General features: G+C 45.9%; 3 protein-coding genes across 7 annotated transcripts; 1 reads left to right on the top strand and 2 right to left on the bottom strand.

The window, feature by feature from the left end:
- The first annotated feature begins 11,502 nt into the window (after positions 1-11,502).
- On the top strand, positions 11,503-114,118 carry PARD6G (par-6 family cell polarity regulator gamma). The gene is made up of 3 exons (XM_024236088.3): positions 11,503-11,759; positions 65,308-65,530; positions 106,183-114,118. The coding sequence occupies exons 1-3, from the start codon at positions 11,688-11,690 to the stop codon at positions 107,016-107,018; spliced, it is 1,131 nt and encodes a 376-aa protein (XP_024091856.1). The 5' UTR covers positions 11,503-11,687; the 3' UTR covers positions 107,019-114,118.
- Positions 114,119-117,692: 3,574 nt separating this feature from the next.
- ADNP2 (ADNP homeobox 2) lies at positions 117,693-157,847 on the bottom strand. Of its 4 annotated transcripts, XM_063716980.1 has the most exons (6): positions 157,642-157,847; positions 149,422-149,538; positions 133,695-133,784; positions 118,701-131,284; positions 118,308-118,401; positions 117,693-117,994 (listed from the first exon to the last, which is right to left on the bottom strand). In XM_063716980.1, exons 2-4 carry the CDS (start codon positions 149,527-149,529, stop codon positions 128,105-128,107), a joined length of 3,378 nt encoding a protein of 1,125 aa, XP_063573050.1. In that variant the 5' UTR covers positions 149,530-149,538; positions 157,642-157,847; the 3' UTR covers positions 117,693-117,994; positions 118,308-118,401; positions 118,701-128,104. The 4 variants fall into 4 exon arrangements, with proteins under 4 accessions (XP_063573050.1, XP_063573049.1, XP_002828389.3 ...); XM_063716979.1 differs by having other exon boundaries at positions 117,693-118,401; XM_002828343.6 differs by having other exon boundaries at positions 117,693-118,401; positions 149,422-149,542; positions 157,642-157,760.
- Positions 157,848-218,045: 60,198 nt separating this feature from the next.
- On the bottom strand, positions 218,046-230,115 carry RBFA (ribosome binding factor A). 2 transcript variants are annotated; one of them, XM_024235824.3, is made up of 7 exons: positions 229,853-230,115; positions 227,793-227,835; positions 226,997-227,173; positions 225,887-225,999; positions 222,248-222,332; positions 220,181-220,254; positions 218,046-218,675 (listed from the first exon to the last, which is right to left on the bottom strand). In XM_024235824.3, the coding sequence occupies exons 1-7, from the start codon at positions 230,008-230,010 to the stop codon at positions 218,294-218,296; spliced, it is 1,032 nt and encodes a 343-aa protein (XP_024091592.1). In that variant the 5' UTR covers positions 230,011-230,115; the 3' UTR covers positions 218,046-218,293. The 2 variants fall into 2 exon arrangements, with proteins under 2 accessions (XP_024091592.1, XP_024091593.1); XM_024235825.3 differs by lacking the exon at positions 222,248-222,332 and having other exon boundaries at positions 229,853-230,061.
- Between the last annotated feature and the right edge of the window lie 20,757 nt (positions 230,116-250,872).

The following is a 250,872-nucleotide window of genomic DNA, read 5'->3' as shown; positions in this document are numbered from 1 at the left end:
AACCCTAACCCTAACCCTAACCCTAACCCTAACCCTAACCCTAACCCTAACCCTAACCCTAACCCTAACCCTAACCCTAACCCTAACCCTAACCCTAACCCTAACCCTAACCCTAACCCTAACCCTAACCCTAACCCTAACCCTAACCCTAACCCTAACCCTAACCCTAACCCTAACCCTAACCCTAACCCTAACCCTAACCCTAACCCTAACCCTAACCCTAACCCTAACCCTAACCCTAACCCTAACCCTAACCCTAACCCTAACCCTAACCCTAACCCTAACCCTAACCCTAACCCTAACCCTAACCCTAACCCTAACCCTAACCCTAACCCTAACCCTAACCCTAACCCTAACCCTAACCCTAACCCTAACCCTAACCCTAACCCTAACCCTAACCCTAACCCTAACCCTAACCCTAAACCCTAACCCTAACCCTAACCCTAACCCTAACCCTAACCCTAACCCTAACCCTAACCCTAACCCTAACCCTAACCCTAACCCTAACCCTAACCCTAACCCTAAACCCTAACCCTAACCCTAACCCTAACCCTAACCCTAACCCTAACCCTAACCCTAACCCTAACCCTAACCCTAACCCTAACCCTAACCCTAACCCTAACCCTAACCCTAACCCTAACCCTAACCCTAACCCTAACCCTAACCCTAACCCTAACCCTAACCCTAACCCTAACCCTAACCCTAACCCTAACCCTAACCCTAACCCTAACCCTAACCCTAACCCTAACCCTAACCCTAACCCTAACCCTAACCCTAACCCTAACCCTAACCCTAACCCTAACCCTAACCCTAACCCTAACCCTAACCCTAACCCTAACCCTAACCCTAACCCTAACCCTAACCCTAACCCTAACCCTAACCCTAACCCTAACCCTAACCCTAACCCTAACCCTAACCCTAACCCTAACCCTAACCCTAACCCTAACCCTAACCCTAACCCTAACCCTAACCCTAACCCTAACCCTAACCCTAACCCTAACCCTAACCCTAACCCTAACCCTAACCCTAACCCTAACCCTAACCCTAACCCTAACCCTAACCCTAACCCTAACCCTAACCCTAACCCTAACCCTAACCCTAACCCTAACCCTAACCCTAACCCTAACCCTAACCCTAACCCTAACCCTAACCCTAACCCTAACCCTAACCCTAACCCTAACCCTAACCCTAACCCTAACCCTAACCCTAACCCTAACCCTAACCCTAACCCTAACCCTAACCCTAACCCTAACCCTAACCCTAACCCTAACCCTAACCCTAACCCTAACCCTAACCCTAACCCTAACCCTAACCCTAACCCTAACCCTAACCCTAACCCTAACCCTAACCCTAACCCTAACCCTAACCCTAACCCTAACCCTAACCCTAACCCTAACCCTAACCCTAACCCTAACCCTAACCCTAACCCTAACCCTAACCCTAACCCTAACCCTAACCCTAACCCTAACCCTAACCCTAACCCTAACCCTAACCCTAACCCTAACCCTAACCCTAACCCTAACCCTAACCCTAACCCTAACCCTAACCCTAACCCTAACCCTAACCCTAACCCTAACCCTAACCCTAACCCTAACCCTAACCCTAACCCTAACCCTAACCCTAACCCTAACCCTAACCCTAACCCTAACCCTAACCCTAACCCTAACCCTAACCCTAACCCTAACCCTAACCCTAACCCTAACCCTAACCCTAACCCTAACCCTAACCCTAACCCTAACCCTAACCCTAACCCTAACCCTAACCCTAACCCTAACCCTAACCCTAACCCTAACCCTAACCCTAACCCTAACCCTAACCCTAACCCTAACCCTAACCCTAACCCTAACCCTAACCCTAACCCTAACCCTAACCCTAACCCTAACCCTAACCCTAACCCTAACCCTAACCCTAACCCTAACCCTAACCCTAACCCTAACCCTAACCCTAACCCTAACCCTAACCCTAACCCTAACCCTAACCCTAACCCTAACCCTAACCCTAACCCTAACCCTAACCCTAACCCTAACCCTAACCCTAACCCTAACCCTAACCCTAACCCTAACCCTAACCCTAACCCTAACCCTAACCCTAACCCTAACCCTAACCCTAACCCTAACCCTAACCCTAACCCTAACCCTAACCCTAACCCTAACCCTAACCCTAACCCTAACCCTAACCCTAACCCTAACCCTAACCCTAACCCTAACCCTAACCCTAACCCTAACCCTAACCCTAACCCTAACCCTAACCCTAACCCTAACCCTAACCCTAACCCTAACCCTAACCCTAACCCTAACCCTAACCCTAACCCTAACCCTAACCCTAACCCTAACCCTAACCCTAACCCTAACCCTAACCCTAACCCTAACCCTAACCCTAACCCTAACCCTAACCCTAACCCTAACCCTAACCCTAACCCTAACCCTAACCCTAACCCTAACCCTAACCCTAACCCTAACCCTAACCCTAACCCTAACCCTAACCCTAACCCTAACCCTAACCCTAACCCTAACCCTAACCCTAACCCTAACCCTAACCCTAACCCTAACCCTAACCCTAACCCTAACCCTAACCCTAACCCTAACCCTAACCCTAACCCTAACCCTAACCCTAACCCTAACCCTAACCCTAACCCTAACCCTAACCCTAACCCTAACCCTAACCCTAACCCTAACCCTAACCCTAACCCTAACCCTAACCCTAACCCTAACCCTAACCCTAACCCTAACCCTAACCCTAACCCTAACCCTAACCCTAACCCTAACCCTAACCCTAACCCTAACCCTAACCCTAACCCTAACCCTAACCCTAACCCTAACCCTAACCCTAACCCTAACCCTAACCCTAACCCTAACCCTAACCCTAACCCTAACCCTAACCCTAACCCTAACCCTAACCCTAACCCTAACCCTAACCCTAACCCTAACCCTAACCCTAACCCTAACCCTAACCCTAACCCTAACCCTAACCCTAACCCTAACCCTAACCCTAACCCTAACCCTAACCCTAACCCTAACCCTAACCCTAACCCTAACCCTAACCCTAACCCTAACCCTAACCCTAACCCTAACCCTAACCCTAACCCTAACCCTAACCCTAACCCTAACCCTAACCCTAACCCTAACCCTAACCCTAACCCTAACCCTAACCCTAACCCTAACCCTAACCCTAACCCTAACCCTAACCCTAACCCTAACCCTAACCCTAACCCTAACCCTAACCCTAACCCTAACCCTAACCCTAACCCTAACCCTAACCCTAACCCTAACCCTAACCCTAACCCTAACCCTAACCCTAACCCTAACCCTAACCCTAACCCTAACCCTAACCCTAACCCTAACCCTAACCCTAACCCTAACCCTAACCCTAACCCTAACCCTAACCCTAACCCTAACCCTAACCCTAACCCTAACCCTAACCCTAACCCTAACCCTAACCCTAACCCTAACCCTAACCCTAACCCTAACCCTAACCCTAACCCTAACCCTAACCCTAACCCTAACCCTAACCCTAACCCTAACCCTAACCCTAACCCTAACCCTAACCCTAACCCTAACCCTAACCCTAACCCTAACCCTAACCCTAACCCTAACCCTAACCCTAACCCTAACCCTAACCCTAACCCTAACCCTAACCCTAACCCTAACCCTAACCCTAACCCTAACCCTAACCCTAACCCTAACCCTAACCCTAACCCTAACCCTAACCCTAACCCTAACCCTAACCCTAACCCTAACCCTAACCCTAACCCTAACCCTAACCCTAACCCTAACCCTAACCCTAACCCTAACCCTAACCCTAACCCTAACCCTAACCCTAACCCTAACCCTAACCCTAACCCTAACCCTAACCCTAACCCTAACCCTAACCCTAACCCTAACCCTAACCCTAACCCTAACCCTAACCCTAACCCTAACCCTAACCCTAACCCTAACCCTAACCCTAACCCTAACCCTAACCCTAACCCTAACCCTAACCCTAACCCTAACCCTAACCCTAACCCTAACCCTAACCCTAACCCTAACCCTAACCCTAACCCTAACCCTAACCCTAACCCTAACCCTAACCCTAACCCTAACCCTAACCCTAACCCTAACCCTAACCCTAACCCTAACCCTAACCCTAACCCTAACCCTAACCCTAACCCTAACCCTAACCCTAACCCTAACCCTAACCCTAACCCTAACCCTAACCCTAACCCTAACCCTAACCCTAACCCTAACCCTAACCCTAACCCTAACCCTAACCCTAACCCTAACCCTAACCCTAACCCTAACCCTAACCCTAACCCTAACCCTAACCCTAACCCTAACCCTAACCCTAACCCTAACCCTAACCCTAACCCTAACCCTAACCCTAACCCTAACCCTAACCCTAACCCTAACCCTAACCCTAACCCTAACCCTAACCCTAACCCTAACCCTAACCCTAACCCTAACCCTAACCCTAACCCTAACCCTAACCCTAACCCTAACCCTAACCCTAACCCTAACCCTAACCCTAACCCTAACCCTAACCCTAACCCTAACCCTAACCCTAACCCTAACCCTAACCCTAACCCTAACCCTAACCCTAACCCTAACCCTAACCCTAACCCTAACCCTAACCCTAACCCTAACCCTAACCCTAACCCTAACCCTAACCCTAACCCTAACCCTAACCCTAACCCTAACCCTAACCCTAACCCTAACCCTAACCCTAACCCTAACCCTAACCCTAACCCTAACCCTAACCCTAACCCTAACCCTAACCCTAACCCTAACCCTAACCCTAACCCTAACCCTAACCCTAACCCTAACCCTAACCCTAACCCTAACCCTAACCCTAACCCTAACCCTAACCCTAACCCTAACCCTAACCCTAACCCTAACCCTAACCCTAACCCTAACCCTAACCCTAACCCTAACCCTAACCCTAACCCTAACCCTAACCCTAACCCTAACCCTAACCCTAACCCTAACCCTAACCCTAACCCTAACCCTAACCCTAACCCTAACCCTAACCCTAACCCTAACCCTAACCCTAACCCTAACCCTAACCCTAACCCTAACCCTAACCCTAACCCTAACCCTAACCCTAACCCTAACCCTAACCCTAACCCTAACCCTAACCCTAACCCTAACCCTGACCCTGACCCTGACCCTGACCCTGACCCTGACCCTGACCCTGACCCTGACCCTGACCCTGACCCTGACCCTGACCCTGACCCTGACCCTGACCCTGACCCTGACCCTGACCCTGACCCTGACCCTGACCCTGACCCTGACCCTGACCCTGACCCTGACCCTGACCCTGACCCTGACCCTGACCCTGACCCTGACCCTGACCCTGACCCTGACCCTGACCCTGACCCTGACCCTGACCCTGACCCTGACCCTACCCCTGACCCTGACCCTACCCCTACCCCTACCCCTACCCCTGACCCTAACCCTACCCCTGACCCTAACACAGAGGTCCCCACTGCCCACATCTGCTGACCCTATCTCACACCAGGCGCCAACCAGCCAGAGCAAGTTCCTGCTTTCCTACTCACGTCTCACTAATTTCAAAGGGGACCAGCTCCGATGCCCACTCCCCACCCTCCACCCCCCTGCCCTGCACTCACATGACCTCCTTCAAAAGACGCCAACCCCCTTCAAAAGACCCTCAGACCTGGTTACCCCAGGCAGTGAGCCTATCCTTCCAACAACCTCACATACGTGAAGCAAACATCACCCAGCCGTCAAATACACTCACAAAGCCCTCCTGTCCAGGGCACAGCTGGGGCTCATGCTGCCTGCCGACCCCCATGCCTCTCACTTCATCTCCCACTCACGTTCCTCCCTTAGAGCATCACTCTCCTGAGACGGCTCGGTGACCTCACTGTGAGAGGCAGTGCCACCACTTCACAGGATGAGGGCCAAAGAAGGAGACAGGGCTTTAACAACTGAGTGAGTAGTCGGCCGGCAAGTTTCTCCATACTTTGCCAAGCAGGACAGCAGGGCACACCTGGGGTGGAGTTAGACCATGCCCACAGAGAGGCCACACCCACAGAGGAGAGGCAATGCCCACAGATGACAGGCCACGCCCACAGAGAGGCCACACCCATCCCCATCCCCACCCCACCCCACGTGGGGCTATCAGAGTCACATCAAGAAGGGCTGCCTGGGATCCCCCATTCCTGCTAGTGGGAGTACAGCTTAGAACAATGTTTTTGAAGGCAATTCAGTGGTACATTTCAGAAATCAATGTGCCTTCTTTGTGATCCACCAATGCCACTTATAGGGGTTTATTCTACAGAAGCAAAGAGGGACGGCTATAATAAAAATAAAAATAAGGGATAGAGAGATTAAATGCTAAACCTACGTCCTCAAGTTGCCATCCGATGGAGAAGACAAAAAGTATGCAAGTCCCCCTCCCCAGACTGACAATGCAATGATAGAGCCACGCACAGAGGAGCAGTCCTTGGACGGAAGCCCCAGGCCTGCAGGAGGAGGAGGAGTTCGCTAGGCAGAAAAGGGGACCAGAGGTCCAGCCAAAGAGGCTGCCTGCTCAAAGACAGGCCCTTGAGACCACCACACACAGAAAGGCCCCCGGGTCACTGGGAGGATTGGGGCCAGGCTGCAGACAGGAAAAGGCAAGTGGTGGGCTTCACACACTGCAGGGGACCAGCAGCCCTGACATATGCCTGGAAGACAGGGTCCACTCGAGGGACCGAGTGACCCCTGAGCTGCCTGAGGTGGGCCTGGGAGACAAGCAGTCTGGCAGGAAGAGAGTCCAGAATGACCTTTCCTGGAGTAGGTGACTGAGCAATGATGTTTATGAAGGTGGAGACAGACGCCTCCCGAGAAGTTTGGGGAGAGAGGAGCAAGGTCAGAAGTGATGAAAAGCATGCGGTTTCTTCTAATAGGAAATCCACTAGGGCCTGCAACTACTTTGAACCTCTGAAATGCTTTGGGAGTGTGCACCAGGAGATGAATCATGCTGATGAATGGATGCTGTGTGGCTGAAAACTGACCATGCTTTTCTGCCATAAAATCACATTCTGATACATTCACCAAGTCAGTGAAAAGCTTTATGGATTGACTCTTTTTAAAACATCCTGAGACTCTAATCCATGCTTAGTGTAATACTTGGAACAAAGACTGTGCTTCATGTTCTAGGTGCTTTTATTTGTATGTTGTAAAAGTGTCCCAGAGTTTTAATGCAAAGTCAGAGACAGCTGGGTAAGGGTTACCACCTGCCCTTTGTCTTCCACCTGCGGGTGGACATGCAGGTCAAACCGCAAGCTGGTTGAGGAGGGAGCCCTTTGCACCAATCTAGGGGATGAAACCAGGGCCACTTTGTAGGATGTGGGCGGATGTGAGCAATGACATCCACATGGCTCCGGAATGCAGGGAATTCATTCTATTCTGGCCGACATACCATCTGCTGAAAGAGCTACTGGTAAGTCAGTTTGGGCATGAAGCTTCCATTGAGAGTCAAGATATTACTGCATCAGAAAGGCAGAAGAGGCCAGGCACAGTGGCTCACACCTGTAATCCCAGCACTTTGGGAGGCCGAGGCGAGTGGATCACCTGAGGTCAGGAATTCGAGATCAGCATGGACCACATGGTGAAACCCTGTCTCTACTAAAAATGCAAAATTAGGCGGGCGTTGTGGCACATGCCTATAGTCCTAACTATTTGGGAGGCTGAGGCAGGAGAATCGCTTGAACTCGGAAGGCGGAGGTTGCAGTCGGCCAAGATCGCCCCATTGCACCCCAGCCTGGGCAACAAGAATGAAACTCCATCTCAAAAATGAAAATTTAAAAAAAAGGCAGAGGAGGCCTCTTTGAGCAGGGGAAGAGTAAAGGGTAAAAATAAGGGATGCCTTTAGATGAGAATCAGGTGATAATAAGGCATAACTACTCTGCCATTTCCTTATTTCAATTGAATATCAGTTCTTTGCCTGCCTCATCTGAAAATATATTCGAATGCATTGCAAATGTAACAGCCTGCTGGTTCAAATGTTACAGCAATGCTTTCCTATTACCCAACAAAATTATCTTAGAGAATGTTTTCTTAGGACATATACAATAGTAACAAATGTTCAATCATAAAAGAGCCTGCTCTCATCATAAGAGAACCTGCTCTCATCTTTTTTCAACAGGGTCTCGCTCTGCTATGCCCTGGAGTGCAGTGGCATGATCACAGCTCACCACACACTCGACCTTCCAGTCTCAAGAAATCCTCCCACCTCAGCCTCCCCAGTCTCAAACAATCTGCCCCTCTGGGCCTTCCAAAGTGCTAGGATTACAGGCGTGAGCCACTGCCCGCAGTCAAGGAATACATTTTACTGGGTCCACAACATACTTCCTTTTTGCTCCTGATGGTTCAGTTATTAGATGGGTTCTTAGAAGCCATGATTTGAGGAAGATTTAACCTCTACCCATTCCTATTTTCTCTCTCATTTTCTGTCTGAAACAAGTCAGCCTCTCAGAGGCTCCCATGACCCCCTGGTTGTGTGAAAAGGCAGGCGATCAGGCCAGGATCTGAGGAGTCTTTTTTCTCTCTCCTTTCTTTTCTCTTTCTTTCTTCTTTTCCTTTTCCTCCCTCCCTCCCTTCTTTTTGCTTAGGTGAGGTCTCTCTCTGTCACCCAGGCTGGAGTGCAGTGGCACAATCACAGCCCACTGCAGCCTCGACCTCCTGGGCTCAAGCGATTCTCTCACCCTGGCCTCCTGAGTAGCTGGGACTATAGGTGTGTCCCACCATGCCCAGCTAATTTTTTTTTTATTTTTTGGAGAGACAGGGTTTCACCATGTTGCCTAGGCTAGTCTCAAACTCCTGGCCTCAAGCAATCCTCCAGCCTCAACCTCCCAGTGTGTTGGGATTACAGGTGTGAGCCACTGTGTCTGGTAGGAGAGGGTTTTTGTTTTTTCCAATCTTGCTGCTGTATTGTGTAAAAGCCTTTCCAGCTGAAGGCACAGTTAATTTTCTTTGGTCTATACCCGACTCAACCTAGAGCTCAAAGCCCTAGCAAATCCAGTTCAAGTCTCAGCTGGAAACTCAGGCTCCACATGCAACAGCAAGCTTTCCCACCCTTTCCTCCTGCTTTTGCCTGCAGATCATGCCAATCAAGAACTGTGGAGCAACAGATGATTAAGATAAAGGAGCAGCACCTCTCAAACTTCAGTGTGGACCTGAATCACCTGGGGATCTTGTTCAAGTGCAGATTCTGATTCAGTGGGTCTGGGGTGGGGTGTTGCTAACAAGTGCCAGGTGGAGCAGATTTGGGGCCTTACACCACACTCTGAGCCATAGGCATTGACAAAATGATCTCACTCTCATCAACCTGGTCCAGAAGCCAAGTCTAGGGCTACTTGAAATTCTGTAGCCTTCCAGCCTTTCCTTTAAAAAGCGTCTTCCCACTCCAAAGCCCCAAACTTGCTGGGTGGACCCCACTCCCACCTTCATTGCCTACAATGCTGTTCATTCCTCCACACAGTCCTTTGTCTCTGCATTTCTTAAAATGTGTCAGTTGGAGCTTCTCCCTGGGGATATTACTGAGCCTCCTCTAACCACGAAACAATGTTGCCCACTGTAATTGGCAACTTGCACTCAGCATTGAGCCTGTGAGTTTTCTCAAATCCAAAGATTTGCATTCAGTTTAGGAAATTTCCCTTGAAAGAATGTCAGCACCTCTGTCCACAGTCTGCTTGCCAAGTGTGTGTCTCTTGGCATTTTTTGTTTGCTTGCTTACTTACTGCACATGTGCCTTGTTTTGGAACTCTGTTTACATATCTGGTCCTCTGGCCAGCCTAGCATTTCTCTAAAGGGCAGTGATTATAACTCAGTGGCTTTGTAATGGTACTCCCTGGCACTAAGTCCCAGCATATAACAGGGTAAATACTTAGCAAAAATAAGGGAAAATCAGATTTCTATGAAAGTAATTTGTGTTAACGCTTTAGAGGTATGTAGTTTGTGGCCTAGTAGTTCTAATTTTAGAAGTCAATTTAAAACATTGAATATCAGCAAATTTTTAAAACACAGTATGATATAAAAGCTTAATAGTGGAAACATCTTAAATATCCAACAATAATGAAATGATTATAAATTATGCCTATATTCATATAAGCACCTTTTAGAAAACATCTTCTCTAAGAACATTTAATAAAACAAAAATAAAAATAAAATTAGTCTGTGTGGTGGCACAAATCTGTGGTCCTAGCTACTCAAGAGGCTGAGGTGGAAGGATTGCTCGAGCCAAGGAGTTTGAGGCTGCAGTGAGCTGTGATTGTGGCATTGCACTACAACATGGGCGACATAGCAAGACCCTGTTTTTAGAAGGAAAAAAAGTTCATTATATAGCATAAGGTGAAAAGTGCAAGTTGTAAAACCAGATAAACAGCATGGTCACAACTTTGTAAAATATACAAATATATATGCACAAAAATAAGTGAAAATAAAATACACCAAAGTTTAATACAGTTGATTGCTGAGTAGCATGACTACAGGTAATTTTTACAGGTTTTTTCACTTCTTTATATTCTGCAGGTTTCTTTTGCAATGAATGTATGGTGAGATTTATAATTATATGGCTTGTAGATTACAGTTCATAGTATACATCACAATGATTTTTAAAAAACTGTCTTGTCTTCTGAACTTCATCACAAATTCCTCAAGGGCAAGGGCTGTATCTTTGGTTTCAGCAAGCCCGTTTCAGAGGCCTCTTGACTGGTAAGTATTCATTGATGCTGCTAGTAATTGATGCTTTGTTTTAACAGGTTCTCTTTTTCTAGCTGCCTTAGAAAAAAGTCTCCTTTCGCATCAGGCAGGTGCTTCTGATCCTCTCCCTAAAGATAGGCAATCTAATAAAGCCCTCTAAGCCTTTATTTTTATTTTTTATTTTTTGAGACGGAGTCTCGCTCTTTCTCCCAGGCTGGAGTGCAGTGATGCGATCTCGGCTCACTGCAGCCTCCGTCTCCCGGGTTCAAGCGATTCTCCTGTCTCAGCCTCCCCAGTAGCTGGGATTACAGGCACCCCCCACCACACCCGGCTAATTTTGTATTTTTAGTAGAGATAGGGTTTCACCGTATTGGCCAGGCTGCTCTAAGCCTGTTTGATAAAACCCTTCTCCCAGGCCATCAACAACTTGACAATTAGTACTGACAGGTGATGCCTTTTGAGATCAGGTCTCCAGTGGTTCTCGTTAGCATTCCTCACTTGAATATTACCCAAAACAATGGCAAAAATCAACCCCTATCCTAGGTTGCTCGGTGGAGGCAATCAAAACCAGACGCCTTGGGCCGGCCGCGATGCTCCTTTCCCCAGGCTCTGGGATTGTGGACAAGAGGGCGCACACCCACTGGCGATCCGACGCGGAGCTGCAGCGTGGGGGCGTGGCGCGGCGGGGCCTCCGGAGCGCGGGGCGGGGCTGTGGGCGGGGATATGGGCGGGGCCTCCGGGGCTCGGGGGCGGGGCGCGGGCGCGGGCGCCGGGAGGTGGGGCGGCGCGCGCCGGCGTCCCCCGCGCTCCTCCCGCGCGCGGCCCCTGGAGTCCCTGAGGCGCGCGGCCAGCCCAGCTCGGGCCCGCAGCACCGGGAGCAGCCCGCCGGCCAAGAGAGCGCGGGCCGGGGCCGGGGCCGGGGCCTGGGGGCGCCGCCCCCGGGAGTCTTTCTGCGGCCCCTGAGGAGCGAGGGCGACGGCGAGGCTGACCGGGGCCGAAACCATGAACCGGAGTTTTCACAAGTCTCAGACCTTGCGATTCTACGATTGCAGCGCAGTGGAAGTCAAGAGCAAGGTAAGCCCCCCGCCCGCCCGGCGGCCCTGCGCCCAGTCTCCTGGCTAATGAATGGGGCGCCCCGCGGAGGGGACTGGGGCGGCGTGGAGGCGACAGGCGCCGGCGACAACTTTCGAGTTCGGGCGCCGCGCGCCGCTCCGCGGGACGCGCACTGGGGACCCCGGCCGTCCTTCCCGCCCCCCGCGCGGACACAAAGCCCGGCAGCCGCGGCGCTCAGAGGGCCGAGGGCCAGCGGACAGTCCGTGCAGACTCTGGACCCGCTCCGCGGGAGCTGCTCTTTTGTTCCACGAGTGAGAGGCGATCGGGGCGCGCCACACATTGGAGGGGAGGGCGGCCTTTCCGGGGCGAGTTGAGGGCCAGGGGCTGCTCGGATTCGGGGCCGTGGGGGGGCTCTGGGGGCCCGGGCCGTGGGATGGTCCTGGCTAAGGCGCCTTCAAGGCTGCAAAGGAGGCTCGTTACCGGCCAGGAGGAGACTTGCCGCCGGCTCCGAGCCCGGCGTCCCCCACCCGCTCGGTACCAAACATCCAGGAACCAGGCGCGCTCCCCGGCGCAGACCCAGAGCACGCACCCGGCTCTCCCCCGGCCCAGACCCAGACCACGCCTCCCCGGGCGCGTCCCCGGGCCAGACACCCCACCCCACCCCCACGGGCGCGCCCCCACCCCAGACTCCCCCACCTCCGGACGCGCCCCCGCCCCAGACCCAGCCCACTCCCCCCGGGCGCGCCCCCGGCTCAGACCCAGACCCCTCCCGAGCGCTCCCCCGGATCAGACCCGTACCCAGACCACCCCCACGGGCGTGCCCGGCCCCTCCCGCTGCCTGCGCCCGGGCGGAGCGTGCCCGAACTTGCGGGTCGCGATGCGCGTCTGGGTAATTGGCTGGTAGGATCTGGCGCTTCTGCCCTTTGCGGGGGTGGTTCCTTCGCCGCAGATGCTATTGTTTGTGAGGGTCTCTTTGGTGGACCCCGCGGGCTGAGGAGGTGCTGCAGTTGTTCGGGGTCCTGCGGGAGGGGGCCCCTCGGGTCTTTCGCTGGCTACTCTCTGGGAGTTGAGCGGCCCTTTCGCCCTTTCTTTCCTCGCACCCCGGTTCTCAGAGTTGTGGGAAAGGCTTCTAACGGCGGAGTGGGAGCCCGCACCCCCAACTGTGTGCCTATCTTGGGCGCAGGGCGGGTGTTCCCTCCCCTGTCTCTGGGGAGGCAAGTCTAACAGCCCCCTCTCGCTGTGCTGCTCTGACCTTTGGAGTAGGATTTCCAGGGTGTCTGCAGAGGATTGAGGGGGGGGAGGTGTCCCAGCAACAGCATGGCCGCCTCTCCAGCCTGCTTCTCTACTTAGGGGTACACGGTCTTTTAATGAATCCCTTATTTATCATAAGATCCTGTCCTTACCCTTGCCGCATGACCTCGGCCCCACACCCATCTTCTCTGGAGCACAGGAGTGCCCCCAGCTCCCCCAAATCAAGTGTGCCAGCTGTGGGTTAGGTGAGGGGAAGAGCCCACAAGCATGGGCGGGGGGTTTCTTTAGCTCAGTGGGAACACAGCTCTCTGGAGTTGCACTATCTAGTACAGTAGCCAGTAAGCACGTGTGGTATGTAATCTTATTTAACTTTTTATTTAGAGATTATTGTACATTCACAAGTAGCTGTGAGAGAGACTATAGAGGTCTATGTTCTCAGCCTCTGAGCCTTTCTTTGCTCAGCCTCCCTGATGGTGGTATCTCGTGTGACTAGCACACTGTCCTATCCTGGACACAGACCTTAGTGGGTCTCAGCAGCGTAACACACTCATTCGTGTACGCCTAGGTCTGTGCGGTTGTGTGACCACCAACACAAGGTGCAGAGCAGTTTCCCCCTTTCATCTTAGGATCCTTCCTGCTGCCCTTCACAGCAGCTGTTTAACCAGGGAGGACTGGTTGGTTAACACGAACGTTAGACTCAGTTCTGTGCTCATTGGCCCTCTGCAGAGGGTGGCTGCCTCCTCACACACATAGCTCCAGAGAATCAGAGGCCTCAACCAGGCACAGGGTAAGTCTGGAGGACATGCCCTCACCAGGCCTCATCCTGCAGTCCTGGGCTGCTGGCACTACAGAGGCTGCCTCTGCCTTCCCTGGGGTGTCAGCCTGCCTGCTTCTGCCACCTCCACTTGGCAAAGAAGGGGTGCTGCCTCACACCCCAAGCATGGATTCAAGTTCAGATGCAGCAGATGCTTGTCTGGAGGTGAGTGGCAGCGCCAAAGTTTTGGTTGAACTTGGGTGTCCTTGGAAGGGCCACACTGACCTGGGCCTTACTGGACTTGCTGTTGTGCCCTCCCCACCATGATGGGGCTGAACTTACTGCTTGTCCAGAGGGTCCTGTGGCTCTTCCTTCTGCGCACAGCTTCCCACTTAGCCACTTTATGGTTAATATTTGTTACTATGGCATCTATCTCTATAGGGAGCCAATGTTGTCAAAATAGCAGCAAAGCCTTATGACAACCTAAATGTAGCACCGCAACACCGTGGTTTGGTTTGTGGGGAAAATGGCGTCTGGGGAGCTAAGTCCAGCCTGGGTTCTGCCACCTACCGCATTTGTGAGCTTTTGGGCAAGTCATTTAACTTTTCCAAGCATCGGTTATTTAATCTGTAAAATGGGTATGATACCTTTTCTGCTTACCTCTCAAGATGAAACGCATTGAATACAAGAGCGCTTTGAGTTAGATACTGCAGGTCACAATTCTTTGGCATTTTAAGATATTAGGTTGGAAAACTGCCTTAGGTTCTCTCAGAATTTTTGTCATTAACCATTTGCCACAGATGGTCAGTCCCCAGTGCTTAGGGACAGGATGCTGGTGTGTGTGCGCAAGGGGGCGTATGATCTTGATCTTGACCTGATGGCTCTTCCTCATTTTGCAGCCCCTTATACTTCTCCAGACGTTTTTACCTTAATTCTAGTGATTCATCTGTTCCTCACCAAACCAGCAGCAGTACGTACTTCCGATTACCTAGTTCTGTTCGTGGGACCACCCTTTTTCGCACTTAGCTTTGACTTTTGCCTCTCCTTCCACAGGACCTGCAGTGGGGAGGGAGGAGCTATGCAGAGGTTTAGGGTGTTTCAGGTGGAGGAAAGCAAGAGTCCTTGGCCACCTTAGAATGTAGCAGAAAAGCCAGTGCTGGGATTGGAAGGGGTTTACAGGGGGCAGTAAATGGAGATGAATTTTCGTATGAGGAGAAGATAGCAAGCAACACAGTGCTACTATGAACTTAGCAACGCCTTTAACTATATCAGTATTTCGTCAGTTCCACTGTCATCTGCATAAGCTTGAAAAATCCAGAGAAACACAACTTACCCCCCGTCCTAGCAGTGTGCTCAGCCCAGAGCCCTGAGTTCCTTCAGACTCGAGCATAGATGGCCCACTGCTCATGCCCTTGGCCCACGCTTTCTTTGGCCTGTGTGTCCCTAGTTTGTGGCTTCCCCTACCTGAAATGCTTTCTCTGAGAATCTGCCCTATCCTGAGGACCTTCTTAGACAGCTCCCTCTTCTACAAAGTCATTCTGGATGCCTGTGCCAGACCAAGCTTTCTCTGTCCGACCCCTTCTTGGTGTTTCTGGTCATCTTATTGGCACTTGTCATGATGCTGGTGCCACAGTTATGTTCGGCACAGATTGTCTGTCGTGTTAATTATATCTGAGGGAGAAGGTTTTCATCCCATTTGTGCTTCCTTATTAAATAATGTTGGGGCTTTTTTGGATTCTAAGCTAACACAGTGTCATTGTAGGAAATTTAGAAACCACAGCCAAGCACAAAGAAGGGCAAACACCATTGGTAGCTCTCCTGTCCAAAGATGAGCCACTGTTAAATGTTGCCTCTGGCCTTCTGGTCTTTTGTGTGCATGTATGATGGACGCACTCTTGTGTTACAGAATTTGGGTCAAATAGGCATGTCATGATGTAGCCAGCTTCCCCTCTAACTTATCATGTATTGCAAGTGTTTTTTCATGTCATTAATATTTTTAGACAACAAAAAAAGACTGCATCATATCCCTGTTCATGTCTAAACCATGACTAACCAGTATCTTAAGTTAATCCCAACTTTTTCCATAGTAAACAGTGCTGTAAATAACATCTTTAAGTCTTTATATAAGGATTATATATAGAATATACACATATAAAATATGTAAAGATTATTGATTATATTAAACCAGTGCAAAATTCTTACTGATCTTTAGCACAAATTCCTGGAAGTGACATCACCTGGGAAAAGTATGTGCTTTTAAAGGCTTTGAGTACGTATTTCTACTTTTCTTCTGGAAAGTTTATTTTACCAATTTATAGATGCTGTTTCATAGCTATTCATTCATCTGTCTCTTTCTCCCCATCCCTTTCTTCTTTGCTCCTCCTAGCGCTGGGCATTTTCTCATTCTTACCCAATTAGATGAGTGAAATGGTATCCCATTGTTTTAATTTGTATCTCTTAAGTTATTAGAGAGTTGAAAGTTTTGTATTTATTGGCTATTTGTATATTTATTTTTAACTGCCTGGTTTTGTCCTGAATCCTTTTTCTCTGTTAGTTTTCTTGGGAGTTAATGAGTTATGGGAGCTTCTTGTTCGCAATGTTTCCAATCAGTGCAGATGGTGCTGAGGGTGACTGGCTCTGAGATTGTTGTGACCTTGCCCCCAGGCATGAAACTTGGGCCCTCTAGGATGACAAGGGTATGAGGAGCCTGTTGGTGGGCTGGCTGATGCACTGGCTGGCCAGGTTCTCCTGAGGACAGCCAAGCGTGCAGTGTTTTGTGTTAGTATATCTCCTCTGGTCCCCAAGATCTTATTGCTGTCTGAGGCCATTGGCTGCCATGGTGCTGCAGGAACATGCCCTTCCAGCTGTGTGATGTGTGACAGCCGGTGGGATGGAGCTGAAGCCAGACCTCCCCATTGGGTGGCTGACACTTGCCTCCTGTGGGCCAGTTAAGAATTGCCTGGACATGGTTTGACTCACCTGTGTGTGTCAGCTACACCCTTTTAAGACTTTAGTTTTGTTGTATTTGTGCATGTCTGTGCTTAAACAGGTTCAGTGACTTGATTTGGGAAGTCACATCTTAGGGAGACTTACCAGGGACCCAAGTGCAGAGTCAGCCTGGGGGGCACTGATGGCGTCACTGCCCCCGGAGGCTGCCAATTTCTTGCAGGTCTGTGGCCTGGGAGACTGTGATGGCCTTCCAGGTGGGCACCCCAGCTAGCCAGGGGGTAGAGCCCTTTCCTAGGACCCATGGCATTTCAGATAGAAGGCCCTAATTTTAGGGAAGTGAAGGAATATCAGGGACTGGGAGATGCAGCCATTCAAGGTCTCAGAAGCTCTGGCGTTTGTGAATCATGTCCAGAATTAGTACAAAGGGGAGAGGCATCCTGATCTTTTCCCATAAAGGGGTCTCCATGACCTTTAGAGGCAGCAAGAAGGGAGCCTGGCATGACAGCAGCAGAACCTCCCAGGTGGTTAGACTTGTTCACCTGGCTGCTTACATGTCAAATCCACTTCCTCTGGGCAAATTTCTACTGCACCATGACCCTGGGGAGGTACATGCTCCTGTGTAGCCCCCAGCCTCTTCCCAACACACACCCTGCGGCCCTGCTCCGAGTCCCCCAGGCTGGACGTTGCCTGCTGTGCAGAGGTTGTGTTCTGAAGTATTAATAACATTTACTTAATGCCCCTCCAATATATGTGTATATATGTGCCAGGGACCATCCTAAATACATTGCAGTTGCAGATAGTTCACTAATGCCCATCACAATCCTGTAACAAGGGTTCCTTTATCACACCCACTATACAGATGAAGAGGAAACTGAGTCACAGCGTGCTTCACTGACCTGCCCAAGGTCATAAAGCTCATAAGAGAGGTTGGAACCCAGATAGTCTAGCTCCAAAGTCTAGAATGGGAACCACCAGTTGTCCATGGCTGCCGGAAGCAGGCTCACGCCCCTCTCAGGATCCAATAAGGAATGAAATACAAACCAGGACACAGGTGCACACATTCCCAGCTCACCGTGCATAGGGTGAGAGACTCCCTCAGCTGTCTGAATCTGGAGCTTGCAAGAAACAGCTGGGAGGGTTAGTCTTGTGTTTTGTGGGGAGAAGTTTTATTTTTCTTGCATCACTGTAGAAGGTTCTTGCTGCATGGCCTCACGGGAAGTCCTCTATTCAGTAGCTGTTGTTTCAAAGTCTGATCTCATCCATATATTTGTTTACTCATTTACTGAGCAATTACTTTGTGTCAGGCATAGGGCATGTGCTGGGGTAAAACGTACAACATCCCTGCCTTAGAAACACCAGTGAAGGTTCAGTCAGGTAAGTGGGCAGATTTGGGTGAGGTGGAGTGTCCTTTGTCCTGATAATCAAGCTATCACCAGATCCACAGCTTCACGTCTCCTTGAAATCGGAGGTTTCCGGTGCAGCCCAGTCATCCCACCACCCAGCAAGACCAGTCAATGTGTTGAGTCTCCCCTGAAATTGCTCTGATAGTCTCTGCATCAGCAACAGTGATGCTTGTGTGAGGTGGTTTGAGATTCTAGGCCAGGTCTCCATAGCTCCCAGAGGCAGATAGGGTCCAGTCCCCACTTGTCCTTATTTGGGGCTCTTTAATCTTCCCCACATGTTTTCAGAGGCCAGTTTAGAACCCTAGCCGCGTTTCTTAATGGCGTGCTGTGTAAGGAAGAGCTCAACATTGGAGGTGGGAAGAGCAGTGCCTTGTTTATAGTAGAGACACAATCAGTGTTCCTTGGGTCGAATTCAGATGAAAAACAAGTGGGTTTTCCTGACAGCTACTGGTTCAGAAACAGTCTGTTACGCAAATTTAGAAAATTACTTTTTGAGGAAAGGGACAACTACTTGCACTTTTGAGCTGATGCTGGAACAAGTTAGGACTTTTGGGGACTATTGAGAAGGGATGATTATATTTTGCAGTGTAATAAGGACATGAGATTTGTGGGGACAGGGAGAATGTTATAGCTTGGATATTTGACCATCGAAACCTCATGTTGAAATTTGGTCCCCGATGTTGGTGGTAGAGCTTAAACGGAAGTGTTTGGGTCATGGAGGTGGATCCCTCATGAATGGCTTGGTGCCATCCTCATAGTAATGAGTGAGTTCTTGCTCTATGAGTTCTAGCAAGAGCTGGTTGTTAACAAGAGCCTGACTCCTCCCCCGTTGCCTCCTCTCTTGCCACATGCCGGCTCCCCTTCCACCTTCCACTGTGAGTAGAAGCAGCCAGACGCCCTCCCCGGAAACAGATACTGGCACCATGCTTCTTGTACAGTCTGCAGAACTGTGAGCCAAATAAGCTTCTTTTCTTTAACAATTAAAATATATTGATACATTGATTTGCCAGTTGGCTTATTGCCGGGGCATCCCTGAGAGGCGTCAGTGGCCTTGCCCTCTCCATCCTGTGAAGGTAAGTGGCGCTAGTGCTGTAGGTGAGGGGAGAAGGTGAGGTACTTTGGAAATTAAAAGCCCACATAGCTATTTCTGTTGCTGTTGGCACCTCCTGAGTTTCTCAGCACTTAGAGATAGGCCAGGAACCTGCTTGTTGCCAGCTCAGCAGCTCCAGCGGTGCTTGTGCCCCTTCCTTGTAGACCAAGCTTGTCCAATCCATGCCCTGTGGGCCACATGTGGACCAGGATGGCTTTGAATAACGTGGCCCAACACAAATTCATAAACTTTCCTAAAACTTTATGAGATTTTTTTTTTGGTAATTTTTTTTTTAGCTCATCAGCTGTCATTAGTGCATTTTATGTGTGGCCCAAGATGATGATTCTTCTTCCAGTGTGGCCCAGGGTACCCCTGTTGTAGACCATCAGCCCTACACACTTCCTCTTGCAGAGCTGCCTGGGCACGCTCAGGTGCTCCAAGGACCAGCCCACTGGGAATGGGGTGGCTGGACCAGGGCACTTCCGGTACAGCTGTGTCATCAGGTACCTTCGACCCCCTCTTCTCCCTACTGCTCCCATGTTCCTGGGGTCTAAGGACGTGCACTCCTGCACCCTGGCCCCTGGCCCACCTCTCCCTTATTCTCCCTTCACATCAGTCACCCGTCCCATACTTCATAGACTGTGGCAGAGGAGTCTAAGAGGGGAGGGCTCCACTTCCCAGCCCCAACCAGAGCAGATCTGCTTTGTTTTGAGATACACGTGTAGCATTTCACTTGGGGGGAAGAAAAGGCTTTCGCTGCTTAAAAAGTTTGAAAACCACCGTAGTACGGATGCCTTCAGCCTGGGCACCGAGGCCCTCCCACGTGGCCTACATGAAACTACTAGTTTGTCACCTCCCACCTCCCCCCCCGCCCCTCCCCCTGATTCTGTGACCTGCCAGCAAGCCGATCCTTTCCTGCTCTTGCCAGTGGAAGTTCAGCCTTGCCTTCCTGCCGCAGGGCTCAGATCACTGCCTGTTCAGGAAGCTGTCCCAGACCCCCTTAGCCCAACGACAGTGTCTGCTGTGTTCAGTCAGTGTGTTACAGTGAAGTACACTCGTCTTAAGTGTACGGCTTGGTGGTCAAGATGCAAAACATTCCAGCGTCCAGGAAGGTTCCTTCATGCCCTTTTCTAGTGAGTACCTACCCCCGAGGTAACCACTATTAGGGTCTCTATCGCCAGACCAGTTTTTTATTTCTATTTTTATTTTTTTTACTTCTGGTTAAAAAAATAGTTTTTTTTTAAATTATACTTAAAGTTTTAGGGTACTTGTGCACAACATGCAGGTTTGTTACATAGGTATACATGTGCCATGTTGGTGTGCTGCACCCATTAACTCATCATTTAACATTAGGTATATCTTCTAATGCTATCCCTACCCCCTACCCCCACCCCACAACAGGCCCTAGTGTGTGATGTTCCCCTTCCTGTGTCCATGTGTTCTCATTGTTCAGTTCCCACCTGTGAGTAAGAACATGTGGTGTTTGGTTTTTTGTCCTTGCGATAGTTTGCTGAGAATAATGGTTTCCAGCTTCATCCATGTCCCTACAAAGGACATAAACTCATCATTTTTTATGGCTGCATAGTATTCCATGGTGTATATGTGCCACATTTTCTTAATCCAGTCTATCATTGTTGGACATTTGGGTTGGTTCCAAGTCTTTGCTATTGTAAATAGTGCCGTAATAAACACACGTGTGCATGTGTCTTTATAGCAGCATGATTTATAGTCCTTTGGGTATATACCCAGTAATGGGATGGCTGGGTCAAATGGTATTTCTAGTTCTAGATCCCTGAGGAATCGCCACACTGACTTCCACAATAGTTGAACTAGTTTACAGTCCCACCAACAGTGTAAAAGTGTTCCTATTTCTCCACATCCTCTCCAGCACCTGTTGTTTCCTGACTTTTTAATGATCGCCATTCTAACTGGTGTGAGATGGTATCTCATTGTGGTTTTGATTTGCATTTCTCTGATGGCCAGTGATGATGAGCATTTTTTCATGTGTCTTGGCTGCATAAATGTCTTCTTTTGAGAAGTGTCTGTTCATATCCTTCGCCCACTTGTTGATAGGGTTGTTTGTTTTTTTCTTGTAAATTTGTTTGAGTTCTTTGTAGATTCTGGATATTAGCCCTTTGTCAGATGAGTAGATTGCAAAAATTTTCTCCCATTCTGTAGGTTGCCTGTTCACTCTGATGGTGTTTCTTTTGCTGTTCAGAAGCTCTTTAGTTTAATTAGATTCCATTTGTGAATTTTGGCTTTTGTTGCCATTGCTTTTGGTGTTTTAGACATGAAGTCCTTGCCCATGACTATGTCCTGAATGGTATTGCCTAGGTTTTCTTCTAGGGTTTTTATGCTTTTAGGTCTAACATTTAAGTCTTTAATCCATCTTGAATGAATTTTTGTATAAGGTGTAAGGAAGGGATCCAGTTTCAGCTTTCTACATATGGCTAGCCAGTTTTCCCAGCACCATTTATTAAATAGGGAATCCTTTCCCCATTTCTTGTTTTTGTCAGGTTTGTCAAAGATCAGATAGTTGTAGATATGTGGCATTATTTCTGAGGGCTCTGTTTTGTTCCATTGGTCTATATCTCTGTTTTGGTACCAGTACCATGCTGTTTTGGTTACTGTAGCCTTGTAGTATAGTTTGAAGTCAGGTAGCGTGATGCCTCCAGCTTTGTTCTTTTGGCTTAGGATTGGCTTGGCAATGTGGGCTCTTTTTTGGTTCCATATGAACTTTAAAGTAGTTTTTTCCAATTCTGTGAAGAAAGTCATTGGTAGCTTGATGGGGATGGCATTGAATCTATAAATTACCTTGGGCGGTATGGCCGTTTTCACAATATTGATTCTTCCTACCCATGAGCATGAAGTGTTCTTCCATTTGTTTGTATCCTCTTTTATTTCATTGAGCAGTGGTTTGTAGTTCTCCTTGAAGAGGTCCTTCACATCCCTTGTAAGTTGGTTTCCTAGGTATTTTATTGTCTTTGAAGCAATTGTGAATGGGAGTTCACTCATGATTTGGTTCTCTGTTTGTTACTGATGTGTAAGAATGTTTGTGATTTTTGCACAGTGATTTTGTATCCTGAGACTTTGCTGAAGTTGCTTATCAGCTTAAGGAGATTTTGGGCTGAGACGATGAGGTTTTCTAGGTATACAATCATGTCATCTGCAAACAGGGACAATTTGACTTCCTCTTTTCCTAATTGAATACCCTTTATTTCTTTCTCCTGCCTGATTGCCCTGGCCAGAACTTCCAACACTGTGTTGAATAGGAGTGGTGAGAGAGGGCATCCCTGTCTTGTGCCAGTTTTCAAAGGGAATGCTTCCAGGTTTTGCCCATTCAGTATGATATTGGCTGTGGGTTTGTCATAGATACCTCTTATTATTTTGAGATACGTCTGATCAATACCTAATTTATTGAGAGTTTTTAGCATGAAGCGTTGTTGAATTTTGTCAAAGGCCTTTTCTGCATCTGTTGAGATAATCATGTGGTTTTTGTCATTGGTTCTGTTTATATGCTGGATTACATTTACTGATTTGTGTTTGTTGAACAAGCCTTGCATCCCAGGGATGAAGCCCAATTGATCATGGTGGATAAGCTTTTTGATGTGCTGCTGGATTTGGTTTGCCAGTATTTTATTGAGGATTTTTGCATCGATGTTCATCAGTGATATTGGTCTAAAATTCTCTTTTTTTGTTATGTCTCTGCCAGGCTTTGGTATCAGGATGATGCCGGCCTCATAAAATGAGTTAGGGAGGATTCCCTCTTTTAGTTTCAGAAGGAATGGTACCAGCTCCTCCTTGTACCTCTGGTAGAATTCGGCTGTGAATCCATCTGGTCCTGGACTTTTTTTGGTTGGTAAGCTATTAATTATTGCCTCAATTTCACAGCCTGTTATTGGTCTATTCAGAGATTCAACTTCTTCCTGGTTTAGTCTTGGGAGGGTGTATGTGTCGAGGAATTTATCCATTTCTTCTAGATTTTCTAGTTTATTTGTGTAGAGGTGTTTATAGTATTCTCTGATGGTAGTTTGTATTTCTGTGGGATCGGTGGTGATATCCCCTTTATCATTTTGTATTGCTTCTATTTGATTCTTCTCTCTTCTTTACTAGTCTTGCTAACAGTCTATCAATTTTGTTGATCTTTTCAGAAAACCAGCTCCCGGATTCATTGATTTTTTGAAGGGTTTTTTTTTTTTGTCTCTGTCTCCTTCAGTTCTGCTCTAATCTTAGTTCTTTCTTGCCTTCTGCTAGCTTTTGAATGTGTTTGCTCTTGCTTCTCTAGTTCTTTTAATTGTGATGTCAGGGTGTCAATTTTAGATCTTTCCTGCTTTCTCTTGTGGGCGTTTAGTGCTATAAATTTCCCTCTACACACTGCTTTGAATGTGTCTCAGAGATTCTGGTATGTTGTGTCTTTGTTCTCGTTGGTTTCAAAGAACATCTTTATTTCTGCCTTCATTTTGTTATGCACCAAGTAGTCATTCAGGAGCAGGTTGTTCAGTTTCCATGTAGTTGAGCGGTTTTGAGTGAGTTTCTTAATCCTGAGTTCTAGTTTGATTGCACCGTGGTCTGAGAGAGTTTGTTATAATTTCTGTTCTTTTACATTTGCTGAGGAGTGCTTTACTTCCAACTATGTGGTCAATTTTGGAATAGGTGTGGTGTGGTGGTGAGAAGAAAGTATATTCTGTTGATTTTGGGGTGGAGAGTTCTGTAGATGTCTGTTAAGTCTGCTTGGTGCAGAGCTGAGTTCAATTCCTGGATATCCTTGTTAACTTTCTGTCTCGTTGATCTGTCTAATGTTGACAGTGGGGTGTTAAAGTCTCCCATTATTATTGTGTGGGAGTCTAAGTCTCTTTATAGGTCTCTAAGGACTTGCTTTATGAATCTGGGTGCTCCTGTATTGGGTGCATATATATTTAGGATAGTTAGCTCTTCTTGTTGAATTGATCCCTTTACCATTATGTAATGGCCTTCTTTGTCTCTTTTGATCTTTGTTGGTTTAAAGTCTGTTTTATCAGAGACTAGGATTGCAACCCCTACCTTTTTTTGTTTTCCATTTGCTTGGTAGATCTTCCTCCATCCCTTTATTTTGAGCCTATGTGTGTCTCTGCACGTGAGATGGGTTTCCTGAATACAGCACACTGATGGGTCTTGACTCTTTATCCAATTTGCCAGTCTGTGTCTTTTAATTGGCGCATTTAGCCCATTTACATTTAAGGTTAATATTGTTATGTGTGAATTTGATCCTGTCATTATGATGTTAGCTGGTTATTTTGCTCATTAGTTGATGCAGTTTCTTCCTAGCCTCGATGGTTTTTACAATTTGGCATGTTTTTGCAGTGGCTGGTACCAGTTGTTCCTTTCCATGTTTAGTGCTTCCTTCAGGAGCTCTTTTAGGGCAGGCCTGGTGGTGACAAAATCTCTCAGCAATTGCTTGTCTGTAAAGGATTTTATTTCTCCTTCACTTGTGAAGCTTAGTTTGGCTGAATATGAAATTCTGGGTTGAAAATTCTTTTTTTTTAAAATGTTGAATATTGGCCACCACTATCTTCTGGCTTGTAGAGTTTCTGCTGAGAGATCAGCTGTTAGTCTGATGGGCTTCCTTTTGTGGGTAACCCGACCTTTCTCTCTGGCTGCCCTTAACATTTTTTCCTTCATTTCAACTTTGGTGAATCTGACAATTATGTGTCTTGGAGTTGCTCTTCTCGAGGAGTATCTTTGTGGCGTTCTCTGTATTTCCTGAATCTGAATGTTGGCCTGCCTTGCTAGATTGGGGAAGTTCTACTGTATAATATCCTGCAGAGTGTTTTCCAACTTGGTTCCATTCTCCCTATCACTTTCAGGTACACCAATCAGACATAGATTTGGTCTTTTCACATAGTCCCATATGTCTTGGAGACTTTGTTCATTTCTTTTTATTCTTTTTTCTCTAAACTTCTCTTCTCACTTCATTTCATTCATTTGATCTTCCATCACTGATACCCTTTCTTGCAGTTGATCGAGTCGGCTACTGAGGCTTGTACATTCATCATGTAGTTTTCATGCCGTGGTTTTCAGCTCCATCAGGTCCTTTAAGGACTTCTCTGCATTGGTTATTCTAGTTAGCCATTCGTCTAATCTTTTTTTCAAGGTTTTTAACTTCTTTGCCATGGGTTCGAACTTCCTCCTTTAGCTCAGAGAAGTTTGATCGTCTGAAGCCTTCTTCTCTCAACTCGTCAAAGTCATTCTCCGTCCAGCTTTGTTCCATTGCTGGTGAGGAGCTGCGTTCCTTTGGAGGAGGGGAGGTGCTCTGATTTTTAGAATTTTCAGTTTTTGTGCTCTGTTTTTTCCCCATCTTTGTGGTTTTACCTACCTTTGGTCTTTGATGATGGTCACGTACAGATGGGGTTTGGTGTGGATGTCCTTTCTGTTTGTTAGTTTTCCTTTTAACAGTCAGGACCCTCAGCTGCAGGTCTGTTGGAGTTTGCTGGAGGTCCACTCCAGACCCTGTTTGCCTGGGTATCAGCAGCGGAGGCTGCAGAACAGCGATTATTGGTGAACAGCAAATGTAGCTGCCTGATCGTTCCTCTGGAAGTTTTGTCTCAGAGGGGTACCCGGCTGTGTGCCCCTCTGGGGTTGCCTCCCAGTTAGGCTACTTGGGGGTCAGGGACCCACTTGAGGAGGCAGTCTGACCATTCTCAGATCTCAAGCTGCATGCTGGGAGAACCACTACTCTCTTCAAAGCTGTCAGACAGGGACATTTAAGTCTGCAGAGGTTTCTGCTGTCTTTTGTTCAGCTATGCCCTGCCCCCAGAGGTGGAGTCTACAGAGGCAGGCAGGCCTCCTTGAGCTGCGGTGGGCTCCACCCAGTTCGAGCTTCCTGGCCACTTTGTTTACCTACTCAAGCCTCGGCAATGGCGGGCACCCCTCCCCCAGCCTCGCTGCTGCCTTGCAGTTTGATCGCAGACTGCTGTGTTAGCAATGAGCGAGGCTCTGTGGGCGTAGGACCCTCTGAGCCAGGCATGGGATATGATCTCCTGGTGTGCCATTTGCTAAGACCATCAGAAAAGCGCAGTATTAGGGTGGGAGTGACCCGATTTTCCAGGTGCCATTTGTCACCCCTTTCCTTGACTAGGAAAGGGAATTCCCTGATCCCTTGCGCTTCCCGGGTCAGGCGATGCCTTGCCCTCCTTCAGCTCACACTCGATGCACTGTACCCACTGTCCTGCGCCCACTGTCTGAGAATCCCCAGTGAGATGAACCCGGTACCTCAGTTGGAAATGCAGGAATCATTCGTCTTCTGCGTCGCTCACGCCGGGAGCTGTAGACTGGAGCTGTTCCTATTCGGCCATCTTGACTAGAGCCACACCAGTTTTTTATTATTAGGTTGAGTGCTTTCTGTCTTCTCTAGTTCAGTGTCATGTCTGCACGATCCATCTGTGTTGTATGTATCAGTAGACCTTATTTCTGATGGAGACTTAGTATTCCATTGTGTGAATGAACCGCAGCTTAGGTGTGTCCTGCCGATGGAGGTGGGGGCTGTTCCCAGCAGATGTTCTTGCCCATGTCCTCTAGTGGCCACATGGGCATGCTTCTCTTTAGCACATAACATGCTTTCTGTTTTGACTACTCACATGGACACTCATGCTGATGACCTTTAGCCACTTAGGATGATGGCTTTATTTATGAGATGAGGTCTTGTTCTGTTGCCCAAGCTGGAGTACAGTGATGCAATCATGGCTCATGGCAGCCTCGACCACCTGGGATTGAGGGATCCTCCTGTCTCAGCCTCCCTCCCGGGTAGCTGGGACTACAGGTGCACACCACCGTGCCCCACTAATACCGGCTTTCAGTGATGCAAGTCTGCCCTATGGGGGTGATCTCGGTCATTGATCTTACCTATGACTCAGCATTGGAATTGTTCCTGGCTCTGGTGTACACAGAGACTGTGACCCCTGTCTGGATTTGGGGTGAGGCAGTTGTAGGTCCTGGAGGCCTTGAACCACAACTTATTAGCTATTTGTTGATTAATCAAAATCAGAAAAGATCCTTTATCTTACAGAATTTAAGGTCCCCACTGCTGATGTGTGAAGGGCTTTCCCAACCTTTCTTCGAATTGTGTGGTTTAATTGGCTGTTCTTATGCATTTCCTGACCAATCTCTGGGGTCCCTCTGGTGGGCCAGATGTTGGGGGAGAAGCTGGGACCTGAGATGAGAACAGGGCTGGCACTGTGCCAGAGGTCCAGGACATCGCTGTGCTGGGGCCCTTTGTGTACAATGAAAGTTGGACAGTCTTTCTTGGAAAACGTGCCTGAACTTGATGTGTGGAATGAAGACCTCACAGCAGCTTCACTCATGGTGAGCTGTGGACACCCGCAGGGCCAAGAGCTTCCACTCCACCTTCAGCCTGGGAGGTGTGCCTGGGTTGCCTGGCTGGCAGCTCATCCCTTCTACACTCACGGGAGGGTGTTCGTGAAGCCTTTGTGTCTCGAGGGCCGTCAGAGCACTGTGTGAATTTCTCTGCTCCTCCTAAAAGCCTGCCTGCTGAGTGGGTGCATTTATTTTCTGTCTTATCACGTCAGTACGCTTGTCAAAAGCTGGGTTATAAATCAGTCAGTTCTGTGGTGTCAGATCTCTCTTTTTGCCTTTGCTTCTGAGACAGGATGGACAGTACGCCTATGCATAAGCCCTCAAGAGGCCTCTTTCTGGGGACCTGAGTGCGGGGCTGAGGCCCCTGAGGTTCCTGGTTAAGGCTGTGCAAGAGGAGTTTGGGGCTGTTACAGCTGTCATTTTTAGGTGGTCAGCTGTTCTAGAGGATTTGGAAACAAAAGCAATGTTAGCACCTGTGTCCCATGGCTCAGGGGCCTCCCTGACTGGCTTTCCACCCACAGTCCTGACCTCATGCCTTGCTGGTGTCTGCAATAATAAGGGAGTGTTTCCTTGGGACAAAATAAACTTATCTGGCTTCAGAGTGGTCCTTCATGAGGGGGAGGAAGTGGCACTGACCCCCATGGCCTGCAGTCACCTTGGGCCCATCAGCACCTGTACTGGTGCAGGAATGAGAGGGAGTGCAGGCCCAGCTGTGGGGACAGGCCTCCTGGGCCCTGTGTGAGGCCCGCCGGTTCCAGTCACCAGCTATGCGGTGGCGCATGAGTGATTGATGCTGAATGTTAAATTCTGTACCTCCTCAGGTGGCTTTGTTTTGTTTAAAAACTTTGCATGAATGTTCCCCTTTGTCAGAGGTAGGATAGTTTGCCTGGAAGGTGACACTGTGTCTGCATGGACAGGAGCAGCAGACATCAGAGAGATGCAATTGAAATAAATCGTATGTTGATGAAGCCCCACTCCACTCCTCAGGAGATGAGCAGCTGGGGTCCCTGCGTGCGTGGAGGTCTGTCCCTGGAGGGTCTCACTGTTGAGGAGGCCCCACTCCACTCCTCAGGATATGAGCAGCTAGGATCCCTGCATGCATGGAGGTCTGTCCCTGGAGGGTCTCGCTGTTGAGGAGGCCCCACTCCACTCCTCAGGAGATGAGTAGCTGGGGTCCCTGCATGCGTGGAGGTCTGTCCCTGGAGGGTCTCACTGTTGAGGAGGCCCCACTCTACTCCTCAGGAGAAGAGAAACTGGGGTCCCTGCGTGTGTGGAGGTCTATCCCTTGAGGGTCTCACTGTTGAGGCCTCACTCCACTCGTCAGGAGATGAGCAGCTGGGGACTCTGCATGCATGGAGGTCTGTCCCTTCAGGGTCTCACTGTTGAGGAGGCTCCACTCCACTACTCAGGAGATGAGCAGCCCCAGGTCCCTGTGTGCAAGGAGGTCTGTCCCTCAGGAGGGTTTACCTATGAGCCCACACTCACCTGTCCCGCACCACGAGCTGGTAGCAGTTCCCCAGGGATGTGGCCCCGTGGGTTGTAGGAAGGACACCACTCAGGGATGGGCTGCTTCCTAAATGCCCTCATGCATCTTAGACCCTCTCCTCAGCTGCCTGAGCCTCTGATCCTGCCCATGAATGCTGGTGTGGGCGTGTTTGGCCTTGTGTCCAGTCTGTCTGGTGGAGATGGGGCAGGTGCAGTGATATGGCTTGGCTGTTTCCTAACCCAAATCTCATCTTGAATTGTACTCTCATAATTCCCATGTGTTGTGGGAGGGACCTGGTGGGAGATAATTTGAATCATGGGGGGAGTTTCCCCCACACTGTTCTCGTGGTAGTGAATAAGTCTCATGAGATCTGATGGTTTTATCAGGGGTTTCCACTTCCATATCTTCCTCATTTTTTTCTTGCTGCCGCCATGTAAGAAGTGCCTTTCACCTCCCACCATGATTCTGAGGCCTTCCCAGCCATGTGGAACTGTGAGTCCAATTAAACCTCTTTTTCTTCCCAGTCTCGGTATGTCTTTATCAGCCATGTGAAAATGGACTAATCAGTAAATTGGTACCAGCAGAGTGGGGCATTGAAAGATACCTGAAAAGATACCTGAAACTGTGGAAGTGACATTGGAACTGGGTAACAAGCAAGATTGGAACAGATTGGAGGGCTCAGAAGAAGATAGGAAAATGTGGGGAAGTTTGGAACTTCCTAGAGACTTGTTGAATGGCTTTGACCAAAGCCTGTTAGTGATATGCACAATAAGGTCCAGGCTGAGGTGGTTTAGATGGAGATGAGGAACTTGTTGGAACTGGAGCAAAGGGTTAGGGTTAGGGTTTAGCAAAGAAATGGGTGGCATTTTGCCCCTGCACTAGAGATTTGTGGAATTTTGAACTTGAGAGGGATGATTTAGAGAATCTGGTGGAAGAAATTTCTAAGCAGCAGAGCACAAAGCATTCAAGAGTGACCGAGTGCCATTAAAGGCATTCAGTTTTTTTTTTGTTTTTTTTTTTTTTTTGAGATGAAGTGTCGCTCTTTTCCCCCTGGCTGGAGTGCAATGGCGCGATCTCAACTCACTGCAGCCTCTGCCTCCTGGGTTCAAGCGATTCTCCTGCCTCAGCCTCCCGAGAAGCTGAGATTACAGGCGCCTACCACCACGCCTGGCTAATTTTTGTATTTTTAGTAGAGACGGGGTTTCACCATCTTGGCTAGGCTGGTATCAAACTCCTGACCTCAGGTGATCTGCCCGCCTTGGCCTCCCAAAGGTGCTGGGATTACAGGCGTGAGCCACCGCGCCCAGCCAGGCATTCAGTTTTGTAAGGGAAGCAGAGCATTAAAGTTTGGAAGATATGCAGCCTGACAGTGTGACAGAAAAGAAAAACCCAATTTCTGAGGAGAAATTCTTGCCGGCTGCAGAAATTTGCATAAGTAACGAGGAGCCTTGGCAGCTTCCATTTGGTGTTGAGCCTCAGGGTACACAGAAGTCAAGACTTGGGGTTTGGGAACCTCTGCCTAGATTTCAGAAGATGTGTGGAAATGCCTGAATGTCCAGTCAGAAGACGTGTGGAAACGCCTGGACGTCCAGTCAGAAGACGTGTAGAAACGCCTGGACGTCCAGTCGGAAGACGTGTGGAAACGCCTGGACGTCCAGTCGGAAGACGCGTGGAAACGCCTGGCCTGGATGTCCAGTCGGAAGATGCGTGGAAACGCCTGGACGTCCAGTCGGAAGACGCGTGGAAACGCCTGGACGTCCAGTCGGAAGATGGGTGGAAACGCCTGGACGTCCAGTCGGAAGATGCGTGGAAACGCCTGGCCTGGACGTCCAGTCGGAAGATGCGTGGAAACGCCTGGACGTCCAGTCGGAAGATGCGTGGAAACGCCTGGACGTCCAGTCGGAAGATGCGTGGAAACGCCTGGCCTGGACGTCCAGTCGGAAGATGCGTGGAAACGCCTGGCCTGGACGTCCAGTCGGAAGATGCGTGGAAACGCCTGGCCTGGACGTCCAGTCGGAAGATGCGTGGAAACGCCTGGCCTGGACGTCCAGTCGGAAGATGCGTGGAAACGCCTGGCCTGGACGCCCAGTCGGAAGATGCGTGGAAACGCCTGGACGCCCAGTCGGAAGATGCGTGGAAACGCCTGGACGCCCAGTCGGAAGATGCGTGGAAACGCCTGGACGCCCAGTCGGAAGATGCGTGGAAATGCCTGAATGTCCAGTCAGAAGTTTGCTGCAGGGGCTGGGCGCTCATGGAGAACCACTGCTAGGGCCGTGCTGAAGGGAAATGTCGGGTCGGAGCCCCCACACAGAGTTCCTACTGGGGTACTGCCTAGTGGAGCTGTGAGAAGAGGGCCACAATCCTCCAGACCCCAGAATGGTAGATCCACCAACAGCTTGCAGTGTTTGCCTGGAAGAGCTACAGGCACTCAATACCAGCCCGTGAAAGCAGCTGGGAGGGAGGCTGTACCCTGCAAAGCCACGGGGGTGGAGCTGCCCAAGACCGTGGGAACCCACCTCTTGCATCAGCGTGACCTGGATATGAGACCTGGATTCAAAGGAGAGCATTTTGGAGCCCTAATATTTGACTGCCACGCTGGATTTCAGACTTGCTTGGGCCCTGTAACCCCTTTGTTTTGGCCAGTTTCTCCCATTTGGAACGGCTGTATTTACCCAATACCCACACCCTCATTGTATCTAGGAAGTGACTAGCTTGCTTTTGATTTTACAGGCTCATAGGTGGAAGGGACTTGCCTTGTATCAGATGAGACTTTGGACTGTGGACTTTTGGGTTAATGCTGAAATGATTTAAGACTTTAGGGGACTGTTAGGAGGGCATGATTGGTTTTGAAATGTGAGGCCATGAGATTTGGAGGGGCCAGGGGTGCAATGATGTGGTTTGGCTCTGTGTCCCCACCCAAATCTTATCTTAAATTGTACTCCCATAATTTCCATGTATTGTGGTAGGGACCTGGTGGGAGATAATTTGAATCCTAGGGGCATTTCCCCCACACTGTTCTTGTGTTGAATGAGTCTCACAAGATCTGATGGTTTTATCAGGGTTTCTGCTTTTGCATCTTCCTATTTTCTCTGGCCACCGCCATGTAAGAAGTGCCTTTCAACTCCCACCATGATTCTGAGGCCTCCCCAGCCATGTGGAACTGTGAGTCCAGTTAAACCTCTTTTTCTTCCCAGTCTCGGGTATGTCTTTATCAGCAGCGTGAAAACAGACTAATACATGCAGGGAGCACAGGCCCAGGACTGCAGTCCTGGCCACCTCATCCACTTCCTTCAGCAGCCCCGCAGTAGGCTTTCTGCAGTGGAGGTAAGAGTACTCCTGGTGACCCACCCCACTCACCCCCGTCCCTGGTGTGGACACCACCTAGCAGAGGCCTGTTGAATTGTGTGGCTTGGGGGGCAGGGGCAGAACCTACCACTCTTTATCTCCACCCAGAGCTGCGGGCTCTGGTCACACTCATGAGCACAGCTTTTCACTCATGGAATTACTAAAAGATTATTTCATTTTTTAAAAATGCCCTGAAAAGCAGCCACCTGCCAGCAATGAAGGGACAAGTGTAGAAACGCAGTGGCTTCTACTGAGAGATTAGGGCTTGTGGTTCAGCTGCAGGAAGGCTGAATCTGCCAGCAGCTCAGGCCCACAGTGTGAGCCCAAAACAGGCTTACTATTCTGTGCTATTACAATTCCACACATGCAAGAGGTCTCCCTTTACTGTGCTTGCAACTTTAGGTTTTTGAGAAGGGCTCGGCAGCCATCCCTGTGGATGCCTGTGAGATGCCGAACCCATCTCTGGGCCTGGGGGAGAACAAACAGCTTGGTGAGCAAGTTGAGCGAGTGAATTACTCCCATTGGCTGGGGTCTTACTCGCTCACCAGGGTCTATGTTGAGCACAGTACATGTGTTCATATTAGATTCTCACCACAACACTGGGATGAATGTTTTTATTTATTTTATGAAGGAGGAACAGGATCAGAGAAGTTTAATAAATTATCCAGAGTTACACAGCCAGTACAGGTGAGGATTGGAACCCAGGTGTGTCCACTCAGAGCCTGGCTCTTTGCAGCTTTGCTATGTTGTCTGTCTGTATTTGTACAATTCCAGTGACCCAGCCTGTATCCCCTCAGCCGCTCCCAGTGGGCAGCACAGCTCGGATGCAGAACTGCCTAATTCCTCCATGTATCATGAGCTCACATTGGAATGGGACCCCACTTTCTTCCACAGGCTGGAGTTTGAGGCTTCTGCCTAAGTGAATTTACCTTTCAGGAAAGTCTTGTGAAGGCAGGGACAGATGAGCAGCCTGTGCTCATGCCTCACACACTTGGGCCCAGGCCAACCCCCAGCACCTTTCCCCTGGCCCTACCTCTCAGCACTAGAGTCTCCTGAGCCCTTAGTTGCTTCTGGAGTAGCCCTGGCCCGTTCATCCCACTCCCTTGCTGATGGGCCATCCTTGTCCGTTCCCTCCATGAGGGGCATCCCCTCCCACCTGGGGTGTTCCTTCTCACAAAGGGCACCCCTTGTCCCTGACCTTCCGTTTGGAATTCTCTCTCCCATCATTGTAGCTCTTTAGGTCTTTTCCAAATTCCCTTTTTGAATTCAGCCTCAGGTCCTTCATTTACTAGCCTTGTGACTATGGGCAGGTTATTAAACCCCTCTAGGTTTCGTCTCCTGGTTTGTAAAGTGGGAACAGTGACACCTCCCTAGGGTTGCCATCAGGATTAAAGAGAGCATGCACACAAAGCTTGGCAGAGACTCTGACTTCTCTCCTGTGTGGTAAATCCCTTCTGGACGGAGACCATGTTCATAGACCTCTATGTCCTCCACTGCTACCCCTCCCCCACTCACTCCTACATGTAGCAGTGCTGGGTGCGTCGGTGCAGAACACATGCATGAACCAGAATGGCAGGCCCTCTGCGGGGACTGTCTGTGCTCAGAGGGGCCACAGGGTACAGTGGGTTTCGCCGTCACCCTGAACAATCTGGCATGATGCTCGTCTGGGCAGTTCTGCGAGTGCCAACGGCTGCACCATCATCACTCTGGATCTTGGGTGGACAACACCTAGGCAGGCGCCAGGCTCCACCTCATCTGACTCATAGATATGTGGCCCGATTTTAAACCGTCCCAACGTGTCAGCCCAGGAAGTCATTCCATAGCAAACTACTGCTGAGTCCCACGCTCCAACAGGTTCCTCATTAGGATGGCCGCCTGTATTTCTTTAAGACCTGTTGCACTCTCTTTTCCTACATGGAGTTCTTTCTGTGTTTCTTAGTTTCCTAAGGGCACAGATGTGCACATGTGCTCCCTGGCTTGAAGGTCCGAGGCGGCTCATGTTTGCCATGCACACGCGTGAGATCCTTTACAGCTGGATGGTAGGCCAGCATCGCCATCCCCTCCCAACAGACCCTGCTCTAGGCCAGGGGCTCTGACAGTCTAAGGCGAGTCTCAGCCTCTGCCAGTGAATGGTTTAGAGCTGGGCATGTGACCCCACCCTGACAGTGAGACTTGAGGGTCTTCTTCCTCTGAAGTGGTGACACTGTGACCCTATGACTCACCTGGATGTATGGGGGAATGTGGGAGACACCTGAAGGCCCCCAGCACGTCCTGGAGCCAACTCCCTGTGTCAACACTTCCTTGGAGCATCTCAGACACACACAGTACTGCGTGCCTGGCTGCCCACGCTGCCCTCCTCGTTCCTGGGGCTGCCCAGGCTCCTTTGGTTGTGCCGTGGGATGAAATGCTCTCTGTCCTCACACTTCACCCAGTTATTTCCACTCCTTATTCGCTCAGTTTAAATTAGGGCCTGTGTTTTACAGTCTTCATTTGCATCTCTCAGAGTTTGCAATTACATATTTGCATGTTTGGATTACTGTCTAACTTCTGGCTCGAGCAAACCATCAGCTGCACGAAGACAGGTCAGTTGTACAACCTTTAATGTGCACATGAGCCCTGACTCTCGTGAGACTGCAGATTTGGACTCCAGGTGTGGTGTAGAGCATCTCCAGCTGGCTCCAGGGAATGCTTCTGGTTCAAGGAACATCCTCAAGGAGCAGGAGCTAGAACTTTCTGAAATGACCTTGCGTGGGCCCAGCCCAGAGGTCCTGACTTCCTTGACCTGAGGGGGCTCCTGGCTCAGACAGGATTCCCAGCCCAGGGGCCTTGCCCGTCTGCTCTGTGTTGTGCCAAGGTAATTTCTGACCTAACTGGGACCTTGCTGCAGATTCGGTGTTGTGTTTTTAAATTTACTATATTGTAAAGGCTTCCTTGAGCCCTTAAATCCTTTTCAAATACCACTTCTGGCCAAGTGTGGTGGCTCACACCTGTAATCCCAGCACTTTGGGAGACCGAGGTGGGTGGGTCACAAGGTCAGGAGTTCAAGACCAGCCTGGCCAACATGGTGAAACCCCATCTCTACTAAAAATACAAAAAATTAGCCGAGTGTGGTGGCGTGCACCTGTATTCCCAGCTACTTGGGAGGCTGAGGCAGGAGAATCGCTTGAACCCAGGAGGTGGAGGTTATGGTGAGCCGAGATCACATCACTGCACTCCAGCCTGGGTGACAGAGTGAGACTCCGTCTTCTAAAATAAAATAAAATAAGTCCCACTTCAGTTAGCGTCATCATATCTCGACCTGGAAATGTGCTTTCATGTGTTTGATGCACTTACTGTTTCCATTTGTCACACTTGTAAGTATTTTGATGAGCATTTCCTGTGGGAATCTGTCTCTGTTTCTGATCACCTGCAGTTGTTCACTCTTCTCACCTGTAGGCCTGGGGTGGGGGCCTTAGATGGGAGGCAGGCCCCTGAGGGTGTGAGGCAGGTCCTTGGCGGAGAGGGGCCTTAGATGTGAGGTGCAGTCTGTGGGCAGGGGATGGGGCCTCAGTGGGCAGGGCCTTAGGTGGGAGGCACAGTCTGTGGATGGGGGCGGGGCTTCAGGGCTGCATCTTAGGAGGTGCAGTCTGTGGGCCTGGGGGCCAAGACCCTGTGGTGTCTGGGACCTTAGATGAGAGACAGTCTGCGCGCCTTGGGGCAGGTCTGGGGTGGGCGGGCCTTGTTGGGGTGGGGACCCCTTGCAGACAACATGAGCTGTAGGGGCACTTGGTGCCTGCGACTCACCCAGCAGAGCTGGTTGAGGAGGCTGGGGGTCAATGTAGAGGGGCCTGGGGTGGCCTTGTGCATGTGACCTGTGTTCCCCAGGACTGTGTGTCCGGGAGCTCTCCTCCCCTCTGCTCACCTCCCCATGGCGGCCTCTGCAGTTTTCACTTGGGGTCTCTCTGCTCGCTGCCGTCTCCCCCGTGGGATGCGACTTCCTGAGCGCTAGGTCGGGCCCTTTTCCTGCTGTGCTCAGAGGCCTTGAAACCACTCCTCGGATGAACAGTGGGGCCTGCCGCACGCTGGTCACCTGTCGTTTAGTAAATGTTTTTAGGATCTACTGTATACTAAGCTCTCTTGGGGATAAAATGGAGACCACATTTTTCTTTTACTGTTCAGCCCAGCACAGGAAAATATGGGTTCAATGAGTAAGTTTCTACCTGGCTCAAAGAAGTGAGTTCAAATAGAACGGCCACTCAAGAGAACACTTCTGTGAACCTCCTGGCCTTTCTGAAGCCCTGGTGGTCTGGTGGTTCCCGGGGTTGCCCTTTCATGAATGGCCTGGAGCCCTGGTGGCCGGTGGTTCCCAGGGTTGCCCTCTCGTGAATGGTCTGAAGCCCTGGTGGCCAGGTGGTTCCCGGGGTTGCCCTCTCGTGAATGGTCTGAAGCCCTGGTGGCCGGGTGGTTCCTGGGGTTGCCCTCTCGTGAATGGTCTGAAGCCCTGGTGGCCAGGTGGTTCCCGGGGTTGCCCTCTCGTGAATGGTCTGAAGCCCTGGTGGCCGGGTGGTTCCCGGGGTTGCTGTCTCATGAATGGGGTTTCTCAAACCTCCTGGCCTTTCTGAAGCCTTGGTGGCCTGGTGGTTCCCGGGGTTGCCCTCTCATGAATGGCCTGAAGCCCTGGTGGCCAGGTGGTTCCTGGGGTTGCCCTCTCATGAATGGCCTGAAGCCCTGGTGGCCGGTGGTTCCCAGGGTTGCCCTCTTGTGAATGGTCTGAAGCCCTGGTGTCCGGGTGGTTCCCGGGGTTGCCGTCTCGTGAATGGCCTGAAGCCCTGGTGTCCGGGTGGTTCCCAGGGTTGCCCTCTCGTGAATGGTCTGAAGCCCTGGTGTCCGGGTGGTTCCCAGGGTTGCCCTCTCGTGAATGGTCTGAAGCCCTGGTGGCCGGGTGGTTCCCGGGGTTGCCGTCTCGTGAATGGGGTTTCTCAAACCTCCTGGCCTTTCTGAAGCCCTGGTGGCCAGGTGGTTCCCGGGGTTGCCCTCTCATGAATGGCCTGAAGCCGTGGTGTCCGGGTGGTTCCTGGGGTTGCCCTCTCGTGAATGGTCTGAAGCCCTGGTGGCCGGGTGGTTCCTGGGGTTGCCCTCTCGTGAATGGTCTGAAGCCCTGGTGTCCGGGTGGTTCCCGGGGTTGCCGTCTCGTGAATGGGGTTTCTCAAACCTCCTGGCCTTTCTGAAGCCCTGGTGGCCAGGTGGTTCCCGGGGTTGCCCTCTCATGAATGGTCTGAAGCCCTGGTGGCCGGGTGGTTCCTGGGGTTGCCCTCTCGTGAATGGTCTGAAGCCCTGGTGGCCAGGTGGTTCCCGGGGTTGCCCTCTCGTGAATGGTCTGAAGCCCTGGTGGCCGGGTGGTTCCCGGGGTTGCTGTCTCATGAATGGGGTTTCTCAAACCTCCTGGCCTTTCTGAAGCCTTGGTGGCCTGGTGGTTCCCGGGGTTGCCCTCTCATGAATGGCCTGAAGCCCTGGTGGCCAGGTGGTTCCTGGGGTTGCCCTCTCATGAATGGCCTGAAGCCCTGGTGGCCGGTGGTTCCCAGGGTTGCCCTCTCGTGAATGGTCTGAAGCCCTGGTGGCCGGGTGGTTCCCGGGGTTGCCGTCTCGTGAATGGGGTTTCTCAAACCTCCTGGCCTTTCTGAAGCCCTGGTGGTCTGGTGGTTCCCGGGGTTGCCCTCTCGTGAATGGGGTTTCTCAGATGATCTTCTCTTTCTAGGGTCTGTTCTGCTGAAGGGAAGGATGTGGGATGGGGAGTGGCTGGGAAGTCCTCAGACTCTCAGGAGAATCCACCGGCCTGCAAGAGACACAGTGCCTGCCTTGCAGTCACCAGTGTGGAACACTACCCGGTGTGTGTGACCCAGTGGCTGCCACTCAAGTTTGACCAGAAGAAGGGAGCTGGTCAGAGCAATTCAGTGCTTCCTTCTTGAGTCATTTGGAAGCAAAGCCTTTTGCAAGAAAACACAGCCTTGCCTCTTGTCACCCGTGTGCAAGTATTTGAAACATTGCCTCCCGGTTTTTGTTGCTTGAAAACATCTTCACCCGCATGCTGACATTTGGCTCCAGATGGGGGAGGATTATGGCAAATGTAATGTCCACAGGGCTGGACTGGTGGGACTCGTTGCTCTATAAGGGACATGGAACACATTTCATGACTTTGTGCTCAAACCTTGTCCTGTCTTTCTGTTTTGTGACATTGTCAGCCAATGTCAATTTAATAAAATTCTAGAGTTTTACTTTAAAACTGGTCAAGCCAGGCCATGCCTGTCATCCTAGCAATTTGGGAGGCTGAGGCAGGAGGATCACTGGACCCCAGGAATTCAAGACCAGCCCTAGCTACATGGTGAGACTGTCTCTACAAATACATATATATATATATTTTAATTAGCTGGGTGTGGTGGTTGTGAGCTTATAGTTCTAGCTACTGGAGAGGCTGAGGTGGGAGGATTGCTAGAGCCTGGGAGGTTGAGACTGCAGTGAGCCACACTGCACTGCAGCCTGGGCAACAGAATAAGACCCTGTCTCCAAAAAGCAAATAAACAAAAACACTGGTCAACAGGTTTAATTCATTAATTCAGTGAAGATTCAAGTGCCTGCTATGTGATTGTTGTCAGTGGTAAGCCGCAGCAGTTTCCTGCCACTCATAATATGGCAATTAAAAATTTTAAATTTGTGGCTGCTTGGGGTCTGGGAGGTGACCTGTTCCTCAGCAAATTTTGACTGACAAAGTAATGCCTGGGTCTTCAGCCTGGTTCTTTGCTGGCCAGTGTGACAACAGTCTGTCACGTCTCTGGGGGCACATTATAATCAACAGATGTAATCTTTCTCCAGTTCAGGGTCATCTGTGAATCAGGGGTACTGCCCCAGTAGAACTAGGAACATCCAGCAAAAGACTGTTTTCAAAATATACCAATTAAGTGAAAAAAGCATGAAGTAGACCAGTGTGGGTAGTGTGCTACCATTGTTTAGAAAAGAGGGAGATAGAGACAATTCACTTTTTTTGCCTTCGTATGCATAAGATATCTCTAGAAGGGCACATTAAAAGCTAATTCTCAAGCCTGTAATCCCAGCCCTTTGGGAGGCCAAGGCAGGCGGATCACCTGAGGTCGGGAGTTTGAGACCAGCCTGACCAACATGGAGGACCCCCCGTCTCTACTACAAATGCAAAATTAGCTGGGCGTGGTGGTGCATGCCTGTAATCCCAGCTACTCGGGAGGCTGAGGCAGGAGAATCGCCTGAACCCAGGAGGCGGAGGTTGTGGTGAGCCAAGATCGCACTATTGCACTCCAGCCTGTGCAACAAAAAGAGAAACTCTGTCTAAAAAAAAAAAAAAAAAAAAAAAAAACTGAAGTCATTGGTTACCTGTGGGGAGGGGGCTGGGTAGCTGGAGATTTCACTAAATACCTTTTGAATGTTGAGCTATGTGGTTACATAGCCCTATTCAAACCATAAAGAAAAATATAAGTGTATGATCCTAATTTTTAAAAACTATACATGTTAAAGAAGCCTGGAAGAATGTCTTCCTACACATTAGAGTGGTTTTCTTTGTGGTGGGGTGATGTGCAGAGTTAGACATCCGTGTGTGGGGCCCTCGTGAGCCGGCCCAGAGATGACTAGGTGTGCTCTGATCTTCTTGTCCTCTGGCAGCACCTTGGGTGTCACACTAGACCTGGACTTTCCTCTTTGTATGTGTTGTACATGTGGGAGGGGGCATCTACGTTGAAACTTGCTGGTTTCCCCAGAATGGCTACTTTCCCAAGCTTCTCTGACTACTTCAGGCAACACTACCATGATTTGAGTGCAAAAGAGAAAAAGAATGCTTTTAAAAAACAGCAAGAGTATTTTGAGGAAATGACAACGGACAATAGAAATGCAGTGTCAGAAACATTTGCCCTTCAAGTTTAATTTTGCTTTTTTGTGAAAACCAGCCTGAAGGGGGAGGTGAGCTGGGAGGGAATCGAGCCAGGCACTGTGGCAGAGAGTGAGCAGGATAACTGTGAAGGGGACATTCAGTTGTCTGCCTCTATAAAGGGGACGCTACATCTCCCAAGTGGCTTAAAGATTAAAAATCATATCTGTGCATCTCATGCCCCAAGCAGCTGTGAGAACTTTACCATGGCCTGGGCCTTTGCATGAGTGATGGAAATGGCCAGGAGCTCCCCTCCCTTTGGTTTGTTGAAGAACAGCACATGGGTCCAGGCCCTAAGGGTCCTCCCTAGTGTGAAAGGACCTAGGTGACAAGAAAACACTGTTAAAATTCTCCTCTTCATTATTTTGGACCCTTCGTAAAGGAAAAGCAGACATGAGTCCAACATGCGGGTGATGGCTGCTTCGTGTGTAGACTGAGAAATGGTGCCGCAGTTCCTTGGGGATGGTTCTGAGCCAGAGCTGCACCTCGATCAGCAAAAGCGTGACATCCTAAAGTTTTTTAGTCAGTAGTAGCTGACTGAGTTTGAGATGAAACCAGCAGGGGACTGTGTTTTCAGTGGTGGGAAGAATGCACAGTTGGAGCACTGGGCAGAGTCAGGGAATACGAGTCTTATTTCCAGCCTGGAATCAAGTTTCTCTGTAGCTTTTGGGCAAGTCTCTCACCCTCTCTGAGCCTTCAATGCAGGGGCTTGGACCGTCACTTTCTTTTTTTTTTTTTTGAAACGGAGTCTCGCTCTGTCAACCAGGCTGGAGTGCAGTGGCGCGTTCTTGGCTCACTGCAACCTCCGCCTCCTGGGTTCACGCCATTCTCCTGCCTCAGCCTCCCAAGTAGCTGGGACTACAGGTGCCCACCATAACGCCCAGCTAATTTTTTGTATTTTTAGTAGAGATGGGGTTTCACCGTATTAGCCAGGTTGGTCTTGATCTCCTGACCTCATGATCCGCCCACCTCGGCCTCTCAAAGTGCTGGGATTACAGGCGTGAGCCACCGCACCCGGCCTTGGACGGTCACTTTCAATTGGGAAGCTTATGATTTAATTCAGGGCATGAAGACAGATATCCAGCTTTGAAGTACACACCAAACATGAGCCCTGTTTGTGCCGACAGTGAGAGAACCTCACACGATCAGGAGGTTTGTCCAGAACATACCGAATCAGGACCCAGGCAATCAGGCAGGCCAAAAGGATTTTGGATTTCTGTTTTAGACAGAAACAGAGTTTTATACCTTCTAGAGTCATTCATGCTCTGATTTGTTTAAACGTATGGTAAATTTAGATAGACCTCTTAGGTATCAAGAAAATTTTTTGTTTGTAGTATCTTTTAACCTGGAAGGTAAGACGTAATCGTGTTAATGGTGATGAGTTATCCTTCAGTATAGAGGTTGAATAATGAAAATAGGTTTATATTGCCAGAGCCCTGTGACTCCAGAAATATCATTCATATACAATTTTGGTTTCTGAATTACAGAAGAAGGACCGAGGACTTTTGTAGTTTGGGGTCAGTGTGGAGACGGGCATGTGAGGGAAGGCAAGTTCTACCCTGTTCGGAGTGCCTGCCCTCTGTCCTCCTTACCCAGCCAACACTGTTGGGTCCATTTTAACTGGAAAAGCCAGCCCTGCCGGCTGGGTTGGACCAAACCTCATATCCTGTGCCTCCTCTGTAAGGCCCAGCAGTGATGAGGCATGAGCCTTCCCTGAGTTCTTAACTCTTCATCTTCTAAATGGATTGTGTGCTTACAGCAGATGCTGGCGTCCTTTGGTCCCTTGGAACATCCTGTTTGCCTGGAGCAAAAGCACAGTCTCCACTGAGTGCCTGCTGGTCCCGTCCTCGGGGTTTTCATGTTTCTGAACATGGCTTCTAGTTAGCCTTCGATTGCTGGGTCACATGGTAACTCAACATTTTAAAGAACTGCCAGACTGTTTACAAAATCATTTGCACCATTTTACATTCCTAACAAAAATGTGTGAGGGTTCAGATTCCTATGCATTCTTATCAGCATGTTATCTTTTTTATTACAGCCAGCCTGGTGAGTCCGAAGTAGTGACTCCTATGCTTTTGATTTGCATTTCTGTAGTGACTAAGGAGGTTGAGCATCTTTTCATGTGTTTTTTGGTCATCTGTGTATCTTTTTTGGAGAATGTGTATTCAAGTTATTTGACCATTTTTAATGGAGTTGTCTTTTATTATAGAGTTTTAAGAGTTTTCTTTTAATATGCCTTATCAGAGGCACAAGTCCCTTATCAGAGATCTGATTTGCAAATATTTTCTGTCATTCTATAGATTACCTTTTCACTTACTTCATGATGTTCCTTGAAGCACAAAGGTTTTCAAGTTTAATGAAATCCAGTTTATCTTTTTTTCTTTTGTTGTTTCTGCTTTTGGCATCATATTTAAGAAATTATTGCCTAACTCCAGTAATGAAAATTTAATTCTATGTATTTGTCTAATAGTTTTATAATTTTAGCTCACATTTAGTCTGTAATCCAATGTAAGTTACTTTTTATATATGGCATGAGGTAGGGGTCCAGCTATATTGTTTTGCCTGTGAATATGCAGTTGTCCCAGCACCATTTGTTGAAAAGACTGTTTTTTCCTCATTGAATTGTCTTAACATTCTTGTCAAAAATTGATTACCAGCTGCAGTAGCCCATGCCTGTAATCCCAGCACTTTGGGAGGCTGAGGCAGGTGGATTGCTTGAGTCCAGGAGCTCAAGACCAGCCTGGGCAATATGGTGAAACACTGTCTCTACAAAAAAAATACAAAAATTAGCCAGATGTGGCGGCATGCGCCTGTAGTCCCAGCTACTTGGGAGGCTAAGATGAGAGGATTGCTTGAGCCCAGGAGATGGACGTTTTAGTGAGCCAAGATCATGCCACTGCACTCTAGCCTAGGTGACAGAGCAAGACCCTGTCTTAAAAAATGAATAAATAAATAAATTGATGACAAATGTAAGGTTTTTTTCTGTACTCTCAATTCTGTTCCCCTGGTCATTTATATGTCTGTATGTTAGTACTATGTGTAAGTTTTGAAATTGGGAAGTGTGAGTTCTTCAACTATGTTTTTCGTTTTCAAGATTCTTCTGGATATAGTGAGAACTTTGAATTTAGGATCAGCTTGCTGATTACTACAGAAGATGCAGCTAACATTCTGATGGGGTTGTATTGAATCTGTAGATCGATTTGGGGAGTATTGCTGTCTTAACAATATTAAGTCTTGCGGTGGGGTGCCATGGCTCATGCTTATAGTCCCAACACTTTGGGAGGCCAAGGCAGGAGGATCACTTGAGCCTAGGAGTTCGAGACCAGCCTGGGTAACATAGGAATGACTCCATCTCTACAAAATTAAAAAAAAAAATTAGCCAGGTGTGGCGGCGCATGCCTGTAGTTCCAGCTACTTGGCAGGCTGATGCGGGAAGATCACTTGAGCCCAGGAGGTTGAGGCTGCAGTGAGCTGTGATTGCACCGCTGCACTCCAGCCTGGGTGACAGAGCAAGACTTCATTTTAAAAAAAAAGAAAAAAGAAAAAAATTAAGTTTTCTAATCCATGAGCATGAAATGTCTTTCCATTAATTTAGATCTTCTTTATTTTTTCAACAATATTCTGTAGTTTTCAATGTATAAATCTTTCACTTATTTTGTTTATTCCTATTTTGTCCTTTGTAATGCTATTGTTCATGGAATTTTCTTAATTTTTAGATTGGTCATTGCTACTGTTTAGAAATACAGTTTATTTTTGTGTGTGGGTATTGTATACTAAAACCATGCTGAACTCAGTTATTAACTCTAATAAGGTTTTTTTAATGGATTCCTTAGGATTTTCTATATACAAATGCATATCATCTGTGAATAGAGATATTTTAACTTCTTCCATTCCAATCTGATGTCTTTTATTTTCTTGCCTGTCCTGGGTCGAAACTATAGTACAGTGTTAAATAGATGATGTGAAAGTAGACATTCTTGTTTTGTTGTTGATCTCGGGGAAAATCATTGTCTTTTAACTATTAAGTATGATGTTAGCTGTGAGTTTTCATAGATATTCTCTGTGTAGGATGAAGAAGTCTCTCTATTCCTAGTTTGTTGAGTGTTTTTAATCATAAAAGGGTGTTAGATTTTGTCAAATGCTCTTTTTGTATCCATTTACATGATCATATGGCTTTTGTCCTTTTAATATTGTTTATTACATTGACTGATTTTGGAATGTTAAACCAACCTTTCATTCATGTGATAAATCTCACAGGTCATGGTGTGTGGTCCTTTTTATATGTTGCTAGATATGGTTTGCTAGTATTCTCTTGAGGATTTTTGTGTCTCTATTCATAACAGATATTGGACTGTAGTTTTCTTTTCCTGTAATGTCTTTTTCTGGTTTTGATATGAGGTGAAAGCTGACCTCATAACATAAATTGGCATCCCTCTTATTTTTTGGAAGAATTTGTGAAGGTTTGATTTTGATTTTGTGAACACTTTGTATAATTGGCCAGTGAAACCATCTGGGTCTGGACTAAGAAAAGTCCAGACCCAGATAATTCAGTTAAACAAGAGATAATTCAATATCTTGTTATAAATTTATTCAGATTTTCTGCTTTTTGAGTCAGTTTTGGTAGTTTGTATCTTTTTCTAGGAATCAGTCCATTTCATCTAGGTTATCCAATTTGTTGGCATACAGTTACTCATAGTATTCCTCTATGATCCCTTTTTACGATAAAATTTTATTTTAGAAAAGTTTTAGGAGGCTGAGACAGATCACTGAAGGTCAGGAGTTCAAGACCAGCCTGGACAACATGGTAAAACTCTATCTCTACTAAAAATACAAAAATTAGCCAGACATGGTTGCGTGCACCTGTAATGCCAGCTACTTGGGAGGTTGAGGCATGAGAATCACTGCAACCTGGGAGGTGGAGGTTGCAGTGAACCAAGATTATGCCACTGCACTCCAGCCTGGGTGACAGAGAGAGACTTTGTCTTAAAAAAAAAAAAAAAAAAAAAAAGCAAAGATTGCAGAGAGTTCCCATATACACCATACCCAGTTTCTTTATTATTAACAACTAACATTAATATAGTATATTTGTTATAATTAATAAACCAATACTGATATATTATTATTAAGTGAAGTTCATACTTTATTCAGATTTCCTTAGTTTTACCTAATGTCCCTTTTAACTTAATGATCCAAGATCCCATCCAGGATAATACATTGCATTTAATTTTGATGTCTCCTGATATGGTTTGGCTGTGTCCCCACCCAAGTTTCATCTTGACTTGTAGTCCCCATAATCCCCGTGTGCTGTGGGAGAGACCCAGTGGGAGGTAATTGAATCATGGGGGCAGTTACCTCTATGCTGTTTTTGTGATAGTGAGTGAGTTCTCACACGAGCTGATGGTTTTATAAGGGGGCTTTCCCCCAACTTTGCTATGCTCTTCTCCTTGGTGCTGCCATGTGAGGAAGGACATGTTTGCTTCCCCTTCCACCATGAATTGTAAGTTTCCTAAGGCCTCCCCAGCCTTGCAGAACTGTGAGTCAATCAAACCTTTTTCCTTTATAAATTACTCAGTCTTGGGCATGTTCTTATAGCAGTGTGAGAACAGACTAATACAGTAAATTGGTACCACAGAGAGTGAGGTGCTGCTATAAGGATACCCCAAAATGTGGAAGTGACTTTGGAACTGGGTAACAGGAAGAGGTTGGAACAGTTTGGAGGGCTCAGAAGAAGATAGAGAAATGTGGGAAAGTTTGGAACTTTCTAGAGACTTGAAGAGCTCAGAAGACAGGAAGATGTGGGGAAATTTGGAACTTCCTAGAGACTTGTTGAATGGCTTTAACCAAAATGCTGATAGTGATATGCACAATACAGTCAGGCTGGTCTCAGATGGAGATTAGGAACTTGTTGGGAACTGGAGTAAAGGTCACTCTTGCTATGCAAAGAGACTGGTGGCATTTTGTCCCTGCCCTAGAAATCTGTGGAACTTTGAACTTGAGAGATGATTTAGGATGGTATCTCGTGGAAATTCCTAAGTGGCAAAGCATTCAAGAGGAACCAGAGCATAAAAGTTTGGAAAATTTGCAGCCTGATGATGTGATAAAAAGAAACCCCAGCCGGGCCCGGTGGCTCACGCCTGTAATCCCAGCACTTTGGGAGGCTGAGGCAGGTGGATCACCTGAGGTCAGGAGTTTGAGACCAGCCTAGCCAACATGGTGAAACCACGTCTCTACTAAAAAATACAAAAATTAGCTGGGCATGGTGGCAGGCACCTGTAATCCTAGCTACTCAGGAGGCTGAGGCAGGAGAATCCCTTGAACCCGGGAGGCAGAGGTTGCCGTGAGCTGAGATCACATCACTGCACTCCAGCCTGGGACAAGAGCAAGACTTCATCTCAAACAAACAAACAAACCCTATTATCTGGGGAAAAATTCAAGCCTACTGCAGAAATTTGCATAAGCAACAAGGAGCCAAATGTTAATCACCAAGACAATGGGGAAAATGTCTCCAGGGCATGTCAGAGGTCTTCACGACAGCCCCCTCTCATCACAGGCCTGGAGGCCTAGAAGAGAAAAGTGGTTTCCTGGGCCAGGTCCAGGGCTACCCTGCTGTGTGCAGTCTTGGCACTTGGTGACCTGTGTCTCAGCCACTCCAGCCGTGGCTAAAAGGGGCCAACATACAGCTCAGGTGGTTGCTTCAGATGGTGCAGTCCCCAAGCCTTGGCAGCTTCCATGTGGTGTTGGGCCTGAGGGTGTGCAGAAGTCAATAATTGAGGTTTGGGAACCTCCGCCTAGATTTCAGAGGATGTGTGAAAAGGCCTGGATGTTCAGGCAGAAGTCTGCTGCAGGGGCAGAGACCTCATAGAGAACCTCTGCTACAGTAGTGCGGAAGGGAAATGTGAGATCACAGCCGCCACATAGAGTCCCCACTGGGGCACTGCCTAGTGGAGCTGTGATAAGAGGGCCACTATCCTCCAGACCCCAAAATGGTAGATCTACCGACAGCTTGCACTGTGTACCTGGAAAAGCCACAGACACTCAATGCCAGCCCATGAAAGCAACCAGGGGGGGAGCTGTACCCGGCAAAGCCACAGGGGCAGAGCTGCCCAAGGCCATGGGAGCCTACCTCTTGCATCAGTGTGACCTAAATGTGAGACATGGAGTCAAAGGAGATCATTTTGGAACTTTGAGTTTAGTGACTGCCCTGTCAGATTTCAGACTTGCATGGGGCCTGTAGCCCTTTTGTTTTGGCCAATTTCACCCATTTGGAATGGGTGTATTTACCCAGTGCCTGTACCTCCATTATATCTTGGATGTAACTAACTTAATTCTGATTTTACAGGCTCATAGGCAGAAGGGACTTGGCTTGTCTCAGATGAGACTTTGGGCTTGGACTTTTGAGTTAATGCTGGAATGAGTTAAGACTTTGGGGGACTGTTGGAAGGGTATGATTGTGTTTAGAAATGTGAGGACATGAGATTTTGGAGGGGCCAGGGTGGAATGATATGGTGTGGCTGTGTCCCCACCCAAATCTCATCTTGAATTGTAGTTCCTATAATCCCCATGTGTCATGAGAGGGATCTGGTGGGAGGTAATTGAATCATGAGAGCAGTTACCTCCATAACTGAATCATGGGAGCAGTTACCTCCATGCTATTCTTGTGACAGTGAGTGAATTCTCATGAGTTTGATGGTTTTGTAAGGGGCTCTCCCCGCCTTCACTCTGCACTTCTCCTTGCTTCCACCATGTGAAGAAGGATGTGTTTGCTTCCCCTTCCACCATGATTGTAAGTTTCCTGAGGCCTCCCAGCCCTGCAGAACTGTGAGTCAATTAAACCTCTTCTTTTATAAATTACCCAGTCTCAGGTATGTCCTTATAGCAGCATGAGAACGGACTAATACATCTCCTTAGGCTCCTTTTAGCTGTGATAATTTCTCAGACTTTTCTTGTTTTTGGTGACCTTGATAGTTTTGAGGAGTACTCTTCAGACATTTTGTAGAACGTCCCTCAATTGAGATTTGTCTGTTATGTTTCTCATTATTATACTGGGATTATGGGTTTGGGGGAAGAAGACGACAGTGGTAAAGTGGTATCTTGAACACATCATATCAAGATACATGCTATCAACATTACTTATTACTGTGGATGTTGATCTTGGTTACCTGGCTGAGAGTGTTTGCCAGGTTTCTCCACTGTAGAGTTACTCTTTCTTCCCCCTTTTTATACTGTAGGTTTTGGAATGAACACATTCTATGTGCCTTACACATAAGAGGTGGAAAGTTATGCTCTACATCCTTGAGGGTGGTGTATCTAGTTGGTAATAAATTATTTGGTATTCTCCTGTATGGTAGACCTGTCTACTCTCCCTCATTTATTTACTCAGTCATTTACATCATTGTGGAGTCATGGATTTTATTTGTACTTTGAATTATAATCTAATACTACTTGCTCAAATTGTTCCAGCTTTGGTCATTGGGAGCTTTTTCTGTTGGTTTCTATTTCCCTTTGACATACCCACATGATTATGGGCTTTGTTTTGTTTTTTGGCACTTCTTTACTTTCTGGTATTATAAAATACCCAAGGCACATCATGTATATTTCCTGTACCAGCCCTTCAATCAGTCATTTCTCCAAGGAGTCTTGGTTCCTTGCATGCTAGGTGTGATCATTGCTACTAGAATGCTTATAATCCTTGATTCCTTAAGGCCCATAGCAATGTCCCCTTCACCATTACTGATTTTAGTAGTTTGAATCTTCTCTCATTATTTTCTTGGTTAGTTTACCTAAAGATTTGTCAATATTGTTAATATTTTCAAATAACCAACTTTTGATTTTGTCACTTTCTCTGTTTTTTGAGTCTTCTGTTTGTTTCCACCCTAATCGCTATTATTTTCTACTTTCTGCTTGCTTTAGATTAAGTTTGCATTTCCTTTTTCATTTCTAATGGTGGAAGTTTCTATTATTGAATTGAAATCTTTCTTTTTAAATATAGGTGTTTACAGCTGTACGTTTCCTTTTCAACACTGCCTTAGCTGCATACCATAAATTTTGGTGTGGTGTATTTTCATTTTCATTAATCTCTACATATTTTCTAATTTCCCCTGTGATTTCTTTTTAATTCCATAGGTTATTTAGGGGTATGTTTAATTAGCACTTATTTGTGAATTCTTCACATTTTCTTCTTTTATTGATTTCTAATTTCGTTTTATTGTGGTTAGAAGACATACTTCGTATGATTTCAGTCCTTTTAAGCTTATTGAGACTTGTTTTAGGGCCTAAGTATGGTCTATCCTAGAGAATGTTTCATGTGTACTTGAAGAATATATATTGTGCAGTTGTTGGGTGCAGTATTATACAGATGTCTGCCAGGTCTAGTTGGTTCATAGTGTTGTTTAAGTCTTCTATTTTTGTTGATCTTCTGCCTAGTTCTATTCATTATAAAAAATGGGATATTAAAGTCTCCAGCGTTTATTGTTGAACTGTTTATTTATTGTTGAACTATTTATTTCTCTTTTTAAGTTAGTGTTTGTTCATTTATTTTGGAGCTCTGTTGTCACATGTATAGATGTTTATAGTTGTTATGTCTTCCTGATAGATTTACCCTTGTATTTTAAAATATCTTTTTCTCTTGCATTAAAGTCTATTTTGTCTGCTGTTTATATAGCCACTTCAGCTGTCTTTTAGGTACTGTTTGCATGGTATATTTATTTCCATCCCCTTTCTTTCAACCTGTTTGTTTCCCTAAATGTAAAGCATGTCTCCTCATATAATTGGAGAATGATTGTTGTTTCTATTTGTGTTTTGTGTTTTAATCCATTTTGCCAATTTCTGTCTTTTTCTATTAGAATGTTGAATTCATTTACATTTAATTACTGATATAGTAGGATTTGTGCCTGTCATTTTGCTGTTTATTTTCTGTCTCATCATTTTGCTCTCCATTATTGCTTTCTTTTCTATTAAATATTTTTATGTGCTGTTTTATTTCTTTGTTGTTTCTTTTACTCTATTTTCTTAGTGATGGCTTTTCAATTAACATTTAATTTCAGTTAACATCTTAATTTAAAACAATCTAGCTCAGATTAATACCAACTTAATTTCAATTATATACAAAAATTTTGCTCCAATATAACTCTATTCCCATCCCTATTATTTGTGGTATTGTCATCATACAAATTACATTTTCATATAACATTGTCAAAACATTTTTATAGTTATTGTCTTCTGCAGTCGTCCTTTTAAATCAAAAGAATGAGTTACAAGCAAACAAAAATACATTTATACTACCATTTTTATATACCTATGTAGTTACTTTTAACAGTGCTCTTTATTTCTTCTTGTAGATTCAAGTTATGTGTAATGTTCTTTTATTTCAGCCTGAAAGAGGAGGCCCTTTAGTATTTCTTATAAGGCAGATCTACTAATAACAGATTATCTCAGTGTTATTTATTATTAATTTGGGAATATCTCATTTTTCCTTCACTTTTTATTTTCCTTCTCCTTCATTTTTGGAAGGATAGTGTAGCCGGATATAGAATTATCCCCACTGCCTTCCCCAAACTTGAAGTATGTCATTCCACAGCATTTTAGTCTCCATGGATTTTTTTTTTTTTTTAACAAGAAGCCAGCTGTTAATCTTACTGATGATCTCTTATACAAGAGGAATGGTTTTTCTCTTGCTGCTTTCAGGATTCTCTCTCTCTTTTTTTGGCAGTTTGCATGTGATGTGTCTAGGTATGGACCTCTTTAACAAACTGCAAGTAGGATACACTTAAACTTTTAAAAATATATAGATTAATTTTTCATCAAATGAAAAGTTTAATGGAAAATTTTGGCTGTTATTTCTCCAAATAGCCTTTCTGCCTTTTTTTTCCTCTTTCTCTCCTCTGGGACCTCCAGATTTGTTTGATGGTATCCCACAGACCTCTGAGGCTCTGTTCATTTTTCTTTATTCTTTTTTCTTTCTGCTCCTCTGATTGGATAATCTCAATGTACCTATCATCAAATTTGCTGATTCTTTCTTTTGCCATCTCTAATCTGCTGTTGAGTGCCTCTACTGAATTTTGTATTTCAGTTTTGTAATTTTCAACTCTAGCATTTCTACTTGGGTCTAATTTTATAATTGTTATCTCTTCATTGGTATTCTCTATTTGGTGAGATATCATTCTTTTTTTTTTTTTCGAAACGTAGTCTCGCTGTGTTGCCCAGGCTGGAGTACAGTAGTACGATCTCAGCTCACTGCAAGATCCGCCTCCCGGGTTCATGCCGTTCTCCCACCTCAGCCTCCAGAGTAGCTGAGACTACAGGCACCCACCCCCACACCTGGCTAATTTTTTGTTTTTATGTTTTTAGTAGAGACAGGGTTTCACCACATTGGCCAGGCTGGTCATGAACTCCTGACATCTCATGATCCACTCGCCTCAGCCTCCCAAAGTGCTGGGATGACAGGCATGAGCCACCGCACCTGTCCGGTATCATTCTTATACATTCCTTTAGTTCTTTAGAAATGGTTTCCTTTAGTTCTTTGAACATATTAATAATAGCTAATTTAAAATATTTGCCTAGGAAGTACAACATCTGGGCCCCCTTCATGGACAGTTTCTACTGACTGCTTTATTTTCCACTGCATGGGCTTTTTATTTCTGTTTCTTTGTGTATCTCTTAGTTTTGCTCAAAACTGAACTTTTTTTTTTTTTTTTTTTGAGACGGAGTCTCACTCTCGGAGTGCAGTGGCATGACCTCAGCTCATTACAAGCTCTGCCTTCTGGATTCATGCCATTCTCCTGCCTCAGCCTCCCGAGTAGCTGGGACTACAGACACCCGCCACCACGCCTGCTTAATTTTTTGTATTTTTAGTAGAGGCGGGGTTTCACCGTGTTAGCCAGGATGGTCTTGATCTCCTGACCTCATGATCCGCCCGCCTCGACCTCCCAAAGTGCTGGGATTACAGGCGTGAGCTACTGCACCTGGCCAAAACTGAACATTTTAAAGAATAGGACCCTTCCTTCTCGAGGGTTTTGTTGTTGTTGCTGTTGGATTCTTTAGTGACTTTCCTGGACTAATTCTATGAAGTCTGTATTCTTTGTCATGTGTGACTTTCAATCTTTGCTTAGTGTGCTGAGTGGTCAGCTAATGATTAGATAGAGATTTCCTTAAATGCCTTGAACCTATAAGTCTCCCAGCCTTTGCAGAGTGGCTCTATATCTGTTGGGACACAGCTTCAACACTCTGGTAGTCCAAGTCTGCTTTAGCTTTCGCTTTCTGATTGCACAGAACCCCAGAGTCAGATGTGAAAGATCACAGGTGCCTCAGGTCTTTCATGGCCACACACAAAGCCCTGCCACTGTGTGGCTGTCTAGATCTCTGGAATGTATCAGAGCTTTTCAAAGCCTTCTTTGAATAGCTCACTCCCCAGGATTTCTTTTTTTCGTTTTTAAAAATTGTGGTAAAATACACATAAACTTCATCATCTTAACCATTTTTATGTGTGCAGTTCAGTAGTATTAAGTCCAGTAAGTCCTCACTTATCATCCATAGGTTCTTGGAAACTGTGACTTTAAGCAAAACCACTGGTAATAAAACCAATTTACCATGGGCTGATTGATATAAACAAGAGTTAAGTTCCTGCAACATATTTCTCATCACAAAAACATCACCAAACTTCTAAATAAGGACCCCAAATATTTATTATATTAAACATTTGAAATAAATGTGAGCTATACATTTAAGAAAGATTGATAAAAACAAGATAATTTTTTTTTGAGATGGAGTCTCGCTCTGTTGCCCAGGCTGGAGTGCCGTGGCACAATCTCGGCTCACTGCAACCTCTGCCTCGCGGGTTCAAGTGATTCTCCTGCCTCAGCCTCCTGAGTAGCTGGGATTACAGGCATGTGCCACCACACCCAGCTAATTTTTGTATTTTTTAGTACAGATGGGGTTTCACCATGTTGGTCAGGCTGGTCTCGATCTCCTGACCTCATCATCCGCCCGCCTCGGCCTCCCAAAGTGCTGGGATTACAGGCTTGAGCCACCACACCCGGCCAAAACAAGATAATTATTTACCCAATTTTTGGTGAATCAGTGACTGACAGCGGTTGTAGTGTTGGTGGATTAAATCAAGGAATAACTGTTTGCAAAGTGAAAATTGTAATGAGCACCTCCACCACCGTGCAGTTTGGCTGGCACTTTCCTACTGCAGCGTTTATCGCAGCCATTCTCGCCATATATTTGTGTGATTACAGATTTTTATTTTACAATAATTTGTATTTATTCATTCACTCGTTTTCCAACCTGTTTATTCCAGTTCGTGGTTATGAGTGACTAGGGCCTATCCCAGCAGCTCAGGGAACGAGGCAGGAAACAACCATGGACAGGACAGCATTCCATCACAGGTTACACTCACATACACACCCACAAGGACTTGGACAGTTTAGACTCATCAATTAACCTAATGTGCACATCTTTGGGATGTGGGAGGAGACTGGAGTAACTGGAGAGTGTGGAAATGTGAGGACTAATGTGCACGTCTTTGGGATGGGGGAGGAGACTGGAGTAACTGGAGAGTGTGGAAATGGGAGGAGAACATGCAGACTCCACACAGACAGTGACCCTGGCTGGGAATCGATTTTTTTTATCAGTATTGTAGTGAAATAACATCGAATGAAACATTATTTGAGGACCTGCTGTATATTCATATTGTTATGCAGCCATCACCCATTTCCAGAACTCTTTTCATCTTGCAAAACTCAAACTCTGCATTCAAACTCCTCATTCCTCCTCCCTCAAGCCCCTGGCACCCACCATACTACTTTCCGTCTCTGTGATAAAATTTCGAGTACTCTATTTACCTCATATAAGTGGAATCATACAGTATTTGTCCTTCTGTGACCAGCTTATTTCACTCAGCATAATGTCTTCAAGGTTCGTCCATGTTGTAGCACGTCAGAATTTCCTTCCTTTTGAAGGTGGAATAATAGTCCATTGTATGTATATGTCACATTTTGCCTATTCATCCATTGATGGACACTTAGGTTTTTACATTCCAGCTATTGTGAATGATGCTGCTATGGACATGGATATACAAATATCTCCTCCAGATTCCACCTTCAGTTATTTTAGTTATATACCCAGAGGTAGAATGCTGGATCGTATGGTAATTCTATTTGTAATGTTTTTAAGGAACTGCCATATTGTTTTTCACAGCAGCTGCACTGCTTTACATTATCACCAGTAGTGCACAAGGATTCCAATTTCTCCACATCTTTGTCAACACTTACTATTTTGGTTTTTCGATAGTAGCCATCCTAATGGGTATGCGTCCCAGCATTGTCTTTTAAATGTGTTTGTCCAATTCCTGTTTGCCCCAATGGTAACCATTCCTCAGGCACTTTCACGGTGATCTCTATACTATAGTGCAGCAATCTTCAAGTATCACATATCCTCTAAAAGAATTTTAAGAACAAGTGTAAAGGAGATAATATATTTTTTAATTGGCATCTAATTTTTATCATAAGAAATATAAATAGCTGCAGAGGATCTAATTTCCAGCATGTTGTAAAATTTTCACTTAAAAGTAAACCTAAAAATACAGATGGCTTTTCAAAAAAAAAGAAAAAAAAAGAAAAAAACTGCTACTGGGTCCCTTTCACAAAGGACCTTTTACTAAGTGACTAAGAAACTCAATCAACTAGTTTGAACTAAATGTGAATAGTTTCATTTGTCTGTTAGCAGATAATATTTTAACAGAGGCCTTCAATGTATTGACTCAAAGGAATGACTAATAACGTGTGTTTGGGGATGGGGGATGGGGAGGTTTTGCCAGTCATATCACATAAGCAGCTGCTTTGAAAATATCCCCACTTTCCGTGGTTTTAGTCAAGTAACTCGTTGTAAGCTCATTAAAGTAAATGCTTTGTATCTGGCAAGAGATGTAAAATTGGCAGGGAGTATGCAATAATTATTTGTTTATAATTAGTCGTTCCCTTTGTAGATAACCTATTTTGGTCCTACTAACAAAATAAACTTGGCCTATGGAAAAAAACTTTTTTTTAAACTTTGATCATATTATCTTTAAATGTTAAATCAGCTGATGCTGATTGTTTTCAGCAAATGCCCTGGGGACAAGGCTTTTCCCACTGAGCTTGACCCAATGAGTAGGGCTTTTCCTGGAGCTGCAAGACAGGTCTGACGATGACAGTCCTGAGTGTGGGCTTTGGGGAACTTCCAGACTGGTTCTGCTCCCTCCCAGGCTGTGAGGCTGCTGGATTTCACAGTTGAGGAGAGGTGGATAGGAAGTGAAAGCACCACAAAGCTTGCTGCTCTTACTGAGATTCAGCTGCTTTTCTAGAATAAACACTCCTTGCATTGTTGCAAGCCATTGATTAATTTCCACGGTTCTCTAAAAGTTGGTTTTGACAGTTTTTCCCAGTATTCTTTCTTTAATGGATAAGCAGAGATTTGCAAGTCCTAGTCTTCCATTCTGGAAGTGCTTGGAGATTAACTTAAAACAGCACTGTCCTGTCATCTTTCCTGTCATGCTTCCCAGGCTCCTAGCTGTCTTTTTCCATCATCTTTTTGTCTCCTTGCTTATTGACCAAGAACTGTATGGAACATTACTTTTATCGCAACTGGCTCCAAGGTATTATTCATTCAACAAGCACTTCTCGAGCTCTATCCCTTCTTCTGGAAGGAAAAGGGTCAAAATTATGATAAGAAGTTAGAGTTGGGGGAATAGATATATATGATTAATAGAGAGAGATTGATATGATATAGGTGGATAGATGGACATTTCTTATTTTCTATTTATAGTAGTATCATTGAATACATTTTAAAGAAAATGAAAATGACTTGTATTTAGAAGCTTTTGATACACTTTGTATTTTTTGAGACAGGGTCTTACTCTGTCATCTAGGCTGGAGTGCAATGGTGCAGTGTCAGTTCACTGCAGCCTCCACATCCCAGGTTCAAACGATCCTCCTGCCTCTGCCTCCCAAGTAATTGAGACTACAGGTGTGTGCCACCATGCCTGGCTAATTTTTGTACTTTTTTGTAGAGACATGGTTTCCCCATGTTGCCAAGGCTGGTATCAAACTCCTAGACTCAAACGATCCACCTGCCTTGGCCTCCCAAAGTCCTGGGATTACAGGTGTGAGCCACCACACCTAGCCAGACACCGATACACTTTTGCTTATTGATCTTGGTATTTTGTATTTGAGATAATTTTTAATAATTTTAAAAGATGAAATCTCCCCCAACCCCATTTTTTACTATCCTGTTGTAGGAATAATAGTTGGGGTCAACTACAAAATAGAATAATCATTATCTAAATAATGAATGAGGGTTCATTTAGCTAGAAGCATTGAAGAATAAGAATTTGCACACCTGTGTATTTCCCAATAACAAATAATCTTATTCTTTAAAAATAAACATGGGATTCATAGGCTTACATACATTTCTTGCCATATACCTGGAATTAGCCATTTTGCCTCGGAACTATGGTTCTTTTTAAGGGGAAATGATACAGCTCATAGTGTCAGGGTACTGGTGAGGGAAAGGTGGTGTTTTTTTGTTTGTTTGTTTTCTTCTTTCGAGATGGAGTCTCACTCTGTCGCCCAAGCTGGAGTGCAGTGGTGCAATCTTGGCTCACTGCAACCTCTGCCTCCTATGTTCAAGCAATTCTCCTGGAGCACCCTCCCAAGTAGCTGGGACTACAAGCTTGTGCCACCACGCCTGCCTGAGTTTTTCTGTGTTTTTAGTAGAGATGGGATTTCACTATGTTGGCCAGACTGGTCTCGGACTCTGCCTTGGCCTCCCAAAGTGCTGAGATAGGGCATCAGCCATCGCTGGCCACTGTGGACTTTTGATGGGTCATCTATTAACTTGCCGCTAGCCTAGGCCAGGTGCAGCAATGCAATCTTTTTTAGGAAATTTGATTTTTTTTTTTTAACATAAACAAGGTCTTGCTATGTTGCCCAGGCTGACCTAGAACTCCTGGACTCAAGTGATCCTCCTGCCTCAGCCTCCAAGTAGCTGGGACTACAGGTGTATACCACCATGCCTGGCTTGCGTATTGATCTTTCATTGAAATTGGTCACTGGTTTGGAGTGAGGAGATGACCTCCCAGGATAGGATGGCTCCCTTCGAGGCATTTTATGCGCGGGATAGTAGGTGAATGACCGAAGCCCAGCAGATGTTGAAGCAGCCATCCTGTTGTAAGCCCTGCTATATGAACAAACACCCACGTGAAAAACAATGAAAATATTAGGGAGTGCCAAGTCTCTTGCTAACCTTTAATGGTGGTTTAGGCATTTTCATAGTGATCTCTGAACTCTAATGTAGTGGTCTTCAAATGTCACATGAAGCCTAAAAGAATTTTGAAAAACTACCACTACAAAAGGGGATGATATACTTTTAAGTTGGCACCTGAATTTTTTTTGGTAAATATAAATAGTTTGCAAAGGATATAATTTACAGCATGCTGTAAATATTCCATTTAAAAATAAAGCTTTTGGTGCATGATCTTCTAAATACAGCCAATGAAATCTGAGTGCTATAGTGATTTGATACCCTGTCATGCATTTTAAAATAGGATAAACAGACTCTTATTTTTGCCACTTTTCTGACTCTGAAGAGCTCTTTTCTAATCAGAAATTATACATGGTTTCTTTTTCTCTTTGATTTCTTCTTCCCATTACTCCCTCAAGAGATTTTTGTCCTAATATTTTATTCTAAGAACTTAATGCTTCGTTACCCTGTTACTCTTTTCTGCAACAAAAAAATATGTATATACATTGAAGTTCAAATATTTTTCTCTTGTGGTCCTGGGGCTCTATTTGTTAAAAATATTTTTAAGTTGTTTCCTAGTATAGGGTTCTAGTTTGCAAGATGAAAAGCAATCTAGAGAGTGGGTGCATAACAGTGTGAATGTACACTCCTGAACTGTACACTTAAAAAGGGCTAAGACGGTAAATTTTATGTGTGTTTTACCACAATTATAAATGAAATAGATTGTTATAGTAAATTTCTAGATTGAGTTATTAACAAGTATTATCAAATGGTGATTGGAACATAGTTGTGCAATTTGATAATCACTAGCCATCCAAAGTAAACATTTGAAGAATCTTTCATTTACTGTTAAGTATTTATTGATAAATGAGGTAGGCTGGCACCAATTGTTTTGCAATTTTTATTGTTGGGTGTCAACACTGTGAAGCTTCCTTTGCACACTCAGGTAGATGAGAGTGAAGGCCCCTAAGCACGCTCAGTTCTTTGAACTCTCCACAGGTTGTGTGACAAAAATAATAGGGTGGTCTCTCAAAATTATTTTGATAATTAGCTGACAGTTCAGTTAGGACAACTTTATATTTTGTCAAAAGCAAGTAATTGGAAACTACTTGCCTTGCAAGGTTTATTGCCTGGTCATTAGAGCCATTCACTGTTTCAGTTTCTGGTAAGTATACTGAAAGGACTTTACCAAAAAGTATGTGACAATGAATTACACCTGCTAATTCCTTCATTTAGAGGACTCTTGTTTAATCTGATGTGATGGAGAAATAAAAATATTTAGTACCCAATACCAATATGATTTTTAAATAAAATGCTTTTATCATGTCACATTTCACATCTCTTTTTGTCAAAACTTTGGAGCTCATTCAACATATGAAGCATGTTTACCATATAGCTGGGTTGGCAAAGTCAGCCTCATCATTAAACACAAATCAGCCTTGTTTTCTCTCAGGAAACAGTCTGAATTTATTTTTCATTTCAAGTTAACATGCTAAGACATATTTTGAGAAAATTATTGAACGTACTGAGAAACTGAGAGGTGTTTTAGGTTAGTTGCTAAATAAAGTTAAGACTGAAACATTGTAGAACTAACATTTAGCCTGTGCTATTTCAGGGAGTCCTGGCGTTCCTGAGGGGAAAGTGAGCTGTATCCCCTTGCGGGGATACTGAAGTGAGAATTACATATAAAATTCAAAAACACTCTTACTAGTTCCATTGGACATGATTAAATTATCTTATGTATTTAGTTAAACGAAAGCCATATAGTGATACAAGGAAATTGCTTTGGAAGTTGGTATATGTATTAGTCCATTCTCACATAGCTGTAAAGAAATACTGGAGACTGGGTGGTTTATAAAGAAAAGAGGTTTAATTGGCTCATGGTTCCACAGGCTGTACAGGAAGCATGGCAGCATCTGCTTCTGGGGAGGCCTCAGGAAACTTAAAATCATAGCAGAAGGGGAAGGAGTCTTACATGGCAGGACAGGACCAAAAGAGCGGGGAGGTACCCTACACTTTTAAATGAACAGATCTCATGAGAACTCACTCATTATCACGAGAACAGCACTGAGGGGATGGTGCTAAACCATTCATGAGAACTCTGCCCCCATGATCCAACAGTCACCTCCTACTGGGCCCCTCCTCCAACACTGGGGATTACAACTTGACATGAGATTTGGATGGGAACACAGATTCAAAGCATATCATTCTGTCCCTGGCCACTCGCAAATCCCATGTGCTTCTCGCATTTCAACATACAGTCATGCCTTCCCCACAGTCCCCCAGAGTCTTAACTCATTCCAGCATTATCTCAAAAGTCCAAAGTTTCATCTGAGACAAGGCTAGTCCCTTCCACCTATAAGCTTGTAAAATACAAAAACAAGTTAGTTACTTCCAAGATACGATGGGGGCACAGGCCTTGGGTAAGTGTCCTGTCTCAAAATGGAGAAATTAGCCAAAAGGAAGGGGCTACAGGCCCCATGCAAGTCCAAAACCCAATAGGGCAGTCATTAAATCTTAAAGCTCCAAAATAATCTCCTTTGATTCCATGTCCCACATCCAGGGCACACTGGTTTGCGGGATGGGCTCCCAAGGCCTTGGGCAGCTCTGCCCCTGTGGCTTTGCAGTGTTCAGCCCCCTCAGCTGCACTCAAGGGCTGGTGTTGAGTGCCTGTGGCTTTTTCAGGCACATGGTGCAAACTGTCAGTGGATCTACCATTCCGGGGTCTGGAGGGTGTGGTCCTCTTCTCACAGTTCCACCATGCAGTGCCCTATTGGGGACTCTGTAGGGGGGCTCCAACCCCACATTTCTTCTTCGCACTGCCCTAGTAGAGGTTATCCATGAGGGCTCTGCCCCTGCAGCAGACTTCTGCCTGGGCATCCAGGTGTTTCCATACATTCCCTGAAATGTAGGCGGAGGCTTCCAAGCCTCAAATCTTGCATTTTGTACACCCGCAGGCTTAACACTATGTGGAAGCTGCCAAATTTTATGGCTTGTGCTCCCTGAAGCAGTGTCACTCTGTCCCTGGGCCCATTTGAGCCATAGGCCAGCATGCAGGGAGCAATGTCCCAAGGCTGCACAGGGCAGTGGGGCCCTGGGTCAGCCCAAGAAAGCCATTCAACCCTCCTAAGCCTCTGGGCCTGTGTTGGGGAGGGGCTGCCATCGTGGTCTCTGAAATGCCTTTGAGGTCATCTTCCCATTGTCTTAGCTATCAGCATTTGCCTTCCTTTTAGTTGTGGAAATTTCTGCAGCCTGCTTGAATTCCTCCCCTGAAAATGGTCTTTTCTTTTCTACCACGTGGTCAGGCTGCAAATTTTCTGAACTTTTATGCTCTGCTTCCCTTTTAAACATAAGTTCCAGCTTTAGGTTATTTCTTGGCTCACACATATGAGCACAAGTTGTTAGAAACAGCCAGCCACATCTTGAATGCTTTCCCATTTAGAAATTTCTTCCACCAGATACACACTCTCAACTTCAGAGTTCCACAGATCCCTTAGAGCAGGGGCACAAAATGCAGCCAGGATCTTTGCTAAAGCATAGCAAAAGTGACTGTGTTAGTATTAGTCAGGGTTCTCTTAGAGGGACAGAACTAATAGGAGATATATATGTAAAAAATTTTTATAAAATATATTTTATATAATTATATAAAATGATATTAATATATAAATTATATTAAATAAATGAATTATATAAAATAAATTTTATATATTTTATATATTTATATAAAAATATATATATAAACTCATATATATACAGGAGTTTATATATATAGGAGAGTTTATTAAGTGTTAACTTTCTTGATCACAAGGTCCAACAATAGGCTTTCTGCAAGCTGAGGAGCAAGGAGAGCCAGTCCAAGTCCCGAAACTGAAGAACTTGGAGTGTGATGTTGTAGGGCAGGAAGCATCCAGCACAGGAAAAAGATGTAGGCTGGGAGGCTAGGCCTAGCTCTCCTTTTCAGGTTTTTCTTCCTGCCATTTTTTTTTTTTTTTTTTTTTGAGACAGAGTCTTGCTCCCAGGCTGGAGTACAGTGGCGCGATCTGGGCTCACTGCAAGCTCTGCCTCCTGGGTTCACGCCATTCTCCTGCCTCAGCCTCCCAAGTAGCTGGGACTACAGGCGCCCGCCAACACGCCCAGCTAATTTTTTTGTATTTTTAGTAGAGACGGGGTTTCACCGTGTTAGCCAGGATGGTCTCGATCTCCTGACCTCATGATCCGCCTGCCTCGGCCTCCCAAAGTGCTGGGATTACAGGCATGAGTCACCGCGCCCTGCCCTTTCTTCCTCCTTTTTATTTGCTGGAAGCTGATTGGATTGTATCCACCAGGTTAAGGATGGATCTGCCTTCCCCAGCCCACTAACTCAAATGTTAATCTCTTTTGGCAACACCCACAAAGACACATCCAGGATTAATACTTTGTATCCCTCAATCTAATCAAGTTGACACTCATTATTAACCATCACAGTGACCTTTACTCTAGTTCCCAATGAGTTCCTCATTTCCATCTGAGACCTCCTCAACCTGGACTTCATTGTCCATATCACTATCAGCATTTTGGTCACAACCATTCAACAATCTCTAGGGAATTCCAGATTTTCCCTCATCTCCCTGTCTTCTTCTGAGCCCTCCATACTCTTCCATCCTCTGCCTGCTTACCCACTTCCACATATTCGAGTATCTTTATAGCGATGCCCGACTCCTTGCCACCAATTTTCTGTATTAGTCCTTCTTGCATTGCTATAAAGACATGCTTGAGACTGGGTAATTTATAAAGAAAAGAGACTTAATTGGCTCACGGTTCCACAGGCTGCACAGGAAGCATAGTGGCAATCTGCTCCTGGGAAGGCCTCAGGGAGGTTTTACTCATGGCAGAAGGCAAGATGGGGGTAGGCATCCTACATGGCAGGAGCAGGACTAAAAGAGGGGGAGGGTGCTACACACTTTTAAAACAACCAGATCTCGTGATCACTCACTCACTCACCATCACAAGAACAGCACCTGGAGTTGGGCTTAACCATTCATAAGAGCTCCGCCCTCATCCAGTCACCTCCACCAGGCCCCTCCTCCAGCACTGGGGATTACAATTCACCATGAGATCTGGGTAGGGACACAGATGCAAACCGTGTGAGTATATATGAGCTATGTGAGATGGGAAAGACAAGGATTGATGTTAGTGAAATAAATGCTTTGTGATCTGAAAGATACTGCATAAAACTTACGTTGTAGGCTTTACATGTGTGTCTTAAAGTTTTGGAGCCCCTGTGTGTGAAAGAATCTGCATCGCCTACATGCTGTGCCAGCGCCATCCTTGGGTGAACGTTTCCCTTTGAATAACGGGGAGGGATTTCAAGGGTTTGCTCTGCTCTGCACTTCTGACAATAGCAGGAGATAGAGGAGAGCCCTTTCCTCTGCCCCTTCCAGGGTGCAGCCGTGTTCAGAGCATGTAACTGTCCAGATACCAAGTTCTGGGGTCCCACTTCTTCTCTTACTGAGTATGTAGACAGTAGGTTAGAGGGGCTTTGATTAGTCATTGAAAGTGGCTTTTCCCGAACCATTATTATTATTATTATTATTATTATTATTATTATTATTATTATTATTAAGATTGAATCTCACTCTTTTGCCCAGGCTGGAGTGCGGTGGTGTGATCTTGGCTCACTGCAACCTCCGCCTCCCAGGTTCAAGCGATTCTCCTGCCTCAGACTCCTGAGATGCTGGGATTACTGGTGTGTGCCACCATGCCTGGCTCTTTTTTTTGTACTTTAGTAGAGATGGGGTTTCACCATGTTGGCCAGGCTGGTCTTGAACTCCTGACCTCAAGTAATCTGCCTGCCTTGGCCTCCCAAACTGCTGGGATTACAGGCGTGAGCCACCGTGCCTGCCCCAAGCCAGTATTTTGAATTGTCCCATTGTTGTAAGCCCTGGAGATTTTTTTTTTTAATTGCTGAGGGCAGTGCACGATGGGTGAGAGGTTTGTTTTGCTTTTGGTAACCTGGGGGAAGTGCTTTTTGAAAGGGAGGTAGAAAAGGAGATTTGTTCTTGAGCAGTTCAGTTTCACAGAGAATCTGTGGAGGTTAAGGTCTCGTGGCTGATTCCCGTAAAACCAGTGGTTCTCTGTGTGTGGCCCCAGATCAATGGCGTCAGCTCTTTCAGGAACTTGTTAAAAATGCAGATTCTTAGGCTGTACCGAGGTTAGGGTCTCGTGGCTGATTCCCGTAAAACCAGTGGTTCTCTGTGTGTGGCCCCAGATCAATAGCATCAGCTCTTTCAGGAACTTGTTAAAAATGCAGATTCTTAGGCTGTACCTCAGCACAGTCAAATCCAGAACTCTGGGGGGCCTCCAGGTGATCCTGGCGCAAACACATCTGATCTTAGACGATTTTCCCTGACTCATTCATATAATGTCTAGATGATATAATGACTAGTTTTCCATAAACATTACTTTATTTGTGTATATTTTGGAACCAATATAATTAGTTTTCAACTGTATATGTACCACCTGATGAATAAAGGTCCCTAATTGCCAAGTGAGGAATGACAGGAGCCAGAACCCTTGGGCATGACCCTAACCTCGTGTCCCCCTGGGGTCCTCTCTTGGAGGGTATCCTGGAGCTCTGCGGGCAGCTCTTGGGCATCTGAGCCAGGGTTAGGGTCTACTGGAAAAGAGCTTAGTTCCTAGATGTTTCCCAAACCTGGACCACCTAATGACAGCTCCTGAGGGGGGTGTACATGCCGCCTTTAGGAAAGAGACCAGACCATCATCTTGTCTCCCTTGGACTTGTATGATTTTAACCAGGTTCCTTTATTCTTGCAATTTCACCTCTACTTCTGATCTTCTGATCCTTTTGAAATGTAACCATTACTAAAATACAAATCAAATGAAGACACTTCCTAGCTTAAAATTAAGACCCGTAAGGTCTTAATGGTCTTTTGCCTTTGGAAACAGTCCTGAGGTTTCATCCGGCCTTGCGTCCTCTCCTGCCTCTGAGTTTCCTAAGCCCTGCCCAAGCTGTGCAGATGCCCCTCAGCAACCACAGATGAGGCAAGGGACCTTGCTGAGGAAAGGTTCTCCTTTCATGCCACCCAAAAAATTTACATTAATGTTGATGTTGCTTTTTCCTACAACATGAGCTACACAGCCTGTCCTATCCTGTCCTCAGGATATTCATCTGTGTTGATGACTGAGCTGTCCCTCGGTCAGTGTGGACGAGAGGGCCGTCCTGAGTCACTGTGGATGAGAGAGCTGCTGCCTGAGTCACTACTGCTTTTAGTTGTTTAGGGTCCCTCTTCCTGTGTTATAATTTCTTATTTAGTCACTGTGAGCTCTGTGAGAACTGAGCTGTTTGTCACTATCTCCCCAGGCCCTTGTGGAGAATTAATAAATACTTTTCCTTTTATTTTTTTAATACAACATTTTAAATTCATCAGCCTCTGTAGCAAACAGTATGAGATATCTCAGAGAACTGAAAATACAGTTACCATTGGATCCAGCAGTCTTACTATTGTGTTTCTACCCAAAGGAAGAGAAATCGTATTAAAAGCATTTGTAGCTTCATTCCAGCACTATTCATAATAGCAAAGATGAAATCAACTTACGTGTCTATCAGTGGATGATTGATTAAAGAAAATGTGGAATATAAATACTTGTTTGTTAAGTACACTAACCACACCTTATTTCTGGATATTTCTATGGTATTTATTAATGCCTTCCCCCCATCCCACCCCTGTCTCTTGCATTGTAGTTTGGGGCGGAATTCCGAAGGTTCTCTCTGGACCGTCATAAGCCTGGGAAGTTTGAAGATTTCTACAAGCTGGTTGTGCACACCCACCATATCTCCAACAGTGATGTAACTATTGGCTATGCAGATGTGCACGGAGACCTGCTGCCCATCAACAATGATGACAACTTCTGCAAGGCGGTTTCTAGTGCAAATCCCCTGCTCAGGGTCTTCATCCAGAAACGAGGTACTGAAGTGGTTGAGTGGCTGGCTGGTCTTGTTGAGCAATCATTTTTAAAATATAGTTTTCAATTTTTTCTGTCATTACAGGACTATGTGGTTCTGTTTTCTAACCTGTAGTAGGAGATTAAAGAAATTAAAAATTGTTTGATCAACATTAATAGACAAAATACTAAACTGTGTTTTCTACTTTAAATGGTATTGACTTCTGACTTTTAAATATTGAAGAAAGAATAATATTGATATTTCCAGTCGTTTAACTAGAAGCGAAATAACTCAGTGATAAGGAAGCTTGAGTCGGTGGCCTCAGAATGAAACTTGGCATTATGGTGCATGCTTCCCATCATCTCGTTAGGAGGAGGGAGCATGTTAGCTTTCGATGATAACTTCGGTTAACTTTTACCTCTGAGGCCCAGTTTCGCTATAACTAATAATATCATTTTATGTTAAAATAAATTACTAACATAGGTTAATGGCTGAAAGGGAAGGGGTGCCCTGCTGCTGACGTATTGTGGGACCTCATACTGCTCACGTCTCTGAACTGCATTTAGATTTTTTTTCCATCTCCAAACTTCGGAGAACTTTGTTGTTTCAAAATAATACGCTGAAAGAAAGAAGCACCTGCAGGTGAGGCTTGATATTGGGAAATGGCATTTTTATAACTGACTGCCTTTCCTTTGGGCGGCCCCACGGTGCACGTGGTGAACACTGACCACCTTGAGGAACCAAGCAGCCAGTGGTGACACTTGCAAAGTGAGGTTGCAGTGTGCCCTGTCTGCCCTCATGGATCTGCTGCCAGAGTCTCTGGGACAGCTAGGAGAGGTTTCCCGGAGGAAAGCCTGAGCTGAGACTAGAGGAAGCAGCAGCAGGGTGCTGGGCGGGAGGCAGGCTGGGCGAGTTCTCAGACGAGGCCTCCTTCACCTCAGCGTCCTGCTTTGCAAAATGAGGGTCCTCATAGTAGCCCCCATCCAGTTTCTGTGAGGGTGATGCTGAGCAGCGTGCCGCCAGCTCCTCGTCCCTGCTCTGTAAATACTAGCTATGGCTGTTATTCCCATTTGTGGTGATGAAGGGAACGGCAGGAGACTCGTTGACCTCACTTCAGACAGATTCTCTGGCACAAGATCAGAACACTCTGCATCTGCAGTTCTCGCTGGGCCTGGGTATCCTGCCGATGGTGCTGAGAAGTCAACACAGCTGTCACTTCCTCACAGTGGCCTGGGGGACGGGCTGAGCTTCAGCTTCCGCATCAGTCCCTCGGGGTTGCTGGGGGCAAGGACCCTCGCTGTCTGCATGGCTCTGTAGTGCCTCCAGCATGCCACACCTCGGTCCTCTGTATGCTGCCCTCTGCAGTGGCTACCTGCTGCGTGGCTGGTCCTGGAATGGAGGCCTGTGCCCCCTGCCCCCTGCCCTGGAACTCTCTACCCCTTCACGTTGCCTGGGTGTCTTTATCTGTTCACAGGCTGCCTTCTCCTGGTCTCAGCTGCTTCATCTGATGAGCCCGTGTTCCCCTCTGCCTGTCGTCCTCTGTCCTCTTACTTGGCTTCCTCTGTGCTCTGTCCATTGCTCCCAGAGCTGGTTTGCCGTCTATCTCCACCCGACCAGGAGCGTAGGGTGGGGGTGTGTTCCTGGCTGTGCCCCTGCCATCCCAGGTCACAGCATTTGTTCACATGGTGTGGGGTGAGCAATGGTGTGAAGAAGGTGTGGTGTAAACTGCAGATGTGCGCACAGGCTTTGTTGCCCATTGCGCAGGAAACAAGTCTTTTTGTCCTGCTGACTGTGGAGCTGGGGTGAAGGCCAGCAGAAGGCACTGTGCCCTTTGGAGGTGGGCCCCAGGTGTCTTGGCACCCTCTACTGGGGATGCACCAAAGCTGGGATGGGACCAGAAAGTGGGCTTATGTGTTGCCCATGGGAATGTGCTAACCTCCAGCAGCGGCTCGGACGCTCTGCCTCTTTCCAGCTTGCTGGCTGGGGCCCTGTGTTCAGTCTTCATCATTCATTTTTCCTTCTTCCTCTGCCCTCAGAGTAGTAGCCCAGTTTAACTAGCTGGCTCAGGGTTTCTAAGTCTCTCATGGTTATAGCGTGAGCGTGTCGCCAGCAGCCCCTGCCTTTCTCTGTCATGTTACAGTGTGGAGCTAGGGAGACCTGAACTCAGACCCCACCTTCTCCCTGACTTTGTGACACAAACACACGCCTTGTCCCGCAGAGCTCTACTGTCCTCATCTGTGGTACGGGTGGCAGTGCCTGTCTCTGGGGTTGTTGTCAGAGCTTAATAGCGAAATCTGCTGATGACAAGCCCTTCACTGGCCCCTCGGTCCTGTCTTTGGGAAAATCAGAGCTGCCTCTCGCTGTCCTCAGTGGATTTGACTGTAAAGATGACGACATTCCAGGTGGCAGTCAGGGCAGTTGTATCCGGTGCACAGTCAGGCACCCTCCCTGCATAGTAATCTGTGCTGATGTTTAATAATCTGTGTGTTTGCGTTTGGGGCAGAGCTGAGGCCCCTGAGAGGCAACACTCAATCCCACAGCCTTTTTACTGCAGCAGGGGTGTCGAGGGGTCAGTCATGGTCATGCTATTTTCAAGATCCTACTGCAGCCGTACCCACTCTGTCATTTACTTAATAACTTTCTGCACACGGACGTATTTTATTTAAATATATTTTAAGAGGGAATTTACTATCACAGAGGAAAAGTCAGCATTCTCCTAATACATGTTGAAATAAACCCACAATTATGTTTTAAAAAATTAATCTGTTGCTCAGCCAGGTGTGGTGGCTCACACCTGTAATCCCAGCACTTTGGGAGGCTGAGGTGGGTGGATCACTTGAGGTCAGGAGTTCGAGACAAGCCTGGCTAACATGATGAAACCCTATCTCTACTAAAAAATACATAAATTATCCAGGTGTAGTGGCATGTGCCTGTAGTCCCAGCTACTCATGAGGCTGAGGCAGGAGAATCACTTGAACCCAAGAGGCAGAGGTTGCAGTGAGCCACGATTGCACCACTGCCCTCCAGCCTGGGTGACAGAGCGAAACTCCATCCCAGAAAAAAAGAAAAATTAATCTGTTGCTTAAAATAATCTCTTCCTCCAAACCATACAAAGACACAGTGATAAACTACAGAACAGCATTCCTTTATGAATGTAGATGTAAAAACCCTTCAGCAAAATACTAGCACATGGAAAAATGCACCCACACAAAAAGTCCACGAATGTTCATAGTAACATTATTCACAATATCCGTAAGGCGAGAACAACCCACACGTCCATCAGCTGATGAATGGATAAAAAAGTGTGCACATGCGCATGTGTGTCTAGTCATGCAGTGGAATGTTATCGAGCCATAAAAAATGATGCGCTGACACATGCTACAGATGGATGAACCTCAGAAACCTTATGTTTAAGAGTGAGAGAAGCCGGACATAAAAGTTCCCATATTGTATGATGACTTTTGAAGTTGATTCTCATTATTCAAGGACTGTGTATTGATGAAAATGTTGTGACCAGAGGCTCACGGGAACCTAACCCTGTATTACCCCGGAAGCAGTGGTTCCGTGCTCAGTAATTCAGTGGCCATGTCAATTTTAGAGAACAAACTACTACACGTGACAAGAATCCTCTGTAATGTGAAAAGTCCAGAATGGGCAAATCCATAGACGCATGGTTGCCAGGGGCTGAGAGGTAGGGAGAATTGGGAGGGAGGGGGTTTCTTTCTGGGGTGATAGAAATGTTCTAGAACTAGAGATTTGTGTAAATACCAACAACCATTGAATTCTACACTTTAAATAGGTGAAGTTTATGTGAATTATTTCGGAATAAAGCTGTTAAAAATGGAAAGGACTGTCCACCTTACCAGGGCAGACAGGCTGATGAGCAGACCCCTGGATCTGAGCCATGGCCCTGGGTAAGGTTTTCTGGGTTTATCTCCAGCCTTTATTTCCAAAATTCAGCCATCCTCCATATGTGAATACTTTGACTTTTTAATAAACATATTCGTTCAAAACTTTAAAAAAAATCCTCTCTTCCCCTGGTAATAGGAAACTTCCTGTGCTTCTCTGAGAGGGCTCCAAGCCTGGCGAGTGCCCCAGGTGGGCACAGGAGTGTGGTATCCTCAGCTGCCTCCCTGTCCTCACTGGGAAGGCACACAGCACAGCCCAATGGGACTAGCTGGGCCTGTCACTTTGTTACCAATAGAAATGACAGATATTTTCATATCCTGTGGTAGTTGCATTCCAATATCCTAAATATCATTTACAGTAATCATTACTTAAAAACAACGGTACATATTGTTATTTAATGCATGAATAAGAAAAGTAATGTGCCACACATTTGTTTTACTATTCTGATAATTGTCTTCAAAATAATTTCCTCTATAATCCCCAGTGCTTTATTTTATGCCTTAGGAATGTTATTTTGAGAAAGGTGTTCCCTAGCATCATCAGATTGCTAAAGGGCTCTTGGCTTATACCAGGTTAAGAGCCCCACTTTGCAGAGAGGCTGCATTTGGGGCTCAGACGACAGGCCAGGAATGACTTGGCTTTCATTCTCCTGGGATGATCTAGATGTCTCTCGATGACTACATGGCATTTGGGGGCAAAAGGACCCAGCCTTAGGCCTTCACTGCCTTTCTTCTTTATTTGCTAGGGTTCTGCTGCATCTGGCCGGGACTGTGAAAAGCCGTGGGCTTTTCCCTTGGACAAATAACAGCTGTCTTTGCCCTTCTCTGTATCGCTGTGCCCATTTAAGTAAGAAGAACAGCAGTTACCAGATTGGATTGGCCACGATGCAAGGGTCTGGACTTGAGTCTGCATATTTAGGTTGCAAATACAGAGTGTGTTAAGGACCCGCTTCTCTGTTCCCTGCCTCCCCAGGGTGCAGGAATGTTTTGGGAAAAGCTGGCCCTTGCCAGAGAATGTACAACCAAGTCGATACTTGGAGCATCTCTTTCTATTTTTAGCAGGATAAACAGGAAGTGCAAACAGTAACTTTTCCCTGCTTATCCATCAAATAAACTCTGCAAATGCTAGCATACCCTGTAGTGTGGTTACTCACCTCCAGGCACAGCCCAGGACTTGGTAGGGTGTGTCAGTAGCTCCTCCTCGGGAATGTGATATTCAGTACAGAGCACTCTGAACTCCTTACTTTTAAAGCTAAGATCAGTGTTGCACATTTGCATATACCTGTTAACTATTCTTGGCATTCTGGGCATTCTTTTGGGTTCCTAGAATGAGGAGAACACAGTTGTAAACTATTTGATTTATCAGAATTTGCCCGATGGGGGGTGTATTTTGCTATGATTTCACTTAAGTGAGTTACTAGAAAAAGGAAGGGGTGTTCTTCAAAGTAAAACATGGAATGATTGAGAATCTTGTTGTGGACACTGGCAGGATTTTCAAGTATCAAGCATAGAAATCCTGCTTATAATTGTTTTTCTTGGATTCTTAGGGAAATAGCTAGAGGTATGTTTGGTTTTTAAATTGAAGGTTCACTGCTCATCAGGAAGCCCTCAGTTAAGCCGTCAGAATTCAATTTCTGCATTCCACGCCCCATTGTAGTCTCTTTCCTCGGACGCCGCCTAGGGGCTTGAGGTTTTGTGTCTTGGGGGCAGGGAAGAGGTATATTTTTGCTGAATTAGCCTCACTGTGTGCATGTGCTTATGGGAACAGACAGAACATGGGCTTTGCCCTCTGGGGTAGGAGGTTTTCCATGAGACATGTTTGCTGCTTTAATTGCCACAGATTCCTGGAAGTTTGTGTGTTTGGAGGATTTTCTTTTTTCTTTTTTTTTAAATAAAAGAAAAAAGTCTCCCACTCCACTGTGGGAATGTGGAGAAGATGAAATTCCTGCAGCCGCGTTCACGCTAGAGTAGGAGTGTGTTGAGGGAGGAGAAAATGTGCTGATGTAGCTTGTCAAAAAGAAACAGAGCCAGAGGCCCCCCCTCCAGAAGAATCCAGGGTTGTCCTCCAGGGCACCCACATGAAGCCGAGCCCTGCAGGCGCTGTGAGCAGCTGCCCTGCTCTCTGCCTTGATTCTCTTCCAGTTGAGACAATGGGAACAGAGAGGGAAACAGATGACTAACTTGTATTCTCCTGTAGTCCCAGCAAAACACCTTGTATGTAAATAGTGAGAGTTTATATTGCTTGGAGTCTGTGATTTTCTTACTTTTCTTAACATTTAAACCCATAATGTATTTATAATGTGGATTATCTTTAAAGACCTAACATATCATAAGCATATCCTATCATTAAATTCTTCATAAAACTTTGTTGTTTTTAAAAAAGCTCTTCTGTTTAAAACATATTTGTAAAACAAGATTCAGATGACATGGAAGCAATCCCACCACCCCGAGGCAATGACTTTTGCATTTTGGCAAAATCATTCCAGGCCTCTCGCTGTAGATGCGGTTAGTTGGACGTAGTTTTACACAAACAGGGTCATAATATACATGGCATAGCAATTATTTTAACCTACCACCATATTTTTTGTCTTTTTGTAGATGTATGTAGATACACATCAATGGTGGACATATCAGTTACATGACTCTAACAAAGTGTAACCAAGTCCTTATTAATTGTTATTTAAATTGTTACAATTTTATTATAAACTATGTTGTATATTTTAAAATACTTGTGAGGTTCTGTCTTTAACGAAAACTGGTGGAAATGTTCTTGCTGGGTTAAAAGGTATGAGTATTTTGAACTAAAATATATATATTGCCAGGGGACCACTCTTTTGTAGAGTAACGTTTGAATTGGTTCTTTTTACTTAAAAAAAAGTTTACTTTTTTTTTTCTTGAGATGGAGTCTCGCTCTGTTGCCCAGGCTGGAGTGCACTGGTGCCGTCTCGGCTCACTGACACGGCCACCTCCCAGGTTCAAGCGGTTCTCCTGCCTCAGCCTCCTGAGTAGCTGGGGTTAGAGGCACGCGCCACCACGCCTGGCTGATTTTTTTGTATTTTTAGTAGAGACGGGGTTTCACCATTTTGGCCAGTCTGGAACTCCTGACCTCAGGTGATCCGTCAACCTCTGCCTCCCAAAGTGCTGAGATTATGGAGCCATCACACCTGGCCAGAAAAAAAAAATGTATATATGTATATCTCTCTCTCTCTTTGAAGATTCTTATTGTGTGGGACAGGAACTCCTGATCTTTGAATTTTTCCTCTTGAATGCTGCACTGAAGGCCAGCAAGGGTCTGGCCTGAGGTGCCAGGGGAGGCTGCTTTCCTGCCAGAATAGCACCGAGTGGGGCCAGGTGCATGGCTGCCCGCCCTGGGAACAGGGATTCCCGCCTACTCCAAATACCTGGCATTTTGTATTCATGGACGCTCCTGTCAGCCTGGCCTCGGTGAATGAGGAGCGGTAGGTCTGAAGAGTTCAAGTTTAGCAAAAAGGATGCTGCCCGTGAGCAGATTGTACCTGTCAGTTGGCCAGAGTGTTGTGTGGTAAAAATGGCCATGTCATTGTTTCTGTCATGTCAGAGTGGCTTGTGTGATGATTAACACATTTGTGTGGGTGCAGTTTGATGGAAATGAGGCCAAGCGTGGAGGAACAGGTTGGGGCTTTCTTTTCATATTAGGCCAATGATCATCTCGAGCCCAAGTGATTCGTAGTCCAGGGGTGGGACTCTGGCTGGCAGAGCTGGTTTCCTGTCCCCTCCTCTTCCTGCTGTTTTATTCCCCAGCCACACAGCGAGACGCAACAGCGGCACTGCTGTTCTCTAGCAGTCGGCCCAGGAGGGTTGTCTCTAGTCACGTCTCTGCTGCAGGACACCATCCCCTCGGAGGGGCTCACTTGAGCCCCTCGTCTCCTTATGCTGACACCTCACACGCGGGTTTCTCTGTTCCCATGGGTATCATTTCCCCCCTCAATTATGTTCATCTCTTTTCTAGTTCACATCCTTTACTTCCTAAAATTCACCTCTGTTACCATTGTTACTTCAGGAACCCTTAGAAATAATTCCCCACGTGGCCTAGGGTCCTCCTGCACTAGTATTTTGGAGCCAGGATTATGAAATATGCAAAGTCCAGAGCTCTCCCCTACCCCACAGAACTAAGATCTCGGGCGGGTGAATGTCCATGGCTCATGCACGTTGACGTTTATGAACCTCTGCCTGAGAACATTCAGAATGTTCTCAGACACACGTAATGTTTTACTGCTAACCAAGGATTTTTAAAATTATCGTGTGACTCTCACAATAAACCAAGTTGTATAAGTTTCCTCCTTTTATACATGATGACACTGAGGCTTCAAGAGAGCTCAAACATTGTGAATATAGTTCTCAGCTAAAGTTTGAAATTTAGTTCATGTATCCACGAGTTAGGGCCCATTTGGCACCTTTATTTAGGTAGAGGATGCAGAGGTAGTGACAGGCACGCATCTCACAGTAGTGGATTCACATTTCGCTTGCTAGTGCTCAGCACCAAGGATTGATTGAGTGGCGCTGTCACATTAAGGCCGTGTTGTTTTCTGTGGCCAGGAGGATCCCTGTTCAATATACATTAATGAAAAGTAGCTCGTTGTAGAAATGATATACCTATATTAGTTTGGAGTCCAGAGACATAAAAATTTCCACTGTGAACTTTTTTCTTTTCCAGAAACGTAAGCAAGATTTGGATTTCCTCTTGCACAGCAGTTTCTTTTCCTGTTTTTGCCCCATATCTCTGTACTTTCCATCCCCTCCTGTTGGAAAATGATTCAGCCTGGAGGTTACCATGTGCAGCACATCCCACCTGCACTCAGGCTCCCAGAAATCCCGACTGTTTTTGTGGCACTTGACACACACAGGCAGAGTTGGGGTGAGAGGTGCCGTTGGAGTTGGAGCCGTTTACTCCTCATGGTGTGTGGGGCAGGGATGCTGGGCATTCCCACCTTCCTCAGCAGGTCCACTCGGAGCCACATGCTGGCTGGAGCAAAGTGTGAACACCAAGACATTAACCAGTATCAAAGATTAATGACTTACCTTCTATACTGGTAAAATATATGTAATATAGAATGTACTCTTTTAACGATCTTTAGGTGTATAGTTTAGGGGCATTAAGTACATTAGGTACATTGTACAAACATCACCATCATCTGTCTCCAGAATGTTTTAATCTTCCCAAACTGAAACTCTGTACCCATTAAAGCGTTTTGTATTTTTGTTGCATTGAAGCCAAACTCCAAAAAACAGCTCTGTACCTTTAAGTATAAATTTCTACAAAATGTCCTTGGGGCATGTTTATAACTGACATATCTATCATCTTGCTAGAAATTTCAAATCAAAGGGTGAGGGTTTACACTTTTTCAGAAAGCATGAAAGAATTTTCCCTTGCTGATGGAGTTTGTTGAGTCTCTGGGGGGCTCCTGGACCCTTCCCCAGGCCATGTGCACTGACCACACCCCAGGCCAGAGGCTCCTAGGACCTGGAGTGGGGAGGACGTCGGGGTCAGGAGCGAGCCTTCTGTGATACTGGCATCAGTGCTGAGGAGGGGCTGTGCCTCTTGGGCTTCAGGTGGGTCTCTGAGTTAAATTACCCTAGGAAAGAGTACAGCTCAGAGGTCTAAGCCACCATCTGCTTGGGGCCTTTCTGAACTAGGAAGCAAGTTCTGTCTCGAGATGTCAGTCTTCTGTGGTGTGTTGACATGTTGGCAGCAGGGGCCAGGAGGACTTGGACACATCGGTGCTTCATCCACCAGAAGTTGCTGCCGAGCAGCTCTCCTGCAGACACCTCTCCTCCGCCCTCCACACAGGAGTGAGGGGAGGACTGACAGCTCAGCTTCCACGGCCGGCGAGCCAGGAGGGTCGCTGCCCACAGTGTGGGGACTGTGAGGAGGAGATAATGAACAGTGGAGATTTGGGACTGGTTGACCCTCATCTCCAGGCCAGGTGTGCTTTTCTTTCACTCTTATCCTTCTTCCCTCCTTGTCTTTGGTGTTCTGGACCACCGTGAGGCTCAGAAAGTACGGTGTACCCTTCAGTGTGTCATGACAGCCCCACACAGGTCCCTGGGGCTGCCTTGGCAATTGTAGAGCTTCAGGCTCCCACCGTGGCATCTGCTCTCCCCCGTCACCTGGGCTCCCACTGGGCGGTGGCTTCAGTTAGGGTTGGCATTCAGTTGAGGCCTCACCTAAGGGCTCCAAAACAGATCTGCTCCCAAGTGGCAGCTAAACAAGACCCCCTTGAGCTGGAGCTGAGGCCAGAAGACCCCTCTGCCTGCACTGCACCCCACCTCGGGGTCAGACTCGGAGACCACCAAAGGAGAGTGTTCATTGATGTTCTTGCTTCTCAGGAATGAACAAAGGGGCCACTGTCATATCGTGTCTCATAGAGAATGCGCAGTCTGGTCTTGTGACCCCAACACCTACTAGGGTTTTTAGTGACTCCTTAATGATCAAATGGAAACTCTTCTTGTGGTTAACGCTGACGTTCTTGTACATGGAAAACATGAAAATACACATTTTTGATGTTCAGAATCATCAAGGTGGAGTTAGATACCTTTGACCAATTTTAGATTTGGCTTTGGAGCCTGGTTTGTCAGCACTAGGAAATAAATCCCTATCTTGGAACAAGTCTTTTCTAACCTAAACAGTTTTCCCAACAAACGATTCTTTCTAGCTACCCTCATTATCACACGTATACATCTAAGCACATTTAGTTAATAAACATTGAGTCTCCTGCTGTATCAAAATCATAGGAATTTGAAATTGAAGGAGTTGTAAAGGTCGCCCAGTCTAGCTTTCTTCTTTTCAGGCGAGGAACCAAAAACCCAGCTGGGCCAAGTCCAAGGCTCCCACATAGGTGTCTGACAAATATATTTAAATTGTGGCATAGGCCCTTGTAGACTTGGTTTTCTTATAGACCAAAACCTAAATGATTTAAACATTTTTCAAGAAAATTTCTTGTGAGCAGATAAAAGAACCAGTAGAAATTCATATGTCTGAGCTGCCTGCGTCTGTCGTCTGCGGCAGAAAATTTATGTCCATCTCATTGCCCGGGACACACGTGGGGCTCCTGGTGGCGAGCTGTGGTCGGCACTCAGAGTGTTTTGAGTAACGACTCCATCCCAGTCTGAGCGGCGTTTTCCTCTAGGTTGATAAAGCCCAAAGAACCATGCAGAGCAGAGGAAAAAAAAGAAAGATGAGAATTTTACAAAGGCATCGCCTCGTGTAGCTCTGCTAGGCCTGGGCTGTGGCCACGCATCTGGGCAGCTGCTGTCCCGACATTTTCTTCTGCAGGTCCTAGGGAGGTGGCCAGTTTGAGGTTAACAGGTGCTCAGCTCTGGATCCTCTAGAGTTACCTGGAATATGCTGCTGAAACCCTTGAACAAGCCTTCACTGACCTTCCTGCCTATTGCCAGGCACTTCTGAGATTAAAATAACTTCTGCTTTACCCTTTGTTACTGTTAAAATGCTCATCCACCCGGTGTTACGGAGCCAGTGAATTCTCCCACCTGGCAGTGCCACGGTTGTTTTACTGTCGGATGAGAGGAGTAGAATGGAGCCTCCAGAACATCTGGCCCCTGGTGGGTCGTTCCCAGGGCTGTAGGTGGAGGGAGATGCAGAAACCCTGCACATTTCACAGAGAATTTGAGCAAATAGGTTCTGGATCTGTTGTTTCAGGCTGGGATTTAATGAGCTCTGTTTCCTGCTCATGGATGGTGATTTTGTTGATTGCCTGGAGACCAAGAAAGAGTTCCAGGGGCTGCAGGGCCTCACAGAGGAGTCAGAGGCGTTCTCTCTGTAGGCCTCCTAAGCCCACCTTCTACCAATGGCTGCCCACCTGCCCTGCACTCCTCCAATCCATGGTCTCCAATACCTCCTCTCAGAGGTAGGGGTGGCTGCCTTTTTTATATAGGACAGAACTGAATCCTGGAGAGGCTGAGCCACATGGCCATCAGGTGACAGACCAGGATCTGTGTCTGGGTCTGCTTCCTGCCTCCTCCCCACAGCTGGACTTACAGGTGGAGAAGCAGCTGTGTGCCAGGCGGTCATGGGTGGAATCATGGGCCTGTGCACATCAGGCCCATTATACAGGTCAGAGGCCTAAAGGGACACCTCCTTGGACTGCAGAGTGCCCACTGGGAACAGACTCTGGACGAGAGGCAGTGTACACAGAAGCCCTCTCAGGCCTGCCAGAGTTTGCCCATCTGGGGAGGCTCTGCCCTCAGGACCCTCCCCTGGCCTCTGGTGGGTTCATCCACCTGAGCCCAGATTGTTGCCGGTACACTGGACAGCTTCTTAGAAATGGCCAGAAGGTGGCTTGGGTCGTTTCTTTTTTAAAATCCAGGCTCTTGACGATATTAAGCAGAAAACATGGGGTAGAATGGTGTATATGATACATGACCCTTATAATAAAAAGAGAGAATAAGAATCTGTGCTCACTTTTGCTTGTAAATTGTATGAATAGACCCTGGAATAATCTGTGAACCTATTGAAAGTCATATCCTTGGGATGGGGAGTGACTAATGGGTTTGGGGTTTCTTTTTGGGGTGATGAAATGTTCCAGAATTAGGCAGTGGTGGTGGTTGCACAACCCTGAATATACTAAAAAAACACTGAATTGAACACTTTATGAGAATGAGCTCTTTGGTAGATAAATCATATCCTACATGGTATTTCAAACTAGCTGTTTAAAAATTCTTCTGACAGCAGTATTTCATTTGCCTTTGAGCCTCTATCTAGGTGTTTAAAAACGGATCGAGTTCTGCTTGGTGCTTGACCTTCTCTCTGGAAGGAGAGGTCTGGTCTCATCTGGGAGATGAAAGAACAGCCTCAACGATGGATGGGGGACTCCCAGGGGATGCGCTTGAAGCTGTTTTTGTCCAGAGGGTCTGTGCGCCAGGCAGGGAGGACTGTGGGGCCAGGGTGACCTGCCTGGCCTGGTGGGCTCCTGACGTGGTGTTAGTGGGTAAGAGAAGACATCTGGAGTTAGCTGTCCTCGTGGTAGACTCAGAGGAAAAAGGGTGTTTTGCCCATTGGTATTTCATGCTGGCCCCTTGAGGAGCCCCAGGAGCAACTGCCTAGCATCCTCTGCTGGAAAGCCTTACTGTTGTGTTTGTGTTGGACTCCGCTTATCATCCAGAGATACGGTCCCACAGCTAGGGTGGGGCAGTGGCCCGTGGTTGAGTTAGGAAGGAACCATTGGCCAGTCCAATGAGGACCACGTTGACATGCCCCAGGCCTCTTTGTTGGGCTTCTGTGATCTCCTTTGAAAAGAAAGAAGAAAACGGTTGGTTTGACGTGTTGGCAAAATTTGGCCTTGAATGCTGGCCATGGGAATTGCTGAAGGAGGTCTGCTCTAAATATGGGCTTTTCTGCCAACGGTTATTTCTGGTTGTTTCAATTACAGTTGTGCTGTCTGGTAACTGCTGTAGTGTTGTATAAATACAGGGTGAATCACAACCAGGCCATGAAGCCAGATCTGGGCTGGAAGTGACACGTGGGCAGCCCCTAGAACTGGGTTCTCTGCCCCAGAGTGTGTCAGGCAGCCCGGGCCGGGCAACGCCTGCCTTGCTGCCTCTGCTGGGAGGAGCACTACTCTTCCCATGTCTGCACTCACCCCCGAGGTCACTCTTGTGTTCAGACGCCCCAGCAAGTCCACACCTCCCTCACGAACGTGGGGAAACGGTAGGGATTGCACCCGCCTGAGTTCCCCGCAAGCCCATCTTGTGGGCTCGTCTCTCCCACATCCCTGTCACTTGCTGTACCCCGGCCATCCCAGGCCAGGGCGACTGGCCAAGAGCTGCCCATCTTCTGAGATGCAGACCCCTGAGAAGCCGTGTGAACTCTGCCCTGCATCTGTGTGGGAAATTAGGGGCCCATGTTTCCTTTCTTTTTCCTTCATCATAAAAACTCAAGAGCAATAGGTGGGGAAATGGAGAGACCCTTCCTCTGGCGAACTGGGCATCCGAGGAGGGCTGGGATGGTTGTGCTGGCACAGTTGGGTCGAGGCGCCTGTACTGGGTGATTCCTGCCAGGTTTTGGGCCGTCAGAACTTGGGGCAGGGCAACTTCTGCCCAGGACGGGGACTGCAGGTGGAAGGCACCGTGAGGAGGTGCCTAGGTCCTTGGAACTGCATCTGTGCTCCTCGAGAAAGTATTCTTGCTGGAAGAGACACCAGCACTGGAATCCAAGTCTCTGTTCCCCAAGACACCCATGGAGGTTCAGTCTTTGAATCTGAGTCCCTGACGCAGGCAGTGAGATCAGGCCACCTCCAGGCCCTTAGGGAGAGGCCAAGTGGGGCCAGCCATGGTACCCAAGAAGGGCCACATAATTAAACAAAATTGTATCTAATTAAACTGTAGCAGAGACTGAGGAGGGTTAGAAATAGTGTAAAATGAGAGGGATATTACTGTGTCCAAGGCATCTTCTAATATTGAGTACAGTCACGCACCACGTAACATCAAATATTGAGCACAGTCACGCACCATGTAACATCTACTGTTGAGCACAGTCACGTGCCACGTAACATCTACTATTGAGCACAGTCACGCACCACATAGCATTTCAGTCAATGATGGAGCACATATGCAGCAGTCCCATAAGATTTTATTTTTTCTGCACCTTATCTATGTTTAGAAGTATTTAGATACACAGATACTCACCATTGTGTCACAGTTGCCTAGTGTATTCAGCACAGTAACAAGTTGTGTGGGTGTGTAGCCCCAGAGCAATGGGCTACTCCACGTAGCCTGGGCATCCAGTGAGCTACACCCTCCAGGTTGTGTGAGTGCGCTCGAGGATGTTTGCATGATGACCAGTCGCCAAATGATGCGTTTCTCAGAACTATGGCAATCTCTCTGAACCGTGCCTGACCCTGCAAAGCATCAGGTCAGCAGTGGTCGTCCCTGGGCCAGGGTGGAGCCCACAAGTGAAGACACGTGCCGCTCCCATAGTAGGTGCTGTGGGTACTGCACAGGGGAGCCAGGAGGTGGATGGGGGGCCCGTTCACACCAAGAGGGAAGGGGCTAGGGTCTCCTTTGTTCCTCGTGACCCTCCCACAATGCCTGAATTGCGATGATTCACAACTAAATCTAACCGGAGCAGCCCAGCCGCACTGAGGGCTGCTTTGAGGATGCTGCGTGTCCCCCTTGCTGAAGCTCGCAGTGGTTACACGTGTCCACGGTGGGTAGAATCCTTCTCACACACACGCCTCGTGTCTAGCCTGAGGGACACAGCTCTGTCTACTCTGAAGCAAAATGTGAGAAACAGTTAAGCCCGGTGTTCCAAGTACATTTCTCACTAGGAGGGAGTCAGCTGTGCAGAGCCTGACAGCACCCACCTATGCGTGCCATCCCCTCAGCCAGGCAGAGCAGGACACTGACCTTCCAGGGCCAGAGAACAGGTTGGAGCAGGCAGCCCCATGTCCTTAGGAGCAGCCCCACTGGTGTCAGGCCATTAGAGTAACCCTTAGTGGATTCTTCCTTGATTTCCTTTTTTTTTTTTTTTTTGAGACAGAGTCTTGCTCTGTCATCAAGGCTGGAGTGCAGTGGCACAATCTCGGCTCACTGCAAGCTCCGCCTCCCGGGTTCACGCCATTCTCCTGCCTCAGCCTACTGAGTAGCTGGGACTACAGTTACCCGCCACCACACCTGGCTAATTTCTTTGTATTTTTAGTAGAGACGGGGTTTCACCCTGTTAGCCAGGATGGTCTCGATCTCCTGACCTCAAGATCCACCCGCCTCGGCCTTCCAAAGTGCTGGGATTACAGGCGTGAGCCACCCCGCCCAGCCCTTCCTTGATTTCTTAAGGTGGTTCTGAAGACCAGAAAAGATGAGAAGATACTGATTAGCAGGCAGATTTGGGGGGCCGAGGGTAAAATTTTATGTTACTTTTAAAACTGGAGGAATAGCAGCTACAGACGAAATGCTGATTAGCACTTGCTTGCGTATCACATGTGATTATATGTAGCCCTCAATTATCACATCGAGAGCAGCAGCTATGAGTGCACGTGTGCACAGGGATGTGTGTGTGCATCCTTTGGGGGTGTGTGCAAGGGCTGTGTGTGTGCATGTGTGTGAGGGTGCATGCGCGTGTGTGGGTGCATGTGTGAGGGTGTGAGGGCGTATGTGTGAGGGTGCATGCATGAGGGTGTGCGCATGTGTGAGGGTGCATATGTATGTGAGGGTGTGTGAGCCTTGAGGGTGTATGCATGTGTGGGTGTGCAAGCATATGTGAGGGTATATGCGTGTGTGAGGGTGCATGCATGTGTGAGGGTGCATGCGTGCATGACGGTGTGCGAGCCTGTGTGAGGGTGTATGCATGTGTGGGTGTGCAAGCATATGTGAGGGTATATGCGTGTGTGAGGGTGCATGCATGTGTGAGGGTGCGTGCGTGCATGATGGTGTGCGAGCCTGTGTGAGGGTGTATGCATGTGTGGGTGCATGCATGTGTGAGGGTGTGCAAGCATATGTGACTGTATATGCGAGTGTGAGGGTGCATGTGTAGGTGCATGCGTGTGTGAGGGTGTGCGAACATGTGTGAGGGTGTATGCATGTGTGAGTACATGTGTGTGAGGGTGCGTGCATGAGGGTGTGCGAGCATGTGTGGGTGCATGCGTGTGTGAGGGTGTGCGAGCATGTCTGAGGGTATATGCATGTGTGAGGGTGCATGTGTGGGTGCATGTGTGTGAGGGTGTATGCATGTGTGAGGGTGTGCAAGCATATATGAGGGTATATACATGTGTGAGGGTGCATGTGTGTGTGGGTGTGGGAGCATGTGCGTGTCCCTTGTGTTCCAGGGCTGTTGGTCATGTGCCTAGAATAATTTCATCTAGGTCGTGTGACATTCAGGTAATGTTGGCTCCAAATTTAACTAGATAGGAAAGACAACAAAAGTTAATTTCATTAATATTTTAAAATTACTTCTTAATACATTAAAAATTAGACGGGTGTGGTGGTGCATGCCTGTAGTCCCAGCTACTCAGAAGGCTGAGGCAGGAGGATGGCTTGAGCCCAGGAGTTCACATCTAGCCTGGGCAACAGAGCAAGACTTCGCCTCTTAAAAAAAAACTAAATCACCTTCTGAGGATACGTGAGAGACCCTGTGAGTGTGTCACCTGTATGCTCGAGGGAATGACCCACTCCTCCTAGCAAGGCACATCACACCAGATTCTACTATCCAAGGATAGAGCAAGGGGTGTGCTGGTAACTCCCCTTAGATTGTATGGGAAAGGTACAAACTTTCAGATTGTAATTCATTAATGTCGATTTTAGTCCAATTTGGTGAAGGAGAGTAGATTAAAAGCAGAGAAAAGGTTAGGCTCTCTCACAAATCTCTCTCTTAAACAGCATTCAAGGTTGCAACAACTAGGAGGGTAAGTTCATGGGACTAGCAGTTAGGTTCCCGCAAAGCTGGAAGGAGCCACCTTATTTTTTAGCTTTATTGAGACCTAATTCAGCATCCAACCATTTAAGTTGTCCAATCCAGTGTTTTTTAGTGTGTTCACAGAGTTGTGCAGCCAATGCCATAGTCAGTTTTAGAACATTTTCATCACCCCAAAACAAGTCTCTGTGCCTGTTAAGTAGTCTCTCCCCGCTCCCCAACCCCTAACCCTGGAACCTCTAACCTGCTTTCTGTCTCTCTGGATTTCCCTGTTCTGGAAATTTCACGTGAAAGGAATCATACGGTGCATGGTCTGGGTGCCTGGCTTCTGTCACTCAGCGTGATGGTGCTTTGGTGGCGTGTCCGTGGGGTCATCCATGGTGTGGCTTGTCTGTGTCATGGCCTGTTTCAGCGCCTTGCTCCCGCTGCGGGTTTCGGCGCCTTGCTCCCGCTGTGGCTGAGACCCCACTGCATGAACAGGTCACACTGTTCATCCGTTGGTTCATCAGTTGATGGACATCGGGGTTGTTTCCACCTCCTGGCCACTGTGAATGATGCCACTGTGAATGCTCACATACGAGTTTCTGTGAGGTCATCTGGATTCACTGCAGCCCGGCAGTTCCTCAGAGGCGTCAACATGGAGTTCCCGTAGGACCATCAGTGCCGAGGCTAAAAAGGGATAAGAGCGGACACCCTCGTCTTGTTCCTGACCTTAGGGGGAGGTGCCCAGTGTTCTGCATTGAATGTGACCTTAGCTGTGGGTTTTCCTAAATGCCCCTCATCTGGTTGAAGCCCTGGTGTTTCTCTCACATCAGAGGCAAATGCATTGGGGTGGGTTCTTAATTTCCTCTGGTTTGGACAATAAATTTCCTCTGGTTTGGACCAAGAAAAACAGAGTTCTTTGACCGCTAACATATATGTAAAAAGAAAGTTTGTAAAAACAAGAGTTAAAATGCTTTTAACAGTGTGGCCATCACTGTGCACAGGACACTGGAATTGTAATTCGGGGTTGTGTCTGTCCATGTGGTTTTGTTGTATGTCATGTGCTCTCAGCTCAGACAGAGACATCCAATTGACTTCTGACTTGGGGAATTTAAACTTTATACGACAGCTTTATTTAGAGGACTTATTTATTGTATTTTCCACTGTTTTTATTTAAAAGTTGTATAAAAATTGTTAGGGCTGGTTTTGATATAGAAAAATCATTGTGACTGGTTTTGCTAAGTCCATACACCTTTGTGGTCTGGGGAGCGGTGAGTGCTGAAGCAGAGGAATGTCTGCAGAAACAAACAAGGGGGTTCTCTCAGCTTCAGAGACTGATGAAGCAGGATGAAGTGGGCTCCCGGGCAGAGAGTACTTGCAGAGAGAGTGGCCGCACAGTGCTCGAGCTGGGGCTGTGTGTACAACCGGCAGGATCATGTGCCAAGCCTTGGGGGACTCCGCTGGGACCATTAGAAGCTCTGGGGTCTGCTCCACCCATTCTGACTGGTGCTGCCCTCAGGAAACCATCTCTGCCTGAAACCCATTAGGGCCAGGGAGAGTTGTCTGGCTGGAAAGGAAGAAGACGGATGCTGGTGGTTTTTTGTCTTTTGCTTGTTGTTTTAGAGCCACTGAGAAGATCAGAGTACTTTTCCACTCTGCCTGTATGCGGCTTTGCTCTTCTCCATGCCCATCTGTGGCTTGTTTTGCAGAAGTCTCTCTGGCTTTCTCTCTCCCACCCTTTCACATTGCAAGGCCCTCCACTTCTTCACTAATTTTCCTGCAGATGACGGAGCCCTGCGACCAGGAACCTGACTCTTCAGATCAAATCTTGGTTTGAAAGGGGGACTTCTCTGTGCCCCTGTTGTCGGCATGCCGTGGTAGAGAACGGTGGCCCCTCATGAGACCCCGGCCATCTCATTCCACTGGGAGCCACGTCAGGAGGAAGGAGGGCTGGGAGGGGCGTCTGGCTGCGTGGTGTGGGGCCTGCAGTGTTGTGGCACACGCAGCTTCAGCCAAACATCTAGCCATCTAGCCCTGTACCTAGAACTAAGAAATAAAACTATAACATCAGATTTAAAAGTTCTCCAGGAACATTTGTCCTGCCCGAAATAGTAAATTGTCATTTTTAAAAGAATAAAACAGAGCTTTGATAAGCCCTGTGGATGCACCTGACACGAGAGAATCAATGATGCGGGTGGATTTGGGCTCAAGGTGGTTTTCAACACCCAGGTGATGTCTAGGTGACTGGAAAGGGTGTCTGTTGGACTTGCATCTTTTTTCCCTGTGGAAGCTATTTTTATGCAGTTTTGTATTTGTTCTCAGAACAAATTGGCCAAAAACACTACCTTAAAGTGTGACTTGATTTTTAGTGTACATTTTCAGATGTTATGGGAAATGCATTCACAGTTGAGGTGTCAAAGCAGGGGAAGATGGCTTCCTTGGCAATAACAAGCAAAGGCAAACGTATTCATTTTTGTATCTGTAAAAGCTGGTTGCTCTGTAAGTGTAGTTCCAGCATCTAAAGTGGACACAGAACCTGTTCTTCGGGGCCTGTCACACCCTCACTGTCCATGTGAGTTTGTCCCTCCTTGTGGATACTGGGGGCAGGAGCTGCCTTCATGCACACAGGCATCAGCTGCCACCCTTCAGGGAGGGCTGGGGGCCAGTGGGCAAGTGGCTGCTGTTCCTCTGAGCATCTCATCAAAGGCAGCCCAGTTGGTCACAGGCATTTTAGGAGACAGAAGTTCAAGGTCAAAGACAAGGTCGCAGTTGTGGAAGTGGGAGGGGCCCAGAGCACTGTGGGTGAGCAGCCGGGGAGCTTGGGGTGAGACTCTGCTGGGCCCTACCCAGCTGTGTTGCTTCCCTGCTTTCTGCCTCAGTTTCTCGCATAACAAAAGCAGGTGGCAAGATGAGGAGTCGAACATGAGGCCTACGAGAGCTCTGAACTCTGCAAAGGGCTTCTCCACTGGAAGTGTGTTGTGTGCTGCAGCCCTGGGTCTGACTGAAATGCAGGTTCTATCAGCGGGGCCAGGCTGCTTCCCTCCCAGGGACAGGTCTACCGGGCAGCCTTGGGCAGTGGATCTCTGAGGTGCTTCATCCAGCTGCCTGTCCCCACACATGCTCTGCACAGGGGGAGAGGACACGAGGAACGGGGAGTCGACGCCCATCAGGAAGGCCAGGAGCTGAAAGCAGCTTCCAGCCAGGAAGGAGGGGAAGGGCCAGGCTCCAGGTTGGCAGCAGAGAGAAGCTCTTCCCCAAGCAGGAGGCAGGCACACAGTCGCTGATGAGGGAGGATGGGGAGGAGACCCTCCTTGTTGGGAGAGGGGAGGTAGATCCGATCTGCTGAGTTTAGGGGAAGGGCATGCCTACCAGACTTTGGAAGCAGAGATGTAGGGTTGCTCCCTCCCTTTGAGACCTGTCACCAGCTGGCCGCAGCACTGTGTGGAGATGAGGCCTTCTTGAGAGCTTACGTGGCATGTCACCGTGTCCCTGGTGGCCTGGGTGTGTAATGCACCCAAGCACGCAGGGTCCCCCGGCACCCCGAGCGTGATGCCTGCCTTGGTGTGTGTGGCATCAGGACCACAGCTTCCGCAGACATCCCAGCTGGGGACATCGGCTGACTTGGCTGAGGGACCAGGGGACAGACACCACCTCTCCTATCCCCCAGGGGCGCGTGACCTGGGGTCACTGGCATGCTTGGCGCACACACCAGTCTATGTCAGGGTACGCAGGGCTTGTCTGTGGGTGTCGTTGCCATACAGACTGAGCCTTCAGGGTGACGCCCCTTCCTGGCCCACCCCCGCAAGGCTGCTTCTCCGGTCGCAGCCCATGTTCTAATGTCGAGATCGCGTATGAGATTCCGGCCTTTGAACAGCCTGACTGTAGGAGCCGCCTTCCAACCTGCTGGAAATGTGCGTGTGAGGCCAGGGTTCTTACCCTCAGCACTGCTGACGTTCTGGGCTGGACATTTCTTTGCTGTGGGGCGTCTGCACATGGAGAGCTATCGGTGCCCCTGGCCTCTGCCATCTAGATACCAGGAGCTTCCCCCCAACTTGTGCCAACGAGAATGTCTCCAGACATCACCACATGTCTGCTGGGAGCAGAACCACGAGGCTCTCTGTTGTGATGAGGAAGGGCTGGGCCTGCAGGTGGACGTCTGGCCCCCTGACAAAGCTTGTATGAGGGGGACCCAAGAGCCTGTGGTGCCTATGCCAAGCTCACTGGCGGGAACTGGGGGGTCAGGCTCATTTCCTCCAGGCAGTGGCGAGCTGCCCTGCCATTTGTGGTGCCATATAGAGACAGTTAAGCTTGAGAATGTGATTGCCGTTCTGAAAACACCCAGAGGCCGCAGTGTGCCCGGCAGAGAGCAAGGACCCCTGACCACCGGCTGGGTTGGTCCTGGGAGGGCCCCCGTGATGCCTGGGGGGTGTACACCATGGAGCAGAGCCTCCTCCAGTGTAGCCTGGGAGCCTCTGTGAGGCCACAGCCCCCAGGAAGAGCAGTGCTGCATTCCCAGGTGCTGCCGGCTGCACCCCTCCCAACTGCGTGTCCTCACCTGCCGGCCCCAGCTGTCGCTGCCCACGCCCTGCCTGCCTCTCCTGCCAGGAACTTCCCGAGCAGAGGCCTCAGGTAGCAGGCGCTCCTTGTCCCCTCTGCCACCTGGGCTGCTGAGGGTGTATCACCAGGAGTGAGCTCAGGACCTGGACACCCAAGCCCAGGTGAGCAGCTGACACACCAATGGCCATTCCCGTCCCGGGCCCTGGTTCACCCAGCCAGGTCTCTGTGCCACTTTTCCATGGGACATTCAGCTTCTTCCCCTTCCTCTCCTCTCTGCAGACCACTGAACTTTCATTCTGAGGCACAATGGGGCGTTCTTGTCAGGCTCTGCCTCCCTAGACAGAGGCGAGACCAGCTGCAGCATAGCTCCTGGCAGCTGGGTGCCCCTCTGAGGTGGGCCAGGCAGCACGCTCATGGCACCTTCGTGTGGCTTCAATTCTTTGGCCATTGCATTCCTAACCAAAATACAAACTTCAGGATCATTTTGGATTTTGCATTACCCAAACCATTTGCTTTTGATAATAATAGCGTCTTGGCAGAGTTCTTGCTCTTGGACTTCGTGTGGTGATGGTGACCACCATGCATGGAACCCATGGCATGGGCATCCGCCACTGTGCTTGTTAACTGAGGAGGAGGTGCAGTCGCTGCCCGAAAGGCACAGGCAGTGGCCAGGGGCAGCAGTGAGACCACACCGTTGTGAAACCCATGCTCCTAACAGCTCACCTGCACCTCTCCTCTTGGCTCTGCAAGTCTTTGCATGGAACAGCTGATTTAACGTGGGCCCAGGGCAGTAGGGGACCCTAAAGCAAGCCTCCTGGGTGGGGGGAGGCAGTGGCATGTCACAGGGACTCCCCTGTCCTGTTGGCCTTCTGTGGTGGATTTGGGGGCCAGTGGCCCGCTGAGGGCAGGACACGCCCTGGCAAGGGAGCGGGTGTGGGCGGGAGGGCATGTTGCTGCAGTCTGGGGCATGTGAGCTTGGCCTCCAGAGATGAGCTCATCCTCCCTGGGCCTTGCTGAGTGTCTGAGGCTTCTTCACCGAGGTGCACCTGAGTGACTTCAGCGCCGGGGGTTTACCAAGGAAAAACGTTCCCCTCCAGTTTGAAAAAAAAAAAAAAATGCAGCCAGCCCTCAGGCCCTTCCTGTGAAGGCGCTGTGGGCCACCACGTGGGCTTGGCTGTGGGCACTGGGCCGGCTTCTGGTGCTCACCAGCTGATGCGTCGGGAGGTGTTGGGGGCAGTGAGTTCCCATTGGTGCTTTGTGACAGGCTCCTCCTCTTCGTGGCCTCGGAAAAAATATATGAAATGGGAAATTGTCAGTGGTGGTTAGTGCTCTCCCTGGGCTCTGGCGTGTCCTTCTCTGTCTCCCTGCAGGTCGCCACCCGCCCAGTGAGTTCTTCTGCCTGTCTCCTGCTCTTCCTTCCTCACTACCTCCCCAGAAGAGGAGCCACTGGCTTGACACCTTCACGCTGTTTTGGGTGGACCTGCTCCTACACATGGGAGGAAGTGATGGGGCAGGGCAAAGGAGGGGACCTTGCCATGCTGTCGGCATGTGTCCATCTGCCCAGATTTGTGGACCTCTGTTTTCTGCCTCGTGTGTTCTGTAAAGACACTTGTGCCATGTGAAGGTGGCACTCCTTCAAACTGTGGGCTCCACCCTCCCATCCTGGCAGGAACCGTCTGGGGTGAGAGTCGGCATCGGCATCGCTAGGGAGACTGGTGGCTAGGACATGGTTTTACCAAAGTGCCATGGTCGGAGGCATTCCTAAAGCAAAATGATCAGAAAGCCAGGTTGGGCACTGGAAATGGGCTTGAGGGAAGATGGCTGCAAGCTGGGATTCTCCAGGGATGCTCCTCTCTATGGGTTCTCAGCATGCAGGCACAGGAGGCTGCAGGATTCTCCCTTTCTTGAGAGGAGACCCTGTTGGAAGGGCAGGTGCAGCCAGGAGCAGGAGTCGGTGGTGAAGGAGTGGGGTTCCCCTCAGCCCAGCAGCAGCGGACACTGAGCTCGGAGGAATCTGGCTGGAAGACCTAAGTTTACAAAGCCTGGACCAGAGGCATCTCCTTAAGGAGTCAGACCCATTCTCCTCCTAGAGTGCAGCACTGAACCTACCGGGAGCGGGTGGTTGAGATTTTTATAGAGATCACTGCAGCTTTTCCAGTGATATCTCCACTGGGACAGACATGGGGATGCAATCCAGGTCTCCCCATCTCACATGTGCTGGGTGGGTCTTAGGAGCAAACCACAGCTGTATCTGGAAGAATCAAGCACAGAAAAGAAAGTTTCTTGTCTAAGGCAATATGTGGTCTTGCTGGACCATGATTATCCCATGCCTCTGTGTGTGTGTGTGTGTGTGTGTGTGTGTGTGTGCACATGCTTCCCATTTGGACTGTGATTATCTTGTGCACGTGTGTGTGTGTGGGCTTCCCATTTGGGCTATTTATACTGTGGTGTGTGTGTGTGTGTGCACGCTTGCATGCTTCTCATTTGGGCTGTGATTTATCCCGTGTGCGTGTGTTTGTGTGTGCACTTCCCATCTGGACTGTGATTTATCCTGTGTGTGTGTGTGTGCGTGCTTCCCGTCTGGACTGTGATTTATCCTGTGTGTGTGTGCGTGCTTCCCGTCTGGACTGTGATTTATCCTGTGTGTGTGTGTGTGCGTGCTTCCCATCTGGACTGTGATTTATCCTGTGTGTGTGTGCGTGCTTCCCGTCTGGACTGTGACTTATCCCGCACATGTGTGTGTGTCCTGTTTGTTTTCTAAGCATCGTGAAGGGCTGTTTACATAGATCATGTTTTGCCTGTGGCTGCCACGGCACCAGGGAGGAGCATTTCTCCACTTTAGTGAGCTGTTTGCCCTGTCGGGAGCTCGGCCTTCTCCACAGCAGGCAACAACGGGGGAGGCTGTCTTCAAGGCTGACTTGTACTTTCATTCTTTCCCATATTTCCCTTCCAGTCCCGCACAGAAATGTTTGCCGCACCCTCTTCCATAGCAAGCTGTGGCCAACATTAACTGTCGCCTGCCTTTCTCTTGAGGCTGAGACCTGAGTGGGAGCTGAGACTCAGGACCAGCTGCTGTGTGGTGGCTCCGGGGCCTTTGTTCTGTTTTTAATGTTGAAGGCAGTAGGAAGTATATATTGTAAGTTGGCATTTACTTGGGCATTAGGTCTGGAGTTGAAATAAAGAGGTACTGGTTTTGAAAAACAGGTATATATTCTGAGTGTAAAGTAAACGTGGGATGTGTCCATCAGTCTTTTCTTAGCGGGTTGAGTTCTTTCCGGTAGAGACACAAGGAACAACTTGATTAAAAGCGCATGTGCATATTTAAACCTGATCAAGTTATCTGCTCCAATTCCTACATTATAATGTTGTTCCCTCCTCTTTAATGTGCTTCTCTGTATCACTGATACTTTCCAGGAAAAAATGTGAATTTCTGTTTCAAGATGTATCAGTTGCTCTCTCCTCCTCCACCTCTGGGTCACCACCCACAGACCCTCCGGGTATAGCCAGCCTCTTCTCCCTTTTGGAAGCCACCTCCTCCAGGAAACCCCTCAGAACTTGCCACGCTCTTACCAGCATGACATCCCAGCAGGCACTCACCTCCAATGTGACTGGAGCTGGTGGACATTTGGAGTTTTGGGATTTAGAGGTACCCCCTGCAGAATCTCAGAGAAACAAGCCTGAGGGTGTCTCTCAGAAAACACTAACACAAAACACAGCAGTCGTGCATCTAGGAAGTGACCACCCTAGATGCTCAGCGGCGGGTCTGTGTGGTTGTTCACTGTGGTGTTTTTTTGTGATGGTGAACATTTGGCAAAAGCCTGAACACCTAACATCCTTGCAGTGGTGGAACGAGGGATGTGCCCTGACAGAGAATGTGACTCAGATACACTCAGCAAGAGAACAATTACAGAACAGTGTGCGTAGTGCACTGAATCGATCACGTCACCCCAGGTTCTTATGTCGAAGTCCTAGCACTCAGTATGGCTGTATCTGGAGACAGGGTCTTTAGGGGGCGATGAAGGTTAAATAAGATCGTAAGGATGAAGCCCTGACCTAATCAGATTGTGTCATAAGCAGAGGAGGAGGCACCAGAGATCTCGGTCTCCCTGCCACGTGGGGATACAGGAAGAAGGCAGCTGTCTGTAAGCTGGGAATAGAGCCCTCCCCAGAAACTGTTACAAGTCAGACCTTGATACGGGACTTTCCAGCCTCCAGAACTGTGAGAAATAAATGTGCATAGTTTAAGCTGCACCATCTGTGGCATTTTGTTATGGCCGCTGGAGCTAAGACACACATTATGTTCACACTTCTGCAGCAAAACAATTATTAAAGTGTTAATGTGTTTCCCATCTAGCATGTGTTTAGTTGCACTAAATAGTCTGGGGAAGTGTGTACTAGACTGTTAGGAAGAAGGATTATGGGGCATTTTCTTTCTGCTTTGTTTAATCCATTTTCTCCAGTCTGTTTAGTCTTCTGATCCCAGCCTGGCCTATGTTGGGTGCTCTCCCTGAGCATTGGTTAGGAATGAACAGACAAATGCATGAGAGATCATGTTTTTTTACAATGAACATTTTTGTTTTATTTTTTGAGACGGAGTCTGGCTCTGTCGCCCAGGCTGGAGTGCAGTGGTGCAATCTCGGCTCACTCTCTGCCTCCCGGGTTCATGCCATTCTCCTGCCTCAGCCTCCCAAGTAGCTGGGACTACAGGCACCCGCCACCAAGCCCGGCTAATTTTTTTGTATTTTTAGTAGAGACGAGGTTTCACCGTGTTAGCCAGGGTGGTCTCAATCTCCTGACCTCGTGATCTGCCCGCCTCAGCCTCCCAGAGTGCTGGGATTACAGGCGTGAGCCACTGCACCCAGCCTACAATGAACATTTTTTACTTTGGCAAAGGGGTATGGGTTTTGGGAGGTTATCCTCCTGCATCACCCAGTGCTGGAGTCGGAGCACCTGGGTAATGCTGTTACCCCGAGTGTGAACTAAATGTGGGCTGCATCCATCAGTCTTTTCTCAGTGCACTGAGTTCTTCCAGGTGGACATAGTGGAAAACATGATTAAAAGCACTTGTGGGTAGGTGCAGTGGTTCACGCCTGTAATCCCAGCACTTTGGGAGGCTGAGGTGAGAGGATTGCTTGAGCCCAGGAGTTGTCTGTCACCCTGCTGTCACCTAGCGGCCTCCAGCCTCAGTTCCCCTCTCTGTCAAAGGAAGTCGTCATTGGCCTCAAGGTCTGGGAAGACCAAGGAGGAAATAGGTGGGAACGTTTTATGGAGCCTCTAGGACTTTCCTGAGAGGTGGGAGTTCAGCCTCCACGTCAGCCCTTGGTTCATGGACCTGGAGGGGATACAGGCCCTGGAAAGAACAGGCTTGGCTGTGAACTTGCCGCAGTACAAAAGGTGAGGGCTCTAGGCACAGCCTTGGGGTTTTACAGGAGCTCTGTGGGAGTGAAGGTGGTACATCCCATTTTATAGATGTTAACACGGGGCTCAGCACTGGTCCAGGCAGTGGGTGGTGGCCCTGGGATGGGGCAAAGCTTCCCTAACTCTACAGACTGAATGCCTTTCCCCGTATCCTGAAGCCACAAAGCCAAGGAAATTCGGGCATTAGTGACCTGTTGTGACCTGGAAACTGCCCCAGGACTAATAACTCAGTGGCTTCTGTGAGGCAGTAGCCATGCGCTTTGAAGGAGGCTTAGCAAACTTACAGGGGAGCAGTTCCAGAGCCACCTCCAACTGAGGCACCATTTCCTTTTGGCAGAGAAAAGTGTGTCTGAGTTCGCTTTATTTTTACTTTGAGGGGTTTTTAGGAAAGAGCCATTGTTTCCTAACTGTGTTTACCTTCTTCCCCTTCCCATCAGTGTTTACCTTCTTCCCCTTCCCAGGTGGGGTCTCCCCAGGGTTTGCCCCCTTTTTTTTTTAGACGAAGTCTTGCTCTGTCACCCAGATTGGAGTGCAGTGGCACAATCTCGGCTCACTGCAACCTCCACCTCCTGGGTTCAAGCGATTTTCCTCCCTCAGCCTCCCGAGTAGCTGGGATTACAGGCGCGTGCCACCACGCCTGGCTAATTTTTGCATTTTTAGTAGAGATGAGGTCTCACCATGTTGGCCGAGCTGCTCTCAAACGCCTGACCTCAAATGATCCACTCACTTCGGCCTCCCAAAGTGCTGGGATTACAGGCGTGAGCCACCGCGCACGGACACGTTTGCCCCTTTCCAAGCAGGTTGGGTTGGTGTCCAGCTGTTACCCCTGCCCTTGTAGTTCTGAGTCTTGTCTTTGTCCTCCACGACAAACTTTTTCCATAGCCCCAAGCAACATGCTTCCTAGTGTGCATCACACTCTCATGATGTTGGAAACCCAGTGGCTGAACATGGTGGTACTTAATTACTTAATAAGGACTTTCTACATTGGGTAGTTGGTTTGTTCATTTTTATATCATGCTGGTTCCAGACAGCTAATAATGCCTGATATTCAGGGCTCACTTCTCCAAGGCCAATGGAAATGTTCTCCTAAGCCTGGGCCCAAGCATATGGTGACATTTATGTTTCTGGTTTTTTGTGTGCTTGTTTTTACCAGAGCAACAGATAATGTTATTTGCTACTTTACTTAGAATGGCACAGGGATGTGACTTTGAATTAGGCAATGATTTCTTAAATATAACAACAAAAGCACAAGCAAAAAAGAAAAATTAGATAAATTGGACTTCATCAAAATTAAAACCTGCTGTATGTCAATGGACGCTATTGAGAAAACAGAACCCCTCACAAAATGGACAAAAGCATTTGTAAGTCATGTTTCTTAGAAGAGACTCTTATTCGGAATATGTAAAGAATACTCACTTCAACAGAAAAGACAACCCAGCTGGGCATGGTGGTAATCCCAGCACTTTGGGAGAACGAGGCAGGCAGATCACTTGAGGTCAGGAGTTCAAGACCAGCCTGGCCAACGTGGCAAAACCGTCTCTACTAAAAATGCAAAAATTAGCCAGGCATGGTAGTGGGCACCTGTAATTCCAACTACTTGGGAGGTTGAGGCACTCAGCCTCAGAAATGGCCTGAGCCTGGGAAGCAGAGGTTGCAGTGAGCTGAGATCACCTCACTGCATTCCAGCCTGGGCAACAGACTGAAATTCTGTCTCAAAAAAAAAAAAAAAAAAAAAGACATACAACCCAACCCAGTTGAAAATGGGCAAAGGATCTGAATAGACATCTCTCCAAAAAAGATATTCAAGTGGTCAATAAGCACATGAAAAGATGCTTAGCATCACCAGTCATCAGGGAAATGCAAACCACAGTGAGACACCACTTCACACCCACTGTGATGGCTGATAATGATGGACAGAAACAAGTATTGTCAAGAATGTGGAGAAATCATAACCCTCAGAACTGCTGGTGGGAATAGAAAATGTTTCAACCGCTGTAGAAAACAGTCTGGCAGTTCCTCAAAAAGTTCCACAGAGTTCCCATATGACCCAGCAGTTCCACCCCTAGGTGTATATCCAGCAGAAAGGAAAACGTGTCCACACAAAAACTTCGTTCTGCTTCTCTGGAAAGCCCAGACTAAACATCCAAACCAAAAGAGCAACATGCTGTCCTTCTTCCCCCTTTTCAACTGAACATTTGATATAACACTTATCAAATGTACATAAATGTTCACAACAGCATTATTCACAATAGCCCGAAACTAGAAACAACCCAAATTAAATTAATGGATGAGTAAATGTGGTATATCAACACAATGGAATACTGAACTCCTTATACAATGTGGATGACCTTGAACACATGATGCTAAGTGAAAGAAAGCCAGACACAGGCCACGTGTTGTAAGATTCCATTTATATGAAGTGTCCAGGGCAGGAAAATCCATAGAGACAGAAAGTAGATTAATGGTTGTCGGGCTGAGGAGAGGAAGGCATTGGGAGATACGGATTTTTTTTTTTAGGGTGATGGGAATGTGCTGTAATTAGTGGTAATGGTTCCACTACATTGTGAATATGCTAAAGCTACTGAGTTGTACACTTTGAAGTGGTTAAAATGGTTAATTTTATGGTATGTAAATTTTCTCTCAAAAATTTTAAACAAAATGCACAGGGAATGAGCGTGAGCCAGTGATGTCGGCAACCAGGTGCCTGTTGCTGGACTGTTGTGGCGCCCCTTGCTGGCTCCACGTGAATTCGGGGCGGGATGGGGCCTGGATGCTCCTGTGTCTCCTCTTGCTTTCTGTTCCAGAGACTTCCCAGGAGGGTGGAGACCCCCACCCAGAGTGACTTCTCAAAAGGCAGCACTACCCGACCAGGGACGCCACAGGAGGAGGGGCTTGGAGGGAGGGCAGTGGGTACGGTAGAGTCTTCTTTCCTGAGGTGACCCCAGCTTGTTGGACGAGACATAGCAAATGCTGACTACAGTAATAGAAGAGTGAGTTACAGTTTCAGGGATTTTTTTAATTATTACTTTTACATCCAGTTTTTCTATAGTGAGTACAGATTACTTGGGGTGGTATTTTTAATAGAGAACCAGGACCAAGATGAGATGTTTCTTAAATACTTCCAATGAAAATTTAAGCTCAAGTCTGCTCATTCCTTTCCCGTCTCTCCTCCTGGGTCAGGGCCAGGAATAGCCTCCTTTCCTTGCCTGCAGCCTTCTCCAGCAAAACTGGGGAAAGGGCGTTGGCAGAACATTCCAGAGGCAAGTGCACAGATTGGACCTGGCTACACTTGAGTCCACTGAGTCCAGAAACAGGAACCTAAAGTAAGTTAAGAATTATGCACCACAGGGTTCCTTTTTCCCCATATCTGTGGAAATCAAACGTTGCTTAAAGTTCCAGAAACACTTCTTAGATGGAAACTAGGACTTTGTGTGTGGTGTTTTCGTTGGTTGAGGCTGCCCCTCACTGCAAGGGTGCAGGGCCCACCTGGGCAGTGCTGTGTGTGTTGCTCAGGCCCTGGCCTCTGGCACGTGCCTTGCAGGCTGCCTGTTGCAGTGCACACAGGTCCTGGGGCAGGTACCGTCACCTCCCTCATCAGAATGTGCTGGTCGCCTCCAACCATCAACCTGGGTGTCCTCGGTGACTGACAGCCGACAGTCCTGGTCTTGGTGGAAAATAGATTTTCTCTGGCAGATGGGGGTAGACGGTGATCTTGAGCTGTTCTGTGCTGGGGATCGTGGCCAGGTGAGCCTGGAAGAATCCCCTGAGGATGCATGCTGTAGACCAAGCCTGTGGAGATGCCACAAGGAGATAGGTCTTGGGGTTCGAAGACAGAGTTTTCTGGAAAAGATAAAACTGCCAAGGAGTTCTGAGACTAATCAGTACACAACACGTTTTGTTTTTCACCTTCTGTGGCAGGCTTTTTAAATGTTGACATTTATGTTGTCTTTTAAAATGAAATATTGTTCTGGCATGTGTTTTGACCCAGTGGTGTAGTTCTTCTGTGGTATTTTTGTATGTGTCTATATGCTGTTTAATTATGGGGAGGGAATTTGGTCTTAACCACCCTTGGACAAGCTGGGACTGGACGAGGCCTTAATAGGCCGTGCTGATCTGGCAGCTGAAGTCTCCGACGTGGTGCGTCGTGATGGCGTCATTGAGGGACTGAGACGTGCTCTCCCTTCCGGCTTCCTCCCTCCTTCCTTCCTTTCTTTACTAATTTCTTACCGTTTAAGCTGGCAGCTGCTTTGCCCGTGAGCAGCCACTCATCCCCTGAAATCAAGTGTGGCGGATGCGTGAGCTCTGACTCCTCCTCTCCATGGTGACCTAAACCCGTCGTTGATCCTGAGAGGGAAAGAAAGGAGCTGTATCTCTCACGTTAGGTAATGAAAAGTTGAATCGGAAGCAGTGAAGCGAGTGGTTTGAGAACAAGGAACAGTGTGAGCCAGGAAACTCGGAAGATCAGGAATTGGAAGATCAGGAGTGGCTGTGAAGAGGACCCCACACTCTGGCGCCCGAGGGCACCATCTCCCGTCCAGGCCTGATGTATCAGATTCTGAAGAAAAAGCAGAGGGGCCGCTGAGGGGGTGTCTGTGTCCTGGTGGAGCGCCTTGAGGCAGAGGGTTCCCCGCAATTCCGAGTCCTTCTGCAGCCCTGTGCTGCCAAGGGAGGCAAAGCAGTGCTGCCGTGCCTAAATTTCAGCATCTGTCTGGTGCTTCCCTTGTTGAGCGCTCGCAGGAATCAAATGCAATGTTGAGCGTGGGCCTGGTGCGTTCTGCAAATGCCCGTGAGTTGTCGTTACTTCTGCAGCTGCCACCATGAAGATGACTGGGCGCTCCAGGCATCCAGCCAGGCTGGTAGGGAGGCGTGGGCAGAGGGCGTGTCTCGGGACCATGGCTACCTCCACCTGGGCGCAAGCCCTCAGGCATGCACAGCCACCTTCCTGAGTGACCGGAGCGTGAAGGCGACGCCTTCCTGTTTCTCTCCCTTCCCCAGAGTGCAGTTGGACAGGCTCCATCCGAGAGAAGGACCCTGGAACCCTCTGGAAGAGGCCCCTTCAGCAGTTACCACCCTTCCTCACCAGAGTCAGGATAGTTTTAATAAATCAGGTCAAGCCTTTATGTAACAGAAGGGGTTGTTTGTAAGAAAATATTTCTTAGAAAATCTTTAGTTTGAAAACTTGTAACCATGAGAGCTTCATAGGACCAGACTTCAATTTCCCCTCTTGTTACGGATACTTCAAAATAGAAATGGAAGAAGAAAATATAATTTAATTTGACGGCTGGGTGTGGTGGTTCACATTTGTAATCCTAGCTACTCAGGAGGCTGAAGCATGAGAATTGCTTGAACCTGGGAGGTGGAGGCTGTAGTGAGCTGAGACTGTGCCATTGCACTCCAGCCTGGGTGACAAAGCGAGACTGTCTCCAAAAAAAAAAAGTTTATACATAAACACACACACACACACACACACACACACACACACACACACAAAACGTAATTTGACTAAAAACAGTATATGGGGAGAGAGGGTGGTTAGACAGTTGCCTAAAAAATGTGACTCCTTGAATTGTTTACTTTGTGGAAAATACCAGATTTAACATATTGCTTGAAAAAGAAGCAGTGACAATTTTTTTCTCGTAAAAAGGTATTTTAGAAATCAAAGTTGGAATTTTAGAAATGGGGTATTCTTTAAAACAAATTTTATTTCTAAGAAAGTTTGGAATTTTTCACTAATGAAGTCCATATGCAATGGTTCACATTTAAAGAGATGGAGAAATGGATTTTTGTCTGAAATTCAGTCACCTCGTCCCCATGCCACCGCAGCTGCACCTCCCACTGCAGAGGCAGAGGTTGTGTGTTCTCTCACCCCAGCCGCAGCTCACTGGAAGCGGGCGGGGTGGTTGGCACCAAACGCACCCTGGGCCGTTGGATGCTGGGAAGGGGGTTCAGGGTGCAGACCATGGCCAGCCCATCTCTTCAAGAGTTCAGGAAGAACCAGAGTTGCATGCACTTGCTGGTCCTCCTCCAAGTGGGGTGTCGGCCCGTTTCCTCCACTGAGCTGCTTGCTCTTTTGCCCCCTGCCTATGAACGTGTTCATCTTTCAGCTCACACAGCCATTTGACAGTGATAGACATTACTTAGCTCATCAGCCTCCTGTTATTCAGAATTAGTTTATGAACCCATGGCATCGACCTCACCTGAGTGTCCTCGAGCTGCACCCCAGGCCCAGGGGTTCAGAACCTGCCTTTGTACAGGGTGGTCTGTGTGCCTGCTGCTGAGACGTGCTGCACCATGAGGGGATACATTCCCTGCTGCTCAAAACCCCCGGGCATTCATCTTAGGCCGTGTTCCCATGATCGTCCTCCCTACGCAGCTCAGAGCATCAGAGACGCTGGGGGAGGAAGAGAGGACAGGCCTGGGCACATCTCATGGCCCCAGCTCCACCCTCTGCAGCGCCTCCTCCCAGGACCCCAAGTCTGTCTGGAAACATGGTGAAGCGTTGCTGCTGCCCTGCCTGTCATGGGGGTTACACAAAAGACCTTCCCTGTCCAGGCCATTCCGGGGCCCTGAATCCCTGAGCCTGTGTCCCCAGGAGTACCTGCTCCAAGCTTGCTGCCCTGAGTGAGCTACTGCATGAAGAGCCGTGCCCTGTCCTCAGCACTGCCCGTGTGTTATCCTGCACACATGTCCCCACGCAACACTGCCCATGTGTTATCCTGCAACACGTCCACACGCAACACTGCCCATGTGTTATCCTGCAACACGTCCACACGCAACACTGCCCATGTGTTATCCTGCAACACGTCCACACGCAACACTGCCCATGTGTTATCCTGCACACACGTCCACACGCAACATGATGCTCTCAGGCAGGAACCACAACAGAGGACCCACAGCGGGGGTGTGGCCCGTGAGGCCCAGTGGGTGTCACTTGTTAACTTTCACTGTTTTGATTGGCCAGAGTCTTGCACTGAAAAGTGGTAATTATTCCATATGGTGACACCGAGCCCTGCACCTTTACATACGCTGAAACTCCCTTGGAGCACAGGGCCAAGGCCAGAGGGGTCAGCGTGGGATGTTAGGGTCTGGCCAGCACGACCGAGGTCAAAGGGGGCTCCGGTTTGTTGGATCCTCAAGTGTTTGCAGTTGTGGGGCCCCAAAAGAGGTGGCTGTGGTGTGGAGAAGGGGCCCTGAAGGGACTTCTGTGAGAACAGTCCCCCTACGGTGGGGGGAGGATCAGACCTTCCTGGTCTGCAGGGAGGGCTAGTGCACTCCCCTGAAGTTCCCTGGGAAGGTGGAAATGGGGAGTGAGCAGCCTGTGGACTGTCTCGTGCTCTGAGGATGTAAGGAGTCAGGACAGGGTGAAACGGGCACGCACCTCCCCTGCTTGTCTGACGCTCTCTACAGAGGACATTTACCAGAAAATTGAAAATGCTACTGCAAAAAAGCTGCCACTGAGCTGTTGTGTTTCCTATGGGACGACTAGATCTGACCATTGAGGAGGTTGTAATTGATCGTTTTCAATGAACTTGTTAACGCCTTTAGATTCTAAGGGAGGTGGAAACTTTCCACTGAGATAAGGCGTCCTGATGCCCCCATGACCAAGGGTCACACCAGCAGTGTCTGCCATGGCACACGTGCCCCAGACTGTGTTGCCTGCTTGGCAGAATACAGTGGGGCCTTCCAGCACCCAGGTGGGGCTGCCAAGAGAGACGCTAACAGCCCTGCATCTGGGCCTTTGTTCTGCTTGGGGTGCGTTGGAGAGGAGGAACACACTAATGATTGGGGTGGTGTGCTGTGTTGGTGCCGACCTGACCATATGATGTCTGTGAGCTGAGGCTGTGTGCCACTGACATGCCTGCCTTCATCTCAGAAGGAAAAATACAGGGGAACAGTCACATTTGTTTACAGGTCCAAATGGTGACAAAGTGGTAGCTATGTTAGGAAATAAGTGGAAATGATAATTTTTTTTTTTTTTTTTGAGATGGAGTTTTGCTCTTGTTGCCCAGGTTGGAGTGCAATGGCACAATCTCAGCTCACTGCAACCTCCGCTGTCCGGATTCAAGCGATTCTCCTGCCTCAGTCTCCCTACTAGCTGGGATTACAGGTGGATGCCACAACACCCAGCTAATTTTTGTATTTTTAGTAGAGACGGGGTTTCACCATGTTGGTCAGGCTGGTTTTGAACTCCTGACCTCAGGTGATCCACCCACCTTGGCCTTCCAAAGTGCTGGGATTACAGGTATGAGCCAGCGCACCCAGTGGAAATGATAAATTATAATGTTTTCTGGCAACTTCCTGGAGGTTAACAGTTCAACATCATGTTTTTTAAAAACAAACCTTTACTAAAGTTTTAGAGGCAAAGACATATCTGTTGCAGGAAGTCAGGGAGCCCGAACGGAGGGACCGGCTGGAACCACAGCAGAGGAACATAAATTGTGAAGATTTCTTGGACATTTATCAGTTCTCAAATAATACTTTTATAATTTCTTATGCCTGTCTTTAATCTCTTAATCCTGTTATCTTCGTAAGCTGAGGATGTACGTCACCTCAGGAGCACTGTGATAATTGTGTTAACTGTACAAATTGTAAAACGTGTGTTTGAACAATATGATATCAGTGCACCTTGAAAAAGAACAGAATAACAGCTATTTTTAGGGAACAGGGGAAGACAACCATAAGGTCTGACTGCCTGCAGGGTCAGGCAAAAAGAGCCATATTTTTCTTCTTGCAGAGAGCCTATAAATGGACGTGGAAGCAGGAGAGAGGTCACTCAATTCTTTTCTTAGCAAGGAATATTAATACTGGGAAAGGAATGCATTCCTAGGGGGAGGTCTATAAACGGCCACTCGGGGACTGTCTGTCTTATGTGGTTGAGATAAGGACTGAGATACGCCCTGGTCTCCTGCAGAACCTTCAGGCTTACTAGGGTGGGGAAAAACTCTGCCCTGGTAAATTTGTGGTCAGACCGGTTCTCTGCTCTCGAACCCTGTTTTCTGTTGTTGAAGATGTTTATCAAGACAATACGTGCACCGCTGAACATAGACCCTTATCAGTGGTTCTGCTTTTGCCCTTTGCCTTGTGTTTGTTGGATGCTTATCAGTGGTTCTGCTTTTTCCTTTTGTCCTGTTCCCTCAGAAGCATGTGATCTTTGTTAGACCCTTATTAGTACTTCTGCTTTTTGCCTTTTGAAGCATGTGATCTTTGTACCTACTCCCTGTTTTACACTGCCTCCCCTTTTGACACCCTTAATAAAAAACTTGCTGGTTTGAGGCTCAGGTGGGCATCACAGTCCTACTGATAGGTGATGTCATCCCTGGTGGCCCAGCTGTAAAATTCCTCTCTTTGTACTCTTTCTCTTTCTCAGCTGGCCGACATTTATGGAAAATAGAAAGAACCAACGTTGAAATATTGGGGGCAGGTTCCCCATTACATATTTTCAAAAGGTTTAATTTGAGGTTGGCTAGGATTATATTTTACATTATTGTTAGGTGGGTAAACAAGGCTCCCTCTGCTCAAGTCCTTGAAGGCCCAGGACCCCCCCGTTTCATCCTCTTACTATGGGCATGACATTCAGTTGTGATGTGAAGAGCAGTGTGGACCCAGTGGAAACACCCAACCATGAAAGTTAAAAGCTGGAGCCTTTTAGACATATGGAGAGCCATCACAGAGGCAACGCCCCTCACGGGTTGGAGGGTTTGGAGTGCAGGGAAGGGATTTGCAGTAGTTGGGACTTGGCCGGGAGGAGGAGCTGTTAGGATGGCCCCTAAGTGTTTTGAGGGAGGAGAGGCCCACTCAAGACTGTGGGGCCCATGGACAAAAGACAAAGGCCAGGTCCTCACTCCCTGCTTAGTCTCTCTAGCACCAGAGCCAGGGGCTGTTGGGCACCCATTCTAGCCTTCAGGAGGTGAAGCTCCAGGCTGTGTGTGTGGGCTGCAGCAGGTGGGGTAGTTATTGTCCACACGTGTTCCATCCTTTTAGGCTGCCTCTTTCTGATCTTTGTACAGACAGAGCAGACTTTTGATGGGGCTTTTTGGTATATGCCTGTTGGTGCATCCAGGTTGCTGGTGCCTTCAGCTCCAGGTCTGGGATGACGAGGCTAAAAGAAAACCCAAGGAGCTGCTGCCATGTTGCTTCTCCGGTCCTGAGGCCCTAGCTAGTGCGACTTCTCTCCTGTGTCATCTTATATTTGTTTTGTGTGTAACATCCAGGGTTTTCATTGAACTTAGGAGGGATAGGAAGAACTACGTGACTTCTGGGAAGCAGAGGTCCGCACACTTGCTTTTATTGGTGCAGGGAACCCTGGTCTACCTAAGTGATTTATAAGCCCCTTACAAGGAGGGGCCTGGCCCGTTGTGCCCTTCTCTGTATCCTACAGTTCTGGGCTTGAGCCTCAATCCAGTCCACCGTGCACCGCGGCCAGAGCACTTGCTGCCCTGTGGGGATGGCTGAGATGCTTCCACCTGGCCCTTGTGACGCAGACAGGTTTGTGGTTTTGGTGGAAGGGAATGCACCATGCGGAACAGGGGTGGGGCTCCCGGGATGGGTGGCCGTGAACTGGGACTTGAAGACAAGCGGCTCTCACAGGGAGGTGAAATTGAATCTGAAACTCTGTGAGTCAGTGGTAGAAAGAAGATGCTTGGAACAGTAGGTGTCACCTCTCCCAGGCCAAGCCTCACTGTACTCTGCCCGTGTGTGGGACAGGCGGCCAGGCTGTTTCACATATGGACATGCACCATTTCTTACTCCCCTACCCTCAGCATCTCAGGCCTCACCTGCCCTGCATAAAACCTCAGTCTCTTCTCCTGGGCCCTGCTGCTCATGGCCCTGAGCCAGGGCCTGTCCCCAAGGAGGAGCATGTGGATGGCCACCTGCACCACAATGTTCTTGCAGGCATGAGTTTGCCAGAGGGGTTGCCTTCTTGAAAGTGCATAGATTTGTCATCCAAGGAGACCCCTTGGGAAGAGCCCATATCATGGAAACCAGGCAGAGCACTGTACCTCGGACACTGCCACACACTTCCATCTGCGGCCCCGTGGATCCACAGTCCCTCCCACTTAGAATGAGCACATCATGAGGCAGATGCCTTCGTTGAGGTTTAGCTTTTAGTCCAGGGAGAGCCCACTCTGTCCCAGGCCCTTGGTTAATCCAAACCTGCGGCAACAGCCAGACCAGATGGACTCTCCAGGTACAGTCTCTCCTCATCATGGGAAGAGGAGCTCTGTGCCCCTCACCCTCTGGCGTCTTCTCTTTCTGTTGTTGATCCCCACACCCCGGGCAGCACCTCCCTAGATGCCCCGCACCGTTCCCATCATATCCTGTGCACATCCAGTCTCACGGTGCTCTCCGCGTGGCTGTATGTAAAATTCAGTCTGTATCTCTCCCACTCGCTTCAGGGTTAGGGACTTTATCCACTCATCTGTATCCCTGAAGTCACCGAGTAAGCATCTGCAGAGTCTGTGAGGTGCAGAGAGGCCAGGTGCTGGCCAGGAACTGAGATCCCATTTCTATAAAACAAGCACAACCATATCCATGTGTACGTGTGAGTGTGCAGGAAAGGACTCGATAGACATGCACACCCAGCCCCGGTGGTCGCAGCTGGGAGGAAGTATTACAAGTGTAATTTTTTTTTTATTTTTGTGGGTACATATTAGGTATATATATTTATGGGTTATGTGAGATTTTGATACAGGCATACAATGCATAATAATCACATCAGGGTAAACAGGGTTTACAGGTATAGTCTTTAAAAGTCATCTTATTTCAAAAGTCCTTCCAGACCTTACTGTGTCAGTGGGTAATAAATTATGCTGATAACTGATTGACGATGGATGGGTTCCGTCACTGAGCAGCATGTGTTGAGTGCTGGCCAGGATGCCAGCTCCCAGGAAGACAGTCCTCATGCTGGGGCATCCCAGCTCCAGGGTGCATTAACCCTGCTGTCTGGAGCATGTTGCAGAGCCTGTGCTAGGGCCTTCTCGTTGTCTAGGCAGCTATGGGCTCTGCTGGGTTGAGAGATGTGATGCCTGAGCATTGGCCTCCTCTCCAAGCTGCCTGAAAGTTGCCTCCATGGTGGAAGTAATTTGTCTTCGAGTCCTTTCCAGAACTGTCAACCAGCATTCCCCATCTCCAAAGCAAGTCATAATGGGCCCTGCCTGCTCACCGAAATGCAGAAGCCAGACTGACCCCTGGAGCCTGGAGGTCTCTGCTCTGAGGAGCGCCTGTTTATGGCGTTGCTGCTGCCTGGACTCCCGGTCCTCCTGGCTTTCACTGGCAAAGCAAAGCAGTGAGCCTCCCCAGCCCAAAGAGCAGGCTGCTGTGGATGCCGCCAACGCCACAGGACCAAGCCTCACAGAGCAAGCCCTTCCCTCTGCTCCCCGAGACGCCTGTCTTACAGAGTCTTGTGTGTCGAGAACAAAAGAGGCTTCATATAAAAATTAAAGTAATAAAACAAGATTTTTTTTTCTTACATGAGGAAAATGCATTGTTCAGAGTTTCCAAATGCCACCAGTCTCTTCACTTAAAATTTTTACTTCAGACTAAGCTCCTTACAACGTTTCTGCTTGATTAATTCAGTGGGCTTTCATTTTATTTTGCAGTAGCCCAACTTTAGGGTAAAGTTTCCACACTGCCACAAATGTGTCATGCCCAGGCGGATCCCACAGGGTCCCTGGGAGACCTGAGGAAGGGAGCTGTGCAGCCCCCAGGTGAGGCTGGGCATGTTGGTGAGCCTTGAGGCTTCATCTACCTACAAACAGCACTGACTGTGCGGGACCTCACAGAAGGGAAGCAGCCATCCTCTGCTCCCACTCCTTCCTCTACTTATCTCCCCTCATCAGCTGCTAACCAAAAATGCAGGGAAATGCTCACACGCCCGACTGAGCGACACCTTCAGGGGCCTTGAATGCTGGCTAGCAGACACTGTGGGGCTTGCACATAGAAAAGAAAAAAGCAGGAAAGGTCTCTCTTAGTTGTAATTAACCTTAGAAAAAAAGAAACGAGCCTCCGTCTTACAGTTGAGAGAAGGAAATATGGGAGAATGGGCAGAGCTTAAGAAGTCCCCAGTCCAGCCTGCTGCCTCCCAGAAGGCTGAGGCACTCGCCAGCCCTCCAGGCCCCAAACCCTCTACTGCTCTGATTCTCTCTGCTGCAGGTGCCTGCTAGCACCTTATAATCTCTAAGTCCTTTGGTTTGGTGCCTGTGGAGCCGTAGGAGAGCGCTAGAGAGTTAATTTTAGGGGACTGCACTTGAGCTTGCCTGATTTCAGCTCAGCCTGCAGGTCTGGAATGCTCCTGTGCACCCTCGGTGCTTCGGCGTCACGCAGATGGAACAGCAGTGCCAGGTGTATGACGGCCGAGGGCTCAGGCGGGGCTCGGTTGTGTGTCCGCTCTAACTGTCCCCTCTCCCGCAGAGGAGGCCGAGCGTGGCAGCCTCGGCGCGGGCTCGCTGTGCAGGCGCAGGCGGGCGCTGGGCGCGCTGCGTGACGAAGGACCCCGGCGGCGTGCACACCTGGACATCGGCCTCCCGCGCGACTTCCGCCCCGTATCGTCCATCATCGATGTGGACCTGGTCCCCGAGACGCACCGGCGAGTGCGGCTGCACCGGCACGGCTGCGAGAAGCCGCTGGGCTTCTACATCCGCGATGGCGCCAGCGTGCGCGTGACCCCGCACGGGCTGGAGAAGGTGCCCGGCATCTTCATCTCGCGCATGGTACCCGGGGGCCTGGCGGAGAGCACCGGGCTGCTGGCTGTGAATGACGAGGTCCTGGAGGTGAACGGCATTGAGGTGGCCGGGAAGACGCTGGACCAGGTCACGGACATGATGATCGCCAACAGCCACAACCTCATCGTCACCGTCAAGCCCGCCAACCAGCGCAACAACGTGGTGCGTGGCGGCCGCGCGTTGGGCAGCTCGGGACCGCCCTCGGACGGCACCGCGGGCCTCGTGGGTCCCCCCGCCCCGCGCGTCCTGCAGAACTTCCACCCCGACGAGGCGGAGAGCGATGAGGACAACGACGTCGTCATCGAGGGCACACTGGAGCCTGCACGTCCCCCCCAGACCCCGGGCGCGCCCGCAGGCAGCCTCTCCCGGGTCAATGGCGCGGGCCTGGCGCAGCGGCTGCAGCGGGACCTGGCCCTGGACGGCGGCCTCCAGCGGCTGCTCAGCTCCCTGCGGGCCGACCCACGTCACAGTCTGGCGCTGCCGCCAGGCGGCGTGGAGGAGCACGGGCCCGCGGTCACGCTCTAGACTCTGGAGAGGCCCCCAAATCCTAGCTCCAGTTCCCCGGTAAGGACAGGGACAGGACCTGCAGACTGCATCCCCTCATTTTTTCTTGTTTTTGTGACCACAAAAACAACCCTGCTCTTTGTTTCAACTTCTGGATATAAAAACACAAATATTGCCTATTTTTATAGAATTTCGCCACAGAACTTAAAATGAACGCCTGTAGACACACTCTATACCAGGCCTGAGAGCAGGTCTTGGCGCCTTTGCAAAGTGATAGAAAAGATCTGACCAAGTGCAAAAAAGCTTTTTAAAATTTTTACAAATACTTTGTTTTTAAAGTGAAGCTTTAAAATTACTTTTTAAAAATAGTCAAATTCATGTTTTTAAGTTGGCCCATGCAATATGTCTCAGCATTCTTGCTGTGCTCTCTGCTGACTTGTAGGCGAGGCCGACTGTGCTGATGTATGTGACAAGAGGCTGGTTTTTAATAAGGAATGCAGCCAGGTGCGGTGGCTCACGCCTGTAATCCCAGCACTTTGGGAGGCCTACGTGGGCGGATCACGAGGTTAGGAGGTCGAGACCAGCATGGCCAACATGGTGAAACCCCGTCTCTACTAAAAGTATAAAAATTAGCCAGGTGTGGTGGCAGGCGCCTGTAATCCCAGCTACTTGGGAGGCTGAGGCAGGAGAATCGCTTGAACCCGGGAGGCAGAGGTTGCAGTGAGCTGAGATCGCACCACTGCACTCCAGCCTGGGTGACAGAGCAAGACTCTGTCTCGGAAAAAAAAAAGAAGAAGAAATACACCCAAACCTGTCCATGTACAACCATGGAGATGAATTCCAGATTTTCACACTGTTCATAGTCATAATTCGCTTGGGACAGGAGAGCTCCCACCAGCACACTTATGGCACCCGCAGCTGTGGAATTGTTCCGGGGCTGTTTTTTTTGTTTTGTTTTGAGACACAGAGTCTTGTTCTGTCATCCAGGCTGGAGGGATCTCAGCTCACTGCAACCTCCGCCTCCTGGGTTCAAGTGATTCTCCTGCCTCAGCCTCCCAAGGAGCTGGGACAGGCACATGCCACCATACCCAGCTAATTTTTGTATTTTTAGTAGAGATGGGATTTCACCACGTTGGTCAGGCTGGTCTTGAACTCCTGACCTCAGGTGATCCGTCCCACCTCAGCCTCCAAAAATGCTAGGATTATAGGCGTGAGCCACCGCACCGCACCAGGGGCTATTTTTGTGACCCACATAGGTGGCCCATTCAGCCTCAAGGGGAAATCCAGGGTAGGAAGCAGCAGTTCTGCTGGACTGGGCTCAGCAGTCCCATTTGGGATGTAAGCCTCTAAGATGACCCTTTTCCTGTGGGTTGACAGACTCTGAGGGAGATTTCTGAAATGTTTTCAGCAGAAATGAAGGATAAGCATCGCACACATCCAGCAATGGCTTTGAGAACGCAGTCATTTGTGTGTGAGTTCTCATCTTTGTTTTTTGAAACAGACGTTTCTTTTTGTAAGTCACAATACATGCTAATTTTCATTTCTAGAATGGTCACTGTTAGTTCTCACTTTTAACTATAAGAAGTCATGTGGAACTTAGTGATTTTTAACAAATACTAAATTCATCCTCACTTTATGTTGATCTTCCAGCAACATCTATATATTTAGTAATTTTAAAAATTCCTATTTGAGACAATTAAATTTTATATAATGTGTTTTGCTTGACTAAAATGTTACATTTATACTTTGAGAACTCTGACCAAATCTTTCATACAGATACAGGTAAAGAAATATTTTCTAGGTTGTCGGAGCTGCGTACCTCCCGCTGCTTCTCCTTGTGGTCCAGCACCACCTGCTGGTCAGTGGCAGAACTGTCCTGACTTCGTGAACATGGGACTGCTAAGAGGGAAAACTGCATCTCAGCATTTTCATTTTTTCTGAATATAAAGTGAAAAGCAAGTTCTATTTGTAAGAAATAGCTTTTGCTGAGGAGTTGTGAATTCCTGCACCTGTGTTTGATGTTATTTGTATGCAATGAATTGCTGGCCCTTTGTTCCTAAGCACAGAGAAGACCAAAGATGCTTCCCCACGACCTCTCCGGTGAGGATCCGCCCCCCGACTTGCTCTCTGATGAAGGGCATGTCGTTCAGTGCCCCAGCAGTCAGAAGCGGTTTTTGTGGAACTAAAACTAATAATGTTACTCTCACAAAGGAAATGTTCTTTTACTAAGTTATTGCTGATTCCTGAATGTCTGTTATATAACTGGGTTGGCTATCAAGAAGGAAGGTTATATTTCTTATCACATTTTAAGTTGTTAAGCAAATGTGAGTTTTTTAAAGAAATGAGGCTTTCACTGAGATTTGTGTGCTATTCATACTTTTAGGAATTACTGCTTAGAACAGCTGCTTGAGTGTATTTTTCTACACAGGTCTGTACTTCTGCCACTTTCTCCTTTTAAAAAAACAAAACTATGTCATATTATGTATTAAAGTTTTCTTGGTTTTATATATCAGAGAATAAAAACTTTTTTGACTTTTGAGTAAACAAAACGCATGAATATTTCAGCTGTGTTTTAAGTGGAAGAGAATACCAGAGATAAAGTAATCCCTCAAAAAGAGAATGACAGATTTATCAAGTGCCTATCATGTGCCATCTTTCACTGAATCTGCACACATTCTCTGAGGAAAGTAGATGAAAAAATGGGCCCAAGCTCAGACAGATGACAGTCCAGAACCCTCTCTCGAAGTCTTTTTGAAAAAGCTTTTCTGAATATTTATACAGCATACAGCCCTTCCTAAATATGCCCTGGTTGGTGCGGTTTTCATTAACACTGTCGTTCTGGCAGCCATCAAGATTCAAATTACAATTACAAATTCATTTACTCAGCAAATTACAGATGTGATCACATTGAGCACCAGCATCCTGGAAGCAGCACAGGTACCCCACTAGGAGCTTCACAAGTACTCCCCACCTGCTGAGTCCCCACAGCAACTGTGGACTGTTGGCGGCTGGACAGTTGACCCCCCCCAGTCTGATGAGGCAGGAGTCAAGTGCCAACACTGGGTACACTCTCCAAAACTAATGTCCGGTTTCAGCAGGATGAGATACGAGGCTTAAGTGTGAGCAGAGGCCACATGTGCCCCTGGCTGCCAGCTGGGTGTGGCCTCAGGCTTGGGTTTCCCTGACCTGGTAGTCCACATCATATGGCAAATTTATTCACAATTCAGTGAGGGTATTTAATATTTTATGGTTTCACATAAAATGATCAGAGAGAGTGAGAGTTTTGTGGCAAGGTGCAAAGGTATCTAAAAAAATGCCATGATTGTTGTGAAATCTATTTTAGTGAAAATCTAAATTTTCCAACAGAAGGACATGTTACCTGCACCTCTGTGGAATGTTTTTAAAGGATGCAAGTATGAACCAAGTGTGGTAGGCTCAACTGTTGATCCTTGCATTTTAAAAGTATGAAGTTTTTTATGGCAGCACTAAAACTCACACAGTCTGAATAGTTTATTAAAATGGTGTAAGGCTGCACTAATGGCCAGTTCCCAAATGCACTAAGTTACTTAATGTGTGCCATTCCTACTGAAAGTATGAACCTACTTAGCTGATTTCCAGCTTGCCCTTTTCTGGAAAGGTAAGCTGCTCAGCGTGAGCTCAAGGACCTCCTGTTTCAAACAAACCAGAGGGTGAACCCTCATCCCCTCGAACAGCTTGTTTAAAGAGCGCCTGCTGGCCAGGCACAGTGGCGCATACCTGTATTCCCAGCACTTTGGGAGGCCAAGGCGGGCAGATTGCCTGAAGTCAGGAGTTTGAGACCAGCCTGGCCAAGATGGCGAAATGCCGGCTCTACTAAAAATACAAAAAAATAGCTGGGCACGGTGGCGTGCACCTGTAATCCCAGCTACTCTGGAGGCTGGGGCAGGTGAATCACTGGAACCCGGGAGGCTGAGGTTGCAGTTAGCCAAGATCACACCACTGCACTCCAGCCTGGGCAGCAGAGCAAACTCCGTCTCAAAAAAACAACACAAATAAAAGAGTGCCTGGATTACCCCAGAGGCTCAGATTTAAGGAACTTGAGTGGGGTTTGAGAATTTTCATTTCTAACAAGTTCCCAGTAGATGCTGATGCTGCTGGTGCAGGAATCACATTTGAGAACCATTGGCTAATCCCCCAAGCTTACAGGACTTGCCTATAAACTTGGACTTGATGACCAAGACCCTACCCAACAAGCACATAGGATTTCCCTCTAGGATGTTATGTGCTGGTATCAATATTGTAATTTCACATCAGGTAACCTGCAAAAGTATTTCCTAAGTGCACAAATACTATTTTTTGAATTATCTCCCACCACCACCATTCTGGTGCCACATCTATACATCTAGTCTTCTTAACGTTGTCCTTTCTGCTTTGAACATCTTCTATTTATTCCTGAAGACACTCCAAATCAATATACAAATTCTTTTTTCTCTCTTACCTTTCCTCATTTATCTTGTGTTTTATTCTCCTTTATCCTCATGGGGAAAAAACAACAACTTGAGGGTATTGAGAATGTTTTCAATACTGAGCCATGTTCCCAAGGAGAGACATAAACTCTATAACAGTAATAAAAAGCAAACAACATGATTCATCATTGGTCTTGCAACCCAGAAAATGAGTGCCATTTTCCAAATTTGCTTTCCCAGGGAGCTTTGAAGATAAACACATTATTTCTTGACTTGAGTCCCCTTGCTCTCAAGACAAAGTGCCAGGCAAGAGCTCTTTTACAAGAATTGTACTTCCAGCAGACTGTCAAGTGAGCTATTAAGCAACATGGCCGTGATGACAGAAAAGTCTGTCTTACCACTTCAGAGCCAAATTACACACCCTATGTGAAACCCATCTGAGGCCAGACTGCAGAGACTCAAACGTACAGATGAGAGGATCAGAGTATGGAACCTAAACGTACAGATGAGAGGATCAGAGTATGGAACCTCCTTTCTCATAATAAGACTGCAGCATAAGAAGGGCACAGTGCCATATGATGGGACTGCAGAATGCCAGATGCATGACAGGATCAGAATCCAAAATCGACTTCCACATAGACCACAGGGAGCACCACACACGAATGAGGATAATATCCAAAATCAACTTCGAATTAATGAGACTCCAAAGACCAGCACACACTGATGAGAGAATCAGAGACGGAAAACCACCTCCACAGAACTGGGCCAGAGACTACCAGTCCTAAAGAGAGAACTGCACAGAACCAGACTGCAGAGGGCGCCACATACATGGATGACAGGATCTGAGCCCCAAATCTACTTTCAGTAACTGGGCTGCAGAGGGCACCTCACAAACTAATAAGAGTACCTGAGTCCCAAATCTACTTCTGTGTAATGGGTGGTAACAGGCAACAGGCGAAACACTGAAACCCCGACTTCATGCCTTCTGCTTGCCACGACGGTTTTGCATTTGTTTCCCATGCCAGCATAAGCTCTTTATTCAGAGGCTGTCATATTCTCCCTGATGTTCAGTTACTAACGATTACTAACAATCCTACTTAGTGTGGATGAGTAAACCAATGTTTCCTTGGAGTTCATGCTTCAGAAACAGGCAACAAACAAAAGACAACACATAATTCATTTATCAATAAATGACAAGAAAAACAGCCAGAAGGAGGATATTGTAAATTTTTACCATTTACCATTACTTTTCAGATGAGAAAATGAAGGCACACTAATATTTCTAATATCACACAAATACTTTTCAGAGCCATAATTTGCACCTGTGTGTTCTGGTGTCAGTGTTTTTCTCACCCCATCTATCAGTTCTAGAAATGCAGGCTGGGTGCAGTGGTTCGTGCCTGTAATCTTATCACTCTGGGAGGCCAAGGTGGATCTCTTGAGCTCAGGGGTTCAAGACCAGCCTGGGCAACACAGACTTGTCTCTACAAAAAAATGTTTTTATAATTAGCCAAGTACATTCTCTTTGCCTAAAATAAAAAAAGTAGTCCCAGCTACTCAGGTGGCTGAGGTGGGAAGATCGCTTGATCCTAGGAGGTCAAGGCTGCAGTGAGCTATGACTGCACCACTGCACTCCAGCCTGGGCGACAGAGTGAGACCCTGTCTCAAAAAAAATAAATAGAAATGCAATGTTTATCCACACAGTCTGGCTAAGGAAAGACACCATCCACCACCTTTGATGTATTTGGCAATGCACCTTCACTGTCTATTCAGACCAGCAATAGGCAGACTCTGTCATCCAGTGTAAGTGACTTCATTCCTCGGTCAAACTTTGGAATTAGGCTGGGTGCGGTGGCTTATGCCTGTAATCCCAGCACTTTGGGAGGCTGAGGCAGGTGGATCACCTGAGGTTGGGAGTTCGAGACCAGCCTGACCAACATGGAGAAACCCCGTCTCTACTAAAAATACAAAACTAGCCGGGCGTGGTGGCACATGCCTGTAATCCCAGCACTTTGGGAGGCCGAGGCGGGCGGATCACAAGGTCTGGAGATCAAGACCATCCTGGCTAACACAGTGAAACCCCGTCTCAATTAAAAATGCAAGAAAAATTAGCCGGGCATGGTGGTGTGTGCCTGTAGTCCCAGCTACTCGGGAGGCTGAGGCAGGAGAACGGCATGAACCTGGGAGGTGGAGCTTGCAGTGAGCTGAGATCGCGCCACTGCACTCCAGCCTGGGCAACAGAGCGACACTCCATCTCAAAAAAACAAACAAACAAAAATTTGGAATTAAAAGTCTGCTTATAAGTAAAGGGTCACTCAAGTTGCTGTTGAAAATATTAAAGGGAATATTCCCTGCTCAGCACCACTGACCCATAGAAAGACCATCAGTGAGAAACGGGCAATCCTTTCTCTGAGCATCCTGTTTCTTCACTTTCTTGGAATCATGATTTTTGTATATGAAAGTATTTTGGACAAAGAATGTCTTAGGTGAATGCTACTACAATAGTAATCTAAGTAGAAATCTTACAGTCATCCTTACTAGTAACCATTTTTTTATTTGTATAAATCCGTGGGGTACAAGTATAGTTTTGGATACGCTATTCAGCATGCATACACTAACAATAGCTGATGATCTTTTAAAAAAAAAAAAAAAAAAAAAAGTCCGTGCCTAATTGGATATATGCATACAACGTGTGCTGGTCAAGTGAGGGCTTTTAGGGTATCGTCACCCAAATAACATACATTGTACTCCTTAAGTTCTCATCACCCACCCACCTCCTACCCTCTCACCCTTCCAAGTCTCCAATTCCACTCTCTACATCCATGTGCACACGTAAAATTAGCTACCACTCATGAGTGAGAACACATGATATTTGTCTTTTGGGATCTGACCTGTTTAAGATACCGACCTCCAATCTATGCATGTTGTCACTAAAGACATTATTTTATTCTCTGTTAGGACTGGATAGTATTCCACTGTGTATATATATATACCATATTTTCTTTATCCAGTCATCCACTGATGGACACTCAGGCTAATTTCTGTATCTTTGCTATTGTGAATAGTACTGCGATAAACATAAGAGTGCATGTATCTTTTTGATATATTGATTTCTTTTCTTTTAGGTAGATACACAGTAGGAAGATTGCTGGATCAAATGGTAGTTCTATTTTTTGTTCTTTGAGAAATCTCCACAGTTTTCCATAGAGGTTGTACTACTTTACATTCCCACAGTGTATTAAGAGTTCCCTTTTCTCTGCATCCTTGTCAACATCTGTTTTGGGACTTTTTGAATAACAGCCATTCTGACAAGGGCAAGATGAGATATCTTGTGGTTTAATTTGCATTTCTCTGATGATTAGTGATGTTGAACATTTTTACATATACCTGTTGGCCATATGTATGTCTTCTTTTGAAAAATGTCTATTCATGTTCTTTGCCCACTTTTTAATAAGATTATCATGAAAATTATGCATGGACTTTTTTTTTTTTTTTAGCTCATCAGCTATTACTAGTGTTAGTGTATTTTATGTGTGGCCCAAGACAATTATTCTTCCACTGTGGCCCAGAGAAGCCAAAAAAGTTGGACACAGTAGCATGAGTGTTTTGCACACAGTAGCATGAGTGTTTTGCACACAGTAGCATGAGTGTTTTGCACACAGTAGCATGAGTGTTTTGCACACAGTAGCATGAGTGTTTTGGACACAGTAGCATGAGTGTTTTGCACACAGTAGCATGAGTGTTTTGCACACAGTAGCATGAGTGTTTTGCACACAGTAGCATGAGCGTTTTGCACACTTAGAAACATGCATCACCTGCACCCTTTTGTCCAGACAATTTCTGGACAATTCATACAAATGATGTGACTTACAATGAACCCCCAATTTTCTTCCAGGGTTCTGTAGCCTCCTGTGTGCCTATGGGACCAATCTCCCAAACCACACACAGGACTCAGGCTCAGGCAAGCATCCTGGTAGACAGCACCTCACACATCATCACAGCTCACTGCTGGAGGAGTCAGGAGCATCCCGCCTGACTGCCCTAGAAGAGGATGCTCACAGCTCACACAGGCTTCCTGCAGCCTTTGCCTTGTGCCTTTTCCCCTTACAGTATCCCCTTAGGAAGACTGCAGCCATGAGCAGAATGACTTCTGAAGCCTGTGAGTTCTTTCTGAAACTCACTAAACCTGAGGGTGGTGTTGGAGATGATCTTTCTCTCTCTCTCACATACAAACATACATGTGCACACACACATTTACATCTCTATTGATTCTTCCTTTCCTTGTTTGTAAGAAACCTGCTCCCATTATCCTCAATATACTTGTGTGCTGATCAGTCCCCTGAATGTAACCACCAACCTCCCGTCACCACCACCACCCTCTTCCCCACACAGGTGCCCTCCCCCATCTCCAGGCCCGATGCCCCTTCACAGCTACCTCTCAGCCTCCCAGTCCCACTCACACTGACAGGGGCCATTTTCACCTTCCCCAGGGGACCCTTCCTCACCACCCTGCTTGGCTCCACAGCCAACTCCAAGCACCACCAGTTCTTCCTCTGCCAGTTGGAGCCCTCTTCACTCTGCCTCAGTTTAGGGCTGAGAGGGGAGGAAGAGGATGAGGAGAGGAGAAAGGACGGCTTCTGAAGCTTCTGCACCTGTACTGCTGCACTGTCTTACCACATTTATTTATTTACTAGAATTATTTCAAGAACCTTTAAACTTATCAGACTCTGATCCCAGGTCCTGAACTTAACCCTGAAGTCCAATTCTGTGCCCTAAACTCTTCAATGCCCCTCAAACGAGCTGTGCCTCTCGTATGTCTGTGTCTCAAAGGTATTTTGTGCTGTTGCTTGGCCTGAAAGGGACTGCTCCGCACTTCCCCTGCAGCTTCCCTTCACACTCGAGGTTGGCTGTGCTGCCTCCCTCTGTGAAGCCTTCTCTGCTCCTCCCGGAACATCCGCCTTCCCCCTTCCTCCTGTGTATTGATGGAGCACAGGATCATGGCTTTAGAGCTGGGAGCTCTTTGAGGGGTAACTCCATTTCATTCATGTTTTGTCCCCAGCATTGGGCAAGATCTGATGGACATATAGAGACTAAGCCACTGATGGTATCAGAACTAGTTTCAGGAAAGAGGAAGGAGAAATGATGGCTCACCATCCCATCTCTGCAGGCATAATGGCGGTCACTGGTCAGCCATGGGACCAAGGTAATCAGAGAACTCTATTAAAACTTGCTACGTGTGGTGTTAAGGCTTTTTTCTTCAACAATTATTAAATATGAGTCTACACACAGGAAAAATAATACTTGTTTGCTCTCTCCTGGCCCCTTGCCTGCCCCAATGCAGTCTCCTCACCTCAGGGTGCTGGTGCCAGGGCAGCATCACCTCCGTGAACCACTCCTGTGGGGTACACACCCCAACACTTTCTGCTTAGCAAATGCAAGTGGTAGAGAAGAAAAAGCAAACTTCAAGAACATTGTTATGAGGACAGGGTGGAGGAGTTGTCCCTGTCCTGCACACTTTTTGTTAATTCCTTGCCCTTATGTTTCAAAAGTAACAAAAACATTAATTGCCTAGAACTTTGCTGTTGCAGTGATCAACAACCAATCAGATGACCCACTTTTTTTGAACTTTGATACTTGCACAATCTAGCAGCACCTAATTTCAACAATGACAGCAACAACTTTATATACAATAAATTAATGGGTAAATGGGGTTAATCACTTTTTCCAACTGGTAGCACTGTTAAGTGGGACACCACTTATATTTTGAGGACTAAATGCACATTCATTTTTAAAATTTAAAATATAAAAACACAACAAAATCACTCCTCGTCTCACCACCCACATAAATACTTTATACTTGGGTCCTCCTGGCACCCCATACATTCCAAATATTAATTAAAAGCAAATCAGTACTCACTTCTGGGTGTAAGCACTCTAGAAATATATTTTGGGCTCTTAGTTGACCTGTTTACCGAGATTCCTGGGCACAATCATTCTTTTGCACACACACACTGTCCTGTTTACCTATGATTTGAAAACGCCTTATGACCAGAATATGTGTAACAATAAATCATTTTGGAGGTCTGTGTTTGAATGGACCTTAAAAGATTGCATGGTTTGATACCGTCTGCTGACCACACCCAGGGAGCATTAATTTCTCACCATGAATGAGGCTGGTTCCTAGTTGAAAACGGAAATGACTAGAGTGTTCCAATGGGAGGGAGAGGGCAATAAGGTCTGAGTGACAAGCAAGCGTGGATATGAAATTTAATATCCAAAAGAAAGGCACAGAATAAAAAGTCCCAGGCAGAAGGCAACAAGCCTTTCCAGGTAAGACGGGACCTGTGCTGATGGGACCTCAGAAGGGCTTAAAGAACGAGACTGACACTGCGCCTGGAGACAAACGGAGCTGGTGCAACGGGAGCAGAAGTCTCAGCTCTCACCTGGCACCTCAGGAGAGGCACAGCAGCCATCACGGGGTCCCGGCACCCCTGAGCCAGGAAGGGCTGGCTCTTCTTCCGTCCTCTGTCCTGGGGGCCCAGAGGCCTTGAGCTGGGGGAGGGAGAGGTTCGCGCTGCCATGGCTTGGATGGGCTTAGAGATGTAAACTTGGAGTGAGTCTGAAATAATGTACGTGTGAACGCAGGCGTGGCTGAAGGCCGCGTGCTCCAGAACCACTGGCGTCCTCTTACCCGAAATTCAGTCCCCACCCTTTCTGACCTCTTTCAGCAGCAGTTCCCCATTCCGGGGCCACCGTGCGATTCTGCAATCACTTCTGCAGCAGCTTTCAAACTGGATCTTGTAATTCATTTGGGCTTCAAGACTGCACCTACTTTGAAATGATCTCATTTCTTAACTCTCCTTACCTTTCTTTAATTTTCTACCCTTCCCAGATTGAAGAACATTGCTGGAGAATGTGAAAGTCAAATACGAGTTGAATCACTGCCTGGTTTCTGTCACCTGTGGAAATCACAGCCACGTTTCACTCCCGGAGTGAGGGCAGCACCAGTGCGGCTCAGCTTCTCCCATCTGGGATCGTTGGGGAGTTCTGTGGGGAGCACTGAGTCTCCTCAGGAGCATCCCCTTTCCTTTCTAGGAGAGTTGTTATCACACGGTTAAACATTTTATAGCATTTTCATCTCCATCCTGAGGTAGCAGATGCTAGGAACGGAGTCCAGATCCCCAGCCTAATCTGCCTCTCCCAGCAATGGCCTCGCGTCCTAAGAAAAGCCCTTTACCCTGAGGCCACAAGTACTCACCCTGAGGAGATGCAGCCTGATCTGCCTCCAGTACAGGACTCAGAATGATGCAAGGCTGGTGAGCCCCCAAACTGGACTTAGCCTCGGAGGGCTCCTGGCTTTTCCCAGAAAGATTTCTTCCCCGCTGCTCGTGGGCGGCAGCTTCTAGTCCCGCTGAAGCGCAGGAGCAACCACAGTGACCCCAAAGGCAGTGCGCCCAGGGCAGCAGCTGACAGGACAGGGCTGCACTCACATTTATACCCACTGTTAATTACATGCAAACTGACAGATTTTGCAGAGATTTCTGGAATAAGTGCGGTAACTTTCGGCCGTCAGGGTGTTGCCATGGAAAGAGGGCGGCAACTTCCGGGTGTTGCCATGGCAATGGTAAACTGACAGGGCAAGGGTGGGCGGGTCTTACGGAAAGCTGCTTCCCGCGTCCCGCCTCTACCTCAATAGCGGAATCAAAAGATGAGCACCCCCTCAAGTGCCAAACATGCAAGATACATCATCTTAGAAACAATATTCTGTTGAAACATCAAAAGCATCACGCATTTCTCACTGAAACTCGCCTTGTTGAAAGAAGCCTCATCCGCCGTCCAGCCACAGCGCAGTCCTGTCCGCTCTCCTCCCTCGGCCGCCTTGTCCCAGGGAGGCAGAGAGATGCGTTCGGAGGCGGCGGCCCCTGCCCAGGCCGGACGTCCAGGGGGCCCGGGCCGAGCTGCGGCCGTGAGCTCGGGGGTGGCCAAGGCCGCGTGGCTGCCGGTTGCGCTGCCATTGTAGACGTTTCCAACACGCTTTAAAACGCACGCACACAGGCACCACAGCGCGGAGCTCCACTCTTCCTGTCGGGCTTCACAAATGACACGAACGAAACACAAAACCCACCAGATTTATCGAGTTGAATTGATGATTACTTCTACTTAGCAACTTATACCAACTAAGAAACAAGCATCCTATAGGATACTCAGTTGGCCAGGCACAGTGCCTCACGCGTGTAGTCCCAGCACTTCGAAAGGCCGAGCCCGGAGGAGCGCTTGAGCCCGAGAGGCGGAGGCTACGGTGAGCCGAGATCACACACACCACTGCACTCCAGCCTGGGCGACAGAGTGAGACCCTGTCTCAAGAAAAAAATTTAATGAAATTATCAAGTTAATAACGAATGCTATTCTTTGCAGAGTTCTTAAAAACTGTTAAAGATTCTATTCATAAATGCACCAACTTAGTTAATCCTATTTATTACAAATCAAAGCTTTAGACAGGAGTCTTGACTTTCTAACTAGAATTAGAATTGATGAGTTTTGGGGGATGTTAGATAAGGTATGTTTGGTTTATATCTCTAATACTGCTGTAATTTAAACACTAAGATGCAGCAATGAAGTTGCCAAGATACTTGGATTTTTAATTGGTCTATTCAAATATCCAGATGCCAACTGAATTCACAGCAGAAAAAAAGCTATTTGATTTACTCTATTTTCATTTTGGGTTATGATTGTGTCCATTAGCGCCTGGCAAGTAAATATTAGAATTTAAATCTCTAGGGCAGTTCAGGCTTTTGGTCAACAGCTATGTAACACCAACTCACATAGGGGCTGTAGATAAAATGGGACGAAATCAACAGAAAGGGCTTGGAAGCAATCTAAACAGATTCAAGCCTGCCATACCCCCAAGAGCCCACAGTGATGACAGATTAATCCACCTGAACTCTTCTGGTCCAGCGTTAATGACTGATTTCAACAAATTTTAGAAACCTATATATATGAAAGTAGTAATGAAGATCACATTTTACCCAAAATGATGTAGAGTCAGAGTAACATGCTTTAATCTCACCCTTTATTCTTAGGTTTTAGATTTGTGGTACTCCCCTGATCTCGTAAATGAAAGGGTACTGTACACCTCTGCTAAGGCCACTGAAACAAAGCAGACACACAGGGTCAACTTGGAAAGATTCAAATGAACTCAATACAAAAAAATCACAAGGGACATAACCAGCTCAGCAGCTACTTCACTGTGTTCAACAGTTGAAGCACCTCATCGTGTAATTTTATCAGGCCGCAAGTTGCCCTTTATATTTCATTAGCATCTTTCTACTACTGGAAATGTTATCTAAAGTCAATATAAACTTTAATAGGAGATAAATGTATGTGGTAATATAACCAGGGAAATTTGGTCCAAGATACTTTACTGCTTTAGGAAGAAAGGTCTGCAGTATTAGCCCTATGGTAAAATATTTATACTATTGCTGATCGAGTATGTATACTCTATAATCTTAAGTTATATGCACAAACGTTTTAACAGTGAGAAAACACTGTTGGAAGCATATAACATTGCCAAATGTAGGTGGCAGCTTAACCTTTAAGTTAATGGATGGTAGATTTTAAATAAAAGCAATCATTCTGGCACGTTCTTCCTGGTGATCTCTTCTGCACATCACTTCTCCGGAGGGCTACCATAGGCAGAAAGACCTTGTTACAGAGAGATGTAAAGAGGGCAAACTTATCAAGACAGTTACGCTAATCTCCGAAGTCTGAGTTCAAATGATCTGGACTTTATATTAGAAAGCAAAAAGACATCTAGTCCCGCTCAGGAATACGCTGTTTTCTGAACTCTGAATCTGCCTGTCCAGTCTTTACCTGCAGCCACCATGACAACCCTTCAGGAGAGCAGGGTGTGGCATCAATGAATTTGCAGATCACTGCAGGTAAGCAGCTTGCTAATTAACTGTTCAGGAAATGGCAAAGATCCAGTCCCCACTTCTAGCACATGGAAAATAAACATGATTATACTGAAAACATCTTTTAAGAAACACAGAAGGAATCATCCTACTGCTCCCACCCCCACTTTTTGTAAACGGAAAAGCAGGCCAAGGGAGCAAGAACTTGGCATGGGTTCTCAGATGTAGAAGCTTATGTAGTCATAGTCACAACTTCTTTAGTGTTGAGAAATTAGACGGAGGATATTGTTAAATTTTACCAAGTCCTTCAGACATTATGGGTAAGTATTTTGACCCTGGAAACTAGAAGTTTAATTTAGACAAATCCATGTGCATTCTAAAAACGTTTTTAAGGATTTCTAAGGACTCAAATAGGTAAGAACTGATGGACATGGTGATGTCCCTAGACAGTCTAACTTTATTACTAACCAGATTTCATACTGAACTTTGTTTTTCATAAGATACTGAACTGAAACCATGTTTAGCATCTTAGTAGCAACACATCTATTTTTAGTATCTCAACTTTTACCCTAATTTATCAAACCAGTTAAACATGGAATATTATATCAAAGCAAAAAACAAAAACAAAAACCGATGCTATAAATAGCTAGGAAATGGCTGGAAAATGTACAGCACTGGGTGTTGATCTATATGTATTCTGCTCACTTCTCAATTAGGAGCTTATTAGACAAAGATGATCACTACTATCACCTATGAATAAAAAAATGAAGTCAGAAGTGAAGTCGTTTGTGACTAGGAAACGGGGTACAGAGAACCACTGTAAATACAATGTGCAGTTCTGGGATGAGGTTATCAATTTTCTAACAACATGTGAGACATAACCAGAGGAGTGCCAGCCTTAGAACCAACACAATTAGACACCCAAGCTGCTTCATCCCAAAGGGGTCGTGGGGCTGGAACAGAGCAGGGCTGAACTTGGAATTCCCAAGTGCATTCCAAAAATCCTTGCCCTCCCCTTCAATTCTGTCCTCTCCTTTCGTGTAGTCTTATTGATATATTTAATCACTTGAAAGCACATATAAAACCTAGAAAAATGTTTTAATAGCCAAAAATGACCTTCTCTAAAAAATCCTTAATCTCTTTAAAATGACCTCTTATAAATTCCCAGTTATTTTCATAAGTTGTTTTCCACAATATAATAACAAACAGTGGATGAATCTCCCATCCTTTTTAGGACCAAAGATCACTTTCCTTGTTGTAATGAGACCTCCAATCTGGACCTACACAGGGACTCTTCCAAGCATTTGTAGCTTATAAGAGTCCAAATTTGGGATCCTAATTACATATATGTGATGCTTGGAGTTTGAATTGTTTTTATTTTCAGCAAACTATCTTGTGTGGTTTTTCCATATATTCAGTCTTCCCATTCTAAACAAGCTGCTTGGTAGCAGGCCAGGAAGTCCAACGAGTGAATGCATCTGTGACTCTCACAGGACGTTTTTATGAATTTTATGACTCTTTCAAGATATACATACATCTAACACAGAAAGATTACTGTCAGAAAAACCACTGAACCACTAAAGCCTTATGATTCATTGCTAATGTTCTATTTTTTTAGTACACTTTTAGGTGAATGACAAATTATTTAACATTAAACTTTCCATATCATGGGTTCAAAACTGTAGGAAACTACACAATTTCTGGAAAAAAAATACATTGATTCATTGCAATTAATTCTGAATTTGTATTTGAAAGTATGACCTCACAGCTTAGTTTGCATACAGCAAACATGTCTATGTGGCTGCCAAAGTTTAGTTTACACTTTAAATATCTTAAATTCTTATCGGAAAGTTGCCTTCTGAAAAGGATTTCATGTATTTTCTTTTTTAAAAGAAATAATGTTTAGTTCAGAGATGAGAAGGCAAAAAAAAAGAAATCATGTTGCTGGTGATGAGCAAAATGAAGATAAGTGGGTCCGGAGCACCCTCTTTAAAAGGCCATGAAGAACAACACTAGCTACTGTTTAGCAACCTTACATATATTTTTCCTCTCAAAATGCACAGCTGAATCATTTGCGTGAATGACTGGTATTAGTATTTGTTTTGAACTGGACACCATGATGGGCCTAAAGATCCCTTTCAGACACCACAGGCTCTGGCATTTAATCTACTTTAAAGGTGGTCTCCTAGACAGCAGTCCCCATATAAGCATAGGTCTTTGAGGTTGGTAGTGTAAGTACATTCTCATTTTAACTCTCTATTATGAAAAATCTGATAATATTCTAGACTTTAACATTTTTCCAACCTTCTAGGTCACATATTTACACTTTTTACCCAAGGGAGTTCATGGATCATAAATTAAGAAACTCCTGAGTTTAGGATCTGAAGAACGTGAAGTGCTGGGTAATGTATTTTTAGGCACATTCACAAAATGTGAAGACAGCTTCCCTACATAACCTCTATAGTGCTAAAATGATATTTAAACTTGTAGTTAATATTAAAGACTTAGTACTTAGGACAAATGATCAAAAATCAGAATTCTAAAGCTGTGATGTAGCATCTGCACAACAGAAAGCCGAACTTGCAGAGAAGCCTAAGTTAGCAGGTGTGCTACAAAGTAAGCCCTTATCATCAGAAACATTTCACATTTACTTTCACCACCTATGAAAAGAAATTAGCTTGAAGAAACTGGACACTTAATAGCCGTAAGAGAAATTTCCAGCAGTACTTCATAGATGGCAATTTTGTTCCTTAGTTCATGAAAATTCAGCAGAGAGAATCTAAACAGCAAAACTACATGCGTTTTTTATCGTTTTTTCACTAACTCAGGACTATCATTCTTCGTCACTAATATATTGTCACTATCAAATTTAACATGCAAAATGTTTAGAATGGCACCTGGCACATAGGAACTGCTCTGGTAACCATCTCTATGTTGTTATTGTTGACAGCACCACCAGAAAAAGGATGTCTAGGATCAGGATGCCCTATTCACCCTGATACCCAAAGGGCAATGTACAGGTCTAATGATAATATTGTACCACTGATAAGCAACATGTCTTCCTGGGCAAACTGAAATTTGAGTGGAGTGACGAGCTTGTCCCCTCTGCCTAAGAGGTTCCTTTTTAGCACTGAAGTCTAGAGAAATCACTCAAGTTCTTGGCAAACTGGAACAGCTAGCCAACTCTGCCTCTGAGCTTGTTTCTTCCTCTGTAAAACACAGACAACTTAATACCTATAGGGTTATTGCGAGATTTAAATGGGATAATACATGTTAGAAGCCACTCAGCTATCACTCTAGCACTGTCCACCCTCACAGGCCTCCACCTCAGGCAAGTCATTTACCTCCATGCCTCAATTTCCTCAGGTGTGAGAGGAGACTACCACTCACTCTGTAGGACTAAACGTGAGAACGCATGCTGATGGCCATGCCACAGGCACAGGAGGCAGCAAGGATGACTATCATCAAGTATGCAGCCCCTTTCCTAGCAATATCAAGCAGTTAGTACATGTGTGCTATTTTCTAAAAAGACCTTGAAAATTAGGACAGTTCTGGGGCTAAGTTTTCTTAATTAATGCTTAATTAACGCTTAATTAACTGCTGCTTTGTTTAGTGAATCTAAGACACTGCACACAACAGTCATCAGACTAAAATAGCTGCTAAAAAAGGGTAACAGAGGCCCAGCCTGGTGGCTCATGCCTGTAATCCCAGCACTTTGGGAGGCTGAGGGGTGGCAGCATGGCTTGAGGCCAAGAGTTCAAGCCCAGCCTGGGCGACACAGCAAAACTCCATCACTACAAAAACTGTTTAAAATAATCTGGGCATGATGGGTAGGCACCTCAGCTACTTAGAAGGCTGAGGCAGGAGGATAGCTTGAGGCCAGGAGTTCGAGACTGCAGTGAGCTATGATCACACCACTGTATTCCAGCATGGGCACCACTCAAGATTCTGTCTACAATAAAAAATTTTTGGCCAGGCATGGTGGCTCATGCCTGTAATCCCAACACTTTGGGAGGCCTAGGCGGGCATATCACTTGAGGTCAGGAGTTAAAGACCAGCCTGGCCAACATGGTGAAACCCCGTCTACAATAATTAGCCAGGCGTGGTGGCATGAGCGCCTATAATCCCAGCTACTCGGGAGGCTGAGGTGGAAGAATCGCTTGAACCCAGGAGGCAGAGGTTGCAGTGAACCGAGATCATGCCACTGCACTCCAGCCTGGGAAAAAGAGCGAGACTCTGTCTCAAAAAAAAAAAGAACAGCAACAAAATTCAGAGAAGCTAAAATGGTATGCTATATTTAAATCTGTTTTACCTGAATAGATTTCAAGTGTGTAGTATTTTTAAAGCTGCTGCTACATGCGTAGATTAAATATTTTAAAGTACACAATTTTTTGTATTTAAAAAACTCCTTCCTTCTAAATTTAGTAAGTTTAAACTTTGTTCACAACTATTAATCTGTTACTCATTTTTTTCATTTTCAAATAATAAATTTCTTACATTTGCAAGAACTCCCACATGTGCTTTTTGAAGCTCAGCTTCTATCAAATTTTAATCTCTAATCCTAAAAAACTAGTAACCAGCAACTAGCATAACATTAAAGACAGCATGAACAGTTCTACCACAGCTAAACTGCACCAAGAAATCAGCTCTTTTACCAGGGTTCTGACAAGGAGATTCTGCCCCCCAGGGACCACCTGGCAATGACATTTTTGGTGGCCACAATGGGGAGAGAGTAGGGACATGGGTGCTACTAGTGTCTAACGACACTGCTCAACATCCTACAGTGACAGAACAGCCACCCACCACAAAGAATTACCTGACCCAAAATGTCAGCAGTGCTGAGGCTGGGAAACCCTAACGTACACAACAAAAGAAAGGTGAGGATTCAACCACGCCAGACGGCAGCTGCCTCCTGATCAGCACCTCCTCCACACTGACCCTGAACACAGCCACAGTGAAGGAAACTTCACAACACCGACACCCCAGTTACATACCTTCTTTGGCACTTGGGGGGCTACCAGTATAGAATCATCAGGAATCTGTAGTTACACCTATTTTGTGACCCCAGTAATTAGGCCTTTTGGGTTATGTTCTTATTTTCACAAAAATGACAGGTAAGTTTTTTTTAGAAAATAAATGTGGTATCTATTCCCATATAGAGGTTATTCCTATGATTCACAACATTTTAACTTTTAAAAGAATTAAACAGTTCTATTTGCAGCGGTGTAACAAATTTTAATTCAAAATAGACACTCTGAAAACAATAGGTAAAAAAAAAAATAAAGTTCAACAAGCTCTCTTTGAATTTACAACAGAGTACACCAACAATCACAAACCAGTTTCACAACTGCCTCAAATATGCACATTATAGCAATTACATGCAAGTATTATATTTTTTAAAATCCACATAGTAACGTTATGTTTCTCAGAGGCTGTCACATCCTCCAAATATTTCTACCTAAAGATAGAGTGAAGGGGTTCCTCTGCTGTGTACCACCAGAAATATGACTTACCATCTAAACTGGCTGGTCTCCATGACTGGTTCTGGTGCTTTAAGTTTTAATATCGTGTGGGGAAAAAAACGAGGTTTAACATCCACAGAACAGTGACAACAATGGAGATTCTTTAACAATATGCCATCCCATCCACCCGGACACAGCTTCCAGCCTAAACCAGCTAGAGAAGAGCCCGTTTCCCCACTAAACATGACCTTCAGAAAATGTGGTCAAAGACTTACTGTACCAACCATGGAGACTTAGATCTCAGTCTGTAAACTTCGCCATGTCCCCTGAAACCCTATGCTGAAATTTAAGTTAGTTTCCACACTCAGGGGCAATAATCTTATTCCTGAGTATCATAGTCCTTCCCTTTCACTAGTTTATGAGTAGTTAAGTTAGGAGAAGAGTTTTGGGGTGTATTCTTTCAATGTTTATTCTAAAGGCACTAAAAATTTATTGTTTTACCTCTGAACGCAGAAATGACTTCGCATATCAAAAGAAAGGGAAAATCTACACTGAAAAATATTTCTGCATCTACAGAATAAATTTATTTGTAAAATAACTCTTGATTTATGAGCTACATACCAGCATACCAGATGTCATATTCAGTCTACTTTTAACAAATAAAAACATTTGATTTTCTATGAGTTATGGTTAAAAAAAAAAAACAGCTATTGGAATAAACCTAAAAAAATACAGATCAAAATTATAATCTATAAGCAAAGATCTTACAAAGAAATCAGCGTAAGTTAATGCAGTGCATCCTCAAGGAGCCTTATACATACATCACAGGGTTTGCACCCATTATCTCTGAACACTCACTGTACCATGTGCTGCTACAGGGAAAGCTGAAGGAGATCGATGCTTCCACTCACAGTTAAATCAAGTATTCTGAAAAAGGCTAAAATGTCCTTAATGAAAAAGCAAATTATTTATAGATTTCAGTTTCTTATCATACGATACTGACACTACTGGGAAAACAAGGCGTGCATGAAATATCAAAACATTTCATTTACATGACAGAGAAAAAAACCTGAAAACTGTTACAAATCAAACTGCAGGAAACAATAGATGTGAAATAACTACTGGCTTCCTGGTAACAGGGGTCTCTCCAGCACCTGAAGTAACTCTGCAGAGCAGCACAGTGACCACTGAGGTTGATTCACCAACACAGTGAGGACAACACTGTGAAATTTCAACTGAAAAAAATCTATCTACTACTTTAGAGTTACTTTTTTTTTTTTTTGCAAGTTTTATGGTTCATATTCAAAGTTCAATCTATGTTTCACATTTTTAAGTTCAGACATATCAAAGCCTAAAAGTACAGAAGGCTTGTGATTTTTTATTGCTTTCATGCAAATATACCTTCTTTTTCCAAAAAATGAAGCCACATCAATTTTCCACACCCAAAAGAGTGAGGACAACAGTTCTATTTCCTTTTTACTAGGATATGGTTTCTTATGGAAATAATCTTTAAGAAATTGCTTCTTTTCTTCATAAGAACGGCCTTCATATTTTTTAGGATCTAATGCTAAAATCTGAAGAGCCTCATCCTTGACAATAGGTCCCTCTGTTCTGCTTTCATTCCTTTGTCTTTTAAAAGGCACAACACTCGTCACCTTTTCTGGACCTGGGGCTGCATCGGCATTTAGGATGGGAGGCTGCTCCTCCCCATGCCGCTGGTCTTCGGCCCCTAAGTGGCCATCAGGCAGCTTTCTCTTAACAGAAAAACTGGAATCATGTATCACTTCACCATTGACTAAAAGCAGTTCACTGTTCTGAATAAAATCCGGCTGGACTTGTAGGCCTGAGCTGCTGTCCTTAGGAGCACTTCTGCAGCGCACCAAATGGACGGCGATGGCAGCCAGGGTCATATTTCCAGTGTAGACCCCACAGCAGTGGATGCACTTGAAGGCAGGAGACTTCAGGACCGTGTGGACTGTGGGCATGATGTGGTGCCTCTCCTTCAAATGCAGCTCGTAGGCCTCAGTTGTCACAAAGGGGCCAAAGCAAAAGGGGCAGGTGGACACTCGCTTGCCGGTGCTCCCGGGGGTGCCCTCAGCCTGAGGCCTCACCTTCACATACACAGGCACCAGTGACTTGGAGTGTATCCCAGCCAGGATTGCCAAGTAGACTTCCCGCTCCCCAAGCTTCTCCTTTGGCAATATGGTAATGAAATCAAGGTGGGGAAAGAGCAGGTTGCCATTGGCATCGACATCCAATTGAAAACCTCTGTTGCTATAATCCATAGGCAACTTCTTCTTCCCCAGGTGCCTATTCCTGCTGTGCTCTGAAAGACCTTTGATATCATGGAAGGTGCATGGACAGAACAAGCACCCCAAGCCATGCATCAGCAAGTGGTGTATAAGCTCCTCCTCAGACACCAAGCACTTACAAGACAGACATCGCACCGTTTTCTCTCTCATCCACTTTAGAAATGGTGCACACGCTGCCAGTTTTTCAGGCTCAAGTTTCTCGCCAGACTTGGACTCGCTGTGCTTATGCGCTACCTCCATGTGGACCTGGTAGACATTGGACGGAAAGAGCTCATTGCAGACGGGGCAGGTCTTCCACTGCTTGGCCTGTTTGAGCACCTGGTTTGTGTCTGCTGCAGAGGAGGAGGCCTGAACAAACACGCTCTGAGCAGCATTCACCAGCACTGGAGGAGAGGGCATGCCGGGCATGGAACTGGCCACTGGTGCAGCTGCACCTGACGGCAGGAGCTGGATGGGCATCTGGGGCGGAGCGACAGTCGCAAGGCCTCCGGGGGGAACTGGCAGAGTGACAGACACGGGGGCCAAAGTGTAGGTTGGAATCCCATTCACTTGTTTCCCTGTAGGGATGAGCTGTCTGAGAATAGAGCCTGATGTTAGGAAGGTGGTGTTCTGCGAAGCACCAGGTCTCACTGGCTGATTCACAGGCAGAATGTTGGTGCCCACAGTCTGGTTGAGTTGCAAGACCCCAGGCCTCACTGGCTGGCCCACAGGAAGAACTCCCGACACAACAGGCTGACTAAGCTGCAGAACCCCAGAATTCACACCCTGGTTTACAGGCACAACAGCTGAGGAGGAGACTGTCTGGTTGGGAGAAAGAAGCCCAGACGGGACCACCTGGCCTGCAGAGAGAACCCTCAATGGGGCTGTCTGGCCAGGGGGAAGAACCCGTGATGGAGCTGTCTGGCCCACAGGGAGAACTCCTGACTGGACCATCTGGCCAGTAGGAAGAACCCCAGAAGTTGCTGTTTGCCCAGGGATAACCCCTGCAGGAGTCATCTGGCCTGCAGGAAGGACTCCAGACGGGACCGCCCGACTCACAGAAAGCACCCCTGGCGAGACAGCCTGCAGGACCCCGGGGGTGACAGAGGGGCTAACAGGAAGAACACCAGGCCCAACAGGTCTGTTTATGGGTCCCACAGGCTGGGTGAGGGGTAAAACCCCAGGGCGAACAGTCTGATTTATGGGGAGGACACTAGTTCCAACAGACTTATTGACAGGTCCGACTGGCTGACTCAAGGGCAACACAGGAGGATTCACAGACTGATGAAGTGGAACCCCATGAGAAAGAAAGACAGGCTGAGGTGCTGGGGGCTGCAGGGTGAGGCTGTTCTGGCCCACAGGCAGAGGGCTGGAGACCAGAGTCATGTGGGATTGGCCAGCAGCAGTGGGGGAATGAGTGAGGCTTCCAGGGGCACCCTGGGCCACAGTCACTGGCTGTCCTGCGGCTGGGCTTGGACTGTTCTGTGGCAAAGCAAGATGGAAGCAAGGAGGCGGCGCTGCAGCGCTTGGAGCATTGCCATTTGCTGGTGCAGCCAAATGTGCCGCTGGTTTTGGAGCAATGTGCGTTTGCTTCAAGAGTCCAGTCCTCTTAATATGTTCTGAAATCACAGATCTAAGCTTATTCTCCAAATCTCTGTGTATGTCTGAAGTCAAAATGTGATACATTAACGCATCCTGGCTGCTGGCATTGGCGTTGCACTTTTTACAGTAATATTTGTCAGGTGGTGGGATCTTCTCTATAGAAACAGTATCGTTAGTTTTCAGTTGCTCACCCATTTCCTCAGTTCTCAGGCCAAAGTAGGAGTTAATTAAGTAGTGAAAATGGGCTACCAGCACATGCTTCTTCATGCTGTAGTACAAAGTGTTTGAAAAGTTACATTTTAGACACGTGAAACTTATCACATCACTCCTAGATGATTTAGTTTCACCTAAAATATTCACTGTGTAGTTCTGGACTTTCCGGACAGGCGCATGGAACATTCTGAAGTGCCTTCCCACAACTTTGGGCTGAGATGCAAATACACAGTTTGGGCAAGGGATCACCAGCTCTTGGTCAATTTCATCTTCATGGTAACGATGTAAATGATTCTTGAATGAAGTAAGCACCTTTGTAGAGTATTTACAGAGGCCACAACAGTATGGCTTTGTTCGATATCTCTGTTAAAAGAAAAGAAAGCCTTAAGCATAATTGAGTAAACTGTCAGATGCTAACCTTCCACAGTCCCTGAGGACTTGATCCCTTTTCTTCTAATGTGCTAGGCATTTAATCTGAGTTAGTGTTTTCTAACCCAGGGGTTGGCAAACTTTTTCTGTGAAGGGCCAGAAAATGATTATGTTAGGATTGTGGGCCATACAGTACAGTCTCTGTGGCAATTACTCAGCACTGCCATTGTTGCACAAAAGTCCCCAAAATAATTTGTAATTTATGTTCTAATAAAACTTTATTTACAAACACCAATTTGAATTTCATATACTTTTCACATGTCACAAAATAGTATTGTCATTTTTTTCTTAAACATTTAAAAGCTTAACAACTATTCCTAGCTCATGGCTCACGGGCTAATTCATACAAATACAGGATTTGGCTCACAACTCATAGTTTGCTGACCCCTGTTCTAAGTCATCCACTAAAACCACAAATATAATTACTTAGTCCTGTACTTTGAATTATTAGTAACAGCATCAATTTTAAAAGCTTCATTAATTTTCTACAAGAGAAAGTTATTTTCTCCCCCTCATCCCATTTCTCTTAATTCCAGTGTTGTTTTTGCTCCAAATTCTAAAACCTCTGGAATTTATCCACAACTAACCTAGCTTTCAAACTGTTAAACCCATCATTACTATCTTTCTACTTCCCCTATTTCTAGAGAAGGTAGGAGCCAAATGGACAGTGTTTGGCCCATGCAGGTACCCAATAAACTATCTGATAAACAGTAAAGACAGTGAGACTAAGCCTAAACTCACACTATGGATGACCCTAAGATAAGGGTAAGGCCACAGAACGCAACACTGACCATATGGAATTTCTATTTAAAGCACATTTTGGGGAATTTAACAAGTTCAGGGCCTAAAAACATATTCATACAACAGGATGCAATCTGTTCTAACATCTAGTAAGATTTGCTGGTTTGCAATAACTTGAGAGCACAGTGAAATCTTTGGTCTCATGACAGAGTCTCGAGAACCCAGCGCTGGTGAAACACAAAACACCTGCTCCCCAGTTCCACAAACAAGGAAGCTAAGACCTAGCTTCATCTAAAGCCCCAGAGCTGGCTGTGGCACTACCACAGTGATCAAGGGTTAATTCTCATCCTTTCCTAAATCTGTGTGCTCATCATCACTCTCTCTCTCACACACATACACACACACTCTTCCATTCTTCAGTATTTTGTTTTTTGTTTTTTTGACAGTCTCACTCTGTTACTGAGGCTGGAGTGCAGTGGCATGATCTCAGCTCACTGCAACCTACGCCATCCCGGTTCAAGCGATTCTCCTGCCTCAGCCTCCTGAGTAACTGGAGTTACATTACAAGATATTTTAAGAATTTGGATGAGAAAAATCAATGGGGCTTGATATTCATGAAGTCAAGATCTGCTAAATGAGGCATCCTGTAGTAGTCACAAGCTGTGCTCAGGTGGAGGAGAACTAAATCACAGTGGTTTCAAGGAATCTTGCATCTCATAGTAGAGATGAGAGTGTCGGGTCAGAGACTGAAAAATGGGTCTCAACAAACCTCTACAAAAAATAAAAATAAAAATAATTAGCTGGGCACGGTGGCATGCACCTGTAGTCTCAGCTACTCAGGAGGCTGAAGTGGAAAGACACTTTGAACCCAGGAGGTCAAGGCTGCAGTGAGCTAAGACTACACCACTGGACTCCAGCCCAGGCAACAGTGAGACCCTGTCCCCCACAAAAAAAAAAAAAAAAATTCTGACAACGACTAATTACTGAAATATGTTAAAGCCCAAATTCCCAAGGCCAGCATGACTTTGACAACAGAAGCTGGTGAGAGGGGACAGCCAAGTCTGGGATGAACTGAGTCTGATACCGAGGAAGGTGCTAACAACTGGTGGCAGAAAAGGTGTCCCAGAAAACATTTTAATGAGAATTCAGCAGTCTGGCTCATGTTTTAGCCTGAATTTGCTTAAAAGTTTGAGGTTTCTAATTACTTAAAATGTTCCTTGATTCAGAGGTCTACATTTTTATTTCAGTTTCTGAAACCAGGATGTACATTCACTGTATGCACTTAATGTAGTGGCATTTTGTTTTACTCAGAACAATTATTAAATCAAACGTCCTTCTTACAGCAATGATATCTTATAATCAAGGACAAACAATAGTTTCACTGCATCACTGTATCAACTCTGCACACAGAAAACTTTCAGAGCATCAGTAACCCTGCCTGACCACACACTATACTTGGTTTCTTGCCACTTCTCTGAAAGGTTGCATTATTCCTCCTCCCCACTCACCAGCAACCCCAATACATGTGATGTTCTTTACACCACATTTACATTCACTGCTCACTTTTGAGGAAACATGAAAAACAAATACAAAAAATACATACCACTTTCTTTCCAGAAGGTTCCCAGAGAGAAACATCTCCCCATGATGTGTTATGAAAGTATTTCTCTCCCGGATCAAAGCCTTTAAGGTCCTTTTAAAAAGGGAGAAAAAAACAGATTATGTAAATTCAGAAGATAAAGAAATATTTAGTTAGAACCTGATGAAATTATAAGGCCGGGCACAGTGGTTCATGCTTGTAATCCCAGCACTTGGGGAGGCTGAGGAGGGTGGATCACTTGAGGCCAAGAGGTCAAGACCAGCCTGGCCAACATGGCGAAACTCCATCTCTTCCAAAAAATACAAAAATTAGCTGGGTGTGGTGGCACACGCCTGTACTCCAAGCTACTCGGAAGGCTGAGGCAGGAGAATTGCTTGAACCCGGGAGGTGGAGGTTGCAGTGAGCTGCACTTAAGCCTGGGAGACAAAGCAGGACACCGTCGAAAAAGAAAAGAAAAAAGAAAGAGAGAGAGAGAGAGAGAGAGAGACAGAAAGAGGGAGAGGGGAGGGAAGAGGGGAGGGGAGAGGGGAGAGGAGAGGGGAGGGGAGAGGGGAGAGAGTGAGAAAGAGAGAGAGAAAAAGAGAGAAAAAAGAGAGAGAAAGAGAAAAGAGGAAGGAAGGAAGGAAGGAAGGAAGGAAAAAGAATAAACCTGATGAGATTACTTGGTACCTAAGAAACCTACAGGGGAAAAGAGAAATGAAAGTATAGTCATCCCTCGGTATCCACAGGGGACTGGTTCCAGAACCACCTGGAGGCACCAAATCCAAGATTGCTCAAGTCTCTTATGTTAAATCGTGCAGTTACTTGCATGTAACCTATGCACATCTTCCTACTTACCTTGTTTAGAGAACAATGACAAGAAAACAAGTCTGTACATGTTCAGTACAGATGCAACCATCCATTTTCTCTCCCAAATATTTTCAACAGACAGTTGGTTTAATCAACAAACGCAGAACCCCTGGATACAGAGGACAGACTATAAAGCTCTCAGCAAGTTTTGACGGAGTACCCTTTAGGTATGAAATCAGAGGAAAAGGTTGAAATAATCCAAGTCAAAATTACAGATTCATAAGAAATAAACAGAGGAGACCTCCCAACAAATAACTATCTACATCCTTTATATGTATGCAAAGCCTAAACTTAAGGATTCTAAAACTCATGTAGCTTCATGAGTACATATAAAGAAACAACAAAGTACTTCAAAGTAAAAGAATCTTCATCTGGGTTGGTTCCAAGTCTTTGCTATTGTGAACAGTGCCGCAATAAACATACGTGTGCATGTATCTTTATAGTAGCACGATTTATAACTCTTCATTTACATTAGTTATTTCTCCTAATGCTACCCCTCCCCCTGCTCCCCACCCCATGACAGGCCCGGGTGTGTGATGTTCCCCACCCTGTGTCCAAGTGAGTTCTCACTGTTCAATTCCCATCTATGAGTGAGAACATGCAGTGTTTGGTTTTCTGTCTTTGCAACAGTTTGCTCAGAATGATGGTTTCCAGCTTCATCCATGTCCCTGCAAAGGACATGAACTCATCCTTTTTTATGGCTGCATAGTATTGGTACATGTATACATATGTAACAAACCTGCATGTTGTGCACATGTACCCTAGAACTTAAAGTATAATTTAATTAAAAAAAAAAAGAATCTTCATCTTGAACACCCTCTTTTAAACTATACCTTACCGCTATTGTTCAATCCATTTGTCTTAGGGAATGAAAGAAAAGTGTATTTTTATCTTACTCTTTAAATATTTTTCAAAGCAGTTAAACAAAGACCTAGAACGTATAGAGGGTTTTTTTCTCAGATGGAATCAATCATTTTTCACTCAAAAAGTTACACTTGCTACAGTGAGAAAATTATGCAAAAGACCTATAGTGTAGACAAGGGTGTCAGGAAAACCTCACAATCAGCTGAAAGAGGCAGTAGTGTGAGAAACACAATGCGTATTGGAGACTCTCAGGGGCAGGTGAACATGGAGAGAAGAGGAGCACGTAGGTCCCAGAAAGGGGTCCAGAGGCCAGATATGCATGAGCCGAGACCTCCCACAGCAGCAGCATCCTCAGAGCAGGGGTTCAACGGCTGACTTCCAAAGCCTGCTGGCAGCAGGTAGGGGAGGGAGGGAAGGTAGAAGGAAGGCCTCCACCTTGCACGCAGGTAAAATGGCCTAAGACAAAATAATTACAAGCTCCACAGAACAGTAATCTACCTCATCCTTTTGTAGTCATCACTAATTCAACTCTCAAATATTTCCTTTTGGACTCTGGGAACCCAACCATGAATAAGACAGATGGGATCCCAACCTCACAGAGTTTCACAATTGAGAAACACAGATATTTTGTAAAATTTTTTTTCACAAGAAACTACTGTCTTTCATGGGTGGTAGGTGCTATGAATAATGACTGTGAAGTGGTAAAGGAGTATAAAGCAGAGAGCTCCAACTATGTCTGCCTGACCTGATGTGGGCGGGGTGGCTGGGGTGGCTAACATGACAGGGAAGGGACAGGAGAGAGAGAAACAACAAGGCCTGGGGCAGAATCCTGATTAAGTGCAGGGCAGCAGAGGGTTTTAAATTAAACTGCTTCAAAAAGTGAAAATCAGACACTAAGTGAGAAGGTGTACAAGAAAAACATTTTCCATTTCTCTCTAAAATTTTAAAGTCCATGTGGCACAAGATTACTTTTCTTCTTTTTCTCTGAGTTGAAAGAAGTAAAAATCTACTCCTGTTTTGCTCTCAGCTACTTCCCAAAGCGTGTAGAAAGTGTACTCATACAAAACACTTGCTTTACCTGTGCAGCATAGCTCACTTATTTAAAAGTGCAAACTGTATTAAGAAGTGAGCATAAAGACGTATCAAGTCCATAATCGCGTGGTATGGACAGTCCTGTGAGGTAACAGGGCATTCAGAATTAGCTCACGACGCCAACTTCAGAACCTACAGAAAAGTACAAGTACAAATGCTCAAAGACAAATGAGACAAATGCTCAAAGAATGGGCCCATCCTCACAGGCCCTTTAGGGGAGGGGTCATGACAAAAGCACCAGGAGCACCTGGATGTTGTAACATTTGAGCATCAGGAAGACAAATGGCTGTAGAGACCCAAACACACGAAGTCACAGGAGAGCCACAGAAGTGCTTAAGAAAGTCAGAAAAAAAGGCATTTCACGAATCACCATTTGGAAAGGTTAACTAACTACTCACTTTGAAAAGTCACAGCTCAAAGGAAAGGATAAAACTATCCTGCCTTTCCCAGATGCACTATATTTCAGAGAAACCAAACAGTCCCAACTGCTGAGTAAAACAAGAGTTTACAGAAGAATGTCTGCTAACAATCTACATGTGACAGAATCAGAAAGACCTCATTCACAGCAAGCCCCCCAATAAAACTACCATCTAGGACCAGGATTATCAACAGGTGTTAAATGCACTGCATTCCAGTCCACAGAAAGAATGTAATGCACACAAAGACCAGACTGCCATCTATTGTATTGAAGCAACAAAATATGACTGGGGTCCCTGAAGTGACACAAGAAGCATAGAACATCATATATATTCTAGCCCAAAATGTTTAACTTGAATCAACTGGGCCTTTCAGTAGAGCTTCTCATTTAAAAGAAGCTCAGGGGACAGGAAACTAAGCTGAAACAACACTACAAGAAAGTACCACACAGATCTGGAAGGAGGGGCATCTCTGCAGGACAAGAGGCTGGTCTGGCCAACAGTCAGGGAAAGCACTGCAAACCCAACCACTAGATGTGACAGGGTCCACAACAAATCCTGGCTTACATAAACCGAGTGTAAAAAATGTTCTGGGGGTCGGGTGTGGTGGCTCACGCTTGTAATCCCAGCACCTTGGGAGACTGAGGTGACTGGATCATCTGAGGTCTGGAGTTTGAGACCAGCCTCGCCACATGGTGAAACCCCGTCTCTACTAAAAATACAAAAACTAGCTGGGCGTGGTGGCAGGTGCTCGTAATCCCAGCTACGTGGGAGGCTGAGGCAGGAGAATTGCTTGAACCAGGGAGGCGGAGCTTGCAGTGAGCCGGGATCTCACCACTGCACTCCAGCCTGGGAGACAGACCGAGACTCCATCTCAAAAAAAAAAAAAAAAAGTTCTGGGTAAAACTGAAGAAATCTGAGTATGGACTGCAAATTAAATAAGGTGACTACGTAATACATAACAAGACAGAACAGAGAAAAGTGAAAAAAGCAAGTGATAAAATAGCTAATCAATACAATCTCATGGTAAGAACAACACACACACAGAAAGAAACAGCTAACAATACGATGTTAATGGTGGCAACTTCTGAATGACAGAAATGTGGCATTTTAAATTTCATTTTCTAATTAGAAACGGTTACCTGCATTTTCAAACATGCACAGATTACAGTATTATTTTTATAACAATGATTACTTTTAAAAAAAGCTACAGAAAAATAGTTAATACAATTACCTTTAACTCTACGCTAGTAGGTGGCTTACCAAGTCAATTCAGAACTAACAAGAAAAAGACAAGTTATTACAAATATTTCTTTATTTTTATTTTTTTATTTTTTTGAGACGGAGTCTTGCTCTGTCGCCCAGGCTGGAGTGCAGTGGTGCAATCCCGGCTCACTGCCGCCTCCACCTCCCGTGTTCAAGCAATTCTCCTGCCTAAGCCTCCCGACTAGCTGGGACTACAGGCACATGCCAGGACGCAGGGCTAATTTTTGTATTTTTAGTAGAGACGGGGTTTCACCATGTTGGCCAGGCTAGTCTTGATCTCCTGACCTCGTGATCCACCCACCTCAGCCCCCCAAAGTGCTGGGGTTACAGGTATGAGCCACCACACCTGGCCAAGTTATTACAAAGATTTCTACTGAAAATTAGGTTATTTTCAGAACTATCTTAAAAGATGAAGTATACAACACACAGGTCCTTTATTCTGATTCCAACAAAGAGCAAACATATCTGAAACAAAGAGAAATAAGCATAAACACTAGGAAACACAAAGGAACTGTAAGTACATCTTAAAAACCAGCACACACAAGAATCTAAGCCCAATTAAAAGATGCTGCTAGAGCAGCAGAAATGAATAAAGAAGGCTAGAATTAACAAGAGCCCCACAGTAATTATGAAATCATTATCACCTGATAGAAAGCAAGAATTCACTATTTCAAAATAGACAAAAGAAGTAAGCTACTATTAAAAAGGGGCATCCCGCCATACTGACCTTGTGATAAATTTGCACAGGGTCTCCCGAAGATTTTTTCTGAGCACTGAGGCTCTCATGTGTGAGAAAACCAGTGGGACTTTTCCACTGGCTCACTAGTGGGTACTAGTGAAAGGAGAAGGTAAAACAACTGTCAAAATGCCAGAGAGTCCACCAGGAGAGGGGAATGACCCCTTAATACAGTGACGTGAGTCAAGCCTTCACAGCAAGGTCTGTCTCCACAGTCCCAGGCTGTCCAGACCCACTCTAGCAATGCTTAAAAATTCCAAGTGCCTTAAACATGTTCTAGAACAAAGCCCAAATATATTTAAAGGAAGCAACAAACTCTAACACCCATAAACACAATGTCCAGTGTGTAGTCAAAAACTGCCAGTCAAAAAACAAAAAACAAAAACTGCCAGTCATACAAAGCAGCAGAAAAATATGACCCCAAACCAGGAGAACAACAAATTACAGAAAACATGAATGCAATGAGAGAAGTGAAGGAAAGTGAAAGATGGACGGTAAATTGCACTTCCACGAATGAAAAATGCACTAACGTGAAAAATACACTGCATGGGATTAAGAGCAGATTAGATGCTGCCGCAGAGAAGACTGGTAAATCTGAAGATAACGCAAGAGAAATACACAAAATGAAAGAGGGAATGGTTAAAAAAAAAAAAAACTGAAAAAACCCCAACAACAGCATCAGTGAGCTATGGGACAGTATCAAGGAGCCTAATATACAGGAGTCCCCCCTTATCTGCACAGGACATGTTCCAAGACCCCAGCAGATGCTGACACTGTGGACAGTGCCAAACACTACATACACTACGTTTTTTCCTATACAGACATACCTACAATAAAATACAACTTATAAATTAGATTTGGTACACGAAGTTGGTACACGAAGATATTAACAACAATAATAAAATAGAACAATTGTAACAACATACAGTAATAAAAGTTATGTGAATGTGGTCTCTCCAAGTATCTTACATACTGTGCCCACCGTTCTTGTGGTGATGTGCGATGACACGACGCCTGTACGGCGCCTCACGTGACAAGATGAACTGAGGTGAGAGGCAGAGCTCAGTGGTGCGATATTTGATCACACTACTCAGAATGCCATGCAACTTAAAACATATGAATTATTTCTGGAATTTTCCATATAATATTTTCAAACCATGGTTGACTGTAGAAAGCAAAACTGAGGATACGGGGGAACTACTCTATGTGTAATTGAGTATCAGGGACAAAGGGGTGAGGGGAAGAAAAACTAGTTGAAGAAATGATGCCACAAAATTTTCCAAATCTGATGAAAACTATAAACCCATAAAATCAAGAAGCTCACCAGACTCTAAGCAAAAGAAACACAAAGAAAACCAAACCAAGGCACATTATAGTCAAAGTATTAAAAATACAGAGAGGAACAAAAATGACAGAAAACATATTGCTGGAAAAAATGCCAGCCAGAAGACAATAGACTGAAATCTTTAAAATATAAAAAGGGGGAAAAAATAGCATTCCACACCTAGCAAAAATCTCTTCCTTCCTAAAAGACTTTTTTTAGAGAGAAAGTATAGTGAGTTAATTAAGCACATCAGCACTACAAAATATGAAGTCATTCAGGAGGCAGAGGAAATGACTTGAGATGGAAATACACATCTACACAAACGGATGAAGAGTATCATCAATGACATGTAGATCAATATAATTTTTTTTCTTTTTTACAGTTTAAAGTAACAGTAACAACATATTGTAAGATTTCTAACATGTGGAAGAAAAATGTATAACAACAACAGAACGAAGGCTGGAAGAAGAAATTAAAGCATACTACTCTAAGGTTCTTATACTATAGATGAAGTAGTAGTATATTAACAAAGTCAGAGAAAGATGTATAGCTAATAAGCCAATAATAGAGATAAAATGGAATAAAAATATTCAATCCAAAAGAGAGCAGAAAAAGAGTGAAAAATAAAGAACAGATGAGACAAGTAAAAATACAAACACCGAGATGGGAAATTTAAAACCAACCATATCAATAATCACATTAAATGAGCAGAAAAAGAGTGAAAAATAAAGAACAGATGAGACAAGTAAAAATACAAACACCAAGATGGGAGATTTAAAACCAACCATATCAATAATCACATTAAATAAAAAGGACTGGCAAACTTCTTCTGTAAAGGACAGGTTAATAAACAGTTTAGGCTTTGCTGCCTGTAGAGTCTCTGATACAATTACTCAATCCTGCCACACTGTGCACAAAAGCAGCCTTGGACAATATATTAAACTAATGAGAATAGCTATTTCAATAAACTTTTTTTAATTAAAAAAATTTTTTTGAGACAGGGTCTCACTTTGTCACCCCAGCTGGAGTGCAGTGGTGTAATCACGGCTCATTGCAGCCTTGAACTCCTGGGCTCAAGGTATCCTCCCACCTCAGCCTCCCGAGTAGCTGAGACTACCAGCACACACCACCACACCTGGCTTTTATTTATTTATTTATTTATTTATTTATTTATTTATTTATTTATTTATTTTGAGACGGAGCCTCGCTCTGTCGCCCAGGCTGGAGTGCAGTCGCACATTCTCGGCTCACTGCAAGCTCCGCCTCCCAGGTTCACGCCATTCTCCTGCCTCAGCCTCCTGAGTAGCTGTGACTACAGGCGCCCGCCACCAAGCCTGGCTAATTTTTTGTATTTTTAGTAGAGATGGGGTTGCACCATGTTAGCCAGAATGGTCTCGATCTCCTGACCTCATGATCCGCCCACCTCGGCCTCCCAAAGTGCTGGGATTACAGGTGTGAGCCACCACACCCAGCCTATTTATTATTTTAAAGACAGAGTCTTGCTATGTTGTCCCAGCTGGTCTAAAACTCCTGGCCTCAAGCAATCCTCCCACTTCAGCCTCCCAAAGTGCTGGGATTACCATTGCACCTGGCGCCAATAAACTGTATTTACAAAAACAGCAAGCCCAACTTGATCCACGGGCTATAGTTTGCCAACCCCTGGGTCCAGATACTCAAAAGGCATAGGCTAACAGGTTGGGTAACAAAGCAAGACCAATTACATGCTGCCTATTAAAACTTTAAATATAAAGTCATTATGGATTAAAGGTTTAAAAATAGAAAAATATATGCCATGTATGATATTCTGAAATATACATTTGGTCTTCATCCCTATTTCCTGACATACAACTCCTAAAACCCTTGGAATCTCCCAAGTCAGATTAACTTGTAGTTGGGCCTATATATTATGAAATTTTTGAAAATTCAAGCAATATATTAGTTTTTATAGAAAAATTAGAAAACAGACACAGAAACAAGAAGACTCACGCATAAACCATTACACTGAAATATCCAGAATTAACAGTTATGTTAATTTTTGTCTTTTTGTGTGCTAATGAGATAACTGGTGGTTGGCAGCCCCTAGGTAGCTTCAGGATGGGGACTTATCACCAAGGCAAGTTTAGAGGGTGGGGGACTTTCAGCTAACTTCCAGGGAAGGGAGCAGGGCTGAAGGTTAAGATGATTTAATCAATCATGCCTGCATAATAAAGCCACCACAAAAACCCAACAGGATTGGGTTTGGTGGTCTTCTGGATAGATGGACTCATGGAGGTTCCTGGAGGGTTGAGTACCCGCGGAGGGCCTGGAAGCTCTGGTCCCTTCCCCTATACCTTGCCCTATGTATCTCTTTCACTGTGATTCTTTATAACATCCTTTCTTTGTCATAAACCAGTAAATGTAAGTAAGTATTTCCTTGAGTTTGGTATGCCACTCTGACAAAGTAATCAAATCCAAGGAGGGAGTTGTGGGAACACCAGTTTATAGCCAGTCAGTCAGAAACACAGGTAAAACAACCTGGGGCTAGAGCTGCCATAAAGAATGATTCATTCCATCTCAGGAAAAATGAGACAGAGAGACATTACTAGGAACAATTGTATGTGAACAAACAAAATTAACTTAATGAAATGGACAAATTCCTAGAAAGACACTAATTACCTAAAACTGATTCATACTCATGAAGAAATAGAAAAATTTCAAATTTCTGTAACAAGAGACTGAATTCATCATCAAAAACTTCCTAACAAAGAAAAGTCCAGGTACAGGTGGCTTCACTGGTGAATCCTAAACAATACTTAAAGGCTAAGCGTGCTGGCTCATGCCTGTAATCCCAGCTCTTCGGGACGCCGAGGTGGGTAAATCATTTGAGGTCAGGAGTCCGAGACCAGCCTGGCCAACATGGTGAAACCCCACCTCTACTAAAAATACAAAAATTAGCCAGGCGTGGTGATGCACGCCTGTACTCCCAGCTACTCGGGAGGCTGAGGCAGGAGAATTGCTTGAACCTGGGAGGCGGAGGTTGCAGTGAGCTGAGATCACACCACTGCACTCCAGCCTGGGCGACAGAGCAAGACTCTGTCTCCAAAAAAAGAAAAAAAAATTAAAGAAAGAACTAACACCAATTTTTCTCAAACTCTCCACAGAAAAACAGAAGAGGAGGGGCCAGGCGCGGTGGCTCAGGCCTGTAATCCCAGCACTTTAGGAGGCCGAGGCAGGCAGATCACCTGAGGTCGGGAGTTCGAGACCAGCCTGACCAACAAGGAGAAACCCATCTCTACTAAAACTAGAAAACTTAGCTGGGTGTGGTGGCGCATACCTGAATCTCAGCTACTCGGGAGGCTGAGGCAGGAGAATTGCTTGGCCTGTGAGGCGGAGGTTGCGGTGAGCCGAGATTGCGCCATTGCACTCCAGCCTGGGCAATAAGAACGCAACTCCCTCTCAAAAAACAAAACAAAAAAAAAAGAGGAGGGAACAACTTCTAACTCATTCTTGAAGCCAGTATTTCCCTGATACCAGGGCCAAATAAAAACATTACAAGAAAATTACAAACCAATATTCCTTATGAACACAGATGAAAAATCCTTAACAACATACTAGCAAACCAAATTCAACAGTGTATTAAAACAATTATACACCACGATCAAGTGAGTGCATTCCATCCCAAGAATGCAAGGGGGCTTCAACATAAGAAAATATATCAACGTAATTCACCACATTAGTAGAATGAAGCACGGGGAAAAAAAAATCACATGGTTATCACAATTGGCACAAAGAAGGGATCTGATAAAATCCAACACCTTTTCAAGATTAAAAAAAAAAAATCACTCAGAAAACTAGGAATTGAAGGGACTCTCCTCAACAAGATAAAGCGCTCCTTTACCAAAACAAGTTTTGGTAAAAGACCAAAAACTCTCCTCCTAATATCAGGAACAAAACAAGGACCCCCACCTTCATCACTGTCACAAGATATTGTACTGGACGTTCTAAACAGAGCAATGAGGCAAAAAATAAAAGGCATCCTAACTGAAAAATAGAAGTAAAGCCTTATTTGCAGAATGCATGATTCTACATATAGAAAATCCCAAAGAATCTACAAGAAACTACCAGAGCTAATGACAAATTCAGCAAAGTTGCATGACTCAAGATCAATACACAAAAATCAGTTGTTTCTATACATCTGCACTGAAAATCTGAACAGGAAATTAAGAACACAATCCCACTTATAACAAAATACCTATGAGTTTATTGTATGAATTTAACCAAAGAAGTGAAAGACTTACACGATGAAACTACAAAGCACTGTCGAAAGAAATTAAAGGCCTACAATAGGAAGACAATGTTGTTAAGATGTCAATAATCCCCAAAGTAATGTCAAACACAATCCTTATCAAAGTTCTAACAGTCTTCTTTGCAGAAATGGAAAAGTCTATCCTCATATTCATATGAAATTACAAGGGGCCCCAAAAAGCCAGAACAATACGGAAATAAAGAATACAGTTGGAAGACTCACACTTTCCAATTTCAAAACTTATTATAAAACTTACTATTTGCTTAAATCAAAACAGGATAGGTGCCGGACACAGTGGCTCACGTCTGTAATCCTAGCACTTCGGGAGGCTGAGGTGGGTGGATCACTTGAGGTTGGGAGTTCAAGATCAGCCTGGCCAACATGACAAAACCCCGTCTCTACTAAAAATACAAAAATTAGCCAGACGTGGTGGTAGGCACCTGTAATCTCAGCTACTCGAGAGGCTGAGGCAGGAGAATCATTTCTTGAACCCGGGAGGCGGAGGTTGCAGTGAGCCAAGATCATGCCACTGCACTCCAACCTGGGTGACAGAGCAAGACTCAGTCTCAAAAAAAAAAAAAAAAAACCAGTATAGGATTGGTATAAGGACAGACATATAGATCAATGGAATAGAACTGAGAGTACGGAAATAAACCCATATATCCAGGACCAACTGATTTTCAATAATGGTGCCAAGTCCATTCAATAGGGAACAAACAGTCTTTAGAAGAAATGGTGCTGAAACAACTGAATTTCTATCTACATGTAAGAGAATGAAACCGGACTCCTACTTATACAATATATAAGAATTAACTCAAAATAGATCAGCGACCTAACATGAGAACCACAACCATTAAACTCTTAGGAAAACACAGGAGCAAATGTTCATGGCCTTGGACTTGGCAATGGATTCTCAGATATGAAATGAAACACCAACAACAAAAGAAAAAATAGATAAATTGGACTTCATTAAAATTAACAACTTTTGTGCATCAAAAGATGTTATCAAGAAAGTAAAAAGACAACCTGTAGAAGAAAATATATGCGAATCACGTATTTGATAACGGTTTAATACCCAGAATAAGGAAATCACTGTATTTCAACAACATAAAGACAAACAATCCAATTAAAAAACAGGCAAAGAACCTGCCAACAGGCATTTTTCCAAAGAAGATATACAAATGGCTTATAAGCACATGACAAGATGCTGAAACTCATTTGTCTACGGAAATGCAAATTGAAACCACCATGAGATTCCACTTTACACTATTAGGATGGCAAGTGAGGGAGGGAGAAAGGAAAAGGAAGAGGGACAGAAGGAAGGAAGCAGAGAGGGAGAAAGGAAGGGAAGGGAGGAAGGAGAAAAAAGTAAGTGTTGGTAATGATGTGAACAGATTTAATTCTTGTACACTTCTGGTAGGAACGTAAGATGGTGCACTTTCACTGTGAAAAGTTTGGCAGTTCTTTAAAAAAGTAAACAGAATAACTATATGACCCAAAAAATCCACTCCTAGGTATATATACCCAAAATAACTGAAAACAGTGACTCAAACAAATACTTGTGCACCAATGTTCACTGCAGCATTATTCACAAGAGCCAAAAGGTGGAATCAATCCAAATGTCCACCAACAGATTGAGACCATCCTGGCCAACATGGTGAAACCCCGTCTCTACTAAAAATACAAAAATTAGCTGGACGTGGTGGTACATGCCTGTAATCCCAGCTACTCAGGAGGCGGAGGCAGGAGAATCACTTGAACCCGGGAGTCGGAGGTTGCAGTGAGCCAGAGATCGCACCACTGCACTCCAGCCTGGCGACAGAGTGAGACTCCATCTCAAAAAAAAATAAATGAATAAAAGAAAATACCAGTCATGGGCCAGGTGCAGTGGCTCACACATATAATCCCAGCACTCTGGAAGGCCAAGGCAAGAGGATCACTTGAGCCCAGGAGTTCAAGACCAGCCTGAGCAACATGGTGAAACCTCGACTCAATAAAAAATACAAAAAAAAATTACCCAGGTGTGGTGGTACGCACCTATAGGGCCAGCTACTCAGAAAGCTGAGTTGGGAGGATCATCTGAGCCCAGGAAATCGAGGCTGCAGGGAGCAGTGATTGTACCACTGCACTCCAGCCTGGGTAAAAGAGCGAGACCCTGACTCAAAAAAAAAAAAAAAAAAAAAAAGAATATACCAGTCAGGGCCAGCTCCATGGGCATGCAACTAGCACAGCTGCACAAAGCCTGTGCTCAAGGGATTTAATGCTCAGTGGTAACCATCGTGAATTCTTAACAATCTATCTTTGAATTTGTGTTTTATATTATAAAAGTGAACTCTGATGGGACATGGAGCATATGCCAAGGGCTTGGAGCCTCAGCTCACACACGGTCTGCCTCCTTTACCCTTTCCAGAGCCACGTCTGATACTGCTCTCTGCCTTGCCCTCACCCCAAAGCCCACCTGGCCTCAGCCTCCCTCCCAGTCCCCAACCCTATAACCACTCTCTCACTCACATCTTCCACCTGGGACCATACCAAGTTGTCAAGAAGTCCACATTCCACTGTAGCCCCAAATTGGGGACCGGGATAGATTGGGGGTTGGGAGGAGGTGGCTGAATACACTTGCTGTGGCATCTCAGTGTGCAGCAAGGTGGCAACCATCCCTGTCCTGTACTGGCAGCACCAAGGTATGTTTGGCAGGCAACTTGACAAGGGTCCCTCGCCCATTCCAGATCCAATGTTAATTTCTGATCAGATGTTAATTTTTATAAAAAACAACCCCTGAAGAGTTTCTATGTGTAGCAGGGTTTAGATATAGTTTAGAAAATATTAGATTCGTGGAAGAGTCTACCTTTCCTAGGGCTTACTTTTCTCAGCCAGTCTATTGACAAGAACAGCCTCCTATTGGAGGTGTTAACTCTTGCTAAGATTGAAGTCACATATGCTGTGTAAATCTTACAAGAAAGCAGAGCGACATACCACTCTGAAATCTGAAATACAGAGCAAGGCAGCAGTGAGGACAATGGACAGGTAGTTCCCTTGGTTCTTTCTCTTTACAGGGTTGGTTCTCCAGTCCGCTTGGATTTTTTTTTTTTTTTTTTTTTTTTTTTTTTTGAGATGGAGTCTGTCACTCTGTTGCTCAGGCTGGAGTGCAGTGGTGCCATCTCAGCTCACTGCAAGCTCTGCCTCCTGGGTACACGCCATTCTCCTGCCTAAGCCCCCCAAGAGGCTTCCAATAAATCTCTTTTTGTGTAAATTGGTCAGATTGGTTTCTGCTGCTTGAAAATAAAGAACTCTAATTGCTGTGGTGGATTAAGAATAAATACACTTGACATGGAAAAAGGTTCTTACTACGCAGTTCAGTGAAAAAGAAACAACAGCTGGTACAGTATCTTATACAATTTGATTATATCCTTTTAAGAAAAAAAAATGTGAATATATCCCGTTTTTAAAAATCTATAGATATATAACAACGTTAATGCTGGATATTTCAGGGTAATGGTTTACGTGTGAGACTTACTGTCTTGTTTCTGTGTCTGTTTTCTAATTTTTCTATAAAAAACTTCTGTATTACTTGAATTTTCAAAAATTTCATAATATATAGGCCCAATTACAAATAAAATTTTCTCCCCAAAATAGTTTTACTAATTCAACAGTTAATCTAACTAACAGTTTTAAGCCATTCAAATCTCTTAATTTTCCCTTGTGAAGTACCATATCTCTGCATCAGTAAAGTCTTGGGAAAAAAAAGTAAACAGCCGTGAAGAAATTCAGATGAGTAAACACAATCTCAGGCTAAGGAAGCAAAAGTTCACGAGCAATGTTCAGTTCCAGTCAAGTCAAAAACAAAGGACTCTAGGATGAGAAACTTTCGTTGTTACTGACATGTTACTTAAAAATAAAACGAATTTCCTAACAGAATTCCACCTTAGAAGACTGAATTGACCTCAAAAGGAGACTAAAGAGACATGACAACCAAATACATACCTGATCCTAGACTAGATTTATTAATGAAGGGGAAAGCAAGGCTATAAATGATTAGACGAGACAAAAATATCATTACCAATGACTACAAGGATATATAAGAACTCTTTTGTTTGTTTGTTTGTTTTTTTGAGACAGAGTCTCACTCACTCTGTCACCCAGGCTGGAGTGCAGTGGTGCTATCTCGGCTCACTGCAACTTCTGCCACTCAGGTTCAAGCAATTCTTGTGCCTCAGCCTCCAGTAGCTGCAACTACAGGCGCCTGCCACCACACCCAGCCAATTTTTGTATTTTCAGTAGAGACAGGGTTTCACCATGTTGTTGGCCAGGATGGTCTCAAACTCCTGACCTCAAGTGATCCATCCACCTCAGCCTCCCAAAGTGCTGAGATTACAGGCGTGAGCCACTATGCCCGGCCAGGATATACAACAACTTTTATTTAACATTGTTTAAAACTATATATGCCAACTATATATTCTCAATGTTATAAGGACAGACAAAATTTTAGGAAAACTTTTCTGAGATCACATATATAAACTACACAAATCAGGATTACAAAAAAAACCCTATCATTTCATTTATGCATGCCCATTTGTTGATTGCTCTAACAATACTGGGAAATTAAGTTAGTTTTCTTTTGCTAAAATAACAAATAAATCACATTTCCCTCAAACATCAAAAACAATTTTTTAATAACTAATGACTAGAAAAATCCCCTCCTTAAAGTAGCTGAAAAACCTGAACAGCTTACATAGCTCACTTTATGTCATAAAGACATAAATAAGTACCAATGAGGCTTTCACACAGCCATCTGAAGTATAACAGCAATTTCCATTTTGAGGAATCTTACCCACTCTTCAAAAACCCGAGTTCAAATGTCACCTCCAGATTTCAATTGGCTACTTATGTCCTCTTACCTTCAGTAACTCCTTGCAGCTGTCAAGCCCAATATCCACAAGAATACCTTTCACCTTTTTTCGCACCTTTCTGATGTTGTCAAGATTTTCCACAGGAATTTGAAACATTTTTGAAATTTTCCTTAAAAGGAAAGAAAACAAAACTGTAATAAGTACGTGTATATAATACACAAAAATACATTTTTGACAGGGTTGGTAAAACACTAGGAATACAGTATAATTTTCAACAAATTGTTGTAGAACGAGTGAACATTCCTATGCAAATGAATGAGATTGACCTCTTCCTTACACCATATACAAAAATTAACTCAAAAGTGGATCACACACCTATATGTAAGACCTAAAACTATAAAACTCTTATAAGAAAACATAAGGATAAACATTGATGACTTTAGATTCAGCAAGGAATTCCTAGATAGGACACCAAAAAGCACCAGTAATGAAAGAAAAAATAGGTATGATGGACTTTACCAAAATTAAAAATTTTTATGCTTCAAAGGACACCATCAAAAAAGCAAAAAACCCACAAAACGGGAGAAAATATTTGCAAGCCATTATTTCTTTCTAATAAGGAACTTATATGCAGAATACAGATAACTCTTGTATCTCAATAATTAAAACACAGATAACCCAGTTTACAAATGGGCAAAGGATCACAGACACTTCTCCAAAGAAAAATGTCCATTAAGGTACATGCAAAGATGCTCAGGCAGGGAACAGTGGCTCACGCCTGTAATTCCAGCACCTTAGGAGGCTGAGGTACGCAGATCAGGCAGACTGTTTGAGCTCAGGAGTTGAAGACCAGCCAGGGCAACATGGTGAAACCCTGCCTCTACAAAAAATACAAAAATTAGCCGGGCATCCTGGTGCGCACCTGTAGTCCCAGCTATCCAGGAGGCTGAGGTGAGGGGATCACCTGAGCCCAGGAGGTCAAGGCTGCAGTGAGTCTGATCATGCCACTATATTCCAGCCTGAGCAACAGAGACCCTGTCTTACAACAAAACAAAACAAAAAAAGTGCTCAATATCATTAGCCATTTGGAGAAATGCAAATCAAAACCACAAAGAGATACTGTGCCCACCAGGATATCTATAAAGAAAAAAAAAGGAAACGTGTTGGCAAGGACATGGAGAAATTGGAACTCTCGTACATTCCTAATAGTAATGTAAACCAGTGCAGCCAGTCTTGGTGTGTGCCTGAAAACATTCTGGCTGTCCCACAAAAGATTAAAAATACAGGTAACATATGAACCAGCAATTCCACTCAAGAGAAAAGCATACATCCACACAAAAACTTATATAAGGATGTTCATGACAACACTATTCAGTCACCAAAATGTGTAAACAAACCAAATGCCCCTGCATTGGGGCATTTGATAAATAAACTGATGACTGGATAAATAAAATGTGACACATCCATATAATAGATTATTTGGCCATAAAATAAATGAAGTACATACATGCTACAATACGGACAAATTTTGGAAATATGCTAAGTAAAAGAAGCCAGACACAAGCATCACATATTGTATGATTCTATTTATGTGAAGTGTCCAGAACAGGCAAATCCACAGAAAGCACAACAGTGGGCCGAGTGCAGTGGCTCACACCTGTAATCCCAGCACTTTGGGAGGCCAAGGTGGGTGGATTACCTGAGGTCAGGAGTTCAAGACTAGCCTGGCCAACATGGTGAAGCCCTGTCTCTACTAAAAGTACAAAAAATTAGCTGGGCGCCTGTAATCTCAGCTACTTGGGAGTGGCTAAGGCAGGAGAATCACTTGACCCTGGGAGACAGAGGTTGCAGTGAGCCGAGGTCGCGCCACTGCACTCCAGCCTGAGCAATAAGAGCCGAACTCCCGTCCCCAGAAAAAAAAAAGCACAACAGTGGCTGCCAGGGCTGGGAGAACTGGGAAGTGATGGAAGCAGGGCTTCTTGGTTCTGAACTCAACTGTGGTGATGTATGTGCGATGTCAGTGAGCTCACAGCCATTCACTGTACACTTCAAATTGGTGAATTGTGTGGTACGTAAATTATATCTCAAGCTGTTTAAAACAGTATCTAAAAAGGCATAAAATTAAAATGAACCCTATAGTACTTGACCAGACTAGGGGTTACTGAAGTGAACTCATTGTTTTCAACACACAGATATAAGAATAGAGATAGTTTGAGAGTGTGTGTCCACATACACACATACATTCATAGCTCTGCCCACTGAGAGTGCCTGGATGCAGTTATACACCCCAGTAGCAATGGGCACAACTAGGGCTGAAACTTGAATTCCTAAATACCGCTTTCCTTTAAAAAGAACCCTAGGAAAAATGGCTGGAGCATGGTAAAGACAAGATGAGCCTAGAACATCCTGTGCCAGAATATAAAGCAGTCGCTCAATGAGACATGTCAACAGAACACAAAAGTAACCAGCTTGAAAGGGCTCCTATAGGCCAGATACGAGACAATGTGGGCATATATCAAGTAACAGATATAACCTGTGGCAAAGTGAATTTTCCAAACACATAATACCTTCCAACCCACATGCTCTTACAATATGGCCCTAACACTCCTCCCGAAAGTGGCGGCATCTATGCCCCCTCCTCTTGACCTTTGGGCAGAACTTTGTGGCTGCCTTAACCAATCAAGTATGGAGGAAATAATGCCATGAGAATTCCAAGACTAGATCATAAAAATGCCACATACCTCTCTCAGGATGATCATGCTCAGAATCTAGATACCACATGTGTAGAAAGTGCCAACTAGCCCACAGAGACACCACGTAGAGGTGTCTCACATCAACTACCAGCATGTGAGCGAAGATGCCTCTTGAGGATTCCAGCCCTAGCTGTCAAGTCACCCCCCCTGCCTTTGAGTCTTCCCAGATGAGGCCCCAGACGCTGTGGGCCAGAAACAAACCATCTCCCTTCCCTGTCTGAATAGAACTGACCCAGAGAACTGATGATCTTTTTAAATAAAATGTCTTACTCCAGTAAGTTTGGGGTGGTTTGGTATACAGTGATAATCTATATAGTTACATAGACTATAACCCGCTTGAATGTAGTGATTTCCTGATTTTGATGGTTTTGTTATGGATACGTAGGAGAATGTTCTTGTTTGTAGTATTTAGGGTAATGTGGCAACTTTTTTGGCAACTTATTCTCAAGTAATTCAGGGAAAAAAGTTATTTGTACTATACTTGTAACTTTCCTAAAAATCTGCAACTATTCCAAAAAACATTTAAATGTGTAGGCTATAAAAGCTAAAATATATATTAGTCAAATTCAAGTGGCAAATATTTGGTTATTCAACTTCATTAATAATAATTAAAGAAATGCCATTTAAAATGTCAAATTTTTACTATCAAAACAATAACTATTAAGATTACTAACATCAGGTGGTAGTAAAAGTAGAAAAATTTTAATTTTTATGCTTTTACAGGGTAATTTGGCAATACCTCTCAAGATCTTTTTTTTTTTTTTTTTTTGAGACAGGGTCTTGCTCTTTCACCCAGGCTGGAGTGTAGTGGCTTGATTACAGCTCACTGAAGCCTCAACCTCCCAGGCTCAAGTAATCCTCCTGCCTCAGCCTCCTGAGTAGCTTGGACTACCGGTGTATGCCACCACACCTGGCTAACCTTTTTTATTTTTTGTAGAGACAGGGTCTCCCTATGTTACCCAGGCTGGTCTTGAACTCCTGAGCTCAAGCAATCCTCCCCCTCAGCCTCTCAAAGTACGGGGATTACAGGCATGAACCACCATGCCCGGCTCTCTCATGATTTTTAAGGACAATTTCTGAGTAAGTAATTCTACTTCTACATTCCTCTCTTGCATCCCCGACCCAAGGACAGGCTTAGTGATCCCTCCTAGGACTTAGCACAATAACCACATACCACTCCACTGCACTCAACTCACCATGTTGCAATTATCTACTTATATATCCATTTCTCCTATTGGGCTGAACTACTCCAGGGCAGAAATCATGTTATATTTGCTTGAGAGGGTCCCATCACAGAGCATAGTACGTAGCAAATGTTCATTAAATGAACAAAAGATGTAAAATAAAACAAGATAAGAACCGTAAGATATGCAGAAAGTGCTAGGAGATTCTAAAGAGGAAATAGCTATGGAAAGCTGGTGCCCAACACATACAAGGTGAATAAGTTAGCATCAAAAAATTATTGAGGTAAAGGAGGAAAAGTCTGAATTTATTTGGCAAAAGTAAAACCAAAAAGGTGGACTGGAATCAAACTGGGAAACGAGTGGGAGGCAGAAAGGGTTAACATATAATAGGGAGAAATTTTTGGTGGGTAACAAGCAAACACCAAGTTTTTGAGAAGCTGTTTTGGAGCGGATAAATTTCTTTTCAAAGTTATCTATGTGAAAAATGTACCCTGATCTCAGCAAAAGGAGAGATTTAAGGATCATTAGCATTGTAGAACTGGGAGGATATAAAATTTAAAAATTTTCTTTATAAAATTTTCAGTTTAAAAATTTTCTTTAACAAAATGCACTGATTTGGGTTCTAGCCTTCAAAAGCTTACACTCCCACAAAAGAGCTGCCATAACCTCATTATGCATTTCTAAACACTAAGCTCAAGGTCACTTTCTGGCCCAGTCCAGCTTCTTTGGTCAGAGCAAAACTCAACGAAAATTTTGTTAGCTGCTTTCCACGGACTCTATCAGACTTGATTTCATTTACTCCTTAAAGTTCCACTATTCTCTCTATCCTCTGGGGTTCTTCTCCAAAAGCTGGCTGACAAACAGTATTGTCTAAAGGAGGGACCATCACCCCACATGTATCTGAAACAGGGAAGCTAAATTTACTGCTTCCAAGAAAATCTCAACTCACACAGCAAGAGCTGATCTTATCACAGAGTTTTGAGAAGCCTGGGATACAAAGACTGGTGGACTTTTAAAAGCAGAGTGGGGATTGGCTGATTCATGTAAGCATGGTTGTACATACATGAACCTCAGAAAGCGGTTACTAAAATGAGGCTCTCAGAGATTGGGCAGGGGTCTGTGGTTACTTGTTCAAGGCTTGGGACTAGGGCCAAGGAGTTGTCACTTTTTTATTTTTTTTCCCTTGAATTTCAAAAATAGGAACTTTTTATTCTCAAATGAAAGTGCTTCCATTCCTTCATCGTTATTGCGGCCCTTCTAAACAAAACAAAACACAAGCACACAAATACCTTTTCATTTAAAAAAAGGCGGGGGGAGAAGTTTCCCTTTTTTTTTTTTTTTTTTTTTTTTAGCAGTTTCCTAACTGCTTTAGGGAAACCAACAAAGGATAAAAAATAAAATGCAAGTAAATTACAGGTTTCATAACTGTTGCCAACCACTTTGGGGATGGGAAGCTGACTTTTACTCATAATTTATCCATTCTAAGCTACCACAATTTATTCATTCTTAGATCCATTCTTATAGCATAATTTATCAATCCTAAGATAAAATATTCCATATAAAATGCCCAGTGGATGAATAAACTAGGAAATAGTTCAATGTTTTCATATTTATAGATCCTCTATAGATACTGTTCTCCATAGATTCTTAGAGCTCAGTAAAATCTGTATTTTCACTATTAGAAAATAGGCTAACCAGGGTGGCCAACTGTTTCCATATCATGCACTAACCTATATATCATGCACTAACCTATCAATTTCAAATCAAAATAAATCTCAATTCCTAATGTTTGCGGTAGGCATGGAACTACCATAAAATTCCACTGATATGGACAAGAAAATATTATTTCCCAAAAGGGTACATAAAGGATTTCTCTGGGGATTTTTTAGTATAATGATCTCTTAAGGATATTCTATTATAGAAAAAAAATACATTCTAAAAAAAAATGTTGGCCGGGTGCAGTGGCTCACACCTGTAATCCCAGCACTTTGGGAGGTTCAGGCAGGCGGATCACCTGAGGTCAGGAGTTGGAGACCAGCCTGACCAATATGGTGAAACCCTGTCTCTACTAAAAATTACAAAAAAATTAGCCGGGTCCTACTCGGGACGCTGAGGCAGGAGAATCGCTTGAACCCGGGAGGCAGAGGTTGCAGTGAGCCAAGATCACACCACTGCACTCCAGCCTGGGCGGCAGAGCAAAGCTCCGTCTCAAAAAAAAAAAAAAAAAAAAAAAAAAAGGTCATTCAGGTAATACAGTAATAAACAATACTTTTTAAGCCACAGAACTTTTTTTTAGTTCCTGTGAAATCGCACAAAACGATGGTCACCAAAAAGGATTCTGGAGTTGTGTGCCTGGGTTTACATCAGCTCCACTGTTTATGAGCTGTGTAATCTTCAGGAAATCACCTACTCTCTCCAGGCCTCAGCTGGCTCTTCTGTAAAACAGGGCGAGTACGACCTAATTCACAGAGTAGCTATGAGGATAAATTAGTTAATACATGCAAAACAGCACATAAGCACTGAGTTTGCTATTAATTAACTCCAAAAAACTAAATGAAATGTCCCAACTATTGGAATACAGGACTTTTTAAAAAGCAACTTTAAAAACACAGAATACTTGGATCATATATTCAGCAGATCTGGGTTCAAATCACTGGGAGATACCTGTTTCCACCTATGTAACACATTGCCCTAACAGGTCTAGGATAGCCAGAGGGTGAAGGGCAGGGCAGAAACCAAGTTTGCAATATGCTGTTGGTGAACTTATGAGGGCAATCATAAATTAACCAACAGCATATTGCAAACTTGGGTTCAAATTAAAAAGGTGTCTCCCAAATCCCAGAATCTCTTCAGTTAAAAATCTTAGCATAGCTGTCATCTTCCCCCATAAACAGTGATCAACTCCTTTCAGACATGTCCTAACCCTCACTGTTCCTCCCGTCAACTAGAGGGCCGGTAGGACAACCTCTTGTCTCATCTCCACTCTTGTACTTCCTTTCTTAACACATATCTGTCACTTCATGTTTAAGGACGACGGGCTCAATGCTGTCTTCACAGTGAAGTCCTAACTCCAACCGAAATTTAACCGAAATATTAATACACACTCATATATGGCCAACTCTCCAGGAACATCTTTAAATAAGTTACACATACATTACCGACTTCCAAACACAGCTGAACATGTACTTTACACAACTCTTTCTACATGTAGTATTCTCTCCCACTAATGCTCCTCACCCCCACAAATGGTACCCAGACTCCAAACCCCCTCTTCTGATAAAGGCTCTGCGTGGCAGATGCCCACAGTACTCTACAAATTGCTGCCCCACTTGCCAATCTGCATTGTCAGTTACCTGCTTACCAGTTTCTCCTCCCCCACCCCACTCCTCCACAGCCAGTATATTCCTCAAGATCCCAAGAGGCAGTGATTACCCGTGCAAATAGAGTAAGTTTTAAGCACTCAGGCAAGTCTCCTGTTCAAATAAACTACTTAAAATACTTAATTATTTCTCATTCTGCATCTGTACAATATTTAAAAAGGCAGTTAAAATTAACATTCCAAAGCCAACTGTGGTAGAAATTTTGTAAACGGAATCTATTTCAACGCAACCAGCAACGGCAGATGAAAAGTAATGTTACAAGTCAACATCTGCATATCAATTATTGATATTCGCATCAAAAGCTCAACGATGAAGAAACAGGGCCCCGTTATCAGCTGTTCTTCAAATCTTTCTAGGGGAAAAAAAACCTGGGCAGATTTAGGTGTCACCGTCAGCTCCTGCCCTACATTTGCCGTCACTCAAGGCTCCTCCAGAGAGAAGCTTCCAGGAGAACCCGGTCTCGGGGATGCGGCGGGCGGGCCAGCGGGCGGGGCGTTTCTGGGGTCCTTACGGGGGTCGCCACAGCTCCTTGCCCTCTCTCTTCTTCTCCATCCCCGTTCCCTCTCCCTCTACTCCTCGCTCCCTTCACCAGACCCCTCTCTCCCTCGGTCCCCGTCCTCGTCTTTCCCCTTTTCCTACTCTCCCCTCAGGTCCCCATCCCCTTCTCCGCCCTCCCGGGGCGGCCCCCGCTCCCACGTGACCGGCGGCAGGCGGGGCGGGCCGCGGGCGCGTCGGGGGTCGACGGGCGCCGTTCGGGCCGCGAACCCGCGCCCTGAGAACGTCCCGGGATTCCCGAGGCGGCCACGGGCGGCGCCAGGGCAGGCGGCGGGCGTGGGTGTGGGCTGGGTACCGGCGGGGGCGGGGCTCGGAGGGGGCCAGACTGGGGCGGGGGCCAGGACCGGGGCAGGGGGCGTCGCCGCGCGGGCCCGCGCCGGGCCGGGCCGTACCTACCGCTTGGCGCCCGAGGAGCACCGCGTCTCCGCTGCTGCCTCTCGCAGGGCTGCCGCGTCTTCCGCCGAGCGCAGCCGCGTCCCGTGGGGCCGCCTGCGCCCGCCCGCGCCTCCGCCCCGCGCGGCGGGACCCCCGCCTCAGCGCGCGCCCACCCCCGGCGCGACTGGTCCCCTCCTCCCGCGCAGCCAGAAAGAGAAAATGGCGCTCGATTGGCCTCAGGAAGTGACGTTGGCCCTCATTTGCATGTAGGCGCAGCCAGCCAATGAGAGCAGAGTGTGCTTGGGGGCCCCTGGCACTTCCCACTGGCCCCCCGGGGCCCCTGGCTAAAGCTGGACTGGAGGCTCTGGGGTGGCAGTGGGGGGCCCCCGTTGGGCCCCCTGACTCCCTTCTGTCCCAGGGAACTGCCCTGCCAGCTCCTTTCCACATCTGTGCAAACTCTCGTGAGAGTTTGAGTGGACAATGACGTCACTAAAGGGGTGGGGAGAGTGTGTCATCAACCATGTGACTAATCACGTGGACTCACCACAGCTTTGACTTCATTTGCATGGAATGGGGTGGAGCTAGTGGCAGCTCCAGGAGTGGTGACCCCGCCCACATCTCAGAGCCAATGGGAGCCCAACTGTGATAATGCTGCCTTGCCATTGGAAGACAAAACTTTGGCTCCCAGAACTGGGACAAGTGTGCCATGATTGGCATATCCTGGTGAACCGACTAGCTGGGGTCTCCTGACTTCATCATTCTTGTGGGAAAGTGATCACACTTTTCTTGAGAATTCTGATTTTTAGATCTACTACAAGTTGTGTGGGGAGAGGGTTAATTGCATACATTTGTATAAACTCTTAACCTAAAAGTTCATTTTTGCACAGGTTTTTATCAATTGTGTAGCAATAATAATTTATTCCTCAAAATTACTGGAAACATGGAGTGGGGCTTTCAAAATGGCTCTAGGTCTTCGTTCCGTGGAGTCCCCAGGCCTCTGGCGGATGCCCTCGTGCCCCAGAGCACGTGGGAGTAACCACGAGGGCAGCGCAGGCCTCCCCCAGTGCCCCTAACCCTAACCCTAATTCTGACCCTGCATCTGAACCTCACCCTAGCACTAACCCTGACTCTGACCCTAACTCCCCTCCAGTGTTCCTTCCCCTAACCCTAACTCAGCCGCGCCCTCAGTGGCTGTTCCAGGCAGTTCCTTCTTGGCGAAGCCCTCTGCAGGACACGTGCCCCTTTCAGCATACCGCCACGTCTCCTTCCAGAGCGCCGAGCCCCTGCAACCTGCCGCCAGCCTCCAACCCTGAGGCCCACTCCAGCCGCCGCGGGGCAGAGGCCGTGCCCAGGCTGGGCCTTCTGCCCACAGCCCTCTCCAGAGCCTCCTTGTCACCATCCGCTCATCCATAATTTCAGCTTTTCCCTCTCAATGGGAGCCTTCTGCTCAGTTTAGCCCAGTGACTAAACACATAATAGGCACTAAATTAATGTCCATATTCGTTTTAAAACTGTGTTAAATGGTGGGCCGATATGACCTGACCACAATTTGCTTTTTTCCTACGTGAATACAAGTCATAATTGAAGTAGAGTTTGCCCTTTATGTTTGCTGACGAGTTAAGATTTTATTTTGAGTTACAGTGGTAAATGGGTGTGATGTCCCTATATATCTTCCTTGCAAAATTATGCGTGGGATGAAAAGTGTAGTTAAAGCCTGCAGTCTCCCATTGATCCTCTAGTGACCTCTCATTTTATCACATTTCTCAAAACAGCAGTCTCTGTGTCTGTTTCCTCAGCCCCCTGCATGCCTCTCACCTCCACCCTCACCACTCTGCAGAAACGCCTTGGTCACCAGCGCCCTCCTAATTGTTGAGCCGAAAACAGATTTTAGGCCTCGTCTTTCTGTATCTATCTTCCATTTGTTACTACAGACCAATCCCCCTTTCCTACAGACCTCCCCCCACAAAGCCGCCCCCCCTACTACTCCCCAAACGGGCTCTTTAATCTCCAAACTCAGGAACTGTTTCCTAATCTACGGATCTCCCCCCACAAAGCCGCCCCCCCCCCCCCACTACTCCCCAAACGGGCTCTTTCATCTCCATACTCAGAACTGTTTCCTCATCTTCGCCTGCATCTCTTCCCGGCCCATCCTTGAACACGGTGTTCTCTGGGATCCTGCTGGCTTTTTCCTTCACGGTGCAGCACATATGCGCCACTCGCTTCCTGTGTGCCAGGCACCGTGCTGGGTATTGGAACTCCCACGCCTTTCATTTTTTTCTGCATTTTCTCCCTTGTTAATTTCGACCACAGATTCAAACCACCTTATGTCAATTCCAAACCAGTATCTCCATCTCTTTCCTAGGTTTCAGTTTTATTTTTCTGCTGCCAAAGGGGGCAGCTCCACTTCAGAGTCCCACAGGCAACTCAGATTCAAAACGTTCAAATCTGAGCCCATCATTCTCTCCTCAACAGCCTCTCCTACAGCAAGCGGTGTGTTCCCCATCTCCAGTTTTCCAATTTTATATCCCAAATATTCGTCAGATCTCTTCCCTCATCTGCAGCCCCACTACCACTGCCTGCATTCAGGTCGTCTCCTGCCTGTAACACCTGCACAGGCTCCCACCACCTTACCTCCAGCTTGGTGCCTCAGGTACTTTCCCCAGTCAGCCCTTTTAGAGAGTGAACCTGACTGTCCTTCCCTTCTTGCTGCAATCACTCAAAATCCCCCAGGAATCAAGCCCAGCTGGTCAGCACGACACACAAATTCTCCAAAGCTGACCAGTTAGTCCCCAGCCTGTAAACACCACACGGTGTTTGTTCATGGGATTCCTGTCCCAACCCCTGAGCTAATTTTCATTCCATTGCCATTCAAGGCTGAACTCTACTGGCCTCTCTCCCAGAAAGATCTCCCTGAACACACACACACACACACACACACACACACACACAAACACACACACACACACACACGTCAAAATATGGTAGGTACTTCTTGACATTCCCAAAACATTGTGTGTGTCTCCTGCTGCCCTCACCACGTTGTTTGCTGTTATCTGCTCACTGCTTGTCTCTCTACGGGGCGCCAGTAAGGACCGTGTCTCATTCATCATTGTATCCCTGATGCCTACATTACTTTAATAAATACAATATCAACATTTTCATAAATATAAATTTAATAAATATAAATATAATAAAATTTAAATGTTGAATGATTTTTTTTCCCCTTGCATTTTGCTATGAAAATGTTGAATGTACTGAAAAGCTGAAATAATTGTTCAGGGAACACCATCATCTAGCTCTTCCAGTTAACATTTGCTTACTTGCTTTATCGCATATGTATTCAAATATTCATCTCTTGACTTTTTTTTTTTTTTTTTAGCAAACATCAGTACACCACCCTTAAACACTTCAGCATGGATATCTGATGAATACAGTTTAAAACCACCATCCACAGCATTGAGATAAAAAGGGCTCTCCCTCCCACCACAGAAGGAATGAGCAATATGACCTGGGGACTTGTCAAGATTATTTTCATAGACTCAGGAAAGTGCACAACACTGAAGTCATCAAACCAAAGACACAAGCTGGACGTCAGGACTTATCTACCAGGCGAGTCACAGCTCATGCAGGTTTATTCTGCACACCCGCTCCTGAATAACAAGAAGACCACAGACTTGGTGGCAGTATGAGTAGATTCCTCGACCCCGGTTGTTCAGTTAGGTTTGAAAGTGAAGATGGCCCATGTGGAAGCTTCCCACTCTCTCATCTAGGTCCCCCTATAACCAGCATCGGCATTTGTAAGATAGTTGTTCAGAACAAAGGGAGCCCCAGAGTTGACTGTGGCAGCCACACGCACCATTGTGTGAATTAGAAAAGCAGGGGCCCTCTGAGTGTGTTGCTGTCCTCCGGGACCTGGCTGGTCAAGATGAAGGTGCCTTGATATGCTTTTCAGTATCACTTCCTCTGCCTGTGTGCAGACCCAGCGTCGCAGCAGGGCACAGACCTATGTGAACAGAGTGAGCTGGATTTCAGCTCCCACTTCCCGCTCCACTCACTCTGTGTAAAGACAAGTGTGAACAACTGTAGTCAGCAGCCCGACTGGTCTATGCACAGAGACGACTGTGCACATGCAAGTGTACAAAGAAACTGCAGAGTTCATCTAAAATCAGTGAGCCACAGAAGAGAGCTTTGAGAACAACTTACATGTACTCTTTCTCTACTTTGTTTTTTGAGGTTTCTTTTTTTCTCTTAGAGACAGGGTCAAACTCTTAAGAGACAGGCTGCGGTGATAGGCTCATAGCTCATTGCAGCCTCGTCCTCCTGGGCTCAAGGGATCCTCCCACCTCTGCCTCTCAAGTAGCTGGGACTACAGGTGTGGACCACCATGACTGGCTAAGTTCTTTGGTTTTGTTAGAGAAAGGATCTCACTATGTTATCCAGACTGGTGTCAAACTCCTGGACTCAAGAAATCCTCCTGCCTCAGTTTCACAAAGTGCTGGAATGAGAGGCGTAAACCACCGCACCAGGTTATTTCTCCCCTTTATTCTGCATACGCTCTGTGTAGGTCCAGTGGGCACCAAAAATACAGTGCTGAGCAGACTCCATCCTTGCTCTTCTGGAGCTTAAGCTAATGGAGGAGAAAAGCATCCGTGAAATAACTACACAATGAAAATATAATTATAAGCCTTGGTCAATGCTCCTGAGAAAGGAAATCTCCATATACAGCTGTGACCCAGAAACCTGATGTAGACCAGCAGTCTCCAAGAAGCAGGGTCTGGGATCAGAGGATAAGTAGACACTGGCAAAGCAAAGCTGTGAGAGGCAGAGAAGAGAGGTCTATGAGAGGCCCCAAAGAAGGCCTGCACCCGAGGGAGCCTGGCACAGCCAGACCACAGCAGTCAAAGTGCAGGCCAGCCAGACTAGGAAGCTGTTTGGGTCTTATTAAGACCAAGGAGAAGCCAGAGAAGCGGTTTCAGTGACTGGGTTGATAGGATCAGATTTGCATTTGAAACCTACAGCAGGGCTTGTCCTGTGGAGAAAGGAATGTTGATTGAGGAAGGGAAGATGAGGCTTAAGAGGAGGGTGTGGGAGCAGTCCTGGTGAAAAACGACGACAGCTGGGAACTTACATGAGGGTGATAGCAGTGAAGATGAAAAGAAGTGGCCAGCCTTGAGAGAAACTTCGGAGAGAGGGAACCTGCAGTTGTTGGCATGGAGAGCTGGAGGCAGGCCCCAGAGGTGGACGCTTGTTTTTGTGGACTTACTGGCTTTGGAAATATGCTTGGCTTTCTCTAGTTGGTTCTGAGTTGGAAGTGGAAACAATAAAAGCATGGAAAACTGGCAGTCATTGACTAAGTCCTGGCCATTCTGATCTGATTGCTGCAGAGGCATAGGTCAGAGATCGTCTTATACGGTCAGACCATTGTCTGTTGGCACATTCAGTTTGGTCTCCCTTCCCCTTTTGGTCATTCTCTCATTGGAGAGTTTGGACAGCTCAGGGGAGGCTAGAGATCCAGAACTTCACAGCTTGGGGGTTGTCTGGTTGCCTCCATAGGCAATCATTTCATGAGAATTCTTTTCTTTGTGTTGTTGTAGCATCATTGAGATCATCTGATGACAGAGCAGCTGCACAGAAGCATTGCAGACTCTGCAGAGGATGCAACCAACAGCATCATGACCACTGTGACAAAACAAGACTAATAGTTCTCATAAGATGCTTCTGAACTGGGAACACCAGTTTCCCATCCCAGGACAAGAGAACAAATCCCACAGGCCATGAGGATCAGCCTTAAAGAGACAAACAGTTTTTTCCTTATGGCATTGTATAGTCTCTTCCACTTTGCCTGTTTCGTTCATCCAAGTACAGCAAGAAGTATTAGCAGCAGCACAGATGCCATGACTAGCCAACAAGAAATCTAGAGCAATGGGCTTGTTCATCACCATGTATACCAGTGAGTTGAGACTGGCCTGTGTTCCATCCAGGGCACAGGAGGTGGTGTTCACACTTCTGCCAGAGTGAGTAGTAATTTTCTCAAAGTCTCCTCTACTTGTATGATTCCCACCTCTGGGAACACTGCTCTGGTTGTTCGTATAAACAATGAGTCAGTAATTTCTCCAGGAATAGTGTCTGAATGATCAGCCGTATTTCTAGCCTTGGTGATTTCTAAAATTAGAGTCTCTATGTACAGACAAGTCTCAGAATTCTATTCCTAAAGTGCAAGGTGGCTCATGCCTGTAATCCCAGCACTTTGGGAGGCCAAGGTGGGCAGATTATCTGAGGTCAGGAGTTCAAGACTAGCCTTGCCAACATGGCAAAATCTCATCTTACTAAAAATACAAAAATTAGCTGGGCGTGGTGGTTGGTGCCTGTAATCCCAGCTACTGAGGAGGCTGAGGCTGGAGAATCATTTGAACCCAGGAGGCAGAAGTTGCAGTTAGCCAAGATTGCACCACTGCACTCCAGCCTGGAAGACAGAGCAAGATTCTGTCTCAATAAATAAATAAATAAATAAAAATAAAAAATAAAGTTCATGAGAGCAATCAGCTCCGGACCCAAAGAAAGTAGTATCCAATAGGGGTGCATGGAGATCCAGGAAAAAAGGGATTTGTCTATGACACTAGGTTGGAACCAAGGTTTTACATTAGCTGGATTATGCTAACTGGGTCTCTATTGGTATCTTTAAGGTGGCAAATATTGGTCTATCACTCTATGAAGGCTGTTGAATGCAAATTTAGTTTTAGGTTTTATTGTTCATGTAGATGCAAGTGGACACGCTATCAGCTGTGATCTGCTATGTCTCATTTAATAAAACTAGAATTGCCTAGAGGTTTTCATCATTGGAATGTGGTGATTGATGGCATGTCCTGTAGTCAGTAAGACTGAGGGCACTGACTGTCTGGGATAATCTGAGAATGGTGTTAGACTATTTTCTGATCTAACTATTATAAAAAGGGAAGAAAAGAGAAAAAAGGGGTCATTATGAGTGGACAGCAACAAGAGGCCTATAGAAAATTAGAAGAATGATCATAGGCAAAAGATGAAAACTAAAACAGGAATCACAGTCTTGAATGTCTTAAGCAGAAACTTTCCACTGTTTGAGCTTGTTCTAAAGGTCTTGAGTCAGCTTCCTGCTTCCTAAGATGGGCTCCTTCTGGGGAATCTCTAAAGCTTGAGGTCTGCTCTTGGAAGAGGCTTCCAATTGTGTGGGATTCTGGATTGCTTCTTTAGCAAGTTGTGAAATGTTACTGGAGTTTCACTGCTGTGGTTGTTGTTAATGTAGATGGTAAGTCCCTTCCAACACAATTTAAAAGCAATTTTCTGACATCTCTTCTAACAGACAAAATCTCCAGTTTGAAGATCATGAAGAAGCTATTTAGGAAGATGTTGTAAGAAGGGGGCTGTTGAATATTGAACGTCACCAGTATTTTGCTCATCTGGGTGCAGCAGGGCAGAGGCTGGTATCAGAGATGAAATCCTAAATGCATTACAAGTTGTCTTAGTCCATTCAGGCTGCTATAACAAAATACCAGACTGAGTGGCTTATAAACAACAGACATTTATTTCTCACAGTTCAGGAGGCTGGGAAGTCCAAGATCAAGGCAGTGATCGGATTCAGTGTCTGGTGAGGTCCTAGGTCATAATCGAAGGCCATCTTCTCACTATCACCTCAAATGGTAGAAGAAGTTATGGGGCTCCACTGGGCCTCTGTTTATAAGGGCACTAACCCCATCTGTGAGGGCTTCACCATCATAACTTACTCACCTCCCAAAGAACCCACTCTTAATAAATCACATTGGGGGTTAGGATTTCAACATACGAGTTTTGGTGAGACACTCAGTCTATAGCACCAGTTCAGAGGGTAATTGATGTCACCCTGAAGGAGGGAACCATATGGCCAGAAGGGGAGTAGGACTACCTTTGGCCAAAGGAGCTCCAGGGTTTCTGAAATTTTTCCTACCTTTAATTTAAGGATGCCATTGGTTCTCTCAATCTATTCAGAATATATGGGTAGTGAAGGCAGTGTGATTTGGGGGTAGGAGGTAACACTATATAGGATCCTCTTATAATGGCTCCATAGTGTGTGTGCCTTGGTCACTTGATGTGAAAGCTGAGATGCTCCAGGTTAGAAACATGAAAGCAAGTAGCTTTTTAGGAACTGTAAGGGCTGTGGCTTTTTGGTAAGGAAATATTTTAACCCACCCTGAAAATAGACATGCAATAACAAACATCCTTAACTCTCATGGAGGGCAGAAGCAGGTAAAATCCACCTGTATTAGTCTGTTTTCACATCGCTGATAAAGACATACATAAGACTGGACAATTTACAAAAGAAAGAGGTTTATTGGACTTACAGTTCCACGTGACTGGGGAGGCCTCGAAATCATGGCAGAAGGTGAAAGGCACGTCTCATGTGCTGGAAGCAAAAGAGAGGAGAGCCAAGTGGAATGGTTTCCCCTTATCAAACCATCAGATCTTGTGAGACTTATTCACTACCATGAGAACAGCATGGGGGAACCGCCCCTATGATTCAGTTCTCTCCCACTGGGTCCCTCCCGCAACCCGTGGGAATTATGGAAGTACAATTCAAAATGAGATCTGGGTGGGGACACAGAGCCAAACCATATCACCATCTGAAGATGCTCACGGGGCTCTTGAGATTTTAATCCCTGGCCATGTTCCATCTTTACAGATTTTTCCATGATTATATTGTCGACAGGTCATAACACGTGCCTAAAATAATCTCAACTATCTTTTTAAAGTTCTCCCACCAATATTGATTTAAGATAGTAACCAATTTGTCTGTACCATGAGCAGTAGTTTCACTGAGAAATTTAGCCAATATTCATCTGAAATCATCTAGTACCACCAACAGGCCTTCTTGGAAGTGCCAGAGATTATCTGAGTAATGGTACAACCGGGCTTCTTCCATAACAGTGGATATCTTATAATGGCTTCTTTGAATCCCTCCAGGAGTTTATTCTTTAGGGGTTTAGATTAGGATCACAGCCTTTGTTAAAACTGTTTGGCATGAGGACCAAGTATTTCCTTTAGTTTCCATGGTGTCTCTTCTTGCCTAGGCCTCAACCTTAATAGAAGGGAAAGGCCTCACCTCTTTAGGAAGTAGGAGTCCAGCTAAAGCTTCTGAACTTATCCATTTTGGATGGGGGTCCCAGTAGAAGTGAGAAGCCTCCTCTGTTTCCAAAGCTTCCCACAGTTGTGTGCTGCTCCCAAAGCCCACCTGCTGCCTCTGTGTGCAGCCAGTCTGGACTCTGACTGTCTGACACTCTCTAGTAAGCGCAGTGAGCTTGGCCATCAGGGTTGATTTTACGTCGGGAGAGGATGATATCCTTAACAAAGAATAGAAGGTGGTGATAGCACATCCTACCTGATCACCTCCAGCTTCACTTTTGAGCTACAATCCATTCACAAATAGCATTAAGTCAGGGTTCTCCATCGAGGTCTCCAGTGAACCTGAAAAGTTACAGAAGGCTCCCTGGCTGAGGTAACACTCCCCTGAGGCTCCCTTTCCTTGGCAGGGGCATGAGAGCAGGAGGATTCAGGGCATTGCAGCGTGAACAGTAAGCGGAGAGGAACAGAATCTCCTAAAATGCTAATTGGCTGGCTGGGAAGTATGCATTCTCAGACAGCAGCAATGTCTGCATGGAAGCAGGAACAAGGAAGTCAAATGGGGAGACGAGAACTGTGATATGGTGTAGCTCTGTGTCCCCACCCAAATCTCATCTCGAATTGTAATCCTCATGTGTCAGGGGAGGAACCTGGTGGGGAGTGGTTGGATCATGGGGGTGGTTTCCCATGTTGTTCTTCTGATACTGAGGGAGTTCTCACTATTTGTTGGTTTAAAAGTGGCAGTTTCCACTGAGTTCTCTCTCTCTCTCTCCTGCCACCATATTGGAGGTGCCTTGCTTCTCCTTCACCTTCTGCCACAATTGTAAGCTTCCTGAGACCTCCCCAGCCATGTGGAACTGTGAGTCAATTAAACCTCTTTATAAATCACCAGTCTCAGGTAGTATCTTTATAGCAGTGTGAAAATGGACTAATACGCCGGGTGCGGTGACTCACGCCTGTAATCCCAGCACTTTGGGAGGCCAAGGTGGGCAGATCACGAGGTCAGGAGATCGAGACCACAGTGAAACCCCACCTCTCCTAAAAATACAAAAAATTAGCCAGGCACAGTGGCAGGAGCCTGTAGTACCAGCTACTCAGGAGGCTGAGGCAGGAGAATGGCATGAACCTGGGAGGCGGATCTTGCAGTGAGCCGAGATTGCGCCACTGCACTCCAGCCTGGGTGACACAGCAAGGCTCCGTCTCAAAAAAATAAAAAAATAAAAAAATAAAAAAATAAAATGGACTAATACAAACTGGTTCATCAGAAGCCTCAAAAAGTTTTCAGCATCAGCTATTGTCCTAAGACAAGGAGAATAAGCCTCTGCACCCAGGTCAAGGGTAAAGCCATAGTGAGTCCAGGGTCTTTGATGGTTCCCAGGAAGTTGAGTAAAAACCCCAAGCACTGGCCGGGCACGGTGGCTCACGCCTGTAATCCCAGCACTTTGGGAGGCCGAGGAGGGCAGATCATGAGGTCAGGAGATTGAGAGCATCCTGGCTAACATGGTGAAACCCCATCTCTACTAAAAATACAAAAAATTAGCTGGGCATGGTGGTGGGTGCCTGTACTCCCAGCTACTTGGGAGGCTGAGCAGGAAAATGGTGTGAACCCGGGAGGCGGAGCTGGCAGTGAGCGGAGATCACGCCACTGCACTCCAGCCTGGGCGACAGAGCGAGACTCCGTCTCAAAAACAAAACAAAACGAAAACAAAACAAAAAAAAAACAAAGAAAAAAACCCCCAAGCACTTGTGCAGATTGCTCCTGCAAAACAGACCATGGGAACCTTTGCAGTTAGGGATGCTAAGGGAAGGGGCCGTTGAAGAGCCTTCTTCAGGTTCCAGAGGCCTGTGCATGTTTATGCTCCCAAAGCAAACTGAGTCCTTAGTCAATTCACAAAAAAAGTGTAGCAATTTTAGAAAAATTTGGCACTTATTGCAGTATCCAATTAAACTTAGAAATCCTCTCAATTCTCATTCTGTGAGAGATCTGGAATAAACTTGGGTAGTCTATCAGAAGAGAATGCTTTTTCCTCCTTAGATAGGGCATGTCCTAAATAATAAACTATGTTTTTGCAAAATGGTAATGTGTCTTCTGAAACATTGTCCCTTTTCTACCAAGGCTGAGAGAAAGTCAGTGGAATCTTTTTCACAGGCTTCTTTGCTCTCTGAGAAAAGTAGATCATCTATATATAATATCAGAACCAAATCCATAGAAATTTAGATCTTTTATGTTTTGTTTCATTTTGTTGTTGTTGTTGTTGTTGTTATTTTTGAGACAGGTTCTCACTCTGTCACCCTGATTATTTCAGGCTGGAATGCAGTGGTGCAGTCATAGCTCACTGCAGCCTCAACCTCCTGGACTCAAGTGATCCTCCCACCTGAGCCTCTCAAAGTGCTGGGATTACAAGCATGAGCCATTGCATGTGGCCATCTTTTAAGTCTTGATTGAGGACCTGCAAAAAATAGGAGGGAGCTTCCTTGAGACTCTAAGGCATAACTATCCAGGTATGCTCTTGTCCTACCCAGGTGAGGACGAAGGGTACTGGATGTCTCTATGCGGGGGCACACTGAAAAAGATGAAGAATCTCTATCCTGATGGCAAGTGGCTTCAGGAGGAGTTGATAGCAGGAAGGGGTTTGGGTTAGGAGCCACTGGGAAGCGAGAGATAACAATTTTGTTGATGGCCTTGAGACCTTGAAAAATCGACATCCTCATCCATTTGGTTTCTTTTTTTTTTTTTTTAGACGGAGTCTCGCTCTGTCGTCCAGGGTGGAGTGCAGTGGCGCGATCTCGGCTCACTGCAAGCTCCGCCTCCCAGGTTCACACCATTCTCCTGCCTCAGCCTCCTGAGTAGCTGGGACTACAGGCGCCCACCACCACGCCCGGCTAATTTTTTTGTATTTTTAGTAGAGACGGGGTTTCACCATGTTCACCAGGATGGTCTCGATCTCCTGACCTCGTGATCTGCCCGCCTCAGCCTCCCAAAGTGCTGGGATTACAGGTGTGGGCCACCATGCCTGGCCCATTTGGTTTCTTTACTGGTAGGACAAGAGTGATAAAGGCTAGTGAAGTGCATGAGAAGGACTTTGGATCCAAGGCCTTCAATGATTGGTGTCAGCCTTTTGTTTCCGGCTTCAAGGAATATGGGGGAAGTTTAGGTTACAGTGTGGTAGGAGAATTGTTGGGAAAAGGTAGGGCATGTGGACACGGGGGAAAGGAGGAAGCAGTTGATGGAGGTGTGGAAGGAGAGAAACAGGAAAGGACAAGGGGGAGGAGGAGGGCTAGACACAGAGGGACACGGAGGGCAGGCAGGTGAGGGGCGGTTTGTCAAGTCAGTCATTAGCATTGGCCAAACAGTCTCTTAGCGAAATACTTTTTTATTCAGAAATTCATTTGGAGGCCTCTGCATTTAGGCCTGGGGAATCTTACTCATTTTCTTCTCTAAAGAATCTCTTAAATGAACAATTTTTCAAGCCAAATGTTCCCAGAGTTGCCACCGAAAACCCAAATCACCCTTGGTGAATTTTGGCCATGTAGAAAGATCAGCATGAGAATTAGGACCATGAGAAGCATAAGTCTTTCCTGGTAGAGCAGAGGATTCAGCCGTGGATGCCCCTGCGAGCTGGTGATGGGCGGCAGGTGCATCACGCCAGTGCACAGTGTCTCAGGCCCCCAGCCTATGGGCTGGCCTCCTCCAAACACAGACCCAGCACCCTGCACCAGACCCCCACCCCCAAGCAGAAAACCAGAGAGAATGTTCTAAAAGCCAAGTTCTCAGGACAAAACTCCTGGACAGCAGAACTTCACCCAATTTCCCTGGTGATCCACAGCCAAGTTCGTGGATGTGAACAAGGGTCTGGTAAGAGCTACAGACTCACCTGTCTGTGAGGCTGATCCACGTGCCCCTCATGCTTCTTATTATGATGAACACCACATTTAGAAAGCACAGCACAAAAGAGTAAAGGAAGGAACTAATTCCCCTGTGATGGAGCAAATGGGAAGCAGGAATGAGGCCCCGGCACCAAACTGAGAAGTCCAGGAATGTGCCAGCGAGGGGCTCAGACCAGGCCTCAGTCACCAGCCAGGTGCCCTGTGGGCTGCAGCAGTAAGGCCAGGGTGCCTAGTGGGGTCTGGACGACAGGCAGCGCAGACAGTGTCTTGGAGGAGCCTTCACAGTAACCGTGGACATCAGCGAGGATGGCAGAGGCTGCTCACTCGAAGCTGTAGCCAAGAAGGCTACACTGTCACTGCGCGTGGCAGAGCCTTGAAGGTGGGTGGGGAGGGGAAGCTTCCCATTAGAAGACGGGAAGGCTCTGGTTGGGTATCCCTGGGTGGAGGCTGTTGTCAGGGGGAAGCTGGGGGTGGGCCACCTGGCAGCGGGCATCCTATGAGGTTGGTTTGGGGAGAATATTTGACTTTCTTAGTTGGAAGCAGAGCTAGAAAATAGGGAAGCTGCAGTCGCTTCCCAGACCTGAGTCTGGCCAGAGGCCACACAGGATGTGCTTTGGCCTCTAGGTTGGAGGTCCAAGTTTTGCCTTCATAGACGGTCTGCCCATTGTTCATTTGTATATTCACCCTCTCAGTGGTGATCCACAGCTATTGCTAAAAGCAATTTCACAGACAGACAGGCCTCTGCACCAGATGTGGCACAGAGAAGACCTTGAGTGGCGTGTGCAGGGGGCTTAGGATATGTCAAACAAAAAGCTGTGTGCAGTCTCATCTGCCTCCCCTGCTCTGCCTCTCCGAGGCCCACAAGCCTAGGGTCCCCTCCTCAGCCACAGTGTGTCCCGCTTGCTCCTGCCCTCCGCTGGCGTCCGGTCTGTGCTCAGGTCAAGATGTGTGCGTGAGAGTTTCCTCAGGAGATTCAGGTGCTGGCTGGCGATGCTCCTCTTGGAGGGCCTGTTCTTTCAAGGGGCTCCGGAGTCTTTCAGGTGCAAGGGAATGAAGTGGTAATGGCGGGCTCATGGGGAGGGGCCGAAATAATTATCTCCAGATTTTGTATGAAAATGAAACGAGATGTCAGGTGTGCATAGCTGAGCAAAGTGGTGGGACTCGGCCAGCAATGGGGAAATGTGTCTCTCTCTCCACTTTCAGATGTGCTTCTGTGTCAGCTAAATGCTGCCATAAACGCTATTGCTAGAACAAGAATAGAAACATCAAAGACAGGTTGTGATTGTCCATTACTGATAGGAAAATAGCAAGAGTCCCAATAACTCACTTTGTTACTGGACCTTACAAGATTGATTATACAGGTAGAGAAGGGGAAAACGAGGGAACAAATAGCAATGCATCATGGCAATATTTAGTTATGGCTAATAAATATCAGACAAATTATAATTTTGAGTAAAAATGATTAGATGAAGACAGAGGCTGTGCTATAATCTTTTGAGGTGAAACAGAACATACAAGTTATCATTTTAAAGTGTACAATTCAGTGGCATTTAGCACATTCAAAGGAGGTGCAACCATCCCCTCTCTTCTAGTTTCAAAACCTTTTCATTGTTGCAGAACACTTCATACCCATAAAGTAATCACTCCCCATTCCCCTTCCCCCAGTCCCTGAAAACCACAAATATTTCTGTCAGTATTTGCCTATTCTGGACATTTCACGTAAAAGGGATTATACAATATATGATCTTTTGGGTCTGGCAGCTTACACTTAGCAAAATGTCTTTGAGGTTCATCCAGTTATAACATGTATCAGTACTTAAGTCTTTTCTAAGGCTGAATATCATCCCATTGTATGTGTAAGCCACACTTTATTTATCCAATCATTTATTGATGAACATATTTCTGTGTTGTATTAGGCCATGCTTGCATTGCTATAAAGAAATACCTGAGACTGGGTAATTTATAAAGAGAAGAGGTTTAATTGGCTCATGATCCTGCAGGCTGTACATGAAGCATGGTGCTGGTATTTGCTAAACTTCTAGGGAGGCCTCAGGAAGCTTACAATCGTGGCAGAAGGCAAAGGGGGAGCAGGCATGTCACATGGCAAAAGCAGAGGCAAGTGGGGGAGGTCCTACATGCTTTTAAATGACCAGATCTCATGAGAACTCACTCACTATTGTGAAAACAGCACCAAGCCATGAAGTATGTGCTTCTATGCCCCAAACACTTCCCACCAGTCCCCACCTCTAGTATTGAGGATTACAGTTCAACATGGGATTTGGGTGGGAACAAATACCCAAACTGTATCATATATTTTTACTCTTACGAATAATGCTATTTAAGTTTCTGTAAGGAAATATGTTATTTCATGTGTGTCTGTGTGTCTGTGTGTGTATGTGTGTGTAATTGCTGCATTATATGGTAGTTTTGTGTTTAATTTTTTGAGGAAATACCAAACTGTTTTCCACAGGGTCTACACCATTTTTGAATTTCCACCAGCAATGTATGAGAGTTCCTAATTCCACATCCTGGTGAATCTTTGCTATTTTTTATTATAGTTACTACTATCTTAGTATGAACTGGTATCCTACTGCGGTTTCAATTTGCATTCCTTAATGACCAGGGATGTGGAACATCTTTTCATGTATGTATTGGTCATTTATATACCTTCTTTAGAGAAATGCCTATTCAGATCTTTGCCCATTTTTAAATTGGGTTGTTTATCTTTTTGTTGTTGAGTTGTAAGAGTTCTTTTTATATATTTTGGATTCTAAATACTTATGACGATATGATTTGCAAATATCTTCTCCAATTCTGTACGGCATGTCTTTTTTTTTTTTTTTTTTTTTTGACAGAGTCTCAGTCTGTCACCCAGGCTGGAGTGCACTGGCACAATCACAGCTCACTGCAGCCTTGACCACCTGGGATAAGGTGATCCTCCCACCTCAGCCTTCCAGGCAGCTGGAACTACATGCATATGCCACCACGCTTGGCGAATGTTTTGTATTTTTTGTAGAGACTGGGTGTCTCCACGTTGCCCAGGCTCAGTAGAGAGAGCTCAGTGGAAACTGACACTTTTAAATCATCAGATCTTGTGAGAACTCCCTCACTATCATGAACTCCTCGAGCCCAGGAGGTCTCGAACTCCTGGACTCAAGTGATCTGCCCACCTTGGCCTCCCAAAGTGCTGGGATTATAGGCATTAGCCACCATGCCTGGCCCTTGATAATGTTCTTCATGTAGAAAAGTTTTTAATTTAACGAAGGCCAATTTATTTATCTTTTCTTTGCTGCTTATGTTTTAGTGTCAAATCTAAGAATCCATTTCCAAATCCAAAGTCATAGAGTTTACCACTATGTTTTCTTCTAAGAGTTTTTTGGTTTTAGCTCTTGTATTTAAGTGATGGATCCATTTCGAGTTATTTCTGTATACTGAGTGATGTAGGAACCAAGTTTATTCTTTTCCATGTGGCTATCCAGTTGTTCCAGCATCATTTGTTGAACAGACAGTTCTTTCTCACATTGAATGGTCTGGCACTCTTGTCAATTGGCCATAAATGTATGGTTTATTTCTGAACTCTCAATTCTATTCATTGGTCCATATGTCCATATGCCAGTACCACACTGTTTTCATTACTGATGTTTGCAGTGGTTTTGAAATTGAGAAGTATGGATCTTCCAAATCTGTTTTTCTTCTTCAATATTGTTTTGACCATTTGGAGCCCCTTATAATTCTATATGAATTTGAGTATCAGCCTTTCCATTTCTGCAAAAGAGATCATTGGAATTTTGATATGGATTGTATTGAATATGTAGATCACTTGGAGAGTATTGCTCTGAAAAATATTGTCTTTTGGCTGTGCGCCGTGGCTCACACCTGTAATCCCACCACTTTGGGAGGTTGAGGTGGTGGATCACGAGGTCAGGAGTTCAAGACGAGCCTGACCAACATGGTGAAACCCCATCTCTACTAAAAATACAAAAAGTAGCCGAGCATGGTGGCACACACCTGTAATCCCAGGTACTCAGGAGGCTGAGGCAGGAGAATTGCTTGAACCCAGGAGGTGGAGGTTGCAGTGAGCCAAGATCGCGCCACTGCACTCCAGCCTGGGTAACAGAGTGAGACTCTGTCTCTTTCTCTCTCTCTCTCTCTCTCTCTCTCTCTCTCTCTCTCTCTATATATATATATATATATATATATATATATTCTTTCAATTTGGGGTATCTTTCCATTTATTTAGGTGTTTATATTATTTCAGCAATATTTTGTTGTTTTCAGGATACAAGTCTTTCCCCTCCTTGGTTAAATTTATTCTTAGGCATCCTTTTTTCTTGGGTACTATTATAAATAGAATTGTTTCTTAATTTTCTTTTTGATTGTTCACTGCTGATGTATAGAAACACAACTGCTTTGTGTACATTAATCTTGTACTTTATAACTTTGCTAAATTTTTTATTAGCTACTTGTTTTTTGTGGGTTATTTGGAATTTTCTATATGTAGAACCCTCTGCAAACAGAGATAGTTTTACATCTTTCTGTCCAATTTGGATGGGTTTTATTTCTTTTTCTTGACTAATTGCTCTGGATAGGACTTCCAGTACAATGTTAAACGGAAGTGATGAAAGTGAGTATCCTTGCCTTCTTTCTGATCCTTAGGGTAAAGCTTTCAGTCTTTCACCATTGTTTATGATTTTAGTTGTGGGTTTTTCACAAATGTCCTTTATGACGTTAAGGAAGTTAGCTTCTATTTCTAGTTTGCTGGGTGTTTTTTTAATCATGAAAAAGTGTTAAATTTTGCCAAGTGCATTCTCTACATATATTGAGATAATCATGTGTGGTTTTCCCTCTCCATTTTATTAATAGGATATATTACACTAATTGATTTGGTCTGTAATTTTATTTTTTGTGCTATATTTGTCTGACTTTGGTCTCAAGTGATGCTGGCCTCACAGAATGTGTTAGAAGTATTCCTTCCTCTTCTATATTTTGGAAGAGTTTGGTAGAATTTGTGTTAAGTTTTATTTAAATGTTTGTTAGAATTCATCAGTGAAGGTAGCTAGTCTTGGGCTTTTCTTTAGGAGAAGGTTTTTGATAATTGGTTCAATCTATACTTGCTATTGGTTGATTGAGATTTTTCCATTTCTTCTTGAGTCAGTATTGTTAATCTGTGAGTTTCTAGGAATTTGTAAACTTCATCTAGGTTATCTAATGTGTTGGCATATAACTGTTCATAGTAGCCTTTTCTAATCCTTTTTATTTCTGATGGTTGGTAGTAATGTCCTCTCTTTAATTTCTGATTTTATGTATGCCTTCTTTCTTTTTTCTTAGGTAGTCTAGTTAAAGGCTTGACAATTTTGTGGATCTTCTCAAAAAATCAACTTTTAATTTTCTATATTCTATTGTTTTTCTGTTCTCTATTTCATTTATTTCTGCTCTAATTTTTATTTTTTTTCATCCTTCTGTTAGCTTTAGGTTTAGTTTGTTCTCTCTCTAGTTCCCAAGGTATAAAGTTAAGTTGTTGATATGAAATCTCTATTTTTTGTACTGTACCATTTACAAAAATAAATTCCCTCCTGAACACTACTTTTACTGCATCCCATACGTTTTGGTATGCTGTGGTTTTTGTTTGAGACCAGTATCTTGCTTTGTCACCCAGGCTGGAGTGCAGTGGCATGATCATGGCTCACTACAGCCTTGACCTCCCTGGGCTCAAGCAATCCTCCCACCTTAGCCTCCCACTCCTCCTGCCAAGTAGCTGGGACTACAGATGTGTACCATCACATCTGAAAAATCTGTATTTTTTGTGGAGACAGGGTTTCACCACATTGCCCAAGCTGGTCTTGAACTCCTGGACTCAAGCAATCTGCCCATCTCAGCTTCCCAAAGTTCTGGGATTACAGGCATGAACCACTGTGCCCAGCCTGGTTTTGTTTCCATTTATCTCAAAGTATTTTCTAATTTTCTGAGTGATTTTTTTCTTTGACCCATTAGTTGTTTAGCAGTGTTGTTTAATTTTCATGTATTTGTGAATTTTCTGAATTCCCTGTGTTATTCATTTCTAGATTCATTCTACTATTGGAGGAAATACTTTGCATGATTTTAGTCTTTTAAAATTTATTTAAAATTATTTTATGGCTTACCATATGTCCTATTCTTCAAATAGTCTCTACACAGACAACTTTACCCTTCGACAAGAAACATCACCAATTCCTGGGAAAGAGGGAGAATCTGATTTTTTAAATTAGCACATTACAATATTCAAAACTTCCAGTTCTCAACAAAAATATACAAAGTATGCAAAGAAACAAAAAAGTATGGCCCATTCACAGGGGCAATAATCAACAGTAAATATACACAAGGAAGACAAGACAAAGATTTTAAACTAACTGTCTTAACTGTGCTCAAGATGCTGAAGGAAACCATGGACAGAGAACTAAGGGCAGTCAGGAGAATGATGCATGAACTGTAGGGAATATTAATAATAGATATAAATAGATAATAAATATTAATAAATAGATAGTTGTATGCCAAGCACAAACAACCAAATAAAAGTTCTGAAGCCAAAAAGTACAATCATGGAAATGAAAAATTCAACAGAGAGGCACAGCAGCAGATTTGATTAAGCAGATGAAAGGATCAGCAAACTTGAATATAGGGCAATTGAAATTATCCAGTCAGAGGAGCAAAAAGAAAACAGAATAAAGAAAAATGAGGCCAGGTGCAGTGGCTCATGCCTATAATTTCAGCATTTTAGGAGGCCAAGGTAGGAGGATCATTTGAGGCCTGGAGTTTGAGACTACCCAGAGCAACAGAGCAAGGCCCTATCTCTACCAAAAATTAAAAAGTAAATTAGCTGGGCATGGTGGCATGCAGCTATAGTCCTAGCTATTCAGGAAGCTGAGGTGGGTGGATCACTTGAGCTCAGGAGTCTGAGGTTACAGTGAGCTATGATTGTGCCACTGCACTCCAGCATGGACAACAGAGCAATACCCTGTCTCTACAAAGAAAAGAAAAAAATTGGGGCCAGGCACGGTGGCTCATGCCTCTAATCTCAGCACTTTGGGAGGCTGAGGCGGGCAGATCACACGGTCAGGAGATCAAGACCATCCTGGCTAACATGGTGAAACCCCATCTCTACTAAAAATACAAAAAATTAGCCAGGCATGGTGGCGGTCACCTGTAGTCCTAGCTACTCGGGAGGCTGAGGCAGGAGAATGGTGTGAACCCAGAGGAGGAGCTTCCAGTGAGCCGAGATTACACCACTGCACTCCACCCGGGGTGACAGAGCAAGACTCCATCTCAAAAAAAAAAAAAAAAAGAGAAAAGAAAAAAGAAAAAAAGGCCAAAAACTTCTCAAATTTGATGAAAGACATGAATCTACATATCCAAGAATCTCAATGAACTCCAAACAGGATAAACTCAAAGAGATTCACAATGAGACACATTATAATCAAAATACCAAAAGCCAAAGATAAGGAGAAAATCTTGAATGCAGCCAGAGAAAAGCAACTTGTAACATACAAGTGATCTTTAATAAGATTAACAGCCAACTTATCACCAGAAACTATGGAGGCCAGAGCAGTGGGATATGTTTTACATTACTGAAAGAAAAAAAACTGTCAAGTAGCAATTTTATATCTGGTAAAACTATTCTTCAAAAATGAAGGAGAACTCAAGATATTCCCAGACAAACAAAAGCTAATGGAATTCATCACTAGTATACCTTAGCTACAAAAAATGTTAAAGGAAACACAAGGTGAAACAAAAGAAATCTAGATGGCAATTCAATGTTACACAAAGAAATAAAGATCTCTAGTAAAAGTAAATATGTAAGTAAATATAAAAGCTAGTATTATTGTATTGTTGGATTGGAACTCCAATTTTTGTTTCCTATGTGATTCAAAGGACAAATGCATAAAACAATTATTATAAATCCATCTACGCTAATGGTCACACACATATAAATACGTAATTAATGGCAGCAACAATGTAAAGTGGGGGATGAAGCTGGATAGAAGTAGAATTAATGTATGCTGTTGAAGCTATGTTTGTATCAATTTAAACTAGATTGGTATAAATTTAGGATTTAACTCTAATCCTAATAATAATCACAAAGAAAATAACTATATGCAAAAGAAAAAAAGGGGCATTCAAAATTGTTCAAGCACAAAAGGAGGCAATATTGGAGGAATTAAGGAATACAATTAAGGAAATATAGAAAACAAATAGCAAAATGGCAGAAGTAAATTTTTCATTATCAGTAATCACATTAAATGTAAATGGATTAAATTCACCAATTAAAGGGCAGAGCCAGCAATATAAATTTAAAAACATGATCCAAGTATATGCTGCCTACAGGAGACTCACTTTAGACCCAAGACAAAAGTTAAAAGTGAAATGATGGAAAAAATTCCACACAAAGAGCAACCAAAAGAGCTCGAATGGCTATACAAATATCATAGCAAATAGATTTAAGTAAAAAATAGTTATGAGAGAAAATAGGACGTTATATATTGATAAAAGGGCCAAGTCATCAATAAAATATAACAATTACAAATATAAGCATATATGCACCAAACAATGGAGCTCCAAAACATATGAGGCAAACATTGACAGAATTGAAGGGAGAAACAGTTCTACAATAATAATTAGAAATTTCAATACCCCATTTCAATAATGAGTGGAATATCTAGACAATCAATAAAAAAATAGAATTTAAACACTATAAACTAATTAGACCTAACAGACACATAAAGAATACTCCATCCAACAACAGAACATAAATTATTCTCAAGTACAGATTGATCATTAAATTTTTAATAAATAATGAATATTCTTTAGATCAGTTGGCCACTGGTAAAAAATATATATATAATGATTCATTTGGGCCTTTGAATCTACATGCTGACTTTATTTCTAATATTTCTAATGTACTTTGCACTCAGAATTCAGTACAGTGTCAAGCACAAACAAGCATTTCCTTGCAGCTACAGTTTCTCCATGTGCACTGAAGTCCATGTAGAATGACTGTCAATAAGGAAAAAATTGTATTTAAACTAAACTTATGCTGTTGCTTCCCCACTTGCTAATTTTTTGACGGAGGGAAATACTGCTCATATGAGAGATTGGGAAAGTGAGACTTTGATCAGTCCACTGTTTCTACCAATGCTGGCAAGTTTATTATAGAAATTAAATATGGTAATAGAAAAGAAGCTACATTACTTTTACATTGCTCATAAAATTTTTCTACTCTACAGAGCAAATTCAAATTTTGATATGATTGTCTTTACGCTGAGGCTACATTACTATAAATTAGGTCAGAGTAGGAAAGCAGATTAGAAAATTTAAAATGGATCAAAATAGAAACTTTCTCTTTCATTTATTTTCTTTTTATCCCCTTTGCAGTAATACTTGTTTATTAGCTCCTAACAAATTATGTAATCTTTCAGATAGTTTATATCTGAACATTTCATCCAAATAGTAAAGTGAAACAAAAACAATGCCTTTTATGCTGACTTGTTCACCTTTTTGTAATAGAGATTTTGTCACATCTTGTTACGCATTCAACTCACAATTATTGAGCATCACTGCTCCTTGTTATAGAGAAGGCAGTCAGTGAGAAGGACAGACAAGAGAATTCATGCTGACAACAAGCAACAGATGTTTATACTGGATCTTCTAGGAGAAGCAGGATGGGGAGGGGAAAAAAATATAGGAAAACTTTTCCTAGAGAAGATGAGACCAAACTTGAATCTTGAAAAAGAAATAGGGTTTTAAACCATCAGACTAGCATAAATGCCTTCAAGGCAAAGGGTTAGCATATGTAAAGACAGGTATGCTGCTGTCTATGGCTACACACACACATTCCTTAGATTTGCTGGCAGTTCACTTGCATCTCAAAGAAATGTTTTTTTTTCTTCATTTCATGTGTGCAGAGAAGCTTTGCTGCCTTGTAGTTACACATGAAATGAGTCACCTTTCTCCAGAGCTCTTCGTACTCAATCAGGAAGCACTAACTAGGCTTAGCTCTGGAATGCTGGATCAGGGATGCTCACCAGAGAACCATCTGCAGGCTGGGGCTGGGGAGGTGTCAAATTGGGCATGTGCAGCAGTAGTCCTTTATGAAGCAGAAGTGGTTTATATGAGTTCTGCAAGGATACTAGTGCTCCCTTCATTAATATGTGTGTTAGTCTGTTCTCATATTGCTATAAAGAACTACCTGAAACTGGGTAGTTTATAAAGAAAAAAGGTTAATTGGCTCACAGTTCCACAGGCTGTACAGGAGGCATGGCTGGGGTGGGGGGCCTCAGGAAAGTTACAATCATGACAGAAGGCGAAGGGGAAGCAAGCTTGTCATCACATGACAACAGGAGGAAGAGCAAAGAAGGAAACCCTACACATTTTTAAACAACCAGCTCTCGTGAGAACTCACTCACTATCATGAGAACGGCAAGGGGGACATCTGCCCTCATGATCCAATCACCTCCACCAGGTCCCTCCCCTAACACTGGGGATTACAATGCAACATGAAATTTGGGTGGGGACACACAGCCAAACCATATCAGTATGTTTCTGCATGCTTCCATAAAGATGGTGCTCAATACTCCCTTAGCAGAACCTAGTGAGAAGATGCTTGAGCAGGACTCACTTGATAAATCAACATCATTTCTATCTCCTTAAGCCTTTAAATTCTTTCCTGTACATTAAATCAAGTTATGGATCTCAACTTCATTTAATGTGACCACAAACTACTCCAGCTATATTTTTCTAAAAGAATTCTAATTTGCATGTTTGTAGTCTGTTCTAGAGAGTGAGTGAGGGCCTGACCCGTTGCTTTTCCTAAGCAATGGATGGATGGGAACTCCTACTCCCAGGTGGGGTCCTAAGTGCTCAATGCTCTTTAGGAGCAGTGCTGCCAAGAACAAAGGATGCCAGTGCCAGGTGTATTAGTCCTTTCTCACATTGCTCTAAAGAAATACCTGAGACTGGATAATTTATAAAGAAAATAAGTTTAATTGGCTCATCATTCTGCAGGCTGTACAGGAAGCACAATGCTGGCATTTGCTTGGCTTCTGGGGAGGCCTCAGAAAACTTACAATCATGGCAGAAGGTGAAGGGGGAGCAGGAACGTCTTACAGAGCAGGAGCAAGAGAGAGAGCAAGGGGGAGGTGCTATACACTTTTAAACAACAAGATCTCGTGAGTACTCACCATCATGAGTACAGTGCCGAGGGGATGGTGCTAAACCATTCATGAGAAATCCAGTCACCTCCCACCAGGCCCCACCTCCAACATTTGGGATTAAAATTCAACATGAGATTTGGGCAGAAACATAGATCCAAACCACATCTCCAGGCCCATCAACTAACTAAGCAAACACAGTCTTCCCAGCTACTCACACTAACATATGGAGTCCAGAATATCTGCCAAGAACACGTGTATCAATAAATTCAGCCCAATCTAGCAGTTTTCCTCCTTCTCTAATACCAATCAAATTCATTTTTACACACTTTACTAATGTTTCTACTGATAACTAGGAAGAATCTTTTTTTTTGTTTTTGTTTTTTGAGACAGGGTCTTGCTCTGTCACCCAGGCTGGAGTGCAGTGGCATGATCGTGGCTCACTGCAGCCTCAACCTCCTGGGCTCAGGCAATCCTCCTGCCTCAGCCTCCTGAGTAGCCGGAACCACAGGTGTGCACCACCACACCTGACTAATTTTTAAATTACATGTAGAGATGGGATCTCCCTTTGTTCCTCTGGCTTGTCTTTAATTTCTGGGCCCAAGCAATCTTCCCCCTTAGCCTTCCAAAGTGCTAGGATTATAGGCATGAGTCAATGCACCTGGCCAGGAAAAAATGTTGTATAAGCCTCCTTCCCCCAGTCAGATTTTGCATTCATCCCCCTTGGTGTGCAGGGATCTGACTGGGTCTGGAGGCAGCAAGAGGTTTTGGGTTTGCTTTGAGAATGACCTGCTCTTACAAGCTAATTGCCTCAATGAGAACATTACGAAGTCTTCCACAAGGGGAGGCTGATCCACTCAGGTGGGAAAAGAGCACTGGCTTCCAACAGCAAAAGGAAGATGATGTGGAATTTGAGGTTCCAGTTTCTCATCTGCATCACAATCCACCCAATGATTGCCGTTCCAATTCTTAGGGCCCTGCTCTTTTCCAATCAATGTCCTAACTTCCCAGTAAAATGCCTGGAAAGGCTGTGATATCAATTTGTGTTGTTCTTCAACAACCAGAAGGATAAAATTTGGGTCTAGAAGACAGAGAAATGGCTTTGCAGCGTGGGGCCTAGCCTGCTTGCCTTTCACGCTAAATCAGAACGCTAAATATGAAAGTTCCACTGACCTAGCAGGCATCCTTAGGACTCTGCACACAGGAAATCCCTGCCTAGGGACTTTCAGGTAAAGGACATTGAGTCATTTCCCCATCAGCACTTCCAAGGTTCCAGTCTCTCTAGGGCACTTTTCTAGTTCCATTTTAGGCCCCTTTCCCTGCTCTTATTACTCTCAAGAAAGTTTCTAGCTGGGCATGGTGGCATGCAGTTATAATCCCAGCTACTCAGGAGTCCGAGGTAGGAGGATCGCTTGAGCCCAGGAGTTTGAGGCTGCAGTGAGCCATGATCATGCCACTGCACTCCAGCCTGGGTGACAGAGCAAGACCCTGTCTCTTTTAAGAAAAAGTAAGAATGTGGTCGGGCACGGTGGCTCACGCCTGTAATCTCAGCACTTTGGGACGCTGAGGCAGGTGGATCATGAGGTCAGGAGATCGAGACCATCCTGGCTAACACAGTGAAACTCCGTCTCTACTAAAAATACAAAAAATTAGCCGGGCGTGGTGGCAGGTGCCTGTAGTCCCAGCTACTCAGGAGGCTGAGGCAGGAGAACGACGTGAACCTGGGAGGCGGAGCTTGCAGTGAGCGGAGATCGCGCCACTGCACTCCAGCCTGGGCGACAGAGTGAGACTCCCTCTCAAAAAAAAAAAAAAAGAAAAGAAAAAGTAAGAATGTTTCTAGCTTTGAGCTCTCCTTTCTGGATCCTTCACCTCATTTATGTTCCCATTACCATTTTCTGTTTCCATTCTATGGGGAGTTATCTGGACAACCCCAAAGGGCCCCTCATCCCTCAGGGGATCTTCATGGGGCTTCTCTTGGAGATTTGCAATGAGTTTCCCTTAGAAACTCAGAGAAGTTCTGTAATCTTTTAAAAACACCTTTTAACATGTCAATTCATATTTTGTTTGATGTAGCACTTTTTTTTTTTTTTTTTTTTTTTTTTTGAGATACAGTGTTGCTTTGCTTTGTCGCCCAGGCTGGAGTGCAAGGGCACGATCTCGGCTCACTGCAAGCTCCGCCCCCTGGGTTCACGCCATTCTCCTGCCTCAGCCTCCCGAGTAGCTGGGACTACAGGCGCCCACCACCATGCCCGGCTACTTTGTTTTTTTGTATTTTTTAGTACAGATGGGGTTTCACTGTGTTAGCCAGGGTGGTCTCGATCTCCTGACCTCGTGATCCACCTGCCACGGCCTCCCAAAGTGCTGGGATTACAGGCGTGAGCCACCGCACCTGGCTTGATTTAGTACTTTCAAAGCCAGTATAAAGATCTGATCCTTTTTAGAAAGGTAGTAAAATGAAGAGACCCTATGCGAACAAATTAGACAGTGGGAAAGACATAATCATTGCTGTACTTATCCCTTTCAAAGGGGAAGTACAGAGTCAGAGAACAGGGGACAGAGAAAGGTTCCAAAACCGTCTGGTGTTTCAGAAAGCAGTACTGATGGCTTAGATGGGAGAAGCTAACTGCAGGCGGGACATTCACAGCCTAGAAACACCAAGGTGGTAATTCACACCTACATCATGAATAGCAGCTGAGTGTAGAGTAGAAACAGGCTGGGACAGGCTCGAGGTCAAGAGAACAAACAGATTTAGAAAAGCAGAGCTCAGTCAGTGTTGCCTGTGCAGGCTTACCTTAGTAGGAGTGTTTTGCTTGCAAAAGGAGAGTAAAAACAGGTTGTTCTCCAAACAGCTTGTTGCCAGTAAGACAGTGAGCGCTCCTCTCCCCTCGACTGCCTGGGCTCCCCAGCCAGCATCTCAGATGCAGCACGCGCTCTCGTGCCCAAGAGGATTCGTCAAGTCAGTGGTTGTCTGGAAACTTCACACCCTTTGATAATAACAGCTCATCTTTGAGTGTGCCGCACCTGCCTGCACGGTGCCGCCCCAGAGTCAGCCACAGGCCACGGGCCTGGCTGAGGTCACATAGGTGACGTTCCACCATTTCATTTCAGCTCATGCCACCACCAAGTGCTCTTTTCACGGCCCACATAGCGCCATATTCTTCACACTTCTGTGTTTTTTCTTAATGATTTTGCTGTTTAAAATGACCCCAAGCCCAGTACTGACGTACTGTCTAGCGTCCTAAGAGCAAGAGGCTGTGATGTGCCTCACAGAGAAATGTGCGTAAGATAGCTTTACTCAGGTGTGAGTTCCAGTGCTGTTGGCCATGGACTCAGTGTTAATGGGATCACCAATGTCTATTCAAAAAGGTGTCTTTAAACAGGAACATGCATAAGCAAGGTTATGTACTGATTGGTTGATGAAAATGTGACCAGAGGATCGCAGGAACCTAGCCCTGTATTTCTCCAGAAGCAAGGGTTCTATATCCACAAATTCAGTGTTCAGGTGACTTTATATAACTAACTGTGGCAAATCACGAGAATCAACTGCATCTGCCTCCATTTTGCTCCACAAAGAAGCAAAGTGACAAGGAGGGCACACAGAAAACAGCCAGCGCCCTCCAGTCGCACACAACCTGGTGTCCAGGGGCAGAGCGGCCTGTGCTACGCCTCATCCCAGCTACACTCAGATTTCCTTCCTGTTTCTGGTGATTCCTTCCTGTTTTCTCTGGTTGTCCGGAATAAAGTCTTCTAAGTTGTTTTAATCAGATTCATTCCTACCTTGACAAAGAATTAGTGAAACATTTGAGATTGCTGACCTCCTAGTGGTCTTTAAATTTTTTTTTAAGGTGAATACACCTGTAGGCTCAGCATTTTGGGAGGCCAAGGAAGGGGGATTTCTCAGCATTTTGGGAGGCCAAGGAAGGGGGATTTCTTGAGTCCAGCAGTTTGAGACTAGCCTGGGCAACATAGCAAGACCTCACCTCTACCACAAAACAAAACAACAAAACATTTTGAGCCAAAAAAAAAAAGTCATTGTTTAAATTGACTCACACATACTATAACCCAGATTCCCAAATTTAAAAAAGACAATTCACATTTTTCATATGAGGTAGAGAAGGGGAATTAATATTTCATTCTCACACTGTACGGTCAATTGAACAATTTGCCTCTGTGGTCCTGTAGGTCCAGGTCTTCAGCTGAGGCCCCTGGCAGCCTGCAAACCTTCCAGCCACCAGGCTCTGAAGCAGCACAATCCACTGTCTGAGACTCCTGAACACTGCTCCTGTCAGCAACCCTGATGGTGGATGGTGTGATGCCAACACAAAATGGCTGTTTGTGGAAACACATTAGCTGCAATTACCAATTGTCACAGGTCTTTCTTTGAAAGGAATCTTTTTTCACAAAAATCCAACATTAACATCAGCCTCTCCTTGGTTTCCAACATGCTCAGGTTAACCACAGTGATCCCAACTTCTGTTTCATGTCACCTCTTGGCATACACACCCAAAATGTCGACTCCTATGGGAACGAACACAAAGCGAAGTGCGAGACCGTGGGAGGCGTTCATCGCAAGACGGCGGACTCCAATTTTGGCTGAATGTGTGGTGCAATTTGGAAATAATGCCTCCAATTCCCTTTTACTGCGTATGTCAGAACAATTTCCTGTTAACTAATATGATGTTCTCACTTTAGTTTTAGTACAAATATCTAGGAACAAATTCTTCAATTGAACAATCTGAGAAACAAATTGCTCAACTGATCCAAGATCTGTCATTGTCTCATTCTACAGATGAGGAAATCGCAGCTCAGAGAGACGAAGGAGATTGGGAGACAGGGGTCTTACTCTACGAGTGCCACAGCCTTCCAACACCAGACTTCAGCACCAAAACAGGGCCCGGCGTGGCCAGGCATGGCAGAGCGAAAACCAGGCTCCTGACAAACTCACACACAAACTGGAGGAGGGATTTGGAGGGGCAGTTAAGACCCAAACTCCAATTTCAGCAGTCTGTATCACAGTTTTACAATCTCATCTTTGACCTTTTTCTTCCTTCATATCTAATTTATCTTCATTTTCTGGGTTTTGTACAAGTTCTCAGCCATCATTAAATCACATTACAACTTCACCTACCACGTCTTCTCTCCTTCCTTCCTCCTTCGAGATACTCTCTTCCCTTCCTGTCATATAGACTTCTGACACCATGAAACTCTTCCCAAGTTGCCCGCTGTGATTAAAATAACTTTTAACTCCTTGGACACTATCTCTCTGCTGCTCACTTTTTGCTGTTCTCTTCCAGGAAGTGCTGGTTCCAAGCACCAAAAACAAACTCACATTCAGAAGTAAATTTTGTTCATTAATATACAAGGACACTCTTCCATTTGAGTTTGTTTTCTAAAAGACCACATAAGACCTGCTTTCTGAATTGTTTAAGGGGAAGGTTTACAACTGCATTTTAAAATAAAATAAAATGAGGCTCACACTGAGAACTCACACTCTGAGGCTCCGCTGGGTAGGCGGCTCCCGCACGGCAGGAATGCGTTCAACACACACAGGCCACGCACGGCCACAGCTGCATTTGTGTTCATCGTCCACAGAATGCACTGCCAACAAAGATGAACGTGAAATGAGGGCCGGGAACTTTTGAAGCTAGTAATTCACAAAAATTCAAACTATATATTTTGCATGGAAAACAAGGCAAAACTGTATAATACCTAATTCAGAACTTTTCCCTTATCATAATTGTCATATTTTTAATAAATTTTACTCCTTTTCCTAAAAAAGCAGAATGCTTGCCATTTTTCAAACACGCACTTCACTTTTAAGATAGAAACAGCTTCCCCGTACCTCTCTCCACCCTCATGTATTTTATGCGCAGCCTCATTTGTGTGATGCAATGTGAGGTTTCTCTTATGTGGACTCTCACTTCTTTTCACTTCCTCAGTGATTTTCTCCTATCCTTCTCTTTGGTTTTACTGTTCTTTAATGCTAAGTTATAAAGTTAGAAGCAAAAGTGTTGTCCGGCCTTGCCCTGGTACACTGCTAGTGCTCACCAATAAGTATAAACCGACTCCGTTTTCTCCGTGTGTGGTTTTGGGTCAGGGCTACTCTTTACCCATTCTGGGATCAGCTGTCCCTTGATAGCTGCCTGAGGGGCTGGGGAACACTCTGAAGGGTGTGGTGCAAAGAGCAGCCCACGGTTGAGAATGAATCCCTATTTCTGTGTCAGCTCTGATACCTGCTGGGCCAGCGGACCACATCAGACCAAAATCATGGGCTTTCTTCCTCTCTCCAGCTAAGTAAATGATAACCATGCATCCAAGTGTCCACTTAAAAACCCCAGAGCCTTGCTCTCGCTGTTGAAAGAGCTGATTGTGCTCTTGGGCATTAGCTGCCTTCACTCTCAAGGTACAGAGGAAATCGGTGAGGCCAGCCTTGGAAGACCCCCTGGTGGGGTGCAGTGTGGGTGCCTTCCTCTCGGCTCAGCCCCTCCTTCCTTCCTTCTCCACTTCGCCAACTCTTTCACAGCCAGCAAGGGCCCCTGTACTCAATTTCTTTGTCCTGTCCTAGTAAGTCCACTGTTCAACAACTCCATTGTTTTTATTTTCTGGTGTTCTACATCCTGTTTTTACTGTTCTGTGGCAGATCCCCAACGTAGAACATAATTGCAAGTACTCGGTGGTGCAAAAGAGCAGTTAGTGCCTAAGTACAGATGGGAAACACGATTCTTTCGTTTTAAGTAAAAACTTAAACATTGCTCAGGTCCTACAAGCATCGAGACTCTAGGTCTGAGTAGCGGAGTGCCCCTCCCGTGGGCTCACAAGGACCCCTGAGCTCCCGCCCTGCGGTGATCAAGATATGGAACCGGAGCCACAGTTGGATCACGAGACGTCCCTTTTCTAGAGCCTTTCCCGGCCCTTTACAGGCAGGATCCAGCAGCAAAAAGATGATTGGAATTTCTCAAAGGTCAATGGTCTGCACAGTTGAGGATTGTGTGGTTCTCTTGGTTCCCTTGGTGTCTAGAGGAGGCCGGGGCCCTTAGATGACCTTTCAGCTCCTCACACAGGACCAGCATGAGGGGCCCCCAGGCCTCTGAGGACGCCAACCCAGCGCCCTGGAAGAAGCCCTTGTCTCCTCGTCTTTACAGGTCTTTCCCCAACAGCCGAGGGTGCCGTGTACGTGATGTGAGCTGCTCTGAGCCCAGGCTGCACCATCGTCTGCCACACCGTGTGGAATGAGTGGGAGGTGCAGCTACGGTGGTGGTCCAGCTCCCACCACGGGCTCTTGGCATCCGGGAGCTCGCCCTTGGCTGAATTCTTCATGATGGGGTCGGCAGCCGGTAGGTGATGGTGCCCTGCATAGAGACGCTGAAGCCCTGGGGCCCTGGAGCCCATCAGACTTGGTGACCTTCACCAGGCAGTGTCCCAGGCCTCAGAACTCGGCTCTGTGCCCAACTTCCCAACATCGGCTGCCAGGCGGGTCTGGCGAAATCCAGGGGGTACAGGAAGCAAAGGAATGTGGCACCGGCCGCCGGAGGCCAGGCTGCCCACCAGGTACCTCCAGAGCCGCGTGTGCCTGTCCATGCCCCCAGGGAACAGCTCACAAGTGAGCCAGTGAAAGAATCCTTGATCCCTAGTAACCAAGAACCAGGGACATCCAGGCCACTCAAAGGAAGCACAAAGCCCCGGGAACACCATGCCAGAAAAATCAGGAAAATCTCCCCTCATGACAAAAGGAGAAGGTCTGAGGTCGCCAGGAAAAACCATGAAAATCAACGAAAAGCTAAACATTTCAGGCTTTTTGTTTGTTTTTTAGAGACAGGGTTGTTGTCGCCCAGGCCAGAGTGCAGTGGCGCAATCACAGCTCACTGCTGCCTCGAACTCTGGGACTCAAGCAATTCTCCTGCCTCAGCCTCCCAAATAGCTGGGACTATAGGCACCTGCCACCAGGCCCAGCTAATTTTTTTTTTTTTTTTGGAGATTGGGTTTTGCTATGTTGCCTCGGCTGGTGGCCAACTCCTGACCTCAAGCAATCCTCTGCCTCAGCCTCCCAAAGTGCTCGGATTACAGGCATGAGCCACCACACCAGGCCCTTCAGTTTTCTTTAAGAGGTATATTCCAAATAAACATATTAGAATATTTCAAAAGTAATGGTTTGTGTCAAAATCATTTTTCGTTTTTTCAGAACACATTCTATAAGCAATAAAAAGACAAATGCCGCTATGGTCCGAATGTCTCCCCAAATTCATGTGTTGAAACATGATTGGCAATGTGATAGTATTAAGAGGTGGGGCCCTTAGGGGTGACTGAGTCACAAGGGCAGAGCCTTCAGGAATGGGATTTGTGACTTTATGAAAGGGCTGGCGGGAACTAGGCAGGCCCTATTTCCCTTCCACCTTCCACCATGTGAGGACACAGCGTCCCTTCCCCACGAAGGACACAGCAACAAGGGGCCATCTTGGAGGCAGAGAGCAGCCCTCCCCAGACCTCAGAGCTGCAGGGCCCTGATCTTGGTCTTCCAGCCTCCAGAACTGTGAGAAATAAATTGATGTTGTTTATAAATTATCCAGTCTTAGATATTTTATTATAACAGCATAAACAGACCGAGACAGAAGCCCAAGTATGATCAACTCAACCTTGGAGTCCTTTCTATTGACATTCTTACTACCAAGCTTTCACATGTAAAGTCACAGTCACATGAAGGCCAGGCTGCAGGACCGAGGAAGACAGGGAGGAGCCTCCAGAGCAGTGGGCCCCAGACTCTTTGGCACCAGAGATGGGTTTTGTGGAAGACAATTTTTCCACCGACAGCAGGGGCAGGGGGACGGTTTTGGGGTGATTCAAGTGCATTACATTTATTGTACACTTTATTTCTTTATTACATTATAATATATAATAAAATAATTATACAACTCACCATTACGTAGAATCAGTGGGACCCGTGAACTTGTTTTCCTGAAACTAGATGGTCCCATCTTGGGGTGATGGGAGACAGTGACAGATCATCAAGCATTAGATTCTCATAAGGAGTGTGCAACCTAGATCCTCGCAGGCACAGTACACGATAGGATTCGTGCTCCTCTGAGAATCTACTGCACCACAGATATGACAGGAGGCAGAGCTCAGGCAGTATCACCAGCGAAGGGGAGTGGCTGTAAATACAGAGGAAGCTTTGCTCACTCTCCCGCTGCTCACCTCCTGCTGTGCAGCCCGGTTCCTAAGAGGCCATGGACAGGTAGCTGTCCTCAGTTAGGGACCCCTGCTGTAGAGCATTCCATCAGAAAAGGAGGGAGGCAGCCGCTGCTCGACAAAGCAGAGGAGGAGCGCAGTGCTCTGAGACCCCGTGCTCTGGGACCCTGGGCTCTGGGACCCTGGGCTCTGGGACCCTGGGCTCTGGGACCCTGGGCTCTGGGACCCTGTGCTCTGGGACCCTGGGCTCTGGGACCCTGTGCTCTGGGACTCTGGGCTCTGGGACCCTGTGCTCTGGGACCCTCTGCTCTGGGACCCTGTGCTCTGGGACCCTGTGCTCTGGGACTCTGTGCTCTGGGACCCTGTGCTCTGGGACTCTGTGCTCTGGGACTCTGGGCTCTGGGACCCTGGGCTCTGGGACTCTGGGCTCTGGGACCCTGTGCTCTGGGACCCTCTGCTCTGGGACCCTGGGCTCTGGGACCCTGGGCTCTGGGACCCTGGGCTCTGGGACTCTGTGCTCTGGGACCCTGTGCTCTGGGACCCTGTGCTCTGGGACTGTGTGCTCTGGGACCCTGTGCTCTGGGACCCTGTGCTCTGGGACTCTGGAATCACACACAGCAGAGTGGACCCAGAACTGAGGACATAGCACAGCACACAGGCCCGACTGACAACGGCCTGACTCACAATGGGTTAACTTTATGAGAGTGTGAAAGCCATCTGCATTCAGTAATGCCTGAATAGACACCATCATAAGTGGAGGAGCATCTGTGTAGTTCAAAGACGTTTCCACTCAGGAATGCTAACCAAAAGCTGTGGTAGGCTGCAGTGCGTTACTGGGAGATACTCATGACAATGTCCTTGTTTACACAGAGTCTACATCACAAAACGCCTAATTTTAGTGATACTCTCCCCAAACAGTCAGACACAAAACTTCCACACATACTTACTTCATTCCAGTAATGATCTTAATGAACAAGTTTTCACTGAGAAATATCAGAGCACAGCCCTCACGTAATGCTCACTTGGGAATCCCTAGGCAACGCTCTACATTTGGGACTACTTCAAAATAAAGAACACCTATGTACAAAATCCCCCACACTTCTGTGACAACAGACATCAGCCTCCAATGCCGAGAAAATTACATGAGCTACCGTTTCCCTTTCAGCCCATCTTAAAGGAGACAGGAGCTGTGTATTCCCGTCAGCAGCAGCTCCAGGCTGGGAGCCACGGCTCACTCCTGTAGTCCCAGTGCTTTGGGAGGCCGAAGTGGGAGGATCACTTGAGGCCAGGAGTTGGAGACCAGCCTGGGCAACACAGCAAGACCCCATTTCTTTAAAAAAAAAAAAAAAAAAGTTGGCCAGGCATGGTGGTGCGCACCTGTAGTCCCAGCTACTTGGGAGGCTGAGGTGAGAGGACTAATTGAGCCCAGGAGGTCAAAGCTGCAGTGAGCCATGATTGCACCACTGCACTTCAACCCGGGCGACAGAGCCAGACGCTGTCTTGAACAACAACGAAAGTACCAGCTCCAATCCCTGTCTTGGGTTTTTTCCCATTTTACTCTGAGAGACTAGCTGGCAGCAATGGTGATCCCACAGCACCCTGGCCATCCCTGCTGGCACCCAGGTCCTCCTGGACAGGTCCACAGGATCTTTCTCATGTGCACAGAGCCTCACTCGTGCCAAAGGTGAGGCACACAGGCCCCAGGCTCTCCTTACACTCGGAAACTAGCCAGCTTCAGGGCCACTTGGGATTACTTTCTGTACAAAGAAAGGGTGGCTATGATGTAAGGCTACTCCCAGCCCTGAAAGTTAGTTTCAACTTTGGGGAGGCAGTATTTAATGTGTTTCGAAACCTTAAAGCCAGTCCACAAAAAGATCCAACTGGATCCATAAATGGGACATCTGTCATTGGATCACAAACTTCTTAACAGCCCAGAGTCTGCAGAACATCCCTCGAATCTGTCGGCAAGCAGAATAGTACTCAGGGTAGGTGAGCAGGGTCTTGCTGCTGGGCGCCGGCCTGCAGGTTTGCACAGTGGTGTAGGCAGCACAGCAGCCAGGGCAGCACAGTGAGCCCTCCCGGGTGCAACCAGCAGGTGTGCACGTGAGCCCTCCCGGGTGCGACCAGCAGGTGTGCACGGTGAACTCTCCCGGGGGTGACCAGCAGCTGTGCACAGGGAACCCTCCTGGGGGCAACCAGCAGCTGTGCACAGGGAACCCTCCTGGGGGCAACCAGCAGCTGTGCACAGGAAACCCTCCTGGGGGCGACCAGCAGGTGTGCACAGTGAGCCCTCCCTGGGTGGGTAGGGGGCGACCAGCAGCTGTGCACAGGGAACCCTCCCAGGGGCGACCAGCAGGTGTGCACAGCGAACCCTCCCAGGGGCGACCAGCAGGTGTGCACAGTGGCCCAGGCAGCACCGTGCACCCTCCTGGGAGTGACCACCTGAGGCTGGTGTCGCAGCGATGAACACAAATGCAGGCTTCGTCCATGACCGGCTGCCCCCTCACCTCAAGATCAAAGCTGCAAACCCTGGATCCATCTACAGTGGTGCTGTTGTTGGTGATATATTCAGAGCTTTCAGTCCAGACTTCTTGCTTTCCCATGTAAATATAAGGCTTTGTATTGTAATACCTTGGGTATCCCAAGGTTTAGTCTTGTGAAATTCTACCTTCTCTAGAGCTGTCCTTTTGAAGTATTTGAGTTATAAGAAAAAAGACAACAAAGTTTATATATTTAACACAATAGTGGGTTTAGCACAATGTGATGCCAATAGAGAAACATTATACAGCAACTCTCTTTACTCCAATATCTAACATGAAAAATATACTTTGTGTCAGCCAATATTCCACAGATATTCTGAGCACAACTACAAAAATAACTTGATTAGAAGTCCGTGTCTTGCCAACTAATTTTTCACTGAACACAAAATGGGGGCCTTCCAAAAAGAAAATTTGGTTTCCAAATAGGACATTTCTTTTTTAAAATTAATTAATTTGTTTATTTTTATTTATTTATTTTTTTGAGACAGAGTCTCACTCTGTTACCCAGGCTAGAGTGCAGTGGCATGATCTTGGCTCACTGCAACCTCCGCCTCCCGGGTTCAAACAATTCTCCTGCCTCAGCCTCCTGAGTAGCTGGGATTACAGGCACCCACCACCACGCCTGGCTAATTTTTATATTTTTAGTAGAGACGGGGTTTCACCATGTTGGTCAGGCTGGTCTCGAACCCCTGACCTCGTGATCTGCCCACCTCAGCCTCCCACAGTGCTGGGATTTCAGACGTGAGCCACCACGCCGGACCTAAAAATAGGACATTTCTTTAGAGGTTTCAATAATTTTACATTATCATGGGTTCACAGAAAAACTATTCCAAATTATCTAATGTACTGCTATATTTTATGATACTCTTGATAATTTTTTAAAAAGTCATCTTAAGATGTTTATTTCTATAGAAGTATTTTGCTCACTTCTAGTTACTATTTATTCCATGTTGAGTTTTATTTTATACAATCATCCATTTTCCTTTATCAAACCATTCCCAAGCAAAATCAAAGAAAAACCCAGCGTAGGCTTAAGTCAAACCAAGCTGTTAAGGCAAAGAGTCGATATACGAATAGTCCAAAGTACTCACTAAAAATTATGCGAAGCCATTCTAAAAATACAATGAGTGCAAATCCCATTGTTATTCACATTCTTGAGAAAAATAACTGGTGAACTTCAATGATCAGGTCTTCATCCACCTTGAAAGAGAAAAAGAGAAAGGAATTTACCCATGGTATTTACAAATGCCACCCTAACCTAGCATTCAAAATAAAAGAGACAGGCTGGGTGCGGTGGCTCACGCCTGTAATCCCAGCACTTTGAGAGGCTGAGGCGGGTGGATTGCTTAAAGCCAGGAATGGAAGATCAGCCTGGGCAACACAGAGAGACCCTGCCTCTAATAAAAACAATAGTTATAAAAATAAAAATGAAAATAAAATAAAAGAGGTATGACCAGAATGCTGTTTGGCCCCCTTACAGATTTTTCATTCCATTTACGTTTTGCTTTGCAATTTGAGAATAGAAGGATCTGCCCATTTAAGAAAAACATGCCATTCTGATGTTTAAAAGGCTCTGAAAGAAATCTCCTGTACTGGGTCTATCTAGCTTAGCGGGACACAACTAAGTTCATACTGGGCACGCAGAGAATTCAGCCCTTAGTAGATATTCGCTCTTATTAATATTATTATTCCAGCCCTGATTCTCTGAAGTTACAGAGTATTCATATTGATTTTAATATTTTAGAATTTTGTTTAAAAGGCTCATCTTCACAATACTGCTTTGGTTACAACCGTGACTTTTCCTCATTCCCAGTGTTCCCGCAGAGAATAGTGTGCAGGGTAGGTCCCCACAAGGGTACGGCTGGGTCAAAGGGCGAATGTGTTTGGGATTCCAGCAGACACCGAGGGCCACTCCCCTAGGGAGGGCACCCCACCTGCCAGCAATGCAGAAGGGCATGTCACAACAACGCTGCTTTCAAACATGTTATTTGTCACCTCTCCAATAGCAGACAAATAACTCCTTTTCCTTTGCTTTCACTGTGTACCTTTCTGGAGCCCTTGCTAGTTAGGACCACGTCCAGTACTTGCACCCTGGGGTTCATGAGCTCCCCGTCCTAACTGAGCCTCATTCTGAGCTGCCGGCGAGGCTGCCAAAAATTTCAAGCAGAAGAGAGGATTTCGGTTGGTGCCAGAGAAACAGGAGCGGCTGCTCATTCCACAGATCCAGGGCAGGGCCATCCCAACAGGCACCAGTGAACCCGGAGGGTAAATCTGACTTGGCCAAGGGCATGGGGATTAGAGCCTAATGCAGTAAGACAGTGGCCACTTCTGTGATCGAGAAGCATCAGGGAGAATGATGCTAATAACTAAGAAAATGAAAGAAAAGCAGGGATTAGAAACTATATTTGCCACATGTAACTTTTATAGTGATGCTACGTCCACATTTCAACGTCTCACCCTCATTCTACCAGGAGCCGTACTGAGGACGGAGTTCTTGGGAGATAGAATAATATGGTGGATTTTTTGGAATGGCATATTCTAATAAGAGGAGGAAAATATTTAAATTTTTGAGTTTTAATTAAATGAATATGTATTTAATTTAATAACTAATGCCTAAGACTGCACACCTGTCAGATCTACTTACTCTCCTCAATATGGAATCTTTTTTACATTATAAAAACAGTACCTTTCTTGAAAAATTCACACTACATATAAGTATATAAGGTAGCACCTGAACCTCCTCAATCCTACAACCTCCATAATCTCATCCTCAGGGAGGGTTCTGTGCTCCTCCTAGACCTTTGTATGTGCAACAAAAACAGCCAAAGCCCAACAGGTACATCTCAGCTGGGCCCTCCAGGCCTGTCCGTTTGCCAATGGGTGCATCTGAGCTGAGACCCCTCCAGGCCTGTCCGTTTGCCAATGGGCGCATCTCAGCTGGGCACCTCCAGACCTGTCCGTTTGCCAATGGGTGCATCTGAGCTGAGACCCCTCCAGGCCTGTCCGTTTGCCAACGGGCGCATCTGAGCTGGGCCCTCCAGGCCTGTCCGTTTGCCAACGGGCGCATCTGAGCTGGCCCCCTCCAGGCCTGTCCGTTTGCCAATGGGTGCATCTGAGCTGAGACCCCTCCAGGCCTGTCCGTTTGCCAACAGGCGCATCTCAGCTGGGCCCTCCAGGCCTGTCCATTTGCCAACGGGCGCATCTCAGCTGGGCACCTCCAGGCCTGTCCGTTTGCCAACGGGCGCATCTGAGCTGGGCCCTCCAGGCCTGTCCGTTTGCCAACGGGCGCATCTGAGCTGGGCCCTCCAGGCCTGTCCATTTGCTCTTACCCTTTGGAGACTACATTGCCATCCCCAGTTCACAGAGGAACGGACCCCCATCCACCCAGCTTTCACCTCCAGGTAGATTTTGACCCACTTAACTGTAGCATATTTAAGTTGTGCAATAGAAGAAAACAGAGAAGCTGTTATACTTCTCTTCCAAGATATCCAGGGTTCTTATTTCCAGATCCTATACTACACTAAGTCAAGAGTTCAAAAAAAACAATAAAAGGGAAGTATTTCTCATTATAAGATTATGTTTATATAATAGTCTTTAAATGGTCGACTTTCAGAATTGCAGCAAGAACAGAACTGGACACCCAACAGGTCTTGTTTGTTCCCACACAATTGCCAAGCTTGAAGGACGGCCCTGGAGGGGGGCTGCCTACCTTGGTGGGCCTCATAATCTTCCAGGCATACTGGTCTGCAGGCCCCTGAGCAGGACCTCTGGGGCCCCCACTCCAGGTCATCGTCTTGCCCTGGCCGCCCTTCTCAGCTCAACTCTCCCCTTCCTGCCATGCTTGCCAGCTCCAGGGGTGGTGTCCTCTGCAGCCCCCAACTCCTCCCATCTCCCCTTTCTCCAGGCCCCAGCCCTTCCACTCCCGGGAACACCTCCTTGTCTTTTCACTGGCCACTTTCTGCATGGCGTGGAACCTCAGCAGACAGCCTTCGGCGCCCCACACGCTCACCGTGTGCAGTTTCTGCTTCTGTCCTGCTCTGAGCCCCCAACTGAGTTCTGGGGCAGGAACGTGTGCGCACCCAGGCCCCAGCACCTCCTCACCCAGGCCTGGGCAGGTGAGCAGCCCCAACAGGTGTTGTGATTCTCAATCACAGCTGCAGCCTTCAGTGCCTACGCCTCTCTGTCTTCTCTCCATTTTCCAAAACTATAGAGGACCATCAGAAAACATCCAAAAACAAAAAGATCAACTAAAGCTCTCTCCCAACACTTCCCAGCCTTACCTGGGTGCTTTCTTCGAGGCAAAGGTCCTATACCGGCCTCTCCTCCCTCCAACACCTTCCTCTGCCTGCCTGTAGGGCTCTTAGCCTCACACCCTAAATTCACACGCAAAGCTTAGTTCCCTTCGAGCCACCTCGTGTTCTCCCTGCCATCAGCTCTGCATATCTTGACTAATCGCCAGGAGCTGCTGAGATTTGTGAATTAATTCATTAAGAAGCTAAGTCCCTGTAGCTGCTCCCTATCTCTAAAAACACAGCCTCAGCTCTCATGTCCCTTGGGGAGCAATTTGCCCAGACTACAGCAGGGAAGCATAAAGTTGTACAAGCAATGAAGAAACTCTCCCTGCTGAGAAAGCCCAGCTTGAGGGGAGCTTCAGCACCACAGGCAGGACAGGAATCAACAGCAGAACCCTCCTCGCCTTGCAAGAGATGGAGCGGAGAGAAGAGAACCCAGACGGCATGCACCCCTCATCTCCTCAGCACCCACAGACACATCCTCAGGGCCCTCAAACCTCTTGTGGGTCCAGGGATGGCCCCACCCCATTCACTCCCATCTCCAGGACCTTCTTCACCAAGGCTCACAGTTGGATGCTGCCCTGGAGATATGGTTAATTTTAAACACATCACTGTATTAGAAATCTCATCTTGGGTACAGGCGAAACACAGAACCGAATGCCCTGAAAAGAATCAAGTCCTCCAGAAACTTACTTTTCTGCTGACTGAAACTCAGGTCCGAGCTCATCCCTGTACAAGGCCTCACCAGATACAACCAGAGGGGCACACACCGCATGGGCTTCCACGAGCTCACATGGCGAGGCCGAAGGCTGCTGGATGTAGCCTCGGAAGCAGAGCTGGCCCTGACCCGGGCCTCCCCATCTTGGTCAGCAGAGCTCTCCACCCTCCCACCCTGTGGGTGCCCTCATCGGGGTCCTGCTGCCCCACAAGACACATGTGGAGCCCACCCAGGACCCTGCACACTCACTCCCGGGCCTCCTGACCACTGTCCTGTGGGGCAGACAAGCGGGTGCGAATGTCAAGGGCCAGACTGCGCTCCCTGCTGCCCCCAAATCCTCTTGGCTGGCCCCAGCCCACGACCTCTGATCTCCCTCACTGCAGCCCAGGGACCTCCGAGGCTCTGGTCTGGCCAGGGTGACCTCTGACTTCTGGTCCTGCCAGGGTGACCCTGATGCCGGCCCTGCCAGGAGCACCCTCGGAAGAGCACAGGTCGCAGGGGAGCTGAGGCTCCACCCGGGCTCTGAGACCGGCTGGTCCCACAGCCTTTTTTAGGGTGAAGAACAGGATGGGGAAGGTAAAGACAGATGCAGGAGGTGATGCCACAATATTACCCAGATCTGATTAGAAAACGCTGGAAGTTTTAAAAAGCATGCATTGGGGAGAAACCACTCAAGTTGAGAACTGGCTTACTTCCCGCCTGTGTGTGTTTTCATTTCACCAGGGGAGAGTTTCCTGAGTACCAGTGCCCAGAAAGCTTTAAGAAGAAGCCTTCTGGACAAGCAAAACTCACAGTAATGCCCCCGTCAGAGTTCTAGAAGATTAAACCACAAGGAACAGGGAAGGCTCCCAGAGCAGGGAGCAGATGTGTGAAAAACGTGCCTTCCTCATTCCTGTTTTCTGTGCACGATGGGTTTTTATCGACTGTACTTACTTCAATGCCTAACGTCAAAAATTAAAATTAAAAAAATTGTATTATTAATTTATTAATGTATTTATTATTTGTAATTTATTATATTATTTATAATGTGTTGTTTATAACTTACTATTAAGTTAATTAAAAAGTAGCCTGGGCCCAGTGGCTCACACCTGTAATCCCAGCACTTTGGGAGGCTGAGGCAGGTGGATCATGAGGTCCGGGGTTCAAGACCAGCCTGGCCAAGATGGTGAAACTCTGTCTCTAGTGAAAAAACAAAAGTTAGCCGGGTGCGGTGGCAGGTGCCTGTAATCCCAGCTACTCAGGAGGCGAGGCAGGAGAATCACTTGAACCTGGGAGGCAGAGGTTGCAGTGAGCCGAGATCGCGCCACTGCACTCTAGCCTGGGTGACAGAGCAAGACTCCGTCTCAAAATAAAATAAAATAAAATAAAAAATAAAAAAAATAAGCAAGTTAGCCATGATGACCCCTTAAAGGGAAGTGGTCAACGCGCACCTCTCTGCAGTCATGCAGTATTTCATCAGATGCCTCAAGCTCTGTGCTCATGAAACAGGAATGTCTAAGGGAGACGAATCCTATTCCTTCATCCCCTTAGAAAAACACAAAATCCAAACATTCACACACAGACACTAATACCTATACTTGGCGCAATCTAAAAGCAAAGGTGTGGTTTATAACGTTTGGAGTGATCCTATTTTGTAAATATCCTTCCCATTACAGATCAAGTACACTAAGTCCACAAAAACCCAAATCAAATTTGTGATGTGTGCTGGTCAATAGGGAGAAGAAAAACATGATCCACAGGCAAAGCAGCACCTGCGTGGAGAGAAGGCCACCATTTCCCGCCGACATCCTAGTGGTGACGACAGAGACGGGCAACACTCGCCGAGGCCCAGCCACCTCCCACCCAGTGCTGTTGAGAAAGCAAAGACAGCTTTACAGACTTGATGCCAAGGACCCAGGACATTAACTGTGGCGTGACAGTCCCCACAGGCTACTTCAGGGCAGATGTCCGTGGCCTGAACCCTAGAGGCCAGGTGGTAAGTCCAGGCCACAGTGCCCAGCAAGGAGCAGGTGTCCCTGAGAACCCAGACACCCCGGAGTGGATGTGGGAACCACCACGGACAGTGGGACTCCCATAAGCCTGCTGTTCAAGATGCCCCAGCAAACCGGTCGGTTATAAACATTGCTGCAGGTCCCTGAAAAAAAAACAAAACCGGATGAGGTTTCCCTCTTGTCTTGTATGTCCTTGGGAGCTTGAACTTGTAACCATGTGGCTGTGCTTTCTTTTTTCACAATGGCGGCCCGGGTTTCGGGCCCAATTCCTGTCTTAGGGGATGAATCCTTCGTCTTCTATTTATATGTGTTGTATGTGTAATATAAAAGAATTTTGATTAATTGGTTTAATTACAATAACAGCTTAAATCAAATATTTTGTCAGAAAAGTAAATAGCGTAATAACTTTTATTTAGCTCATGTGACTTAAGTAATCTTTGGGAAATAAAAAGTTTTAAAGATTATTGGTAAAATAAAGACATTTGGTCTAAATTATGCAGGTCAGATATTAAGTTTACTCAATGCTTTAAGGTCATAAACTGCTTATTTGACTTTTGAAAATTGTTCAATTTACCTACCTTGGGGACATTAGATTCTAGATAAGGCCTGGGGACATGTGGAGAGCCACACCCTAGCTGTGCTGGAGGGTCCGCCCTTATCTATACTTCTGTCTGGTGGGTCCCAGGCTAGGCTCCACACCTGGTACATAATTAAAAATCCCTTACTTACCAAGATTTTCACCAAAAGCAAAAGGTGCTAAGAGTTAACACTGTATTTGAGACTACTCAAGAAATAGTCCTACACCCAGGGCGAAAAGGAAAGTAGAATATACTTTTGGTAAAAAGATTATAAGAAGTCATGGGAACGTGGATGCTTCTGCCTAGATTAAAGGGTTAAAGAATTGTTTTAAGTTAGGATCAAGCTAAAGGTTTGAACAAGTTGTGGAAGGTTTGTAAAAAATTAATTGTAAAAGAAATTCTGTGTATGGACATTGGCTAAAGTTAAAGGGGTATTATTCAGTTTTCCTGTAAATTAAACATTGGAATAACAACACAACAGGTTTTTCTTAAAGCAAAATCCTGCTTATAATCTGCTCTTTAACAAAAAAAAATTGTAAAGGGTCATAAAAGGTATAAGAATCTTACCTTAGGGGCCGGGCGTGGTGGCTCATGCCTGTAAGCCCAGCACTTTGGGAGGCCCAGGCAGGTGGATCACCTGAGGTCTGGAGTTCAAGAACAGCCTGGTCAACATGGTGAAACCCTGTCTCTACTAAAAATACAAAAATTAGCTGGGCGTGGTGGTGGGCACCTGTAATTCCAGCTATTCAGGAGACTGAGGCAGGAGAATTGCTTGAACCCAGGAGGCAGAGGTTGCACTAAGCCGAGATTGTGCCAGTGCACTCCAGTCTGGGTAACAGGAGCAAAACTCTGTCTCAAAAAAAGAATCTTGCCTTATGGTCAAACTGATTAAGATTAAATACATTTGTCTATAAGGTTTTATTAAGATTTGGGTTTAACATTAATAGTACACTAATGTAAAGGTGAAATTTGGCTTATTTGGTATAAAAATCATACAGGAAGCATTGTCAAATATGAAATAATGTTTGGCTAACTTTGGGCTGTATTTGTATAAATATGTTATTGGTATGTGTTCCAAAATTATAAGAAAGTCCTATAATTCTGATATGACTTAGTGTATGTTATTAATAGTTAAAATTGTTATGTAACATTGTTATATGCCACAGAAATAACCAAATTTCATTATCAATTGTGACTTTAATAGTGGCTGTCCTAAGACTTTCGTCATCCACAGACAATTGTCTTGTTTTGGTCCTCTTTAAAAGGTGGTTTTATAATCAACCATAGGATTTTGACAGGTGCACTTAAATGCAGGTTTCCAACAGCTTTGGAAATTGTGACATTAGAATAGAGGAAAAACTTTCGGGACTCATGGAAAGCTAAAATGTTCATGAATATCAAGCAGAACTGGAGTTAACTGCGTGGACTAAACTGAAGTAATCTTTTTAACTTTGCTTAAAATGTTGCTGATCCTTTGTTTTCTTTTTCAGAGTCAAGGAAACTTAAGCTATTTGCAGCTTTTAACAATTGAGTAGGCCGGGCACGGTGGCTCATGCCTGTAATCCCAGCACTTTGGGAGGCCGAGGCGGGCCGATCACGAGGTCAGGAGAATGAGACCATCCTGGCTAACACAGTGAAACCCCGTCTCTACTAAAAAAAAAAAAAAAAAAAAAAAATTGGCCGGGTGTGGTGGTGGGTGCCTGTAGTCCCAGCTACTCGGGAGGCTGAGGCAGGAGAATGGCGTGAACCCGGGAGGCAGAGCTTTCAGTGAGCGGAGATCGCGCCACTGCACTCCAGCCTGGGCAACAGAGCGAGACTCCATCTCAAAAAAAAAAAAAAAAAAAAAAAATTGAGTAAAGCACACATCTGTGAACAAAATTTTGAGTATATTTGTTTCTCCATAATTTGGAAACTATTTGTGAGTATTCTTAATTTATGGCAATACAGTTGTTTGCATAAGTGCAATAAGAATCTGTCTTCATTTGTAACAGGACACGATTGGAGAAACTGGTTATTTTACCAAGGCTTTGACTGGAATGGTGTGTTTTCCTTTAAGGAATCCACCTTGACTTGTACAGTCAATAAAAGCCCCTCAGGAAAACATACCTTGTCTATATAGTCCCTGTAGAGGGGGCCTGACCTGTGGTAAGTGAAAAATGTCACTTTATGACATGCTCAGGAGCCACAAGTTATCTTGCGACCTCATGAGGAGAGGAATTTACCTAACTCATAGGTTATTTTAGGGCACAAAGCCATGACTAGGCTCGGCTTTTTAAAAAAAGTCTTATCCATTTATGCAGCCAACAGACACATGAAAAAATGCTCATCATCACTGGTCAATAGATAAATGCAAATCAAAACCACAATGAGATACTGTCTCACACTAGTTAGAACGGCGATCATTAAAAAGTCAGGAAACAACAGATGCTGGAGAGGATGTGGAGAAACAGGAACACTTTTACACTGTTGGTGGGACTGTAAACTAGTTCAACCATTGTGGAAGTCAGTGTGGCGATTCCTCAAGGATCTAGAGCTAGAAATACCATTTGACCCAGCCATCCCATTACTGGGTATATACCCAAAGGATTATAAATCATATTGCTATAAAGACACATACACATGTATGTTTACTGTGGCACTATTCACAATAGCAAAGACTCGGAACCAACCCAAATGTCCACCAATGATAGACTGGATTAAGAAAATGTGGCACATATACACCATGGAATACTATGCAGCCATAAAAAAGGATGAGTTCATGTCCTTTGCAGGGACATGGATGAAGCTGGAAACCATCATTCTGAGCAAACTATCCCAAGGACAGAAAAACCAAACACCACATGTTCTCACTTATAGGTGGGAACTGAACAATGAGAACACTTGGACACAGGAAGGGGAACATCACACACGGGTGCCTGTCATGGGGTGGGGATAGGGGGTAGGGATAGCATTAGGAGAAATACCTAATGTAAATGATGAGTTAATGGGTGCAGCACACCAACATGGCACATGTATACCTATGTAACAAACCTGCACACTGTGCACAGGTACCCTAGAACTTAAAGTATAATAATAAAAAATAATAATAATAAAAAAAGAAAAAAGTCTTATCTGAGATTCCTTCTATGGAACACAGTTCCATCAAATCCAATTTTAAAAGTCTATGTGAAAAATAATTATTCTTGCTGCACTTTATACAAATAATCAGGCCAAGTATAATAAAGCAAATCAGTCTTACAATGATTTGTCCCTAGTGAAAATAGGGTACTGAAGAGAGAGAAGTTATGTTTCAAAAACTACAGTACACCTATTTTTAAATTCTGTTCTCATCAGTTATTTTTAAGAATTTTTTCCTGCAATTTAGACTGACCCTGCTTATTCCTGTGAACCAACCAGTGAACTCTGGCTGCTGCTCAGAAGAAACAAAAGGGATGGGTAATGTAAAAATCTGAATCAATATTCTAATTCTAGGCACACTGGAATCAGCTAGCGACCCCGTCAGCTTGGTTCCAGCAGTTGCCTAGTTCATGGAAAGCCTTCTGATTTAGTTTACTTGGGATAATTTTACTTATTTTGCCTTACTGTTGAGGAATATATCACTGTTGTGCTCTGGGTAGGATTGCGGGATAAGCTTATAGAACGTTTTCTTAAATTTCTTAAATTCTTAAATTTGCCAGAACTTGGAGTTATGAATGGCTCTCGCTACACTGGAGCTTTCTGACTAAGCTCCTGTCTACTCTGAATGTGAGAGACCTAATAGGCAGGAATATCATCACCTCTATTCAGCCTGAAGAAGTTACAGAAGATGGATCTTTGTCCCTCTCCAACCCTTAGGATTAAGGGTTCTCTTGTAAAAGGGAGGGGGAAATGTCAGAGGCATTTGAACCAGAGCATTTACATCTTAAATAGGCGTTTCCATATAGGAAGTTACCCTGTATGGTCTACAAAGGAAAGGCATGAATAATCCACTCTGTTTAGCAAATAATCGAGAAATAACCATAAAAACGGGCAACCAGCAGCCCTTGGGGCTGTTCTGTCTATGGAGTAGCCATTCTTTATTCCTTTACTTTCCTAATAAACTCGCTTTCACTTTACCCTATGGACTTGCCCTGAATTCTTTCTTGCATGAGATCCAAGAACCCTTAGGGTCTGGATCAGGACCCCTTTCCTGTAACACATTCACTTAAAAATAAGACACTGGGTTTGCTGACACTTAGAGTAACGGCTGTATCTATGCTGCCCAATGCTGAGTAAGCACCATGAAACACAAATAATAAAGATAAATTATAATACTTAACTCTAAAACACATCTCAAATCACCACCCTCTCTCCTGCCTGCAGCCAGGGGGCCCCCAGCCGCCTGCAGAAACGGGGCCCCTCTGCCCCCTCTTCCTGCAGGACACCCTTTATGCAGACCAGACATCCATGAACGTTTATCTCTGGCTGTTTGTCAGAAGCTGCACATTAGAAGCATATTCTTAGAAACACTGCCAAGTGAATAAAAAACATTGCAAATACCACTTGAACAGCTGGCTGAAAGAGAAACCGACATTCTCACAGTGGGTTCGTTTCTCCCTTTCCCCTTAGGCCACATCTAAGAATTTCTAAAATCCCAGAAAACCTGAATCATCCATGGTCTGGCCCTCCGCACTGCGCGCCTGGGGAAGCTGGGAAGAAGCTGAGCCCCCAAGGGCAGCCCTGAGCCTCCCAGGAAAGGCCCTGAGTGCCTCGGGAGGGTGGGGTGCAGGCCCTGGGGGGATTCCAGGGGGCAAGGTGGCTTTCTTTCTTGTTTTGGTGGTGTCGTGCTTTGGGTGTGGATAAAGCTGTGGTTTTGGCAAATGCAAGTGCACTGGAGAAGGTGAAGATGATTTCCTATAAAACGTAGGTCACACACCGCAGGGGTCCACACATGGGGCCGAGGGCTGGGGGTCTGCTCTGCAGAGCCAGGGGGCTGGGCTCAGTGAGCTGCGACCCCCACACTCTGGGATCTGGCACTGAGAACACTGGAGAGGCTGGTGACCCACCCCACCTCAAGACTCCCCCCCAAGGAGGGATGCCCGGTCTTCCTGTCCCCGTCTCTGGGGCCCCACCCACGCACCTGTGGAGAGGTGGGCACGAGTGCTGTTTTAGAAACACAGGGATGTGTGCAGACGCTTGCATTTCCTCCTCACCCACACAACACCCAGTCCCCGGCCACGATGGTGTTCCCTCCTGGGAAGGGCAGGGCCCCCTTCCACACTGGCCCCTGTGGGACGAGGGCTCTTGGGCACCTGGCGCTGAAAATACTGGGGTCCTGGTGGTGGTTTTACCACAGGAGAGGCAAGCCAAGAAGACCTCAGGCTACTGCCCGCCCCCCACCCCCAATCTCAACTCCTCGGTGGGTGATGATGGGTGTCACCCAAAAGGAAGCTTGCCAGGGTTCCCTCCTCACCACCCACCAAGCTCCAGGGATTGTGCCTGGAGGGAGCAGGCTGTAAAACAGATAACCCTGAATCTCTTCCCAAAGGAGCTGATTTCACTGAAACAAAGTATGGGGAGGTGCAAGCCTAAGGGTGCTCTCAAAAACAGTGAAGGTGACGGCTGAAGTGAAAGGGCAGATGCAGGCTTGGCTGCAGACCTGCTAGTTTGCCCAAGAGAAGTGGTAAAAGAGACAGCTCCGAGGAGCCTGCCGAAGTCAGAACAAATCTCAAACACAGGCCTCAGGAACTACCCTTCAAAGGATCCTGAATTTGATTCTTTAGGATGTGGAGTGATTTATGCTCCAGAGTGTTGTTAAAACAATAGAGCGATTAGTGGATTAGACAGCTGGCTATGGCCAGGAAAAGAGAGTCAAAGTGAGCCATGCCCTGATCAAAGGAGCGTTCCTACTAAATCCCAGGGTGACTGTGGACACAGCCAAGGCTGAGTTTCCTGAGGAACAACATTAGATACTTAACACTAGGAATCTGGGGTTGGGCATAGGTAGACTCCAGTAAAATAAGCCAGCCAGTTACTAAACAAATAAACAACAAAATTACAATAATAAGCCTAGAGAGAAGGGTCTGTGCCCAGAGTTGCTACATACATCATCTAAAACAGCAGTACCCAACCTTTTGGGCACCAGGGACTGGTTTCATGGAAGACAATTTTTTCCCACAGACCGGGAAGGGGTTGGGGGATGCTTTTGGAATGAAACTGTTCCACCTCAGATCATCAGGCATTAGATTCTCATAAGGAGCATGCAACCTAGGTCCCTCCCATGCACAGTTTACAATAGGATTCGTGCTCCTATAAGAACCTAATGCTGCCACTGATCAGACAGGAGGCGGAGCGCTCAGGCAGTAATGCTGGCTCACCTGCCAATCACCTCCTGCAGTGCTGCCCCGTTCCTAACAGGCCACAGATGGGTACCAGTCCACAACCCAGGGGTTGAGGACTCCTGATCTAAAATATCCAGTTTCCAAAAAGATCACAGCACATACAAAGAAACAGGAAAGCATGACCTATAAACCAGAAATAAAGCAGACAACAGAAACTCTCTGTGAGAGTGACCAGATGTCAGACTTAATAGAAAAAGCCTTCAAAGTAGCCATTACAATTTGTTGAATGAAATAAAAGAAATCAGGATAAAAGAAGATATGATTACAACACTGAATCAAATACAGAATACCAATAAAGACACAGAAATTATAAAACAGGACCAAATGGAAAGTCTGGAGATGGAAGTTATAATAGCCTAAGCAAAACTTCACTTGAACAGCTCAACGATACATTTCACCTGGCCAAGGAAAGAATTAGCAAATTTGGAAATAGATAAGGCCAGGCATGGTGGCTCATGCCTGTAATCCCAGCATTTTGGGAGGCAAGGTGGGAGGATCACTTCAGGCCAGGAGTTCAAGACCAGTCTGGGCAACAACACAGCTGTATTAGTCCATTCTCACACTGCTATAAAGAAATACCCAAGACCGGGTAACTTATAAAGAAAAGAGGTCTAGTTGACTCACAGTTCCACACGGCAGGGGAGGCCTCAGGAAACTTACAATCATGGCAGAAGGCACCTCTTCACAGGGCAGCAGGAGACAGAATGAGAACCGAGCAAAGAAGGAAGCCCCTTATAAAACCATCAGATCTCGTGAGAACTCACTATCACAAGAACAGTACGGGAGAAACCACCCCCATGATTCAATTATCTCCACCTTGTCCTGTCCCTTGACATGTGGAGATTATTACAATTCAAGGTGAGATTTGGGTGGGGACACAGAACCAAACCACATTAATAGCAAAACTCTGTCTCAGCAAAAAATTAAAAAGTTATTCAGGCGTGGTGGTGCATGCCTGTAGTCTCAGCTACTTTGGATACTGAGGCAGGAAGGTCACTTGAGCCCATGAGATTGAGGTTGTGGTACGCTATGATCATGCCACTGTACTCCAGCCTGGGTGACAGAGACCCTGTGTTTAAATAAATACATAAAATAAAAAAGAAAATAGATCAATGGAGATTATGCAATCAGAAGAATAGAAAAATGAATGATGTCTCAGAGAAATGTGGGACATGATTAAATACACCAGCATACACATGACGGAAAGGAGAGGAAAGAGAAAGGAGAAGAGAAATATTCAAAGAAACGATGGCCTAAAATTTCCCAAAATTAACAATAAAAACTCAATAATCTACACAAATCTACACACCATGAAAAACTCCAAAAGACACATCATAACAAAAATGCCAAAAGGCAAAGACAAGGAGAAAGTCTTGAAAACAGCAAGAGAAAAATAAGGCAGGAACCCTCAACAAGATTAACAGCTGACTTCTCAGCAGAAATAATGGAGGCCAGAAGGCAGTGGGATAACATAGTCACAGTGCTCAAAGAAAAAACAACTGTCATTCAAGAATCCTACATTCAGCAAAGCTATTTTTCAAAAACAGAAGTGAAATAAAGACTTTCCTAGATAAACAAAAACTGAAAGATTCACTGCTAGCAGACCTGCCTTACAAAAAATACTAAAGGAAGCTCTTTAGGCTAAAAGAGGGCTGGGGGTCCACCCTAGAGATGAAAATCTGAGACCACACAAAGAGCACCAGTAAAGGTAATCATGTAATTATAAAATACAGTATAAATTCATATTCTTCTATCACATAACTGATTTAAAATGCAATTGTACAAAACAATGTATTTATAATGTATCATTGAGCCTATAATGTATAGAAATGCAACATACTTGACAATTTAATGGTACAAAGAAAAAGTGTGTGAGCAAAGGTGTACTGGGCTAAGGAAATGACTCCATATGGTAACTCGAAGGACATTCTCTGCTGATATTGAGACTCAGGATATAATGCAAAGTGCAAAGAGCAGCGTTCAGAACAATATGCATGTGCTGCATCATAAGAAGGAAATATAAACACGTACACATATTTGCTTATATTTCCAAAAACAACAACACTCACAAACCAGTGTGAGTTTAGCTCACACTGATAAGTGAGAACATGGCTGTTTCTGCCTCCAGTTACATCCATGTTGCTGCAAAAAACATTTCATTCTTATAGTATTCAATGGTATATGTGTGTGTGTATACATATATCCTAAATTTTTTAGTATTTCTATATAAATCACATTTCATTTATCCAGTCATCAGTTGAGGGATACCTAACTTGACCCCATGACTTTGTTATTGTGATAGTGCTGCAGTAAACACACGAATGCAACTGTCTTTTTAATACAGTGATTTCTTTTCCTTTGGGTAGTAGTGGGATTGCTGGCTTGAATGGTAATTCTATTTTTAGTTCTTTGAGAAATCTCCATACTGTTTTCCATAGAGGTTGTACTAATTTTACATTTCCATCAACAGATTATAAGCATTCCCTTTTCTCCACATCCTCACCAACATCGGTTGCTTCCTGACTTTTTAATAGTAGCCATTCTGACTGGTATAAGATGGCATATCATTGTGGTATTAATTTGCATTTCTCTATTAATTAGTGAGGTTGAGCCTTATTTTCATATTTTGTTGGCTGCTTGTATGTTGAAAAACTTCTGTTCATGTCATTTGCCCACTATTTAATGAGGTTATTTGGTTTTCTTCTTGCTGAGCTCCCTATAAATTCTGAATGTTAGTCCTTTGTCAGATGCACAGTTTGCAAATATTTTCTCCCATTCCACAGGTTGTCTGTTTACCCCACTGAGTATTTCTTTTGCTGTGCAAAAGCTTTTTAGAGTCCCATTTGTCCATTTTTGTTTTTGCTGCATTTGCTTTTGAGGTCTTAGTCATAAATTTTTGCCTAGACCAATGACCAAAAGAATTTTTCCTAGGATTTCTTCTACAATTTTTATAGTTTGAGGTCTTACATTTGTCTTTAATACATCTTGATTTAATTTTTTTATATGGTGAGAGATAGGGTCCAGTTTCATTCTTCTACACGACTATCCAATTTTCCCAGCATCATTTACTGAATAGAGTGTCCTTTCCCTAGTATATATTTTTGTCAACTTTGTCAAAGATCAGTTGGTTGTAGGTATGTGGCTTTATCTGGGTTCTTTATTGTGTTCCATTGATCTGTTTCCATTTTTATACCAGTACCATGCTGTTTTGGTTACTGTAGCCTTGTAGTATAATTTGAAGTCAGGTAATGCGATGCCTCCTGCTTTGTTCTTTTTGCTTAGGATGTTTTGGCTATTTGGGCTCTTTTATGGTTCCATATGAATTTTAGGATTTTTTTTCTAATTCTGTGAAAAATGACATTGGTAATTTGATAGGAATTGCACTGTATCTGTAGATTCCTTTAGGCAGTATGGTCATTTTAACGATACTGATTTTTCCAAGCCATGGGCATGAGATGTTTTTCCATTTGTTTGTGTCATCTATGATTTCTTTCATCAGTGTTTTGAAGTTCTCCTTGTAAAGGTCTTTCACTTCCTTGGTCAAATGTATTCCTAGGATTTTGTTTGTTTGTATTTATTGTAAATGGAATTGAGCTCTTGATTTGGTTCTCAGCTTGATCATTATTGGTGTATAGAAATGCTACTTATTTTTGTTCATTGATTTTCTATCCTGAAACTTTACTGAAATAATTTATTAAATCTAGGAGTCCTTTGGAAGAGTCTTCAGGGTTTTCTAGATATAAGATCGTATCATCAGCAAACAGATAATTTAACTTTCTCTTTTCCAATTTGGATTTTGTGTCTTTTTTTGTTTTTTCTTTTTTTTTTTTTTTTGAGACAGGTCTTGCTTTGTCAATCAGGCTGGAGTGTAGTAGCACACTCATGGCTCACTGCAGCCTCAACCTCCCGGGCTCAAGCGAGCTTCCCACCTCAGCCACCCGAGTAGCTGGGACTACAGGCACATGCCACCACGCCCGACTAATTTTTATATTTTTTTGTACAGACAGGGTTTCATCATGTTGCCCAGGTTGGTCTCAAACTCCTGGGCTCAAGTAATCCACCCACCTCAGCCTCCCAAAGTGCTGGGATGACAGGCATGAGCCACTGTGCCTGGCTAGATGCCTTTTATTTCTTTTTCTTGCCTGGCTGCTCTAACTAGAACTTCCAAAACTATGTTCAATAAGAGTGGTCAAAATGGGCATCCCTGTCTTGTTCCAGTTCTAGGGAGAATGCTTTCAACTTTTCCCCATTCAGTATGATGTTGGCTATGGGTTTGTTGTATATGGCTTTTATTATTTTGAGGTATGTTTCTTCTATGTCTAGTTTGTTGAGGGTTTTTATCATGAAGGGCAATTCGGCATCATTTGAGATGATCAAATGGTTTTTGTTTGTTTGTTGTTTGTTTTGACAGTCTTGCTCTGTCACCCAGGCTGGAGTGCAGCAGCATGATCTCGGCTCACTGCAACCTCCGCCTCCCGAGTTCAAGCGATTCTCCTGCCTCAGCCTCCCGAGTAGCTGGGATTACAGGCATGCGCCACCACGCCCAGCTAATTTTTGCATTTTTAGTAGAGACGGGGTTTCCCCATGTTGGCCAGGCTGGTCTCATACTCCTGACCACAGGTGATCCACCCGCCTCGGCCTCCCAAAGTGCTGGGATTACAGGTGTGAGCCACTGCGCCCGGCCATGGTTTTTGTTTTTAATTGTGCATGTGGTGAATCACATTTATTCATTTGTGTATGTTAAACCATCCTTACATCCCTGAAAAAGAAAACGCACTTGATTGTGGTGTGTTATCTTTTTGATGTGCTGTTGGATTTGGTTTGCTAGTATTTCACTCAGGATTTCTGCACCTATGTTCATCAGGGACATTGGCTTATAGTTGTTGTTTTGGCTGTGTGCCTAGCTTTGGTATCAGGGTGATACTGGCTTTGCAGGCTGAGTTAGGGAGGATTTCCTCCTCCTTGATTTTTTGGAACAGTTTCGGTAGGATTGGTACTGGTTCTTCTTTGCATGTCCAGTAGAACTTGGCTGTGAATCTGTCTGGCCCTGGACTTTCCTGTTGTTGGGAGATTCTTTTTCTTACTGATTCAAACTCACCAGTCACTATTGGTCTGTTCACGATTTCTGCTTCTTCCTGGTCCAACCTTAGGAGTCTGTATGTTTCCAAGAGTTATCCATTTCCTCTAGGTTTTCTAGTTTGTGAACATAAAGGTATTCACAGTAGTCTCTGAGGATCTTTTGCATTTCTGTGGTGTTAGTTGTACTGCCTCCATTTTAATTTCTGACTGTGTTTATTTGCATCTTCTCTTTTGTTTCTTGGTTAATCTAGCTACCAGTCTATCAATTTTGTTTACTTTTTCAAAAAACCAACTTTTCATTTCATTGATCCTTTGTATTTTTCTTTTGGTCTCAACTTCATTTAGTTCTGCCCTCATATTTGTTATTTCTTCTGCTAGCTTTGACTTTGATTTGTTCTTATTTTTCTAGTTCCTTGAGGTGCAATGTTAGGTTGTTAATTTGTGATCTTTTGTATGTTTGAAGTAGGCATTTAATGGTATAAACTTCCTTTTTAGCACTGCTTTTATCATATCCCAGAGGTTTTGGTGTCTTGTGTCTCTGTTTTCATTTGTTTCAAAAAGTAAATACTTCAGAGTAAGTTCACAGGGAGAAGCCCAACAGACACCCTTTTCTTCAGCTCATCATTGTGGACATCACCAGGAACATGCAACCTAACACTGACAGCACAGCATCACTGCTGTGATGTTCCTGCCAAAAAAGCAAGTCCTAAATGTGATCATGAGGAAACACCAGACAAGCCCAAACTGAGGAATACTCCACAAAATAACGGCTGCACTCCTCAAAATTACGGCCACGAAGCCTCAAGGAAGCCCAAGAGCTGCTCCAGGGCATGGGATTGAGGGTGACAGGTAAACATAACAAGTGCCTCCGGAACAGGCTCTTTGCCATAAAGGACATCCCCAGGGCAAATGGCACACCTCAAAGAGGCCTGAGGATTAACCGACAACAGGGCTGGCTTCCCAGGTGTGCTACCCATGTGGGCATGGGGGCCTCATGCTCGGTTAACATTCTGATGTTACCATCTTTTTTTTGAGACAGGGCCTCACTCTGTCGCCCAGGATGGAGTGCAGTGACTATTCACAGGTGCAATCAATGTACTTGCAGCCTCAAACTCCCAGACTCCAGTGATCCTCCTGCCTCAGTCTCCTGAGTACTAACAGCGCGTACCACCGCACCTGACGCTACACCAAAATTTAACAGTGGGTGTCTCTGGGAGCTGAGACTACATGGGGCTTTTGTTTCCTCCATTCTATTGGTATCTGTTTTACATTTTTCAACAAAGAATATATATTCCTTCTGTAAAAAGAAAGTAGGAAACTATTTTTAGAAATACAGAATTAATTTATTTCAGTATCTTGCCAGCATCCACAGCATTTATGATCTGAGTCTACAGTAGAGCAGCAGCACAGAAGGGTGACTATAGTCAATAATAATTTAATTGCACATTTAAAAATAACTAAAAGAATATAATTGGATTGTTTGTGACACAAAGGATAAACACTTGAGGGGATGAGTGCCCCAGTCTCCACGATGTGCTTTTTCACACTGCATGTCTGTATCAAAACATCTCATGTACCCCACAAATATATACACCTACTATGTGCCCATGATAATTTAAAATAAAAATAAATTTAAAAAATTTTAATCAGGAAACACTGATCATGACCTGTCCTCCCCAGTTCCCTCCCTTCCTGTGTCACAAGCCAGGAACCGAAAGGTCTCTGCTGCCTTTACTCTGGCCTGGGTGGCATAGGCCTGTCCTTCCTCTAGCTCTGTCCCTTCTCCCTACCCCGTTGTCCCCTCATTCTTCTCCCAAAATACACTCAAGCCCTCTCTCCTTCAAGGTAGCTGGCAAATTTTCAAAGCACCTCAAGTTTCTGATGTAAAACCAGGTTTTCCTTCTGGACAAATGGAGTGGGGAAGAAAACTGGACTTTTATTCCTGAGAGAGGGTCTCAGGCCCTTAGAGGAGGTAGAGATTCTGTACTAAAGATAACACTGGAAAAAAATCAACCCAGGGAAGTCACCTGTAGAGCAGAGGTTCTAATGCTGGCCTCATACTCAGACCACCAAGGTGGCTCTGGCCCATGTCCAGGCCCAGGTGTCTTCAAACAGCAGGTGTTTCAGATGCCCAGCCAAGGCTGACAGGCATTGTGCTGGATGTTGGGTCCAGTCTTCTGGGAGCCTACAAGGGGTGATTAAGTTCCCCTGTCTACCTCAAAATGTTCTAATGTTTGTAGAGTTGCTTACTGGGCCATCTGCACTACCAAGGAACAGCGAACCAGAAGGTTGAAGTGGCTGACAGTCTGGTTTTATGAGCCCCAAGGGGATGTGCCCTGAACTTTGAGAACCATTGACCTATACTAACAAGGTAAGAGACAGTGACACAGGAGAGCTTATCAGATTGAAAACCTGTGAAGTCATTTCACATTTCATCAGCAGTTTAACAGTGACAGGTGCTTGGAAAAAGCTCACAAGGTTGATCTGAGGACTTCACTGGATAAGTGCCTCCTTAAATTCTGGGTGTTTAGTGTGCGTGCACATCATCCGGGGAGCTGCGGAAAATCCCCAGGAGTGGATCATCCAGGGAAAGCTGTGGAAATCCCCGGGAGTGGACCCATTCAGAAGGGGGTGAGCTTCCGTGTCCCTAACCTGCTCCCAGGGAAGGCCGCGGAAATCCCCAGGAGTGGACCCATTCAGAAGGGGGTGAGCTTTCATGTCCCTAACCCGCTCCCAGGGAAGGCCACGCCAGAAACAGGGAGGCCTAAGCCAGTTTCCTCTGAAACGTACCCACACTCCACTTTCTAGGAGGCACTGAGCCGGCGCCTGGTTGGATCCCCTACAAACGTGCCCACACCACTTTCTAGGAGGCACTGAGCTGACGCCTGGTTGGAACCCCTGCAAACATGCCCACACTCCACTTTCTAGGAGGCACTGAGCTGACGCCTGGTTGAATCCCCTGCAAACATGCCCACACTCCACTTTCTAGGAGGCACTGAGCTGACGCCTGGTTGGATCCCCTGCAAACGTGCCCACACTCCTCTTTCTAGGAGGCACTGAGCTGATGCCTGGTTGGATCCCCTGCAGGCACTTCACCTCTCCCTGGGCCTCAGTTTCCTTATCTGAAAAATGAGAACAACTTTGCGAGACTGCTATGGATGCCAACACCACATCCGGCACAGGCGTGGAGGTCAGGGCAGCAGCCTGGGGCTCTCTGGCCCTAACTCTACCTTCCATTCCCTCTGCCCACTCCTTCTTGTCCCTTCTGGTCTCTGTCCTCATGGCTCTAGACACTAGTCCCTGTCAGATGTGCTAGAAGGGACCTGAGACAAATTGATGGCAGCAACCTGTTTTGTAACAATAAATTGCTAGAACAATAAAACACAGCCTGGGCACATCAGATGCTTGCAAAGGTGTGTATGCAAAGGACACACCATTGAGGGCATTCTCTCCTTCTTTAACACCTTTCCCAAGTTGGGGGGCGGGGAGCAGGTTAACACAAAGCACTCAGAGCAGTGCCTGACCTGCGAAGCACTCCTGCACGGCAGACTCTGTCTTCACCCTGCTGTGGCCCCCTCCAGCGCTGGCGCAAGCACTGGGCCTGTTCGCAGCCCAGCAGTGCTGCGGAGGTACCTGCAAAGCTGGCGTCCTGCTGTTTTCTCATGGAGTCATCACGGTCAAGTACTAGAGCCTTGTAACCTGAAGTTACCTCGCTAGGGAAATACAAAAACGTTTTTTAGGATGTTGCACTCGTAAATCATCAGCATGCATTTCCTACATCAGGACGGGGAGGTCTCTTGTACATAAATGAATTCACATAGCCGTGTTCAGTAACACCAGATACAAAAGGCCTTGGCCTGACCTCAGCCCATGATGGTCCCCTAGCAAGAGTAAGAAGCAAACTGGTTGTTGTAAGCCAGGGAGATGTGCCGTGTGTCACTGCAGCATCAACTCATTATCCTGTGACCTATATGATGATTAACCACAGACACGTACACCCCTTCACTGGACACCCCGCGACTGGCTACCAGAAACCCTAAAGATTTGGCTCACGGTGTAATAGAGGCATCAGCCTTTATGTGTGGTGTACACTTTGTAGCCTAATTTCTGGCTCCGTTTTTTTCTCTCTCTGCTACTCATACCATCATGTGGGGTTTTATCTATCCTTACAAATTGTCTTAAATTCTTCCTTCTTAGTTTAACTGGCCTGAGGCAGTGGCCTCTCCATCCTGATACAGGAAATAAGAGTGTGGAGTATAAACAAATAATTTCCTAGATCTGAAAAGAAAAATCTTGCTTCTGCCATTTGATGACTTATACACAGCTTAGTCCCAGAGCACAAATGAAAAGAAAAACAAGGGAGTCAGCATCTTGCAGCAGCATCTCCTACAGTCCTTACCCCACACAGCGTACATGCAGCTTTCTGGGTAGTGGCCTCATCACTCACCCACAGCCACTGTCTGCAGCACGTGGCCTGGATCCAGTGGTCAGCACAGCAGGCTGCTCAGTGCTGCGGGTCTGCTATCCCTTGGACATTTCTCCTTTTGCAGGAGGAGGTGGCAGGGCACAGCAACTAGACACTGCTGCTTCCACAGATTCTGCTCCCGCACCGTGGGCACCTATCACGTGCAAATGCTGGGACAGATGCCTTCCCTGTGCCATCTTGATTCTCACAGCCCTGCTGCTCCGGCAGAAAGCCAGGGCTTGGAGGGATGACACCGACTCGTAGTGCAGAACCTGACAGAATTGAGAATTCTGAATTTAGAACCTGACAGCTGACAGGGGCTGGGGCATTAAGGGGGAAGCCGAACTAAATAGTAGCTGACAAGGTATGGAATCTGTGTTTTCTCTTCTGATAAACAGCAAAACGAATCTTTGTGTCGGAGGTGACACAAAGAATTCAGTATGACTCAGAGTCGCACACTCTTCAGAAGGCAAAGACCAAGTTTGTTTCACCTCTGGACGGATTAGAAAATACACTAGGTGGCCACAGGCACCAAGGGAAAAGTGTTACTACTTCAGGCGTGATGGAACCACGGTCAGAGCCAGGGTCGCCCAGGAAGCCCCAGCAAACCCAACTCACTTTCTGCCCAACCTTGGCCTGAACCAGAAGGTGGAACCTGCTGCACAAAGCTGTGCTGAAGAGGCCAGTCAGGGACAAAGCCCCCGGTGCCACGTGCCGACTCAGCAGCCCCAGGGACGAAGCCCCCGGTGCCACGTGCCGACTCAGCAGCTCCAGGGACGAAGCCCCCGGTGCCACGTGCCAACTCAGCAGCTCCAGGGACGAAGCCCCCAGTGCCATGTGCCTACTCAGCAGCTACAGGGGGTCGGGAGGCCCTGGGGACCCTCTGCTCTCCCCAGGTTTGCAGGTTCAGTTCTCACCCCAGCCACTGCTGTGGCCTGACCCCTCTTGCCAAGCACTCACTGGCACCTGGCAGGGCTCTGCAGGTGGAGGTGGCCATGCCAGCATCTCAGAGACACTATTTTACCATTTTCTTTTTGTGAGAATCTGTGGTAAGATGGCCATTTAATTTTTAAATTACACACAGTGTATGGGAAAAAAACAGTGACTTGTGTAGCAAATTGTGTTTAGATACACAGAAAAGCTAGAAAATGCTGAAGTAGCAGAAGAGCAGATGGTTTTAACTCCATCAACTGCCTCAATGAAGCCACATGCTGCGTCGCGTGCCAATGCTTTTCCCTGCAAACATGGGATGGGCAGAGCTGACGCCTCTCCATCTACTCCCTGCTTGCTCCGCAGCTGTGGCCATCCTCTGTTCTGCCACCTCCTCTCTCTGCCTCCAGCTCCTCTGTGTCCGGGGCGTAGTATTCATACTCCGGGGCACCAACCAGGTCCAGGTCATCTTCAACCTCCTCGCCCGACAGGTAACTCTTGAGGGAGCTGTCCTGCTCCAGGCGGGGCTTGGCCCTCTTCCTTCCCTTTTTCATCTGCGTTGTCAGCTCAGCCACCTGCCCCTGCCACACCAGGCCCCCAAGCCCTTTATCTTTCCTCCTTTTGTACTCCATAATCTTCTTGTTGAGCGCCTCATGATCGATCCCACACAGACTGGAGCTTGTGGCCGGCTCTGTGGTGCCACAGGGTTGTGGGGCATCAGGGTCCCTGGGAAGGAAGAAGAGGAGGCTTCACACCAAGCACAAACCAAGCCCCCAGTCCACAGTGTCGTCACCACAACACAACAGCACATCACACTTCCTACATCTACTCGACTGAGAACCCTCCCAAACGTCTATCTGAGGGTAACTGGAGACAGGAGTGAAGGAAGGTGGGCTTTGGTTTCCGCCTTCTCCAGCGTCAGAAGCATTCGGCCAGCACAGTCCAGGTGCACCGTCCTGTATGCAATAAATGCATTTGCGCCGGGCACGGTGGCTCACATCTGTAATCCCAGCACTTTGGGAGGCTGAGGCGGGCGGATCACGAGGTCAGGAGTTCAAGACCAGCCTGGCCAACATGGTGAAACCCTGTCTCTACTAAAAATACAAAAATTAGCTGGGCATGGTGGCGCTCGCCTGTAATCCCAGCTACTCAGGAGGCTGAGGCAGGAGAATCACCTGAACCCAAGAGGCAGACATTGCAGTGAGCCAAGATCACGCCGCTGCACTCCAGCCTGGGCGACAGAGTGAGACTCTGCCTCAAAAAAAAAAAAAAAAAAAAAAAAAAAGAAAGCATTTGCAACTTTTTTCTCTAAGCATGGCCAGTGCCTCGGGCCAGTTAAACTAGCAGAATCGCAGGTGAGGTCTATCAGATCTGCCACTCATTTGCCTTCATGAAGAGTCTATTCTTGGTGAACAGCACCTAATCAAGGCCATGTCACAGCCCCTGTATCCTCCAAGGCTCCACTTTGGAAAGTTTCCAAACCCTGGGCTCAGCATCCTGACCTGCTGCCCCCACACTGCCCCTTGCTGACCCGGTCAGGCCAGGCCTGCTACAGCGTGGAGCTTTGCTTCCAGCTCAGGGATGCACCCGGCAGGCTGGTTAAACCTGACGCTGGCAGGTGCCGGGCGATGTCGACACTGCTGTCTAAGGCCCCCAGGCAAGGCCTGCTCTAGCAGCTGTGGGCTTGGAATGGGGCCCCCTACAAACACCCCAAGACCCGCAGGCTCTGTCAGGCACTACATGTTTGGAAAAGATGTGTATGTGTGTGTACATGCACAGGCCAAACTTCCACGCCCCCGATCTGCTCTCCCAAGCCCCACCTCCCTCTACTCTCCTCCTCACACCCATCTGTGATGTTTACTGCTTCCTGTCGGCCTCCCCTAGTGAAATGCAGGTTCCAAAGACAGCTGCATCCTAAGTGCTAGACCAGGGCTTGGCACACAGTTAGCACTCAATAACAATGTGTTGAATGAATGAAGAGGACAAGAGGCCCTCTCCTCACTGCAGGAGTTATGGCAGACACCTCTGGTGGCCCCTGAGGCCCTCACTGTGTAAACGTGGCCAGGCCACAGCACAGGCCTGTGAATGTGGACTGCCGGCCCTGGGGGCAAGTGCCACGGGGACCATGCAGGCTACCAGGGATGTGGAGCTGGGCAGCTGCTGTGGAAAACAGCGATTCCATACCCAGGAATCTACCCCAGGGAATCAAAACATATGTCCACATGCGTCACCTGAAATCATTTTGTACAAAGTTGTCTCTTTCATCCCGGGGTCCAAAGTCTGCGATTGCCAGTAACTGATCAAGCTACAGAGGAACACAGAGGGTAAACCAGTTAGCTACATCCCCACTGCCGTACTTACAGCCGGGCTCCGTGTAACACCAGCATTGTTAACTGCAGAGCTTTTGATCAGACTTTGCACAATTCCTTCTATTGACTCTTCCCAAATACTAGGACCTGTTCAGTAGCCTGTGCTTTCAAATACCTTACTGTTACTTTAACATATTTTCTCTGATAACAAAGTGAGGCTTTTTAAAAACTACATTTTAGACCTGTTAGTCAAATTTATGAAGAAATCAGTTAAGCGTTAGTTGAATTAACTAATCATTAACTGGTTTCTAAGGTAGTTTTGCAAAATGCTTCAATTTTGCCACAGAATTTGTGTGCTTGGGGGGACAAAAGCCTCCCGGCAAGACAAGGTAAAAGATGATGGGGACAGTCCACAAAGCTGGGAGCCTAAACTACAAGAGAAAACTGCTCCTCAGCCAGGCTCATGGGATGCCATCCACACCACGGCAATGGCCCACAAGCCCTGCTGGACAATGCATTCCATCCGCACCCTGGCCTGCCTATCCCCTGCCTCCGGGGGTGTCCTCATCCTGCTCCAAGCATAGCATGCACTCTCCCCTGTCCAGTGACTGTTCTGGAACCCACACCACCTGATGGGACCTCCCTCCCCAGAGACAGGAGCCTGGGGTGCTGAGCTCAGACAGGGAGACTGGCACGTCCTCCCCGGGGAATGCCTTGCTCATGCCCTCACAGCACACTGCCATGACCCAAACTGTCCTTGATTCCTTACAGCAGGGACTATAACTTCACTCCTTTGTTTCTTTTTCTAGCAAGGGGAATCACATATCTGTCAAGCTTATTACTTGTACAATGTTTTTAGTGTTACCTACACACTGATTAACGAAAACCAAAAATGTCAAACTGGATCTTTTTCTTCTGTGGGTCCAAATGCTGTCTGGTCCTATACTGACTAACAGTTACCTATAATACTGCAAACGCTATTGGCTGATTTTTGACTGACTTTTTGAAGGTATAACATATCTTAATAACTGCCAGGTAACCACCACCCAGGGAAGTATATATTTACATGTTTTTAATCTTTATAGCTAACCCATCTCTAAAGCAAGGAAAATGATGATAAAAGCACTTATGGTTACAGGACAACCTAAGTCTCATAAGCCCCAATAGTGTGAAACGAAAGTGGACTGATCCATGTCGAGAGGTGGGAGAGGGAGACAGGCGTGGGAGGGCAACTCTGGCCATGTCGAGTTCATACCGTAGTTAGAGCTACAGTGATAAGCATAAAAAAATTAAAACCAGAAACAGCAATTACTTCTGGGGACCTGGGCTGGGAACAGGGGCACAGGAGCAAGGGAGAGCCTTTTCATTTGCACCCTTCTTTCATTACTTTTCATTTGTTCCCTTCTCAGTGGTTTCTTCTTTTTTTTTTTTTTTTGACACGGAGCCTCTCACTCTGTCGCCCAGGCTGGAATGCAGTGGCACAATCTCGGCTCACTGCAACCTCCGCCTCCCCGGTTCAACTGATTCTTCTGCCTCAGCCTCCCGAGCAGCTGAGACTACAGGCGCGCGCCACCACACCCGGCTAATTTTTTTTGTATTTTTAGTAAAGACAGGGTTTCACCATATTGGCCAGGCTAGCCTCGAACTCCTGACCTTGTGATCCACCTGCCTCGGCCTCCCAAAGTGCTGGGATTACAGGCTTGAGCCACTGCACCTGGCCTCTTCTCTTTTTTAACTGTGCATTATCTTTTCAGGATTTAAAACTTAAATTTAAAACTGTATTCATATAAGCGTTTATGTTATAAAAAGTTAATTATTACCTGGGCCCGGTGGCTCACACCTATAAATCCCAGCACTTTGGGAGGCCGAGGCAGAAGGATCCCTTGAGGCCAGGAGTCCAAGACTAGCCTGGACAATATAGCAAGACTCTGTCTCTAATTAAAAAAATAAAAATTTTAAAATTTTAAAAAGTTTTTTTGAAAACCTTACCTCAGCTAGAGCTGCATTTCCCTTGTCTTGAACAAACACTATCGGTGGCACATTCCTCAGGGTCTGCTGGGACATCAAAAGGTGCCTAGGAGAGAGAATGCACAGACCCTCACAGCTGTGCCGTCACACTCAGTGGAGAGGTGTGACAGTGCTGAACATAAGATTCAAGATGTCACTAAGAGGCAGAAGTGAGAGGCCGGGCGCGGTGGCTCACGCCTGTAATCCCAGCACTTTGGGAGGCCGAGGCAGGTGGATCATGAGGTCAGGAGATCGAGACCATCCTGGCTAACACGGTGAAACCCCGTCTCTACTAAAAATACAAAAAATTAGCCGGGTGTGGTGGCGGGCACCTGTAGTCCCAGCTACTTGGGAGGCTGAGGCAGGAGAATGGCCTGAACCTGGGAGGTGGAACTTGCAGTGAGCCGAGATAGCGCCACTGCACTCCGGCCTGGGTGAAAGAGCAAGACTGCGTCTCAAAAAAAAAAAAAAAAAAAAAAAAAAGAGGCAGGAGTGAGATTTATTGTATTACTCAAAAATGAAAATCTCAGCCCAGAATAGTCATCTTTAGTCAACTACCACATCAAAAAAGTGATGCAAAATGCATCATAACTGCAATTGCCTTGACTTTTCTCAACACAACTTGTGAGATCTGTATAAATAACCTCATCTGAACTCATCACCGTGGCCTTGGGCTCCAGGGTCTGTGCACTAACAGCCTGTCCTCCTGCGCTCAGTGGACACGCCCTGGCACGACACGACCCTCAGGTTCCCAGATATTAGACACAGAAGTGATATTTGTATCATGCACATCACATAATACAGACCTAGGGCCAATGTAGGCACGGCACATATAACCAGCGAAAGCCGTGACCACAGATCTTTGGTACACAGCTATGGAAAACGCTGACCCTAAATCTTGGGTGACCACAGGAGTTGGGAAGAGGGACATTCAGCTCAACTGAATTTTCTGATACCTAAAAATCGGAAAACAATGCTGTTTCAACACTTGTCAATAATCTCTCATTTTCTTGCTTTTGTTAAACAGTAAGAAATGAGCGTTCTCTGATATGCAGTTTCACAAACCCCTGGGCATCATCGTGCATGGTAATGACGCAGGGAAGACAGGCAGGGTGCCTGCAACAAAACCCACACATGGCCACCTTTTCTACGTCTGTCCCCACCCTAAACATGGGGCATGATGAGAAGGGAGGCAGAAAGGAGGAATTCCAGTTCTGAGAGAGCTGGTCAGTGAGCTGGATTTTCTGCATTTTTTAAAACTGAGGAGGAAACTGAATAATTTCTTTATTATCATCCAGCTCAGCAATTCCCAAAATTGTTGGTCCCAGGATCCTTTACATTCTTAAAAATTATTGAAGATCCCAAAGAGCATTTGTTTATGTGGGTTCTATCTATCAATATTTACTATACTACAAACTAAAACTGAGAACTCCAAAAGCTATGTCTTTTTAAAGTCACTTAAAAACCCACTAAATGCTTACAGATATTTTTAACAAAAAAATATATATATATTCCCCCCGCAAAATCAATGAGAAGCATGGCATTGTTTACTTATTTGCAAATTCTCCAAGGCCAGCTTCATGGAAGACAGCTGGGATCTCATCGCTGCTTCTGCACTCTGTCCTTCCTCTCACTGAAATACAAGAAGAGCCAGCGCAGTAGCTCATGCCTGTAATCTCAACACTTTGGGAGGCTCAGGCCAGAGAATCGCTTAAGCCCAGAAGTTGGAGACCAGCCTAGGCAACATAGGGAGACCTTATCTCTACAAAAAATACAAAATTAGCCAAGTGTGGTGGCATGCACCTGTGCTTCCAGCTGTATGGGAGGCTGAGGCAGGAAGATCACTTGAGCCTGGGAGGTTGAGGCTGCAGTGAGCCAAGATTGTGTCTCTGCACTCCAGCCTGGGAGACAGAATGAGATCCTGTCTCAAAAAAAAAAAAAAAATCAGGCCTCCCAGTTATGTGTTGGGAAAGACAGAATTTAACAGCCATGAGAAAATTATGGATCTTCTTTGTCACAAAAATTCAACAAACGTACTTTATCAAAGGTCAGTTGTCCCAGCCTGGCCAATATAGTGAAACCTCATCTCTACTAAAAATACAAAAATTAGCTGGGCATGGTGGCGGGCATCTGTAACCCCAGCTACTCAGGAGGCTGAGGCATGAGAATCACTTGAACCCGGGAGGCAGAGGTTGCAGTGAGCCAATATCACTCCACTGCCCTCCAGCCTGGGCGACAGAGCAAGACTCCATCTCAAATAAATAAATATATAAATAGTTGCAATGAGGAATCTGAAACCACACCAACCAACCTGTCACACTCTGCTACATTAAAACTCACCATCTGGCTCACACTTCGAATTGATCTTCTCTCAGTGTATGGTTTTGTAACCTCATGCACCGGTCATTGGAAAACAACAGCTCACCTAGTTATGCAGATTTTAAAAGCGTTGACACAGTTTATCATACAACAGCACGTTTGTTAAGGTCGCTGCCAATCTCGTCAGTAGAATCTCAAGTACCTAGAAGTTGTGAAGCTCACAGTGGTGAATACAAGTTTCCTAAAATTCTGATTTTCACTTGAAAGCTTAAATTTTATCACTGGCAACAGATATGGTCCGTTGTTTGCTCTAGAGTGGTAGGTTCACTCACTCATTTTTGAAAGAATGTCTGCCAAACACCCAAACCTGAACAGTCTGCTCACTGATGCTTTTCTGTTCAGCATTCTCCAGACAGCAGGTGATTTACATGTACTTCCCATTACAAAAAACATGAAAAAGACATGCTCAAGGGTCAAGATTTAATACAATTAATAATTTTTGATAAACTGTCTCGGATTTTTTAATTTTTCTTTGAGAAACAGGGTCTTGCTCCATTGCCCAGGCTGGAATGGAGGTACATTATCACAGCTCACTGCCATCTCAAATTCCTGGGCTGATAGGAATCCAGGGGATACCTCCCACCTCAGCCTCCTGAGTAGGTGGGACTACATGCGTGTGCTGCCACTGTGCCTGATTAATTTTTTAATTTTTTGTAGAGACGGGGTCTCGCCATCTTGCCCAGACTGGTCCTGAACTCCTGGCCTCAAGTGATCCTCCCGCCTCGGCATCCCGAGTTGTGGGGATTACAGGTGAGAGGCACCATGTCCAGCCTCATCTAGGATATTCTTAAGTAAAAGTGACATTGTCTTTTACTCTAGGCATGTGGCATGGTGCCCCTACAGCACTGGCCGGCAGCATGGCACCAGCAGTCTTCCCTCATGGTTTCTGTACCCTCAGTGCAAATGTCAAAACAGCAGGAGGCGTGAAATAACGTCTTACCCTAATGAACTCCCTGACAGGATCTCCAGATCCCTAGGGATCCTGGCACACTTTGAGAAATGCTAACCTACATTATAGCTTATACAAAAATGCAAATTATACTATGAACTTCAAGAAAATGCTTTCAATACCCAAAGGAAATAAAATCACCACTTACTAAAAAAGAAAAAGAAAATGCTTCCAAAATTTTCTTTAAAAGCAAAAATACTCAATGAGAAGTTAAAGTCCACCTACAGTGAAACAGCTGAGAAATTTAGGGTGTGAGCAAAAAGCAAGTACATTCAGAAAGCAAAGGGCATCACCTCATGTGCGCGGCACTTCTCTGCAGGACAGCCTCCATGTGTGCGTTCTGCTCAGCAGAGAGCGTTGTCTTCCAGTACACTCGGCAGGCTGAGAAGTCTGGAGTCAGGGAAACCTGAGATCCCGCCCTCCCACAGGTCACTTTTTAGTTTACATGGGTTTTCAAGACAAACAACATCCAGGAGATGAAAACGACAGCTGCAGACGCCCCTCCCACCCAAGCCAGGGCTCTGGCATGCTGCTGGAGGCCACGGCCTGCTGCCGCACCACGCCCCCAGGTGAAGTAGGGCCCCAGAAACCAAAACCTCCCTCTCCTCTTCACCAGGACCCGCAAACCAAACCACCTGGTTTGCAGAACCAAAGCGGAATCCTGACCCCACGCTTGCCTCACAGCCACTTGCCCTGAGAAGCTAATCAAAAATGCTCGATGCTGCCTTTTCTCCTTACAATTCACTGAGTGGGTCAGAGGAAGTCATTTCCTGTACCTCTGTACTGAGGTACATGCAGATGCATCCTGTTCCCACGGCAGGTTTAGACCTTCTACTACCTGACAATGTGCCAGGTGCTGTTTGGTCACAGGACTCCCGCCTTGCAGTGAGACACGTGCCTCTGCACAGCACAGACACCCACCATCTGTCTTCAGGGCTCCAGTGACCAGACTGAGCATCATTTCTATTTCTGCAACCCAGAACTAAGAGTTTATAAGTGCTAAAGTGACTTTTTTTTTTTTGAGACGGAGTCTCGCTCTGTCACCCAGGCTGGAGTGCAGAGGCGCGGTCTCAGCTCACTGCAACCTCCGCCTCCCAGGTTCAAGCGATTCTCCTGCCTCAGCCTCCTGAGTAGCTGGGACTACAGGCGCCCTCCACTACGCTCGGCTAAGTTTTTGTATTTTTAGTAGAGATGGGGTTTCACTGTGTTAGCCAGGATCATCTCAATCTCCTGACCTCGTGATCCACCCGCCTCAGCCTCCCAAAGTGCTGGGATTACAGGCGTGAGCCACCGCGCCCAATCTAAAGCGTCTTTTTTTAATTGTCAGGCAAGACTGGGCCAGGTAAAGTAAGTGCCAGGCCTGCTGTCTCAACCCATTTCTTCTCTTTGGCCACACAGCCTACCTTGGAGAGCTCCACGTTAAGGTCATACAGCTCCTGACTCACTTCAGGGGTACACAGCAGGTCTGTCAGTGCCTTATAGAGGAGGCCGTTCAGGGCCCTCAGGCGTGCATGGTCTTCCTTCCTGGTTTTCTTTGAGGTGCTCCTCATGAGGAATTCCAAGTTGGATGGTTTGTAAGTCTCCATCAAGAAAAAGAGCACACCCCAAGGGCAGCATTACAACTCCAAACTCACCAAGTCACACAACAGGGGCTGGGGGAGGGCTGGATGGGCAACCACATCAACAGCAGCTATCACTCTCAGCTGCCTCAGCTTTCATTAAGATAAAGTTTTATAAACCGGGATCCTTTTAGATTTTACCTGGTAACCCTCCAAGATTAAAAGTACTGCAAGTAAATATTTTCTCAAAAAAAGTTTTTGTTGAGATATAATTCACATACCATAAAGTTCACCCTGCTAAAGGGAATAATTCAGTAATTTTTAGTATATGTGATGTATTTATTTTTCAGAATGGGAGCCATATATTGTATAAACTTTTACGGTACACACACACTAAAAACTGAAAGGATATTACCATATTATAATTTGATAAAAGATATGACTTTCCAGAAAACATTAATGTCAGTACATTTTTTTTTGAAAAGGTCAAAACTCCATATTGCCAATGGCATCCAGTCGCATCCACACAGACACTGTCCCCACCAATACAGAAATGGAAAGATCTACAGGTAAGAGTTTTGCCAACTTTTAAACCCTCACTCCCATCAGGATTATAAAATGGCTCATGGCTTGTACTCACCGAGTGAGAACCCAAGGAAGGACTTTCATACCAAACCTTTTTTCTTTGGGGAGAAAATAAGCATTATGTTAATGATGGCAAAGTCAAAAAGTTACATAAGCTAATTTAAGAGGTTATGATACCATAACTGTTTATAAGGGGCTAAACTTAGATGTTACGTTACTGGCCATCTTAAAAAATTTCAGAATTTAACTGATAACATGGGTTGTGGTGAAGAGGCTGAATATGGTTTTAACTCAACCTCATAATTTTTACCTAAATTCTACTTCTAGTCCCAAGGTTAGAGAGAGGATCTTAAAAAGACACCTACCAAACTGCACAGAAACACTATACTCTTAATTAATAAAGATGTTTCCCATGGAAGTTCAGGTAAAGGATTCGGATACTGTTACAGGCATAGACTGAGACTGAACAATTAAGCAAATGGATGGTGGGAGCCACGCTCACCACTGGAGTGCGACTTACAGATAAGCAAGGAGAGGAGGCTAGAATGATCCACACAGTACGTCTGGAGTTGGAGACAGATGGCTATACACAGAAATGTTTATAGGTGCATATTTACACCAGGGTTAGTAGAAACACATATATCCTTTCATCAGATGAGATGGCCCAAAAGACAGACACCCCAGAAGCAATGAACACACCCAGCACCCACGGTTTCTAATCTCTCTCTCCAATAAAAGGAACGAAGGCTCCTTGGAGAAATGGCTGATTTTAGGGCTGCGGTACGAAACACACAAGATGAGCCTGGAGTATCTTGTAGTGCCAGAAAGTAGGAAAGTGTTTAACACACACAAAACCCAGCAAAATCCCATAATGACAGGGTATGCAAACAGGACATAGGAGCTTAGTGAGCTCCTGAAGGCCTGAGCTGGAAACATTTGAACAAAACTAAGTAACACGGGATTATAACCCATGAGTTCTTGGTGATATGAATGAATTAATAAATGGGGTGAAGAGACACATCCCCTGTGCAGAATGCAAATAACTTATGAGCAAAATTCCCCACTCCTTAGGCGTGGGCTGCACACAGCGACTTCCTCCCAGAGTACAGTAAGGAAAGGGGGCAAAAAGTAACTTTAAGGTAGAGAAACCTGGCAAGCACCTCATGCAGGGGATCACGGCCAACGTGGACCCTGGATACGCTGCGATGAGAACGGCCTTTACCTCTGTAGTCTTCCTCCCCAAAAGCCATAATCCACGTCTAAGCATTAAAAAAACAGGCACATTCCAACAGAGAGGCATCCTGCAAAGCACCTGACCAGTACCCCTCAAAACTGGCACAGCCATCAAAAACAGGGACAGTCTGGGACACTACCCCAGCCTAAGGAAACAAGACAATTCAATGTAACGTGGACCTCGGGTGGGGACCTGGGACAGGAAGGGACAGCAGGCAGAACCAACGAAAAGTGAATAAAGTATGAGCTTCAGTTAGCAACACTCTTATCAATATCGGCTCATTAACTGGAACACGCTGGAAGCTAAAGTCCGACGCTAATACAGGGGGAGCTGGGTGCCAGGACACAGGAACGCGGCACTATTTTTGCAATTTTTCTGCAGGGTCTAAAACTGTCTTTAAAAGTAGTTTATTAAAGTAGAAAACATACAACCACCTACCATACTTAGAAGAACTAAAAGCAGTGTGAAAAGTCAATGTATTTTATTGTACTTATCTTTCATCATTTAAAAACACTAATTATCATGACAAGCTTTAGTCTTCAAATTAACTCCACACAGAAAGTCAACATTAGCAAGGAAATTCTTATATTTTTTCATTTTTCCTCATTTTCTGAAACTAATCTCCTGAAAAATACGTCTGGTGACAAGAATCAAAATAAACACACATTGTCACTTTGTGTTTTTTAACCCGACACACGTCCACGAACACAAAAACTGCAAATGTTGACAGTGAGGGCTGGAACTGCTGCAGACCCCAGGAGGCAGGAACTGGCGAGCCAGGCCGCGTGGGCCCAAGAACGCGGCTGAGCGGACACCGCAACCCGGGGACACCGCCCCCTAGGGACTACCGCGCCCAGGGACACCGCCCCCCTCCGCATTACTTGGTTTTCGATGCAAACTTCTTGAGCCAGTTCTTGCAGGAGACAGCAGAGCAGTGCAGTCCCCGCTCGCAGCCCGGAAATAGCGCAGCATCGCGGCTACGGAACAGGGCCCGGAGACCAGCGCGGGAGCGCCACAACCCGCCCGCCGCAGCCCACATGGCGCAGCCCCGGGACCCGCAGCTAGCAGGGAGACAACGGGCGCAGGCGCGGAGCGACTACTGGCGCGAGAGTGGCGGCGTGTGGGCGGGGCGATGGTGCAGGGCGGGGCGAGGCCAGGCGCGAAGATGGCGGCGTGTGGGCGGGCCCACGGCGCGGGGCGGGGCGAAGACGTGATGCAAGGCGGGCGGGGCAACGACGGCGGAGGGGCGAAGGCCCCAGGCGGGCGGTAGGTGGGCGGGGCGAAGACTACGCGAGGCGGACGGCGTGTGGACGGGGCGACGGCGCGGGGCGGGGCGAAGACTGGGCGCAAGAAGGGGCGGGGCGACAACGGCGGAGGGGCGAAGGCGCGAGGCGGGCGGCGAGTGGGCGGGGTGAAGACTGACGCGAAGCGGGCGGTGGGTAGGCGGGGTGAAGACTGACGCGAGGCGGGCGGTGAATGGGCGGGGCGAAGACTGACGCGAGGTGGGCGGTGGGCGGTGGGTGGTGGGTGGGCAGGGCGAAGACTGAAGCGAGAAGGGCAGCGCGAGGTGGGCAACTACCAGAGCGAGGCGAGCGGCGTGTAGGCGGGGTGAAGACAACGCCACGTGGGCAGTGTGCGGGCGCGGGGGCGGCAACGGGGGCGGGGCGAAGGACAACGCGAGGCGGGGCCGGCGGGAGCTGGGCGTGGGGCGGCCGCGTGGGCTGCGTGGGTTGTGTGCCGCTCGGGGAAGCGCGGGAACCGCCTGGTTGCCTGGCACTGCGTAGCTGGGGAACACGTTTGGTTCAAATGCTGGGAACTGATGTAGGCGGGTGCGCTGCACAAAGCAACGAAGGCATCGAAGCCTGGAGACTTGGGCAGGGCCGCTGTCGGCGGGAGGCTGCGAGGGGTCCGTCTGTTTCCGCCACTGGGTCTTCGAGGTCTTTGCTCCTGCGCCGCCTCCTCCCCGGGCGCCTAGAGAAAGACCCCAGATTGGGCGTCCTCCCCAGAAGTGGTCTCACCCCTCCCGCCTCCCCGGAGTCAGCCTGGCCCAGCGGAGAAGCTGCTCCCCCGGGTGCGGAAAGAGAAGTGAGCGCGACCGCAGTGTTGGGGATGCGTGGGCTGTGACTCCCCCGAGGCGGCTGCTGTGGTGTGAGACACGTCTGTGTGTATCTGTGGGCGCGTGTGGATGTGTACATGTGTATGTGTGCCTATGTATATACGTGTGTGCATGTGTGTGGACATGTATATGTGTGCATGTGCGTGCGCGTATATATGTGTATGTGTCTGTACGTGTATGTATGTGTGTATATATTGTCAATCGAAGAGAACGACGAGACAAGTCTCTAATCATTTTAGGAAATGTATTTGCCAAAGTTAAGTACGTACCCAGGAGACAGGTCTATGCCTTTCTCCAAAGATGATTTTGAGGGCTCCAGATTTGAAGGGGAAAGGGCGGAGTATTGAGAAGCATAGAGTTTTTACAAACAGGGGCAGAGGAAAAACGTGGGGAATCTGCATTTTACATAAGATAACGCAGACAAAATGTGGTAGGGGAGCAATTAGATGGGCTAGGGTGACTGCACCTGTAAAGATAAGCTATCAATTTGCATTGCCATGGTTTTTACTTTTTTGAAATGGAGTCTCGCTCTGCCGCCCAGGCTGGAGGGCACTGGCGTGATCTCGGCTCACTGCAACCTCCACCTTCCAGGTTCAAACAATTCTCCCGCCTCAGCCTCTCATGTAGCTGGGATTACAGCTGTGTGCCACAACACCCAGCTACTTTTTGTATTTTTAGTAGAGACGGGGTTTCCCCATGTTGGCCAAGCTGATCTCAAACTCCTGACCTCAAGTGATCCGCCCGCCTCGGCCTTCCAAAATGCTGGGATTACAGGCGTGAGCCACCGCGCCTGGCCACCATGGTGAAATTTGAGCAGCTCACCAGGAATCTCCTTGTGGGCAAAATATGGGGGAGGCGTGTAGCCTTTCATCTTGTAGCCATCTTATTTAAGAACCAAAAGGGGGAGACAGGTTTGCGTGACCCAGTTCCCAGCTTGACTTTTCCCTTTGGCTAAATGAGTTTGGCCTCCCAAAGTTTAATTTCCTTTCACATTTCCGCGTTTTTTTTTCTTTAAAATCTTTTGGAGAAAAGCATTTTAAAAAGGAATGTGGGTTCCTGGCCTCAGGGTGCTGCTTCCTCCTTTCTTCCCACCTGCTAGTTTGTTGTTGCTGGGATGGTTTATTCCTAGAAGTTCAAGTCCTTCGTCACGAGGAATGCTCATTCCTAGGAGATCATGTCCCACGAAGATAAAAAATAGGGAGGAAAGGAAAAAAGAAAGAGGAAAAAAAGAAAAATGTATAGGGACCTAGGCCAGACTTATAGCAACAAAAGGAGGGCAAAACTGGAAGCTAGGTCTGGCTACATTACTGCCTCCTCAATTAGAGCAATTCTTTGGGCAGTCATTACCCTAGCCCTTTCAGTTACACATGGACTTATTTGCAAACATATACCATAACAACATTATAAGCAAAAACAGGACAAATCGGAAATTATTCTTATTATAAGCACTAGCTTTTGCCACCAAGTTCCCCAGAATCCAAACCAACTGCTCAACCAATCAGTGAGGGTTTTGGGTCTGACAGGTTGATTATCTGGGTTTTCATATCAGTCATAAGCCGCGTTATGTTCTTCATTTTCTGGAATATACACACAACATTCATTTGTTCTGGCGCAGATGCCCCCTTGTGCTGCCGTCAGTGTATCTAAAGCCATATGATTTTGCAGCACAGCTTTCCTCATAAGCATGACCCCACCGTTTGGCAGAGATAACTCATGTAGCCATCATTCAGGGCCTTTTGGGTGTAATTTGTTAAGGCTTCTATATCCCATATAGCATCTTCAATAGCTATCTGTGGTACAAAGATTGAAGTTAAATGATCATATCATTGGAATACTGAACGTGTCCAATGAGATTGTAAATGAAAAAGGTTTGCTGTTTTTGGCAGGGTCTGAATTACTGTCCTTGTGCCCAAGCATAACCTCGGGAGGGAGCATTGTCTCAACCACGCTGGAGGTGACCACAGCCGTAAGTTAGTGCCACATAGCCAATATGTCCCATTTGGAGCTAGCCAATAAATACTTGATCACTGCACCCAGTCTGTGGCATGCCAGTCAGTGTCTCATAATACGATAATGTGGTCACAACATTCTCCAGGTGTCCACCCCATATACCTTCCTACTGTTTGGCCACAGGTCCTGGGTGTAATTTCTTTGCTCCCAGCACAAAGGAGCGTTTTGGCTGAGTTGACCAAATGAAGGGGTGAACCAGATAAATCCATCCCAAGTTTGCATTATTCCATTGTGAAAACGGGCCATTGTTTGGGGCTTGGTCACCACTTTTAGTTGGGGGGAAATGCTGAAGTGAGAGCTAATGAGCTGGTCCTTTCCACTGAAAAACGTCTCCCATGTCCCTTGTTCTTAAGAGTGTTTTTATTTATTCATTTATTTTGACATGGAATCTTACTCCATCGCCCAGGCTGGAGTGCAGTGGCATGTTCTCAGCTCACTGCAACCTCCAACTCCCAGGTTCAAGCAATTCTCCTGCCTCAGCCTGCCAAGTAGCTGGGATTACAGGCATACACCACCACACCTGGCTAATTTTTGCATTTTTAGTAGAGACGGGGTTTCACCATGTTGGCCAGGCCTGGTCTGAAACTCCTGATCTCAAATGATCCACCCGCCTCGGCCTCCTAAAGTGCTGGGATTACAGGCATGAGCCACCATTCCTGGCCAAGAGTGTTTTTAATGGGCCAACTATATATATTGTCTTTTGTTATGCCAGCACGAAGGATACCAAACTGTTTCTGTGATGTAATAAATTTTTGGTGTTCTATCCAGTCCTGACCTTAGAAGGAGGATACCCACCATGGGAGGCTGGAGCCACTGGAAAGAGGTGTGAGTCCGCATATCAAGCAGGTGTTCTTACGTAATCTGTCTGCATAATCCTGAGCCCATTGTAGAAACAGGTTTGTTTCATGAGCATCAGTGGATGGCAGTGGCAAGAAGGTGAAGGGATACATGATTAATAATAGCAAGGTTGTGAAATTCATCTTAGTTACTAAAGGGTGTTAAATCAGACAAGGCAAGTGCCCTGTTCTTTATTAGACAGCAGATGACAGTATATCTAGGACAATAATTGTAATGGTTATTGTACAGTAAACATAGGCATTTCTTTGTGTACAGGCCTGGTCCTGTGTCTTGGGTTTAAGCAGTCCACAACAGCTGTTGTCTGCTTCTAATCCTGGGTTGGAGGTCAATGTTTAGTGAACTGGAGGCAAAGGTCTTTGGTGGGAGTTACAGTCCACTCAGGAGGTTGTGCCTCAAGATGAGAGAGATGAATCCATGAGTCTACACCTTCTAATTTTATGGGACATAGATTAGTCAATAGTACCTGGTGTGGGCCCTTCCATTGGGGTTGAAGGGAATTATTTATTAGATGTCTTTTCCAATAGACAAAATCTCTGGATTGCAGATTGTGACCAGGCACCTTATCTTCATGGGGCACACTATGAAAGGAATTCTTTACCAAATCTTGGCTTTTTTTTAAGGCGATTAAGTCCCTCACAATATTGCAATATATCTCCCTTGAGAAAAGTTGGGTTGATTATGTTTGTTCCCATACACATGGGCCTCGGTTATTATTTCTTGAGGACACAGTTGTTTTCCAAAAGGGGTGGATTGGAGTTTAAGCAGCACTAGGGGGAGTGCTTTGGGCCAGGGGAGGTGAAATGCCTGGAGGTGAATTTAGCCAGTTGTGCCTCTCCACTAGGCCTGAGGATTGGGGATGGTAGGCACAATGGAAATGTGAAAATATGGGCCAAATTTTACAAATATTTTGAATAACCTGGCCAGTAAAGTGAGTTCCCCTGTCGCTGTGATGTTCACCTGGGACTCGCCGCAGTAGGATAATTTTTTCTAGTAGGATTTTTCCAACGGCCATGGCTGTTGCTTGCCTGCAGGGAAAGCTTTAACCCAATGGGAAAACATGCAGAGCATTAGTAAAACATACTTTTAATCTTGAGATGATAGCAGTTGAATAAAATCAAGCTGCTATACCTCAGAAGGTCCAGCTGGAAGGGGAAAATGACCCTGGGTGGCTTTCCTTTATATTTGGGACAAATAACACATCAAGACTAAAACTTGTGCCACTGTGAAGGATGGTTTCCAGTAATATTGTTTATGCCAGGATATCATTTTATCTGGGTTACAGTGGGTTAGATTATGGACATATTCCATAAGGGGCACCTGGCATCCCCCTGGAGTAATGGTTGTTAGATCCACACCATATTTCAGTTTCGGGAGAAAAGTGTCTCCCTGACTGTTTCTAGGTAGATTTCTCTTTTGCAGGAGCTCTGCTCTGGGTTTCTTTCAACATGTTTCTAAGTGTTTCGGGTTTTATGGCCGTTTCCTGGATTGGGGCTGGTGGCTCGGGTGCTGCTCTTTTAGCGGTGGCATCAGCTAATTGGTTACCATTTCCGTAGTGTCTAATTTTGAGTGACTGGGATTTTTATAATTGCCAAACATGTGAGTTTTAGAATAGCTTCTAACAGCTCTGATATATGTTGTACATTTTTTATGGGTTGCCCTGAGGAGGCTAAATATCCTCCATCTTTCCATAGCATCCCAAAGTCATGCAAACCCCAAAAGCATAGCAGCTGTCAGTGTAAATGTTTTCAGCCTTGTATTTTGCCAGTTGACAACCACGGGTCAGGGCAATCAACTCGGCCACTTGAGATGATCTGGCTTCGGGAAGAGGACCGGGTTTAATTACCTCTGATAAGGAAACCACAGCATATCCTGCTCCAAAATTTCCATCCTCTCCTCTTAAATAAGACCCATCTGTATACCATTCTATTTTAGCATGATCCAGTGGCATCTCTTGTAGGTCTGTCCTGGGGGTGAGAAGTCAGTCAGTCATCAGAACACAGTCACGAGGGGTCTTGTCAGAAGGGCCTGGTAAGAGAGTAGCCAGATTAAGATTATTATACTGGAAGTAGTAATATTGGAAGATGGTACAAGCAAAATTTGATAAGAGGCTAACCGGTTGACAGACACACGTTGAGTATGATGAGAGTTTAGAAGGGTCTCAGGAGAATGTGGCACAGGAATGGTTAAGGGGAGAACACATAATTATTTCTTCAACAGACTTGTACAGAAGGGCCATGGTTGCTATTGCTCTCACACAAGGAGGCAACCCTCAAGCCACCAGGTCCAGGTATTGGCTAAAATAGCCTATAGGTCTCTGATGATCACCATGTTTCTGGATCAGTACCCTGGATGCAGTACCTCCAGTTTCGTGTATGGAAAGGGAGAAAGACAGTTTGTAGTTTGGGTGCCCTAAGGCTGGGGCATTAGTTAGAATTTCCTTTATTTGTTGTACAGCTGCTTGTCCCTCAAGACTCCACAAGATGGGATCAGGTTGTTCATTTTTTAACTATGCCTACAGAGTTTGAGTCATAAAGAAGAATTTGGTATCCAGTTTCTACAATAGCCAGCCAGGACCCAAAATCCTCTAAATTGTTTATTAGTGACAGGCATTGGGAAAGCTAAAATTCCTCTCACTCTGTTAGGGTTAATACTCAGTACTTTGACTGAGATAATATGCCTCCAAATGCTTAACTTGCAGCAAGCATAGCTGAAGTTTGTCTTTGGACACTTTGTGTCCCTTGGTGGCTGTTTGAGTAAATATAGACTATCTTCCTGGGAGGAAGATAGTGTGTCTGAACAAAGGAGAAGGTCATCTACATACTGAATGAGTGTTGAGCCCTGGGGAAACATTAAATCCTCTAAATCAGCTTTTAATATTTGGGACTTTGTGTATAAGTGAGACTTTGTTTATACCCTTGAGGCATTACTGTCCACATATATTGCCCTTCTTTCCAAGTAAAGGTAAACAAATACCGGCTGTCTGGATCTACAGGAATACTAAAGAAGGCACTGCAGAGATCTGCAACTGAGAAATACTGGCTGATAGTGGGTGTAGCTGATAGGATATGTGGGTTGGGGATTATTGGGTGTGTAGGTATTGCGATATTATTTATTGCCCTCAAGTCCTGTACAAATCTCCAACCCCTCCCACTTGGTTTCTTTACTGGGAATATAGGGCTGTTGCAGGGGCTTGTGCAGGGAATAGTGAGTCCCCTTTTCAGGTAATCTTCTATGATAGGGGCGATTCCATCTATGGCTTCCTCTACAATATCAGAGACGATACTGTTTAAGGTTGAGTAGGTGTTTCTTAGGGTTTATCTCTACCTTTATGAGAATGGCTGAGAATATTTTCCCTATATCTGTATTTGACTGAGACCGTAAGTGGAACGGACATCCTTGAGCAAGCGTTCTGCTTCTGGTTTAAACAGGAAAATTGGGGAAGATAAGAGGAGTTTTATCATTTCCTATTCTTTATTCCAATGTCTTCTCTTCTCCCCTAATATTTCCTCTTCTCTCTCCATTTCATTTTCTTGGTCACAAGATGATGTTTTAACATTACTGGTAGTAAATTGTGGTACATTGTCAGGACATTTTTTTAATTTGGTATTTTTGGTCATCTGGTTCCAATTCTTAAAAAAGTTCACCTTTTGATGAAAAAGATATATCGGCATTATGGATGTTGAGGAGATCATGGCCCAAAAGATTGACAAGGGCCGCAAGGCATATAAGAAACATGTGGGACCTGCTGAGCACGTCACACTTAGAGCCTGCGGTGGGGGAGCTGAACCCAATGAAACGGGAAGGTAAAGGTTTGTACTTAAAACGTAAGATTGTTTTATTAGACATACCCACCATGTTAACTTTTTTATTACTCCGAGGAATGGGGTTTCTAAATAAGCTGAGATTTGTCAGAGATATAATCATGCCTGTGTTGTCGGCTCATGGCTATTATATTAATCTCCCCCAATTTTTTTGTCAGGGTAGAATATTTGGAGACATGAAACTCCTGTACTTTCTCGGAGCACCCCTAGTTTTCCTGAGTTGCATTTTCCTGCCCTTTCTTTCATTTCAGCCTAAGGCAATCCCTTTTAAGGGGTCCCGGACTTTTACCATAGCAACAGACTGGGAGGGAAGGGTTCTCAGACCTAGAGAGCTTAAAAATCTTTCTGGGGCTGATAGGTTTGGAAGTTAATTGCTTTAGCTGTACATGCATAACCCCAGCAATCTTCTGTTTTTCCTTTTTTATCGTACTGTGGGGTAATTGGTCAGCTAAGTTAACTAGTTCATTAGTTCTGTCTATGGCCCAGTTTATCATGTAGCATTTTACAAGGGTGGCTAAATATCACCTAGTCCATTTAATAAATTTGCCTTTAATAATGTATCATTTTTATTTTCAAAGCAATCAGCTGTCATCTCACAATGTTGTCTAAAAGTTATATCAAGATGTGTGAAATAATCTAAAACTAATGCATTTGGGTTCTGGCAGCATTGCTGGGTTTTTCTGCAATCCACAGCCCTTTGGAACACTGGAGGAATAGTATTTAACAGTCATTGCTCACTCCTGTGCATCTTTACACCTATCTTCTGGATTTGGGGGGGCTGGTTGTTGTGGCTCTACTGGGCCTTCAGGGGTCAAATCTGTTATAGGGTCTGACCATTGTGCTTTTTCTAGCTGTTCCTTAGCTTTAGCTTCTGAGACGAACATGTGGACCAGCTGATAAAGGTCTGAGTGACCTGGGTCATAGGTTCTGATACTGAGCTGAAATTCTTGGGCAAACCTGATTGGGTCTTTATGGGGGCCAGGAAATTCTTTAACTATGACTCACAATTCAGCCTTTGACCAAGGTTGGTAGACAATCGCTGGGGCTCCCCTACCTGTTACCAGTTGTTCCCAAAATGGGGTGGTCATAAGAGAAGTCCCCGTAGGATCCCCCTTTTCTACATCTTCCAGAAGAGACGCTGCCATTGGGGCTGTCGGGGAATCAGCAGCAGCTGGAGTCTTTGAAGTCCTATTCCTGCCTTTTGTTGAGCGAGTGTTAAACGTGAAGGAGAAAAGTGGGACAGATCTGGTCTGGGGAAGTTCAGAGAGGTTAGGGTAGAGTGGGAGTGTAGGTGGAGTTGCCAAGTGGGAATAAGGGATTTCAAGGATTTCTTTAAGAGAGGTAAAAGATTAGAGAGTTCTTGATTAGCATTTCTAAGTTGCTTGTTTGCCTCCTATAGGGAGATGAGGCAGTCTTCACCCCTTTTGCTACTCTCCAGGTACCACTGAAAATAACTCTCCCATTCTGGTTGCTTATTTGTTGCGCCTGCATTTTCCATCCTGGTTCTCAGGTACACTAATTCGGGCATCTCAAAAGATCCCCATTTAGGTCATTGTAACTTAGAATCTGCTTTACTTATAGTGGTCCACTTGTTTAAATATTTGCATGATGATTTGTGATTTGCCATAAGTACTTTGCATATAGCCAGCCAGAGTTTCTAAAGGGGAATTTTGTGTTCTGCAGCTGCTGGGGTCTTAGAGGACTTGTTCCCCATAATTTAGAGCTCCTCTTTGGATTTGATGAAGTCGGGACGTATGTCCGACCCAAAATGTGCTGCTTGCAGACCTGGCTTTTCAGGGCCGTTACCTCCTGAACCGGTTTGGTCTACCCGTGTCACAGCTATCTGGCACAAGTGTGTCAGGGGCTCAAGTTGCAGGAGGGGTTGGTTCCTCAGACCTGCCGGCTGAGATGAGACCTAAATATGTTCTTCTGAAAGAGGAAACCTATTTGGAGCTGCTGCACATCTTAGGGAGTGTTTCTCCCAGACACCCTCAGGTGATTCTCAGTTGCCCAAGAATGCCCCGAAAGGCTGAGGGAAGCAAGGTGCTCTATTTCTCCAGCATGGAAGATTCCACACTCATGAGCTAGAGGGTTCAGAGTTGGTCAGATCTGATTGGGGAAAGGACCGAAACGTATACACATACACACACACACAAAGCAGAGACAAGCAACAAAAACAGTTAAGCAAAACTAACAATGATCACACAAAATATACGATTTCTAAGCACTCCAAGTGTAAGCAGGAAGTTAGCACCAGCTGGTTGTTAGTGCTAATTTTAGTCATTTAAAGAATTTACAAGACAGAATTCCAAACCAGTTTCTTACCTAGGAATGGGGCCCAAGCTGGAGACTGCTCTCTGCCAATGCAGAAGCAGACAAACTCACCTTCCATGATGGAAACCAGTGGAAAAACTCCCAAAAAAAGGGAGTTTTTCTTTTTTAACAGCGAATAAACCTCAGACCCCCCCAACTGAGAAACATTGGAAGATCAGGGATCCCTGGAGGAAAGAGGTCCCAGACTTCAGTAGATTGTCCTGTTGGTTCAGGCTACAGGGTGCCCGAGCCAGTACCAAGCACTGAAAGGCAAACTGCCCCAGGCCAGGCTACTTTCACTCAGGATCCCTTCGTGGTTACCAGATGTCAATCAAAGAAAGTGACAAGACAAATCTCCATCATTTTAGAAAATTTATTTGCCAAAGTTGAGGACGTGCCCAGGAGACAGGCCTATGCTTTTCTTCAAAGATGACTTTGAGGGCTTCAAATTTAAAGGGGAAAGGGTGGGATATTGAGAAGCACAGAATGCTGAGATCTTGCTGGGTAAAGTTAGTCAGTGTCTTAGTAATCAGGAATGTAATTCAAAAAGTTACTGTTTTTGTCACTTCCTAGAAGCAGGGAATTCAATATTTTAGTCTAAATTTTTACCTAGTAAGGTCCCTTCTATCTCTCAATAATAAATATTCATGGTAACATATGGGAGGATATTTCACCCTGAGTGAATATCCTCCTCTCCATTTGGTTCTTTTTTCCTTCATATAAAAGTTCAGCATTGTTCAATAAATTTAAACAGTTCCTTTATAAGACAAGTTAATTTTCTTATGCTGGTTGCATGGGGGGCGGGGGGCATGCTATGGGGACATCCTATCAAACCCCAAACCTCTCTAACTTTTGCCTGAAAAGAATTTGGAGTCAGAGTTTTTACACAACATTTGCAACCCTACGGCACCACCTAGTGGAATAGGATTTTTCTCCATGGGGAGCCCCGTCAGCCCTCTTCCCCAAACTTCTAGTTTCCTAATTCTTTTTCCTTTTATGTCCCTCTATCAGTGATCAGGCAACATGTCCTATTTGTAAACAAAAAAACTCCACTTTCAACAGCCAGGAGGAAGCTATCCTAATAAAACAGGTCTTAGCTTCAATACCATCCCCATCAAAGGAAGGGCAGCCATTCAATTCTTATGTTCTTTTAAGGCACCTGTTCTGCATTCAACGACATTGGGATTTAAACAAAAAAAGAATTTTGTGTTTGAAAGTTAATCAGTTCCATTCTGTGGGATTCCAATTTTTCACTGGGGCCATAGCAGGGGAAGCCAAATATGGTATTAAAATACCCTCCATTAAAGAGTCTTGCCCAAGTCCAACTACTACATAATCTCTCCCAGGCCTATTGGGTACCTGGGGAGCCTTTGGGCTGAGTGGGTCTAAGCATCCAACAGGGTGGAAAGCTAGGGTCTTGCACAGGTAAGTGTGACTAGTCCTGCCTACTACCTCCTCTGGATCCATGAGTAAAGGTCACACTTGTATCCATGGGGTGGCACCTATAATGGTTGCCAGGACCCAGAGAAGAGAAGAAAAGAGGAGAAGGGCAAAAGGGCAACACCTTTTCTCTCTTTCCTTCCACCCTTGGTCACGCCAAAGCAAGGAAGGGGACTAAGGAGTGCCTTGTCTCCCACTCTCTAGATGGGTAACAGACCATCTGCATTCTGTACATCCCTTGAGTGCATTCAAAATCACTGGAACTCCTTTAACCCTACGACTCTAAAGAGAAAGTGGCGTATATTCTGTTACACAAGGGCGTGGCCTTATGACCATCTTGGGAACAAACGAACCTGGCCTGAGGAAAGTCTTGATTTCTATACTATTCAACAACTAAAACTTTTTTGTAGGCAAAAGGGCAAATGGTCCAAGGTTCCCAGTGTACAGGTTTTCTTTGCCTTGCAAGATAACCTAAATCTTTGTAAGCATCGTACAGTTAACCCCACCCTTTTGGCAGCCACGTCAGGCAAGCCTGCAAAGGATGGTTCCCCAGAGTCAAGAAAAAAACCCTTGGGGAACCCTGGAAAAAACTTCTGGGTGCCCTACCTGCCCCACAATAGCCAGATCATTAGCTCCTCTGGTAGTGCCCCTCAAGAAATTCCCAACTTCGCTGTTGCCCCTGCAGGAAATGCCCAATGGTGCTACTAGGGCTCAAGTTTCCTGCTCATTGCAAGACCTTAAACAAGTAAAGGGGGACCTGGGCAGGTTCTCTAATTACCCTAATAAATATATAGAGGCTTTCCAAAATTTAATCCAAGTGTTTAATCTAACTTAAGAGATGCTATGCTACTTCTAAGCCAAACCCTATTGCAAAAAAAAAAAAAAAAAAAAAAGATATTCTAGCCCATATGGGAGCCACTATCCTTATGGCTCCAGAACAAACTCTTTGTCCTCCCCTTATTAAAAACCAATATTAACCCAGAAGTGTGGACAAGTCAAGGGAAAATTGGCCAGGCTACAACTGTTTACTGGTTCAAATTCACTTAAAAATTCCACCTTCTTCCGTAACCAAAAGCAGTACCCACTAAAGCCAAAAGCTGAAAAACAAAACAAAACAAAAACCTAAAACCCATTATGAATAAATTAAAAGCACAAAACCTTCTCAAGCCTTGCAACACCCCAATATTAGGGGTACAGAAACCCAGTGGGAAATGGAGGCTAGTTCAGAACCTCCATCTTGTTAATAAAGCTATAGTTCCAATCCATCCAGTGGTTCCTAATCCTTATACTTTGCTAACTCAAATACCTGAGGGAACTAAATGATTCAGTTTTAAACCTAACAAATGCCTTTTTCTGCATACCATTGCACCCTAACTCCCAATACTTGTTTGCTTTAAAAAAGTCCCTCCAACCGGCCAGGGGCAGTGGCTCACGCCTGTAATCCCAGCACTTTGGGAGGCTGAGGTGGGCGGATCATGAGGTCAGGAGATCAAGACCATCCTGGCTAACACAGTGAAACCCCATCTCTACTAAAAAATACAAAAAATTAGCCAGGCGTGGTGACGGGTGCCCGTAGTCCCAGCTACTCGGGAGGCTGAGGCAGGAGAATGGCATGAACTCGGGAGGTGGAGCTTGCAGTGAGCTGAGATCATGCCACTGTACTCCAACCTGGGCGACAGAGCAAGACTCCATCTCAAAAAAAAAAAAAAAAAAGATCCCTCCAACCAGGCTAACTAGTTAACCTGTACAGTGCTGCCTCAGGGAGTCCAAAACAGTGCCCACCTGTCTGGGCAAGCATTATCAAAAAATCTCTCTGAGTTTTCTCATCCTCAGGTTAAAGTTTTACAATATGTAGATAATATTATCCTCTGTGCCCCAACTGAGGGGGTTTCTCGAGAAGGCACTAACGCTCTTTATTTTCTAGCAGGTAGAGGATATAAAGTTTCCAAATCTAACGCTCAGCTCTGTCAAACTTCAGTGAGGTACCTTGGTCTAGTCTTGTCAGAAAGAACCAAAACATTAAGTGAGAAGATAATTAAGACTATTTCTCCATTTCCCCTCCCTGGAACACTCAAACAGCTAAGAGGATTTTTGGGCATTACAGGTTTTTGTAAATTGTAAATACCTGGGTACAGTAAAATGGCTTGCTCTTTATACTGCCTTATAAAATAAACTCAAGCAGCTATAAACTCACTCCCTAACTTAAAAACCTGAGGCTCAGAAGGCCTTTAATCAGCTAAAGCCTGACTTAAAGCACCTATGCTCAGTATTCCCATAGCGAAGGCATTTAATCTTTATGTCTCAAAAAGAAAGAGAATAGCCTTGGGAGTTTTAACTTAGGCTGAAGGTCCAGCCCAGCAGTCATATGGTTACCTAAGCAAAAACCTTAACTTGGTGGCTAAAAAATGGCCAGCTTGCCTCTGAGCAGTTGCAGTTGCATGGCTGAGTTAGCCATGAGGAATAACTTAACTGTTTACATACCCCATAGTGTAGCAGCACTGCTATCCTCTAAAGGAAGTCTCTGGCTAACACAGAATCACCTCCTCAAATATCAAGCTTTGCTGCTGGAAAAACCTGCAGTTCAGTTAAAGACCTGTCCTGGCCTGAACCCAATCACTTTCCTCCCAGAGGAAACTGGAGAGCCTCAACAGGAGTGTAAACAAATGGTGGTACAAATCTATGCAGCCAAAAAAACCTCAAGGAAATAAGGAGGAAGAAGTCACATCTTACGTGGATGGTGGCGGGCAAAGAGAGAGACTGTGCTGGCAAACTCCCGTTTTTAAAGCCATCAGATTTCCTGAGACTCATTCACTATCATGAGAACAGTGCAGGAAAGACCCGCCCCCACAATTCAATCACCTTTCACCAGGTTCCTCCCACAACACAAGGGAATTGTGGGAGTTACAATTCAAGATGAGATTTGGGTGGGGACACAGCCAAACCATATCACTATCTTGGGGTTCCCTCTGCTGGCTTTACTTTTAACCATTAAAAATGGATATAAATAAAACATGGTATGGGAGCATTTTTAACACTACCCAAAAAAACACACACCCTGAGGGTAAGACTTACTCCTTTAGACTAAGTAAAGTTAATAAGATAGCAGATGCCTTCTTCTGCTTTAAAAGCAGAGGAAAAGAACCATACTTGGGAAACCTTTAAATATTCCAAAAGTATGCTCATAATTGCTAAGAGTACAAAGATCTGGAGACTAAGAAGGAACAAGGGTGACACCAAACTGGGAGAGACTATAGAAAAATTTTAATCTAGCCAGACCTCCTAGGTGGAATTCCCAATGGGAATAGCTATCCCTGGGCAGAAATGCCACCCCTTGCCAACCTTAATATCAGGTAATAACACATGGTCCTTGATATGGTTTGGCTGTGTCCCCACCAAAATCTCAACTTGAATTGTATCTCCCAGAATTCCCATGTGTTGTGGGAGGGACCCAGGGGGAAGTACTTGAATCATGGGAGCCAGTCTTTCCTGTGCTATTCTCATGATAAATTCTCTTGAGATCTGATGGGTTTATCAGGGGTTTTTGCTTTTGCTTCTTCCTCATTTTCTCTTGCTGCTGCCAAGTAAGAAGTGCCTTTTGCCTCCCACCATGATTTTGAGACCTCCCCAGCCATTTGGAAGTCCAGTTAAACCTTTTCATGGTCCTAGTTTCAGGTATGTCTTTATCAGCAGCATGAAAACAAACTAATGCAGTAAATTGGTACCAGTAGAGTCGGGTGTTGCTGAGAAGATATCCAAAAATGCAGAAGTGACTTTGGAACTAGGTAACAGGCAGAAGTTGGAAAAGTTTGAAGGGCTCAAGAGAAGACAGGAAAGTGTAGGAAAGTTTGGAACTTCCTAGAGGCTTGTTGAATGGATTTGTCCAACATTTTGATAGTGATATGGACAATAAAATTCTAGCTGAGGTAATTTCAGATGAAGATGAGGAATTTGTTGGGAACTGGAGCAAAGGTGACTCTTGTTATGTTTTAGTAAAGAGACTGGTGGCATTTTGCCCCTGCCCTAGAGAACTGTGGAACTTTTAACTCGAGAGAGATGATTTAGGGTATCTGGCGGAAGAAATTTCTAAGCAGCAAAGCACTCAAAAAGTGACGGGTGCTGTTAAAAGCATTTTGTTTTAAAAGGGAAACAGAGCATAAAAGTTCAGAAAATTTGCAGCCTGATCAATGAAGTAGAAAAGAAAAGTCCATTTTTTTTTAGGAGAAATTCAAGCTGGCTGTAGAAATCTGCATAAGTAACAAGGAGCCAAATGTTAGTCCCCAAGACAATGGGGAAAATGTCTCCAGGGCACGTCATAGGTCTTCATGGCGGCCTCTGCCATCACAGACCCAGAAGCCAAGGAGGAAAAAATGGTTTTGTGGGCTGGGCCCAGGGTCCCCTTGCTGTGTGCAGCCTAGGGACTTGGTGCCCTGTGTCCCAGCCACTCCAGCTGTGGCAGAAAGGGGCCAACATACAGCTTGGGCTGTGACTTCAGAGGCTGGAAGCCACAAACCTTGGCAGTTTCCATGTGGTGTTGAGCCTGTGAGCACACAGAAGTCAAGAACTGAAGTTTGGGAACCTCTGCCTAGATTTCAGAAGATGTGTGGAAACGCCTGGACGTCCAGTCAGAAGATGTGTGGAAACGCCTGGACGTCCAGTCAGAAGATGATGTGTGGAAACGCCTGGACGTCCAGTCAGAAGATGATGTGTGGAAACGCCTGGACGTCCAGTCAGAAGATGATGTGTGGAAACGCCTGGACGTCCAGTCAGAAGATGATGTGTGGAAACGCCTGGACGTCCAGTCAGAAGATGATGTGTGGAAACGCCTGGACGTCCAGTCAGAAGATGATGTGTGGAAACGCCTGGACGTCCAGTCAGAAGATGTGTGGAAACGCCTGGACGTCCAGTCAGAAGATGCGTGGAAACGCCTGGACGTCCAGTCAGAAGATGTGTGGAAACGCCTGGATGTCCAGTCAGAAGTTTGCTGCAGGGGCTGGGCGCTCATGGAGAACCTCTGCTAGGGCCGTGCAGATGGGAAATGTGGGGTCAGAGCCCCCACACAGAGTCCCTACTGGGGTACTGCCTAGTGGAACTGTGAGAAGAGGGCCACAATCCTCCAGACCCGAGAATGGTAGATCCACTGACAGTTTGCACCATGCACCTGGAAAACTAAACATGGCATGTAGCAGACACTCAACGCCAGCCCATAAAAGCAGCCTGGAGGGAGGCTGTACCCTGCAAAGCCACCAGGGTGGAGCTGCCCAAGACCATGGGAACCCACCTCTTGCATCAGTGTGACCTGGATGTGAGACCCGAAGTCAAAGGAGATCATTTTGGAGCCTTAATATTTGACTGCCCCACTGGATTTCAGACTTGCCTGGGCCCTGTAACCCCTTTGTTTTGGCCAGTTTCTCCCATTTGGAACGGCTGTATTTACCCAATACCTGTACCCTCATTGTGTATAGGAAGTAACTAGCTTGTTTTGATTTTACAGGCTCATAGGTAGAAAGGACTTGCCGTGTCTCTGAAGAGACTTTGGACTACAGACTTTTGGGGTAATTCTGAAATGAGTTAAGACTTTGGGGGACTGTTGGGAAGGCATGATTGGTTTTGAAATGTGAGGATATGAGATTTGGAGGGGCTGGGGAAGAATGATATGGCTTGGCTGTGTCCCCACCGAAATCTCAACATGAATTGTATCTCCCAGAATTCCTACATGTTGTGGGAGGGACCCAGGGGGAGGTAATTGAATCATGGGGGCTGGTCTTTCCTCTGCTAGTCTCAGGATAGTGAATAAGTCTCTTGAGAGCTGATGGGTTTATCAGGGCCTTCTGCTTTTGCTTCTTCCTCATTTTGTCTTGCTGCCACCATGTAAGAAGTGCCTTTCACCTCCCTGCCTGTTTCTGAGACCCGCCCCAGCTATGTGGAAATGTAAGTCTAATTAAGCCTTTTTGTTGTTGTTGTTCCTAGTTTCAGATACGTCTTTATCAGCAGCATGAAAACGAACTAATACAGTCCTTCCCAAAGATGCCCACACATGAAATCCCGGACCCTTGTATAATATTAAACAGTAGGCTGGGTGCAGTGGCTCACGCCTGTAATCCCAACACTTTGGGAGGCTGAGGTGGGTGGATCACGAGGTGAGGAGTTCGAGACCAGCCTGACCAAAATGGTGAAACCCCGTCTCTACTATAAATACAAAAAAAATAAAAAATTAGCCGGGCGTGGTGGCGCATGCCTATAATCCCAGCTTCTTGGGAGGCTGAGGCAGGAGAATCGCTTGAACCTGGGAGGTGGAGGTTGCAGTGAGTTGAGATCGCGCCACTGCACTCCAGCCTGGGTGACAGAGTGAGACTCCGTCTCAAAAATAATAATAATAAAATATTTAACGGGGCCAGGCGTGGTGGCTCACGCCTGTAATCCCAGCACTTTGAGAGGCCGAGGCGGGCGGATCATGAGGTCAGGAGATCGAGACCATCCTGGCTAACATGATGAAACCCCGTCTCTACTAAAAATACAAAAAATTAGCCGGGCATGGTGGCAGGCACCTATAGTCCCAGCTACTCAGGAGATTGAGGCAGGAGAATGGCGTGAACCCGGGAGGCGGAGCTTGCAGTGAGCCAAGATCGCGCACCACTGCGCTCCAGCCCGGGGGACAGAGCCAGACTCCATCTCAAAAAAAAAAAATTTAATGGAAGTAATCTGCAAATTTGTGGACTAACGGGATGTCTAAACCAATAGACCCTGTAAAGAGGGTTGTCTAAGATACTGGCCAGGACCTACTGTGTCTCTAATTTTTCAAAACTCTATTTGCCAGAAAGATTCTTCCTACGCAGCATGTAAAGTTCCAAATGGTACTGTGGATAACTAGACTATGTATGGATATCCTTATCCTAAAGATATTACCATTAGATACAGGGAAGGCAACCTTATAAGGCCTGGACTAAATCTAGCTGAAACCCTCATAAACCACAACATAAAACCATCCCTTCAGGCAACAGGGCTTTACTTTCTCTATCGCTCCTGGGTACACTTAATCCTCCCCAGGCACTGGAGGGGAGCAGGCACTATAGTGGCGGTGGTGCCCAATGTGTTATTTTTAAACCCTACTGACACGGTAGCATTGTCAGGTAACATCCCTAATGTGGCCTCTTTTCTGGAAAGTGCATTCTCTCACACACCAAAACGGAAGGTCGCTTATCTCTATGCCATTATATGGAGATTTAACAGAAAAAACTTAAAAGGACATGCACACGAGAATCCTATATTAGAAAAACCAGGAATAGGACATGCAGTAGCCAAAGGCCTGTCTTGGTTTGGCGGTGTCCCCTTCTTAAGAAAATCAGTGCTTAATGTTTCTATCAGAAAGGCCGGGCGTGGTGGCTCACGCCTGTAATCCCAGCACTTTGGGAGGTCGAGGCGGGCGTATCACGAGGTCAGGAGATTGAGACCATCCTGACTAACATGGTGAAACCCCGTCTCTACTAAAAATACAAAAAAAAAATTAGCCAGGGGTGATGGCGGGCGCCTGTAGTCCCAGCTACTCTGGAGGCTGAGGCAGGAGAATCCCTTGAACCCGGGAGGCGGAGCTTGCAGTGAGCTGAGGTCGCGCCATTGCACTCCAGCCTGGGCGACAGAGCGAGACTCCGTCTCAAAAAAAAAAAAAATATATATATATATATATATATGTATTTCTATCAGAATTGTTGGGGAAACCAGCCCCACACTACCTGGTGGGTACCCCGAGTCCAGCAGAGACAAAGGAGTTAGAAAGAGACAGAGTAAGAGTTTAAAAGGCGGGTCCAGAGCTCTTTAGCTCCACCTAATTTATTGGTTTACAAGCTCTTTGTTCTTAGGGCAGATGGGAGGGGGAGGAAGGGATGAGGAAAAGGATTAATCAGTGAAGGAGAACTTGTTAGTCACTCAATAAGATGTTTAGCAGTCTCGGGTTCTGTGAATTTCCTCGAGCAAAGGCGTGTGTCTAAACTACTTAAGATCTTTAACTTATCGGGACTGAAATAGGTGGGTGTGGGTTTCAGGAGGAGCCAAGATGTTTGATTATACTCCATTGCTTCAAGGGAGTGTTATCTCCCTGAGCCACCTGTGGAATGCCGCTGAGCGGTTGTGCTCTCCGGGCATAAAGACATGAAGGCAATAAGGAGACTTTTCTCCTCAGAGGCCGCCCATGGCTCCCCATGGGTGTCTCACACAGGGGAGACCAACTCATCTGGCGCCCCAGAAACTCTTTCCCACAATATTGCAGCAAGGGTGGAAGGCAACTGTTGCAGCCATAAAGGCACGACAATCCAAAATTCTGTAGCCTCAGTAGTGATGCAAAATAAACTCTCAATGTCCTTACAGCTGAAGTAGTGGGCGCCTGCGCACTCTTAAATAAAACATGCTGTTTCTGGATCAACACTTCCAGTCAGGTAGAGAAAAATTTACGAGTCCTTAAAAACCAAATTAAAATCACTAACAGATTAAGGGAAAATGCAAACTCCAGTCCTAGTTGGCTACAATCCCTTTTCAATAAATTCGAGTCTTGGTTTTGGACCTGGTTAGCTCCCCTACGAAAACCTCTTTTCCCTATATGTTTTATATTAGTGTTTGGCTCTTGCATACTCAATGCTGTAACCCAAATTGTTTCCTTTCCCGAGGAGCTAACAAGCACCAAATGGTAATGCAAATAAAACCACACATGGATGTGCCTTTCTTCCCAGGACCCTTAAACCAACCCCAGGAGGAACCCTAGCTGTTCTTCCCCCACACAATGCCCCTTTCCAGCAGGAAGTAGCCAAAAAAAAAAAGCAATGCCCAACCTCGAGTCCCTGGAGAGCCCCCCAGCCTAAGGGTCAGAGCCTCATCCCCACATAAAATAGAAAGCAGCCTAGGGTGGGGGGAAATCAGGCTGCAGGAACCAATAAGGGAACTAGCACGTGGCGTTGTTCCTGGAGACATGCCCATGGCTACACAGATCGAAAAACCTCCACTTGGATAAAATCTTGCACAAACCTCCAACTCACTCAAATAAGGGAACAACGCTGGGCATAAAAATGCCTTCGTCCTTTGTATAGACAGTGGGCTCCCAGGAAGATGTTTCTTCTCGTTTTGGGGCATGAGCACAGTGGGCTTCGGTGGGTTCCAGTGGACACTCTCCTTTCCTTTGTTTGGACTGTACGTCTGCCCTCTATGAATCATCACTTCAGCCTCTGGTTGGTCCCAGGCTGGGCTGTCACTTCAGCTCCTAATAGGTCCTGGGCCAGGCTAAGCAGCCTCTGTGAATCATCGCTTCATCTTCTAATTGGTGCCGGGCCAAGCTTTCCAACAGGTCCTGGGCCAAGGTCCT

This window comes from Pongo abelii, chromosome 17 (assembly GCF_028885655.2).
Source record: "Pongo abelii isolate AG06213 chromosome 17, NHGRI_mPonAbe1-v2.0_pri, whole genome shotgun sequence".
Classification (NCBI taxonomy): Eukaryota; Metazoa; Chordata; class Mammalia; order Primates; family Hominidae; genus Pongo; species Pongo abelii.
This window is presented reverse-complemented; position numbering and strand designations above follow the sequence as displayed.

Excerpts from the sequence above, each read along its gene's own strand:
- PARD6G (XM_024236088.3), top strand. The coding sequence starts at position 11,688 with ATGAACCGGAGTTTTCACAAGTCTCAGACCTTGCGATTCTACGATTGC. Across the intron at positions 11,760-65,307 it reads CAGTGGAAGTCAAGAGCAAG|TTTGGGGCGGAATTCCGAAG; the intron begins GTAAGCCCCCCG and ends CTTGCATTGTAG. Across the intron at positions 65,531-106,182 it reads GGTCTTCATCCAGAAACGAG|AGGAGGCCGAGCGTGGCAGC; the intron begins GTACTGAAGTGG and ends CCTCTCCCGCAG.
- ADNP2 (XM_009252500.4), bottom strand. The coding sequence starts at position 149,529 with ATGTTTCAAATTCCTGTGGAAAATCTTGACAACATCAGAAAGGTGCGA. Across the intron at positions 133,785-149,421 it reads GCTGCAAGGAGTTACTGAAG|GACCTTAAAGGCTTTGATCC; the intron begins GTAAGAGGACAT and ends CCTTTTTAAAAG. Across the intron at positions 131,285-133,694 it reads AACCTTCTGGAAAGAAAGTG|AGATATCGAACAAAGCCATA; the intron begins GTATGTATTTTT and ends TTCTTTTAACAG.
- RBFA (XM_024235824.3), bottom strand. The coding sequence starts at position 230,010 with ATGTGGGCTGCGGCGGGCGGGTTGTGGCGCTCCCGCGCTGGTCTCCGG. Across the intron at positions 227,836-229,852 it reads AAGTTTGCATCGAAAACCAA|AAAAAAGGTTTGGTATGAAA; the intron begins GTAATGCGGAGG and ends TTCTCCCCAAAG. Across the intron at positions 218,676-220,180 it reads TTTGTACAAAATGATTTCAG|GGACCCTGATGCCCCACAAC; the intron begins GTGACGCATGTG and ends CTTCCTTCCCAG.